Source organism: Artibeus jamaicensis, unplaced genomic scaffold, assembly GCF_021234435.1.
Source record: "Artibeus jamaicensis isolate MK-2021 breed Jamaican fruit bat unplaced genomic scaffold, CSHL_Jam_final contig_519, whole genome shotgun sequence".
Classification (NCBI taxonomy): Eukaryota; Metazoa; Chordata; class Mammalia; order Chiroptera; family Phyllostomidae; genus Artibeus; species Artibeus jamaicensis.
The window spans coordinates 21,290,001-21,516,656 of record NW_026521871.1 but is presented as its reverse complement, the minus strand read 5'-3'; the positions used below and the strand labels follow the sequence as shown (position 1 = coordinate 21,516,656).

The 226,656-nt window shown below is 53.6% G+C and overlaps 2 protein-coding genes across 4 annotated transcripts; one reads left to right on the top strand and one right to left on the bottom strand.

The window, feature by feature from the left end:
• Nucleotides 1-99,700: 99,700 nt before the first annotated feature.
• On the top strand, nt 99,701-177,759 carry SLC6A6 (solute carrier family 6 member 6). 3 transcript variants are annotated; one of them, XM_037139365.2, is made up of 15 exons: nt 99,701-99,983; nt 111,606-111,642; nt 138,406-138,648; nt 140,601-140,735; nt 141,838-142,072; nt 150,882-151,014; nt 157,175-157,309; nt 158,456-158,559; nt 158,693-158,817; nt 162,371-162,483; nt 167,623-167,760; nt 168,870-168,972; nt 169,517-169,617; nt 170,919-171,089; nt 173,428-177,759. In XM_037139365.2, exons 3-15 carry the CDS (start codon nt 138,420-138,422, stop codon nt 173,566-173,568), a joined length of 1,863 nt encoding a protein of 620 aa, XP_036995260.2. In that variant the 5' UTR covers nt 99,701-99,983; nt 111,606-111,642; nt 138,406-138,419; the 3' UTR covers nt 173,569-177,759. The 3 variants fall into 3 exon arrangements, with proteins under 3 accessions (XP_036995260.2, XP_036995261.2, XP_036995262.2); XM_037139366.2 differs by lacking the exon at nt 111,606-111,642; XM_037139367.2 differs by lacking the exons at nt 99,701-99,983; nt 111,606-111,642 and adding an exon at nt 129,256-129,709.
• A 2,213-nt stretch (nt 177,760-179,972) lies between these two features.
• On the bottom strand, nt 179,973-222,384 carry GRIP2 (glutamate receptor interacting protein 2). The gene is made up of 23 exons (XM_053669040.1): nt 222,321-222,384; nt 207,177-207,257; nt 206,775-206,910; nt 205,757-205,902; nt 205,654-205,700; nt 204,529-204,730; nt 203,502-203,649; nt 203,223-203,392; nt 202,057-202,182; nt 201,578-201,727; nt 198,660-198,846; nt 198,068-198,213; nt 197,363-197,443; nt 194,862-194,928; nt 194,615-194,760; nt 193,535-193,679; nt 191,451-191,590; nt 190,634-190,813; nt 189,446-189,617; nt 187,704-187,809; nt 184,765-184,908; nt 183,651-183,797; nt 179,973-182,472 (listed from the first exon to the last, which is right to left on the bottom strand). The coding sequence occupies exons 1-23, from the start codon at nt 222,358-222,360 to the stop codon at nt 182,314-182,316; spliced, it is 3,066 nt and encodes a 1,021-aa protein (XP_053525015.1). The 5' UTR covers nt 222,361-222,384; the 3' UTR covers nt 179,973-182,313.
• Nucleotides 222,385-226,656: the final 4,272 nt, after the last annotated feature.

Sequence of the window (226,656 nt, the reverse complement as noted above, 5' to 3'; positions counted from 1 at the left end):
TGGCTTCGCTTCCCCGAATCTCCCCTTCCCGTTGAGGCGTGTGAATGTGTCCTTCCTGGACAAGCCTGTGCTGGCTTGTTGAGCTTTTCCAGGGCTGAGATGACAACAACAGTGATAATAAAACAGTAAAAACAACCAAGACAAACATTTACTGAGTGCTCATCCTGTGCCAACTCTTACTCATATAATCCCCCAGCAACCTTATGATGTCAGCCCTTTTATGGTCCCCGTTTTACAAATGAGGGAATTAAAGCAGAGGGAGTTGCTCATAGGATGGTTGTAATTACCGCGAATCACCATAAAATAATGGCTACTATCAACCGTGGTGAGACTGATGGGGCTGTGGCTTAAGGAGGGCTTCCTGTGTGCAAGCAACTGGCACACAGGACCATTCTAAATCCTGCATCTCTCTGGGGAGAGGTTTTATATCGTCCCCATTTTACAAGTGAAGACTGAGTCTCGAAAATAAAGTCACTTGCACATAAAGACAAGTGGTCAAGGGGCAGAGTCAGGACTCAAATCTATGACTACCTGAACAAACTCTCAGCCATAACCGCGACCAGCCATTCCTGAGGGGGTCTTTTGCCCGTGATCCCCCATCTTCTCCCCTTGACCCTGTCCCTAAGTTGGGAAGGGCGGTAATGGTCTCTGCCCACAGGGTGCTCACTCCTGCTTCACTGATTTGTCGGGCAGTGACTGCTACACCCAAGGGCACTCAGCTGGGCCCTGTAGAAGCTTAATGGAAAGTGGGAGGGGGGCTTGTCACCCACTTTCCATGCACTTGCCTGAGCCTGCTTCCTGCCTCTGGGCTCAGGTGAAGGAGCCCAGAAAAGCCACTTCTTGTACATTTTCTCCTCCTGTGGATTTTAGGCTGGCCAGCTTTCCAGAAGACACCTGTCTTTCTTACCTGCCGGGTACCTGGTGATCTTGCCATCTCCCCTGGTGAACTCTGGAGGCCTGGACTAAAAGGCTCCTGGGGAGGCCTGGTGCAGTTCTGAGGGGTGGTTGCCTTGCACACTGGTCCAGAGGTCTCCCAGTCTTGGCCTCGGTGCATCCCCCAAACCCCTGCTTCGCTCCCCTGCTCTGCAGAGCCTGACCCAGAGAGCCTCTGGGGCTCGTCAGGAACCTGGATCGTCAGAATCTGATGGGGCAGATAGGGTGAGGGCCAGGAAAGGTCACACTCAACCAAGAGGCTGAGGCGGCGGTGTGCCACCGGGGAGGAGGTGGGTATGGGCCTCCTGGCTTCCCCACCCTTGAAGAGGGCTGCGAGGCCCTGAAGTGTGGCCCAGCCTCGTGGGCCTGGTGTCAGCTATGTAGCTTTCTCTGACCCACGGAGCTGGGCTGCCGGGACGTGAATTGAAGATCACCTTTGGCTGAGGCCCTCAGCAACTGCTGGCCTGGGGACTTGCTGGCCAGAGTCCTCTGCATGTGGTTGTCTTCCTCCCACCACACTGCCTCCCTCAAATACCCATGGCCTCGACCTTAGAGACCTTTTTCCTTGTTGAGGGTATAAGGTGGCGGTGCCTTCTTTACATGTGAGGGGTTGTGCCATGAATCCCTGAATGTGGAGGAGGCTGTGTGGGTGATGAGAGAGCCTGGGCCAGGCAAGAAAGGGGCCTGAATGTTTACCTGCACCAGCCCTGTCCTGGGCACGCAGCTGGCCGGGGGCAGAAACACCTGGAACTCAAACTCAGGCCTCTGCCTGCCGCCGCAGCGTTCTGCCTGCGCTGTCTGTCCCACACTAGGAAAACATTTCCCAGGCCTCGGAGGCCCCCTCCTGTATACTGTGCATATGAGCCCTCTGTGGGTTTCACTTGTTCTTTGTTTCTTTCTTTTTTATAGCAGTATTAGGTTCATAGCAAAATTGAGAGGAAGGGTCGGAAATCTCACACGCATGCCCTGCCCCCCCACACGCATGCCCCGCCCACACACACGTGTTGCCTCTCCCACCAGAGCTGTGCACCTGCAACTTTACAGTCTCATACGAAGTAGTTTTACTGCCCTAAAATTCCCTCTGCTCCACCTATTTCTTTTAAACTCTACTTCTACATTTTGAGAATAGAGATGTTTTTTTTTACTGGGGTTTTTGCTAATTTAAAAATCATGCATAAAAGTCCCTTGTTAATGGCCCCTCCCATTCCTAGGATAACCACAGCTAGGAGTGCCCCTGTGTGTTTCCTTTTCTTCGTTTTATGTCTTGGTAAACACACACCACACACGCCATTGTGGGGGTCAATCACACGAGAAGTCACGAGAGGCAGTACCAGGCGCTCCCACTGACTGAGTGCCTCCTGTGTGCCTGGCCTTTCATTCCCACAGTGCCTCTGTGAGGCAGTTGTGATTTGTCCCTCTGCCTCACAGCTGGGAAGACCGAGTCTCAGGGGTCCCAGGGATAGTGTCAGAGCTGGGATTTGAGCCCAAGTCTCTCTGACTTGGCTAAGAGCTCCGCACTTGGAAAAGCAGAAAGCATGTTGCTGTGTGAGGAATTCCGCCCTTGCATCACGGCCTTGGGGATGGAGACTGAGCCTGCATGGGAAGGGTCTGAGGACACAGCTTGTCTGGTGGCTGGGCCCCCAAAGGTGGAGAGAGAGGCCTTAGTAGCCTGCAGTGTCGCTCCTTCTCTTGTCAGGCATGGTTCCTAGAGGACCCAGGAACCTGGGCGAGGAAATGATTGTCCCACCTGCTAAGTCCATGTCCACAGGACGGGCCGGTAGAAAAAATACACCCACTCAGAGGAATGTGTCGTGCACACTCACACATGCACACCCTTGTCCTCACGACCTCCGAGGCTCCCTCTGGTCTGTTATCCCAGCTGAGCCTCACATCAGGGCCGCCTCCTCCCATTGCCTAAGCCGTGCACTGCACAACTGCAAAGGGCACCTGCCTGTGAATGGCACAGCCTGCAGTTGTCTAACACAGTGGCACTGGTCCCTGCTCATGGGGACCTGGGGGAGAGCCAGGGATACTTGGCCCATTTTAGAGCTGGTGGAAACTGATGCTCAGAGACAGCCAGGCACTGACTTCCCCACGGGTCACGGAGTGAGTCAGTTGTTGGAACAAAATCTGTGTCATCTTTTACCTCCCTTCCCCCAGCATTTCAAAAATAATTTTTTCTTCCTAAAACTTTGGTTTACCTTCAAGACAAATCATATTCAAACTTCTGTCTTTCTATTTATTTATGCATTCATTCGCTTGTTTATCTTTCAGAGTTTCAGATAATTTGCTTATGAGGCAAATTGTTTTACAGAATAGTCATGGGCATGAATCTGCTTGAGAACGGTACCTGGGCGTCTTGCTGGCTATGCATCCTACGCCTCCATCTTGGCCAGAAGTCTCTTTCTATTTATTTTTGAAAAGGAGCCATTTTCACATGAAACAAAATCTTAAGAGCACCAAAAAGCACAAGGAGAAAGTTGCTTCCCCTCCACCCCCACCGCCCTGCCAACCACTGCTGCTGTGTTGTGTACCCTTCCAGAGATGGTGGTGCCCTTTACACAAACATGGGCACATGTGAGGCTAATCACACCTCCCGGCTTTCACTTTACACGCCTTGCAATATGTCCAAACCCTTCAGGCTGTGTGGTGCTTTGCTTCGCTGTGAACAGGATTCTATTCTGTGGGGACCTTGGGAGTCACCGGGGTTCACTGTGGCTGCTTCTGCTCTCTTGCAAGAGCAAATGGTGATGCTGGATGGACTCCCTTGCACGCGTTTCATCTCGCGAGTCTGAAAGAAGCACCTGGAGGATAAATTCTTAATTTTAAAAAAATTGCAATATTTCATTTTTGAAACAAAACTAAAGTATCATAAAAGGACATACAGGGTGAAGCAAAAAGTGGATTTACAGTTCTGGGATAGGGAACAGTTTAATCTTGTATTATTATTTATTAATTATTGTATTATTTTCCATATGAACCTCTGTAAACCTACTTTTGCCCCACCCTGTATAATAAAGTAAAAGAGAAGGTCCAACCTGCCCATTCATATAGATTCCACTCTCCGGAAGTGATCACTGTTTCATACATTTTTTAAAATTTTTAAAAAGATTTTATTTATTTATTTTTAGAGAGAGGGAGGGAGAAAGAGAGAGTGACTCATCAATGTGTGGTTGCCTTTTACACGCCCCCTACTGGGGACCTGGCCTGCAACCCAGGCATGTGTCCTGACTGGGAATTGAACCAGTGAGTAACCCTTTGTTTCACAGGCCAGCACTCAACCTGCTGAGCCACACCAGCCAGGGCTACTGTTCCATTGCACAGCTTGCTTATGTGGCTCACTATATGTGGTTGATTGCAAAAATGGCTACAGCCCTCCATACCTCCCTGTTTCTGTGCCCTTCCTAATGTGATTGTAGAGTTTCTCCCATCAAGAGGAAGAGTCTACTTCCTGCCTTGAATCTGGACTTGGTCATATGCCTTGCTTTGTCAAGTAGGACATGGCAAAAATGATGCTATGCCAGTTCTGACCCTAGACCTTGAGAGACCTTGCATGCTCTGCTAGCTCTTTCGGAGCCTTGCTGCCCACTGCGAATAAGCTGAACTAGCCTGCTGGAGGATGAGAGGCAGGTAGAGCAGGGCGGAGTCAGCCCAGTTGTCCCAGCCAAGGCCCCAGACAGCAAAGAGCCCAGCCAGAACCAGCAAAGCTGTCTCCTGGGTCCTGAGTGGGTCATAGGTGCATGTAGGAGCTCAGCAGAGACCAGAGAGCTGCCCGGATGAACCCAGCCTAATTGCTGTCCCTCAGAATCTCAGGCTCACTAGCTAAATAAGAAATTTTTTCAAGCTACTGAGTATGAAAGGATCTTTTACGCAGCTTTATCAAGGTGATAGGTGACTGATTCAATGTATCCCTGAGATATTTCCCCAACAGACCTCTGGGCCAACTGCATCCTTTCTTGTAGCTACAAAATATCTCGTTTGTGTGGAGGTACCATGATTTATTTTTCCAGTGAGTTCTTGGTGGACTTTTGGGTTGTTTCTTTGCTTTTGTGCCTCTGTCTCCTCATCTGTAAAATAGGTCTGATAACCCTGCTTTGAAGTTAATTTGTAAAAATTAGCATAGGTGAGCCCTGGCCAGGTAGCTAAGTTGGTTAGAATGTTGTTCTAATACACCAAGGTTGTGGCTTCAATCTCTGGTCAGGGCACATATTAAGAGGCAACCAATGAATGTATAAATAAGTGGAACAACAAATCAATGTCTTTCTCTCTCACTCTCAAAAAAAATTAGCTTAGGTGACACTGAGCTACACAATAATGGCTGACAATAATTAGCTTAGGTGATAATGGCTTACACAATAATGGCTGACAATAATTAGCTTAGGTGACAATGGCTTACACAATAATGGCTGACACTTAGAAAGTGACTGGCATGTGTTTTTCACCTTCCTCTTTCCTGTGGCTCAGTTCCCACTCAGACAGGAGTGGCAAATATGTTCATCTCAGTGCCGATTTGTACGGTTAGCAGCTCCCCTGAGCTTGCACTGGGAGGGATCCTGAGGCCGTGTCTCAGAGCCATGATTGGTCAGTGAGCCTGCCGTGCGTGTGAGGTGGGAGTGATGAGAGAGGGACGTGTGTGTTCCGTCACACATGTCTTCATCTGAGCCGAAGTGGGTCTTGCTCATATCCATTCAGAGGACTCTGAGAGGCCAAACGGCCGTCAGGACCCAAGAGGAGGGCAGTGGGAGGATTTGGACCCAACTTGTTGTGTGACCCTGGACAGCTGCCTCTTTCTTTCTGTACTTCAGTTTCCCCGTTGGCACAATGCTCAAGTTGGTGGCAGAGGTGAGACTCAATCCCAGGTCACCCGACTCCCCTATTATCCCTCTGTGCCTGGAGGCTGGACCCTCACAGGGTGATCTGGTCTGGAAGCATGGCTTGCCTATGCTGTGGGCCCACAGGGCTCCTGAATGTTCCATCGATTCCCACCCAGGTGTCCCCAGGACGAGATAACCTGGGAAGCCACTTGCTGGGGATGTCTTTACTTGAAAGACAAACCAGGCTGAAACCCCTCAGCAGCACTGTGCCCTTCCCGTTTATGTGCACCCCGAGGATGCAGTCCTTTGTGTTGGGGGAGGTCTTAGTTCTTTGTGCTGAGGGGCTCCTCCTTTATTTTTATTTATCTTTCCTCAGGAAATGGTCCATGGGATAGGCTTTCTTTCCGCTTTATTAAATTTATTGGGGCTGACATTGATTAACAAAATTATGTAGGTTTCAGGTGTACAATTCTATAATACATCATCTGTTTATTGGGCTGTGTGTTCACGAGCCCAAGCTGAGTCTCCTTCCATCCTGAGGGTTTCCTACTTTACACTCTATCTTGAGCAGTCCTGAGCACACTTGTATTTATCTATTACTTTTCCCAGAAAATCTGCTGTAAGATTTAATTAAAATTTTAAAAAAGATTAAAAAAAGAATAGTAAAGTATATTCTGACCTAGAATATAACAGTATATTCAATTCTATGCAATAGAACACAGCAGAGCTGAAATAAATGACGTACTGCAAGACAAAAGGAGGTTGCGAAGAAAGGCCTTTCTTCTGCACTTGCTCACACTGACGTCCCTGCCCCATCGCAGGTGCCCTGATTCAGAGCCGGACGGACGGGCAGACCATCCTCCGTCCCTCGCCCTCAGCAGACATGGCTAATCGATTGCGGCAACTCTTCCTCACTGGGCCTAAATACAACCTCATTATCCTTCTAGGTAGCCACCCTCCATCCAGCAAAGTGAAAACCTCTTTTCCATCTGCAGCTCCATCTACAGACGATTAGGGGTGACATCGTCGGAGGGAGGAGGCTGCGGCTCGGGTGGTGGGATTTCCAGCATCATTAGCCTGCGGCTGGGTTGGGATCTCGGACTAGGAGAGAGGCGCTTAACTCCGAAAAGCCAGCGTTTCCGGAGGCGCACACACAACCGCCCTCGCGCACCCTCCCCTGCCACATCGTGCTCTTCTGCTTCGGAATCGCTTCTTAAAAACTATTTATTTATGTATGCTCCAGTGTTTCCAACAGCTTCCTGGTCCCTGTTCGGGGCCAGACCGGACCTGGCCGACGCCGAACCACTACTCCCGATGCGCAGGGAGAATCCCAGGGTCCGACTCCCCCACGCGCCTCCTCGCAGGGAAACGTCGCCGTCTAGAAATAGTATCCCCCCCCCCACACACACACACTGAGCCTCAGTTTTCCTCCTCTGAGGAGGGACGAAGAGAATAATCCCACCTCCTAAATGGCTGGGCACCTTAAATGAGGTAACGTACGACGGGCTCTGAGCACAGTGCCTGACTCTAGAAAGCATTCACTCAAAAAGGAGCTATCATCATCATCGTCATAATCATCGCGACTTCCTCCCAGGCTCCACCTTCCCTTCCTAGGGCCAGCTTCCCCGAGAAAGCAACCCCGGGAGGCGGCCGTGCGTAGCACGGGTGGTGGGAGCCGGGCCCAGCGGACAGCAGCTCCGCGGACTCTGACCCGGGCTTCGCGGCGCTGCCCTCCCCTCCCCTCCCCTCCCCCTCCCCCACCCCACGCCGGCATCTCCAGCAAATCCGCAGCCCCTCCCGGCCTCCCAGGCCTGACCGCTTCTGACCACAGTGGGGACTAAATACAAGGCCTAGGGGTCCTCGTTTGCGGAGCCGAGGGAAGCAGGGCTAGTGCCTGGGGGCTTAGGGGAAGCCATATACACCTGCTCAGTGTGTGTGCCGGAGAATAGCAGTGTTAATGCGTCTTTGGGGAAAATGCTGTAAGATGTCACCGGAGACTGCCCCTTATCCCCTCCCACCTGCGCCGCTCGGGCTTTCATCCCTCCCTGCCCCACTCAGCCTTCCGGGCTCAGAATCCCAGTCTGCACGTGAGCCACGAACGAAGGCTGGTAAGAATATCCGTGAGGCCGGAACGTTTGATGTCTCTGCAGACACAAACCACAAAGTACAGCCTCTCTATCCACTTCTGTGTATAATTGCTGAGAAGGATCCAGAGACAACTCCAGCCCCTCGGGGAGCCCACAGCCAAGGGACGGAGACAGCACAGGTGCTTCTGCTTCCCGCTCCTCCCCGAGCTCTGGGCACCCACGTGGCACAGGCTAGGGACCAGGAAGCTGAAGGCCAGACAGGTATCACGTGGTGCACACATCTACTTCAGCGATTTTCAACCGTTTTAAAAAAGACTTTAACTATTTATTTTTAGAGGGAGGGAGGGAAAAAGAGAAAATGAGAAACATCGATTTGAGAGAGAAACATTGATGGGTTGCTTCTGGTAGGCACCTGGACTGGGAACTGAACCCTCAACCCAGGCACACGCCCTGACCAGGAATCAAACCGGCCAACTTTTGTTTTGTAGGACGGAGACCCAACCAACTGAGCCACACTGGTCGGGGCAATTTTCCACTTTTCCATCTCATGGCACACATAAACTTATTACTAAAATTCTGTGGCACACCAAAAAAATATATATTTTGGCCAAGCTGACAAAAAGGTGTAATTTTGATTCATTTGTACCAGATGGCTATTGTTGTCTTGGCTGTCGTCATTTTTTAAATTTGACAATCTAAGGGAAAAGAGGTCAGTACCCCTGACTAAGTAGTCAGGCACTGCATGTTTTAAAAATTCTTGTGGTGCAACAATTAAAAATTGCTGGTCTAGCTGATTGTTGAGTCTGGTGTGCTTTCTGCTGCCCCAAGTGTAATAGGCTCCAGGTGGGTTTTGATGGAGCAGATTTAGGCCAAGAAGGTGGGAGTGGGGGTAGCATGGGGAGGGGGGAAGGAAGCAGGAGATCAACTTAGTGGGCAGTAAGTAGGTCTGGGTGGTTGGCACTAGATTGTCTCAGGTTCAGGGGACAAGAAAGGGAGACAAGGGCCTAAGTGAGTCTGGAGGAGCCAGGAGCCTCAGCCCCAAACCACAGGAGTGTCACTCGCACGCCCGGCCAAACCCTGAGCCCTTAGCTGGGATGTGCAGGAATCAGATGCTCTCCAGGCCCTGGAAGGTCATGAATGACCCTGTTGGTGAGTCAGACCCACAAGGGGGAGGAAGCACAGGCAACTGAGGAGGGCTGGGGAGCCCCGAGGCAGCACACAGGACCAGATGAGGCTTTGGGTGGATGCAGGGCCTGCGGGACGGGACCTTCCTGCACCCGAAAAGATGCACAGCCTGGTGAAAAGGGATGGAGAGGGCTCTGAGGCAGGGAGGCAACGTGTGCCAAGGCTCTGAGGCTGGAGCGAGGTGTCTGAAGAGGTGGTGGAGAGGGCGTAGAATGGAATCCAGAGCCCGGGGAAGGGACCCACCTCAGATGAGAGGAGGGGGGCAAAAGGATGCAGAGGCTGGTTTGTAGGTGATGGGGGTGGAGTGTGGAGGATGGAAGAAGGGAATGAATGGCAGGGGATACCTTTGTTCTCCCCACACCCCTCACTCGCTGCTTCAGCCACCCCTGCCTCCTGGCTGTTCCTCCAGTATCTCTGTGCACCCATTCCTGCCTTTGCACGTGCTCTACCCTCCGCCTAAACGCCGTCCACCCCTGTCTGCAGGGTTCATTTTTTGTTACCATGCCAGCATAGGGAAAGATCCCTACCAGGCATTTAGAGAAGTTGTGGGACGCACTTCAGGCCAGTCCTTGAACTTGGGTCTATAGATTCCAGGTCCTAAGCACAAAACCCTTGTGCATTTGTCAGTCTTCACCATGACACTTTGAGGTAGACAATATCATGCCTATTTTATAGGCAAGAAAATGGCACAGCCAGTGAGTGGCAGATGTAGGACCTGGCCCCAAGTCTGGGGACCATCTCTGGGTTCCTTGCATTTCTCCAGACACCTGCTGATTGATAATAAATAGAGAGGAGTCTTTTCTTTCTCCTTCTTTCTTTCGGCCTTTTCCGCATTTCTGGAAACTTGGAATGCAGCTTTTGGAGTGGCAGCCATGCTAGAGAGAAGAGGACATTCAGTGCCTGGCAGGAAATGCCTGGCGTCGAGCTGAAGGTGGGAGCTGAGAATTGGTGGACACCTCCATGCCTTCCTGCACGTCTGCAGTGCGTTGTTGCTTGGAGACCTGGGAAGGCAGGAGTGGCCTCACCTCCGTGGTAGCCTTGTGTTGACTGTGGAGCTGGCGCTGTTTACAAATGGAAAGTGGCCGGAGTCCCAGGAGGGAAAAATATCTCCTTGTTGGCATCTTGTTACCTGTCTTTGATGTCTCCGGGCTTTGGGACTGGGTTATGGCTGTGAGGGCAGGGACGCAGCCTTAGGAAGTGGCTGTTTCTTGGCACCAGGAGGGAGCATGTGGGGATCTTGCAGCATTTCACCAGCATTCACAACCAATGTCAAAATCACGGTCTTCTGCCTGGGAAGACTACCTGGACACACAGTTACCTCCCAGCAACACACACACAGGGGTTTTGGGAGCCCCAAAGCTGAGGAATCCTGCAGCTTCTGTAGCATTTACTCAGCACCTGTTCCAGATGGGACACACACTGGCCACAGCGTTGGCCAGGAATGCTGCATTTGACCTTGGCAAGCTTATTAACCTCTTGAGCCTCAGTTGCCACGGGTGGAAGATAGAAATAGGAGTACAGCCTCACAGTCTCGCAGGCAAGGATTAGGATGAAGGCCAAAGCCTTGAGTGGGGCTGTTCCAACCGCCAAACCCTGTTCAGGGACTGAAGCCTATATAGATTTGTGCAAATTAAATCATTTGAATTGTTTTTAATCTTAGGATATTTTTATTGATTTTCTGTGATAAACTGGATGGAATTGGAACTAAAGTCCACATGACTTCAGATTAAAATATGGGAGCTATTAATGAGTGTCACCCCAATAAATGTAATTTAGAAATATATGTGGAGAAGAAAAGAAGAAGAAGAACTCATGCCGATTACTCACAATAGCCAAGACGTGGACACAACCAAGCTGTCCATCGATAGGGGAATGAATAAAGACCCTGTGGTATGTAGCTACAACAAAATGTTGTTCAGCCATAAGACAGAAGGAGACCCTGACATTTGCAAGAATCTGAAAGGACCTCAAGAGCATTCTGCTAAGTGCACTAAGTCAGATGCAGGATGAAAAACCCCATGTGGTCTCACGTATAAGTGGAGTCTAAAAGGTCAAACCCAGAGAAACAAGAGTTAGTGCCTTGGTTACGAGGGGATGGGGGGCAGGGGAAATGGGGAGATACTGGTCAAAGGGCACAGACTTCCAGCTATAAGATTAATAAGTTCTGGGATCTAATGTATAGCCACATGTCTCTATGGATATAAATCTAGATATAGGTAAGAATTAGTTAATACTGTGCCACATACCTGAATGCTGCTAAGAGAGTAGATCTTGAATGTTCTCACCACAAGAAAGGGACGGTGCCTACATGGCAGGTTAGCGGTGGTACCTGAAGCCACAGCAAGAGTCGCTTTGCAATAGGCAAGCGTATCTAATCAACACGTTGTACATCTTACAGTTACACGATGTTTTGTGTCAGTCACATATGTTAATAAAGCTGGGGGGAGATTTTCAATTAATTAATTAATTGATTGATTAATTATATTTAGAGAAAGAAACATTGATTTGTTTTTCTACTTATGTATGAGTTCTTTGGTCGATTGTTGTGTGTGCCCTAACTGGGCAGGGTGAGGGGTGACGCAGAGGGGGCGCATTGAATCTGCAACCTTGGCAACCGGGACAGTGCTCTAACCAACTGAGCTACCCAGTCAGGGCCAGAAACATTTTTTTAAAGAATACATGTTGAACTATGTAGGAAACCATCAAGGCAATGATGAGCCTGCACTGGAGCCTGGGACAAATGTTTCCCCCTCAGCCTGGAGCTTCCCCTTTTACTTCCTTTTTCCCTTTGACTTTCTTCAGGGTGTCTTTTGATGGAGAAAAGTTGTTAATGTTAGTCAATTACAATGGATCTATTTCTTCTTTTCTACCTTGTCTTCTGCTTAAGAAATCCTGGTCTGGCACTCTTCTGATGGGCCACACTCAAGTCCATCATCCACCCCAAATCAGTTTTGTGTGCGGAGCTGGGTAGATAGTCAAGGTCTGTGGCTTTCCGTGTGACATCTGGGCCTGCCAGCACAGGGCACTGAAGGTCGCTCCTGCCCCCGGTGAACTGCGATGCGGCTTTTTCGTGTGGAATGCTACGTGCAATGAGCACAAGAAGTGGCTGCCTCATGCAGCGGCATGGGTGAAGTCTACAGGCTTCGTGGTAAACAAGGGAAGCCTGACATACAAGAACACGTTCCAGAGAGGCCCTTGCGGTGAAATAGGGTGACTGAGAACACTGCCAGGCAGGGTTTTGGCAGGGACAAGGCACAGGAGGGCCTGCTGGGGTGTGGAAATGTTCTGTATGTTGACCTGGGTGCGGCAGCTCCACAGGTACGTACAAATGAAAAACATCCGTGCGCTGTGCCTTAAGATGAGCTCACCAAACTGCTTGCATCCCATATGCTAACGAGAAAGAGCGCCCTTGGGCCTGAGGGGGAGCAGATGCAGTGTGTGCTGAGGAAGCTGTGAAGAGGCTTTGCAGAGATGGAGAGACTTAGACAGGAAAAAGGGGCAGCGCTTGCCATCCGGAGGCTCGTCTGGCTTCCAACAGGGCCTCGCTGTTCTCCTGTGGGACACAGACACGCTCAGAGGACACCAACCTCAGGCAAGGCCCCTTTGGGACCACATGCCGGTAAGACAGAGCAAGGCCACTTCACAGTAATGTTTCCACCCAGACTAAACGAGACCCCCGTGCCACCTGCAAAATGCCTGCACACCTCTTCTCTCAGGCCCCTCCTTTGGCTAAAATGAGTAATTACTACATCTTTACCAATGACAGCTTCCCCGCGTTTTTCAGTGTCCCCTTTCTGGGGGTGAGATTCACTGAGATCCCCCAATCATGGAACTGCCCCTCTCTCTGGCAGTATCCAATCTACCTCAGGCCCTGCCGCCTTGGGCGCTGCTCCCAGTCACCCAAGGAAGCCTGAATCCTCTGTGACGGCTCTATGCTTGTGCCCTCTGCCGATTCCCCACCACTCCCTGGGGGTGTGACCTCCCCGTCGCAGTGAGTAGCAAACCCATCCGTATAACTACAGGGGGCTCCAGGTGGTCTCTGGCTGGAGGTCATCTACAAGACATTTTATCGAAGCCTCAAAGAATGATCACATGTTTGGCAAGCACAAAAGGAAGAAAGGGTGCTCCGGGCCAAAGGCATGAAATGAGCAAACACTTTCACAGAAGCCGAAGGGATGAGTATGTTGAGTACATTTGTGTGTGGGGCTGGGGAAGGGGGTAAGTGGAGGTGGGTTGGGCGGGAGTGGGACCCATGTCAAGTGACAGGCTATGGGACCAGGATGAGGCAGACCCGCCTTCAATTGTAGGTCCAAGGCGCCTCACTCTCCTTACCCTAGTCCGGCCCCGGCAGCGTTTCTGTAACTATCTGTAACTCAGGGCCTAGCCCAGCCCTGGGCTGGCTGTCGGCGTTGCTGGATTCTGGCCAGGATGCAGTCCATGGTGAAATTAGTGGATGAGGCTGTCACTGGTGGCATCTCCGAGGTCAGCCCTGTATCCTGCTGCCTGCAGCGACCATTTCCAGCCTTCACCTCTCACCACACAGCTCCCGTCCTCCGCCTTCCCGGTCCCTGGTTGTGGAGCGTGGGCAGGGGCCCACCAGCTGCCCACTCTAATCGCCATACCCGCCCAGGTCCCTCCCACTGAGGCTTCATTTCTCGTTCCTGGCCTGTTGCCACAGAAGGAATGCGGCAGCAGCGTCTGCACCCCGAGGCCAGGGCTCCACAGCCTCTGCCCCCTGAAACTGTGCCCTCTTCCCCAGTGCCCTCTGCCCCTGCCCTGCCCCCCACCCCAGCACCGGCTGTGCTTGCCCTTTGCCCACCATCCTAAACTCTCACGACAAAAGCCTCCCTGGACTCCACTCCGCTCTTCCCCAGGCTGGCCCACTCTCCATCCCTCCTGTCAAAAGGCATGGCCCTCTCTGGTCAGTCCGGGAGCAACTTTGGATCCTGTCTGACTTCTGACCCCTGGAGGCTGCTTCTCCCTCTGCTCAGGCGGCACCTCCTGGCTCTTGACCCCTGGAACCTCCGCTAAACTGACTCCTCCTCCCCTGACTAGTGAGCTGTGGATGCTGGAGATCTGGGTGTCTCTGTTCTCACTTCTCCTTGGGTGACTTCACCTACTCTGGGGGTTTCTATGACCTCACCAGCACCCAGATCTCTTTGCCAGATGCTTATATAACAGGGTGCAGCCAAGAGGGGGGCCCCAAAAGGGATTTGGAATGGATTCCAGAACTCAAGGTGTCTAGGAAATATTGAAGAGATATATAAGATGTCCTCACCCCTTCCCCCCCCCCCCCTCAGGTGTGAGTTTGGGGAAGGAACACATGGAGCAGGAACATGCAGGGCTGTTCTGTACAGCCACCACTTTGCAGCTAACCTCTTGCATGGCCATTTAACATTATCTATAACCTTTAACTGGTTGCATAAATATGTTAAATAGCTGTGGCCATGCTCTGAGAAAGGGGAATGGGAGTGACTTCCACCAAGATGTAACTGGGAGGCAGGTTCCCGAGTTACAGCCCCTCCGTGAGAGCTTGGAGAAGATTGTCTCCATGACATGGGGCCACACCTGCCCAGACTCACGTTGGCAGTCCTGTAAACTTGGAATCATACAGGAATGTTGGCAGGTATAACTGATTATAGGAGGAGTCAGAAATGGGGGTACAGAGTAAGATTGGCATGGGGATTTAAACCCAGACATTGAGGATTTAAACACATGCTTTTTGGTCAGGGTGGGGACCCCCACAGCTGGGGTGGAGAGAATCAGCACGTAGCTTTAGCAGGGGACCACCACTCCACTTTGGCAGAGTGGCGACCCCCCTCTCCCCGCAGCTTTGGAGGAGAGGAGAGATCCACGTGGTTTGGCCAGAGTGCAGACCCCCACAGCTCTGGTGGAGAGAAGAACCATGTGGTTTTGGCCAGAGTGGGGACCCCTGCAGCTTTGGTAGAAGAGGACCACGCGGCTTTGGGATGCTCCCTTTGGCCACGTGGCCTGGGAAGCAGGAGAGACTCTGCCTGGAAGAAGGGTGAGAGAACTCCTGCCAGTGGACCACGAGAAGGTGCCACATGGCTTTGGATTAATTAGAGATCCTGCCTGGATGGTGACACAGCTGACGGTGCCAGGGGCCTGAAACATGGACATGTGCTTCTTTTCCAGAGTTACGGTACCCCGAATTAGGGCAGGGGGAGAAGGGCGCACTGTGGGCGTCTATGGGTATCCAAAAGGACTTTGATACTTTAATGAGGATGTTAGGTTACTACTTTAAGCCTATGTAGCATTAAATAAACATTTCCTTTGCTTTTCACAAATCTCTGGCATTGAGAGACCCCTTTCTTATCTGGCGGCGGGCATAACAAACCTGGTAGGAGGTTCTTTTGGTAATAGTATATCGTGACCCCCCCTTGGCCCTGTGTGTGTGCTGTGTTCTGTAACAGTTTTTGGCGTCCCTGGATGGGCCAATAATTAAGCCCCCCTGGTCTTTTCTGTAATACTTCCCTGTGAGCTCCCCAAATTCCAAACACCCATCTCAGGCTGGGCCCCCCGCATCAAAGATTAGTGAGCAAGGGATGTGATAGAAAGAGCTCTCAGTAGAAACCCGAAAGGCGGAGGGGAAGCAGGATCGGGAAGGGGAGGGAGTCCAGCAAGGACGGCAGAGGGTGGCTCTGGCCTGTCCCCTGGGAGCCCCAGCTGGAGGCAGGGTCTCTGGCCTGCACATTTCTGCACCCGCAGCCGCGGGCTGGGGCTGCCCAGTGAGATGTCCATTCCCAGGCGCAGCAGCGTGGGGAAGGCAGCCTGCCCAGCAGGAGATGCAGGAGCAGGCCCGCCCTACGGCACACATGTAAGGGGAGATGGGGAGGACAAAGATCCCAGAAGGCAGCATCCAAGACCACACCCACTATCGGCCCAGGCTGCTCCCCTCTGGGATTTGCCACCCCAGTGAGTGGTGCCTCCTGGACCCAGGCCCGAGGGCTGGAACCGCACCCTCTAGCCCAGGTCGGCTTAGTCCAAGCTTCTGGGCCAGCTCCCCCTCTAAGCCCTGCACTGGACACAGGCAAGGGGTGGGGGTAGGAGGTGGCACAGAGGAACCCAACCAGGCCTTGCTCCAAGGAATTCCTGGTCTAACAAGAAAGGCATGTTACTGAGCAGAGGTCCAAGGGGGAGCAATATTTGGCCCACCCAGGGATGCCAAAAAACCTGTTAAAGATCAGATACACCGGGGCCCGGACTTCAGAGGATGGTATACTAATACCGTCCAGACCCTCTACTGGGCCCGATCATCAGTCACCAACTGGAAAGACATCTCTCAATGCCAGAGATTTGTAAAAAGGAAATGAAATGTTTATTTAATGCTATTCAGACCTAATGCCTTCATTAAAATATCAAAGTCCTTTAGGGTATACGCCTACACACACACACACACACACACACACACACACACACAGAGCTCCCTTCTCCCCCTGTCCTAACTCTGGGTACCGTAAATCAGGAAAAGAGCACATGTCTGTTTTTCCAGGCCGCTGGTATCGTCAGCTGTGTTGACGTCTGGGCAGGATCTCCAATTAATCCAAAGTCATGCGGCACCTTCCACTGGCAAGAGTTCTTTGTACCAATTTTTCCAGTCAAAGTCTCTCCTGCTTTCCAGGCCGCTCGGCCAAAGGGAGCACCCCAAAGCCGCGTGGGCCTCTTCTACCAAAGCTGCAGGGGTCTGCACTCCACCAAAAGCGCATGTCTTTCTTCTTCACCTGGCTGCAGGGATCTCCATTCTGGCAAAGCTGTTTGGTTTTCCGTTTCACCTGGGAAAGAGGGGGTCCTCACTCTGCCCAAAACCGTGTGGCTCTCTCCCCAATCGCTGCCATGTTCGGGTTTAAATCCTCCCGCCAATCTTCCTCTGTACCCCTATTTCCAACTCCTCCCACGATCAGTTATACCTGCCAGTATTTCTGTATTATTACAAGTTTACTGGGCTGCCATTGTTAGTCTGGGCAGGTATGGCCCCATGTCCTAGAGCCAATCTTCTCCAAGTTCCCACGCAGGTGCTGTAACTCGGGGGACCTGCCCCCCAGTTATATCTTGGGGGGAGTGACTTTATCCCCCTGGCTCCAAGCCTGGCCACAGCCATTTAACATATCCAAGTGACCCACCAAAGGCTATAGATATGTTAAATGACCAGGCCATGGATTAGTTGCAAGGCTGTGTCTGTACAAAACAGCCCTGCATGTTCCTGCTCCATGTGTCCCTTCCCCAAACTCACACCTGTGGGGGGAAAGGGATGAGGATGTCTTGTATATCTCCCCAGTATTCCTATACACTTTGAGTTCTGGACACCATTCCAAATCTTTTTTTCCCCCGCCCCCCACCCCAGCCCTGGCTGCACCCTGTATAAGGCACACTTCTAAAAGGACCATTAGGAGCTCCTGAGAGCAATGAATGACAAAAGGAAGGGCTGCTGCCACCCCTCCCCGCAACTATGCCTCAAGGAGAAGGGGCCTCTGGGACTCAGAGACATGAGCAAAGCCAGTCAGCTTGGAATCGGGGCAGGAAGATTGGGTCAAGGAAGGCTTCACAGAACGCGGAGTTGTTAACCAGGGGAGGAGGTGGAAAGGGTGACTGAGGCAGGAGGCCCGGCAAGAGCAGAGGTAGGAGGCGGGACGCAGCCTGTTTTGTACAGAGCACTGGTTTCGCTGAGAATTCCGACTATCTGCAAGGCAGCTGAATGGTCTTCTCTGGAGTCCACGGAGCAGAATTGGGTCCCTCCCCTTCCTTCCTGGTGAATGTGGCCTGTGGACACTGGGACAAAGTCATGCCCTTAACCTGACTGACAACTGCCTAGGACCACAGCAGAGCTGAGGACTGGAGGTGGGGGTTCTTCAACAGCTCTTCGAGTTAGGACAAATACCGTCTCTACGTGCAAATTAGGAGGCAGTGCTGTACGCCGACATCGGAGATGGTGACAGAGATGCGGTGGATGTGGGGAATCTCTGGCTGGTGCTCCGACAACTGACCCTGGTTGAGCTTCAGCTCTGCACACCCGCCCTCCCCTTCTCCTCCCCTCCCGCCCTCCCTCCTGGCTACCTTTCTTTCTTCCCTCTCCCCTCTCTTTCTCTTATTTGAATACTGGCTGTATTTATACAATGTTTCATAATCTACAAGGTTTATGTGGGTAGAGGTTGTCCAGAATAGGTGTAGGAGACCATTCAGCGTGGCATGGGCCCAGCCCTTAGTGGCAAACATTTACCGCAAAGTTACTCCCTAAAATTCATGCTAAACCTTCCGAGGAGGAGTGTAACCTGTTCAACCACTTTTTCCTTTTTCATTTGCAAGTCTCCCTTTTCTGTGATGTGATTAGGCATTGGCTCCTTTGTTTTCTGTAAAAGGTAACCACCTAAAGCAATCTGTGCATAGTTAAAATGAGGACCATTATGTAACGTGCCGAGAAACCCAACAAAGGCCAGTCACAGCAAAGGCCTCGGCTTTTGCTCCCCTTGAGAGAGAAGCCCTGCTGTCCCTTTTCCTCCACCGGACTTGGTAGTCTGTGTGAATGTCTCATTTCCTCCGTAGTGACCCGGACACTGTGGGCCGGACACTGCAAGCCGGTGTCTGCTTCAAATAGGTGTCTTTCCCATCTTATTGATAAGGAAGTAGAGGCATAGTGAGATGTACACGGTTCCACAGACACTCAGGGGTAGAACTTGACCCCAGCTATTCTGAATCCCAGCCCCATACCAGTCAGGAGACTGTTAGAATAATCCAGGCCAGAGATGGCAGTGGTTCAGAGATGGTAGCCACCACGGAAGAGCTGGGAAGTAGTCACGTTCTGGATTTGAATTAGCTGTAGTCCAGGAAGGAAATAGAGGGGTCAAAGGAGATTCCAAAATTTTCACCTGAGAAACTCAGAGGTGAGTAGGTTCGAGGGCAGGGAATCCTTAGGGTAATCAGAGCCAAGTAACCTTTGAGGCGTCCATTAGACAAGGGGGGATGTCCAGGAGGCAGCTGGACACACGGGTCTGGAGTCTGGAGGTGGGTAGGGGACCTGGACAGGAGGTGCACATTCGGGGTGATTGGAATGTGACTGGCGAGGCCTCCAGGAGTGCACATGGGCAGAGAAGAGAGAAGGGCCAAGGACTGAGTCCCAGGCTGCGCCAAAAGTTGGGGAACAGAGAAGAAACCAGAGAAGGAGCTGAGAGGAGGGGTCACAGGGCCAGGTGGATTAGCAGGAGGAGATGAGCTGCTCTAAGAGGCGGGCAGAGGAGCGGGCTCAGGGCCCCGAGGGAGCGTGGCCCCCAGAGGACTGCAGAGGCTGACCAGCAGACTGCTCCTCCTGGTACAGCAACCTCAGCATTTTGCCTAAAAATCCTTCCTCCACCCCTCCCCCACAAGCATAAACTTTCCTTTAATTTTTTACAAGAAAAAACAAATGATGATTAATATCTTTCCAAGGGACTAAGTAACTAAAAACCAGCTTTTACATGATTGGAAAGTTGAGCTCTTCAACGCATCCCTTTCCAAATATAACAAAAGCAAAAAACCAACACCAGATATACAGAGTCCTATTAGCCACCAAAGTGGGAAGGTTTCCAGAAAAATAAAAAAATATTTGTGCAAGGTGTTAACAAACTGACACTTCCCCGCCCCGCCCTCGGCCCCTCCCCTTGGCTTCTGGGCTCCAATCCACTAGGCTCCAATCAGAGCTGAAGGGCAGAGCGAGGGCAGCCGTGTTTCCCTGGGGGAGCAGGCCCATGTCAGCACATTCTTCGGTGGTGGGCCTGGCCCCGTCCAGGTCTCCAGAGCTGGCTTCATGCTCCTGGGCTGACGGGCAAAGTGACTCCGCTTGGCGGTCTCCTGGTTTGAGTTTGTAGCACCTGCATTTCTCCCTACAGTGGGCATCCCCCTTCTCCAGGAGACCCCTGGTTTGACCACAAGGGGCCAGTCTTAGTAGACTGTGCTGAGGACTCCTCACTCCTTGGGCTGGCATTCGATGCCCTTCCTTCAGGTTCAGCCCTTCCCAGCATGCACCTGGAGGTTTTCCACCTCTGAGCGTTTGGAGCTGCTTTTCCCTCCGTCTGATATACTCTTACTGCCACTCCTCCCAATCTTACATATTCAAATTCTCACCATCTTTTAAGAGCAATATGACCACAGAATCTCACTGACCTTCCACAGTCCTGATTTATAACTGTTACCCTGGGGTGATGGTTAATAGTACCCCCTTTGCTCTCAAAAATACCCTGGTTCAGACGACAGGTTCTCCAGTCACCCGACAAGAGGTCCAGCTCAAACTCCTGCTTCGCAAAACCACCCCTGGTCCCCAGAGGGCAGGGCTCCGTTATCCTGACCGTGAACGGTCCTGAGTCCCTTTCCCGAGTGTTGCGCACTCTAGCCAACAAGCTCCTCTGTGCAGAGCCACTTTCCCCTGCCAGGCAGGTACAACCCCTTTACTAAAAGCATTGAGAAACAGTGTCATGGCTTAGACTGCGTACCCCAAAAAGATACATTAAAGTCCTAACCCTGGGTACCTGTAAATGTGACCTGTTTGGAAATAGGTTCTCTGCAGATTTCGCCCAGTCTTGAGTTATTGGGGAGGTTCCTAATCTGACACGACGGTGACCTTGTAAAAAAGGGACAGAGACAGACACGCACAGAGGGAAGACGACATGAAGACGCCCATGAGGACGGCCGTGTGACCAAACTGACGCAGCGATAGGACAAAGGATGCCTAGGGTGGCCGCAGAGCACTGGAGGCTGGGACGAGGCCACGGGGGTCTCCCCGTGGGCCCGCAGAGGCAGCGCCAGCACTGAGACGGTGAGTTGCTCTTGTTTTAAGCTGCCCTGTGTTCCATATTTTGTTACAGCAGACTTATGAAACTAATCAATATAAAAACTACTCTTTTGAGGTCGCAGGTTTGATTCCCAGTCAGGGCACGTGCCTGGGTTGCCAGCCAGGACCCCAGTGCAGTGTCTGCAAGAGGCAACCACACACTGATGCTTCTCTCCCTCTCTCCCTCCCTTCCCGTCTCTAAAAATAAACAAAAAAGTCTTTAAATAAAACTACCCTTTTGACTAACTGCTTCACTGGGATACAATTCATATACTGTAAAAGTCACCCTTTTAAGGTGTAAAATCCAGGGGACTTTTGGTATATTTGCAGAGCTGCGTAACCATCGGCACCATCTCACTTCAGGACGCCTCATCACCCCAAGAAGAAACTCAGTGTCCGTCGGCAGTCACTCCCCATTGTCCTGGCCCCTCAGGCAGCCGCTCGTTTGCTTTCTGTCTCTGTGGGTTTACCTATGCCACACATTCTGTATGACATGCAGCCTTTGTGTCTGGCTTCTGTCACTGGGTGTCCTGAGTTCCAGGTTCATCCACGTGGAGCATATACTGGTACATCACATGTTTCTACAGCCCGTTCTTCAGAGATGAGCACTTAGATTGTTTCCACTGTTCGTAAGTGATGCTTCTGAGAACACTTGCGTACACGTTTTTGCGTGGGCAGGTATTTTCGATTCTCCTGAATAAGTGACTCTTTTTAATGGCAAGATAACACCTGCACGCATAAGCGGAGTTGCCAGCAGCAGGAAGAGGCTACAACTGAAAGCCGGACTCTCTCCCTTCCCTGTCCAGAGGCCACCATTTGTTTTGGTCCTGGCCTTCCGGAAACGTCTTCTGCAGATACGCACTCAGGCAAGTGAAGATTTATTTTCTCCAGCACGACTGCCAGCAGGTGACTGTTCTGCCTCTTGTTCTTTTCACAGAGCAGTACCTCGGGGGCTTCAGCATCGCTGCACGGAGCTGCACTTCACTCCTTCAGCGTCTACCTCGGTGAATACCTTGACTGCACCTATTATTTGTTGAGCCATCTGAAGGACGTTCAGACCGCTCCCAAGCTTTTGTCACCACAAACATGCCACCCTGAACACGTGGGCGCACCCATGCAAAAATTCCTGGGGGGGGGCGTGGGGCGTAGACCAGAAGACCCAGAGGGGAACTTGCTGGGGCAGAGAGCTTTTCTGCAAGTGCAGCAGCCAGATGGCGACTTTCTGTGGATGTCACGACACACGTATAGAAACTAGATCCTCGGCCAATCTGTTTCCATCAATGTTAAGAAACAAGCCCATTTTTCTCTTAAAAAAGAGTGACTTTCAAGAAGTTGGAAGTCTGCAACTTTAAAAATAAGCCAGATTAATCCAAGTAATCATTCTGAAGTATCAACTTGGTATCATGGTATAGAAAGTCTTTTTTCCCTTTTTGTCTTGCTAGCCCAAAAACAAGCTGTAAAAACAAATCTTGGTAACTCTGCGCCTGTTGTATTCTAACTGGACAAAGTTTTCTTGACAAATCAATTTTATTGTGTGACCTGCCTTAAAAGTTGAGAATCATTAGGTGAATCATCTCCCAACCCTGACACTATGTTAACTCGGTGACCTTGAGAACATGCCTTGTCTTCACCAGGTGAGGGTATGCCTCACGGGGGAGGATTAGATAAGACCAAGACTCTACGATATTAAGCTCCTAGGTCTCGCTGGTCTCCGTACTGTGACAGCTCCTGTGTGCCCGTGGTGCACCGTGGTGGCTGGGGGACCCTCTGCTTTGATATAAAGCCTTAACTTCAGACAAGGGTGTAATGTCAGATTTAAACGTCTAAACCTCATTTGAACTTGAAGTGCGAACCAAGGGTTAATGTCACATTTCATCATTTAAAGGAGACCTTCAGGGACCTTGTTTGCCTGGATAAACTCAAGGCCAATCTTATTAACCTGTGCAGGTACCTTTGGCAAGGGTTTTGGGGAGGTTGTGGGGCTTGGGACTGTCCCCGGGATTGCGGATGAATTAGCATTTCTTGCTCTGGCTCATTACCGGTGGATGGAGGCGCCTCCTGCAGCTCCCAGCAGGTTGGGAGCAGGAAGTCGGGTGGCTTGGACAGCAGGAATCTGGCTTCACAAAGGCTGCTGAAAAGCCATTGTTCCAGGGTTTAATGGGCCCTTTTGTTGGCAGCTTTCTCCTGTCTCAGCTGGAGCCAAAGTCTTCACCCAGACACTGATAAACAACACATTCGGTGCCAGAATAAGCCTACTGACACTCCCCTGCCAACCAGCCCTTCCCCCTGCTCAAGAACCTTCACTGACTCCCCATTGCCAACTCGCTCTCTGCTTGCTGCCCCAAGATGACCACGGTCTGGCCTAATTTTACTGCCCACTATTTCTTAATGTTTATTTTTTTAAACATTTTTAGAATTTACTTATTTATTTATATATTTATTTTTAGAGATGGGAAGGGAGGGAGAGAAACATCAATATGTGAGTGCCTCTCTTATGCCCCCCACTGAGGACCTGGCATGTGCCCTGCCTCACTGGGAATCAAACCGGTAGCCCTTTGGTTCACAGGCCAGCACTCAATCCACTAAGCCACACCAGCCAAGGCTTTTAGTGTTTTATTTATTTTTATTTTTTTAAAAGATTTTATTTATTTTTAGGCAGAGAGGGAGAGAAACATCAATGTGGGGTTGCCTCTCATGGGCCCTGCACTGGGGACCTGGCTGGCAACCCAGGCATGTGCCCTGACTAGGAATTGAACCTGTGACCCTTTAGTTCACAGGCTGGTGCTCAATCCACTGAGCTACACCAGCCAGGGCACTCTTAGTGTTTTATTTTAACCAGCATGGTTCCAGCATATAGTCTGGGCCAAGCACTGTATTAAATGCAATTCAAGCATCATCTTGATGAGCGTTCTTTTCTTTTTAATTATATTTGGTTGATTATGCTGTTACAGTTGTCCAGACCTTCCCTCCTTTGCCTCCTCCACCCCCTACTCCTTCAGACAATCCCCCCACCAATGTTTGTGTCCCTGCTTCACGTGTATATGATTCTCTAACTACTCCATTTCCTTTACTGTGCTTCATATCCCCATGGCTTTTCTGTAACTATCTATTTGTACTTCTTAACTTAATCCCTTTGCCTCCTCACCCATTCCCCCACACCCCCTCCCATCTGGCCACCATCTTTGATGAGTGTCCTGCAAGAGGTCTTATCCCTGTTGCGTAGATAAGGAGACTAAGGTCCAGAGCAGCGAAAGCGGCCTGCCTGATGCCGCACATCCAGGCAGCAAAGGGCCTGTCTCTCGCCCTGATCTCTCCCTCCCTCCCTCCCTGCCTGAGGTTGGGGCTGTGTGCTGAGCACCCATGTGAGCAGGGCAGCAATGGAGGGCTTCTGAGGGGGTGACACTGAGAAATGTGAGGAAGCGAGCCAGGCAGTGGGGGGAAGAACATTCGTGACAGAGGGAAGAGCAAAGCCAGGGCCTCAGTTTCCTCCTTATCTGTCAGATGTGTATTTGTGTGTACGAGTTTGTGTAAATGAGAGGTGTTGCCTCCTGGTTCTCTGATTCTACTTGCACCCTAAAGCACCCTGCGTTTCTCTCAATTTCCCCCCAGAAACAGAGAAAGAATAGTGAACACCTCTAAATTCTGTGCCCTAGTTGCCTTGGGGCCTCACCCCTAGCCCATCAGGCTGCTGGCTGCAATCACCCTGCAACCTGACACAGGAAATAAGCAAACAGACAGCTGAGATGAGTGTGCCATGGGGGGGGGACTGGAATGGGCGAGGGCTTTCCCCTTTAGAACAGGGCGCCGTCTCCACTACACCATCCTGTCTTATACATCTGGTCTGTCCACTCACTTTTATCTTTTGCAAGGCCCTTGTAGTAGTTTGAGTTTGTGACTCCGGGGTGGTACGGTATGTTTGTTTCACAAGGATGGTGAGGACCCATTACTCAGTTCCTGTTCCTCTAATACACCTTCGACAGCCATGTTACATCTTATTTGCTGCTTTTTTCCCCTCACTTTCCTCTTCCCTGGTTTCTCGTTCTATTATCTTCTGTCCTTTTCCTCTACCCTCTCCTCAGTCCTCAACAAATCCCCTCCTACCCCTACTTATTTCTTATGTCTAAATGTACTTTGATAGAAGAAGTCTTTCAGGGGGTCAGGGAGGGCCTTGGAAAGGTGGTAACACTTTGAAACCAGAAGAGTCAATATTCATGCTGCCTGTCACTTACCAGACCCAATAAGCAGGGACAGGGATTGAATCGTTACGGGTGCTTTTTTCAGATGGTCGGTGGTCTGAGAAGGTGGTGGATTTGTACCCTAACAGATCATCTTAAATTCTATTTTAAACTGACCCTTTTTAAACAGAGAAGAAAAGTGTAGGTAAGGGGATTGGAATTCAGGGGGAAAAGTTAATCAGATAAAAAGCTGCTGCATTCTTGCATCTGTGTCCTGGGCGGTGGTCTTTATCTCTGCACTGGGCAGTGGGCGTCTCTCCCTGGAGCACAATGGCTCAGGTACCTTCTTGGTGGCTGGCAGTCGTCGGGAGGCACTAAGGTGGAAACACTTACGGTCTCCTGGAGTCAGGGTGAGTCATATCTTCAGTTCCTGGAGCAATTGCTTTTTACATACATTGATTGCTAAGCTTATTAGCTATTACCTGAATCTAAGATTTTTCCAGCATTTGAGTCCCCTATCAACTTGAGCAGGCCTTTGTGGAGGTGAACAGGAGTTTGTCCCGTAGAGAAGGGAAGAAGTAGCAGGAGACCAGCAAGCTCAAGTGTAAAGACTGGATTCATACAAGCAAAGCTGGAATTCTAGCTTCTCCACTTGTCAGCTCTGTGACCCAGGACACATTATACCACATCAGCAAGCCTCTGTCCATTACTGCATCACCATAAAGGGCCTCAGTTACTGCAACAGTATAAAGGGAATTTCTCTAGCACCTACTGAAGGGCTGAGCTCAGCCTCCAGTGAGAACATTACTGGTGCTCGATTTACAGAAGGCACGCTATAGATATTTGTTGAGTGAATGAATAGATATTCCGGGCAGAGGGATGGCATAAAGAAAAGCCTGGCAATGAGACCCAGCACGGCATGTCTGGGGAATTGTCTTCATGCCAGAGCTCGCGATAGAGCCTGATCTTACTGGCTCCTGAGAACGAACAGCTCACATCTTTCCGACTCTGCATTCAGGGATGTTACCTCAGTGGCTTGGAATCCACCACCATCGATGTCTCTGCACCATGGAAATTGGCAAACACTACAGGTCAGAAGGTCATTTTCCCTCCAGTGAGTCGGTTGACCAGCACACTGTCCCCTGTAGCTGGGGAGATGGGTAGGGTTAGGTTTCAAGGGGCCTTGACGGCAGGGCCTGGAGATGTTCTGCTCACTCTGTTTACTGTAGGACTTTAGAAAGACGATTGGAACCCACCTGACCTGAATAAGATATGTTTTTTTAGAACTAAAAAGAAGCCCATAGTTTTGAGTTCCTAAAAAATCCCAAACATGTCACCATATTACATTTACATCATTCTAAAAATAATCAGCTCAATTTTTTAAAGACCGTTTTATTGCATTAGCAAAACTTGAATTAGAAAATCGCTTAATTTCTCAAGCTGAAGAATCAGAAGATTTTTTAATCGGGGAAAAATGGGGTTCAAGGGGCCCTGCGTGAGAGGGGGGCAGCAGCCCCTTCACACGTGATCTTGTAGGAAAGAATGTCTGTTGGCCTTTATCTTGACGGCAGTGGAAAGTCATTGGAGGGTTTGAAGCAAACAAACAATGTGATCGGATTGTGGTCTTGGAAAAAATGCCTTCCACTGCTTTGTGAAGAGCCCAGGGCTGTGGGCAGTGGGTGGTGGGCAATATAGATGCAAGTAGACCAGGTAAGAGATAACAGGGTATGGAAAAGAATGTTCCTAGAGAGACAAGACCACGTGTTCTCTTTCCTCCTGGGCACTCCACTGAACTACATTTCCCAGGCTCCTCTACAGTTAGGAGGGAAGTGATGTAAGCCACTTTTAGGCCTAGGTGTAAAAACCTTCCATATGATGCTCAGGTTATTTCCCTAACACACCTCACCCCAAGGATCCAGTGTAGGTCTCCAAGGCCTAAGGGATGGCAGAGTGACTAGCTGGAAGGATCGTAAATGGATGAATGGCTGTATGGAGCATCCTCACTATCTATTTCCCTGCATTGGACTCCTGAGAGGAACAAAGCTCCATAGTGTTGAACCATGTGATCTGGGGGCTGCTTGTTATAGCAGCCAACCTGACCGGGGTTGGGAGGCTGGTGGAAGCAGAGACCAGTGTGCAGATCTGAGAACACTTCATGGCTAAAATCATGGGACTTGTGGTAGACTAGACATGGAGTGAGGGACGAGGAGGCATTGTGGGCCATGCCCAAGTTTCTTACTGAATGCCTTTCACTGTGCCTTTTACTGTGGGGGGACCCTCAGGGGTTTGATCTTGAGCTTTAGTGTTTTTGAGACGTGAGTGGGGATATTGAGAGGCTCTTCTCTTGGTCTGCGCAACCCAAGGCAGCCTGACAGCTCATCTTGGGAGCACATCTTGGTGGTGAAGGCCACCTGCTATCCATAGGGGAGAGAATACAAGGAGCTTCTGTCTGTGGAGCCATCACCTTGCCCTTGGCCAGAGAATACTCATGCGGTCAGGGGAAATACTGATGGCTTCCGTCCCTGGCAGCACACATGCCACCATGTCCAGACTATGGACCCCAAGCTGTAGCAACGCTGATGTTAAAATTACTACTTATTGAGTACTTACCATGTCCCAGACCCCATGCCAAGCACCAGACTACATGACTTTATTTAATCCTTAGTCAACAGAGTTGAGAACCACTAGTGAGTGGCCCCATTTGGTAGGTGGTAAAGCTGAGACTCACAGAGGTTACGCAAGCCAAGCCTTTAACCCAGGTCAGAATTCTGGAGTCCATCATCTCAGACACGGAGACAACCCTGCCCTGAGTGCTAAGACTGACAATCCTCAGAGCCGAATGTGGCCCAGTCTCCTGGGGTCTCCTGGGTTCTCCTAGTGAAGGCCCCTTCAGTCCCTCATAGTTCTTGCTCCTCTTAGCTGGGTGGTGGCTGTTTCTGGCATGTCCCGGAGCCCTTTTCTTTTGTCTTCAGGAGGCCTAAAGCTAGGACACCATATCTTATTTCCCTCTCCCCAAAAGGGGCTGTCACTCTGCCAGGTCTTGGGGCCTAGATTACTGGTCCAACCACTTTTGGCATAGTAAAGAGATCGCATGACCCTAAGTTCCTAGGCTAGTTTAGTCCACAAGGAGGGTTTAAGGCATCACAGAATCCAAGGGACAGTTGAACCAAAACCTAAAATAAGGTACCTGGATGCCACTACGACCTCTGCATCTCTCATCTCTGCTTCTTGAGGACTGTTGCAAGGCAGACCCAGCCTCTCTTCTCATTTAAAATAGCCCTGCCTTTGTTCAGCAACATGCTCAACTAAATACTCTTCCTCAGCTTCCTTTGCTGAAGCCATGAAACATAGTTTTGGTCGGTGAGATGTAAGCAGGTATCTGCCATGAGTTCTGGAAAGGTTTTCATTCTTTTTGATAAAAGGCATCCAACACAGCTGGCCTAACCCTTCTCCCCTTCATCCTTCCTTGAATGCAGATTTGATGGCTGGAGCAGGGGCAGCTATCTTATAGCCATGAGAAAAAGGAAAGACAATGACAGAATTCTAGCCGACCCTACTGGGGGGCTAAACCAATGCCTATGGTAACTTCCCTCTAGACTTTTTATCATATGAGAAAAATATAACTTTATTTATTAAGCCATTGATGCCCAGATTGGTTTTGATTTGCAGCTATTCTAATGGAGAGAATTGCTGTCACTTTCACTGTGGCTGCATAAATGGAAACATAATTACCCCTGGCCCCTGAGTTTCACATTTTACAGCATCTGAACTCAACCTTCTGAATCCCAGGTTCAAAATAACACTCCTGGATTGGGACCCATTGGCTTCATTTAGATTGTTTCTGCCTGGCCCAGTCACCACTGGCAGGAGGGCAGGCTATGATTGGTCCATTTGGTGCCAACCCCTAGACCAATGAGCATCAGCCAGCACATGAGTAGAAGTGCCGTTAGAACATGACAGTAAGAAGGCCTCTGAGTAGCCTGATCTATCAGTGTCTGTTCCAGTCACCCAGCCAAGGGCACTGATCGGCTTATCTCCAGTCACCCTCTCCAGCTTTTGTTTATTCCACCATGTTTGTCATTCATTCATTGTGTGCGTGCTACTCAGTATTGCGGTAGGGCAGGATTTGAACTGGGTCTGTGATTGGGCCCATTTCCACTGCTCATCCCCAAGGGCAGCCTATCTCCATATAACCACTGGACTCAGTTTACAGACTTGAGGTCAGACCTGGACTCTGCCACGTACTGGCTGGTGACCGACCACGGCTCAGGTTCATCTGCAGCAGATCTGGGCTTCCACTGCTCTGTGTCCTCTCTTGGCTTCCAAGTCAGCAGACTGGATTCTACTCCCTCCCCCTAACCCGCCCCATCCCTGACTGTGTGACCTCAGGGCAGCTGTCTCACTTCTCTATGCCCAATTCCTTGTCTGTAAACCAAGGGGATAATTCTGACCTTCTTGGTTGTTGGGGGTAAGAAGATTCATGAGATAACTCTGGGCCACACAGGAGGTGCTCAATAAATACTAAAAATAAAAATTTAATGGCCCTGAGGGAATGTATGACAAGTCATAGGCAGAGTTTCCTGAGGCCAGCCACCTAGGAGGAGCCTGGGCAGTGGGTGGGATCCAGCCCAGAGAGTCTACTGGAGCATGACAAGCAAAGGATCTCCAAGACCCCTGCGTTAGGCCTGCGTATAAGCTCGTGAGACTGGTTGGTAAATGTGGGTCAGTGGTACATGCCAGTACCTAGGGGAAGGGCAGAAGAAAGCTGTCCCTGTCCATCTGAGGGCTGGCAGCCACTAGGGCCACATCTACGTAGGAGAGAGAAACCAAGGACAACACATGGGACCTGTCAATGACAGCTGCTGGCCATGGAAGAGAGGCTGACCTTCTCTTAGTCTCTCCCTGCCTTTCCCTGGCGCTGGGCAAGGCTGGTGGGTAGACAGCAGCGCTAGTTCAGGTGTTTCGGTGCTTCCTGCACAATTCTAAAGTGCTTGCCCAGAGGCAGGCTCTCTGCACATGGCAGGCATGCACCACCACCTTCCAGGGCCAGGCCTGGGCCAGGGCTTCAGAGAAGGGCTCGCCCTGCCTTCGGCACCCTCACTGACTCATGGGGGATAGAGAGTCCAGGCCAGATCAGAACAGCTCCTTCATCTGTACCTGCTGAGCATCAGGCAGTGTGACATGTACATTCATTCACACATCATTATTACTCACCAAGAATCTAGGAAAGAGAGGGCCTGTTATTATCCCCATTTTACAGAAAAGGAAACTAAGGCTCAGAGGGATGAGCTAGCTTGCCCGGGGTCACGTAGTAAGGAAGTGGAAGCCGGGATTCCAGACCAAGTCTGTCCAACCCCAAGGGGTGGTCACTTTCTCCTGCCTGACAGTCTCCAGGGCAGCAAGACAAAGCTAAAAGTCAAAATAGCTTCCCGGTGTCATCGGAGGCAGCGAGCTGGGCACCAGAGAACTGTTCCTAGTTCCCCAAAGTCCTCGCAGCCAGGCCTAGCTGTCTGCTTGAACCACCCTTCCTTCCTCTCCCCAGCCAAGCTCTCCCTCTAGCTCCAGGTCTCCGTTTAGATGCTGCCTCCTCTGGGAAGCCCTCCCTTATTTCCCCAAGTTGGAACTCCTCCTTTCAGCTTCCCCAGCCCTCTTTGCTTGAACCTATTGTCTGCCTTAGGAGACTCCAGCTCCAGAGGACAAGACTATTTTTGTCACATCCCCCACAACATCTTCAGGTGTAGGTAGCAAGGTGCCTGGTGCATAGTAGGTCTTCAATAAACATGTGGAATATATGGAATAAATGGGTTTTATTAGGTCCCTTCCCCAAAGAGTACGGACTCTTTCCTCCGTTTAGGTACTATGTTGCTGGACCAAGAGGAACAGGAGTCCCAAGGACTGCTTCTCAGGAGCCTGTCCCCACCCCCCAGGGTGAGATGTGTCCCCAGAGCCCAGCCCATTGAATTTTTTCCTGCAGACTCACCCTGTGATTCATTCTTAGCTCCTGGAATGCCTGTGTCTACCCAGAGGCCACAAGCCCCGGTGCTAAGTTTAGTGACTGCAGAATGTCCCCGTGAAATTCCAGGCAGAGCCAGGGGGCTGGTGGCACATTCCACAGAGCTTCCTCGGGCCCTCCCACTCAGTGCCAGGGCCTGAAGGGGAACCAGCGTCCTTTCAGTAAATAGCCTGGGAGGGCTAGGTTCCCATCTCAGGGCCTTGTCCTGCAGCCACAAAACTCAAGGACAAAGGTTTTCTTTAATGTCAGAGGAGCTTGGCATGGAGGAGGAGGAGCCTGGAGGAGCCTTTGAATGATATACCACAGTGGAGAGCAGACTTGTTTAGGTTCCAGGCAAACTCCTCTCCCTGGGAACCCTACTGACCTGTTGGATGGTCCGTGCCCAGAGTAAAACTCTCCTGCTGAGGGGTGGGGCCTGCTTCCATGCACCTCCCCAGGAGATGGAAGGGTCTCAGCTCTACCCTTTGGGCTTCAGACCCTCTGTCTCCTGCCCTTCACAAGGCAGCACCCCCAGCCTCCCCCTGCTCTGTAGGCCCCTTCACATTTTCCCTGTCTGTTCTGCCCTGCTCCCAAAGATAAGCCAAAGACCCCCCAAGACAGGACTGAGCAGAGGAGACGTTGTGAGACATACTGGGGAAGACCCCTTTGTCTCTCTGAACAGGGTGTAGCTGTGTATGCACCCTGAAGACGGTGACAAGGATCTCAAGTTGTCTCAGATTGTTGGTTTGCATCAAGCCTGTGGCCCATGAGGACCGTTAGATCTCGTTCAGACAGACATACTCCTCAGGAAGGCCTCCTCCAGCCTGCACTGGGGCTGCTGGTTTCAGCCAGCTCCTCCCCCATCTGCGTCTTTCTAAACAGGAGAAATCCCAACCCCTCCTCACACCCCCAGCCTCCTGCTGCTGAATCTCCGTGGTCACCCCAGCACTGAGCAAAATGCCTCCACAGAGGAGGCACTGAGCTGGAGGCTCTTTATAAAATGGGAACTAAATATATATGGATTGTAACAGTTTAGAGTATAATTTAAAAGGATAAGGTATTCAATGAAATCACTGGGGAAATGAAAACGCTTTTAACAAATGGAAAAATGGATATCAGACAAAAAAGAGTCTTAACAGCGACTTCACCCCACCATCTACCCAAAATCAATTGGCGATGATAGTAACAATAGTAATAATGGCAGAAAGAAACTTGGAGAGGCGATGGACATTTCTATGGCCTTGATGGTGGTGATGGGTTCATGGGCATATACTCATCCTCAAACTCATCGAGTTCTGTACATTGAATATGTAGTGTTCCACATGCCAAAAAAAAAAACAAAAAACCCAAAAACATTTAAAATGGATCATAGGCATAAATGTCCAACTCAGAACCAAGAGGACACAGAGATGCCTGTGCTACATTAGGGAGGCAATGGTTTCTTGGTCAGGACACAAAAAGTACTAACTTTAAAAGAATATGAAAAATAGGACTTCCGCCAAGATGGAGGCGTAGGTGGAAGCACTGCGCCTTCTCACACAACCAAGTTTAAAATCAACAAAGTTTTAGCAACAAAAACGCAGCCAAACCACGGAAAACTGAACTACACGGAAGTCTGACAACAACAAACCCTTCAGCCAAACCAGTAAAAGGGGCAGAGCCAGCAGCAGAGCGGGGTCGGGCAGGAAAGATCTGCCGGACCGACCCGGGCGAGCAACCCAGGTGCGCCAGCAGCCGTGGGTGGATACCAGGTGTGGAGAAGCAGGTGGACTCACTGAGGGCTGATCACAGTCACACAGTCGAGCGCAGATAAACCGGTGAAGGAGCAAAGCGGTGAGACAGACTGTGCAGGCCCCAGTGGCGGAAAGAGGCAGAGGGGACTGCCATTGTCTCTCTCTGACCCCGCCCCACCTACAGTGGCACAAACCAGCGACCTGGGTGGCCCCGCCCTGGTGAACACCTCCTGGTGGGTAACAGGCACGAACAGATCAAAACATGGCTCAAGAACAACTCAGAGCCCCAGAGCCGATAAATCTAAGCGATGAAGAAATAGCCAAACTTTCAGATGCACAGTTCAAAACACTGGTGAGCAGGATGCTCACAGAACTGGTTGATTTTAGTCACAAATTAGAGGAACATATGAAGGCTAAACTAATTGAAATGAATGGAAATGAACAGGAAACCAATAGTAATGGAAAGGAAACTGGGACTCAAATCAAGGGAGCGGACCAGAAAGAGGAAAAAAATGACCAAACAGAAAAGGATGAAGAAACAAGAATTCAAAAAAAATGAGGAGAGGCTTAGGAACTTTCAGGACATCTTGAAACGTTCCAACATTCGAATTATAGAGGTACCAGAAGGGGGAAAGGAACAGCTACCAGTGGAAAACTTATTTGCACAAATAATAAAGGAGAACTTCCCCAATCTGGCAAAGGAAATAGACTTCCAGGAAATCCAGGAAGCTCAGAGAGTCCCAAAGAAGTTGGACCCAAGAAGGAACACACCAAGGCACATCATCATTATATTAGCCAAGATTCAAATGAAGAAGAGAATCCTAGAAGCAGCAAGAGATAAGGGGACTGTCACCTACAAAGGAGTGCCCATAAGACTGTCAGTGGATTTCTCAAAAGAGACATTACGGGCAAGAAGGGGCTGGAAAGAAGTATTCCAAGTCATAAAAACCAAAGATCTACAACCAAGATTGCTCTATCCAGCAAAGTTTTCACTTAGAATGGAAGGACAGATAAAGTGCTTCTCAGATAAGATCAAATTCAAGGAGTTCATCATCACCAAACCCTTATTACATGAAATGTTAAAGGGACTTATCTAAGAAAAAGAAGATAAAAAAGATGAACAGTGAAAGGACAGCAAACTCACAGTTACTAACAACCACACCTAAAACGAAAGCAAATTAAGAGGGCAGCTAGATCAGGAGTGAACCATAGAAATGAAGATCACGTGGAGGGTTAGCAACAGGGGAGTGGGAGAAGGAGAAGGGGAGAGAAGGTACAGAAAATAAGTAGCATAGATGGTAGGTAGAAAATAGATGGGGGGGAGGGCAAGAATAGTATGGGAAATATAGAATCTAAAGAACTTGAGACACGTGTTCATGAACTAAAGGGGGGAGAATGGTGGGGGAGGGGTGTGCAGGGTGGAGGGGAATGAAGGGGGGAAATAGAATTGTAATGGCATAATCAATAAAATATATTTAAAAAAGAAGAAGAATATGAAAAATAGGACTTCATCCAAATTCAAATTTTTTGCTCATTAAAAGACACCGTTAACAAAATTAGTAGGCAAGACAAAGACTGGGAGAAAATATTCACTGTGTGTGTGACAAAGGGTGTATTCCCAGAACATACGAAGAACTGCAAGTCCACAGTAAGAGGATGAACGGCCCAATTGTAAAAAAATGCCAGAAGACTTGAGCCGATAGTACAGAGCGGGTATGCTAACGGCTGCCTCTCACGTGAAATGGCGCTCAACACCAAGGAAATACAAAAATATTAGAATCCAAACTGCAACCAGATACTACTTTATACCTGCCAGAATGACGGAAAAATACAAGAACAGGCAACACCAAGTGCCATGAGGCTGTGGGACAAACTGGAATCTCACACTCTGCTGGAGGAAAATGAAAAATGAGCGGACACTTTGGAGAGCAGCTGGGACAGCTAAGGAAATTCCAGAGTCACCTTAAGTTAAGTACACACCTACAGCGTGTCTCAATCTTTCTGCTCCTAGCTATTTACCCAACAGCAATAAAAACATATAAACACGGTTTATTCCAAGACTTGTGTGAAAATGTTCACAACAGCTCTCTTCATGTTAGTCCAGGCTGGAAACCACCCAGATGTCTATCACCAGGGGAGTGGACATGCGAACTGTGGAACATCCTCACGATGGAATTCGACTTCGCAATCGAAACACGTCAGTGGTTGATAACGGTGTGGGTGACTCTCCAAAAGGACACGCTGAGGGGACGAAGCCAGACCCCAAAGAGTACATCCTGTACAGATCCGTCTGCGTGAAACTCTGGGACAGGCAGAGCTGGCCTGTGCTGAGAGAAGCCAGGGTAGCGGCCGTCTCTAGGGACGAGGAACGGCCGCGAAGGAGTTCCGGGCAAGTGTCTGGGTGTTGGAAACGGTCTGGGCTCGCCAAGTGACAATGACGAGGGTGAATACAAATGTAAAAATGCATCGATGTGACCACTTGAGATTTGTGTGAAGTTATTCTACACTAAGCATATTTGCCTTCAGCAAAGTGCATCTTTAAAAAATTCTAAAACAATTTGTGATATTCCTAACAACCTAAAATAATGATAACATAGCAAATCACAGATTTTTACTACCCGGCTTAAGAAACACAGCACAACCACTGTGTTAAGACCTTCCCATTTTCCTCCCTCCTTCAGAGATCTGTTTAGAGGTCCACACTAGCTGGAATTTTGTGTTGATTACTCCTTTGATTTTCCTCCTAGGTGTACCACCTCTGCCCATTTCCTTCAATAGTTTATTGTTTAGTGTGTCTGTTTGGCCACGATGTGTAAACGCAACTATTCTGCCTGTGCTCTTCTGAGACTTGCTTTTCCCTGCTCACATTGTGTCTCTGACATTCACTCACGTGTGTAGTCATAACTTGTTCATTGTCCTCCCTGCCTAGTATTCTGGTGCAGAGCTGAAGTGCAACTGATCGTTCTCCTGCTGATGGACATTGTGTTACTTGTACGTTAGGGCACATGGTGCTTGTGCATACCTTCGTGTGCAAATGGGTACAATTTCCTCCAGGGTGTAAACCCAGGATGGGAATTGCTGGATTACAACAACTTTGCTAGAAATTCCTGGAGTGTTTCCAAAGTGAACCTGGACAATTCGGCAATTTACCTTGCCACAGCAGAGGATGAAAATTCCACGTCCTCACCAAACCTTGGGGTTCCTGGGCTTTGAAATGCTTGAAAACAAAGATAGGAATCACAAACTCGGATGCCTTGGAGGCCGTTCAAGTAACCAGTGACTGGACTGGGGGAACTGTGGGGAGGGGTGGAGGCTGCGGCAAACTGGAACTGTCTGAATTAGGGGCCTCGGCTGTGCTCCCTGACCGCGGCTGCCAGAGTTCTGGAGTGTTCCAAAGAAGCCAGAAATCCAGATTTTTATTTGAGCCATAACATCTGACTTTGGAGTGTCAGTAACAATTTCAGATTTGTTTAAAACACTGTATTATACCAAGTACATTTGTGGGCCAAGCCCGAACTCTCCTAGTGGATTTATTTCATTAAAATTCAATGCAATTGCATTTATAGCTATTGGAACTTACTGGAACTTTGGCAGGTGACTGACTGAACTCTCCGTGGCTTACGCTAATGTGCTCTGCAGAGCGTCACGCCCCTCTGGTGGAGTCAGCATTCTTCCTCCTGCCTGATCACTCGGAAAGCTTAGCTTTCCCCTCAGAGGGATGAGGGTAATGAGGTGCTATTCCCATTGGCTGTGCCATTAAATCTTACTCATTTCAAGCTACTGGAGAAAATCACTCCCTCCTTCATCCCTGCAACCCTTCCTGTAACTTGTTCTCCATTCAGCAGTCGGATGCAATCTTTCAAAATAGAAATCAGATGATGTCACTTCCTTTAGCTGGCACCCTTCGCTTGACCCCCATCATGCCCAGAGACAGTCCGGACTCCTGACTGAGGGCCCTTCGTTGCAGCCTTGCCGTCCACTCTGCTTCCCTTCCAGCCCACCCGGCTCCCACTCAGTCCCCACTTGGGACGTTCGCACGTGCCGTTCTGTCTGCCTGGATCCCCCTCCCTCTGATCTTCCCATGACTGGTTTCTTCTTAGCCTTCAGGTCACCTTTCCAGAAAGGCCTCCTCGGACCACTTACCTAAACAGCAAGTCACTCTACCCGTGGCTCTCGCAGCCCTTGGGGAGGTCATTCTTTGCACACGCCGTCTGCAGCCAGCTCGCACATGTGTGTACATTTTGCCAACTACTTTCCTACCACAGGGTCAGATCCCTGAGGGAAAGACCTGTCACCACCATGTCCCCAGCCCCTGAGGTGGGACCTGGACCGAAAGTAGCTTTTGAAAGAATGGATGTGTGTGAAGCCCCTCCCATGCGCAGGACGCTGTTCTAGGGACCGTCATAGAGTGAGACAGTGACTCACCGCAGCCCAGGCTTCGGAGAGACAGGACCTTGGAGAAGAGGCCGGATCACGTGTGGCGCTCAGCAGGAAACGTCCCCGGGCAGGGCTGCAGTCGAGAGGTCCCGGCGTGGCTGGGTTGGCTGTTCCCAGCTGACATCTCTTTCTGCTGTGTGCCCTGACAGCTACTAAGTACAGTATTTGCATTTTCTTTCCTGGATAAAGCTAGAGGTGAGATCAATGGCTGGCAGGGCAGAAGAGACTTAGAGGCCATGAGCACTGGATGCTGGGTCAGAATCCAGCCGTGTGGCCTTGGGAAGTCTCAGTGTGGACGAGGGACGGATACCCCGAGCCTCAGAGCTCTATGTGAAAAGCTCTGAACACCAACCGGCAACTCTTGCCAGGTGATGCAAGGCCAGGAGGTTTGAATGGAGTCTGGGGTCATGGTGGGGTCAGGGGTAGGGGAGTGCCTTCCTGGCAGATGGAGGGGAGAGAGTTCAAGCCAGGTCAGCAGGTGGGGAGGAGGGCAAGGGGCTGAGACTCAGGAAAAAGCCAAGGCACCTGGGCTTCCCGCAGGCCTCGTGGCATCCCATCTGCCCTCTGGCCCTACAGGGGTTCAACTAAAATGTTCTCCTCTAGATACCAGAGGAGCTTCCACTCAGAACCTGAGCTGCTGTCACTCCTGTGGTCTTTCCTGGGGGAGACAAGGGGTGCCCATCCCCTGTGAAATCTCCAGTGGATCAGGTGACCTTTTCACAGACTGAGTGACCTCTGGGGACCACCTCTGGGGGCTGTGTGTGGGAACATGCCAGAGAAGGCTGTAAAGGGACAATATTTATCCCTAGGGACCAGCTATATCATAAGCCACAAGGAAACCAGATTCAGAGAGGTTAAGTGAGTTGTCCAGGATCATACAGCAATGACCACAGAAACTTAAACACAGCTCTTCTGACAGCAGGCCCCAGAATCATGATACGAAGGCACCGTGTGGCCCTTTACACACGCAGGCGTCAGCAGGTCTAACCCTTGTGACAGCCCTGTGAGGCAGCTCGAGTAGTTTTCCTGGTTGTTCAGAAGACAGGTCTGAGGGTCAGAGAGGCTCAGAGCAAGGCGGTGAGTGGTTGAAACAGAGCAATGACAACATGTGCAGTGAAAGTAGTGGTGGTAATACCGATAGCTAGCACTTAAATGGTGGCTACTCTGTGCCTGGCACCGCCGCCGTAAGTGCTTTGAATGCCTTAACCTATTTAATTCTCACAACTGCTCTTTGAGATACCTGCTAGTTTTCTCCCCGTTTTACAAATCTGGAATCTGAGGCAGAGGGAGGTTTGGGTCTGCCCGGCTCCTGAGCCTGCACTGCAGTGTGCCAGCTGCACAGCCCAGCTCCACGTGCTCAGAGGCAGCCAGCTCCTACTCGTCTGCTGCCCCAGAGGACGCTGCCGAGGCCCCCAGAGAGGTGGCAGGCCTCCCATCTGAGGGGGTGCTGTGGGACGGAGCCCAGGACGGCCTGGGCCCCTTGCTCTCCATGCTGTGCAAGGGAAAGCGTCCGTGTTACACAACCAGTCTGAGCCCCACTGGTGGCTTTTGCAGTCTAGGTGGGTACGTGGGTACCAGCCAGGGTGCAGAAGCGGAGTTTGGCCCAGGATGCATCAGGGTTCTGGCTTCTTCAGCAGGACTGAGCCCTGAATTCTGGGGGCCCCACAGGACCCGGTCCTGCCCTGCCCTTGCCTTTTGAAGGCAGTGACCTCTCCTGAGCCAGGGCGGGCACAGCAAGGAGCTGCCTGGCAGCCAACAAAGCGGAAAACATGGCTCTAATCAGTCTAATAGGTGCGCTCTGGGCAGTGTGCATCGGGCGCAGCTCCAAAACAGTGCAGGCTCCTGTCCCCCAGTGGGGCCCAGCTGGGTCCGGCTGCCTGGAAAGAAGACCGGTGCCTGCCAGGCTGGAGTCTGCTGTGGGCCCCTTTCTACCTTTTTTCCTCTCTTAGACATTTATGGAGCGCCTAGTGTTTGCCAAGCACAGTCTGCCTTGGGTCCTAAGTCATGGTGTTCATCTCTTAGTTCCACTCCTCAAAGCTCCTGGGGTGAGGGCGGCCTCCGCTTCTCCCACCCACTGTGTTGGAGAAATGGGCTCTGACGGCCCTGGGTTTGAATCCACGACTGCCACTGGCTCACTCTGTAACCTCAGGCCGCTGCTTCCCCGTGGAATGGGTTGACTGATCAGCCTGTTAAGGCTGTGGCTGTGAGGGCCCCTCCCTAGGTAACCTGAAGTCCCACCTCCTCCAGGAATCCCACCCGGGCTTCTGGAGCCCAAATCTCAGATGGCTTCTCCCTGCTGATCTCTGGCCTGACCCTGTCGTGTACTGGGAAGCATCAGGGTGAAAGGCGAGAAGTAATGATTGAGGTCAACCCTGCCCTTTACGCAGCGCCCAGGGGACCTGAGACCTCTCTGGGAAGCGGCCTGAGATACCTCAGTGAGCCAATGGCAGAGTCTCGCTAGAACTAGGGCCTCAGGCTCCCTCTCCAGTGCTCTTCTCCAGATAGAGCTTTCTTGAGGCAGCTGAGTGAGTGATGAAGAACACACTCTGCAAGTGAGCTTGAATCCTAACTGTACCACTTACCAGTGTGGGGGGTGGGGGGCGGGGGGCTTGGGGCAGGTCCCTTCTTCTTGCTGAACCTCAGTCTCTACATCTGTAAAAGGGATGATAATTATATTGTTAGAGTATTTCCTGCGGCAGGCCCTGGGTAAAAGCCGGGGGTTTGAGATTCACTTGCTCCCTCTGGGCCTTGTCTGGGTTAGTGTGGGAGAGGGCGTGGGAGACCGGGTGGGGAAGAGCGCGGGCCCTGGAGCCAGGCTGTCCTGGTCCAAAGCTGGGCTTTGTTCCTTCCCAACCGTGTGACTTTGGGCAAGTTGCTTAACCCCCTGCGCCTCAGTGCTCCATCTGCTAAAACAAAGTTACTATAGAAACTTTCCTTGTTGAGGATGAAATGAGTTAATATTTGTGAAGTGCTTGCAACAAGATCTGGTAAAATAAAACACAGATGCCTGTCTTGATGTCTTCCTTCCTATGAAGCCCATGGGGCAGTTGCAGAACCCACAGGACAGAGCGTCCAAAGCATCAATGCCCAGGCCGGCCCCTCAGCCCTCTGTCTGGGGGGAAGGTGACCTCCGGGCAGGACAGTGGGCGTCCTGAGCAGCGGTCACTGGGCGAACAGAGAAAAGATTGGAGTGCTTGTGCACACTCATGACGCTTTTAGAAATTTCATTTTGAGTACAATCTATGTAACATGCTAGTTCGGAAGCATGTCTGTACTTTATAAATAAATATCCATCTTTGGGGGCTGTGTCCTCATTCAAGCTTGGTGACCATTTGACCTAAAAATAATACCAATCCTACAGGAACATTTCGGTGGGGGGCGGGCGGAGGGCAGGTCAGTGCTGAGCATTGCATGAATACTCCCACCCCCGCCCTGACTCCCAGCCGTCGCTGGCCTGTGCAAGCTGCACCCCCCGCGCTGTTTCATACCTTCTCCTCTCAGGTCCCTTCCCCCCACATGGACAGCCCTTCTACTACTTTGTATGCAACTTGCAAGACAAGGATGCTTCTATTCTTCAGGAAGATCATTCCAGGTAAGACTTTCATGCAGAAAAGGTCAAAACCAACACATGGAGGACTTGATGCATTTTCACAACCTGAACATGCTGTGTCCCACCAGGTTGGGACAAAGAACATAGTGGGTGTTCCATAAGCCCCCATGTGTCCTTCCTAGTGGGCCACCCTCCGGCCTCCTGACACCATGGAGTTGATTCAGCTGGCCCCGGACTTTATGCAGATGGGGACGTGCACTGTGTGCCTCTCCGTGTCTGGCTCCTTTTGCTTGGTAGCACATCTGGGAGGTTCATCCATGCTGGTGTAGATCACGTCGGTTGTCTTTGTTGTCTGGAACGCCCTCGTGTGTAACAACCGCAGTTGTTCTGTGCCCATTCTCACTGGACGTGTGGGTGTCTCCAGCTGGGAGCTGTCGCAAACAGTGCTGTGCGTTCCTGAACAAATTTTTGATGACCATAGTACATGTCTCTGTTGAGTAAATAGCTGCGGGCAGGATTATCGGTTCCGGTGCGAATGCTCACTCGGCCTCTGGAGATGCTGCTGGGGCTTTCCGAAATGCCTGCCCCTGCGCCGTTTGGCACTCCCGCTGGCCGTGTAGGAGTGTCCAGGCTGCTCCACATCCTCGCCAGCTCCGAGTCTGTCTTTCTCGTCACAGCCATGATAACGGATATACCTGGATTTGTGTTGTAAGTGATGCTGCCTCACAGTTTTCTTTTTATTTCTTACTTCCCCCTCCCACAAGCTTCCCCACATCCCTCTGAATATCTGGAAGCAACAGCTCCAGTTTGCTAAACGCTTGGTTTATGCCAGACCCAAGAGCTTCATTCTATATCTATCTCATTTAATGTTTTCTACTACCCGATGAGGGAAGTACCATTTCACAGGTGAGGAAACTGAGGCGCAGAGATGGAAATATCCCTGTCCAGGCCCAGCTGACCATTTCGGTTGGCAGAAAGGGGGTCAAACTGAAAAACTCTGGTGTGCCTTAGGGGTGTTCCGACCCTATTTCTCCTTCACCTGAAGTAACCAGGATTGGACTGAGAGAATGGTGTCTGAGGGACCACAGAAGTGTGTGTTCTCACGACAGGAGGCAGGGCTGGACCTGCAATCAGTGTCCTGATTCTGGGAAAATTCTGGTTCTTCCCAGGCCTTGGTCTTCCCAGCTGCAACATGACAGTGTCCAGCACAGGGCACGGACAAATGTGTCTGCGGCATTAAATGACACTCACAACTTTGCATCGAGTCCCTACCGCGTGCCCGATGGTCTTCAACTGTCACCTCACTTATTTCTCACAAAATTCCTTCAAGCTGTGTATGGACATCTCTCCGTCATAGCCAAGGACACTGAGACCCAGAGAGGGAGACAGACCTGAGCACCCTCACACTGCGGATAGCAGAGCAGGGGTTGGAATGCTCCTGGCTCACCACGGTGCCCAGTCTCCTCAAGGACCCTGTTCGGGGGGCTGAGCTTTACAGAAGCTATAGAATTGCTTAGGTGTTGGAATGTATTTTTAAATTGTTCAAGAAAGAGGTTGCTCTTCCCCCCACTCCAAAGCAAGTGGGAGCAAAATGTTAACGGCAGAGTTACGACGTGACCGGGAATTCTACTCCTAGACACACACACAGAAGAAATGAAAATGTGTGCACAGCGAACTTGTACCTGAGTGTTCACAGCAGTGTCGTCAGAACAGCTGAAAAGTGGTTAAAGACCAATGTAAAGACCAATGTACACTGATGACTGTACACACAGAATGCAGACCATCTATACCAGGGAACGTTAGTCAGCAATGAAAAGGAGTGTGGTGTGGTACTGACCCTTCCCAGCACGGATCAACCTTGAACACGTTATGCTAAGTGAAAGAAGCCAGTCACAAACAGCCGCAGATTGTGTGATTCCATGTATGCAAAATATGCGGAACTGGTAAATTCCCAGAGACAAAACACAGATCTGGCTGTCTAGGGCCGGGGTCAGAGAGGGAGCGACGGGGTGCAGGGTTTCTTTTTAGAGTGATGAAAATGCTCTAAAATTAGATTGTGGTGAGGCTGCAGAACTCTATGCTAAAAATGCTGAATAGCACATTTTAGAGGGATGAATTCTGTGGCATGTGATTATGTTTCAATAAATTGTTTTTAAAAAACAGAGTGTAAGTGGCTGAACACGAAGTTGGGTGGACAGGACTCTCTCTGAGGGCTTTCTGCAAGCGCGGCGCCGCCTCACCCCACAGCCGCCCTCTTCCCTTGGTCAGCCTTGCCGCCCTACACTGCCAACGGTGTTTTGTTTTGAGCGCAGAACAAAAGGTCATCAGAATGCACTTGGCATTCAGGCCTCACTTGCTGTGCTCTTGTTTGCAGGGAAAATTCTTGGCTGTCTTCCCTGTTGTTTTTTTTAGGTTCCAAATCATCTCTCTCTAGTTCATTCATTCTTTTGTTTATTCATCAAGCATTTATTGAGCAACTACAGTATACCAGTCTGTGTTGGTCATGAGACAAGTACAATCCAATTCCTGCCTTCGAAGAGGGAACATTTTGTTGGGAAAACAGACCTAGGAAGAGCAAAGCCTGATGGGACGTGATACATCTGGTCGTGCACTTGACGTCTATTCACTGAATAATTAGGGCACAGCAGACCTGTGTCCGGGGCCGGGGGAGTCATGGTGCAAGAGAGGCAGCACGGCCTGACGTGTGTGCGCAGACCACAGCTGCGCCGTGTGGTCCAGGTCCCGGCTGTGCCGCTGACCCGCTGTGAGAGTGCACCTCTCTGTGAAATGAGGGTGAAGTGGTGTCCACATCATAGAGCTACTGTGAACGTTCAATGATCCAATATATGGGATTTAATAAATGAATTTTAGTTTTAATTTAACTGGCCGCCCTGTGCTTGGAGCAGTGCCTGGTCCAGTGCCTGGACCTGGGAAGTGTCAGCTGTGCCACAGTCATTATAGTGGCATTTAGATGTGATCGGTCCGGGGAAGCGACGAGGCTGTGGCTTCCAGCCTAAGGGAGACTCCGAGCTGGTCAGGTGATGAACGGGCAAATGGCATGACACGCAGAGGGGGCAGCTTGGGCCAAAGCCTGGGGCAGAGTGACCAAGGGGCTGAATGCATAGAAGAGGCCGTGGCAAGGGTGAGGGACGGGGTGGGTTCTGTGGACTGTTGGAGCACCTGGTTCTCTCTGCACTGGCCCTGTGTCTGCGTCGGGCCAGGTAGGGGGACCAGGGGAGGTGACCTCTCCTTTCGGGTCCCAGGCACGCTCACGGTGTTGAACTTGGGGGAGGCCTCTTGAGCCAGCCCAGGGAGAAAGGGACAGTGTCCATGGGGACAGAGGGTCTAGGGACAGAGCGGACACCAGCTGCTAAGACCCCAGGTGGGTGGGAGGCAGAGCATTCACGTGTTTTCCCCACTGTCATCACTGCCTTCTGAAACGGGCATGTCATTGTCCCCATTTTACAGATGACCAGGGAAGAGGGCAGTGGTGGTTCTGGAGGCTGAAGCTTGAGTTAGGGTTGGGGTTAACCAAGCCTGTGTTCGACTGAGGCGAGGCTTCCTGTGAGCCCGACGGCCCCTCTGCCTCCTCGGACCGCAGTTTCCTTCTCTGCAACGTGGAAGCTGCAACGCTGAACTCACCTCCCTGGTGGCCCGGGATGCGTTTGAAAGTGCCAAGCGCCATCCAAGTGTCCAGGACAGACACGCTCTGCCTGTATGACCTCAGGCGAAGCCTCCTGCTTTCTGGGCTTCACGTCATGGGTGGTGAGATGTGATTTCTAAGTCACTCTCACCTTGAGCTTCCTGAAAGTGCTCACCTGGGCTGGAGCCGTGGGAGTTCTTAGAGTTGCCGGGTTGCTACCTGGAGGTGGAGGGTGCAGGGTGTGCCCTGGCCGGGCGGCTGGGCTGGTTGGAGTGTTGTCCCGGCACCAAAGGGTTGTGGGTTCGGTTCCTGATTGGAAAGCTACCTAGGTTTTGGGTTTGATCTCAGGTTGGTGGGCATGTGGGGGGCAACCGATCAATGTTTCTCTCTTACACTAATGTTTTTCTCTCTTCCTTCCTCTCCCTCTAAAATTAATAAAAACATATCCTTGGATGAGATAAAAATAAAAAAAATTAGGGTTATCCACTTAAATTTTAATTTCAAACAAGTAACAAATATGTTTGTGATATAACTGTGTCCCATACAATATTTGCAACCCATTTATACTTTAGAAATGTACTTGTTTATCTGAAATTTTAGTGTAACTGGACGTCCTGTGTTTGATCCAGCAGCCTGAGCCAGGGGAGGTTGAATGCCGGCCTGTACGACACTGGCCTGGGCCTCTTTCCCTGAAAAACATGGGCCCAGGAAGCCCAGGCCCGGTCGGAAAGTCAGAGGGGAAAACGTACCTCCCACTCCAGCCTCCTCGTTGCTTCTGTCCTTGCTTGGAAACGCCCATGCCCGTGGCCGCACACCGGCTCCACTGGCGCTGAGGCTGAGAGCGGTGTGATGTGAGACCAGCCTTTATCTGATAGGCAACCTCAGAGAGGCCGTTTGGGTGTTCGAGGCCAGGGTGCTGGTGGGTGGGACGGAAAGCCCCTGGCCTTGGCAGGCTCTGGACCCCAAATTATCTGGACCAGCCCCCTCCTACCTGCCAGTTCCCCACTATGACTGGACCCCAGCGAGCACCCTGGGTTTGAGGACTGCCCACGTCCCAGGAAACGTTATGCCCTGGACCCAGTCCACCACTTGACTGGGGCCTCTGAGCGTTTGTTCCATAGGAAAGAGGCCCTTCTCCCTTGGCCCTGCTTCCCCTCTACCTTAAACCAGGATTAATTCCTCTGACCGCTCTCACTGGGGAGAGCATCTGCGAAGCCCTCCTGCACTGGCCTGGAGTGCAGTGGTCTCTCTCCTACATGCACTTCCCCCTGTCCAGCCACACTGCCCGGGGCCCCTTTCAACAGGCAGGAGTGAATTATTGCTAAAGGGACTAAGACGTAAGCCTTTTCCACTCTTCTGCTGATCGCTCTCTCTCTCTGCCTTCCCTCCCCCTCTGTCTCTCCCTCTCAACCTGTCATGTTGTTTTGTATTTGCTACTTAATGTCATATTTCTTTGAGTGTGGGGACACTCATGGGAGACCCACATCAGCAGCAAGGACTCACCCCACAACTCGGCGCTCACGCACCCACTCAGTTCCGGGTTCCCCCTCCTGTGGGCTGCCCGGCCAGTGCGGTGCTCCAGATGGAGGCGGTGGACTGAGCCAGGCTTCTCCCCTTCCCTGGCCAGCCACCCCCACCCACAGTGACAGGCAGCCCCAGTACCTTTGGTGCTGAGGTGGTGTTCCTCTGGACTAGGTACCTTGATCCCTCTGCCGGATTAGCCCGCCAAATGCCATCTGGTGCTGCCAGTTGGGAGTGAGGAAACCTACTGCCTTGTCCTTCTCTGAGACGCTGCAGGCTTCAGCTCTGGCCCTGTCTGTGCCCGGACCCCTGGTAGTCAGGGCCAGGGGTGCCAGGGGGAAGGGTCACAGGTGGGACCTTTAATATCACAGAGAACTGGCAGGAGGCAGGACCACACGGCAGCCTTGGTCCAAGTCCCCAGCGCATACTCCATTGTCCCATCAGACTTCAGTAACATACGTTCAAAGATAAAATTAGGAATTTCCAGGCAGCAACCAGGAGCTTTAAAGCCCAAGTGCAGGGTTGGCTGTTCTGAGTGACTGCTCTGGTCTCACTGTTGAAGGCAGCTGTCCTGCTCCCTCTGGCTGCATGGCCTTTGCACAGGCTACTCTCTGCTTGGAATGCTGCCCCCGCCCCTTTCCCCATTCCCACACGTGCCCCAGTGTGGCTCAGGCTTCGCTTCCCTGGGAAGCCTGCATTATTCACTCCCCCACACTGGAGGCCTGTGAAAGCAGGAGCCAGGATTTTGCTAGTCAGCCTCTGAGCTCCCAGAGCCTGCCACACAGTAGGGCTCAGTCGGTGTGGAATGAGTCATTAGCTAAGTGAATGGCTGGAAGGAGGGAAGGGAAGGGGAGGATGTGTATCCCAGGCGGTGGGGACAGCAGGCGAAGGCCTGGAAGTGACAGGCCTGGTGCGTTTGGCATCATGGCGCCCTAAACCACAGGGCTGCTGCAGTGGAGACCTCAGGGTCAACTTGGGGTCAGACTGTCAAGGGCCTCAAATGCCAGGCTCAGGATTCAGACTGTGTCCTGGACAGGGCAGGGTTCTCTGACAGGAGGGGAGCAGGGGAGTGCCATGGCCACAGCGGTGCCACAGGCAGACTGGAGACGGTGGTACAACTGGAGGCAGGAAACCCGGGGGAGGCTGGTACAGTTGTCCAGACCGGGAGCTGTGAGGGCGGAAGGAAAGTGGAGCGGTTTAGCCTTTGCCCGCTGTGCTGGTCCCTCACAGCCTAATCCTTTCCCTGGACCAGTTCCAATGAGGTGCTTAAATATCACGTGGCAGCCGATCCCCTTGTGATGGGATTATTGCACTCTCCTGCACTTCCTGGGCCCCGAGAAGGGCAATGACACATGCCAAACTGCAACCACCTCTGAATCCTATCGCCGCCATGGGGTTTTTCTCACCTGACTGAGGGTCCAGATTTAGCTCTGAGTCCGAAACCCCACTCCGAAAACAAGAACACTGGAGATCCTGCTGGCCACTGGAAAAGGGGGATGGAGAGAGACAAACAGGTGTCACCCAGGAGAGTAGGTGACTGCTCCAGGAGCATGTGAGGGGCAGAGTCCTGTCTGAAGGATTGTTTGAAGGGTCGCTCTTAGAACAGAGAGACATCCAGACCCCGGAGATGCTGGGAGAGGGGAGGAGCCAACTGAAGGGCCGTGGGCACCAGGGGAGCGCAGCGGGTGATGGGTAGGCGATCGCGGAGTGTACCCGAGCGGCTTGCTGGGGTGGGGAGGGACCCTGGCCAAGGCAGAAACACTGGGTGGTACTGGAGTCCATGGGCCAGACCGCCCTGGGGCCAACCAAGGGCCACAGCTAACGACACTGTCCCCCCCGAGCCGTGGGCACCCAAGAGGAAAGGGGGGGTAACCTGCCAGATTCTGGAGGAAGAGTGAGGTGGCCAGCACATCGAGGCTATAAAAGAAAGCTCGTTAAACTCATTAGGCAGTTGACACGCACATGCTTCATAACCGCCAGGCAGCTCCAGAAGAGAGAGCCAAGCAGATGTCCTTTCTGCCCTCAAGGAGCTTCCAGTCTGGGGGAGGAGAGAGGCCTCAGGGAAATAATTTTGAGACAAAGGAAGTCATTCTCTTCAGAGAGAAGCACGTGTTGCTGGGGGCCCAGAGCTGGGGGGGACTGGAGCTGGGAGACGCCCGCCCGGGTGGGTTCGGGCCTCTGCCCTGAGCAAGGCGAGGCCTCCTGGGCCTCCTTTCCTCGCTCAGGTTCAACTAAAGCAGGGGTTCTCAGCCTTGATGGACCACAAAATCCCCCTGGGGGTTTATTAGCACAGAATTACTGGCCCCGCCCCCAGAGTGTCTGATTCCGTAGGTCTGAGGAGGGGCCAGGAAGGCGCATTTCTCACAAGTTTCAGGTGCTGCCAATGGTGGTCTGGGAACCCCACTTTGAGGACCAGTAGACTCACATAAGGGTTTCCAAACCTCATTTCAACCACTAACCTGTCTTCAAGAAACCCCACAAGGAGCTCTAAAAGAGAAGCGGGGGTACAGTGGGGAGCGCTGAGTTCAAGTGCTATCTACCTCTGCCTCCTTCATTCCACCAGCGAGGAAGGAAGCAGCCCTGAGTTAGCACTGGGTCCCTCAGTGGGGTCAGACGTGGTTCGCCACTGACAAGGTAGCCCCGGGTGGGCCGGCTGTGTGCGGTCTCTGGACCTCTGTCTCCTCCTCTGTGAAATGGGCTGTGGGGAATACGCAGGCGTGAAGCCGCTACCATGGGGAGAGCAGTCAGCATTTCTGTTCTTGGGACTTCTCCCTGCATCCTCTGGGCAGCCGCACTGGCCTGCGGTGCTCACAGCCAAGATTCCAGCTGGATTCGGCCCCCAACGCCCTAAACCACAGGCATGCGGCCACCCCCACTGGGGAGGTGCAGACCAGGGTTAACCCGGCCCCCAGCACCCCCTGGCCTCTGGCTTTGAGGGAGGCTGGAGAATATTTCCAATTACAAAATCTCCCAGAGCAGAGACTGTTTGGGGTTTGCTTATCTCTCTGCCCACCCCTTAGAAAGCCCCTTAGGCAGGGGCTGAATCACTGGGTGTTGTTCTGTGTTTTGTTCCCGAATTTTTCTCCAAGAAAGAACCCACTGTGTTGGCAATGCCTGGGGGCTGGCAGGGATGGAGGGTCAGCGCCATCTCCCTCCTGCCTGGGCGGGTTGCTGGGAGTAGAGAGAGTTCCAGGGCTTAGTTTTCTTCTCCCAGTATCTCCTCCCTCCAGGGAGCAGCTACCAAGATGTCATAGAGGTTCCTGATGTCAGAGTCCTGGGTTTGTCCTTCATGGCCCCTGGGATGCCTCTCTCTCTCCTCTCCTGGTGAGGAAACCAAGGTGATTAGTTCCCCAAGCCCAGCAGGGCCGCTGCAGCCATGTCTGCCACTCGCACTCTTTCGTTCCCACCTTTGTTGGGAACCCGGCCCCACCGGGGGGACCCGGCCTTTGTTGGGCTGGGTCCCCATCTGCCTTGCCCTCCTTCCTCTCCAGGGTGGCCAACAGTCCCTGTTCTCCCAGGACTGAGGTTCCTGGGACACAGGACCTTCGGTGCTCAGGCTGAGAATGTCTTGGACAAATAGGGTGAGTTGGGTGGGGCACAGACAGAGAACGGAGTAGAAATTCGGTGTCCAGCCAGTCTCCACCCCTCAGTGCTGTGTGGTCTGGGACAAGCCACTCTGTTCTCTGAGCCCAGTTTCCCAATCGTAAAACTTGGCCTTATGAACTGTCCTTTGAGGGCCATCAATAATGGCAGGTGGGATCATTACTGGGTTTAACCAGCAACTCACAGCACATGGAAGGGCCCAGAATCCTGTAGCCCAGTGCCCTGCACTCCCTCACGTGTGTGGGTGTGAAATTCTGAGCCCAGCAGAGAGATGTCCTTCATCGAGGGAGTGGAGGTACAGCAGGGCGGGGCCGAGCAGCAAAGGCCTCTTTGAGGAGGTGACTTCGGGCTGAGACACAAAGAAGGGGAGAGACCAAAATCCGGGGGAAGAGCATTCCAGGCAGAAGGAACAGCCGGTGCAAAGGCCTTGGAGTGAGAGCTAGTGGATGTGTCCCAGGCCTGCGGGGCCATCGTGGGAGATAAAGTCAGCAAGCCCCGCGTGAGCCAGGCCATGCAGATAGTGAGTGGAGCAGAGGTGGGTCCACGGAGGTCATGTGAGCCACGTGAGGCTGGAAGTGGGCCCTCGGAGCCTGGGCCCAGCAGAGGATGCTGTTGTTTGGTGCCCATGAACCAGGGGATGGCAGGGTCTGAGGTGTGATTCCCCCAATGCCCACTGAGCTAGAGCAGGGCACCCAGATGTGACCCAATGCAGCCGAAATGGGGACCAGATTCCAGACCCCTGAAACAGCAGGACCGAAGTCGTCAGAAAAGCCAGCTGCACTTTGTGTCCAGGGGACTGGGTTCCAGGAGTTTCTGGGTAACACTTGGTGTGTCAGCAAGATAATGAGAGCAAAGGTCACTGCCTCTGGAGACTCTGGTGTCCCTGGAAAAGACACGTGGCCCTAAACTCACCACCCGCCACTCACTGGACTCATTCATTCACTGAAAAAACTTTAACGGGGCCCAGGTCTGAGTCAGATCCTACCTACAGCCACAGAGCCTCATCAAAATCTGTATCAAAATACATACATAATGTGGCATTTTTTTGAAAGAGGGACTTGGCCCCAGGAAAACCTCCGCAGAGGTGGGGACATTTGAGCCCAGTCTGTTGGAGAAGAAGAAACGACATTCTGGGCTTTGAGTGTGACTATTACCAAGGCACAGAGCAGTGAACTTGCATAGCTTTTAGTGGCAGGGGACAGGGCCACTTGTCCAGGGTGATTGCATCACAGGGCTCAGGGAGCTGTGGAGGAATCGGAGGAGACGGGGAGATGAACGGGGCTGGGGGGCCTGATGCCCTGGGCCCTGGGGTTTGTCCCACGGGCTCCGGACTCCAGCCAGCGCTGAGCTGGCTTCCGGACCCGAGACCCTCACTCCTGTCAGCAGCTTTGCCGCTTCTGCCGCCTGCTCTGGCCCTCCCGGGAGCTCCATAAATCAACTCTGCTCATCTCTGAGTTATTTTTTCACCGTGGGGATGTAACCTCGCACATGCTTGGCCTGGAGCGACCCTTCTGCTGGAAGGAGACATTGAGGCCTGTACTGACCCGGGAAGGGCAGCTGGGGCTGGGAGCCTTCAGCCCTACTCGTGGGTCATCAAACATGGCTGGGCCAGTGGAGGGGCTCAGTGCCCATGGACAGCATCCAGAGAACAATGTGGGGCTCATCCTCCTCCCCAGTGGATGGTTCAAATGCGGAAAAATACCCTGAGGACCCCCTCATTGACACAGGTTTTGCTTCTAATGTCTTCACATTTTCTTATTAAGCCACTCGCTTTCCTTTCCTAGTTCAGTCAACTCTCATCCTGGCTGAAATCACCAGGATATTAATACCCCTGATGTGTGGGCTGAAAAGGAAGATGGTAGCTGATAGCCAAAGTGTCAACTGAAAACTAAGGTGTTTAGCTGAAAACAAAGATGTTAGTTGCCAGAAAAAATCCACGATCACCAAGGTATAAGCTTATCTTTCAGATCCTGGCTAAAAGTTAGGCTTGGCTAATAACTATAGGAATAGGCGATAACTAAGATGTTGGCTGAAATAGTCAGCAGTTAACAGATAGCTAAGGTTGATGACTATGATGCTAATTTGAAAGTAGGATTTCTATATCTCAGTAATTAAATGGCTATCCAACTACTGAAGCAGAAACTCAAAGAGGTGCTTATGTGCACACATTCATCTCAGGATTACTCACAATAGCTGGAATGTGTCCATTGACAAAAAAAAGGATAAACAAAATGTAGTATATTCATACAATGGAATATTATTCAGCCTTAAAAAGGAAGGGAATTCTGAAACATGCTAGGACACAGGCAAACCCTGAGACTTTATGCCAAGTGAAGCTATGTCCACCTGAGAGCAAGGTACCTAGGGCCTGGCACATAGTAAGTGCTCAATAAACATGACTTCTCCTGACTTACAGATCCCTCCATCTAGTGTCCCTTCCTCCTCATTCATGCCTGCTAACCCCATCTTTCTGGGTCAAACACCAGCCACAAATTTTCCCCTTTTGGCTTAATGAAGGCAAGTTAGAGTTGACCACAAAACAGAACAAAATACCTGAAGGAAAAAGAAAAAACTGGAAACAAACAAGCCCCGGCCCATCCCATATGCCTCTGAGCAACACATGAGGCTGTAGGGGGCCTACAGAAAGTCTCACTCTGACCAGCAGGCATTGAGAGGGCTGGGGGCCAGCCCACGGCTTTGAAGCTGCCAGACCTACCTGTGAAGCCAGGCTCCACCTTTCAGTGGCTTTAGAAAGTCACTTTGCTGTTCTGTGCCTCAGTCTCCCCATCTGTGAAATGGCAGAGAAGTAGTAGCAGTGCCCGTCTGTTTGATGACCCTCTTGTTTGCTTGTCAAACATTCTGCTGAAGATGGAGCATCCATTTAATTAATTAATTTATTTTTAGAGAAAGGGCAAGGGAAGGAGGAAGAGAGGGTGAGAATTGTCAATGTGAGAGAGAAACATGGATCAGCTGCCTCTCATATGCACCCTGACTGGGAACCAAACTTGAAACCCAGGCATGTGCCCTGACTGGGAATCAAACCAGTGACCTTTTGCTTCGTGGGATGGTGCCCAACCTACCAAGCCACACTGGCGAGGGCTGAAGGTAGAGCATCTAACGCAGTGTGAGGCAGAGTGAAGCTTTTCAAGAGGCAGCTGCCCATGTTCTCCCCTTGTAGGAGGAAACGTGGGGGAATGAACGCGGCCGTGGACCACCAGCGCCCCAGTGTGCGCCGCTTCTTCACACAAGGGCTGCGAACACAGTCGGAAGAGCAGGGCGCACTGACTTCGCCCCCTGGAAAGCCCGTCCAGAGTCCCGCATGTAGTACGTCCTCTGTTAATCACACATTTAAGCCCTAACCTGGGGTCTTAACTTTTTCGTGTAATTGTCTTTTCGTTTTAGTCTTCTTTCTTCAACAGATTCCTACAAAGCAGCTCAAGGTCCCAAGTCCAGCTGGCCGGGTCCTCCTTCCCCTGCCTCCAGCCACCGGTGGACATCCCCATGAACCACAGTGTGTAAAATCCCCGCTCAAGCCCAGGGATGGTGACACCCATCTGCATTTACAGTGCACCTGCTGTGTACTCCGCACTGCCTGAACCCGCTGTCTCTACCCCTGTACTTCTCAATCACAGCCCTAAATCAACATTTCCTCACCCCATGTTCCACGGGAGAAGACGAAGCCCGAGAAATACTCTAGTTTGTAAGGTCCCCCAGCTTGTACCAGGAGGACAGTGATTCACGGTGAAGCCGGCCTCTCAGTCTGTGCTCCCTCCGCTGACACACGTGAGACATAGAGAGACTGAGGCCTGGAGCTGGGGGGTAGTGACTCCCTGAGGCCGTGCTGCTGAGTCCGGGTCAAGGCGAGTGTGACCGTAGTGACTTCCAGGCTGAGGAGCTGTGCTGGGAGGGACGATGCTTATGGGTCCCCAGGGTGGGGACAGTTTGCTGCACCAGGTTTTATAACTGCTCCAGACTCTGCTGTGCAACAGATGAACATCCAGGGCAGCTGAAACCACATCCAAGTTTAGGATGCTGCCATTGCCTCACGCAAGCCCCCAGCAGGGGACTTGGCCTACAACCCAGGCAAATGCCCTGACTGGGAATCGAACTGGTGACTTTTCAGTTGGTGGGACGACACCCAACTCATTAAGCTGCACCAATCAGGGCATTAGGTATGTTCTTAACTGTCACCTTCTTCACCCTGTACAAATGCCCCATTAGTAGAAGGGGAAACTGAGGATCCAAGAGGAGAGGTAACTTGCCACTTCTCCCTGACACTGAGACTCACTTCCCAATGCCCTTGGAACCTAAAGCAGGAGTAGTAGTGTAAGGGAGGGGAGACGCATGATTTATAACCTTGGGGATATCTATTGAGAATCCTCTCCCCTCCCCCCGCAAACAGAATGTGTCCTGTACCGTACATAACATACGTTTATTGAATGCATGTGGGATGGAGGCAGGTCGGACTCAGGGGTGGTGCTTCGCAGTGTTTACTGGACGAATGAATCAGTGCATGAACGGAGGACTCTCAGTAGGCATATTAAAAGGCTCCTAGCCGCTGTGCCTTAGAGAGGACGCTGGGAGCCGTCTGCCCCCTGCCCTCACGTATTTTCTCTTTCTATCTTCCTATCCCTCCGGGGGAACCACCTGCCCAGCTCAGTTTCTTATTTGGGAGTAATCACCTCTGCTTCCCTCGGTCTCCTGCCTCCCAAAGCTAGTTCCAGGATTCATTCCTTCGAAGAGACCTCTTTCTCACCTGGCTGGTGTGGCTCAGTGGGTTGAGCACCACCTGCAAACCAACAGGTCACCAGTCAGGCCACATGCCTGGTTGCAGACCAGGTCCTAGCTGGGGCGTGGGGGGCGTGCAAGGGGCAACTAATCAATGTTTCTCTCCCTCTTTTTCTCCCTCCCTTCCCCTCTTAAAAAAAAAAGCATTAATGGGCTGCCTTGGTTCCTTTCTAGGGGACAAGTTTGTACTTTGAAAGGGGTAGTCCTGAGAAAATGGAATCTGAGAACTTGTGTGGTCTGGCAGTGCCCAGGATTGGGGCACAGCCTGGGGTTGGAGTTAGGGCTCAGGGTCAGGGGACCATGGGTCATCCAGGAATCAAGTGAGTGCTCAATCTATGACCAGAACCAGAGCTTCCTTAGCCAGAGTCAGGGCTGAGATCTCAGTGTATGACTTGGGCTGGGATTCAGCTGGGTTTGGGTTTGGGCTCAGACAAGTACAGAGAACAAACGAAGAATACAGTCACGATCCGCGCTTAGTTCATTTCAGGAATTGTCCTTGTGGATTAGTCCATGGTTAAGGTCAGGGCTGTTCCTAAGACCAGAATCAGACCTGTGCCTATGGCCTGAACTGGGACTCAGTCTGTGACCGGAGTCAAGACACAGGTTATGACCAGGATCAGGGCTCAGGCTGGAAGTAAGATCAGGGCTCAGCCTGTTTGGGGGTAAAAAGCTGGCCTATGAATAGAGTCAGGACTTAGTCTGTGACTGAGATCAGAGGTGAGTCTGTGGATAGAACTAGGGCTGAGTTTGGGAACAAGTCCTGGCCTTGGGATTAGGGCCTCAGCCTGGAACCAGAGCCAGAGCCCAGCCTGTGACCAGGGTTTGGGCCTGGGTTACGATCGGGATCAGGGCTCAGCTTATATTTGAGGCTGTTAACAGCCAGGCTACGACTGGGATGAGGAGTCCATCTGAGACCATGGTTAGGGCTTAGCTGGCATCTGTGTGCAGAAGCTCCTGGGTGGATTCCTGATGAAGAGTGAACACAGCTTCCAGAACCACTTAGTTCCCTCCAAAATCTTGGACCCCCCTGGATTCAGTGGAATTTTCCTTCTGTTGCTTAAAAACCTAGCCTTTTCCGTGTGGGCACTATCCTGATACTCCCACGCCACCAGGGGAGCTGCCTCGGTGCCTCCACCCAGACCCCTGTCTCCCACCTTCTTGCCAGGGAGCGTCCTGGCTCCAGGGTCATTAAGGAGGAATCTGTGGGAAGGAGCGTGTAAACAGAATCCGTCACACGGGGCTGGGGCAGGCGCCGGTCCCTCCTGTGGCTTCTCTGGCAACAGCACTGAGTGGGTGATGTTGACAGGAGACTTCATGAGACCCAGAGGGAGGTGCCCTGGCAGGGCCCACCTGGACGGCAGCCCAAGACGGTAATTAATTTAATTCCGGTGTGTGTCCCAACAAGTGCAGAAGCAAGACCGGGGCCAGGGCCCATTCATGCAGGGCTCCATGAGTCTGTCATAATGACAGGGAAAAATAAGTTTTGGAACTTACGTAACCCCACTGCTGGGGCCCCAAGGGTTAGGCCCAAATTGCTTTTCTTTCCCAGGAAGTGCACATACTGCAAAGCAGTACCTGCGTATCAGAGTCACCTCTGTGGGCCATAGGACGTGAAAGAGCTCAGACCAAGAACTTGGTTCTTGTCCCCATTTCTCAGAGGAGGCCAAATGAGGCTCAGGGAGCAAAAGCATCTTGTTCAGAGTCATGTCCTCTGGACACAGGACTACCATCAAGCACCAGATCCCAGTTTTTCTGCCTCAAACCTCTCCAGTATGGAGACTTCGAGCGACCAGGGGACAGAGAGATTCGTTCTGCCTGAGAGAGAGGAAAGGAAGACTCTCCAGTGGGGCCCTGTAGGGCTGGAAAGGCTGAGAAGGGGAAGAGCATACCAGGCGGAGGGAACAGCACACACAAAGGCACTGTGGCTGGAAAGAGCACGGAATGACTGGAGGAAGCAGCCATCCCAGGGGGCTGAGTGCAAGTGCAAAGGTGGGGGGTGGGGAGGAGATTGAGGTGGGGTGGCGAAGAGCCCCATACGCCAGGGGAGCCATAGATAAGTCTCCCACCGCTCATCTCATTTCACCCTCACAGTGGACCTGTGAGTTAAATGCTTTCATGGTTCCCATCTGATAGATGAGTAAACTGAAGCTCAGGAAATGTGAGACGTCTGCCCAAAGCAACACAGTCAGAAAGTGGCCCAGCTGGGATTGGGAACCCGCAACTGCGGGGCTCAAAGCTACTCCCTTAAACATGCTTATATGCTGCTGTAGCCTTTCCCCACCACTTTCCGGGCCAGAGTGGGGTACCACCAGGACCCCCAGAAAGAGGGGAGGAGAGGGGGACCACTTGCCCAGGAACAGGGCAGCAGCAGAGAGCCCATTTCCAACCCCAGGCTTCTGCAGGGCTGTCTCCAAAGCTGAGGAAGCAGAGGGGCTTGGTGGGGGGGGCGGGGTAAGACCCGTGGGAGCAGAGGAGGAAGAATTACAGGGAAGCCAGTTCAGCTGAACTCGGGCTTCTTGCACAGGAAAGGAGTGTTCCATCCTGGGAGGTATGTAGGCAGGGGAGAGATGGGAGAAGGCGTTCCTGGACTGGGTCTCTCCTGAGACAAAAACTGCACATCTTTGTTCTTAGCAGCTCCCACTTCTGCAAAAAGCCATTTTTGGCCTTTGGCAATTGAGAGGTGTCTTTGAATAAAGTTTCTAGAAGAGGCAAAGCTTGCCTCAGGGGTGCTTTTAGCACCTTGAAAACAGCCTCCAGACAGAACCTGAAGTAAAAGTCCCTGGTGTGCAGAGATCTCTCCGTGGAGTCTTGTCTCCTGCCTGAGTAGGAGGCAACAGATGCAGGAGCACAGAGAGGGGGAGCAACCGACCAGGCCTCACACAGCATGGTTCCAGAGGGCCTCCTGAAAAAGGGATGCAGCCAGGCTCCGCCCTCAGGGCGAGGCCCTCCCACGTGGGTCAGAGAGTCCTTGACCTCACCCTCAACCAGGAATGAGAGTTTGTTTTTGGCTGAATATTTCCCCAACCGCAGATGAGATGGGACAGGACTGCACATTCCAGATTTTTGGCAGCTTGGGAAACTGTTCTGTGGGTTCTGCCTGGTCACTTTGCCTCCTCCTGGTGGCCTGCTGCCCGCCCCTAAGGCCCTGGGGTCTGGCTGCCAGCTTGGATGAGAACCTGCTTGTGGCCAAGGGTGCTGGCAACGGTCTGCCACCGCCCTCCCCTTGCCCCATGCTCCAGACTCCCCTGTGCCCTCCCTTGGATCTCACCTCCACAGATGTCAACCTGGGTCGTGGAAATTCCACCAACACAGTGAGGACAGGCATCTCAGCGGAGGGACAGCTTGTGCTGCAACCCAGAGGCACAACAGTGTGGGCTCCTTGGAAAAGGGCCTGTGTGCTCTGTGACAAGCACAAAGCTCCTGCCCCACCAGGGGTGGGCGATGAGAAAGCAGGGTGGATGCGCGCTGGCCTACCAAGGGCCTGGAGCACTGAGGACTTGTGTTTTATGTTGGGGCAGAAGGAGCCATGGAAGTTGGGCAGGGCAATGCCAGGGTCAGAAATGTATCCCAGAAAGGGTGGGTGGGGTGGGCAACACACTCTGGATTGGACAGGTTAGAGTATGAGGACCAGGAGATGAGGGAGGGAGCTGGAGTGAGGACCCAGCACAAGCGAGGTGCCGAGGAAGGGACCAGCCGAGCATCTCCAAAAGACAAAAAGACAGGCCAGGTAATTGACTGGCAATTGTGGAGCTGACAGATACTGATATCAGGGCCCCCATTTTACAGAAGAGAAAACTGAGACTTAGAGATAACTTGTTCAAGATCACTTGTCTAGGTACCGCTGCAGCTGGCACCACGGACTCCAAGTCCAAGGCCTTTTCTCTCTACTGCAGCCCCTTGTCAGAGTTCAATGCCTTTGACACCTGAGGCTAGGATTTCTGAGGTGGTTCAGCCTCCCAGTGCGGCTCTGGTCAGAGGCCCATGTCTCCGCCCACAGCCACCCCAAGCCCCGCCCCCCACCCCGCAGTAAGTCCCATTCCTCCACACAGTCTCCATCTCCCTTTCCACTCCTGGGTGGAGCCCATTTTGGGAAGTTCAGGGGTCAACCTCCCTTCTTGCTTTCACCCAGCCCAAGTCCCTCCTCCCTCTGCAGCCTGGCCACTGTCCTAGTCTGGGCCCTGTCATGGCTCACATGCACAGTGAAGCAGCTTTCTCCCCGTCACACTGGCTCCCATGCAGTCTGCCATGTTTGTGACGCCAAACTGTTTGATGTCCCCAAACAGAGCAAATGCTTTCACATGGCCATGACTTTGTATTTGCCAATCTCTCTGCCTCGTTCCCTCTTCCTGGTAAACTGCTATTCACCCCTTGACACCCAACTGAAAACCGCTTCCTCACGGCTGCCCTCCACACACTGGGAGGTTGCTTGCTTGTCTGCCCCACCACCTGGGAGGGCCTTGGGGGCAGAGGACCTGTCTCGTCTCTGCATCCCCAGCAGTCAGAACGAGGCCAGGCACACAGCGGATACTCAATAACTGCTGAGAAGAGAGATGAATGAACAGACAAGCAAGTGAGTTACAGAACACCTACGCTCACACCTTAGAAGCACAGGTGGTCAAAGACAGGTTTTGAAGCCAGACAGATCAAGATTAAATTCCAACTCTGCCAAGTGCCGGCTGGGTGGCCATGGGGCTTCAGCCCCCAGAACCTCCATTTCTGCCTCTGTAGAGCATTGCTAGTCATTCTTAGTGCCGGGCCTGAAGGGCGAGTTTGGTAACGCACTGATAATGGATGCAGCACAGTGAAGTAATTGAGCATGGGCTCTCTGAAGCCAGCTGGCCTGGGTTCAAATCTTGCCTCTGCCACTTTCCAGCTGTGAGTTTGGCCAAGTTACTTGACTGCTCTGTGCCTCAGTTCCCCCACCTGTAAAATGGAGAAAAATAGTGCTGACCTCATAGGGTGCTTTTAAGCATCAAATGAGGAAATGCATGTGACATGCTTACAACAGAATGTGGCAAGTGGGAAGCACCAGATATACTTGTATTTCACAAAGTGTGCAGAAAATGCCTCACGCCATGGGTGCTGCTTGCACAGGGCGAGCATCCTGCTTTCCCGCCTCCTCCCCCTCCGTCCTGCGGCCCAGGGAGGATGCGCAGCGACGTGTCAGGGTCAGGGAGGGTTGCCATCACCTCTCACAGGCATGGCCCCCTTGGCGGACACAGCAGGGGCCACTGTGCTCCCACACAGATGCTGAATTATCAGCCCACTTCAACGATAATGGCGTTCGTTTCAGAACCTTCCGTGAAGGAGGACAATCTAAAGCAGGACGCACCGCGAGGGGAACTCAGCTGAGTGGGTTTCAACCTGAGCTCCGCTCAGAAGCGCCTTTCCACGTGTTCCTTCAGAGCCCGAGTCAGAGGGCTCCCTTTCCTTCGGTAACATCGGTGATATTGCTGTGATTGTGATTATTTTACTTGCTATTCTTTTTTGAGTGCTAAGTAGAAAGTGATTCAGCCAAACTGTATAATTTAATTCCTTTAGCCTGGTGACAGGAATGTCATTCCCAGAGGGAGGAGGAGGAACCGGCTCAGAGAGGCTGTCAAATAAGCCTCCGTCACCCAGCATAGAAGCGGTTACACACAGAGCCCCATGTTGGGCCTCAAAGCAGCGCTCTTAACACTGCTTCTCAGCGCTGGCCACGGGTCGGGGTCAGCCGAGAAGTTTGGACAATGTTGATTCTGGGCCGGGCCTGGGTCCTGCGCTTCATAAAGCCCAGGAGATCTACCAGGCGGCCAGGTCAGCAGGACAAGTCTGGGTGACAGAGGAGCACACCTAGGGAAGAGATGTCCTGCGGGAGAGATGTAATCCACGCAGCTCTAACCCTTGTCCCCCACCCCAAACACACACACACACACACACACACACACACACACACAAGGATGGAGTGAGCATCGGTGCCTTGCTGAGCCAGCTCCTCCCCAGGGACCAGATTTAATTTAATAACTAAAGACCAGACCCGCCCCCCCCCAAATGCAGGCTCGGAGGGTCCAGAAAGCTGCAGGTCCCCAAGGAGTCAGCAAGGAGGCAGCAAGTCTTAAGGCGGCATTTCTTCCAGGAGCCCTTCCTGACTGTGGACCATCCTCTGCCTGAAAGCTCCCATCTGGCCTGGCTCATTTCTTCACACAAAATCTTGGGAGTCTGGTTCACCTGGACTTTGACTCAGGCCTATTCATTTGGATATTCCAATGAAGCATCTTTGAGCCTGCATCTCCCTTCAAAAGCTCCTCTCAGGTTTACAGACACCAGCTCTGTTTGCTCATCCGCCCTCCCAGAGCCAGGAAGATTCCACAGCCTAAAAGATTTGGGGCTTTGATCCCAGTTCCTCTGCTTCCAAACAAACTCAGGGGCGTTGGGCTAGCCATCTAATTTCTCTGAGCCTCAGTTTCCCCATCTTACCTCAGGTGCCCAGTAAAATGGGCACCTCGTCATACTCACACAAAGGCCACCAAAATTCAGTGGGAGACGGTCCACAGGAGGCACTGAGTGGTGACTGTGAGCTTTACCTTGACTGTAATAAGAGAGGGATAGCGAGCAGCCCAGCATCTCACAGCCTACACTGCAGGCCCACAGCTCTGACCCCAAGTTGTCGTCCTACTGTGAGAGATGGACTGCAAGTGGCCACCCCATGGGTCGGAGGCTGGCACAGCTACTGCTGTGCTCCCCAGCTCCCCTCCCCCCAGATCAGCTTTGATCCCGTGCACATTGGCTTTAACTACACGATGAGCCTGAGCCCTGGCTAGGGAGCCCACTGGGTGCTGCCACCCCTCCCGCCCTCCTCTAAAGCTCTCTCGCTCCAGCCCCACAGCCCCCACTCTTATCTGGGCCCCCAGAGGTGCACACTTCCTCACTCTCACCCTGCTGCCAGGCTCCGCCCCTCAGGCGTATCCCAGCAGAATCCATGCAGACCATTTTAAAACACTGGGATCACCTGGTGATAAGCCTCGTGGCTCCCTGACCCCTCCATCTCAGCCAGCCTCCAGAGGCCTTTCGTAACCTGACCGCAGCCAGGTTCTCCACCACTCCCTGCCTCCACTACGCGTTCCACCTGCCCTGCACCTCTGGAGCTGCCTGAATGTGCCAAGTTCTCTCTTGCCTCTGAGCCTTTGCACATGCTGTTCCTCCTGAAATGCCATTTCCCTATCTCCTCTGCCAAGCAGCTCCCATTCAGCCTTCAGCTCAAGTGCCTGGGGCCATGGATCTTTCCAGTGGGGGACTCTGCAGATCCCATGGACTTCCTCACAGCGTGGGTTGGATCTCAAGAGTGAGGATCTCAAAAGAACCAGATGGAAGATGCATTGCCTTTGCAACCTAGCGCTGGAAGTCACACTGCATCCTTCTGTCATTGTCCAGGCCCACCCAGACTCAAAGGGAGAGAACATATGGACCTCACCTCTCAAAGAGAGGAGTGTCCAAGTCATATCATAAGATGAGCCTGTGCAATGGGAGATGTGGCCACTCTTGGAAAACAAAATGCCACCAACGGGAAGATCAGTGTAAGTAAGAACGGCACAAGCGCAGTGCCTGGGGACACTCAGTACAGGGGCCGAGGTCTGGGGCCTCGCTGTCCCTCAGCTGCTGCCTTGGTGGACAGTGTGGCCTGACTCAGTAGGAAAGCTCGGCGATGTTAGTCCCCTCTGCAAAGGGCGTGAAGCCTCAGGGGAAGATTTCTGTCTGTACTTGGAAATTTCACAACTGAACAGGTTTTGAATTTTAAAGCTTGAACTGTTAGCAATCTTAAAAATTCCCCACTGAAAAAGTAAGATGGGCCACAAGTTATTTCAAAGAGATTTGGGGCAGGAAAAGTGGGGATATTTTCCAAGTACGCCTGGCCTGCTAAGGATCACGTCTCCCAGAGTTTATTTGGAGAAAAGGATCTGTCTGGCATCCATCCTTCTGACCACAGCAAAGGCCTGGAATGTTCTGGGGAGACATTCTGATGGGGTCCATCAGAGGCCACTGGACAGAACTGCAGGCTGGGGCTGGGGGTGAGGGTGCTGGTGTGGGGAGAACCACCTCAGATTTTCTCTCTTCCTTTTTTAAGGTCCTGGGCCCTGCTACCTCTGCCCTCTTACTGGTTGTCCCCGAACAACTGAGATTTCCAGGTCGTGAGGAATACTGCAGAGCCCATGGGTTAGCCGCCAACACCCTATTTTGGCCGTTGCATCTGAGGGGACCCCCACGTACCCTCAGGCCTTTGATCATACCACGTGGATCTCCTAGGCCTCCAGCGTAGACCCCTGCCCTTTCTCCTTGGCCAGAAAAGGCAAAGCTGTGCGACCTCAGCACATGCCCTCTCTGCCGTGAGCTGCTAGTCTCAGGGACACCGTGGAGTGCTTGGTGACCCCGGTGATGGGCTGCGCCGGACACCCTCATTCTTAAACGCAATGGCACTGCCTTCCGAGTTAGAGCAGGGCACGGAAAGAGAAAGGGGCTCAGGACCGGAAGACATGAGCTCTTTCGCTTCCAAGTGTGAATGAACCTTTCACTGAGCATTTATTGAGCACTTACTGTATGCCGGACCTCAGACAACACTGGACACAGCTCACAGGGGGAATGTGGCCCCTGCCCTTGAAGGTGCACTATCTGGACTGTTCCAGAAATGGGGGATGTTTAACCAGAGACTGAAGGCCAAAGAATTATCCAGGGGCGTGGGGAAGGGCCGCTTCCCTGACAGAGGAGAGTGTGCTGGAGGGTAGGGGTGGGTCGGCCATTTTAAATAGGGGAAGACTGCCCCAAGGGGGGACCTTTACCTGGAGGCCGAAGGAGGGAGAGCTGTGTGACTGTCAGAGGGAAGGACATTCCAGGTGGGGGCCGGGGGGAGCAAGTGCAAAGGACCTGAGGCAGAGACCTGAGATTGGCTCCAGGAGGCCGGTGAGGTCTCAGTGGTGACGAGGGTCAGACTGTACAGGTTTTGTGGGCCCCTGTGAGGGCTTTGGCTTTTCCCCAGTTGGGGTGGGAGCCATGCCGGGGAGGGAGGGTGCTGCGGAACAAAGGCATGAGGGATGACTTAGGGTTTAACAAGATCCTCTGGCTTCATGAGAAGCAGAGGAAAGGGCGAGGGAGAAAGCAAGAGAGATGATGGTGGCTGCACTGGGGGTGGCAGTGCTGTGGCGAGAAGTGAGTGGTGTGTGCTTTGAAAGTGGAGCCAATAGAAACTGGAGGGGGGGGGGAGAAAAGAGAATGGCAAATTCATGGCACGCACCTCCCTCTGTTCTCTCCTGGACCCAGGACACACCACTGACTGAGGCCCTGGCCCTCTGCTCCCAGACTGTTGCTCAGCGTCCTCCTCGGTCCGAGCCTGTAAGCCATCACTCCCATTCATCAAGATCAAATACTGAATGAAGTTAGATAAGCTCATACAGCGGTGGGAACCGTTATTCATGGGCACTACCCTGTGCCTTGCACTAGTTGCTTTTGTTTTTATTGATTTATTACAATTTTCACTTACTTAATTTCCAGCTTTATTGCTAGTTGTTTTTCAAATTCTCTCATATCAGTACTCACAACACAAACGATGGGGTTGGTATCAGCATCCCCACTTCACAGACGAGGAAACTGAGGCGTGAGAGGTCTAGAAACTTGCCCAGAATTTTCCAGTTGGGAATTTCAGCCCCAGGATTCAAATGCAGCGCTCACTTATCCATACTCTCCACGGGAGTCCCTGCTCTCCCCTGAAGACTCCACTCCCACCCAGCTCAGGTCTCACCCATCCCACCTGCACCCCTGGCCCTACCAACGCTCACGTTTCAGCAGGCCGGTAGAGGCAGGTGTGAGCAGAGCACACCTGGAGGCTGAGAACCCTGCTTACCGACCCCTCAGCTATCACCAAGCAAGGTGACGTGAAGGGGGTACGTGCTCCAATTTTGGGAGCCGGACCCAGGCTGGGGGATGGCCCCGCCCGACTGGGGGCCGCCAGCCGAGCCGGCCAAGGGCATCAGTCTTTTCATTCTGACGACGCACCTGACATTGAGAGCCAAGAGTTACTAAGGAAAAGGTACAACTGAGGCCACGGTGCCATCAGTGCCTGCAGAGGACACCAAGGTGGGAGGGCTGGCCATTGTCCTCTGGACCACACTTCCCTCCACTGGGGCGTCTTTTCTGTAATTAGAGTGGACGTCTGTCTGTCCCGATGTACAGTGGGCGTCTCCAAGAGCCTGTTGTGACCTAGGAGGACTAAGGGGCTCATGATTCCTCAGGGGGCTCCAAAGCGAGACCATCTGAGCTCGGACCCCAGCTCTACCTGTCGTGGGCTTTGGGTCGGTTACTTTACCTGTCTGGGCCTCTCTCCAGGAATAAAGGGAATAGTAATAGCATCCACCTCATAGAGTTTTGTGAGTACTGTGAGTGGTCATACGTGTGAAATATTTAGCACAGCAGGTGCTCAGGAAGGTTAACTGTCATCATCGTCATCATTATTCTTCCCTGTCTTCAAGGTCCACAGGTACCTGAGCGGGTGCCCCGTGCAGCTGTGGGAAAATGTAGTGGCAGCCAGCCTCCTGGAGGTGGCACCGGGGGCGGGGCATGAGGGAGCCGGGTATGAGCCCATGTGAGCTAACACCTTGCTGTGTGACCCTGGGCAATTCCAGTGCCCTCTCTGGACCCCACCTGCCCCTTGTTCATGTGCAGACATGACCAAAGGCCCTCCCAGCTCTGCAGCTCTTCCCTTTTGGGGGGAAGGAGTGCCTGCCATGTGCCTAGCCCAGGGCCAGGTGCTTGGTGATGCCTTGATATTGGATTTGTAGGGGGCTTGGGACCCCTGGGCCTCCCGGTCTCTTAGAGGAGTAACTGGGTCTTCCTGGTTATTTGGTTTGCCCCGTGCATTCCTACCCACTCCCTGCCGCCCCCGCCCTGCCCCCCTGCAGGCTGTCGATGTCAGAGATGAGCTGTGCTCTGTCCTGGTGCTCTACAGGGCTCAGCCTCTGTACCACACACGCTCTCCCTCCTCCTTCCACACTCGGTCGGCTCCCCCTCTTCCAGGAAGCCTCCTTTGACCCAGGCTGGATCAGCTGCCTTTGCAGGCCTCCTCAGGGCCCCTCTCATGAGACGGCCGGCTCTGGGGTGTGCTCCCTACCACTTAAGTGCTCTTGCAGATGAGAGGTGGCTGTGTCCCTGGCGCCGCAGAGTGCCGGCCGCGGCAGGCATAGGAAGTCCTTAATGAATGACGAATGGAGGAGCGAAGGAAGGGCCGCATGGCGGCCACCTGCGACTCTAGCGATCCTCGACGCATGCTGCCTGAAGGGACAGGACGTGCTGAGAAAAGCACAGAGCGCGAGGAGCCGCGCAGATTAGGATCCAGTTCTGGCTCTGCTCTGCTGAGGCGAGAGGGCTCAGCGCAGGGCTGGGTGTCCCGTGACCCCCTCTGCCGTGTGCTCCTCGGTCCCGTCAGCAAACTGAGGCAGGTCTCTGGCTCGGAACTCTCCCAGGTAACAACAGCATCTAAAGGAAATCGTAAAACTGTTCTTTGTTTTTCTGGTGCCATCTGTTTATAGCAGCCAATTCTCAGACATGATATGGATTTTCCTTTTTTTACCTGTGCTGACCTAAGCAATAGTGTCAGCAGAGGGGTTAAGCCCCTGGACTCTGGGGTCAAGTGGTCCAGGTTCGAATCCCAGCTCCGCCTCTTCATAGGCACGTGCCCTTGGGCAGTTCTCTGTGCTTCAGTTTCTCTACCGGAACAAGGCAAGGGTAGCACCAGGACCCCTGTCTGGCCTGGGGACTGTTACGGGGGTTGGCTTAGACCTGAATGGTGGCATAGTCAAGGTTACCTTCTGCTATGAAGATGTTTTAGAAAGTGCGTTGGCACAGAGCAAGCGTGTTAAATAAGCGGGGTGACTGGCAGACATCATGGCTTGGGGAACGCTGGCCCGGGCCGCCGCTCCGCCCGCTCCCCAGCCTGCTGCTACCTGCCTACCTCCTGGGAAGCCCCGCGAGCACAGCCTTAATCTCTGAGCTGGTAAACATGTGCTCAGGTTTCTCTGCTTTTTCCTGTTACTAGAGCGCTTCTCAGGCCCTGTCCCTCCTCCCACCAGCCCCACCCACCACCCTGATCCCGAAAGCCCTGGGTTCCAGGTTCAAGTTTATCTCCGATCTGGGCCTTAGTTTCCTCATCTACCAAATGGGCAGGGGTATCTGCCTCTTACCCGAGAACTGGGCATAATGCTGTTCTCACCTCGTAAGCTGTGGCGGGAAACGGAGCCGCAGTTAGCACGGGCATCGTCGTTACTGTTGCTCACTGGCTGGCGCAAACCCTTGGCCGCAGGGCCCCAGGAGATTCTACTGTGCCCTGCACCGCCCCCGCTCACGCCCACCTCTCCCCTCTTCCCTCGCTGGGACCCTCACCCAGGATGCCCCGCCCATTCTTAACTGGCCACCCCACTTCCCCACCACTCTGGACATCCCACAGGACAGGAAACCAAGGGCTTTACCTGCCACCTGTAGGTTAGCTGGGGAAAGAAAGAATAGCAAAGGTCACTCAGACCTTGGTTACTAACTTGGTGGCCTCAGGAAACTCACTGGACTCTCCGTGCCTCAGTTTCTTCATCTACAAAATGGACAGTAGCTTCCTCATAAGGTGATCCTGGTGATTTCATAAGCTGTGTGCCTGGCACGCGGTCAGCCTCCCATGGCTATGCCCACTGGGATTGCCATCCTTTTGAAGCTCAGACAGGGAGGAAATCCTGCCTTCCGTAGCATGGTTTCTGGCACTGTGCTTGGTCTTAGCATGTAAGGAGAAATTCGCCTCATCCTGCCCTTTCTGCACACAGCCACCCGGGCCGCGTGGCCGGCACCTCTTACCTGCCCCACCCCATGGCCGGTTCATTCTGCCTCCACAACAGCCAGCCCTTGGCTTCCAGACCCCATATCCAACCAGCCCCGCCGCTGCTCCAAGCCTTCGATGGTGCCTTGCTGCCCTCACCCCCTCCCGGCACTCTCCTGCTGCCCCTGCTGGTGCCCCTGACCTGTGCCCGGGTCAGGGTCCTGAGGCCCCTTGGGCCAGCCCTGCTCTGTCACCTGCTGAAATCTTACTCACACTTCAAGGCCGGCAGCTTGCCACCTTCCGGCATGGAGCTGGGGCCTAGGGTCAGCCAGGCCTGCATTTAAATCCCAGCTTCCACCACTTCATCTGCTGCTTGATCTGGGCCAGGTCATCTTTTACCTCACAGCCTCAGTTTTCCTATCTGGGAAACAGGACCATGTTGGAGATTAAAGATAACATAACTCCTCGGAGGTTCCGAGGCTCTTGGCGCCCAGCCAAGCATTTATCGGCATGATTTTGTTTTCTCTTCCCAGCTGCGCTGTGACGTGGGGAACAGCAAACGTTTATGAGCAGTGACCCCGTGCCAAGCACTTACGTGTATTCACTCATTTAACCCTCACAACAATGCCCTAGGAGACGGACCGGTGTCACCCCGTAGCAAATGACAGAGCCGGGCAGTCTGGCTCTGGAATATGGGTACGTAGCCACATGGTGATGGGATCTCTAAATACACCCTTTTCGATGAGAACACTGAGTGGGACCCAGGGAGGAAAAGTGGCTTGTCCCAGTCCCCATAGCGAGGACACTGCGGAACAGAGTCCAAGTCCAGACCATGCCACGCTCCACACTCACTGCCCTCTCCTGTGCCGGGGATGAGGCCAGGCACACGGCACGGCCTCTGCAGAGGACACGAGTGGGGCTCCTACTGCCTTTGGCGATCACTGCCCCTGGGAATCTACGGGCTCCCCTCAGGGCCCCTGAGCATCTTCGCCTGGGGCAGAAATGAGTTGTGAAAAAGCATAACTCTCCCACCCACCTGGGGGGTTTTGATATTGGGAACTTTGCTTCATTTATCCATCTACCTACCCACCCACTCATCCTTCCATCCATCCATCCATCCATCCATCCATTCATCTACCCAACCTTCCTTCCATTTTTCTGTCTATTCACCCATCACTCCACCTTCCATTTATCTACCCAACCCTTTATTCTTCCTGCCTTCCTTTCACCAATCTATCTCTCCGTCCACCCATCAATCCATCCATCCAGCCAGCCAGCCAACACCTCTTCTCTGCTAGGCCCTATGCTGTGTTGTGCTGTGGGCTTGAGTGGATTGTCCCAAGTCCCCAATATCCAGGACTCACTCCCCAGTAAAGAAGACCAACTTATAAGTCAGTGGGATATGAAGTGACAACTGCTACGTAACCGAGGCGGTGTGAAGGATTATGGTAAACCAGAGGAAGTAGAGGACTCTGCTTAGGTATTGAGGAGGACTTCCTGGAGGAGGTGCCCCTTGAAGGGCATCTGTATTAATAAGCACTTTCCAGAGAAATAGAAACACTAGAAAGTATATGTAGAGAGAAAGAAATTTATTTTAAGGCATTGGCTCATGCAATTACGGAAGCTCCCAAGTCTGAAAATCAGAGCTGGCCGGCAGGCTAGAGACGCAGGAAGTGCTGATGCTGCAGTTCAAGTCTGAAAACCGTCTGCTGCAGAATTTCCTCTTGCTCAGGAGAGGCTGGTCCTTTTGTTCTAGCCAGGCCTTCAACTGATTAGATGAGGCCCAGCGACGTTAAAGAGGACCATCTGTGTTACCCAAAGTTCACCAAATTAAATGTTCATTTCGTCCCAAAACACTCTTACAGAAACATTAGGATAATGTTTGACCACATCTTTGGGCACCGTGGTCCAGCCAAGTGGACACATAAACTCAAACATCACAGGAGCTTCTATGAGAAGGAGCTGCAGGGGTTCGGAGCATTGTAGGCAGCAGAAACAATCCTTGCATCGATCCAGAGGTGGGGTGTGGCTTTGGGACAGCGGACAGTCCAGGATACAGAATGTGGGCAGGAAGGTCAGGGCTGGGGGCGGGCAGCAGGAGCAGTGAGTAGGTGGACCAGTCCAGACATGCACCAGGCAACATCTGATGAACTCTGACCTCTCAGGTAGGTTAAAGGGAAACGGAGTGGTTTGCAGCTGGCATTGCCCTTCCTTGCCCCTTCCCCAACCCCGGGGACCTGCCAGGCCCAAGTCAGATGTGGGGGACAGAGAAGAAAGCCTGGTGGGCTGGGGCTGCTTTGGCTGCTGCCTCCAGCTGCACCCGAGTCCGTGAGAGGCCCTGTGTCTTTGTCGGGGAGAGACCGGCCTGGCCAGGCTTCCTTGGGCTTCCCACCTGCACACCCCGACTCACTTCACCCTCTGGCCCCCCACTCGCCACGCCATTTCCCGATTGCCTTCTCTGCTGGGTCCATTTTGTCCTTGGCTGTACGCCTTTCTTTCTTTGTCCCTCTCCTGCTTTGGCTGTCTCCCTCCCCTCTCCCTCGCTCTTTCTTTTTCTCTGAGATAAATGAGGCACAGGTAAATGGCTCTTTGCCACCCGGACACTGGAGCATCCCTGATACAGACTCCCCCACTGGACATGTCTCAGAGACCACCTTGTCCAACAGCCAGGACGACTGCTTTGCCTGGACCACTCGGCAGGTGGGGGCGGGGCCGGTAAGAAATGCCTCCTGCCCCTGACTCAGGAGTGTACCGCTGTAGCTCTGGGTCTGGGGCCCTTCTCCCAGGCTCCCACAGTGACTAAACCCTTGGCTTGCTGCAGGGGTCGGCTGCCAAGGGCCGAGGACTCAGCTTAGTGAAGAATAAGCAAGCTCAAGGGAGAACCCAGGGGACATCCAGGAAGAGGTGGTCATGGAGGCGGACGGCCCATGTGCGCCTCAGTTTCTCCTCTCGTCCCTGTCTGCCTCTGTGATCCCGCCAGTCCTTGCAGAGCTACGGCTGAGGCCCCGTTGGCGGTTTGCACGGGCCCAGGCCCCTCCCTGGCGCCCCCACGGAGGCCGCTTCCGCGTTCCTCCCCAAGCCTCTCCGTGTACGGCCTGGCCCACAGGTGTCCGTCTTCCTTGCTGTGTGGCCTCAGGCCAGTAAAGCCCCCTCGGTGGACGTGGGGCTCATCGCCCTCCTGGGCGGGCCTCTGGTGTTGGGTTCCTGGCATTAACCTCTCTTGCTTCACTCTTCTCATCTGTAAAATGAGGATGACAGCACCTGCAGTAGAGCTGCCGTAAACTATGAACGAGTCCGTATCTGGAAGGGTCCAGAATGGAGCCTGGCACCCGGCAGGTGCCACAGTCCTTTCCCTCTCGCTTGTTAGTGTTGTTGTCATTACAGTCGCAGCAAGTGGCAGCGCAAAGCGGCTTCAGCCTCTCATTTCCCTGACAGAGAAGATGCCAACTCCGCGGGCGTCTCGCTCTGGAGAAAGAGCTTAAGAAATTCCCCGCAGCTGATGCTGTGATCCGCGAACAGTGCCTCCCAGAGGTCAGAAGGCCTGGACACTCACTCTCCTCTGCCAGGGGACCACGGGCAAGTCTGTGACTCACTCCGTGCCTCAGTTTCCCTATATGGAAAATGGTTTCACCCCAAAGCTCCTTCCAGCTCTGACATGATTCAAATCTGGGAAATCTGGGCACAAAGCCTAACTATTTAAGTGCGAAACCCTGGGTGAGCCGCCTCGTAGTGGGAACAAGGAGGAGGGGAGAAGCCCGAGCTCCCTGTGGTGGTGGGACAGCGGCTCGGATGCCGGAACCCTCCAAGGTGGCCCTCCTGCTGCTGCTGAAGGACGCGGACTGGCGGGCTTCGTCATCCCCGTCTGGGGCCAGCTCGGCCCCTCATTTCGCCCTCTCCCAGCTCCCAGCTCTCAGTCTTCCACAGGCACCCTCTACCCTCAGCTCAAAACCCCTTTACCGAGGAAGTGCTCTGGGCTCCCCACCGCCACCCGCTGTCATCCTCTTTCCCTGTCCTTCCCTCTACCCCCTCTCTGGTTCTCCTGCTGGTTGCTTTTTGTCTCGGTTCCCCTCTCTCCCTTTGTTCCTGCCCCTCTTTGGCTAATTCCTTTTTGTCACTCCCCCACCCGTGCATTTAGCAGCCACACCCAGCTCAGCCCCAGCTCAGCCCCAGCTCAGCACACACCCCCACCCCCACCCCCGCCCTAGCCTACCTTCTCCAGCTGTCAGTGTGTGCCCTGGAGTGCTGGGTGCGAGCCCTTCCAGCAGAGAGCTGGAGCACACTCGCCCCCTGTCCTGGACCTCTGTGGGGCCCGCCTCCCCCCGGACCCCGACTAATCCACACCAGGGCTTGGACAGGACGCGCAGGGAGCCAGGGTCACACAGGCCGGCAGTGGCAGTGCCGAGATCAGCCCAGGCCGTCTGACCCAGTTTCCAAGCTCTTTGATCGACCTGCCACATCTGCATCAAGAATGGGGTCCTTGAATCACCTCGTGATGGGTTTTTCTGAAGACAGTGGGGGACAGGGGAGGCAGGAAAAGACAGAGGTGGACACAGATAAGCCAGCGGGGGCAGGAGTGGAAGGGACCCTTGGTATCTGGTGACACCCAGACAAGATTGTCCAGCAGGGCCCGCGTGGTCTGAGCCTGAGCAGTCCCTGAGGGTGACCTGAATTGGCTCTTCCTGCCAGGTTTGAGTGTGCGTCAAGCCAGCGCCTCATGCCTGAGCGGCGACGTGAGGGTGGGCAGGCTCCCTGGCAGAGGCCACCCTGGCAGGGTGGGCAGGGGCCTGTGCCAGGCGCCAAGGGTTGATGTTCTTCGGCGGTGGGCAGGCAGGGGTGGCTGTGGAAACTCTGAGAGAAGCAGCTGCCTCTCCCCTGGGAGTGGGAGGGAGGAGACGAGAGGAGGGGGGTTTCCTTGGGCCCCAGTCGTTGGGGTGACGTGCCTGCGTGTCTGGGGCATGGACTGACAGCCTGACTGCGTCCGCGGAGGCCGCATCCCAGGGCCCGCCCAGTGTGGGGTGGCGCCAGCAGCCCGTGCCCTGGCCCTTGTAGACTTGCCTCTGCCCAGGGGGCTCAGGCTGTGCTCCACCCAGGTCAAAGAGGGATGACAGCCCATCCCCTAGGGGAGGAAAGAGTGGTCGCAGAGAATGGGAGTGGCCCAGGGTCGCACAGACAGTCTCTGACCTGAGGTTAGAGACTCATACGCCACGGCTCATGGCTGTGTGGCAGTGTCCTCTGCCCCATCCTGACTCCCAATTCTCAGTCACTGTTGGACCCCCACTGTCCCGTTTAACACTTGGCCTATAGTAGATGTTCGGCACATGTTCGTTGAGGAAACGAGTGAATGAAGGAACTTGGGAAAATCTGGAAAAAAGTACCTCAGGATCATTGATTGAATCTCAGATGCTCTAATCAGGGGCGGCCAACATTCTGGTGTCTCTGGGCCACACTGGAAGAAGAAGAGCTGCCTTGGACCACGCATTAAATCCACAAACACTAACAAAAACTGATGAGAAAAAAAATGGTTTTAAGTAAATTTATTATTTTGTGTTGGGCTGCATTCATAGCCATCCTGGGCTGTATGTGGCCCGTGGGCTGAGGGCTGGACACCCCTGAAACAGTGTTTGAGTCTTCCTCTGAGTGAGCACTGTGATTATCCCTGTATTACAGATGAGGAAACTGAGACCTAGCGGATTTTCTCATCCAGTGCCCCAGGCAGGACTTGTCTTATGGATCCACTGTCTTACCCTGTGTCTTGTGTGTTATGTCCCCACACTACCTCTGGGGCGGCCTAAAGCCCACAGTGGATTTGGGGCTGGGGTGGTTTCTGACCCCCGGAAAACCTTCCCAATGGACACCAGGCCAAGTCTCCTCTCCTGGCTGCCCCTCGGCTGAGGTGGCCCCAGGACCAGCCTACCTTCAGGGTTTCTTTGCCTGTTTAGTCAGAATTGCATTTCATTTCATTTGTTTTTAATTATATTTTATCGATATACTATTACAGTTGTCTTTATTTTTTCCCTTTGCTCCCCTCTATCCAGAACCCACACTCCCTCAGGCAATCCCCCCACCCTGTTTATGTCCACAGATTATGTGTGTGAATTCTCTGGCTGCCCCATTCCCTATACTGCACGTTACATCCCCAGGGCTGTTCTGTGACTACCTATTTCTACTTCTAACCCCTCACCTCTCACCCATCCTCCCACAGCCCTCCTCCCATCTCTTTATCTTTAACCTTTGGCATTTTAATGATGATGTGCCTTGGAGTGGGCCTCTTTGCATCCATCTTGTTTGGGACTCTCTGTGCTTCATAGACTCCCGTGTCTATTTCCTTCACCAAATTAGGGAAGTTTTCTTCCATTATTTTTTCAAATACGTTCCCAATATATTGCTCTTGTTCTTCTCCTTCTGGCACCCCTATGATGTGAATGTTACATCGTTTAAAGTTGTCCCACAGGCTGCTTACAGCATCCTCATTTTTTTGGATTCTCTTTTCTTCTTGTTATTCCAATTGGTTGTTTTTTGCTTTCTTATGTTCCCAATTATTTATTTGATTCTCGGCTTCATCCACTCTACTCTTGTTTCCCTAAATTGCTCTTTATTTCAATTAGTGAATCCTTCTTTTCTAACTAGATCTTTTTCATGCTGCTGAGGTCCTCATTGAGTACCTTGAGCATCCTTATAACAAGTGTTTTGAACTCAGCATCTGATAGATTGGTTATCTCCATTTCATTTAGCTCCTTTTCTGGAGTTTTAATCTGTCCTTTCATTTGGGCCATGTTTCTTTGTCTCTTCGCTTTGGCAGCCTCCCTGTATTTGCCCTGTCTTGTTAGTGTGGCCTAACATAGTAGGTGTCCTGTACGGTCCAGTGGCACAGCCTCCCCTATCGCCCAAGCTGGGTACTTGAGGTGCACCCTTTGTGTGGGCTGAGTATACCCTCCTCTTATAGTTGAGCCTTGGTTGTGTTGGCAGATCAATGGGAGGGATTTACCCAGGCCAGTCAGCTGCAAGGATAGGCTGTGACCACTTATACTAACCTCCACCCTCCACTGAGGATCGGCTGTGCAGGGGAAGGATATTGGTGCTCTGACGTGGTTTGTAGCTTCCACTGGGTGTGCTGGCCCTGGGGTTTTCCAGGTGGTGCAGGCCAAGATCAGTTCCCACCTGTTTTGCCCATAGCCACCCTGCCTGAGTTATAAAGGAATCTGAGATGGCCACTACTTGTGCTGGGCTTGGAGATCTCTAGGCTTAGCCAAACTGTGAATCTAGGCTGCTAGTTCCAGGCCTGGGGCTCTCTAAAGCCAGCTGCTGCTTGTTTAGGAAGCTGTGAAACATAGACCAAGATCAGCCATTCATATGGAAGAGCAGCTTGGGTAGGCCCATAAGTTGAGTGGGGTGGAGTCTCTGGGGGTCTCCAAGGCAGGCCAGTGTTAGCCAGATTGATGGAATGTTAGGTAAAGCACCAATCTACTGGCTCTGTTGGGGGGAAGGCCTAGAAAAGGGACAATGGCCTCTGCTTGCCTCGATGCCAGATACCTCAGACTCCCCCTGCATGCCATTGGTGCCCCTTGAGCTGCCTCCCTGGCACCTCAGCCCAGAGGAAGTGAATCTAAGTAGGTGAGTCCATGTGCGGCTTCTTTAAGAGGAACTGCTTGGGGCTCCAGAAGTTTCTTCCACTGACTCAATCCCCAGTGGTTTTTGCAGCCAGAAGTTGTGGGGACTTATCTTCCTGGCACTGGAGCCCTGGGCTGTGGGGCCTGGTGTGGGGCTGGAACTCCTCACTTTCAAGATATCCCTCCTAAATTTTTACCCATCACACATGAATGTGGGAACAGCCTGTTCCATGTCTACGCCCCTGCTACCAATCTGGATGGATGTGGTTTCTTTAATGCTGTAGTTCTCAGACTTTCATTCAGCTTGATTTTTGTCAGTTCTGAGTGATGGTTGTTCTATATTTCAGTTGTAATTTTGTTGTAGTTGTCCCAAGAGGTGAGCCATGTCTTCCTATGCTGCCATTTTGACCAGAAGTCTTTAATTTGTTCATTAAAAGAGCAAGGGAACATCATTTGAGGCTCAATGGAGGTTTTTCTGCCACTTAGAAGCTGGTTGATCTCAGATAAGCCTTTAAGATCTCTTAGCCCACTTTCCCATCTGTTATATCAGAACCAAAATCATACCCACCTTGACCAGTAGGAGTTAAACACAGGAACAAAAGATTGAATTAGAGCCCTTCTATGGAGTATTATACAGCAGTGAAAAATGAATGACCTTGTGCTACAGGTACCAACTTGATGAAGAAGGACAAAAGGCAAGTTCCAGAAGAAAGTATTCAGTGTGGTCCTCTTTATCTAAAGGTTAAGGACACAGAATATTTGGCATATATTATTTGTAGATAGTGAGGGAACAAAACTACACTTTAGATAAGACTTGGTTACCTTTGTAAAGACTGAGAGGCATCTGGAGGTGTTTAGCTTATCCAAGGTACAAGTTTGCTAAAATTCGACCTTTCTCAGCATCACTTTCTATCTGTGCATCGCCCAGGTAAGTGGTAAACATGGATGGGACCTGCATATTGGCAAAGGACAGGGAAAGCAGGGGCAAGTCCAAGTGATGTTTTGAAGGTATGTTTTTTAAATATTAAAAAAATGTTTTATTTACTTATTTTTTCTTTTTTTTATTGATTATGCCATTACATTTGTTCTATTTCCCCTCCTCCGTTCCCCTCCACCCTGCACACGCCTCCCCCACCATTCTCCCCCCTTTAGTTCATGAACACGTGTCTCAAGTTCTTTAGATTCTATATTTCCCATACTATTCTTACCCTCCCCCTATCTATTTTCTATCTACTGTCTATGCTACTTATTTTCTGTACCTTCTCCCCCCTTCTCCTTCTCCCACTCCCCTGTTACTAACCCTCCACGTGATCTTCATTTCTATGGTTCACTCCTGATCTAGCTGTCCTCTTAATTTGCTTTTGTTTTAGGCATGGTTGTTAATAACTGTGAGTTTGCTGTCCTTTCACTGTTCATATTTTTTATCTTCTTTTTCTTAGGTGAGTCTCTTTAACATTTCATATAGTAAGGGCTTGGTGATGATGAACTCCTTGAATTTGATCTTATCTGAGAAGCACCTTATCTGTCCTTCCATTCTAAATGAAACTTTGCTGGATAGAGCAATCTTGGTTGTAGGTCTTTGGTTTTCATGACTTGGAATACTTCTTTCTAGCCCCTTCTTGCCTGTAAGGTCTCTTTTGAGAAATCCACTGACAGTCTGATGGGAACTCCTTTGTAGGTGACTGTCCTCTTATCTCTTGCTGCTTCTAGGATTCTCTCCTTCATTTTAATCTTGGCTAATGTAATTATGGTGTGCCTTGGTATGTTCCTTCTTGGGTCCAACTTCTTTGGGACTCTCTGAGCTTCCTGGATTTCCTGGAAGTCTATTTCCTTTGCCAGATTGGGGAAGTTCTCCTTTATTATTTGTTCAAATAAATGTTCCGCTCGTGACTGTTCCTCTTCCCCTTCTGGTACCCCTATAATTCGGATGTTGGAACGTTTAAAGATGTCCTGGAAGTTCCATTTTTTTCCTCTTTCTGGTCCACTCCCTTGATTTGAGTCCCAGTTTCCTTTCCATTACTATTGCTTTCCTGTGCATTTCCCTTCATTTCAATTAGTTTATCCTTCATATGTTCCTCTAATTTGTGACTATAATCAACCAGTTCTGTGAGGATCCTGATCACTAGTGTTTTGAACTGTGCATCTGAAAGGTTGGCTATTTCTTCATTGCTTAGATTTATCGGCTCTGGGGCTGTGAGTTGTTCTTGAGGCATGTTTTGATCTGTTTGTGCCAGTTACGTTTGAGGAGAGGCGCCTTGGTGTTTACTGGGGCGGGGCCACCCAGGTCGCAGGTTTGTGATGCTGTATGTGGGGGCGGGGTCAGAGAGGGAGCAATGGTGGTCCTCTCAGCTTGCCCAGTCCACCTCACCACTCGCCCCCGCCTGCTTATCCGAGCTTATCCGAGAGCAAATATGTGAATCTGCCGCCCTGCGCCAGTCACTGAGGCCTGCGAGATCTGTCTCAATGCTCGCCTCTTCACTGGTTTATCTGCGTGCAAATGCGCGACTGACTGCAGACAGCCAGCAGCGCCTCTTCCCTGGGTTCTGCCCCTCGCTACCCCACACCTGGGATCCGTGCCCCCGGCTGCCTGTGCACCACCCGGATCTTTTTTGCCCTACTGGCTCCACTGCTGGTTTCGCCCCTCTCACCGGTTTAGCTGAGTGGTCCGTTGTTTCCGGACTCCGTATTTGATTTTCTGTGTGGTTGGTTATGTTTATTGTTGTTAAAACTTTATTGTTTTTAGATTTGGTTGTGCAAGGACAAAAAGTGTTCCCACCTATGCCTCCATCTTGGCGGAAGTCCCTATTTACTTATTTTTAAAAAGAAGGAAGGGGGAGAGAAACATCAATCAGTTGCCTCTCGAACACATTCTGACTGGGGACTGAACCTATAACCCAGGCATGTGCCTTGACCAGAAATCAAACCAGCAACCTTTTGCTTCATGAGTCAATGCCCAAACAACTGAGCCATGCTGGTCAGGACGAAGGTATATTTTGACAGGACTTGTTTTGGGGTTGCATGTGCCTTTGGGCAACTGACCTGACCTCACTGAGCTCAGTTTCCTCATCTGTGAGATGGGGACAGCCCTGTGTGGAGTGCAGGGAGACAGTGCATGGAGCCCATAAAATGCTCAGCACAATGCCTGGCTCACTGAGGCTCTCGTCCAGAAGTAGAGGGCCTTAACCACTGTGGTCTTTATGAAGTAGGGGGTGAGTGAGGGGTGGGGCCACATGGGTACCCCCATTAGCCTAGTTGGCCAGAGCTTCCACAGTTTCTCCCCACTCCCATCTCTGTGGTGGGAGATCAGTCCTGGAGATATTTTGCTCCAAGCAATCTCTAAAAATCCCTTTTCATGTGACTCCCACAGGCCCTGCTAATCAGTCATATGGCTGACCTTGAGCTCAGCCGCACAAGTCCACATCACCCCCCTCCCATGGTTGTGAAGTCCTGGGCCTGCAGGGTCTCCTGCTGGTGGAGAGGAGAGGCCCAGCCAGCACCTGCAGCCCAGAGTGTGCCAGAGAGCCGGGCTGAGGCCTGCTGTGCTCACTTAAAAACCCTGGGTATAATAGACCTGGCTCTGTGACCTTGGCCTATCTTTACAGCTCTGAGCCTCGGTTTCCTCATCTGTCAAATAGGAATATGATGGCACCCACTGCAATAAAATCATGATTTTCTATTGCCTGACTAGAATAGAGCCACTTTTACTGTTAGTATAGATCTGAAACTTGTCTCCAGGCCCTGCCCCTGCCCCACCACTACAGTTTCAAGCACCACGAGCTTTGTTCACTGCTAGCTAAAACAGTGGCCAGAGCAGGCCATGACACGTGGTATAGTATGTGACCAATTGCTTGAGTCAAGTAGGAGTTGGGGTGGGGGCGGGCAATGTCTCAGGAAGTCTCCAACCTGAGCTTGAGTTTGAGTCCCATATGGGCTCTGACCCCTGTGTGACACTGTCTCCCACCTGCCTAGTTCTGGACATGAAAATGCCACCTCCTCCCTGAATGGTTCCAGGCCAGGGTGCTTTCTCTCTCCTCCTTGGTCCTGTTGCTGTTCATCTCAGAGCTCCTGGCAACTCTGGCTGTGTATTTAAAGGCTCTGAGTGGTGTGTGATGTCCTCGCCAATGAGTCTGTGTCAGGGTTTGTTGGCTTTGCTCATCCCTGCGTGGCCCATAGGGTTTTCCCCGCTAATGAATCCTCTGAATGGATGGAGTCTTTCTCTGGAGGCCTGACTGAGGCTAAGCCTTCTTACATGACCCCACACTCCCAAGACCAGACACAGAGACTGGAACCCGGGACGACTGGAGCACAGATGAGTGTGGAGCAGAGGGCTGGCACGGTTCTTCCCTGTTCGTTGGGATCGGCCTGCCCACGTGCCCACATCTGGGTCCCTGTGATTTTCTCCTCCTGTTCTCCACACCCTTACACAGCCCTCACCCACACTGAATGGGGCCGACCTGTGCAACCAATAAGGTATTGCAGAAATCACCTTGTGTGAGTTTTGAGGTTTTGTCATATGGCAGAGCAGCTTCCTCCTGAGGCTGGGCCTGCTGCTTCTGGAGGAAGCCAGTCGCCATGGGGGCAGCAGCCTGTACAGAGTAGCCAGGACTGTCTTCCAGCCCCGCACGTGAGCCATGTTGAGTGCAGAGCCTCCAGCCCCAGTCAAGCCCTCTGATGACAGTGGTCCCAGCTGATAAGTTGACGGTGACCTCAGAAGAGACCACACTACCCCCTCCTAAGCCAGAAACACCCTGCAGAGCAGCTCCAGGATTCCTGGGCCACAGAGAACCTGAGATACAGTCAATGCTTTTGTTTGGGGTAACGTGTTACACAGTGATGGGTAGCTGATACAGACCACCGGGCTCCCACCACATCCCTCAGGACCAACGGGATTTCAGACAAGAGATGCCCCCGAGTTTCTGGAGGAATATTTGTCACTCTGGTCAGGCAGCAGGTGCCACACAGGACCCTGACCCTAAGCCTGGACCAATGTGGGGACGTATGAGCCTGAGCATTGGGGAGAGGGAGCAAGCTGTCTACCCCAGGCCCCCAGCTGGGAACTTCCTGTCCCCAGGAAGCAGACCTGACTATTCTCAACATTGTCACCCTGTGGCAATGAGAACAATGCTCCCCCAGGGCAGAGCAGGCTCCCTGGGGATTTGTGGAGTCCAGGGAGGGGGCCTGAGAGTTTGATTAATCAGAAATTGCTTCAAGGCCTGCTGGGTACCCAGGTCAGACTCTAGTTCTCTTTTTGTTTGTTGTTGTTGTTTTTCAAATTTATTGCAGCATCAAACCACAAAAGTCGCAGTTTCCCTGAATTCAGGCACACCCAGGTATGACCGAGACATTTTCTGCCAGTCACCAGATGCCCCGCTCAAGCAAAATAACAGTGACTGGGCACCTACCACATGTAGGAGTGAGGCCGCCCCTCACCTCCCCCACGGCGGCCCACGTCAGCACTTGCCTGGACCGGTGCCACAGCCTCCTCTCTGGCCTCCCTGCCTTTCCCTTCACTTCCCTACAGTCCAGTCTCTAAATGGAGCTAAAGGGTCTTTACAAATGGTAAATCAGGTCATGTCATTTCCTGCTCAAAACCCTCTACTGACTTGGATGTAAAACTGAAAACTTGCCCTGGCTGGTGTGGCTCAGTGGATTGAGTGCAGGCCTGCGAACCAAAGGGTAGCTGGTTCAATTCCCAGTCAGGGCACATGCCTGGGTTGTGGGCCAGGTCCCCAGTGGGGGACACGTGAGAGGCAACCCCACATTGATGTTTCTCTCCCTCTCTTTTTTCTTCTCTTCCCCCTCTCTAAAAATAAATTAAAAAAATATTTTTTAAAATTTTTAAAAAAAGCCCTGGCTGTTGTAGCTCAGTGGATTGAGCGCGGGCCTGCGAGCCAGACAATCGCGGTTCGATTCCCAGTCAGGGCACATACCTGGGTTGCAGGCTGGTTCCCTGCAGGCCAGTTCCCAGCAGGGGAGGCACAAAAGGCAACCATACATTGATGTTTCTCTCCCTCTCTCTCCTTCCCTTCCCCTCTAAATATAAATAAATAAAATCTTTTAAAAAAAATTAAAAAAAAAAAGAAAAGTTACTCTAACAGTGGAAGGATCCGGAGTCACTACCTGCCCAGTCCGAGATCCCTCACACTGGGAACACTGACGTTTTGAGCCTCCGGGTGGGATGGGACATGAGGGCCACAGCCCTCATGTGAAGTCTGGACTTGGCATATTTAAGGGTTTCAATTCATGTGAAATCGGGGAGAGAACAGCCAAGTGACACCACAGGGAAACCAGCAGCCACCACAGCTGTCCTGGGCTTTTCATGAGATTCAACGACTTATTCTCTGTCACCAGACAAACTGTCCCTTCACAGGACAACAGGAGAGTGTTTCGTCCAGAGCTGATAGACACAGTGAGTTTCTCAGACACCATCCTGAGTAAAGGAAGCTGAGCAGGTGAGAAAATGCTGTCTGGCTCCATCTGTGTGAAGTTCTAGGGCAGCCCGAACCAACCTCCCGTGATAGAAAGTAGAACCGTGGGTGCCTCGGGTGTGGGTAGGGATTGCCTGAAAGGAACTCACAGGAAACTTTTGGAAGGATGGAAACATTCTGTACCTTAATCTGGGTGGTAATTATATGTGAACAAATTCACCAAGCTGCATACTTAACATTTGTTCACTGAATGGGTGACATATTTAATTTAATAAAGTAATTAAAGCAATAGACTTTCTAAAAAGTCAATGTCAGGGGAAATAGGTGGGAGACTATTCTAATTTAAAAGCATTTGACATAGCAACCAAATGCAACATGTAAACCTTCATTAGATCCTGGTTCTAGGGAAGGGGAGTGGAGGGGAGGCCCAGCCATATAAAACATTGGGGGGCAATTTGAACATGGATTGAGTCTTATGGAATTATTTTCATTTTCTCTGCTAATTATGGTAACATGCTTATGTAGAGAAACATCCTTGCTCTTAGGAGACACATGATCAAGTGTTTAGGAATTAATTTGGGGTCATACAGTCTTTCAAGTTACCTGCAAATGCTTAAGCAAAAAAAAAAAAAATACATATATATGAAGATTAGACAGTGAGTGCCAAAATACTAACAGAGGCTGAACCTAGGTAAAAAAAAATATGCATGTATGTGCATGTGTGTGTTCTAAACTCTTTTAACTTTTCTATATATCAGCACATTTCTATAATACAATGTTGGGAGTACAATGCATAAAATCTAAAGGTCTGGCTGCAGCTTATGAGGTTCTATGTCACCCAGCCCCTGCCATCACTGATCCCATTCCCTGTCATTACCCCCATCACTCCCCCTACTCTACACACACACACACACACACACACACACACACACACACACACATGGCTGCCTCTCTGGTCCCAGAATACTTCACACTCCTTCCTGCCTGGGGCCTTTGCCCTGGCTGTTCCCACTCCCGTACCGCCATGCCCTAGATTGCCACATGGCCGGCTCTTGTGACTCAGGTCTCAGCGCTGATCCCAGAGGGACTCGGTAGCTCAGTGCTGTCCCAGCGGACCCCAGCACTTTCTGACTTTTTGCAGTGGTACCCCCAGTGTGTTGGCGACACCTTTCCCTGGAGGACCCTGGTGGTGGTCACAGCTCCACATGTTGACGCCCTGAGCTGGGAGCCCCGAGCTGAGAGCTATGAGGTGTCCCGTGTCTTTTCCCCAGGAAGAAAATCTTTCCCATGAGCCTCCACTGCAACAGACTTTCTCTTATGTTCCATTGACTGGAACCTACCTACTCACATGCCCACCCCTGACTCACTGAACTTGTGGGATGGGATGGTTGGAACTCTCTGGACCAATCAACATTATTCTCTAGAGTAGGGCATGTTGCTCCATCTCCTAAATCAGACTTCTCATAGCCAAGAGGAAGGAAGATGGCTACCGAGGAGATAATGCTAGGGGTGGTCCTCATAGGTTTTTGGAATGTGGAGATGATAAAGCTCACTTGGCATCTGTGCCTTTTTTAATCCTTTCAGCAGGCCTAGGTCTCCAATCCCATTTTGCAGATGGGCAAATGGAGGATCAGAGTGGCAGAATGCCCTGGTGCTGTCTGGTCTAACTCCAAATTCTCCATGAGTGCAGAGGCTGCAATGGTGGGATGAGCAAAATGTCATGGAGATCCAGGTGGGAAGAGATTTCATCAGATTGGATAATGCAGCCAGGCTTTAGGAGGGGCAGCACTCAGTGGTGCCGGAAGAGTGGAGGAGATTTAAACAGAGGCCAGGCAGAGTGGCAGGAGGAGAGGACAGAGCGGGCAAGGCCAAGGATGGCAGAGCACACCATACACTGGAGAGTGGAAGGATGAGAACCTAGATTTCAAGGCCACCCACAAAACCAAAGGAGGGCCTGTTCTTTGTTTTGCAGGCAATGGGGAGCCACCGAAAGTTCTGGGAGAAGGGGCAGGGACATTGCAGAGCAAGCTGAGAGAAAACTGCAGGTGTGGAACAGAGGCCGGGAGACCACGTGAGAAGCCGGTGCTGAGCTGTGGACACGGAGAGGAGACCCGGAGGTGGCGCAGAAGGTCGGGAGCTTGTGGAGCACTTCTCTAGGGGGAAAGTTTCTCCTTCCTGGGCGACTGGGCCTCATCTGTGACATGGCATCATGGCAATGCCGCTGCCTGGCAGGGGTCTTGTGAAGACTGAAGTTCACAGCCCACCCATTTGTAAGGGGCCTCCCCCTCCTATGCCTGCTCAGCACCACCGCTCGCTGCTGGGTCTGGTCACTTCCTCTGTAGTGGCCTTGTGCCGAGAGCTGCACTTGCTTCACGTTCCCCGGACTTCCAGAGTGGCCTGTGAGGGCCATGTTATTCGAAGGGTCTTGTCCAAGGCACACAGCTGGGGAAGGCTCCAGCCACGGTGTCCTGGAAATCAGGGCATTTGTACCGGTTGCATGTGACTCTCTGGCTCACGGCCCCACTGAGTTAGGCTGACCCTGCTCAAGGACTCCCAGGACCTGCAGTGGCCCACCTCAGGTGAGCCCATCTCACCTCCAGCCCACTCCTGGACCACCTCTCCAGTCCCCTCTCCCTGCTTCTGCCCCAGCACTGCCTCATCTCCCAGGCCTGCACCTTTTCTCCAACAGTGCCACCCCTAAGGACCCTGTAGAGGGATCTGAGCCTCCCGGCCAAGGCCAGGAAAATAGGCAGAACAGCTGGCTCCTGCCAACACCCCGGGGCGCAGCCAAGATGCAATTTTAGTCTCCAGAAAACCTCACGCTTAGAAGAAGCACTTAGAATCCTCCCGAAGGGAACCGGGGAGGTCCATGGTGAGCTGAGGCTTTTCTTTTAACTGCTGACTGACGCAATTCTATGAATCACTAAAATGGGCACAGGGGGCAGCTCTTTATAGCAGAATGAACAGTTGGCAACAACAACTTCAGGTATACCAATTTTGGAAATCCTCCTGGCTGCTGTCTTCTGGGATGCTCCGGGTATGGGAGAGGGAGGAGTCAGGTTCATGGCTTCTCAAGTTCACGCAGATTTGGAGGTCCCTTAGGCCTGGGTACTAAATCCCCAGCTGCCTGACATTCCCCCATTAGGACAGGAACCTCTACCCATCTTTATTTCCTGTTCCTCATTAAGGCTGAAAGCTCCCACTACCATGTGACTCTCCCCCTGAGGCTGGAGAGGCAGTTCGGTTGCAAGGGGTGTGGGCCCGGGAGGTGGTGCTAATACAGGGAGTTTAGAGAGGGTTAGACTCTGGCTCCAGCCTCAAGGAGCTCAAGAGTAATTGCATAAAATGCACTGTGGCAAGACGCGTTACCTCTGTTACTTAATTCAAGAGGAGCCGTTAGCTTGGCCTGGGGAATAGGAGGGCAGTCTTTCTTCATGCAAAGACTCCCAATGGGAAAATCCAAAGGGAGCAGAAGAGAATCCTCTTGTGCGGCTGGTGGGAGAGTTTAGGGGTGAGGGCTGGCAGTCCAGCTGGAGAGATAGGATTGGGAGACCTGGAGGGCTGGCCGAGGTCTCCCTTTGGCAGATAATCAGGAGCCACCGAGATTCTTTAGCAAGAGAGTGACATGTGAGTTGGTTTTTCTCCAGGGGCTCAAGTGGAGCAAAGCCAGTGAGGAGTGTACTGGCAGGGGCTGGGTGGAGGGCAGAGCCTAAGTCAGGGACAGCGTCTTGAGCTCCCCCTATTTGGAAGAGTCTCCTAGGATGACATGGACCTGGGGGCTGAGAGTGAGTTAGGGCCGTCCAGGTGGGGCATCTAAGCCCTGGTGAGGAGCAGGAAGAGGCCAGGAGAGACGAGCCCCTGGGCAACAAGACGGTAAGGCTCAGCCTTTTATTGCACAGATGGGGTAACTGAGGTCCAAAGAGGGCCGGGGTCGCACACGCGTCAGTGGCAGTTCCAGGCCTCAACCCGAGCTGCAAGCTCTGTCTGCTCGGGCAGGCACCCCCTTCCCTGCTCTGGGGTCAGTCCCCCAGTCCCGCCTCTGCTCCCCAGGTTCTGTCACATGGGGGTAGATGTCTTCATGTCCCTCTTGGCAATGATAGCACCTTCCTCGCTGGGCTACTGCAGGCATTACATGAATTGGCAGGTACAAGAGCTAAAAGTAGGGGCTGGAGGCAGCGAGTGCCCAAGAGCGTTCCCGCCAGTCCCCTCCCCACCTCCACCCCTTCTCCTTCCTCTTATCTTCCTCCCTGCCTCCACTCCCGCACACAACCCTTGCCCCATTTTCTTTTTCCCTTCTAAAGCAAACAGGCACCTACCTGGTCAGGTGTGTTTTATGAAAACAAAAAAGAGCGACCTCACAGCTCCCTGGGGGATTGGCCAGCCAAGGGGAGACTCTCGCACCCACACTGCTGCCCACTGACCTCTCCCACCTTTGGGGGTCTCACCGCTCCTTCTCGCCATGGAGCCTGAGGGTTGGCAGCTATCACAGCTCCATGGTACAGGTGAATACGGCGAAGCGCAGAGAGGTGGAGTTACTGCCCAAGGTCACACAGCTTGGAACCACGAGAGTTAGCACGGTCTCACTCCAGAGCCTCTGTGCTGGGCCCCGGCGCTGTGCTGGGGAAGGGCTCGGCCTTGGGGATATTCTCCCCAAGGATATGTCACTCATTCATTTTTTCACTTATTCATTCATCATCATCTGTGTTTCCTCATGGATCTCACGTTTCTTTAAAAAAATTTTTTTTTTGTCCTGGCTGGTGTGGCTCAGTGATTAAGCACTGGCCTCCAGACCGAAGAGTCGCTGGTTCAATTTCCAGTCAGGGCACATGCCTGGGTTTCAGGACAGGTTCCCAGTGGGGGACGTGCGGGAAGCAACTGATCGATGCGTCTCTCACACACTGGTGTTTCTCTCCCTTTCTCTGTCCCTCCCTTCCTCTCACTGTAACAGTAAAAAAGAAAATTTTTTTGCAGTTGCCGTTGACATTCAATGTTGTATTAGTTCTGGATGTTCAGCACAGTGCTTACACATTTATATAACAGGAAGTGATCCCCCCTGACACCACGCAGTTACTATATCATTACTGACTACGCTCCCCGTGCTGTACCTCCCATCCCGCGGCTGTTTCCTAACTGCCAATGTGCACTTCTCAGTCTCTCACCTTTCCCACCCAGCCCCCAGCCTCCCTCCCATCTGGCAACCATCAGTTTTTCTGTATCTAGATCTCATAGCTCTCTCTCTTTAAAAAAAATATTTTATTTATTCATTTCCAGAGAGATGGGGAGGGAGAGAGGAACAGAGGAAGAGAAACATCGCTGTGTGGTTGCCTCTCATGCGCCTCACACTAGGGACCTGGCCTGCAACCCAGGCATGTGCCCTGACTGGGAATCGAACCAGCGACCCTTTGGTTCTCAGGCTGGCACTCAATCCACTGAGCCACACCAGCCAGGGTTAGATCTCACATTTCTTAAAGATGCAAACTGTCCTTTTTATTTCTGTGTTCCCCAGTCCTTAGGAGCATGTGAGGTGCTCCCAGATGGAAGTTAAAGAAATACACGCAGAAGAGGATGCTTGTGAACACAACGTGCCTCCGCTCCACGGCTTCGCTTGCCCATCCAGCTTACTCCTGGGGCCACGGCATTCGGTCGCCCATCCCCGGCACCCCCGGGATCACAGCTTGCCAGGGGCACTGGCGGTCCACCTCCAGGTGGACACATCCAGTTGTCATTGGTCAGTCCTCTCTCATCAAGCCTCCTTCGACTCCATGAACCCCTCCTCCTTCTGATAGGCACGATTTCCTCTTGGCTCCCACGGTACGCCGTCTTCTGATCTCCTCCAGCCTCCTGCCGTTATTCTTCAGGACCCTTTACGGGCTCCTCTTCTGAGACCCGGGTCCCCCTCTCACTCAGTGTACTTTCTCTAAGTGTGCTCATAAATTCCCTGGGATCTAAAATGCTAGTCAAGGAAGGCTTTTGTGCCCTGACCGGTGTGGCTGAGTGGGTCTACACCGTCCTGCAGACCAAAGGGTTGCCGGTTCGATTCCCAGTCAGGGCATATGCCTGGGTTGCGGGCCAGGTCCCCATTTGGAGAATGCAGGAGGCAACTGATTGATGTTTCCCTTATATATTGTTGTTTCTTACCCTCTCTTTCTCCCTCCCTTCCCCCTCTCTATAAATAAATAAATAAATAAATAAATGAATGAATAAATAAATAAATAAAATAACTTTCAAAAGAGGGGAGTTTTCATGAAGAACACCTAAACCCAAACTACCACCAAGAGCCTTTCTCTAACTAAGACATAGACAAGAGACAATATTGGGTGAAATGAAATTAGTGGCACAATCACCAGACCCATAAGTGCCCTCACCTTTTTTCTTTCACCTTTGATCACTGAAAAGCGTTTTGACACAGGAGCAGGAGAGCACCAGCGTTTCATGACCATCTTCTCTGTGCCAGGCACTGTCTACTGTATAACTTCACTTACTCCTCACCAGCCCACAGAGGATTAGAGTGGGAGGTATTAGTTAGTTTCAGCTGTGTAACAAACATCCCAAAACGAAGTGGCTTAAAACAATAACAACTTATTTGGTGATTTGGTCTGGGCTCAGCTGGATGGTTTTTCTACTGGCCTGGCTGGGCTTCCTGGAAAGTCTGTGGTCAGCTGCTGGGCCTCCCTCCACACGGTCTCTCATCCACCAGAGGGCTGCCCTGGTCTTTTTCACATGGCAGGGAAAAGGTTCCAAGATGGCATAAGCAGAAGCTGCAAAGCCTCTTGAGGCCCAGGCTTGAAACTGGCACAGTGTCACTCCCACTACATTCAATTAAGCCAAGCAAGTCACGAGCCAGCCCTGACATGAGAGCAGCAGGGACAGATCCTACCTCTTGATGGGGAGGATCAGGACCAGGTCCTGATCTGCCACTGGGACAATCTTGCAGAGGAGCCTGGGAGGGAGAAAGCAGCTGGAGAGACTCCAGGTCCGGGGCCCCTCCCACAGCCCCAGACCCCTATGCCTTTGAGCTTGGAAAGGCAGACCTCACTGGAGATGCTGCTCCGAAGGGTCCGGGCCAGTTTGAAAACCCCAAGAGCCAAAGCCCAGAGAGAAATGATGGCCCAAGGTGCCCCGGTCATGAGGGCGGGGCTGGGACTTCCTTTCCCATTTCTTTATCCTGGGCAGTGTGCCCCAAACCTTTGTCAGGTCTTCCTGGACAAGTTTTTCTTTTGCCACAACTCACCTGTTATGGGTTGAAAATGTCCCCCCAAAAAGATATGTTGAAATCTTAACCCTTGGCATCTATGAATGTGCCCTTATTTGGAAATAAGGTCTGTGAAGATGCAATCGAGTTAAGATGAAGTCACCAGGGTGGCCCTAGTCCAACATGACTGGTATCCTTATAAGAAGAGGGAAACCTGGACACAGGGGCGGCAGCCGTGTGAAGTCAGAGCCACGCGGGGAGAGGATACCATGGGAGGAAGGAAGCAGAGAATGGAGCGACAGCCCTGCAAACTGAGGAACGCCAGGGATGAATGGCAACCACCCGAACTGAGGAAGGGGCAAGGAATGATTTCTGGCAGAGTCCCTGGGGGTGCGTGGTCCTGCGACACACGGGCCTTGGACTTCCGGCCTCTAGAACTGTGAGAGGACACCTTTCTGTTGTTTCAGCGACCCCCATCCCCACCCCCCACCGTCAGCGGTGCTCTGCTCTGGTCTCCCAGGGAAACGCACACGCCTTCTGTGTCCCTACTCATTTCATTTGTTTTCCTTCAGACGGACTCATTTTCAAACAGCTTGCACACATTTTGCTGCAGAGTGAATCTCTCGTCACTGCTGTAACTGGAAGACCACAATGCTTTCTGTAAATAGAAGGTTCCTTAAAACCAAAGACAATGAAAACCAGACAATCTAGTCGGAAGCTCCTGCCCAACAGCTTTGATCTGGGGCCGCCTTTGCTGAAAAACGAGATAAGTGACAAAGGGTGTCGAAGACACACAAGCACCTGGCTGAGGCTTCTTGATCTGGCAGAGGGATAAGAAAAGAATTGACAAGAGAAAACTCCCTGATTCCCCGAAAATGTCTCATTCTGAGATACCTCCAGTGATTTGGGCGTCAGAGTAACCACTCCTCCCTCCCACCACACCCATCATTGTGTTTGAAGAAATCTAGGACCAGAAAGGTTTGACGATTCGCCCAAGGTCACACAGCATTGGTGGCCAAGTCTGGATTTGAGCCAGAGGGCTATGTGCTTCCCAGGAAATCACGCGTTGGGGACCTGGTCTGTCCAGTGGACTTGGGTTGTGGCCAGGTGGCCAAGGGTTGAGCATGTGGACACAGAGCCGGGGCAGTAAACTCTGAAAACTGTGCAAACAGACAGGCTGCATGTCCTAATCGTCCAATTACAGCCAAGTGAGAGTGTGGCAGTTATTACTACACTTCAAGGCAACTGGACCTGGGCAGAATTGGACTCACATTGAGGGTATAATTTAAGTGATGATCAAAAGGTTTTTTTCTTCTTGCTTCATTGGACCATGTAGACTGAAAACCAGGGTCCATGCCAGCAGCTGTTCCACATCCTGTCACATGTGGTCACGTGCTAAACCACAGAGGTCATGGAGCGCATCTCCAAACAGGCATCTCCTTCGACCCTTGTTCTGACCCCACAGCCATCCGCTTCCTTCTCCCTCTGCCTCTCTCTTTTCTCTTTGCTTCCATTGCCTGCTCTGGCTCGTGGAAAGGAGCGAGGTCATAACTGAGTCAGATCTGCTTGGATTCAAATCCCAGCTCCACTGCGTGGCCTTGGGTAGGCAGCGCATCATCTCTGAGCCTCAGTTTCCTCATCTGTGAAATGGGTCCCCTCCTCCCAGGGTACTGGGAGGATCAATGTGGTCATATCTATGGGCATTTGACTCAGTACCTGGCACATAGTAGTTCAGCAAATACCACTTCCCTCTTCCTACCAGAGTGCAAGCCTCTGTCTCCTCTGCCGCACAGCCTGCCACAGGGCTTCTCAGCAACCCCATCAATAACGAGAACTGTGCTGAGCCCTGGGCTAAGCCCTTTCCTGCATTAACTCACTTAATCTTTCCCTCAACCTTGTGCAAGAGATGCTGTCACTACCCCAGACGGAGAGGCCTGTGCCTGAGAGGGCCCCATGGGACCACTTTTCAACAGGATGAGAATTCTTCAGGGCCAAAGAGAAGTGCCTACTCAGGGCCCAGAGTGCCGACTGTCAGCCTCTTCCCCCATCCACCCGTCTGGCGGTGGAGAGATCCACTGGTGCGCCCCGCAGGCCCCGGGAGGGACTAGCAGGCCGGCTACTTCAGGGGCTGCAGGGTGTGGCTGAGCTGGAATGGGCTGTCTTGTCGTACCCACATGTGTGCAAAGTTGCTCAAGGCTGAGGGCAGAGCCAGGGGTGGCAGGAGAGGAGCGAGGGGCGGGCCAGGGCCACAGAGGGAGGGCTGGCTCTCCCTGCACAACCACTTGAAGTATCCAACTCCAAAGAGACAGAAAACTTGTCATTCAAAAAAGTTGATCAAGCCCTGGCTGGTGTGGCTCAGTGGATTGAGCGCGGGCTTGTGAACCAGGGGATTGTGGTTCAATTCCCGGTCAGGGCACGTGCCTGGGTTGCAGGCCAGTTCCCGGCAGGGGACCCATGAGAGGCAACCATACATTGATATTTCTCTCCTTCCCTTCCCCTGTAAAGATAAATAAAATTTTAAAAACACGAAAAATTTTTAAAAAGTTGATCAAGAGATAAAGGGTGTTGAAGACACACAAGCACCTGCCTGATACTTCTTGACTTATCAAAGGAATAAAAAAAAGAATTGCAAAGAGAAAACTCTGATTACCTTCCAGCTCACCGTGAAAGTATACCTGCCTAGGAGGAGGGGCAGCCTAGGTTTTATTTAGCAGCGTAGCAGCTTGACGTGTAACTTTCCCGTATCAAGACAGATGCGTGCGGGCCTCCCACTGCCTGCCTTGCGACAGGCCCTGCCAGTGCGAGGAGCGGCCCGGTGTCGTCCCTGTTCTGCCAGACACTGACCCACAGAGGACAATGCGCTCATCGAGTGAAGGAATGTGCTGGCCCCGACCGGCGTGGCTCAGTTGCTTGGGCGCCGTTTTGTGAAACGAAAGGTCACGGGCTCAGTTCCCAGTCGGGGCATGTGCCTGGGTTGTGGGTTTAGTCCCCCATCAGAGCGGGTACAAGAGGCAACCAATCGATGTTTCCTTCCCTCTCTTTCACTCTCCCTTAACTTCTCTCTAAAAATAAATACATAAAATCTTAGGGGGGAAAAAGAAGGTGCTGGGAACGAGCCTTTTAATACACAGGTAGAGAAGACCAGGCTTAAGACCTGTAAATGGCGTCCAGGCACGAGGGCAGACAGTCCCCTGGAGACCCAGGTCGGGTCTGTGTGGCAGGCCGCCTCCTTCCTCCCTTGGTGCCCGGTCCCCCGACTCGCACAGAGAGCGCATTGGCTCCGCCTCTCCCCCAGCGCCTGTCTGGAACCGCCCTGAGAGGCGTGCACCTGTCTCTTCCCTTCCCATCCTCCAAATCCAGCCCCTTGTTTCCGGTCAGGCATCCGAGACCCGGATGGGCCTCCCACATCCCTCCTTCCCACTGTCTCCCACACATGCTTCTCCCTTGCTCATTCCATTTCTCCGAGACGGCAACAATGACCTTAGAACGGGCTCTAGTGTCATCCTCATTTCAGAGCTACAGTGAGGCTCAGTTTGGGACTGGTCTCTACCTCACTTCCACCCGGTGAGGGTCAGAGCCTGGAACCGAACGCACGTCTCTCTGACCCCCAGAGCCCCCCCATCTGCCCTACAGCTGGAAACCTAGAAGATGAGAAGCATCTTCTAGGCACTGCTGTGTGTCCTGGGCCGAATCACTTGCCCTTTCTGAGCCTCCATTTCCCTGGGAAAGTGGCCTGGGGTCACTGAGAGCTGAGGGATTCTGGGATTCCAGGAGAGGAGCTGGGGTGCCCTGTGTGTGAGCCAGGTCCCACCCTGCCTGGCTCAGATGACCAGTCTCGAGGGCCCAATCAGGGCAGCCTTGGATCAGGCCATAAGTGGGAACAAAACAGACTGGGAGCTTGCCTCCCTGGCTTTGTTTATTGTCTGGGAGCTGGGAATATTTTGAATTGTTGTGTTTGCGGAGGGAGGGAAAAATAACCAAGTATAAGAAGGCAGCCAGTGAGAGGCCCGGGCAGGAATGCAGAGGCCTCGGGCCTGCCTGGGTATGTCTGGGAGCTGGTGATGCTCCCAGAGGCCCAGCACCCTCCAGGTCGAGGATGCTCGGCTCAAATTGCCCAGAGAATTTCCTTTTTTAAAAAGCTTCATGCCCGACTAAATTAGGATTTCTGAGGGTGGTGCCTAGACAGAAAGGTTTTTTAATCTTCCTGGGCCGTGGCAATGGGCAAGCCAGGCTGAAAACCTGTGTGGCCTAACAGCAGCCCACCAGAAGCCCCATCAGAGGGCTTGGAAAACGGGTCCCTGGGTCCCAGCCCAGAATTCCCAATTCAGGAGGTCTGGGTCGGGCCTGGGACTGAGAATTTCTCACCAGTTCTAAGCACTGCTGCTGCTGGCCTGGGGGCCAAGCTTTGAAAGCCACTCACTCAGGATGACAGAGCCTTTAAGGATCCCCCAGGGCTTTGATCCGGGTCTCTCTAGGGGAGAGGGGGAGGGGAGGCAGCTCCCATGGTTGAATGCACAGTCTCCAAGACTGGCCCCTTTCCCCAAAGCTACACGGACAGAGTTTTGCTGTGCAGTTGTGTATGTGTGCATATGTGTAAGGGTGCTCCCATGTGCGGGCGTGTGTGGCAGGAGGCTCCAGAGCCATTCATTCACTCCAAAGACATCTGTTGGGCACCTCCCAGGGCCTGGCACTTCTCTAGGCCTGGGGATATGGCGCTGGACGCTGCCAACTCGTCCCTGCCCGCGTGAAGCAGGAAGCCTAGCTGCAAAGACAGGTACATAAAAAGTGATCAGTGTACATTCACAAGGTCACCTAAGTTAGGAGGAAAATAAAATGAAGCCAAGGCACAGTACTGCGGGAGGGGCAGGTGGCTGTCCGAGACACGGTGGTCAGGGAAGTTCTTTGGGAAGGAGCCAGTCCTAGGGAGGGCTGAGGAGAAAGTGTTCTTTCTGGGTAGGGGAATAGTCAGAGCAAAGGCCCTGTGGCAGAAGGAGTTAGGGGCTGAGAGAAAGCCAGGAGAGCAAGGTGGCTGGAGGGGGTGAGGGTGAGTGACAGAGATGTGGCAGGTGGGGGTGGGGAGGGGCGGAAGGAGGGGGGTTGTCTAAGAGGCTGTGAGGAGTGTGTGCCTAGTACCAGCGTGGTGGGGGGCTACCCTTGGGGTTCAAAGCAGAAAGGAAAACTGAGTGGGTCTGAAGCTCTTTATTTTGCTTTTTACTGGGGTATCCATGGCATCAACTGATACGCAACACATCTGAAGTACACAGCTCCTTAAGAGTTTGTATGTGTATATACCTGTGCAGCCTTCGCCTAAATCAGGTTATAGCACCTTTCCAACCCTCAGAAGCGTCTCTCAGAGTCCTTCCCGCCAACTCCCCCCCCCCCCCCCCCCCCGCCCGCACGCAATCTGGGCTCAGATATCCAGGCCCATAGACGCACATCTCGGGACTGGAAAGTCCCCATCCCTGGAAGCAGCGGCGCAGCGTGTGGTCTGTGGCGTTCTTCTCTCCCCGGCAGGTGCTTTGGAGATTCCCCCGGGGCGCTGCGCATCTCAGGAGTCCTTCATCTGTTTGTTTTTCTCCTACGGATGTACACAACCAGGGCTGTTCCCTTTTTTTTTTTTTTTTGGCTATTATGAATAGTGCTGCTATTTACATTCTTGTGCAAAAACAAAATTCAACTGAGTAAATTTGAAGTTCTAATTTGCTTTGTTAAGCAACTCATTAATTGGGTAGATTCCAGTTTAGTAAATAGAAGGGCCTCTGAAGGGTTGTACCGAATAGAAGGTTTTTCTAGAAAAGAAGAGTGCAGCCAAGAAGCTATTAGCAAGAGAAAAGAAAGGATTATTTGGGGGCCGGGACATCTTCCTTTTGGGGGAAGAGAACAAGAAGAGTTTTATCATGGATATTTCCTCTTTTGGGAGGAAATGTAGGAGGGCCCTGGACAGATTACCTCATTAGTGTTGACCAGAAAATTCCAGACTGGTGGATTGTGCGTCTGGAGGTCAAAAGTCAAAACTACAATAGGGTTAGGTATTAAATCTAGGTTTGGTATCATGGGCTTTTAGCACAAGTGACGCCACTTTGGGCCTGTGGCTTTTCTTTTTAACACTAGCCGTAAAATTAGGGATAAAAAAGGAGTCCCACAAAGAGCAATCTCTGAGGTTGATCTGATCATAAATTCCTAACTGGGCAGGTCATGGTGGGCAGTCACGCGCTAGGCATAGAACTTCCTTGTAAAAGGCTTATCTTTGCCCTAAGCAAGCCCTGCGCATTGTTTCTGTGCGTCTAGGTTAACACACTTTTGTTAACCTCTTTTTAGACGGCTTCTTCTAAACCTGAGTGCCCTTTCAAATCCCTCTTTCTAAAGTGTATCCACACTCAAGATAACAACCCTGTCATCTGTTCCGCCTTGCTTTAGATGACCCAAAACCCAAATGCATTCAAGAAGCTGCAAACTGTCCTTGCTTGGGGGCTTGTTCTCAGTCTGTTGAGATCTTGCTTCCAGGTGTAACCTCTGTTTGGCTCAAATGAATTATGAAGTCTCTACAGGTTTGGACATTCTGCCAGCTGATAGGTTAAGTGGATGTTTAAACCTTAAAGGAAATTGCTAAACTGGTTCCGCAGTGGACGTGCCATCCCCTGCCGCCCCACCAGCCATGGAGCAGAGTTCCCGGGTCCCTCTGGCTGCCCACAGAGATGGGCTGAGAAGTGGCAGAGAAGGCGAGGGACGACCCCCACTGCACGTGTCACGGGAAGGGAGATGGTGGCCTGCAGGGATCTGGAGAGTGGCGGCAGCCTCGGTGAATGAATCATTATGCACGTGTCCCCGCCCTCCCCCCCACCCAGCTCTGCAGGTTTGCCTCCAGCACTGTTACCTTCCCCTGCCCTGGGGCAGATTTGCTGTACCCACCAAGGGAGAGGAGAAAGCGAGCTCTGAAGCCTTGCCACCCACAGACCACATCCATTAAGGGTCTCCCAGGGTCCTCTGCGCTCCAGGCCCTGTGCTAGGCACTGCTAAGATCCCTCCCTACCTTCCAAGTGCTCCCACTCAGGCTCTAAGTGTGCCTGCCGGAGATCTAGGCTGCGGGAAGGCAAAGGGTTAAGGGATTTGGGGGAGGGAACAGCATGGATTAAGTCCCAGAGGAGGGGAAGCCGGGGGCACACCTGTGGGAGGGTCATCCAGTGTCCTGCCAGGCGCCAGACTTGATGGTTTTTGTGAGTCAACTGTGCTTAATCCCCACAACAATCTGGGGCATAGGGGTTACAATGAGTCTGGCTTTACAAATTGGGAAACTGAGGCACATGACTCCCTCTAGTTTACATAGGTCCAGAGAGATGAAGCTGGTTTGCAAGCAGGCAAGAGGAGGGCGAGTAACGAGAAGCAGCTTCCCGAAGGCTCAGCTGCTCTGGCCAAGCCTCCGTGGTGCAGCCCTCTGCGCGCCTCCGGAGGAGTGGACACATGGGGTGTGCCCAAGAGAGAGTGACCAGGACAGGGACCCCTCGGCAGCTTCGTCACCTTGTCTCCTTAGGGAATGACTTTCTCGGAGGTATAAGAGTCTGGCCAGGGGGACCTCCAGCCAGCATTTCACCAACTCTCGTTGGTCGCCTGAAAGATGATGAGACGACCTACTCTGTGGCAAGGCACAAAGGGCGAGTTCAAAGTTTTGGGTCAGTTTTATCTTATTCTTTTCAACTGCTTAAAAAAAGAACACTTCATCTGGTCGCCCTTTCCCAGTCCCATTCACTGCCTCTAAGTTCAGGGCTGCAGGCACTTGGCCATTTCTCCTCGTGCGCCTGTGGGGAGCTCTCCCAGCTATTGATTTTCAGTTGTGGGATGGGAAGAGGTAGTCCCAGGGGAATTGCAGGCTGGCTTGTGGCTTCGGAAGGAAACCGCCGCTTGGGTTTCCTTGAAGTTCCCTCCTCATTGCTAACAGTTTCTGCTCCCCGGTGCTCACGGTCTCTTCCAGCTGCCACCCCTGGTGAGGGACGAGGGTGGTGTGCTAAGGACCTCATGGGTCTCAAACTCAGCCCCTTGCAGGGGACGAGGAGGAGGCATAAATGCAGGGACTAGCCAGGTGGTGACTGTGGCAACCTGTGAAGCCCATGCCCACCCCCCCAGTGAGGGTGTGGCTGACGCCACTCAAAGTGATGGCAGACAAGCAGATAATGGGCCTGAGGTGCCATTCTTTAAAAAAAGATTTTATTTATTTATTTTTAGAGAGAGGGGAGGGAGAGAGAGAGAGAGAAACATCAGTGTACCAGAGAAATAGTTGCCTCTCTCAAGCCCCCAACCAGGGACCTGGCCCCCAACCCAGGTTGTGCCCTGACTGGGAATTGAACCTCTTGGTTTGCAGGACGATGCTCAACCCATTGAGCCACACTTAAGGCTATCTTGCCGCGTTTTTTTCCAGAGAAAGCAGACATTCAGTTTTCTAAAATGTGAACTCTTGCAAGTTTTCTGTTTGTTTGTTTTGTTTTTTTAGATTTTATTTATTTATTTTTAGAGAGGGGAAGGGGAGAGGGAGAGAAATATCATGTAGTCATCTCTCTCACGCCCCCTACTGGGGACCTGGCCTGCAACCTAGACGACCCTTTGGTTCACAGTCTGGCATTCAATCCACTGAGCCACACCAGCCAGGGGGCAAGTTTTTATTTGTGGTAATTAACACAAGTATTTTAAAGCCCAGTGGAGGCCAGAGAAGCACATCTGAGCACTGGCTTCAGTGCAGGCACTCCTCCCCGCCCCCACCCCCAGTTTGAGACCTCTGGTCATGATGGTTCAGTGAGGCAGGATTTATTGTCCCATATTATGGATGAGGAAACCAAGGCACAGGGGACAGGCGTGCAGGTCCGAGTCATACAACTGGGAAGCAACAGGAAGGGAAATGGACACTGGGGGTCGCTGGCTCCATGCCAAACTTTCCCCACCCACCAGGGGTTTGCCCATGGATGCTCCCCCACCCTTGCCCTCTCTGCTTCTTATCTACCCACCGGAGACCTCCCTGGCTTCTCTCCTCCTCTTTCTTCTCTCTCTCCTGTCCTCTGAGGCTGATTTTTTGTCTGACAACCACTAAGAACCCAGAAACGTTTTCATTTAAAAGTGTGGCCTCTAGACCTACATGGCCTAGGTGTGAATTCTAACTCTACCATGTGACACAGAGTGACCGTGGGCAAGTTACTGAATGTCTCTGGGGCTCAGTTTTCCTTACGGAGAAATGGGAAGGTTAATAGTACCCACCCTGCAAGGTTATTGTGAGGACTGAACAAGTTAACATATTTAAGTGCATCACACTGTCCCCAAAATGCAGCTAAGTGTTATCTATATAAGGGTTTGTTAGACAAAATAAATGCAACAAACGTGTTCAATACCCAGTGTGTGCCAGGCCTAGGACTCAACAGGGGCACAAAGGACCAGGTCCCACCCCTCATGGAGTTAATGACCTAGAGAAGGAAGATGGGGGTTGGCTGAGACCTGTCCTGGACTCCTTGCGGACACCATCTGCACTACACTGGCCTGCCTGAAGTTCAGCCCACCCGACGGACCTTTCAAACCGCAGCCCTGGACATGTCACTCCCCTCATCCCTCCCATGGCCTCGCTGCCCTCACTCCCTCCCTCCCAGCCGCGCTGGGACCACATCACCTTTGCTTAGAGCCACCACCGCTCTTGCCAGTGAGTCTTTTGCATAGTGGCTCCCTCTGCCTGGATCACGCTTCCCTCTCTCTTCTCCTCAACCCTGTGGCTCAGTCAAAGCTTCCGGGTTCCATCTTCATCTCCAGAGTCAGCTCCACACTATGACCTGCCTCTTTGCACAAAGAGTCTGGGGAGTTTCTGTTTGCTGTCTGCTCCTTCAACTCACAGAGGAACCTCATTCTATCAGAAGGGGAGAAATGTGGGGACTCAGTTGCTTTCCTCTCTAGCTCTGGTTTCCTTACAGACAAAAGGGGTACAGGTACCCTGAACTCAAAGGGGAGAGCTGAGGTGGCTGGAAGTGGATGCCACCTGGGGCTGCTGGGATGTTGGAGACACTGCTGGTCCCTGGATACTTCCTGGAGACAGGGACACCTGGGGCCTGTGGAGAAGGGCAGGGAAGAAACAAGAAGCCAAGCCTGAGTATGTGCCAGGAGTGGCCCATGTCTGGATTGGCTGGAGTTGGGTGGGTGAAGCCTGCCAGAAAGCCAGGAGCCCAAGCAGCAGGGGGCCCCAATAAGAAAGCCAGGGGGAGGCCGTGTCATTTCCAGAGTCCTGTTGTTCAGCATCCTGGGTCTATCCCAGGTCTGATGTGGGGGGTGTCTGTCTGCAAGTACCTGTTTGGTACTCCTTTCTTTACTCTTAGTCCAAAAGGTAGAAAGATCCATGAGCTCTCCACACAGTCTCCCAGGTTCAGAGAGGGAATGAAAGAGAGGATAAAAGCGGGGTTTGGAGAAGGAAAAACCTTGCTGGAAGTCACACCGCACTTCCCCCTCATGCTCAGCCAGGGCCTGGTTATGGAAAATGGTCTCTGAGGACTTGCTCATGCAAATAAGGACAAGAATAATGGCACATTCCCCATTTTCATTTAAAAATAGTCTCAGTAGCTGACACTTGCTTGGCACTTAAGTGCCTGGTGCTGTTCTGATTGCTTTACACTGTTAACCTTGTATCTTCACAGCAGCCAGAGGAGATAAGTTCTCCTATTTTTATTTCCATTTTACAGATCAGGAAGCCAAGGCACAGAAAGCCCCAGTATCACTACCCCAAGGTCACCCAGCTGGGGCAAAGCCAAAAATACAGGAGCTCTTTAGTGGCTTCACATCACAATGTCAGGTCGCCCTCACGCCTGGGGGAGGCAGCAAGGGAGGGCTGTTGTGCCCATTTCTTGAAGGAGCATATCAAGGCTGAGAACCTGGATGATCGCCCAGGAGGACACAGCAGAGTGGTTTGGACTTCGAAACGCAAGGAACCACAGGTCCCTCCCATGAACCAGGTGGATAGGCGAGTGGTGGGGCCTGGAGGCTGGTGTTAGAAGCCGGAGCGAGGCGGGGTTGGGGCCTCTTTTAGCAGGAAAGGGCTGAGGACTGGCTGTACCACTTGGTACCAGGAGCTGTAGAGTAAGGGTTTCCGGGAAAATGCGCTGTAATGGGGAAAGCATCGGGCAGAGCGTTCGCCCACCACCTGAGGTGTGCACGCGCGCGCTCGGCGAGCCCGGGCTCTTTGTGTGTCCGAGCTCGTGCGCGCGCGCGCGCGCGTGTGGAGTGTGCGCGCGCATGTGTGTGTGTGTGTGTGTGTGTGTGTGTGTATGTGTGTCCGCGTGTGGGGAGGGGCAGGGTGCCCCGGGCCCGCCCTGGCCCCGCCCCGGCCCCGCCCCCGGCCCGGCCAAGCTGGTATTTTTCCACCCAGCAGGATGGGTGATGCTGAGAGCTGCCGGCTCAGACAACAGACACGCGAGGTCAGGAAGAAGCCGCTTATAAATTACTGCTTCCTTCGCGCCGCTGCCAGCGTCGAGCTCCGGGCCCTAGTTGCAACCCTGCTCGCTGGAGGTCGCCGAGCCCAGAGGACAGCGAGCTCGGAGACCCAGCCACGCCGCGGAGCGCGGAGCACGGAGCGCGGACCCTGCGGGCCAGAGATCCAGCGTGTGGGCAGAACCCGGCAAGTGGAAGGGAGCGCAGCGCCGCGGACGCCCCAGGTACCCGAGGGAGAGGAGCCGGGCTTGCGGAGCCCCCTCCCCGTCCCCGTGCTCCAGCTGGCCCCGACCTCCTCCCTACCCATTGCCCCTCGTTCTGGCTCCCCTTCCACCACCGAGGGAGGGACAGAGGGTCGCCTGCCCAGACCTGCTGGCGCGGCTGTTATTGTTTCCCGGGCGAAAGGACTCGGGCTTCTCATGCAGGCGGCAGGTGTGTGTGTGTGTGTGTCGGTGTCTCAGTCTCACTGAGGTCTATTCTTCGCGTCCGTGTGTGTGCGTGTGTGCGTGTGTGTGTGTGTGGCCGTTTCTTCATATCCCCAGTAGCATGCACTATGTGACCCAATGTATCCCTGCCATTCTCTGTCCAGGGCTCTGTGTGTGTACATTCTGGTGTGTCTGTGATACCTGAGTGTGGTTGTGTCTTCAGACGTGTACGCTGTGTGTCCCAGTGTGTGTCTGTGTGAACTTGTGTTTGTGTGTGACTGTGGCTTCAAGTACTAGCTGTGCACGTGTGTCCACCCGAGTGAGGCTGTGTCTTCAGGTCCCTGGTTGTGGGCACTTGTGTGTCTTTGGCTGTACCTAAAGGAGCGTTTCTGGTGTCCAGAGGGCCGAACAGCAGTGCTGTTCTTCAGGTCGGACACTGACTGGGGAGGCGATAGGGCGGCATGGCTCCAAGGGTGCTGCCCGGGTGCCGCGTGCAGGTGGCAGTGCCAACGTCCAGCCGTCTTGAGGGACAGCTGGAGGCCAAGTGGGCCGTGGGCAGGGACAGCTAGACACTCCTCCTGACATTTCCCCTTCCTTCTGGGGGTTCCTCTTTGGGGCAGGAGGTTCTGTTGCTCCTACCGGGGAAGCCATAGAGAGAAGGTCAGAATTCTCAGCCCTGAAGCTTCAACCTGGACTGGAGGGAGGACCCATGGGCTGCCTTCCTGGGCACTCAGAGGGAGGTGTGTGTTCGGCAGGGCCACTAGCCTGGCTATTTTGGTCATTACCAGGCTTCTGCCAGATCCCAGCCTTCCCCAGGACCAGCCCGAAAGGCTTGGGAGGCAGCCCAGGCCCCCTGTTTCATGGCTGGAGAAATAAATTAGCTCAGTAACTGCCCAGGTGTTTGAACGGAGGGTCCTCAGGCTGAGGTTTGAGGTTTAGTGGCGCGTGGCTCCATTTGGACTTCGGTAAATTGGCCCACACTTTGGCACTGCTGACGTTCAGATGAATGTCATAGAGATCTTTTAAAATTTCTTTTAAATTTTTTCTTGGCTGGAAGGGAGGGGAATCTCATCCAGAGTCTCCTAGCCAGAAGGAGTTTATTTTTATGAGAGATTGAGAGAGAGAGAGCGTGGGTGAGCACTTAGCAACCGTCTGCCTCCCTCTCAACCAGGGAGTCATCCAGGGAGTGTGGGGTGGGCATGAGGAGGTGTGGGGGTGGAATGGGGAAGGAAATTCGGCAGGATGGTGTTGGGAGGGGGCATTGGAAGGGGCCTGAGGGCACTGGCTGATGAGTGCCCACCACAGGGTGGGATGGCAAAATGGCTAGAGGTCCTAGGCCTGGCTCGGCCCCCAGTTGACCTTGGACAGCCTTTTTTGGGGCCTCAGTTAACTCATCCGTGAAATGGGTGGAGTAGACTTGTTTATGTGATAACTAGAATCTGTCCCCAGGGAGCTGAATTCAAGCACCGCGCCTCTGTCTTAGTAGGCCTGCAACCTTGGGTGATTCCCTGGGCTTCAGGCAGCAAGGACGCCAGTGCCAGCCTCGCTGTGTCCTTGAGGGGATTGAGAGAGATGAGACTGAATAAGCCTGTGGTAAGCTGTAAAGCTGGGCTAGGCTTCAGAGCTGCTGATTAGAGAATATCACGAGGCCCCAGGTCACGGTGGTGTGTGGTAAGAGCTAAGGCGCACCCTCCAGCTTTTGTCCTTCAGGGATACCTTGACCCTTCTCTTTTAGCTCATCTGCTGTGATTGGCTCTGCTTTGTGGAGTTGGGAGGCCCTAGTGGTCAGTGCCCATTTTACAGATGGGCAAACTAAGAGCCGCTCAGAAGACAGCAGCTTGGCTGTCCCAAATCTGGACAGATTGGGCTCAAAGGCCTTCCCTTGTCCAGCTGAGGGTTTTGTCTTTGGAGTTTTAGTAACTAATGTCTCAGGGAGCTGACATTGAACCAGGACTGGGGAAAATGAGGGACAAACGTGCCCTGGTCCTCAGGGTTGGAAGGTGAAGGTGTAGGACTCATTGGCACCTCAATTCTGCCCCCACTTATCCATCCTCCCTTCTCTGTACCTTCTCTGGGAACCCTGTCACTTTTCCTGAGCAAGTGCCTGCCCTCCAGGAGGTAATTTGGTCTCTGTGGTGGCATTGCTCACTCCTGTTTGTCCACCTGTCAACCTGTCAACAGACGTGGGAGCTGTCCCTACCTGAAAGCCTTCCCAATGTTCCCCAAATAAGACACTTGAGTCATTGAACATATTCCTGTAAATAGGAAAGCCCTGAAAAATAAATGGAAAGGAGCACTGGAATGCAGCCTGTTGCAGCTGGAGGGGGGCCGGGTGAGAATTAGGGCTGGCTCTGAAGCCCCAGAGTCATCCTGGTTGGTGTGGACTGATCCCTGATTTCCACATAAGGTCAGAAGCAAGAGTCCGATTCTTCTGGAGCTGCGTCTCACGTCCTCTGCACTGGCCAGCTTATCTTGACCAAAGCATTGGTGTGAACTAACGGGGTCTGGGGAGGGACTGTGGGGGTGGACATCTCAGTGGCCTTCCAGTGTGAACGAGAGCTCTTCTGATGTGCCTCATTTAGTTGGTTAATAAGCCCTGCTCAGGTCAGGTCTGGTCAGACACTGGATTCAGGGTAGAATATTGGCTTTCAGAGAGCTCATGGCCCAGAGGAGAAAGGACAGGGTGGCAGCCGCTATGTCCGTGCCATCCACGGGGTGCTGCGAAGGCTCCATGTGCGTTGAAGGCAAGGTCCTGGGCAGGAGGAACACCAGCTTCTTAGAGGGGGCAATTTTGGAGTTGGCATCTGAATGGGCTGGTGTTGTGGGGAGTGGGCACAGCAGGTACAAAGGCACAGACACGCCTTCCAGGGCCCCAGCTGGAGAGAGGAGCTGGTGGAGGCCCTGAGTGCTAGGCAGATGGGCTTAGCCTTTATTCTGAGGGCAGCTGGGGTAGAAATAGCATCAGACTAGGTTTAGGGACAGCGGCGAAAAAGCCAGTTAACCCCCCCGAGCCTGGGAGACCCCTATGGTGACTGAGGAACTAGGCTGGGGTGCAGAAAACCGAGGGTGGCCCAGCCCCTGTTGGTCAAGGCACAAAGCATTTTCTGTGCCAATGAAGCTTGCCTTGAGCTCTTTTTGATAACATAGGGTGAAGGCCTGGACATGCTGTTTAACAGGTCCACAGGCCATTAACTTACTGGCTTTGACCTCCCCGGGAACACGAGGCCCCTGCCTCTTTAGTGTGCCGTATGTCTGCCTCACAGGCCTAGACAGGGCTCCGGGGCTTCCCTTCTCACCTCCTCTGGTCAGGGGCTGGGCGCAGGGGTGAGGGGGCTGGGAGAGGGCAGACAGAATGAAAACTGTTGTGTTTCTAAAGCTGGGCAATCCACCAGCCTTCTCTTGTAAAACCCAACGTGCAAATCACTCAAACGATTAGGGGAGGGAGGTCTGTAGGGGGCAGGGGGCAGCAGCAGTTAATTCTAGTCCAGTATCAGAATTGCTTGAACTACTTTTTACAAATCCAGATTTCCAGGCCTGGTCTGGATACTGGATCAGAATCCCTAGGAGTGGAGCCGGCGAGTCTGTGTTTTAAAATATTTTCTCATGATTTAAAAAAAGAAATTAAATTGAAATATCATTTACATGCAGTGAGATGTGAAGAGTCTGCTGCAGTTCGATGAGTTTTGGTGAATCACACAGGTGGCGATACCTGTGTAGCCACAGCCCAGATCAACCCTTGAACTGCTTTTTTTTTTTTTTTAGTTTTATTTATTTATCTTTAGAGAGGAAGGGAAGGAGAAAGGGAGAGAAATATCAGTGTATGGTTGGTTGCCTCTCGTGCATCCCCTGCTGGGAACTGGCCTGCAACCCAGGAATGTGACCTGACTGGGAATCGAACCTTGATCCTTTGGTTCTCAGGCCCGTGCGCAATCCACTGAGCTACACCAGCCAGGACCTTGAACTGCTTTCTTGCAGAGCATTTCTAGTTCCCCCGGAAAGTTGTCTGCCCTTCCCCTCCTAAGGGGAACCTGTTTCTGGTTTCTGTCTTGGTAAACGAGTTGGGCCAAGCCCAGAACACACTCGAATGGCATACATTCTTGTGTGTCTGGCTTCTTTCTGCCTGATGTTCTCGAGATCCATCCATACTGTTCAACGTGTATCATTGGTTTGCTCCTTTTATTTCTGAGTAGTGTGCTGTTGTGCGGATGAACCAGTTTGTTTATCTGTTCTCCTGTGTATGGACATTTGGGTTGTTTTCAGTTTGGGATAATTTGGGATAAAGCTTTGATGAGTGTTGGTATACAGGGGTTTTTTTTGTGGGTATATATTCATTTTTGTAGGAGTGGGAAACTGTCAAAGAGATCTTTTTTAATTACAAAAAAACAATACCCCTCAAGCAATACAAAACTATATAAGCTGAAACCGATTCTTTCATATGTGTATATGTATTCATTGGTTTTAGAGGGAGAGCAGCCGGGGGTGGTGCAGACATCAACCGTTTGCCTTCTGTACGTGCCTTGCCCGGGGATTGAACCAAAAACCTTTTGGTGTACAGAATGATACTCCAACCAGCTGAGCACCCGGCCAGGGCCAAAAGTGATTTTTAAAGATCATTTTTTTTAAAAAGTGCAATTTAATCTTTAGTCTGTCTATCTGACTGTCAACCTATCATCTATCTCTTGTTAAAAAATATATTTCATTTATTTTTAGGGGGAGGGGAAGGGAGGGAGAAGGAGAGGGAGAGAAACATCAGTGTGTGGTTGCCTATCGCACACTCCCCACCCAGCCAGCAATCCAGGCACGTGCCCTGACCGGGAATCAAACCAGCAACCCTTTGATTGGCAGGCCAGTGCTCAATCCACTGAGCCACACCAGCCAGGGCTCTCATCTATCTCTTTATAACAATTAAGGCCTTTAAGATGATACATTTTTCCTCTGCCCACAGCTTTAAGTGTATCTCTCAGACGTTTTTGTGGACATATGCTCTTTTTTTATTACTTTCTAGATCAGTTTTCATTTCCTCTCCCATCTAAGGGTCATTTAGGATCTCTAGATGTGGTTTTGTTTTGTTGTTAACAGAAATGGCATTGTATTGTTCTTGGTTCTGCCACTCACTGTATTCAAACCACAGAGCATTGTAGAAATGCTGCTTTTCAGAACAGGCAGTTCTGCCCGGCCATTCTGAGCCGCCGGTGTGCATTCGGGAGGCCCCACCTAGGCTGGCCGGTCTCCGTCGCCCTGCTCCGTGAATGAAATGTTCCCGCCCCATGACTTGAACTTCCCTGACAGTGAGCAGGGAAACAACCTGATGTCACCCAGCCTTCTGAGATGGGAAGGAGCCAATGCTTCCTGAGCGCCCACTCTGCTTTATTTCCCAGAGTGTGTTTTAAGACTTGGGGTCCCCGCTGCCACCTGATAGACAAGTTCTTCCCGTCTCAGAAGGACGACTTGCCCCCCCCATCCCCCAGCTGGGAAATGCGGAGGAGCCTTGGAACCAGAGCCCATCTTGTTCTAATGTTTATTGAGCACCTGCTGGGTGCCAAGCATCGTGCTGTGGGCAGGGGTACAGGGTTAACTAAATTGAACAGCCCCTGTGCTCAAGTAGCCCCGTGGGAGCAGAGGAGGTATCTCTCGGGAGGAGTTAATAAACAACCAGGAAGTTTCTGGCGAGACACACCTGGGGAGGTCTGAGGGAGAGTGGGTCCTTGGCTGGGAATTTGGGGACGTTGGGGTGATTGAGGTAGCCCTCCCTGCCCACCCACCCACCGAATGGATGAGGAGACTGAGGTCTGAGGCATAGATCAGCTCTTGAAGATAGGCCATCAAAAAGGGCCATTGTCCACAAATCTGCTCTTCCCCAGCCCCACCTGCCTTTCAGTGGTTATGCAAAACAAGTGAATTGAAGGACTGATTTCTACCTCGGTCTCAAACTTTCTGTCTCAGACTTTCGGTGGCCGTTGTCAAGACTCCCGGATCCTGATATTATCACAAAGAAATGGGAAAAGGTGTGAAAGGGCAAAGCTGTACGGAACTGAAAATTTCCTAAGGGTTTCACTGCTCAGGAGACACCTGCAGAATCTGGAATTGGGGGAAGCAAGACCACGCGCGTGGGGTGGAGCCCGCAGCCTGGCTCCTGCTGGGCAGCCCTGGCCGCCGTGGAGTAGAACTGAGGCAGCTGTGAGGGTGCTAGGCGGTGTCCAAGCAGGTCTGGGCTGAAGGGCGGGAGAGCCGAGTTCCGGTCTGCTCACCCTGGGTCCTCTTTGGCCCCTCTGAACTTCAGCCTCCTCGGGTTGCTTCGACAAAGTTCTGAGCGTCCCGTCTGTCCCAGGGCTTTTCCTAGCACAGAATAAAAGTGATAAGTGAATTACTGCCATGTTTCCAGCAGACAGGCCTTAGTCCCGGAGCCCAGCTTGCCCGCTGCCTGGTTGGGCATGGGGGGTTGAAGTGGGCTGGTGGGTTTCAGCAGAGCCCTGCTTAGTGGGTGGTTCAGAAGGCTCTGCCGTCTTGCTGCACAGCCGGTCAGCACCTGGGGGTGATGGTGGCTTAGCCCTCATGGAGGACTCAGGCCAGGATTCCAAGGACTTTCATTCTGTTACCAGATGGCACTGGTATCTCCTCTCTGGGTGGGGGTAACCACAGCCCAAGAAAATAGCTTCCTCACCAGTCTCCATGCCTCCCGGGCATCTCTGTGTTCTGCCACCTACTTCAGGGACCACTTAACAATGCCTGGCACATAGTGAGCACTCAGGTTACAAAAATCAAAGTAGAATCGATATAATAAGCTCACCCTTCCCTGAGCCCCTGCAGGGCAGAGCTCTGTCGTCTGCCTTTAATCTATCCACCTGACTGGGTGGACTCGGTAGTGGGTGGGGGGGATGCTTCAACATAGGGCCTGGTGTGCAGTAGGTGCTCAGTGCGCGTGCACACACACACACATCCCTCTGCTTCCCTCGACCCTGAACGAGAGCCTGTATTTTAAACATCTGAATGAGCACAGGCTTGGAAATTAAATTCACTCACCACCATTCACCCATCCAACAAATATTTATTTGTTCTAGGCCCTGACAATGTGGCAGGTGACCAAGACAGACCAAATTGTGCCCTCATGATGCTGAGCACAAAGTGACGAATTGTCGCTGGGCACAGGGACACCAGGGTTTGGGCCCCTGTGGTTGCCGGCTTGCTGCACCAGGCTTGCTGCGCCACCGAGGCGAATGCTTTCCCTTCTCTGGTCCTCGGTTCTAACTTGTAAGGAAGCTTGCGTTGGGGGGAGATGCCTGCTGAGTGGCGGGGGAAACATCTTGTGTTGTCTCTATTGGGGGGGAGTGCATGCCATCACCAGGAGGGGTGCTGCTCTGGCTAGTCCCCTTTAAGGGTGCCCATGTCACCCCGTTGACTTGCGAGATGTCTTATTCCTTCCCCTGGAAGGAGCCTGCTGGTTGGGGGCCACCGGGCTTTTAGTAAAAAACGTTCCCGGGGGAACAAAGCAGGTTTTTCTTCAACCATCAGTACAAGAATAGAGGTTAGAACACCCCTTCAAAAGAGAAACGGAGAGAAGCCACTGTCGCCCCACCAAACCTGCCAGCCTCTCTCCACTTTCCTGGGAGAGGTCATCTCTGTCTTCCATTGCTCACCAGTGGGAAGTGTGGGTTGTTTGAAAGGATTCACCTCCCAGGCCTGAAAAAACAGTGCCGGTCGCCTCAAAACACTCTCCCGGGGCAGTTCTGGGCCACAGGTGTGTTTTCTGTGTCCACATAGTTTTACACATTTGAGCCAGTATTTTTCAACATAGGATTTTTTTCTTTTGCACCTGGATCTGGTCATCTGGTTTCTCCGACCGCCTGCAGTGCTGTCCCACCCAGCAGCGCCCCTCCCCCCGCCCCCCAGCGTGCGGGTTTCCATGGCAGCGTGGTGCAGGTGGGTCCCCAGTGGAAGTGTAGGGGAGGTGACTCAGGAACTTCAGCTCCGTAGCCTTCATTCTGTTACCTTGACTGAGACTCGTGATCTGTCCCTGCCTACTTGCTCGCTAAGTCTCACTGTCGGACATACCCCACCTGTGCCCCTTCTCCTCTCTTGAGCCATCAAGGGGCCCAGAGGAGGCCAGGAGATATTGGAGAATTTCTCTTCCCTCTCAACATTTCATTACCTCTGACCCCTGCCGGCCATTCCCTACCCCACCCCAACCTTGGCTCTCTGCCATGGGGTGCTGTACCCACAACAATAATGTACCTGGGCCCCTCGGACTAGGAAGCTGTAGGCCTCCCCTGGGTTCTTGTTCAAATGCCCCTTTCCGTGCCGGAGGACTGGGGTGGGGCCCGAGGTTCCACAGGTCTAACCAGCCCCCAGGCAGTGCAAGTGCTGCTGGTCTGGGGCCCGCTTCCAGTAAAGGAGGGGTCACAGCCGTTGCCCCCTTCACTCCCAGCCCCCAGCCCCAGGCTGCCTGTGGAAACCAAGCCCTGGGCCTTGTAAGTAAGCATCGCTTTCCTAACCATCACAAAAGAGACCATTGTTCCCATTTCTCACGAGAAAAGCTGAGGCCCCTGAGTGAGCAGGTAATTAGTCCAGGGTCACACACCTGGGAGGCAGCTGAGCCAGGCCAGACCCTCTGGGCCGGTGCCACCTTGGAAAGGATGCTGGTGGGGAAGCCCTTTTCTGCTGAACAGTGTCCCTGGTCCAGAAGCCACAGGAGGCCTTTAAAGGCAGCCAAGTCGGATGTAAATCAGGGAGAGTCCAGGGCCCGCCAGGCCCTGCTGACAGCAGGGCAGCCGAGGCAGTGTGTCAGGCCCCGGCCCGCAGCGGGATTTGGTGCTGGCCTGCTGCCTGGGGCCGAGAGCCGAGGGGGGATGCTTACAGCTCCTGGAAGAGCGGGCTGGAGCCCAAGGAGGCTCGGTGTCTCTTACAGCCTCCCTGATACTTCCATGAACCTCAGGGTGGAGGGCTGGCTGGAAGGGTGGGCAATGGAATGGGCGTGAGCTGGGACCTGGTGCTTCGATTGTTTAAAGACTGCTCATCCTTAAACCACACAGGCCCTTTCCTTAATTGGGGGTCTGCTTTGAAGACAGGGGGTGTTGGTCTCCTGCTTGGCTGGGGCTGGGGCTTTATTTTGTACTGGCACCTGCTCTGAGAAACTAGGAAGAGTAGAACAGACTTAGAATCTAGCTCATGGAAATGTAGTCACTGGAGCAGCAGCTGGAGCCACCCGGGAGGGAGCTGGTCAGAGTGCTGACTCAGGCATGGGGTGGGCCAGCTCCTGGCAGGCCCTCTGGGCAGGCCCTCCAGGCTTAACCGGGAGGAGGGTGGATTCCTCCCAGCAAGGGGAAGGCACAGAGGTCCTGACCTTTCCAGTCTGCTGTTATGGTAGCTAGAGTGCCACCACTGCAGGGGGAACCTCTGATGTCACTCATCTGTGCCCCACTTGACTGATGGCCTAAGTGTTAGAGAAGGGGCATGCATTAAATCACACAGCACATACAAAGCAGGGCATAGGTTCAGATTCCTAGGGTTGCAAGCAGCAGAAAATCAGTTTAAACTATCTCAAAAACAGCCCCCCAAACACTCAAAAAAACCATTTACTGACTCCTTTGACTGACAAGCCCCAGGGTCGTATGTCAGGTATGGCTGCATCCAGGTGCTGAGAGCCATCACTGGGACTCCTTTCTCTGCATTTCTGGATTCCATGTCCTTCCTCTTTGTGCTCCTTTCTCCTTGGGGCGCCCCCAGTTGCACAGGGTATTCTTTCTCCCAGCGTAGCCATCTCAGCTTAGAAAGAGCCCTGTTTTTTCCCAATATGTCTTTGCATCGCTCCCGTCATCACTCTCATCGCCCAGGCTTGGTCATGTGCTGCTTTTGAGCCAATCGTGACAGCCCCTCTGACTGACCAGGCCTGGCTCACATGCCCACTCCCGGAAGTAGGAGGGGCCAGCCCACCCAGAGCCACAGAGACCGAGAGTGGGCGTGCGTGGGTCTCCTGGGGGAGATCCATGCAGGCTGTCCCAACAAGAAGGGGCCTAGGTGCCAGCCTCTGGACCGAGGGCCCGAGTGTCATTCTGACCTTGTGCAGTTGCACCACGTTGCACCAAACAGAATTGTGCTCTCCTTCCTCTGTTGCCCTCAGTGTCTCTCATGACCATGCATTAAACTCGCTACCCCCGTCTTCCCCGTTGTCCCTCTCCTCCTGATACTGCCCAGGACAGCAGGGCACACGTCGCCACTCCCGCTGCCCACACAGCTGGGGACGTTACTCCTCTACCGAGCCTTCACAGAGCCTGTGTCCACCCAGAAAATGAAGGCTCCGTGACATCTCTGTCACAATTGGGCCTTTACCAGGGGGTTCTGTGAGCGTGGGGACCTCGGCTGTCCATTGCTGTGTCTCAGTGCCTTGAACAATATCTGACACAGAGTAGGTGCCCAATAAATTGCCGACCGAATGTTGGCTCGGACACAGTGAACGCCACCGGGAGCCTGTGGACCGTGGGGCCCTAGCGTAGCAGCGAGGTCGTCTCGTACGGGGGTCGGGAGCTCTGAGGTGCTGGGGCGGTTTCTGAGTCTGAGGAGGAGGCTGCAAGGGCAGGTTGCAGACACAGGGAGGAATGGGGAGTGCTCAGCCCGGAGGACCCTGTCTGCCCTTCCACACCTCTGCTAATCCATTTAAATGTGAGGTCTCGGGTGTTAAGGAACCATTTCCTGATTTCTGTGTTTTTGTATTCCATTACAGCTCTGCTGGTGGAATGAGGGGCAGAAGTGATCTGTCCCCACTTGCATTATTTTCCAAATTGAGTTCCAATGAGCAGGAGGTGTTCTATTTTAAAAAAAGGGGGGTTCTGGAGTCAACCACATTTGGGGACTGCTTGGCTCAGCAAAGTTCAACTTCGGCATGTGAATTTCCTTGGCACATGAATCTCAGAGCCTCTAAATAGTCTTCTGTTTACAAACATAAGTATTCTCCAAGTCCCTGGGGTCCCCAGGGCCTCCCCCAGCCTACCTATCTAGCCTTGGCATGTCCCCTTGCTCACCAGATCTGGGTGCGTGACTGGGCTGGTGGGGTGCTCACAGGGGTGCAGACCCTATTGGGGCAGGGGGGCCGGCTTAGCCAGCAGGGTGAGCCGTCTCTTCCCAACCTTGGACTTGGGCATCTGCTCTTCCCAGCACAGGCTGCCTGTGGACAGTTTTGGGGAAACTGCACCTCGGAGAAGGGTGTGTGAGCAAGTGTGTCCACATGCATGCGTGTCTGTGTGTGAGCATGCGAGTGTGTGCATGAGCACCTCAGCACCTCACTTTCCTGTCTCCGTTGGACATGGACGGGGGCGCTTCCTAGCGTGTGTGTGTGTGTGTCAGGCGGTCTCATCTGGAAGAAGACTGAGTCCTGTTCACAGTCATGACCTGACCAGATGTTTCCATCTTTGCTTCTTCTCGTTGTGATAGGTCCAGAACGACAGCCCTTTCTGAGGAGCCTCCAAACGTAAGTGGCACTGAGCTCTCCCTACGACCATAGGTTGCACCAATGTGACGGTGACCTGCGGTGGGGGATGCAGGAGCCTGGTGTTTCCTCCGGGTTCACAGAGGAGGAAGTAGACCCAGGCCCCAGGCTCTCATCCACAGATTGTCACCTCTGGGCGGCAGGTCCGTAGCCCAGGCTGGCCACCTGTGCCTGCCTGTGCCAGGGTGGCAGCCCTGCAGACGGGCCAAGCCCTGGTTTCAGAGCCCTGGCCTTGCTCCCATTCCGGCTTTGCCGCTAGTAGTGATGGGGGCCTCGCTGAGCTGACCCTGAGGACTGGGGCCAGACTTCTGTGAAAGGGTGAGCGTCTTGGCTCCGGGTACAGACGGGACGCGCCAGGAATCAAGGCCGCCGTCCCAAGTTTCTCTTCATTAAACTCTGCATTTTTAAAAAATTGAAAACCTTCAGAAAAGTTGCAAGATTATTACAGGGAACTCTTATGTACTCTTCACTCACATTTTCCCTTGGTCAACGTGTGCCACTTTTGTTGTATCTCTTTCTGTCTAGAATATAAAAATAGTAACTTTAATACTCTCTTTTTTTTTTGCTGAATCACTGGGGGTTTTGCAGTCAAGATGCCCCTTTACCCTGAACCCTTCAGCATTTGCAAGAGCGAGGCCATTCATTCTTTTATGTAAGCACTCATAGTGATCAACCCCAGGACTTTTGACACTGACACAGTTCTGTTATCCAACCTACAGACCAAATGACGTTTCGCTTTTGCTGATTGTGTGCTGATACTTAGAGAGGCTTCTTTCCCCTCCTTAGTTCGGGACCGTGACTGTGGTTTTCAAAGGGGTTTCGCGGGGCAGAAACCTGACGCAGTCGCTCTTCTGCAGATGTCTCCTTTATTGCGATTTAAAACGTTCTCGCTCTCGGGCTTTCAGAGTCTTGTACTTGTGACCTTCAGTACGAAATACATTTTGTGACAGCACGCTGCATGTGCTCACACACGCACACACTCGTGAAAATGAAACCACAGTTTCAGAATAATAACTCACGTCCTCACTGTCGGTGGGTTCGGTTCTCTTCTGGGTTCTTGTGTAAAAATGACAGCCCTGACCCTCTCCAGTTGATTTCATTACTCACTACTAAGTAGATTCTGCTCTGGAATTGGAAAATCCCGCTTCCTGGGCAGTGATTTCTCCTGGGGAGTGGGGGGAGGAGGAGGTAATGCCCTGACCAAGCTCCCACTGCTGCAGGGTTGGGTTCTGGTTGTTTGGGGTCACCTGGAAGTCAGAACTAGGAGAAAAGGCCCGAAGACCCTTGGCCTGCTGCTGCGGGTGGTGGACCCTGATTCTATCCTGATTCGGGGATAGAATCCCGCCCCCCCACCCCGGGTGCTCTGTCCAGTTCTTCATCACACGTGGACAGGCAGGTCCCTGTTGGCTCAGGACACCGCCCGGACCAGCTGCCAGTAGGCACGGAGGTGTGTGTCCCACAGCATGTCACCTCCAGAGTCATCACCACAAACATCATAAATGTCAGTAAGAATGCTTGCTAGCATTTAAGTCTTGAACATCACGTGGAATGTGGTGCTGAGGGGTTTGATGTACACTGGTGCATTGTACTCTCCAACACTCCTATGACTTGGGTGTTGTTTCTCGTTTTGTAAAAATGACGTAACATTTACTGAGTGTTTACTCTGGGTCAGGTACCACTAGGCTCTCCCAGACTCTGCACCCCTCACAGCGGCCCTGTGAGGGGGGCACAGGTAGCTCCCCACACAGAGAGGGGAACTGAGGCTCAGAGAGGTGAGTTGACTCCCCTGAGGGGCCCACAGCTGGGAAGGATTCGAACCCTGGGTGATCTGACCCCAGTGGCAGCGTCATCCAGCAGTGCCTCCCCCTGTCCCTCCCTGCTGGGGGCAGACTCCCACTTCAGCCGCTTCCTGAGGCCCCATCTGGGTTAATGAGTAGCCCAGGCAGCTGGAATCCAGGTGCCTGCTGTTGAGAAGCTGGAATGTGAGATAAAGAGAATATTGTGCTAGGGGCTTGGCCCCCACCAGGGCTGGGGACTTTACCGGAAACAAATAAACAGAAACCAGCCATCGTCCCCCTCTTCCGAGGCCTGCCGACCCCTCCACGTGGGGTGGGAGCTCATTTTACAGGAGAGGCAGTTGAGGCTGAGAGGTGGGTTTGCTCTCAGGCCTTTCGGATGCCCCCTTCAAGCAGCCCTCCTGGGTTTACTTTTGACATGGTAGGCAGCGAGAGCAGAAGCCGTTATTCCTGAAGTCTGAGCACGGCTGGGTTGCAGCCCTCCTCTCCGCGCTCGCCAGGTTCCCGTCTGAGAAAAGGGCTGACGGTCACTTACGATCTCCTCACTGGGTCGTGCACAGGCGGGAGGAGATGGTGGGTGATGTTTGTTCAGCAGACTCTGAGTTACCAATGAACCAGCCAAAATACTTAGTATTCCTGATGGAGCTAGAGTCAGGCAGTTCTGGGTTCAAACCCTGGCTCCACCCTGTGCCAACTGAGTGACCTTGAGGGGAGAGTCACACTGAATCTCCGAGCCTCAGATTCCCCACCTGGACCCTGGAACGTGGAACAGTAGTAGCACCCAGAAGTGTCAGAAAGACAGTGAGTGCCAGGTCAGGGGTAATTGGTCACTTTGTCATCACAGTGGAGTTTTGAAGCACTCAAGAAGCCCAACAAGATTACCGTATTTTCCCATGTATAATGCGCACTCACTATTTTGGCCCAAACTTTCAGGAAAAAATATCTTTCCTTTAAATTTTTTCTTTCAATTAATAATTTATTTATATTTAGAAACAAAACCAATTATCGTATTCCAGGGTATTATTTTGCATACGGATATCATTATTGCTTTCTAGAGTTACACTTCTGATGCATAAACATAAATAAAACAAAAACATTTATATAGATACAGATGAGTGCTACTCATGTATAACGCACATCCTTATTTTTCCCTCAAAAATTTGGGCAAAAAAGTGCACGTTATACATGGCAAAATGTGGCAGTTCCAAGAATCCCAGTGCATTTTCTCATCTCGTGTCCCTGGCAGGATTCCGCGGTGTGCCCCGCCCGCTCCCAGCTGAAAATCGGATCCACCCTCCTACGTGTCTGGGATAAATTTAGCGAGACGGGAACCTGTCTGGACTTGTGAGAATTCCCACGGGGCGTTCCCCTGCCCCTGCAGGTTGTCAGCTGGCAGGGAAAGGCCGTTAGTACCACGACCTGGGACACGTTCAAAGTCAGCAGAGCTCCCTCTAAGGGCCGAGGCAATGAGAGTGGTAGTCATGGTTTGCTACCTGATTTAAAAATTGACAGAGATTTGACATAGGAAAACATTGTGCAAGTTTAAGGTGTACAACATATTTGATACATTTGTGTTGCGGTACTGACTGCCATTGTACTGTTAGCTAGTACATCACATCACATAATTATTGTTTTTTCAAGTGTTGGGAAGTAGTCTTTAATACAGAAAAGTAAAAAAAAAAAAAAAAGAAAGTAAAATTTTTCCCAGTTTCCATCATCCCGAAATACTCTGTTGACAGCGAGACCGGCCCCAGGTGTCAGACGGGTGGAGTCAGGCCAGACCTCGGTTCGGCAACCTCGGCACCTGAGTCTGGCTAAGGAAGAATTCAGAGCCCAGACTCAAACTATAAGCAAAAGTTTATTGAGAAAGTCACAGAGGCAGAAGTGAGCTGTAGAAGAAACAGGCTCAGGAAACAGGTTGCAGAGGCCAAAGAAAATAAAGGGCCCTTGGAGCTTAGGAAGGAGATAAGGAGGGGGTGCCCGGGGAAGTGGTTGGGGTGGGGTAGGTGTTGGGGCAGAGCCTGAGCTTCGTGGGGTCCTTCATCTAGGGCAGGGGGGTGTCCAGCCTGTGGCCTTCGGGCCACATGTGGCCCAGGATGGCAATGAATGTGGCCCAACGCAAAATCGTAAATTTATCAAAAGGGCCACTGCATAATTAGAGTTATTGTGTGAGGACTTTTTGGCTTATCTGTGGCGGTGGGTATCATGAATACTGTGCACGGAACTTTTTTTGCTCGTCAGTTTTCATTAGAGTTTGTGTATTTAGTGCATGGCCCAAGACAACTCTTCTTCCATTGTGGCCCAGAGTCACCAAAAGGTTGGACACCCCCGATCTAGGGTATTTATGTGGAGGTCTTGGGAGGGTCCCAATAGAATATTCATCAGCCGGCAGGAGTCTGCCGCTGGTGCTGACGTCAGCCGTTCCATTGCTTGTCTGGTTCTGCTGTTTTTCTGGGCCTGGAGCTGAAACACAACTGACCCCCTAGATGTCATCCCCTAGGGGTTAATGCTGAAGGGAGTGTCAGCAAGGGCCCACCTAGGAGTTGCCTGAGGCCACTCTTAGGGCCCTTGTTCCTCCTCCTGGGGGGTGTCTACTGCAGGAGCAGCTGCATGGCAGGGGAGGGGAGGTCCGGACTGCACGACCAGTGTTCGGAAGGTCAGAGGGTCTGATGCACATGCTGGGGAGGCAAGGTCACCCTGGGGGCGAAGCTCCAGTGTTTCCCATTGCTGGGCTCCCCGGGCCCTCCCCACCCCGCCGTGACTTTCTGTGCCCGGCTGTGGTCCTTGCCCTGCTCATGTCTGTTTGATGGCCCACCCTATAGCCATATGTTATTTGAAATTTTAAAATTTTCTGTGAAAATTGAACTCTCAGCTTGGCTATGTTTGGGAGTCGACTCCCTTCCCCCCACCCCAACACCCCTCCTCCCATGTTTCTGAGCATCTTTCTGGGTCTTGGGTCTTCTCAGTCAGGGGTCCGAACTCCTTTGAGGGTTGCGTGGTGCATGTTCTGTGCGTGGGCCATGTGGCCTCACCACTGCTGTTGTAGCTAGACTGCGAAGCCAGTATGCAAATGACGGGTGTAGCTTTGTGTCAGTAAAACTTTATTCACAAAAACAAAAGTCTTGGATCTGGCCCAGGGACCCCCAGTTCAAACTGGTTTCCATTTGTTGGGTAAATCATCATTTACTTAATTAATTCCCCAGTGATGAGGAACGGGACTTTTGCAGTTTCTCTTTCTTGTAAACCACTCTGCTGCGAACATCTCTTCTTCCTTTCCATTTTTAACTGTGGTAAAATACACGTAACGTGAAGTTTGCCGTCCCGGCCATTTCGAAGTTTGCACTTCAGCTGTGGTACACGTATTCACAGCCTTGTGCAACCAACCTCCGGAACTTTTTCTTCTTGCAAAACCGGAGGCAGTGACCATGATACACACTGTCCGGTCAGCAAGCTGGAGTTGCCAGCCTGAAGGGCCTGTGCATTTTTAAAATGCTGAACACAATGTTGCCAAATTTTTGACTCTCCAGAAACTGCCCTAAATGACAGCCCTGAGGCATGGAGAGTGGTGGCCCTTCCCTGGGGAGTCCCTGCCTTCGGGGCTTTAGGGAGCAGAGGATTTAAACAACCCACCCCAGAGACCTGGCTCCCAATCTGCTAGCCTTCCTCATTTGGGGAAGAAAGTAAAAAGTAAACAAGAAATGCTATAAATAGTGGGCCAGACTCCGAGGATAAATACATCCTTTAGAGAGAGGAGAGGAGTGGTTAGGATCTTAGCTCAGATGTCCTGTGAGTCTGGGTGTAGAGGTTGCTTGACCTCGACCTTACCGTGTGACTCAGGTCACATCAGTCAACCCCTCTGGGCCCGAGTCCCGGGACGGAGTAGACTCGATTCAGAATGATGTGGGATCTCCCTTCTCTGGTTGCCGTGAGGATCAGGGAGGGAAAACTATGCAAGTTCTCAGTACACGGAGGGACACGTAGCGATTAACAAATGGTAGTTATTGTAATTGCCGTGCCGTCTGCTGCCATTGTTGTAACTATTTCTGACACCTCTATCTCAGGATGGTCTGAATACACAGACAAGAATAGAGTGAGCCGCCTTTTGCAGTTCTCAAAAAACTTTTCCGTCTTTCATACTTATGTTATCTTACAGCATAGTTATTACTCTCTCCATGTAACCGGTGAGAAATTTGAGGCTCCTGAGGGCAGTGGCCAGCTCGAGGTCAGCCACATGTCAGGACCGGGAGCCTGGGATTTAGCCCATGTCTTTGGCGCGTAGTCGCTCTTCACAGCTGCTGGGGGGTGCGGCCTCCGGATGAGCAGGGTGATCGGGGACCTCCCTCTCTGGTCGCACTGGTGTCAGGAAGCTCTGGTTCCAGGTGGAGAGATTCCCTGGGTGTATCTTCCTGTCTTGGCTTGTTAGTCAGGGATTTCAGGGAGAGGGGTTACAATTCTAATGTGTGGGGGCTTCCCCCCGTCACCAAGCAATTCCCCCACACCAGCTGGGTGTCCTAACATTCCACTCAATTCTGACACCATCTACCTGGGGTGATGCCAGCTTCTACTTAATTAAGGGCTCAGTCCACACGTTTGCCCCGCCCCTCTTCACGCACCCAATTGCAAGTCCAGGTTGTCCCCTGGGCTTCTGACCAACTGGTGTGAGATTGGAGGCTCCCCAGACAGCCTCCTTGGGTTCTATTACTTTGTTAGGGTGGCTCACAGAACTCAGAGAAACATCTTTCTTACTAGATGACCAGTTATTACAAAAGATGTAGCTCAGGAAGAGCAGGATGGAAGAGGTGGCCAGGGCTTGCTTAAAAACCTTTCGCTAAAGAAGTTACAGGCCTGGGGTATGCTGATCAGATCACCCTGTGGGGTTACTTTCCGTAGAATCCTTTTTTTCCCCACAGTCTGTATTCAGACCCAGCCAGGGAAGGGCCCTGCAGAACCTCCTGTGGTACTGGGTGTCATCACCTCAAATATGGGACTGAGGTCATTTCCCAGGACGGCTGCTGGGGTGGGGGTGGCCGTGCTGAACTTTGAATGTGACTCTTGCTTCGCCATTTAAGAGCTGGGCGCCCCCGGGTGAGGGTTGTCCCTCCCTGAGCTGGGGGCTTACTGTAAAACAGACAACAGTGCACGTGCCCCTCTTCCTGTCTGTTCGTGCTCAGGAGAAGGGTTGGCCCCCACCCCGGCCTCGCAGCTCAGCGGCGCACCTCTGGGGGGCGGTCTGTGTGGACACCTCAGTGTCCAAAAATCACTTCCACCTTCCTTCCTTTGTTGCTAGGAACAGCTCCAGGTAGTTTGGGGTCATCCGCTCCCCTGCCCCTTTGCCCCTCGTTTCCAGCCCCGACTCGGCTCCCACCTCACCTCGCACATCTCCCACCTTCACTCCCAAATCCTCCCATCTCCTTCTCCCCTGCTCTCTGAGCTCTTGGTCCGTGGGGCCCTGCTGGGGCTCTCACGATGCCACAGTGAGGGATGCTGTCATCTTGGTCATGTTGTCAGGGTCACGTGGTGCTGTGAGCCTCTGCTTGTCTTGCTGTCCCCCCGGTCTTTTCTGGGTGTCCTGCCCACCTGACCGTCTCTCACGCATGAGATCTTTCTCTTGCCCATAAAGTTACTGGGGCCCAGAGAGGGACTGGGCCCTGACCAGTGGGAAGGATGCTGTCTCCCATTAGCTGTGCCCGTCCAGGGGGCAGGCTGGGGGGGTGTGGAGTGTGATGGTCCACGTGACATGACCTCCTTGGCGGTGGACACCTGCTTTGGAAAAAATGTGGACACGGAGGAGCCAAAGGTGATGAAATGTCTGTGCAGCAAAAGGCTTCATCTGAGGGGCAAGGAGAAAAGGAGTGTGGCTGTGTGTGTGTGTGTGTGTGTGTGTTTTAATCCCTGGACACGCTCATTGATTTTAGAAAGGGGGAAGGGAGGGAGAGAGAGAGGAACATTGACATCCATGTCAGAGAGAAACATTGATCAGTTGCCTCTCGTGTGAACCTTGGCCAGGACCAAACCCAGAACCTGGGCACATGCCCTGACCAGGAGTCGAACCCGAGACCTTTGGGTCTGTGGGATGACGCCCCACCCCCTGAGCCACGCGGGTCGGGGCGGAGTGTGTGGTCTTCAGTCCTGACTCACTTCGTTTGTACCCCGGTGGAGGTTTTCAGACCAGGCAGCTGGAGGATTTGATTCCGCTTGTTTCCTGGTCTCAGATGTTGTGCGGGTTTAGCGGTGGATAACACGTCCAGACACTGTGGATTAGGTTGCCGAATAAAATGCAGGGCGCCCAGTTAAATTCAAATTTCAGATAAACAATGAGTCATGTTTTTAGGCTAAGTATGTCCCGTGCAGCATTTGCTAAATCTGACAAGTTTACCTTTGCAGCCTTTATTTATCCTACAGCCCAGGGAGGTCATTCCCATGGAAACTGTGACGAACTGCTTCTTGAAGTTTCAGATTGTCCCCATGAATCTAGTCACAGTGGCTGTCGCCCCAGCCCTGACCCTCTTTGCCGTGAGACTCGAAGACGCGGCTGCCTGGGGCCTCTGTCTCCTCATCCAGGCACCGGAGGGGTCAGCCGAGTTGATTTACGAAGTCCCGTTGTGACGCAGAGAAGCTTACTGGGCACCCGCCCTGCCCCAAACGCGTCTGAGCTGACAGCCCTGGGGAAGGTCACAGCGTTCTCTGCTTTGTGGGCAAAGAAGCTGGGCCCACAGAGGTGCCTGGTGCTGCCACTGTGGCCACACCGGGTCAGAGACAGGGCGGGTGGGCTTTTGGACTCCCCACCTGCCCTCCCCTTCCCTGGGGTGCCACCCAGGAGGCCCCCGTTGTCCTTGCTGGTTTGTTCCTCCTAGACTCTCTCCTGTCCTGTGATGATCTCTCAAACCCGAATGAAGTCACTTATTCAACATCATTTATTCACTTACTCAGTTTTTGTGGAGCTCCCACAGTGTGCTGGGCACAGTGCTGGGTGATGGGGATAGAATGGGGACAGGGCAGGCGGGGAGAGACGTAAATGACTACGCAGACCATTACTCAGTTGCACAGTGAGACAGGGCCCCCCAGACTCAGTCACTGTGCATAACCAGGAGACTGGGTCTTGTCTCAGGGTGAAGGAAGGGTGTGGCTTGGGAATGGGAGCCAGCCCTCCTTCTCGTGACCCTGTCTGCCTCCACCTTCCACCAGGGGCTCAGAGAGGTACAGCGAACTGCCCAAGGTCACACAGCACCTTGAGGTGTCAGGCCTCTGCTCCCCTCAGAACCACCCTTCCTGTCCTGGTGCTGTCTAGAGAAGAGTCCCGGCTCTGCTGCGTCCTGGCTGTGTGACGTCCCTCCGGTCCCATGTCCTGCTGGGCCTCAGTTGCCCCATCTGTAAAACGGGGGCCGTGATGTCCACTGAGTTAACCGGCACATGTAGGGGAAACATTTTGGTATACTGAAAAGCTTGATGCAGATACTTCTCATTAATGTGTCTTATTTACAATGGCCATAAGAAAGTGCTTTCAGGGACAATTTAGTCACCATAAAGGCCCAAACTCTTACCCAGAAGACAAAACTGGAAAAGGCGAACCCTGTGTTCCTGGTGGGGCTGCTTGCAGGCACCAATTCCCACACCTTGGACCTTCCTGGGCCCTGCCTGAGAGTCCTGGCTGAGGGCAGGCCTGCCGAGTGCGTCTGGGGAGACAGGGTGCCCCTCACTTTTTTTAAGTTAAATTAATTTTATTTCATATTCATGAACAGTATGACAGATGATGGTGACATAGTGTCCGTTTTTTAGACTAACATGTGGACATAAATGAGTTTTTATTCCCAGTTGTACTGAGATGCATCACTGTGGAAGCTGGGGGCGCACAGCGTGGTTTGATTGACACGTGTCGTGAGGCGACTCCTGTGCAGGTTTGGTCAGCGTCCCTCCTCTCCGAGCAGTTGCCCCTGCTCTTCTAAGATCACAGGTTGCAGACCTTTTGTTTTCTCCGCGGCCATTTGAGAAACTCCCGTGCTTCCGAGCCTCATTCCAGCCCCGCTGAGTGAGGGGAAGGCCCAGGTGAGAATTACTAAAGCCAGGGAAGTTTGGGGAAACCTCTGCACATCTGAAAGCTGAGAACTGGAAGCCTGTTCGTTCTGTCGTCAGAGCGTGATGGACTTTTCCTGGGCCTCAGGTCCTGGCAGGGTCCCGGGAACCCAGAGGTGGGTGACATCACCCTGCCCGGGCCGGGCACTCCCAGGCCAGTGGGGAGACAGATTGGGTGTCCATTGGCGGGGTCCCTTAAAGATGCTTTGGGCACACACAGTTTGAAAATCTTTCCCAGAGGCCTTAAATAAGCTCTTGCCAGGTGGGCACAAGACCAGAAGGGCATCGCTGGCAGAGAAACCGCCCATGAAAAGGCAGGACGGAGTGAAGGCGTGGTGTGGACACTGCCCGTGTCCTAAGTGGGGGGCATGTCTGGGTGTCCTCTTCAGGGGGAGGGGAGGGGTGGCGTGCTCTCGCTGGCTGACCCCAAATACCCTGCTGAATGGTAGGTCTCGATTCACTTTGGGGGACCAGCCCGGAACCAGACGTCCTTATGGGATGCTTCCAGGTGCCCCTGAAAGGTGCAGTTGTTTTGACAACAGGCTCCTGCTCAGGAAGGAAAACAGAGCTCAGCTCTCACTCAGACATGCTTGAGGGAGAGTCGCAGGCGCGGCTGGAGGTCCCGGGAGAAAACCCGTTCTGATGAGGCGTCTAACCCAGTTTCTCCTCTCACGTGGTTTTGAAAGCATATGACGTGCCTTGGGAGGGGGTGGCAGTGCCAGTGAACTGGCTGCTGCGTGACACAGAACACCGATGGAGAAGCTGTTGATGTGGTATTTTCCCTGCAGGACAGATCAGCGCCGGGTGTTTATGTCTTCCTTTCTCAGCTGCGGAGGACGCTGGGAAGCGCAGTGGTGGCGTTCGTTAACTGCGTGAAGTGAAAGGTGGCTGCAGATCATTCAGGGCCACACTGAGAGCAAAGCTGATCCCATACGGAGGCACTTCCTGGGACCTTCCCTTGTGTAATGTGAGGTGCCCCATTCTACAGATGATGCAACTGAGGCCCCAGAGGGAAGTGACGTTCCTGAGGTTAATGCTTCTTACAGCTGGCAGATGGCAGAGTTAGGTCCCAACGAAAATCTTTTATGGTGACCCAGGGTAGGTGAAAGTGGAACTAAGCAAGCGTATTTGGGGAACAGTCTCGAGGGCCGTGGGGGTGCCTGTCCGGGAAGTCAGAGGACAGAGCCGGAGAGGCCCCTTCTCTCCAATGGCAGCACTGGGTAGGGGTTATTTAGAACTGGGCCATCTGGGGGTCAGCAGGAGCTGATTGACCAAGTAAATAGATGAGTCAATTAAAAAGGACGGATTTCTCAACTATTTATAGTTGTGGCCTAAATCTCAGGTATCCTTGCCCTCAAGCAGTAAAAGGAGACTTTTTCAGATCTCCATCCACAGGATGAATAAGCTGATTAAGTCCTAGATGGGATACTTTGTTGGAGGGTCAGTGTGGCGGTGGGGGATGCTGTCCGGGCTGGGAGGGAGGAGGTGGAAGGGGGCAGTTACATCCCCAAAAATGATGGGGGCTTGGAGACAGAACCCCTGGACTCTACCCCCTCCTCCTTCATTTGAGATTAGCCACACCCCTGGATATAGCTACTTAGTTGCTCTATACTGGCTGAATTTAATAAAAGCTCTTCCTGGGCTGAGGGGCCGGTATTTAGCTATCCCAGCAGGCATGCACAATTAAGTGGGAAGATCTCTGCGAAGCACTTAGTACAAAGCCTCGGCTAAGTGGGTATTTTGGTGGCTGCTGTTCTGCAGTGGAGACTGGCTACAGCCTCCTCCTAGGAGACTCGAAAATACCTGTGACTGGGCCCATCCAGAAACCTGGATCCTAATCCAGCTGGCTAATTTGCAAAATGACACCTCTGCCTCCTGCTGGCCTCAGTTTCCTTCTGTATCCTTCTGTATCGGGTGAATAGGGGAACTTTGTGGTGTAAAAGCCAGGAGATGACCCAGACCCAGCGGCCAAGAACCCAGGACTCTGGAGCTGGGCCTCTTCCTGGCTGTGCAGCCTTGATCAAGTCACTCAACCTCTCTGAACCTCATAGGGTAAGATCCCTCATCTCGTAGAGTGGTTGGTGAGGACTGGGTAAACTCCTGCACCCAAATATCAAGACGTTGAGCCTGGCTCAACACATGGGTGCCCAGCCCAGGGAGCTGGTATTCCTCTCTGGAATGGGCCATGCAGTTGGAGGATTCTCCATGCGTCAAAGGCACTGTGCACAGGGAGTCTGCCTGAGTGGAAGAGGGAGCAGGGGACAAGTGTGGGAGCCCTTAGGTGCGTCTGAGTTCTGAACTGAGTGTCCTGCTGGGGGTCTGGTGGGAACAGGGGCTTCCACAGAGGCATCCAGCTTAGACCGATTGTGGCCCCCCTGCTGGGAACTGCTTGCCCTGATGGTCCACCCCTGACCACCAGTGGGACCCTCCGACTATGCCCCGCCCCCTGCCAGTCCAAAAGAAAGAAGGCTGCAGTGTTAGCAGGTAGGGCTGAGAGGGTTTAAGAAAGGTGCCCACTGAACCCCCCACCCCAGGCCTGGGCCCCCGCCCTTGGCTTTCTCGTTGCACTTGGGGCTGGTGAGGGCTCACCCAGGCTGGCAGAGGCCTGGCACTGGACAGCCATGGACAGTGTAGAAGCTCCGAGAGCAGCTGCAATGACCGCTGCTGTCTTGCCTTCCTAACAGTGGACAGATCTCTGGGATCTGCCCAGTGGGAGTCTGTGTTCATCCTTATGCGTAACATCTTAATATGTACCCGACAGCATGCCTGGCTCTACGTTGATCAGTTTACCTGCGTCAGTTTATGTGATCACCCCTCTGTCCTGGGAGGCTGGTGTAGCCCTGGGATCAGCTACATTTTTAGCTGAGGAAACTGAGGCATAGTAGGTCGCTCAGGGCCACACGGCAGAGTCAGGATTTGATCCTTAGCAGCCTGAGCTTCCTAGCAAGTCCCCTTCCCCTTTCTGACCTCAGTCTCCTTATATGTGAACTTGGGCCTGGGGGCCTGGGCTGGTGTGTCATTCAGTGATAGACTGGTGAAAGGCCTCAGGTATCCAGTGACCACTAGGGTTTTGAGGCTGCCAGGTGTAGGTGAGGGGTCATGTATCTGATTTCTGCAGCTGCAGCTATCCTGGGGACACTGGGAAGGCCAACTTTCTCTCCTGAAGGAATTTTTTCACAGCTGCCCAGAGTCTCCAGCTGTGAATAGTGGGAAGGAAGCAGGAAGGGAGGCCCCTTGGCCACTCTGCTCGGAGTAGCTGGGCTGCAGTTGCCCCCTGAGTTGCCAAGGTCACTGTGCTGTCCCCTTTCCCAGCAGCTTTCACAGCAAAGCCTTTGTCAGCTCTCAAGCCCAGGCCCCAGTCCCTGAAACGTCCACCTCCCTGGCTTGGCAGGCACCGCAGTCCCGAGGGCCAGAACATCACCGACACCTTGTATCCTCCATCCTTCCACTGGCAGCTACCTGAAATATTCTCCCAATTGCACCCCGAGGCCAGCTAGGGGAGGTGACAGGAGGTTCCCATGTTCATGCTCAAAACCCAGGAGGCCACAGCCCATGGCACCCACGTTGTCTGTCAGTCACCAAATTCCGGAGGGGGGGTACCCAGGATCCCCCATCTACCCCACTGAGGAAGAGGAGAGGAAGTTGAAATAGAAGGGAAGGGGCAGCTGGGAGGAGGCCCTCATCTCAGAGATGGCTAGCCTGCGTTTGATCCCTGGGCCTAGCATTTCCCCGCAGACCCTTGGCTGTGAGTTCAGGCTGTCGCCGGTCTCAGGGAGAATGCATGAATCTGGCTCTCATTTCTGCGTCTGACATTCTGTCTGGGTGATAGTCTGGTTGGTCCACACAGACTAGCTCATTGAACCCCGTAACCCTCAGAGGTAAGCACTGTTACTATCCCCATTCTGCGTGTGAGAGACTGAGGCACAGGTTTATTTACAGAGTGCAGAGAGAGGGTTGTGTGTGTGTGTCTGTGCACACCTCCAGGTCGTTGCGGCCTGCGGGTCGCCTGGTCCGCAGCCTAGCCCAGAGAGGGCTGGGTCTTGCCCTGGTCAGCCAGTGGTCAGTTACTGGCAGAGCCGAGGCCTCACCAGGGCCTCCTGGGGCCTTTCAGGCTGTTCCCCGAGTTTGGGGAGCTGGCATTTTAGGTGTTTCTCTTTGTGGGAAAGCCCTACCTGCTGTGTCTACTTTAGGGGAAAAGTGACTCCCCCCCTCTGTGCGGGTGACAGCAGGGGAGGTCCCCAAGTCCTAGGCAATGTTCCCTGCTCCTCATTCCTGTCTTTGGAGACTCTGCCGGAGACCTGAGCAGCTGGGCGCCAGGCCCAGGCTCCCTTCATGCTCTCTGCAGGGTGGGGGAGGGGGTCCGATGCGTGGCGAGGGCCCAGGCAGTCCTCCTGCCAGCCCTCACCTACCTTTCTCAAGCCCCCTTTTACTTGATCAAGCAGAACAAAGGTGTTGGAGTATTGGCCTTGTCCTGGGTTCAGATTCTGCCTCTGCTAGTTCCTGGGTAACCTTGGGCTAGGTCCTATTGCCTCTCTGAGCCTCAGTTTCCTTATCTGTAAACTGGGGGCAGAAGCATCCACCCCCAGGGGACTATAAGGAGCAGTGTCCATAGGGCGCAGGAGAACCAGCGGCAGACTCTTGGGTCTGCCAAGTGGTTATCGGGGCAGGACCCGGACCTGCTGGGGCTGGTGGGGGGGAAGCCGAGCCAGGCCCAGGCCCCTGCTGCTCAAAGCCTGGCAGGAGAGACCATCCACATGTACGCATGTGTGCACACACGCATGCTCTCGTGCACTCTCAGCCACTCAGTCTTTTTTATTGGTTGATTTTTGTTACACATTTTATCGAGTGTTTCCAGTTCATTAGTACCACTGTTCCCAACGTCACCTGATTCTAAGATTCATTCCAGATCTGGGGCCAGTTTAACAGCCTTGAAGATTCAGATTTCATAGGTCTGGGGGCGGGGACAGGTGCCGGCCATTGCAGCCACAGTCCCAGGAGAACTTTGGATTTGTCCAGAGTCGTACAGTTCTGAGAAAGAGCCCAGCGCCTGGACGACAGTGCGGTGATGCAGGGCAGAGGAGGAAAGCAGAGAAAGGGGGTGGGAAGGCTTCCTGAAGGAGGTAAAACTTGGGTCAGATCTTCAGGGTGGGTGGGACCCACTGAACCAAGAACCCACAAAGCACAGGCATGAATGGGGTAGTGCTGGGGGGAACTGGAGGAGAAACAAAGTGGCAGAGGCTGTGGACAGGGGCAAACAAGTGTAATGAACCTTGGATAGCAGCTGGGACTCACCGCTGGTTCTGGAGCCGAGGGTGACACAGCCAGGGGTGGGGGTGGCTAGACACAAGCTTGGCAGAGTTCGGGGCACCCCTCTGGAGTTTTCAGTGGCTGGGGTGGCCTTGCTCCCTGAGGCTGCATGTGTGACGACAGAGCCTTGAGGCAGTGCTGTATCCTCAACTCCGTGCAGATGCTGTCGATGTGCAATGGAACTGCAGTGAGAATCTGAAGGAGATGGAGGTTGTCGGGGCTGCCCTCGGGGGTGGTCTGCACCTGTAGGGAGACCGCATTTGAGAGATCTCTGCCTTCCCTTGAGCTCAGCCAGACCCTGGTGTGGACTTGGATGCTGAGTTTTTCTTCTTGCTGAGCAGTAGCTGCTGTTAGGCACCGTCTTGTAGCTCTGGAAGTCGCTGCTGCTGCTGCTGCTGCACCAACATCTGCAAGCCTGGTGGAATTAGGTGTGAATCCAGTCCACCAGGCCTGAAATGAGAGCTTTCCTTTCAGCCTCTGGCACCCGCTGTGTTCCCCAGGTTGGGGATGTCAGGAGCGTGTCTGCCCTCGATGACCTCCTCCCAGTTTCGGTTTCCCGGTCCTTGCGTCTCTGATGGTCCATCTGTGACAGAGGCTGGCATCTCTCATCATTGCTCTGTGCTGGGTCCCGGGTCTCTGTTTCCTCATCTAGAGAGTGAGCTTGCATTTGCACGCTAGGACCTCTGAGGACCCGTTTGGAGCTTTTGGGTTTTGTGCGGGATCCAGCAGCCCCTCACAGCACTTGGCAAACCTTTAGGGGACTAGGGAGAATTCACCTCAAAATCACTTTGGAAGATGCTCAGGGAACAGGTTGTGTAATGAAAATGGATTTTCTAAAGCTTGGGGGCTCACCACTCAAAAAATGGCAAAGGCTCGTAGACTTTCATACCCCTCGGGGCGAGGGGAATGTGTGCTCAGGTGCCGGGAACACACCTGTTTCCAGCAGGGTCGGTGGGGCCCACCCTTCCTCTCTCAACGTCCCTGCCTGTGTCTTAAACGTCGACCATTGCTCCGTCGCCCTGACTGAGGAGCGCTCACAGCTGTGAGGTAGACACTGACTCCTGCGTTGAGTGTCTCCAGACTCCTGAGCCCTAAATCTGCCTGACAGGTGTCCACAGTGCCAGGCGCTGTTGGGAAGCAGGCCCTAGGCCACAGAGGGGCAGACACATAATTATTTATGGACCCGAGACTGTGGCATGGCCTGTGAAGCCCGGGCATGGCACTGGGAGTCCTTCATCCTGGGACATTTGTTGCCTGTGAGTTAGCTGGGGACAGCCTGAGCCAAGCTGCACTTTAGGAGTCCCTGGGGGTCTTGGTTGGGCTGCATCGGGTGGAAGACATCTGAAGCTTGACTTTCAGATAAGCGAGGTCAGGCAACGGGTCCTTCACGCTGAAGCAGGGGCAAGGACGGCAGACATCGCTAGTTGATCACCCCCCCACACACACACACTGTCTTGTGAAATCCCAGGCTGTTTCATTTTGCAGGCACCCAGCTGTCCTTGCACTAAATTTCTAAGTTAGGGTGAGGTAAGGGTAGAGCTGGGAAGGAAGACGAAGTCTTTCTTCATTGAGTAGAAATATGTGTAAAAGAGGAACGATGAAAACAGGGAGCTTTTTGACAAACATTTACTGAGCTGGGAGTTTTCACGCACTAGACAAGATATTGCGCCTGCCTTACGGAGGGCAACGCTTAGATGAGAGGGGCGGCGAGCCCCAGCCCTGCAGCAGGGTGCCCTGGCCGGTTCCCTGGAGCTGTACTGGCAGGGTCGGTCGGGAGTGGCTGAGCTCTGCGTGGCATTGCGCATGGGCGTGCCATTCGCTGGCCTTGTCACCCAGGGCTTGTCTCCACTTTCTATACAGTGAGAGAGGGGCTGTTCTTTGTTCGGTTTTTTAAAAAATCTTCACTTGAGGATATGTTTTTATTGATTTGAGAGAGAGAGAGAAATGAAGATGTGAGTGACAGCCATTCAATGCGTGTCCCCCCCCCCCCCCGTACCCCAACGAGGCACAAACCTGCATCCCAGCATGTGCTCTGACCAGGAATTGAACTCTCAACTTTTTGGTGCATGGGATAACGTTCCAACCCACTTGAGCCGCCCGGTCAGGACTCTTTGTTTGCTTTTCACAGCCACTGAGAGGAGGGTGGCTTAAAAGGGGAAGTTTGAGGAAATAAAAACTAAGTGTTTTTCTCATGTCTCTTTTTGTGGCCTCCAGAAATAATTCTGGGTGCCACAGAGTATGCTTCAGGATCACGACTGACTTCGCCCCACCCCCACTTCCGGCAAAACCAGGCTGAGGCCTGGGGTGTTGGGGAAGCTGGCAGGGAGCAGAGTGGAAGGCTTGTGGTTGGTGAGTCAGTGCCTGCAGGCTGTGGCCTGCTGACTCACCGCCCTGTGCCTGAAAACAGCCCCCTGAGCACCCAGTAGACAGCATGGCCGCCCTCCTCCATGTCCCTAATTCTGTCCTTTAGCGTAGCTTCAGTTATGGTGGCAAGTGGCGTGTGCTGGAAGTCTGCAAGTGGCATTTGGGGTTTGAGCCCCTTCAGAAGGGATCGGAGAGGCTTGAGGGTGCCCGCACCCCCTCCTTCCTGCGGAGTGCAGGGCCAAGCCCGGCTGGCAGGCTCAGCCAGCAGGTATCATGAGACTTCCTCCTTGAAGCCTCCTTCATTTCCCCCTTCACTCAGTCGTGGGCTCCCGTCCTCCTCATGAACTTGTAGAAAACTTTGTTACTTTGACAAATGGGCCCCTCCCCCTGTCTCTGGGCGTTAGCACCGTGAGGGCATGAAGGTGACCTGTGTCCCCCTCAGTGGGCCTGGGCCAGCCGAGCAGTTGGCGCGCAGTCAGCACGGGACGGCCTGTTCTCCTGACCAGCTCCTGGTGAGTAAGGGCCCGCCCAGGGCAGGGGATGGACTTGGCTGTGATCGAATAGCATCAAAGGCTGACCCTGTTCTTTCCAAACCCCGGGCCTCACCCGTGGAGGGATGAGGGGTTGGGATTTGGTGCACGAGAACGTTTTCTTCTCTGCGTCACTGGCCCAGGGGAAGGACTTCCGCCACCCATCTGTGGTGGGTTCCTCTTTCCAGCGCCACCTTCAGCCCATCCCAAGGGACTTGGCTCATGAGGAAGGGGCCGGGTGGCTTCAGAGTGTTTGGGCTAAGGACTTGGCTGTGTACAGGTCACCACTAGAAAGTCCCCACTGACAACTGCTTACAGGGAAAAGCCCGCTCTGGGCCCTCAAATGTCCCAGAGTGGGAGGGCTGGGTTGGCTAGGTGGTCAGGGGCAAGCGTGGGGCTTTCAGCTGAGTGTGCTGAGCCTTCAGTGGGGTGGCAGGAAGCTCTCAGGCACTCCCACTACCTTCTGCGTAAATCTAGGTTCTAACCCTGGCCTGCAGGCCTTGTCTTCTCCCAGGTCGCCCCGTACTCGTCCCCTCTTTCCTCAGTTCCTACACCGGCCTTCTCTGTTACCTCGCCTTGCCCAGTGCGGCCCTCTGTGCACGTGCCGCTCCCTGCTCTGGGAACACCATTCCCCCAGATATTTGCAGAGCAGAGCTCCCAGTGGTGTGAGTTTGGACAAGCAGCCTCACCTCCCGGGGCCTCATTCTTTCATCCAGGCTTCTAAAAGGAATAAATGAGTTGGTGCTTGAAAGGACTTAGCGTGGGGCCTGCCTACGGCCAGTTCCCAGAGGGGCTTCTCTGACTCCCCGCGCCCCTCACCTCATCCTGCTTGGTTGTCTGCTATGTGCTGGGCCCGGGCGTAACTAGGAACTTGTGTGTGTTTGGTGTCTGTCTCCCTTCTGGAATGTCAGCTCCTCAGGGCCCACGCCCATGCCCCCAGTTCCTGGAGCCGTGCCTGGGCATCTAGGGTAGGTCGTCAGTGAATGTTTACCCAGATTTCACTGCTTGCTAAAGCCGCCTTTGCTCTGCTTTCTCCCTGGACATCTGAGATGCAAAGGGGAAGTAGCTGCCTTGCGTGACCCACCAGAACCAAACTAGACCCGGCTCTCTAACTCCTAACCCACTGTCCTTTCCTGAGTCCACCGCCTGCTGGGCTGGTGCCTGGGGCAGCTCTGTTTGGGGCATGATGTGTGCCCAGCTCACCCTCACCCGGTGCCCAGTCATCCTCCCCTGGCCCCTCTACCCCTCCCCAGGCCCGGCCCTGCCACAGGAGAGCCTTCTGCAACCAACCCTCTGCCTCCTCCCTGCAACCCTCCTCTTTGTTTGATCTTTGCTGCCCACCTGTGGTCTCTGGGCCTTGGGACAAGGCCTGACATCTCTAGGGAGATAAGAAATTGGGGCCCAGACCTTCGCCCTGCAAATGCTCTTCGGAGGGGAACAGGACAGGCAGCTGTGCATCAGGCCCGCATCCTGCCCTGCTCCCCACCAGGGTTGTTGCAGAGGCCGGTGCTTTCAGAATGTGCCTACCTTCCCCCATTTACCCTTTGCAAACTACGGACGAGAAGCACGGCCTGCTCTGCTGGGTCCCTGTGTGGAGATCACTTGGCCCAGGGTTTGGGTGCAGCTCCTGGTCTCCTGCCTTGTGGCCGTGGGGCCTGGGCCAGATCCTCCCTGGGAGGCTTCGGGAGAATGAAATGCTTCTGGGGTTGAAGGCTGAGCCGAGCCGGGTGGGTGCGCTCAGTGGGGGTGGGGGAGTCTGAGGGTGGACCTGAACTTTTGGGGGCGGGAAGTTTGCAGTGAGATTGGGGAGGGGAGAACCTTGCCCACAGCCACTGAGCGCAGGTGGGTAACAAGCCCCATCCCTAGAGATGGCGTGCTGAAAACAGTTCCCCAAACAATTCACTTTCACTAGGACCAGAATGTTGCCGCTCATTGTTCAGGCTTCGTTCCGGGCAAAACAATGCCAGGCTTCCTGGATGACCTCACTGGGGTGGGCCATCAGCCCTGTGAGGCTGGGCTGGTCAGGCTGTCCTTTGCTGTGGCCACCTCGAGTGACCTGGGGCAATGGTGTGACCAAAGAGGGCAAACTGTTTGTGTTTGGCCCACACAGGGTTTTAGGAATTGGACAATGCATATGCCCACACAGCTCGGATTTCATCCTGTCTTGAGAAATTGGAGGAGCTGGCCCCAGTGGGCCCAGTCCCTGCTCCTCCCTGTGGCCTTCCCACTGTTCTCCTGTCCCCGCCAGGCAGGCCCCCAGAGGCCTTTGAGATTTGAGGCCTTTGAGCTGGTCACACCTGAGTTAGCCTGAGTTAAGAATAGATAACAGCATTACCTTTGAAATGTTGTTAGCAAATCTGTGTAATATTTTGAAAATGTGTTTTGGTTTGCTGAGAGCAGAGCTACTTGCTTTTATTGTCAAACAACAACAACAATAATAAAAAGCAAACTTAAAAAAAGCATAAACAAGATAGAAGGATACAGTCCACATGACTCAATCAAATGATTAAATTTTCATACGTGTACCTTTATAAGAGAAAACGAACTTCCTTTGGTTAATTTCTACTTTTCAAAATTAGGTGCCCCAGGTGGAGGGCGAAACTGTGCTGTTAACACAGCACACTTTTGAGGGGGGAGGGCGCTCGGTTGGCACATGTTCCCAGGCCAGGATGGCGTGTGGCAGAAGCTACTGCTTGACCGCAGGCGTCTCCCTCACCAGGCCTTCCCCGAGCCTGCAGTCTGTGGAGACGGCGCTCGCACGAGCCCCTTCAGACCCAGCAGAGAACTCTGGGAGGCTCTGTGTGCCAGAGGAAGCCCCCAGTCCATCCCCGTCCGCCCTGGTCCCAGAGGTGTCATTGGTCCACCCAGCTCATTCCTGGGGCCCTGGCACGGACTGCTCTGCAGCTCCCCAGGCCCTGCCCCATCTCTGTCACATGGTCCCTCACTTCCCTCTTTGTCCTTGCCTACTTCCCTAATTTGCCAGCCCAGTCCAGTGGCTTGAAGTTGGCTTAAAGGCGCCAGACCCAGTCTGACTTTGTGACTTTCTGAAGTAAGTGATCCCAAATAGCCAAGTGGTTGAACACATGGAATTTAGGGGCCGAAACGGACCTGGGAGCCATTTGAAGCTCTGGTGGTCTTTTACTTGCTATGTGACCCTGGACAAGTGACTTCACCTTTCTGTACCTCATCATCAAAACAGATGGCAACGACACCGTGGAGGGGCTGAGAAAATCCATGCATCGCCCTAGCCTAGTACAGAAGAAGTGTGTATGCTGTCAGCGCCCAATAAATGCAGCCTGCTTGCTTTCCTTCTTTTTTTTAAACACTCAGGATAAAATGTCTGCCACATAGTATGGTAAAATAAAATATCCAGTATTTATTAATCAGTTAGTTATGTACCAGGCTCTATGCTGAAAATTTTATTGGCATCAGCCTACTTAATCCCTGGGAGGTGAGTTTTATTTTCACCCCCGTTTTTTTAACCAAGGAGGAAACTGAGGTGCAGAGAAGGTTGTCACTGGCCCCGGGTCACAAAGCACAGTCATGACCTCAGTGAGCCCGGAACACTGGCTCTGGGGTGGATGGGGGACTGGGAAGGAGGGCGGACAAGGGGACCAGCAGTGTGCTGCACTCTACAGCCAGCCCAGCAGGCAGGGGCCATTCCGGCCTCGGGTTTCCCTACTTGTAAAATGGGTCTATCCTCCAGGTCTCCTCCTCCCCCAGTTCTGGGACACTGGGAGTCGCTTCCCCGCTTCCCGAGGTTTGCGGAGACACGGCAGCTGTCCAACCAATCGTAGAGTCTGTGCATGTGGTTGGCCCTTTTGGAGTGGGGGGAGTACTCCAAAGAGGAAACAGAACAAGTCCCTGTCCTCTTATTTAAAAGCATGGCAGAAGCTCCTGAGAGATTAAGTCAGTCACAATGAGAGATTTAGGTCATTGTTTGATGCAGTATAGCCTCGTGGGAAGTTGTTTACTGGGAAAGGGTCAGGTCCTGTCGGGGGGGCTGAGGCAGGGAACCCCTAGCAGCTGGGCAGCTTCTCCTAGAAAAAGGGGGAAGGGCTTGGTTTCCCCACGTCCCCGGCCTGAGGCGGCAGATGCTGGGGGAGCCGGCCACAGCAGCACCTGCCACTCAACCTAAGGCCCAGCTGGCTGGCCTGCAGGCACCTGGGGCCAGAGTGGGTGGGAGGGAGGCAGACAGGACAAGCGGGCCCCACTTTGCACTGCTGCACCCTCTGTACCTCTGTAGTCCTTTTCCCCTCTCTGGCCTCAGTGTCCCCATCTGCAAATAGTGCTGAGGCCTCCCCCTCTCTCAGCTGTGCTCCAATGCCTTGGGCCTTGAGCAGACCAAGGTGGGAATTCTGGCTCCAGCCCCCTTTCCTGCTTGAACCTCAACTCCTTTTATCTGTACAACTAAAAGCCCCTCCACAATAAGGGTCTTTGAAGAGTGAATAGAAAACTGTTTTCAGACAGCTCAGCATAGAGTAAGTACTGGTAGTTTTCAATCGGGGGGAGCAAAGGAACCTCTTCTAAATCCACGGCGTTGCTGCCACCAGGCCGAATCTGTCTGAGTGGTGCCCGAGCTGACCAGGTCATCTTCATGTCGTCCCAAGGGCATGGCCAGCTCTGGCCTCAGCCTGGAGCAGAGACCAGGAGAGCTGCAGCTGGGCCGGGAGGGAGCGTTCATCTTGGAGCCTCTGTATCAGGGCCGGTCTAATCGCCTGTTGCTGTAATAATCAAAGAGGAAGCTCTTAAAATGGGGAATTATGTATCACCTTCGCTAGAAAATAGTCCTGGGCCTGGTGCCAATGAAAACAGCTCTCGGGGCAGGCGGCGAGGCAGCGCCTGCTGGGACGCCTGTGGAGGGAGCTAGTCCCCAAGCTCTGGATCGTGGGGTGGGCTGTTGGGTGTGAGGGAGAATCAGTGGGCCTCCTCCAGCGTCGCCTGAGATCAGGCTGGGCTGGCAGAGGGACAGCAGAAGCAGAGCCAAGAATTCGGGCACATCACAGGCACTGTCACAACCAGTTTCACGACCTTGGGAGTGTCACTTGGCTCTCTGGGCCTTACTGATTTCACCCTGAGTAGGACTGACCCCAAGGTCAGGCTGGACCCGATAATAATTATAGCAGTAATAACAACAGTAACACTAGCAGCTACTATTTAGGGAGTACACGCCACATGCCAACTAGTGTTCTAAGCACTTTCTACACACCTCTCTCATCAGTCCCCACCACATCCCTGTGAGGTGGGTACGATTATCCCCCCTTTACAGATGAGGACACTGGAGACCAGAGAGGCTGAATAATTTGCCTGAGGTCACCCAGCCAAGAAGTGGCTGTCAGCACCGAAGCCAGGGTTTGAGCTTTGATGCCTGCAGGGGCCAGGCTATCGCTCGAGGGCCCGGAGCGGCGTGCAGGGCGTCTGAGCCTGAGGAGGTGATGGACTGCAAAAGTTCGGTGGGGCTAGGATCCCGAGGAGAAGGGGCCCTGGTGGCAGGCTGTGGGGAGTGGCTGGGTTTTCTTCTAGGAGAGGTTGGAGGGTCGCCTGGGAGGGCCTGACGGTCTGAATCCGTGAGTTGCCTTTAGTTACCATGTTGAGAAGAGATGGAAGGGGGTGGGCAGAGTGTCAGCAGGCAGGCCTGTGAGGAGCTACCTCCCATACTCTTCCAGGACTATTGGAGCCTGCAGTGAGGTGGTTGCCATGGCAATGGAGAGAAGTGGGAGGATGCCAAGAATATATGAGAGGCTGAGTCCACCGACTTGCTGCTGTGGGCTCCTGTAGGCACAGGGCTGGTCAGACACCATGAAGGGGCTTGGAGTGAGACCCTGGAGAGGGAGTCGCGGTGTCTGCACCTGGGCGTGGCCTCATCCTGTGTGAGAGAGCATTGGGGGAGACCATGGAGGATGGTTTGGCCTGAGGGAGCCAGAGGCAGGGCCTGGGAGTGCAGCAACCCCAAGGGGGGGACAGGTGCCAGTGAAGGAGGAACACATCTCTGGGTGCTCCCTGGGAATGGGGATAAAGGAAGCCCCCCCATACCAGGCACTGATGGGCCCCAGCTCTGCCCTTTTCAGGCCCTACCTCCACCCAGGCTTGGCTGCAGGGGTGGGAAGGATGGGGCTCTGAGTGCGGTGAGGGGGCCGGAGACATCACTTTGTAGGAAATCAGCCTGGAACAGAGGAGGTCTCAGAGAACCTGTTACTCCCCTACTTCCCCCACATTTCTAGAGGGTTCTCTGAGTGCCAGTGTGGCAAGTGGGTGTGGGGGACCAGAGGACAGACCCAGGACTCTCAGGGCAGCCAGGGGGAAGCAGACCCCAGGCCCTAGTGGGGACGAATTTTGCCAGTCTCGGCTGCCTATGTGAGCAGAAGCTGGCCACCTCCCTCTCATCTGGCTGACCTTGTGAAGAGCCTTCCAGCTCTGAGATCCAAGGAGAGCCCAGGAGGGCGGAACCAACCTTCCTCAGAGGCTCAGGGGTCATTCCCTGAAAAACATCTTCACTAGGAGGGAGTTGAGTCCCACATCCTCCAATTATGCTGCCGTCCAGCCAGCCCACAATGGATCACTCAGATAACCATCGGGGGCTGCACACATTAACACTGGAACAATGCTGGCCGCTCGGGCTATTTTTACAGTAGCCATACGCCCGGCCGGACCCCCACATCACCCCAAGGGAGCAGGGCAAAGAAAGGCCATGCGGATGCCGCCACCAGTCTGCGCTCTGGGAGACAGAGGAAGGGCTCTGTGAGCCGCCCGGTGGCTCCAGGAAGCCTTTTCTTGGTCTGCTCTCCACCAGATAGCAAAACAATTGGGGTCCCCCACCCTGAGCCAGGGAGAGGAAGGAGGCGTGGGGGGAAACAGGGGTTCTGTTGTGCTTTTGTGCCTCTGCTCCTCCGGGCACGGCCCCTGTGGGCCTGGCTGCTGGGGCCGGGCCAACACGTCCCCTCTCCAGGCCCTAGGCCCTCGGGCAGCCCCCGCCTGGCTCTGCCTGGGACTGCCTTCCAGGCCAGGCCTCGAGGAAAGCAAGGCTGAGGCCCAGTGACTCGCCGAGTCCTGTGGCTGGGATGGGGCCGAGCTGGGGTTCACACTTAGCACCAGCTGCTCACAGACCCCACTCTGGGAACTGTCTACCCAACTATTCTCGCTTGATGACCTGCTGTGCACCAGGCTCTGGGCACATAGCAGTGGATGAGAGAGGTCCTTGTCCCCATGGGGGCACTACTGTGATTGAGGAGGAGGTAGTTAGCAAGGAGGCAAGGACGTGAATCAACAGCTTTTCAGGGAGTGCCCAGCAGTGTGGCAGGACAGACTCAGACGCCTGCGGACGGTGTCCTGAGAGCTGGGTGCTGAGCTGGCCCGGGCCTGCCCATGTGACGGGACCACGTTGTGTCCAGCTGATGGTTGCCAAAGGGAGTGTGAGCTACACACCGTCCGACCTTCCAGTTTTTCAAGAGAACCTAGAAATCTTCACTTTGCTCTGAAATCTGGTATTTTCAGTGGTGGCCACCAATTTGGATTGTGGGGACCAGTTGTGTCCAAGGCTGCTTGGCTGTAAGTTGGTTGCCTTTGCCATCACCCTTTCCATTGTGCAGGTGGAGAAACGAGGGTGGGCAGGCCCTCGAGCTCTGGCCCCTCTGCCTGGTAGGGGCCCACCCTTGGAGACGCCCAGTCCCTCTGGGTTGGGACCTCCCGATGCTCTTGCGCTCAAGACCAGGCTCCCAGGGAGAGCGAGCAGTAGGGACCTGAGGAGATATGGAAAGAAGGGGCTCTGTCCTGGCCTGGTGGCAGATGTCCTCTCGAAAGGGGTCCAAGCAGAGTGGGCTGAGAATGACCACAAACAGCTCCTGGAGGCTTAGGGATTTGACCTTCTCTGGGGGTCTTCCATTGCCAAACCGGACAGGGAATCAGGCAGGGAGCAGGGAGCCAGGAGGATACAAGGGTCAGAGCAGGCCAGAGAATCCATGGGGAGGGGTGGGCAAAGGGAGACTGACTGGCTTTCTTATGTGATCCTCACCAGTGCAAATTCCTTATTTTTTATGCTGCAGACATGAGACTGGTTAGCGAATTGCGAATATATTTCATAAACATGCATTTTCCGCACTTTGACGGAAACCCCACTTTCCAGGTGGTTCCCGGTCCAGCCCGCAGCCCCATCCTCATGGACTTCGCGTTTGTCTCTTCTCCAGAGAGTTGGGGTCAGGTGCCGCACTGCGTCCTGGGGGCCACAGGGGCTGTCGTTTTCTGTGCAGATCGAAATCTGGAAATAGTATCCATTCATTTCCAGAAAATTCAGGCAGGTGTTATTTGGAGGGTGCCTTAGAACTGTTTTGGATGTGTCGTATTTTGTAGCGATGGTGCCAGGGCAGGGGTGGCTTTGTGTCATGTGCTGCCATCAGGTGCAGGATGTGGTGGGACATTTGAGGACGACAAACTTGGGTTCGAGCTGCTTCTCTTCAGCAGTTGCCCAAGGAATGGAATCTGTGGATTTCTGAGCTGTCAGGTGTCCGATTGCCTGCAGGGGTCTGAGTCACTCAGGATGTTGTCAGATCAGTGGACGGACAAGGGGATGGTCAGCTCCCTGCCACAGGCCCGGGGAGGTCAGAGGCGAAAAGGGAGAAGTTGTATTGAAGACACACAGGCTGTTCCTTACCAACGACATCTTGGGTTCTGTTTTGTCCCCACAGAAAGCAAGGAGGAGATGGCCACCAAGGAGAAGCTGCAGTGTCTGAAAGACTTTCACAAGGACATCCTGAAGCCATCCCCAGGGAAGAGCCCTGGCACACGGCCCGAGGACGAGGCTGAGGGGAAGCCCCCACAGAGGGAGAAGTGGTCCAGCAAGATCGACTTCTTGCTGTCTGTGGCTGGCGGCTTCGTGGGCTTGGGCAACGTCTGGCGTTTCCCATACCTCTGCTACAAGAACGGTGGAGGTGAGTCTAGGCTGGGCAGAGAGGAGGGCAGGGACAGAGAGGGGGTGGCATCTTGTGCCCTGCTTGCCCTGGTCCCCACCTTGACCTCCCTCAGTCAGCCTTGCACCCTTGCCCCGCCCCGCTTGAGCAACAGGAGAGGAGCCTGCCTGCCTGGGAATCGGGGACCAGGGGCGCCCTGTCAGGGTCTTCCCGTGTTACCTCGAGCAGATCCCTCATACTCTGGACCGTTCAGTTTGCCATCTCTGAAGAGGGGTGATGGGACCCATGGCCCCCAAACCTCCAACACCCACACTCCCTGTGTGCCTCCTGACTCCTTACTTTATATCTTCCCTAACACTTGCTTTGGCTTCTCTAATTGAAACCAGATGTGGTTCAAAAGCAAGCCTCGCTTCCCCTCCTAAAGGGAAAACCAGTACTGTTGGCCATAATGGAAAGGTGTCCAGGAAAAAAGATACAGTAAAGAGATTTTTTTATTTTCCTGTTTTAATTAAAATTTCTTTTCCAGTTTTGCTGAGATATAATGAACGTATAACCTTGGATTAGTTCCAGGGGAACAAGGTCACGATTTGTAAGGTATACATGTTGTGAAACAATCGCTCCAAGTTTGGTTAGCGTGACTCACCTCAGAGTCACACAGTTTTTTTTTTTCTTGTCTTGAGAACTTTTAAAATCTCTCCCTTAGCAGGTTTAAGTGTTACAGAGTATTATTAACTATAGTCACGGGCTGTATATTCTGTCCCCAGAACTTACGTGTAACTGGAAGTTTGTAGCTTTCACCATTTTCACTCATTGAAGATATATTTTTTAAGGATTTTATTTCTTTTTAGAGATAGGGGAAGGGAGGGAGAAAGAGAAGAAGAGAAACATCAATGTGTGGTTGCCTTTCACAGGGCCTCCACTGGGGACCTGGCCTGCAACCCAGGCATGTGCCCTGACTGGGAATTGAACTAGCGACTCTTTGGTTCACAGCCCATGCTCAATCCACTGAGCCACATCAGCCAGGGCCATTGAAGATATTTTGAAATATCAAGGTCTTGGTTGGTTGGTCGGTTTGGGTTTTGGGTTTTTTTTTTAACCCGAAGGCTGAGAGCTAGAGCCTCTCTTGCGGTGGTGCTGCAGTCGGGAGGCCCGTGCTGGGACGGCCACTGTGCGGCAGTGGGGCCCGAGGAGACCCGGGCAGGGAGAGCTGCCCGTGACTGAGGGCTTGCCGGTCAGCAGAGGTGGGCGTGCTGCATACAGCCCACGTTAGGAGAACTGCCTTTCAGGAAATTCTGCCTTAGAGTCTGGTTTCTTAACCTTTTATAGGTCTCAGGTGCCTTTGGGACTCTGATGAGTGTTCTAGACGCTCCCCAGAGCAAAGCGCATACACATACACCCAAGTTGCCCACAGTTTCAAAGGGTTTATGGACCCGCTGAAGCCATTAGTGGACACCAGGTAGGAACCCTCGCCCCGGCTCTTTGCCCCTCACTCCTCCCCTGGCTCCCATCCCCAGCTGGAGGTGCCCACCTCTTGCTTCCCCATCGCCGCGCCCTTCCTAGCTAGTTTGCCTCAGCTTCCTGCTCTGGGCAGGCCTGAGGACAGGTAGGTGAAGGCTTCCATGAGGTGGTCCTGTTTGAGATGGGCCCTACGGGCCGAACAGCTCTAACTCAGATGGACAATGTGGGCAAGACAAGCAGGCAGTCGGCGCAGCTTCACCAGAGGCTCCGAGGCCTAAAGCACCTGGTAGACCTAGAGAAATTGAAAGGGCGCGCTGGCAAGGTGATGCCCGCTGGACAGGTGGGCAGGGCCTGGAGAATTCTCAACCGTGTCCAGGAATTTGGCCTTCACCCCTCACATCCCGCACACGTTCTCTCTGGTTCGTTGTCTGGGAGGGCTTGGGAGCGAGCACCTGCAGCTTCGGCTCTTGCGACAGACCCAGCCTGACCCCCATCCCGCTCTGCTCTCTCCACAGGTGCATTCCTCATACCATATTTTATTTTCCTGTTTGGGGGCGGCCTGCCTGTGTTTTTCCTGGAGGTAATCATAGGCCAGTACACCTCTGAAGGGGGCATCACCTGCTGGGAAAAGATCTGCCCCTTGTTCTCTGGTGAGTATGGGACAAAGGTCCGGGGCCCTGGTGTTCACTGGTTCTGCCAATTTTTATTGAGCACCTGCTTTTTGCCAGGTGCCTCATAGCCTCGTGCAGGTCACTTGGCACTGTGCCCATGAGAAGGTAGCAGCCCATACCTGATACACATGGTGCTGCTCACAGTGACTGCTCAACACATATCAGCTGGTCCCAGCTCCCTGGGCTGTCGAAGGGCAGGGAGCTAGCAGCTGCTTGGCGCTGTAGTGCAGAAGACAAGCACTTAGACTCAGGGGTCTTGCGGTCTGGGTTCCAGTCCCTCTTCCTTCTCTTGCTAACTCTTGTGACTTTGGGAAAGTCACTTAATCTCTTTGTGCCTCGATTTCTTCCTCTATAAAATGGAAACAGTATGCTTACTTCAGTGTGCAGACAAAATGACACAGTCATGTAAAAGCGCTTTGTCTTCATTGTAAGCCCCACATTAATGGTACCTTTACTATTATAACATTCAGTCCTATGCCTAGTACCTAGCATGCATTCATAATACTGTTATGATTATAATTGGCAAGAATGGGAGGATATGTATCTATTTAGTCACCCATATAAACCTGTCCATCTATTATTGTCCATCAAATCTTTCTTCTTTAAACTAGTCAATTTAATTAGATTATCCATCCATTTGTCTGTTCATGTATCCATCATCCGTCTACCCATCTACTCATTCCTCCATCTATTCATCTCCCTAACCTTCCAGCCAGTCACCAGCCATACATCCGTCCGACAAATCGCATGCCCACCCATCAGTCCAACACAAACCCATTCAGCTCTTTATCTGTCTCTCTAACCAGTTCTCCTACCATTCATCCATCTAACCACTCATTCATTGACCTATCCCACTTCCTTGCAGGATCTTCTATTCATCCAAGTATCCCATAAATCTAACCATCTGTTTTTTCACCCACCCATCCATCCATCCATCCATCTAGTCACCCATTCTCCTTACTGATATTTGCTGGTCACTGTTGAAGGTCCCCTCGGGGAGCCACAGCCTTCCATTAGAGCATGTGGACGTAGTGGGCCTGGCCTTCCTCCTGATGCGTGTCCTGCTTGTCCCCACCCACAGGCATCGGCTATGCCTCCATTGTGATCGTGTCCCTCCTGAATGTGTACTACATCATCATCCTGGCCTGGGCCACGTACTACCTGTTCCAGTCCTTCCAGTCGGAGCTGCCCTGGGCGCACTGCAACCACACCTGGAACACGCCCCACTGCATGGAGGACACTTTGCGCAAGAACAAGACCCTGTGGAGCACTCTCAACACCAGCAACTTCACCTCCCCTGTCACTGAGTTCTGGGAGTAAGGCTGGGCTCCCTGAGGAGGGAGGGAGGGCCGGGGTGGGGGCCGGGAAGGCAGCCCACTCCTTCCTCTCTCCCCAGCAGTGTGGGGCCGGGGAGAAGGTGGGTACAGATTTGGAGGTAAACCCGTGCCTTTGGTCCCAGGCCTGGAGTCCAGTCCCAGTTCTGCCATTTTATTGGCCATTTGATGTTCAGCAAGTATCTGCCCCTTTCTGAGCCTCAGTGTCTTTAACTGTGAAATGAGGGGAATGAATCGTTCTAACACCCATGGGATCTTTATGAGATTTTCTCCTGAATGCAGGTATATGTACTGATATTGTCTGAAAATGGTATAGTTTTCTTAATGTATTTTAGAAGAAATATAGTTAGCACATTGAACCTGTATGACACAGAGAAAAATGCATATGTGAAGCTAAAGTAGTTATTCAAGTGAAAAGGTAAACAGATACAGTGAAAATTATGTGTCAGTTAGCTTTTGCTGGTAACAACCACCCCACAACTCTTGTGGCTTTAAACAACAACCACTTATTTGGCTCAAGGTTTTGCTGATTGGCAGTTTGGGCTGACCTTGCCTGGGTGGTTGTTCTGGTCTATGCTGGGTTCCCTCATGGGAAGGTCAGCTATAGGGCATGAGGGTAGCTGTTCTGGGGCTTGGGGGGTTATTGGCTAGGGTGCCAGGGTCCATATGCATATGGTCTCATCACCCAGCAGCAATCTAAGCTTATTCAGAGGCAGCTTGACATTCCGAAGCAACAAATAAGAAAGTCCCAATCAAGAGCAGTTTTTAAGCCTCTGCTTATATCATTTTTTTTAAATGTCCTATTAGCCAAAGTAAGCCATAAGACTAACCCAGATTCAAGTGGTGGAGAAATAGGTTCTGTCTCTTTATGAGAGGAGTGGAGAATTGTGGGCACTTTTACATTTTACCACACTATTGTCAATAGGAGCACACACACAGGACAAACATCAGAAAGGCAGTGTGTGCGGGGCTTCAAGTCCGGTTACCTCTTAGCTGATACATGGGAAAGTTCTTCTAACGCAGCCCTTGGAGGCCAGTTAAAGGTATATTTAGTGCAGTACTTTCTTGCTCTTCATGGGCGCAGCCCCTCCAACTGGAAATAACTGCGACGAGGCCTTGCATAAAGCTTGAGAGCCTGGCGGCGGGGATGCTAAGGTGGACCCCACTCATCACGCCATGATTCTCCCTCTCTTGTGTGTGGCTTTGCTGTTTCCAAGGTGTCTCCTCCCCTCTTAGAACCCGGCCTAGGAGCAGGCCCACAGCAGAGGAGGCGGCTGCCTGCTGCTCGGCCCCAGGCATGCTTTGAGGCCGGAGCTGGGAAATAGTAGGCAAGTCAGTCAGTCCTCACTCAGATGGTGAATGTCGCTGTGTCCCTGTCATGACATGTGGGCCTTTCAGTGTATGCCCCCAGGTCCCCGGGGTTCTTTACATGCACACATTTCCCCCTGCAGACAGAGGGGGCATTGCAAGCACATTCGTCACCCCCTCAGCTGCCTACCCTTTGAAGAGCTGAGTTTATAGACAGAGAGATGCGGCACTTCATTCTTCTCACTTCAGCGGGCCTGAAACCACAGGCCTGTCCATTCTTTGCTGTGCGTGGCACAGCCTGATCACCGGGGCCTGTCCGCCCAGGACACTGGCACTTAACCCGCCACTTGGGCGCCTGCCAGGGCCTCGTGGCCTCGGGTTAGCTGCCTGGGCTCAAACCCTAGCTGTGCCACTTCCAGCCTAGCCAGGTGCCTCGCCTCCCTGGACCTTGGTGTCCTCACCTGTACCTGGAGAGGTCACAGCACTGCCCTCCCAGGGATGGCCAGCCCGAGAACCTGTGTGATAAATAGCGGCCATTGTTACTTATTTAGTGTCCTCAAAGTGGAGAAAACTCCAATTCACAGGTCCTCTTGGCTCTCCCTTTAAAGTATAGTCAGAGTCTGACCACCGCCCCCACCTACACTGCAGCCCTCCACCTTCCACCTTGGGACCCTCATCCTCTCTCTCCAGACCCAGCACTGGCCCTCCCTCTGCCTGCCTTGCCCTTGCATGTCTGTAGTTGATTGTGAGTCCAAACATGTTGTTTCTCAGCTCAGAATCCTCTCGTGACTTTTCCCATACTCTGATCTCACCCAGCCCGAGAGGATTTTAAGTGTTTCTGCTCAGTAAGTGCTCACTGACTGCTGAATCTTCTTTAAAATTTTATTTATTTATGTATATTTGGAGAGAGAGGAGAGGAGGGAGAGAGGCAGAGAAATATCAATGTGTGGTTGCCTCTTGCGTGCCCCCTACTGGGGACCTGGTCTACAACCCAGGCCTGTGCCCTGACTGGGAATCAAACTGGCGACCCTTTGGTTCACAAGCCATCACTCAGTCCACTAAGCCACACCAGCCAGGGCTAATTCTTCTTATTAATAGATATCTGCATCCACTTGGTGGTGTAGCCTGGGACAGCAAGTCACTACCCCAGTTCTGGCCTCATTTTCCCTTCTGCAAATGGCCATCCATATAAGCTGGGCTTTGAGGGGTAAGTAGAAGCTCACCAGGCTGAAAAGGCGAGAGAAAGGGCATTCTGGGGCAGAAGGGACATCCCGTGCATCCTGAAAGCACACGATTGTTTTGGGAGCAGCAAGTCATTGATTTAGTCAGAGCGTAGAACACCTGGGGCCAGGGAGAAGGCCTGAGGCCTTGAATGTTAGGCTGAGTTTGAGCTTTACTCTTTGTTTTTAGCAGGGGGACCCACGAAAGGCATACAAGAAGGGGAGTGACATGAGTGAATCTGTGTTTACTGGACATTGCTTAAGGAGCACTGGTGGGAGAAGAACTGGGGCATGTATTACGCACTGACTCTGTACTGGGCCTCAGGGGGCTTAGCCATCAGTGGGTCTGGGATCCCTTCGGGGTGAGATTCAGCTTAGAGGACTTCCCCTGAAAATAGCCACCAGCTCCCCAGTTAGCGGCTCTGGGGTTTCCATGGAGAAGGGCTTGCTGGGCTGATACTGAAGTGTGCCTGGCCGGTTCCCGTGTTGGGCTGCACAGCAGGGTGGGTCTGCCAAAGGCCGGCGCCCCTGCCCCTCGAGGTGAAGCCCCATCGCGGCTGTTGTTTCCCTTCTCTTACCTGCACCAGACGCGTGGGCCCCTGAGCTGTCTTTTCCGCGGGCAGATGGTTGCCAGCTGGGTGCTCACGAGCTCCCTGGGAATCAAAGCAGCGAGGCACCGTGGGACCCGATACTTCCTCCTGTCCCTGGACGGAGGAGCACCTCCCTGATCATCCCTGCTCCCCTCCAGTTGGACAAGAGGAGACGAGAGAGAGCGGGGGTGGTGCTCCACCCCTTAGCGTGGGAGGCTGCCCCGGCTCCCCCCGTCCCCGCTGCACACCCTCGGGGCAGCCACCTCACCTGTCCAGACCTCACAATAGCGTGGTGCCGGCACCCACAGCCTGCCAGAGTGTTAAAGCAGTTAAGACAGGGCCTCCAGGTGGGGCTTAGTAGATAGGACACGGAGGACCAGAGAGGTGAGGGGACTTGTCAGAGGGTGCTCTCTAGCCGAGTTCCCAGCTCTGTCCTCAGCCACCAGATGCTGCTTTCAGTGTCTGTTTCCATGAGCTTCGAGTCCAGGCCAAGTCCAGGGCCGCCGGCGACATGCCATGTGTGTGTGTGTGTGTGTGTGTGTGTAACCCCACTCCGAGGTTATGGGCGGGGTCTTCTCTTGGCCTGGACCCCCTGTGCCCACCCCCTCTGCAACGCTAAAGTGCCACACTCAGCGGGGGCCAGTGAGGGGCCCTCTGCCAGATCCCTGGGAAAGCCATCTAGCCATCTGTCCTCCGAAGGTAGTCGTTACACACTGGTTTTATCATTTAACTCCGAGTCGGTGCATAAGGTGGAAGCAGAGCTTCCTCCCCCAGTCATCTTGGTCCTGTTCATCCCTACTCTGGGGTCCCATCTGTCCTGAGGGTCCTGCCTTACCCCTAGCCCTGGAGGGAGACAGGCGGGGCCGAGGCTGGCCAGTGCCCTCTTTCCTCCCCAGTTCCTCCAGAGCCCTCTGGGAGCTCAGCACGTATCATTAGACTGTATTAGAATCAAAGAAATGAGTCATATTTGCAAACAAGCCCTGCTCAGCCAACCTTCCCCTGCAGCTGTGGGAAGGGGGAGGCGGGGGAGAAGCCTTGTGTGGCCCCATGCTCAGGGCGGACGGGCTCTTTTATAATTGTTGCCTCCATCAGTCTCCAGGGAAGAGCCATCGCCAATAAATGGCTGGCCCGCAGTCAAAAGGAAACGATTTGGCCCACTTGGAGGACGTATTTACATCTCTGAGTGCCGGCTGGACGGCAGCAGGCTGGCCGACTCAAAACAGACGTCCAGGCAATTCTTTTTTGGATCCCACCCTGGAATGAATCATTACTATTCTTGGACAAGAATGCAGCTCACCTCTGTCTCTCCTCCCTCTGTTCGAAAGCTGCAGGGGAGTTTGGGAGGCTGGGGCCCTCGTGAAGGGTGGCGTAGGACTCCGCACCCTGGTGGCAGGTCCCCAGGGTGGCATCAAAAAAAGAGACCAGGCCCAGGGTTGATTTTTAGCTGGATAATTTCAGGTGAATTCGTGAACCGATCAGAGCCTCAGTTTCTGCATCAACCAAATGGGTGTAATTGGTTTACTCAGCTGATGTCTGTTGAGCCTTTCCTGTCTGCCAGGCATGTTTCTGAATCCAGCAGGGATGAAGACGGACACAGGTCCTGTCTCCATGGAGATGTCGTTGTGGTAGAACAGACATGAAACAGACACCACAAACCAAATTTTAACAGAAAAGTGATAGGTGATGGAAACTAGAGCCAGGGCAGGGGAAGGAGAGTGGCCAGGGATGCTTTTCACACAGGGTGGTCGGGAGAGGCCGGCGACCCTGGTGAAGTGGTGTTTGAACAGAGACCTGAAGTGGGCGGGGGGTTCAGAGATCCTGAGGCAAGAGCATGCTCCACCTATTCTGGGAATATTCCAGAAGGCAGTGTGGCTGAAGAAGGAAGGGAAGGGGGCCGTATGGGAATGAGGCCCCCATAGGGACTACCCACTGTACGTGCAGCTTGTCCTGGACACGTCCTATTTATACCGGGGGTCCTGGGGTCATTACTAGGCACCATCATCCTAGCAGGTGTCAGGGTCTAAATGATAAGAGTGTTTGGACATGTTCAGGGAAACAAGAAGGAATGGGGCAAGTGGGGGGAGGGGGTGGCGGGCCTGTCGGCCAGGTAGTTTGGAGCCACAGGAGGGTGAAGAGAGGAGGGCATGGCCGGTGCGGGTGTTGACAGCTTGCCAAGAGCCAGCTAGAGGCTTGGAGCAGAGGCAGGAAAAATGAGCTGCTGCCACAGCCCTGGGGAGCAGCGAGGTGGTGGTGGTGGTGGGGGATGTGACCAGGTTCAGGGCAGGCTGGCATGGCCAGGAGCCACCTGCGAGGGGTGGTGCACACAGCAGTCCCTTCAGGGCATGGCGCTGCAGTTTTCTGAGCACCAGAGAGGTCCAGCAGATCCGGATCTGCTCTGTGGCTGAGGCTGGTGGTGGTTGGGCGGTGGGGCAGGGTCTGACAGGGAAGGGACCTGTGGAGGGTTCTTTGAACTGGGCCCCCTCAGAAATGGATTCAGATAGACCCACACACTTTCCGGCCTTTGTGGCTACACTTGAGATAACCTTGGAAAGGATGGGTGTCTGTCGCTTTGGCCCCAAGCCCATGTCGGGCTGAGTTAGGACAAACTATGATTGATGAGACATGTCCCATTCTTAGAACATCTGCATGGCCCATTACAAACATGTTCTAGAGTTTAAAATAATTTGTATAAAGGCGATAGGTGCACATTGAAAACATTCGAATAATGAAAAAGTATATTTAATGCCAAGCGAGCCCCGCCTCCCCCCACCCTCCCCAGTGGGTCCTCCCCAGTGGCAGTGACACAGCCATTGTGTTGCACGTCCTGCCAAAAACCTTCCTGCGTGTTTGAGCGCAGTGTGCACCCACCCCTTTCACACAATAGGGGGCACGCCTGGGTGCTGTTCCTCACCTGGCTTTGTTCACCTGTGTGTCTCCAGGACGGAGTTCCTTATCGGCACCCAGGGAGCTGTCCCGAGTGGGCGGGCTGCAGAGCATCCCACTGTGTGTCTGTGCCTGCTGCGCCCTGTCGACGGCCATTTGGGCAGCTGCCAGGGTTTGCTCTTACAGACGGCTCTGCGGGTGGGCCCTGACTTTGGCTGCACATGCCAGTGTGACTGGAGAGGAAGAGTCTCAGGACCGGCATTGCTGGGTCGAAGGAACCAGGCCCTACCCTGTCACCGGAGGCACCGTGAGATGGTACAAGGAGATTGCCACCAGTAGGAGGAAAAGCAAGCCATGCTCAGGTTCCTGTCCGTGGCCGGCCTGGCCCGTCAGTTGTCTACAGCAACCAGCGTGGCAGCTTCCCGTTTGCAGTGGGCACCGCTGGTTTCCCCAGAAAGGTGTTGGTGAACTGGCTGCTGGCTTAATGCCGGCAGAATCCCAGCTCTGAGGTTTCTGGCTTCTTGGCCAAATTGCTGTTAAGGAGAAGGCCGTCTTATGACTGGGTGCCTCCTCAGCATTAGCTGAGCACCTACTGTGTGCCTGCCTGAGGGATTCTTGTCTTTGGGTTGTCTAGATCCTGGTAGGCAAGCCAGACTTGTCAGCAAGGGTGACACCCAGTGTGAGGACAGGCAGGGGCTCTGGTCGGTGGTCTGCAGAACAACGGGAGGGCTTCCCCGGAAGCACAAGGACGGCGTGCGTGGCCTCGGAGAGGGAGCAGCGCTGCAGAGGTGGGAAGGACTCTCTCCCTGCCACTGCCATTCACGGGAATGCCGTGGGCCTCTGGCCGGCATGCCCTGGGCCTTCAGTGAAGGCACTGAGCTCTGGAGGCTGCGCAGGGAAGGCTTCTTGTTTCAAAGCTGCGGCAGCCGCCAGACCAACGAGCTTGGCAGGGCCCCAGGCGGGATGCAGTTGGCGGCCAGCCCTGCCTTATGGGGATGTCCGTGTTCTCCTGCTGCAAGGTTCCAGGTGATTCCGGCCCGGAGCGGGGCCTGGAGAGATTCTTTTTAAAGTTTGGGCTCTATTTTCTCTGTGAATCAGAGGGGCAGTTAGGTCCAGAGGCCCTGCTGGGCTTTGGAGGCAGGCGGGCCTGGGCACAGGGGCGCCAGCCCTTCCCTTGCTGTTGTGGGGGGCAGTGGGCCCCCAGCCTTGTTTCCGCATCTGTGAAAGGGGGCAAATGACCTCCAGTCCTCAGATCAGATGATGTAAATTGAAAAGAACTTTTCGGTGTCGCCACAAGCATCCACCGTCCTGCGTGACAGTGGGAAGCCCACTGATGTTGGGATGACCAGCTAAAAAAAAGACAAAGGAAAGCCACCCCTTCTTAAGGACAGCGGAACTATCTCATGGCTTGGTTCAGAGTGACCTGCAAACTTTCCATTCACCTAGTGAAGTCCTTTCATTCCCTCAACATATATTTATTGAGGCCCTACTAAGTGCCGTGTGCTGTGGTAGGTGCAGAGCACAGCAAAGAAAGGCCTGGCTCGAATGCTAGTTGAGTGGGAATTTCAAACCTGTCCAGGGTTCTCGAGTTGAAGCTTCTCTGGGGGGAAAAAAGAAGTAATGAAAACACGTCCCAGAGTCCTGACCGTGGGAGCACCCCACTGCTGGCTGAGAGCTGGGCGTGGCCTGCAAGGCTTTCCCAGCGGCATCCTGGGCGGGAGCCAGTCATGTTTTGCAGATGAGGAAACTGAGAGAGAAAGTCACACAACTCTTTCCACCCCTCCTGCTTCAAACAGGGAGCTGACTTTCGTGAGAGGGAACCCAGCATCTGCCAGGGGGGCATGCGCGCTCTGCCTCCCATGGTGTGTGGACTGGTGACCTCAGGGGTCAATGTCCCTTTGCTCAGCATGGCTGCCCTTGGTCAGTGCTGCAGCAGTCAGAGCTCTGGGACAGGGGGGGACGTTTCTGGGCATCAGGTTGCCTGGTCTGCTCAGCTGTCGGCGCCTTGTGCTGCCCTGGCCTGGTCTGGCCTCAGACGGCATCTGCCCCGTGGGCTGTGTCCGAGCAGGGCTTGTGGCTGCCCTGGGCTGATTGTCCTTCAGATGGCTACCTGTCTCCTGTCTTCCTGACTCTGCAAGGGGCAGGTTCGGCAGCACTGCGCAGGTGCCAGCAGCTGCTCTGGGCCTCTCAGCATCATGACAGTTAGAGCCACTGGGTTTCTCCGTGGCTGGCTGCAGCCCCTGGCCCTGTGGTTTGCGCTTTGTGTGGCTTTTCACGGAATCCCTGTGAGGAGGTGGGGGGTGTTCTAGGGCCACAGGTACAGTACTCTGTCCCCCTTGAGGCTTTCATTTTAGTGAGAGATCCAGAGAAGAAACATGAATAAAATAAAAGGGGCATGGGGCAGCATGGGAGGGGACGGTGGCCGTTCCCGTGTTAGGGGTGAGAGTGGCGTCTGGGAGGCTGGGTAAGTGGCACAAAGCCCAAGACTCCACGGCGGAGCCGGGTCTGCTGAGCATCGGTGACACGGTTCTCGTTTCACAGCCGAGGAGACTGAGGCTTGGGGGTTCACGTAACTTGCCCAAGGCCAGGCCGGGTTGGACCCAGGCTCACTGCCGCAGGAGTCGGGACTCATCCCCTGGGTGACTCCTCGGCAGCTCTGTGAGGAAGGTGGGAGCCGTTTCCCGAGACCAGTGGGGACTTCCAGGGCCTGGAGAGGCCGGCCGATCTGGGATTTGAACCCAGCTTGCCCTGAACTCGGCCCGACTGACTCGAGGCTCCGTTTGCTTCCAGGCGCAACGTGCTGAGCTTGTCTTCTGGGATCAACAGCCCCGGCTCCCTGAAGTGGGACCTCGCTCTCTGCCTCCTTTTCGTCTGGTTGGTCTGTTTCTTCTGCATCTGGAAGGGCGTCAAGTCCACGGGGAAAGTGAGTTGTGCTTCTGTCCCTCCCCTGCCTCACGGAGACGGGCCTTGGCCGGAGAGCGCCTCCCGCCCCGCAGGCCGCCTGCCCAACCCCCGCGCTCCCCTAGGTCGGGGGGTGGGCTGATAAACCAGTCCTGGAAAAGCATGTGAAGCCCTGGTGTGGCGAGTTGCCTCCTGTCAGGATAGAAAGACTCCCACCACGTCTGATTTCAGGTTATCGCTGGGTCGATAACAACCAACCCGCAAAATTCCTGGAAGTGCAGCAGCCGGCTCTCTGCAGCCTGCACGGGCTCCCACACGCCTCTGGTTCCCCATCAGGGTGTGGGCCGAGAGCAGCTGTTAGCAGATACCTAATGTTGCGGTGGTAACGGATAAGTTAGCTGGAAACGAGGTTTTCTGCAATTCTGTTCGTCAGCAGCTCTTCACGGAAGAGCATGGGCCCTCGCTTCTTCCCTTGGGTCCCCGACTGGCTCCCTGACCCCTGGGGGCTGATTAGACGTGCAGAGCCCGAGGGCCTGCCTTGGACTCCCAGTCAGAATCTGCCTTTGAATAGGAGCCCAAGAGAATCCAGATTTATACTGAGGTTAGAGAAGCGCTGACTTGGATTTTTGCTGTGAGGTCAAATTAACTAAATCATCGTACCCCTAACATTTTAGCTGCTAACTAAGATGTTCTTTATTAAAGAAAACTGTCCCTGATGATTAAGTCCCTCACTCACAACCAGGATGTTAGTTGTTAACCAAAATGTTGGCCGTGACTGACACACGTGCTGCTGATTAATGTGTCACCAGATAACTACGAGGATGTAAGCTATTAACAAAGGCGGTGGTGGGTCATTAGAATGCCAGCCTTTAATTCAGATTTCAGGTATCCACTGTTACATCTATATTGGCAATAATGGAAATGTTAGCCTGTAACTAAAACGGTCTGTGTTGACAGAGCCGAACACTTACCTGCTAACCAAGCCAGGGACCGGCGTCACGGCCACTGTCATGACAGAGTCAGAGCACAGGGTCTGTGGTTGGAGGTGTGAGCCTGCACCCACGGCGTGAAGCCAGTAGCTAGGGGGTCGGTTTGATCTGTTTTTACATGTCCCCCCACCCCCCGTTAGTTGCTTCTTGATAGGGAGGAACAATCTCTAAGATCAAAGAGCCCCCAAAGGTCAAAAGAGCATCTTAAAGTCATAGTTGAGGTGCAGTGGTGGGCAGTAGAGACGCCCACTGTCCCTTGAAGAAGGGGCCGTGGCCACACCAGAATTTACAGTTGAGGACCATGTGCCCTATGGCTGAAGAGCCTGTAGGCAAAGGTGCAGCCGGATCTGAACGGATTTCAGCTGCGCGAGACCTGGGCCCCGGCGGTGGCGGGGGCAGGGTGGGGTTGGTTCTGGAGTGGGGGCCTGCCCCTCCCACGCTCTCTGCCTGTTCCTCGGGGCAGAACTTCCCTGCCTGGGACCCTAAAACCCAGTGTGGAAAGGAAGCAGGCCAGGCTTCAGAAGTCCCCACCTGCCCGGCCCTAGCCAACAGTGTCCCCGAGGACGGGCGGCAAGGGGGCAGCTCCCTGGTGGCCACCCACCCGTGTCATCCCATTGTGTCACTGCCTCTCTTTAAACAATGAGGAAACTGAGCAGAGAGTCAAAGCTGCTTGTCCAAGGCAGCTCCCTTGCCTTGAGCCTCAGTTTCGTCACCTAGAAAGTGGGTGGTAAAGAGGGTTAGAACACCAGTGCCGTCCTCACCCCGCCTCCATTTCCCCACGTGGAGGTGAGTCTGTCAGGAAGTCCCCGGAGCACTGGTCCCGAGCAATGCTGGGCTGGACCACTCCTTAGCTCTCACCGGCCGTGAGCCTCTGCGCCCACCAGATGCTGCTGTCCGAAGGGGGCCAGGCGTGTACAGGACTCAACAAATAGACAGAAGCCCTGTGGTCCAGTGCTGACAGAGTCTTTGGCTGTAACAAGGGAAATGTGTAAAACACTGGCTGGGCCAAAGTAGGTTTACAGTTGAGAGTACTTGAAATACAGCGTTTACTCTGATACTGGTATCCATGAACAATTGTATTTTCTGTATGGTAATACAATTTAAAATACTGTAAACCTGCTTCTGCGTGACCCTCCAGTGAAGTGAGACAGTGACAAGACGGAGGAGGAAGACTGATGTGCAAAAGAGAACAGGCAGTGTCAGGCGCCACGTCAAACAGGGTGGCCAGGCCAGGCTCACTGAGAAGGGGACGCTGGCGAGGGTCTGAAGAAGTGAGGGGGGAGGCTGTGGATCCCTGGGGGAGAGGGGACAAACAGCTGGTGCAAAGGCCCTGAGGTGTGCCTGACCAGACCCTTCGGGAGCCCCCAGTCTGATGGAGGAGGCCAGTGTCCACTGGGAGCAGCGGGCAGCAGTTGGGCCACAATGGAGGAGGCAGGAGAATGGAGTCAAGGCACAAAGTAGTTCCAGGCTGCGAGTGTGGCCAGTTGAAGATGTGACCTGTTAAAGATCTCCTTGCCTGCCCCTCGAGACAGCCTCCTCCGGCAGCTCCAGGCCCCTGAGGGGCGGGCGTGGTTCCCAGGACAATAGTAGGGTCTGGGCCAGCCCACAAAGGCCAAGACAAAGGCACAGTTAGACCCAATGGCCGCAGCCTGCCAGCCACTCAGCCACTGACCAGCCACCAGCCCTGGCTTCCAGCCCTAGCTGCAGGCCAAGTTCACAGCCATCACGGTCCAGGGAGGTGATGAAGTCCAGACCCTCACACAGGAAGTACAGTCCCGGGGACCCAGTGGAGGGCCCTAGCATGCACGTGTTCTGAGGCTGTGCCTCCAGGGTAGTGTCGGCAGTCAGAGCCGGAGCCGGTTTGGGGTCTCAGCGCTGTCCCCACAAGCTACATAACTGTGGGCAAACCTCTTTCCCTCTCTGAGCCTCACTACCCCCTTGGGAGAAATGACTTAGCAATGCCATCCCCTCTCTACTCACAGGGGTGCTGTGAGGACCCTCAGGGCCCGCTGAGGCACTGGCTCCGACCACGGCCCCACCTCCCTAGACCTCCTTGCCGCAGAGGAAGCTCAGGGCAGCAGCAGACCAGCCCATCTCTCTCCTGCCTCAGAGGCTGCCCTTTCCCCTCTGTCACTAGAAAATGAGGAAGAGTCCTCCTCGAAAGTTTCCAGGGCAATTGGGCCATAGGGCATTTGGGTCAAGGGCTCGGAGGAGCCACAGAGGTTTGCCAGCAAGAATGGAAAACTACCATGTCCCGTGGCAAGGCCTGCTGGGCCACCGCCGGGGGCCCACTGGCGGCGGCTGGCACCAGCCTCTCCCACAAGGATCCCGGAGGAGTCACGGAAAAGTTGAGAGAAAGGCTCTCAGGGGCTTGTCCTCAGAGCGGTAAATTTTGCAAAACAAGGATGGCTTTGCAAGGAGGCAGCCGAGGCTCTGTCCATTCTGGGTTTGGGGAAGAACACAGTGACAAACAGGAGACACAGGACCCTGAGCCTAGCTGGCCCAGAGCCGATTCCAGCTCTGCCACCTGGGAGCTCTGTAACACCAGCACCCGTTCGCAGGGTGAGCAGTACCTGCGTTAGCATGCATCAGCTCTTAGCGTGGTGCCTGGCACTCAGTAAGCGCTCCATAAGTGCTTGTTAAACAGATTAAATACAGAAAAACAAGGGAAGCCACCCCCTTCCCCTGGTGGTGTCCTGTGTCCCTGACACAAAGCCCTCTGGCCACTGCTCGGCTGTCCAGCCCAGCGGAGCCCAGCTGGCTTTGAAGTAACCGCCCTCTGGGGACAGCCTGCTGTCAGCAGCTATTGTCCGCCAGCCCGGGTGTGGCCCCCATAGGCCCAGGGTGGGGACTGGCCGGGGGCCTGTCCGCAGGAAGGGAGGAGCGGCCTGCTGGTTTTCTTCTTGCACCCCTTCAGGGGCTCCCTGCCCCAGGGGAGGGAAATCAGGTGGCTGGGGAAACTGAGGCCCCGAGGAGCGAGGGCATCCGGGGAGAGTGCAGCAGAGGCAGGAGCAGGGCCCCCCTGTCTTATGGGGCCATCGGGAGAACTTCCTCCCTGCTGAGGTTTCTTGAGGGTGCACCGCAAGCCAGGCGGGAGCGAGGTAAGCACGCAGGTTTCCCTCTGCCCAGCTGGGAAGTGGCAGAAGCCAGTACAAACCCCAGTCTGTGCCCCAAGCTGACACTCTTGGCCACTTCCCCCGCCCCACCCCGAGGGAGCCTCAGAGCTCATCTGGTCTGAGCACGCCCTGCTTCACAGCTGGGGAAATGGAGCCCAGAGAGGGGCAGTAACTTGCTCAAGGTCTCCCACTAAGCCAGTCCCAACCCCTGGAGGACCCCAGCCTCCCTCCTTTTGGGGGGGATTGACTGACCTGCCAGGCACGGAAGGGCTTCTTACTGCTTGAGTTGTGGTCTGGAGGCGGGCCCCGGGGAGCGTCCCGCTCTGCCACTCCAGCTTGCGGGACCCACGGAGGCAAGGAACGACTCTGGGCCTGTTTCCTGGCCTCCGACATGCGGGTAGCGATAAAACCTCCCTCACAGAGGGAGGACAGGTCTGACTGTGTGTAGCACTTACTGCACTTGGGATAGCGTTGGGCACACGGTAAGTGCTCAATACATGCTGGTCGGCGGTATTGACAGTGGGCAGCTGAGTCAGCCAGGCCCTGAAAGCGTCCTGGTTGTCCTTAACTGAAGCCCTTTCCTGCCTGTTTCCACACAAAGAGGTGGTGGCTGCCCAAGAATTATGCCTCACCAAGGGTTCCTGTGCCATCCGGGCGAGCTCTGTCACCCTCTGTCAGTGTCTGTCACCCTGCTGGCCCCCAACAGTGCTCCGTGGCACCCTGGCACTGCCTCCTGTCCCCTAACACGCCAGCATGTCTATGCTGTTTGCAGCCTTAGTTTCCCCACCTATAAGGTGGGTATATTGGCTGCGTGGTGGTTCCTCCCTAGTTTCTTGACCCGCAAGGCCCTCAGAGGAAGCTGGGGGTCTGGGAGCAGTTCCTGAGCCCTGCCGAGCCTCAGTTCCCCCCATCAGCAGGCGGCCAGTGTATCAGTTTGAGGAGGGCGCGGTGACATGACGTGGCCTTGTGCCTGAAGAGTTGCAGCTCAGCTGGGGCCCTGCTGGACGTCTCAGGGTTTCACATCCATTGAGCCACACGCCTTCGAGCTCCTTGCAGGCGTAAACCTTGCCCGGAATCTTCTCCTTGTGAAGAAAATGGTGGGGAAGTCCATCTCCAAGAACTGAGGCCACAGGACGTTTGGAGACCAGTGCTTTAGGGTCAGGAGGAGGAGAGAAAGCAGGGCAGGCCCTTGGGGACCAACGGGCCCAGGCTGGGTTATCTCTCGTCCACACCTTGCACTGACCTTGGCCTGTCTGGGTGTGCTCTGTGACCCAGGGGAGGCTAAGGGCCTGCCATAGCTCCAAGGGAGTGGAGGGCCTTCCCCGTCCTGGCCGAGGGGCTTGAGAGGCCTCATTGCCTCCCCAGAGCTTCCCGCAAACTCGGTGTCGTCAGTGGGCCCCGTGCCTTGAGCACCTCAGGGTCAGGCCTTTCTCAGTCACGTTAGAAATGCCATCCCATTGAGTCTTGGTCTCACCGCTTGACGACGACTTTCTCTGTCTGTCTTCGTTTGACACATGAAACAACAGGCCCGAGAGGTTAAACTTGCTGCTGGAGGTCACCCTGCAAGTGTGGGGGTGGGGGGAGCTGGGGTTTGAAGCCGCTCTTACTGGTTCCTAACCATGAGCCCTACTAGTAGTTGCGATGTGAGCTCAGGTGAACTGCGTGCCATGTGCCAGCTCCCAGGCTGAGCCTCGTTCATACGCACTTGATAGTTTACTTCCTTTTTTTGATATTTTACTTTCTTATTTTGCATTTTCCACCTCTACCCTCTAGAATGGTAGTTCTGTGGGAGCAGGGATTTGTTTTCTGTTTTGTCCATCACTGTATTTCTAAATATAAATATTTATAGGATTTTTTCATTGAATCTTAGTGAATCTATGAGGTAGGTACTTATAACCCACCTCATACTTACATAGGTGAGACAACTGTGGCCCAGAGAGGTTAAGCAACGTGCCCAAGGTCACACAGCAAGTGAAACGGCAAACAGCCACAGAACCCCCGCCTCAGGAAAGATTCTCTAATTTAACAGCAGCAGGTGGTGCCACAGGCCTCCCTGAATCTCTGTCGTCCCTCGCAGGTTGTCTACTTCACGGCCACTTTCCCGTTCGCCATGCTCCTGGTGCTGCTGGTTCGGGGACTGACGCTTCCTGGTGCGGGCGCAGGCATCAAATTCTATCTGTACCCTGACATCAGTCGCCTTGAGGACCCACAGGTACTGTGGGGCGGCCTGTCCTCCCTCCCACCCAGGGCTGTGGTTCTCTCGTGCCATCTCCCCCTAGTAGTTTTCCACTGGGCAGCGGTGGATCGTTCACAGCGCTGTGGGCTTGTCCGACTAGCTGTGTGTGTATCTTTTCATGCTGAGGACTCCAGAGGCAGGCCAATTATAGAGTCTTCTTCAGGCGCCGCGCCAGGGAAGAGAGAGAAGTCTTTCTGAGCGAGTTTCTCCTTGGACCTGGCCTCTGTCTGCGCCAGCTGAGAGAGCTGCTAGCTTCCTTGGCCAAGGGTGGAATTCAGAGTTGGTGACCTTGGAAAGTGGAGGCATCAGTACTGAACATCCGCCTCTTGGCGCTTGGCCATGTGACCACAGGGGATTGGAGAAAAGCCTGGGAGATTTTATGGGCCTGTTTAGGGATCTTTTTGTCTCCAGGACCCTCAACGTTCAGGTTGCTACTTTGGGTCTCTTCCCCTTTCTCTTCTCGCTCTGGGCAGGCGGGGCGGCGGGGGGGGGGAGTGGGACAGGGCTTGGCTGATGGCGTCAGAGGACGGCATGGAAGGCAGCTTCGTGGCCCTGAGGAGGCCTGCCTAGTGAAGGTTCTGGAGAGCAGCTTTGCCTGCATCAACCATTAGGGGATTCTTCCCCTTTCCAACTTAGGGTCCCCAGACAAGAGCAGTTACAGCAGAGACAGCAGCCTTGACTTCTCACTGGCTGCCACTGGTGCTGGGCTGGGTCCTTATTCTCTGAACCAGCCAAATAGCCCTGCGGGGCGGGGCTGTGGAACCCACTTCACAGAGGCTTCGGGAGTCATACTGACTTGCCCACGTTGACTCTACGGTTGGAATCCAGATCCATCCACCTTAAAAGCCCATCCAGATCCATCCACCTTAAAAGCCCAGCCTCTTAACTCAGATTCTGAGCGATGGGGTTTCTTCCACTTTGGGGGTTCCTTGCAGCTCGGTGTTGTCTTCAGAGGCACCTGCATTCCAGCACGGATGCTCCAGTTGCGATTGCGAATCTGTACATTTTGAGGGGCAGTCCTCAATGGTCAGGTGGCCAGGGACCCACGCTGCCCCCCCCAGGAGGCCAGCTCTAACAGCCCCTTCTCTCTCTCCCTGCCACCCGCCCCCCACCTCCCCACAGGTATGGATCGATGCTGGGACCCAGATATTCTTCTCCTATGCCATCTGCCTGGGGGCCATGACCTCACTGGGGAGCTACAACAAGTACAAGTACAACTCGTACAGGCAAGTGATGTGCCGGCGGGCCTGGTGAACCTTAGAAATGATGATGATGTTTAAAGAAAAAAAGAGAAGAAATAGGGAGCGTGGCTTCCTTGTGTTGTGAATTAACTTGCTCCCTGACATATGTGTAACTTAGGGACTGTATGCTGCTGGGATGCCTGAACAGTGGTACCAGTTTTGTGTCTGGCTTCGCAATTTTTTCCATCCTGGGCTTCATGGCACAAGAGCAAGGGGTGGACATTGCTGATGTGGCTGAGTCAGGTATGGTGGTATTGGTGGCAGTGGTGGTGGGCACTGCCACCTAGTGTGTAAGATGAGTACTGCAGGCATGAAGCCAGACCCCAGGGGCTTTGGAGGGGGGGGGACGAGCCTGGTTTCCACAATGGACCCCCCCCACCAAGATGTCCCATAAGTACCAAAGAGTGCAGAAGCTAAATTTTAAACACTTTCATTGCAATTTGGCCAAGGGGCGGCAGAAACATGGGTTTGGTTAAGTTGGGGGATATTTAGCTACTTTTGTGTGGTCTTGCCCTCTCCCCCTGCTCCCCCAGCAAACTCCTGGTTTCTACAACAGAAACCACTGTCCTAACTCAGGCCCAAGCCAGCCACCCGTCGGCGTTCCATCACCATCTTCTCAGCTTTGGTTTCTGTATTTTGCACTTTGCTCCCAGCGCGCTCCCTCTAAACAAACCCATTCATTCATTCCACTGATGTTTAATGATTTATCGAGTCTCTACTCTGTGTCAGGCACCACCGTAGGCTTGGGGTGGGGAAGACACTGGGCACAGCAGGCCGCCCTCTGGGACAGGGACAGATCTGATTTCGGGGGGTGGGTTGAGGGGACACTGTCACCCTCATGGGGTGTGGGCCCAATTGGCAGTGTGCTCCTCCCCTGGACACTTGGAAATGAAGGAAATATTCCTAGAATCACAGACTCTCCAGAGCCTGGGATCTTAGGCTGGATCCTGGAGTTCCAGCAGGATCTGTTCCAGTATCTGGGAACCATGAGGCCTTCAGCTGCTAGAAATCTAGAGCCTCAGAACCACAGTTTCTCAGGTGCCTGAATTCTAGTGCTTGCCATGATATGCTGAGTCCTGGACTTGTAGCTTTAAGACGGCAGTGGCTTAGGCGTGGGAATGAGAACCTTAGGCTCCCAGGATCCTCTTAGTCCACCTTTCTGGCTTCTCCGCCCTTTCCCAGGCCTGCCCAATTCACCTGCAAGGTGGCCTTCAGTTGCCTGGAAGTTTTGTTATTTTACACACTTCCATCTGCTCTGCCCTTACATTAGTGTGATGTAAGGTCCTTACTCCAGGGACCACCACAGACCAGGGACAGGTTCAGCTGGGGTCCTGCCCAGGTGTCACCCTTGCCCATGGGACCCTGGAGTTGGGGGTCGGGGAGCCTCAGCATTGTGCATTCAGATGTCTGCTCCACGGATGAGACCACTGGCCTGAGAGTCTTGGGTGGTCAGGGTCAGAGCTGGGATCTCCAGGGTAGGGCCCCTCTGACGTGAGGGTGTCCTCACACCTGCCTCCCCCCTCAACCCTGGATACATGTGAGAATGGGTTGGGACTCCCCTGACTTCTCGGAGCCCCTGGGCTCTGTTTTTGTCCTCACTGGCGGTGACGCTGCCAAGCCCCACCCTTATGCGCAGAACAACGTGGCACGTCCACCCTCGGCCCCATGCATTTCTGCCCTGACCCCGCTTCCAAATCAGACCTTTGGACCTAGCTTTCCTGCCTCGAGAAGCCCCCAAAGGCAGGCCTGAGACTGAGGACACAGAAAGTAATTCCAGAAATACCCCTGGCCACCTGTGCTTTGGCAGAGTGGTGAAGGGAGACAGGAATACGCCTCCTTTGCAGATGGCTTTTTCTAGTTGAGGGCTTGCAAACTGATTCTGATAGACTGGGAATCACCAGGAGCTCAGAGTGAACTTGGTGGTGGGAGATATGTATCCAAATGCAAGACAGCTCTCTGTGGACAGCAAGGCATTTTTCTGTGTACGTGCACATCGTCAACCTAAGTTGTTTTCTTGCTCCCGCCCACTTCAAAGACCTTGGCATGTATTCCCCACGGTGATGTCTGAACAGCCGACACATCAAGGGTGATTATTTCTCTAATAAGCTTTTAACAAGCACCATATTGAGTCAAGTACGTTTGAACAAGATCATTACTTAGCTGAATGGAGTGCAAATGAGCCGCAGAGAGGCGCGGTCTCCGCCGACAGGCATGCAGAGTGCTTGGAGCGGCCACATTGTTTCACAGGGATTCTCTCTCGAGTTCACCACGCACTTTTAGACGGAGGTGCTCAGACCCTCTCCCGGAAGCTCGCTTGCGAAAGGCAAAACTGAAATACAGAAACGAGTGCATTGAGCATCTTCACAGGCCCTGGAGGGGTGGGGGCCCCATTTTACATCTGTCTCGAAGTCGGCTGGACTTGACTCCTCACTCAGAGCTGACATGTTGGGGGACAGGGGAGCCCAGCCTAGGTGGCAGCGTGGTTTCCTGGTCCAACTTTTGCCTTGGGGTTAGTGTGGGCACCCCTTCCACTGCTCTTAGGTGCCAGTTTTCTAGCCACTCGAGGATGCCCGGTCATGGTCAGGTCTCCTCAGGTCGAGTGGACTCTGGATCATTAAAGGACTCGCCCTTGACCGCCACATTTCTGTTTAAAGCCATGTGGTGTGATTTCTGGCTCCAATTTGTGTCAATGTTTTTTTCCCCCATTCTTAAACCATTCATTTGCTTCTGATATCTGCTTTAAGTATCCTGCCTCTAGTCCTTTTTTTGTTTCACATTTCTTGACCTTTTTGTTTGTTTGTTTTCAGTTTTGGATTTTATTTTTTCACCTTGGGCCTTTTGGGCCTCCTGTCTCTTGGACCCACAGGTCTCAGTCACAGCCCAGCTCCTCCCCGGCACTTTCTCCCAGGCTGGTTGGAGACAGGGCAAGAAATTTCTCCATGTCCTTAGAATGTTTCTAGTCAGAAATGCGCCCCCTGAGCTGACGGGGCTCCTGTCTCCCAAGTCCTGCCGACAGACTCTGCCAGAGTCCCCTCCTTAGAGACCAGAAGCCCATTTCTACGGACATGGTGTTGGCAGCTGAGAATCTGAACACGAGAGGGTTTTTTGAGAGTTGTATATGGTGACCTGCCCCCCCCCCCACTTCTCAGGTGGGGAAACTGAGGCCCTGAGGGGCACATGGTGATGTGAAGAGTGGGGCGGGAACAGAGGGAGGAGCACTCACATGCAGGCCACGGGTCCCCCAGCCCTGGCAGCTCGCCCCGTGCACTCCTCCCTCAGCTTTGGGCCCCGGCTGTGACGGTGCCCAGCGGGTGCACAGAGGCACCGGGGAGAGACATCGGCTGTGTGGGGCATGGTGCTGTTTTTTTCCTGCTTAGGCAGCATTTTAGTAGAAGTGGGAATTTGGTAGTCAGCTAACCAGGATGTTCCCCCAGCTTCCTTCCAGCAAATGTCGGCGTGGTTGCTCCGGTTTGAGGTGGGGGCGCTCCTTTCCGAGCCAGCGGACCGAGTCCAGGCCCAGAAGGCCACGCCCACCCCAGATACCCCGGGGCTGTCCGGACTCCGGGATGTGAGGAGGCCGCTTGTGCTGCTGCTTAGGAGACAGATGCTAAAACGGGGCCCCGCCTGAGCCCCCGCACGTCCCACCCGAGAGCGATTCCGGCCTGGCTCCTCCCTGCACTTTGGGTTTGGGAGACCCGCCCTCGGCCCGGGCGTCGCTGTGTGAGCCCCGTGCTCCCGGTGCTCCGCCTCTGACGCTCTCCCCACTCTGTCCCTCCCCGTCTTCTCTTCCCGTTAGGGCCCGGCCTGGCCTTCATTGCCTACCCCAAAGCTGTGATGATGATGCCGCTGCCCACATTTTGGTCCATTCTGTTTTTTATTATGCTTCTCTTGCTTGGACTGGATAGCCAGGTATGTACAGATGGAGGGGCTGGCCCCAGGGTGGGACTGGCCACGGGGGACCTGGTTCTGGAAAAGCCTCCTTGTTTGTGCCGTGTGCGAGGTGGCTACTCCCTCCCCATCCTCATATCAGACTTGCAACAGCTGCAGCTTACAGCAGACGAGGGCCCCTCTGGGACGCCAGGAGTGGGAAAGGCCCGGGGCAGCAGGAGCATGACATGGCCCCACAGTGCAAGTCTTTGACCTCAGCAAGGGGAAGGACAGCAGCCGAGCGTTGGTTAAAACAAAGCCACGGGTGGGAAGTAGAAGGGCAAGGCCGAAACAGGAACGCCACGCTCCCGTGGAGCGGCTGGGCAGGAGCCAGGAGTGACGCCGGCACGTGGGCTGTGAGGGGAAGGGACCAACATTTCTGCTTATGGCACAAAGTGGTCCCTACCCTGGCCCTCATCAAGAGTCCTAGATGGGGCCACAGAAACCTGAACCACTCTTCTGTGCTAACTAGAGCACAGGGGTCAGAGGGCTTGTCCCCAAATGGAACCCTCCTCCTCTAGTGCTTCCTGAACAGCCCAGCTTTGGGCAGCCTCCCTCAAACCCACCCGGCCTCGGGCCACCCTGGCTCTGCCCTCCTGGGGCAGGACTCTACCTCTTAGTCCCCACGTCCCATCCCCTCCAGGGCTCAGGCCTCCACCTGATGCTCAGTGAGAGCCAACCAGGGCTGCACCTGCCTTTGAGTAACACGGTTCTAAACCTCTGGGTGCCATTGGGCGTGTTTCCTCCCCCTCTGAGCCTCGGTTTCCTCATCTGGTAAATGGGTAAGATTGTATCTCCATTGCCTTGTGTGAAGCACCAAGTGCAGTGCCTGCTATAGAGCAGTCGTGACCTCTGGTCACCTGACCCTGGAGAGAGGTGTATTTTCACTGGGGTCTTCTCAAGACGACAGTTTTGAGCACAGGCGTGACCCCGGAAGTGGGGAGTTGTGGTGTGCAGGGCAGGTGGTCCTGTTTCCCGGGCTCGTGACAGCCATGCCTATGGTGTCTGTCACCGGAGCCAGCGTCCGAGGTCGGTCACTGAAAGCAGGCATCTTGCAGCCTCATGTGTGGGCTGGGGGTCTGGCTGACTCACGGAAACCCAGTTAAAGGAGGTGCCTGTGGCCATTTAAAGGAGGGCTTTGCCGTGAGGGCCACAGCTGCAAAGCCAGTGCCCAGGGCAGGTCACAGGAATTCAGAGCCAAAGTCTTAGACAAGCAGGCAGAGCAGAGGAGGTGGTCCAAGAGCAAAGTCAAGAACAGAGCAAAGGATTTATCCAAAAGGGGAGCAGGATTAGCAGAGAAGACGATGAAAATATTTGGGGGATTGAAAACAAAATACTTCCACAGCTGTTGACGGGCTGGAGCTGTGTAAACAGCAGGAGGACTCCATTAATCATTCCTACTTAATGAGTTTGGCCTTCGGAGGCCCTGAGCAAATGGCTTTTATAACTTCTTCCAGACCTCTAAGTGAAAGCGAAAAACAAAAACAGAGAGGTTAATAAATGATGAAATCTGATGTCTTCATGGGCCCACAACAGATCCCTTAGTCTGTGGAATTCTGCTTCCTGAGTGAGCGTTCGTTGGTGGTTTTATTCATTAGATTTTCTCCCTGGGAGGCAGGTGGGGCCGGCCAGGCCGTGCACCTCTGAGCTCAGCCCCGAGGTGGCCAAGGCCCTGGTGAGCTCCCTCTGTGAGCTCACAGCCAGCCTCAGAGGGAAGGTTCTCTCTCTTCACTAGAGCGTGGCCTGTTTTACCAACAGGGACATGGCGGGCTGGCTCCTGGTGAGCTGGGCGGGGCCTGGTGTCTCGGGTTCAGTGGCATGGGCTGTGATCCCTCCTTTGTGCCATGTGCTCTGTGAGCCTGGGGACACAGGAAGGTTTTATCAGTGCTGATGACGGTTGCACACACCACCAGCAGCGGGACAGGGTCAGGGCACTGCCGTTCACAGTGTGCACCTGGGCCAGACTTCATGCCCGGCTTTTTATGTGTGTGTGTGAACGGTGAAGTACTCAGAACACAAGATGGCCATCTTCCCCATTTCTCGGGGTGCGGTTCAGTGGGGTTCGGTACGTTTGCCTGGCTGTGTGGCCATCACCACCATCCGTGTCCCAGAACCTTTTATCTCCCCACCCCGAAACTCTGTGCCCATTAAACACTGACTCCCTCCCCTCCCCCAGGCTGGCTTTTTTCTGCATTAGCTCCTTAATCTGCATAGTGTCCCAATGCCTGAAAACCTGAGGTTTGGAGAGATGAGGACTCCCCTGGCTGAGGCCCACACACACAGCTGGCCAAGGAGTGGGGCTCCTGAGGCTGCCTGTTCCCAGACCTGCTAGTTTGTCTCTCTTGTCCCCCCTCTGAGTTACCCCAAAATAGCTTCCCCCTGTGGAGGTGCAGAGACCAACAGTCGACCTTAGGCACGGTCTCTCACTTATGCAGGAGCTTGACCCTTGCTCGTTATAGAAAATATTCTCCCCAAATTTCTAGCATTGAAATATGCTAGAAATGGGGGGGGGTCACTCTCTCAGGAGCCGTCACGCTGCTGGGTGTGTCTTGGTGAGACAGAGGAGGGATGTCCCTCACCTGCAGGCAGGTTGTCCGGCCTGCCCGAGGGGACACAGTTTGTGAACGAACGTGACAAGAAGAGAGCTGAGCTGGAGCCCATCCCTCAGGAGCTCACCCATCCCAGACCCCTGGTGTGGGTTAAGTTTAATCACCCAGTTGCCAATTCACTCTAATTATTACTGGAAAGGGAATCAGGCCCAGAGTGGGTCTGCCTCGGGCCAGCCTTGACTTTACGCAGGAAAGATTTCACAACACGAGCCCGGGTGATAGCGAGAGGATGTTTATGGAAGCTGGGGACGGTGGAACAAGGAAGGGCTTAGGGCCAGAGAAGCAACAGGAGAGGGACGAGGTGGGACTGCTTTGGTTCAGAGAAGTCAGGAAAAGGGGGCCCTGGGGACAGGCCCTGGGGTGAGCCTGCGAGGAGAGGCTGGTGCCCATTGCTCCCCTGCCTGCAAGTCTGGTGGGGACCCCTCAGCGTTCAGGGGATGCACGAATGTGGGGAAGGAGAGGAGGAAGGGAAAGGCATGGGCGGGAGTACTCTCCAGAAGGCGCACACCCTGGGTCCTTGTCTCTGGAGGGGTGTAAAGGCTGGGAGTGTAGGGAAGGATCTCAACAGAATATTCACCAGCTTTCCCAGGGGTGCCCTTTTAGGACTGTGGGCTCCACTGCTTGGTCAGCACCAGGGCAGGGGGTCTAAGTCTCATGACCATCAATATGCCAGGGGAGAAAAGTCCATCGTGAGGGTGAGGTCTGGCACCAGTTTCCCCCAGGGCTAGGCACCTGGGACTTTCTGCCCTGGTGACCTTCCGCACCTGGCTGTATATTGCTCAGCCGGTCTGCTCAGCTGTCTGTCTCAGTTTCCCCATTCTACTTGTCAAAGGATTTTCCTAGCTTCCTACTAACCTGCTTCGTATGATTTCATATCTGCCTCAACATGCCTGCTGAGTCAGCAAAGCCCACCCATTTTACAGGGGGAGAAACTGAGGCTTGGGAGGTCAGGGCCCCATCACTGTTCAGTGGGGCAGGTCGAAGGGGCTGGTGGCATGGGGGTGAGAGGGTGGTGTTCTCTGGGGATGCAGGCAACTTGGCAGCCAGGGGCTTGGGCAGGCCTTGGCCCCGACCCACAGTGATGCTGGGTCTTCCTGTCTGATTTCCCCATCTCCGAACAAGAACGAACCTTTGTTTTTTAAGTCCTTTTGAAGCTCGACACTGGAGCTGCAGGTTAACTATAATTCAGTGGCAATTTAGGTTGAGACCCGTTTCACCGACACTTCAGTTAGAGGTCAATACATCAGTTCCTTGTATTGGGTGCTTTTCAAGAGCCTCTTGGTCACCTTTACCCTGAGTCCCTGGCAACAAAGAGTCACTTATCCTGCCACTTTGAGCGCATGAAAGGGTCCGCTGCTGTCTGTGTCCTTGATCCTCCGGGATGCGTCCCAGAGGAGTGAGGGGTTGGACTTGCCCTTTTGGTAGGAATGCTGTGGAGAGATTCCCTTCCAAAAGCTGCTCCCAGATGAAAGAACAGAGCATAAGGGTGGGGGGTTTAGCTTTTCAACTTTTAAAGGAGTGTGATGGGCCTCAGAGGGTGCGTTGGTCGGCAGGGCAATGTGTCTGCAGCCATCCAAGTGGGAAATGAGTCCGCGAGCCCCGGAAGCCTGCGGTCCCACGTCCCCACGTTGTGCGCACCGGCCTGGAGACAGCGGCGGGGCAGAGTCCTCGCCCAGGTCCCCTGCAGAGGCTGGAAGCCGGCTGCGGGGCACTGGTCAGGTCCGAGACACGTGTCCACAGGATGGGGGTCGATGCTGCCCTTTGAGGAAGGAGGCAGTGCTCCGGGTCATGATAGGCAAGTCTCTAAGCTCAATTACTAGGTGCACTGATGGGAAGATTTAGAAAGACTGGGAGTCATGCTACAATGCCGCCTCATGTTTGGGGGCCCAGGGGTGGCTTCCCGGAGTCCGTGAGCCTTGGAGGCCTGGCTTCACCGAGCTTACACACATACATGTGTAAGTGTGCACGTGTGCACTCCTGCAACATTCTCTTGTGGGCCTGCGAGCCCCAGAGAGTTTGAGCCGCCACTCAAACTGAGGGGGAATCTGAGGGGGAGACCGAGGCCCAGACTTGCGTTGGGTTCCCCCCATTCATTATGTGTCTGTGGAGCAGCCACATGTGCCCGGCCCAGCTGGACACTTGTAACCTTGCAATGAGGGGACATTGCTCTTGGGTTCAAAGAGGACCAAGGCCAAAGTGGGAGGAGTTTGTTCTGCAAATGCACATGCCAGGGCGGAGGTCAGCATTGGCCTCAGAGAGGTGGTCACTGGAGCTGAGTCTTGAATGATGGGGGAAAGGCATTCTGGTGGCAGGATGAGGCTCAGCAGAGGCGCAAGCTGCGGGATGAGGGAGGAGCTGTGCGTGGGCCACTGGCCTTGACCAGCAGGCTGAGCCTGCAAGGCTGGGTTCATGCGTTTGGACTTGACCCCGCAAGCTGACTGCCAGGCTCCTCTCTCTAAGCAGAGGGGAGGTGCTTGGCACCTGCCACTCACCACTCTCTTTTCCCCCCTAGTTTGTTGAAGTCGAAGGACAGATCACGTCCTTGGTTGACCTCTACCCGTCCTTCCTAAGGAAGGGTTTCCGTCGGGAAATCTTCATCGCCCTGATATGTAGCATTAGCTACCTGCTGGGGCTGACGATGGTGACGGAGGTAGGTGGCTCTCTTACCAGGCATCAGGGGCCTCCCCTTCTCAGGGCTCTTGGTGCCCCTAATATGTGTCTCAGAGCAGTTCAAGGTCACAGTGCCTTCTTGTTCCCCTCAACAGCTGGGCGAGAGGACCTGGGTGGGTAATCTCCTAGACCCACCCAATGCAGGGGTCCTGCCCAGCCCAGGGGACTCAGCCTACACTGGAAAGGAACTCAGTAGATAACCCTTGCTTCCCCTGCCTTTTTCTGTTACCATGGCAACACTGCTGCTCTCTCCTTCCCTCACCCTGGGAGGCCTGGGGGAGGGGTGCTTCAGCTAAAATCCATTTTAGCGACAGCTCTGTTCCTCTGTGACAGTGTAGCTGCCTTTTGCGGGCCTGGAGGGAGGTGGTTCTCAAGGGTAAATTCTGCAGGGAGTGCAGAGGCCAGGGTGTGCTCTGGTCAGAGAGTGGGCGGGGCCAGAGGAGGGTCCGTTTGAAGTGGGACAAAGAAGCACAAGAGGAAAGGAGCAAGAATGAGGCAGCATTGGATCAGCAAGTCTGGCAAGAGGTGGGCCAGAGGAGAACAGAGCCTTGTGCCAACCAGCACGGGCCTGACGAGGGCCTGTGGGCCCAGGGCAGGCTGTCCCCGCCTGTCCCCACCGGCCTCCTACGCTCTCCAGCAAAGGTTGCATCAGTTCCCAGACTCAGTCCAGGGTTTTCCACCACCACTTTCCTTACTGCAAGTAAAAAATTAATGTTTTTTTCTGGATGTGTCTGTAAGAAACCTCGCTCCGCGACAGGTGGATCACAGGCCCACACACTGACCTGCTGGCTGTTGCCGAAGTCTTCTGTTTAGGCCACAGCTGGCGTTAGGTACCTGCTTCGGGAGCAGGCCTGAGTGGGCGCGTCACTTTGTGCTGAGGATGACACCCTGCTCAGCTTTCCTTTTCCCTGTGGCTGTGACGAGTCAAACACGAAGCGGGGCGTCTTGTGCAGAGGTGTCGGGTTGTTGTAGCCTTTGCCATTCTGCTTTTGGGTTTTATATTTTTTACTAATGTGCCAGAGCTCTGTATATATTAAGGGCATTAGATACCACATCACACGTCAAACATCTTTGTGTTTTTCTCCACAGGGTGGCATGTATGTGTTTCAACTCTTTGACTACTATGCAGCTAGCGGTGTATGCCTTTTGTGGGTTGCATTCTTTGAATGTTTTGTTGTTGCCTGGATATATGGTGAGTACCACGTTTTGCATACCCTGTCTCAGGTCTCTCCTTCCGGCCTATTCAGAAGTTTCAAAAAACAGAATCCTAAGAGGAATTTATTGAGTTGGACACAAAGGCCTTTCCTACCTGGACTTTCCAGCAGATGGCCGCCCCTTCCCTGCACAGATCACATCACTGTAGCCACACTAGGTCCTCCCTGTGCTGAAGGTGCAAGTGTGACTGTGTGTTTTGACAAACACACCACTTGGCTGTGCAGGGTCTCTCTGCGATAAACTCTGGGGCCCAGGGACGGTGTGTTCGGACCTCCCTGAGACCTTGGGCTGCTCACACCAGGTTCTGGGCATGCCTAAGGCGGCCAAGAAAGTGCAGGATGTCCCGTTACTTTTATTTTAGATAAACATCTGCCACATCTGGGTCTGAGTGTTGTCAGATGCAAGGATGCGGGTCAGGCCCCAGAGCTCCCTCGTGGCCCTGAGCCCTCGGCCCGCCGTTCCTGGGGCGGATGCTGGCATCGGACACCGTGTCACCATCTGCCTACCGTTGTCTCTTGCAGGCAGTGATAACTTGTATGATGGTATTGAGGACATGATCGGCTATCGGCCCGGGCCGTGGATGAAGTACAGCTGGGCCGTGGTCACTCCGGTTCTCTGTGTTGTGAGTTTTCTCTCGCCTGGCTGTGGGTAGCAGCGCAAAGAGGAAAGCGGGTCAGGGCCTGTTGAGAAGTGTAGGGGATCCACGACGCAGCACGTAACTTCTCCCCAAACTCTCCCAGAGCCCAGGAGCCCACTTTCAGTCCCTGACTAAGTGAAGGAGCCATTGGGACGTCCAAAGGAGAGGTCAGAGATGTTGGAAATGTGGCATTTCCGTGGCAGGGTGGGGGTCCTAACTAGAGAGGGCACTTCCCAGCAGAGAGGTACTCTGGGCTCTCCCAAGAACAAGGAAGCTGTGCACCAGCCCCGGACCCAAGGCAGTGAGGTGCCACACTCCTCTTCCTACCAGGGATGCCGGCCACCTTGGAAAGTGGCCTTGGAGTATGCCCGGGCACCCTGCCTGCTTCCAGCCCCCGCTCGGAGGCCGCAGCCAAAGGGAAGTCCTCTGTAGTAAAAGCTGCTTTCCCCTCAGTGTCTGAAACCTGTCGTGAGCTTCGGAGCTAATGGCAGGGGGGGACATCTGCTCCGCCATCTCAGCTCACGCCGTGGGAGGCGCAGATGGCAGACATGCTCCTTGTATTCAGGGACCAGGAGCTGAGGAGTAAATGGGCCTTCCCCTGAGTGACCTCTGCTCCTAAGCAGAATAAGTTGGCATTGCCATTAACTCACTGAGTAACTTTAAGGGGCCCCATCTCCCCGGTGGTAAAGCGAGGAGACTGATGTGGGGTGTGAGTGGCAGCCGACAAACTTAGGTTGTCACTGTTGTTATTTAATATGGTTGTGGCCTTTCCAACTGAGGTGCTTATTTTCCCCATAAAAATAGGTTAACTGTAGCAGCCAGGAACCACAGCAACTGGCAAGGTTTTTCTAGAGAGACTGTACTGGGTTCGGAGCCCGTGCTCATGTTCTCACCAGTGTGTGTTTGTGGGCGGCTCCTCGCCACTCTGACCGTCAGTCTCTCCCTCCCGTTCCCTGAGACGCTGCGCTGATCGGAGACAGGTTGCACCTCAGGGTGGCAGGATGAAGTCACCCTAGTGGAAAGAGGAATGTGACAGGCGGGTATAAAGCTTCCTGTGTTTGGAGAGCACAGAGCAGCCACTACCCGGTGCTCTCCTGTCTAGGCAGCAGCCCCCACACAAGGACAGCAATGACAGCAATGACAGCAGGGCTGGGCACACAGCAGGCGCCACCACGAGGATGGCGTTTGCACGTTGTGGGTTATCCATGAGGCCCGGGTTGTGCTCTGAGATCTCCCCCTGGCCGCCCCCCTGAAACGCCCCCCTGACTGCCCCCATCTCTCCGCAGGGATGTTTCATCTTTTCTCTCGTCAAGTATGTGCCCCTGACCTACAACAAAGTGTATGTGTACCCGACCTGGGCCATCGGGCTGGGCTGGAGCCTGGCTCTGTCCTCCATGGTGTGCGTCCCCTTGGTTGTGGTCATCCGCCTCTGCCAGACAGAAGGGCCGTTCCTCGTGGTGAGCACTTGGGGCTCAGGCTGGGTTCGGGGGTCGGCGGGAGGCCGAAGGCCAGCCAGCTGTCAGTCTACTGAGTGATCTGAGTCCTACACCCCTCCCAGCCCCAGGAGTGGTGGAGCCTGTGGGCGGGAGAGTGAATCCTGGGAAAATGGGAGCGAGTTCAGGTTCACGGGGCCGACGAAGGGCTGTAGCAGAAGGAGTCTGCCAGGCAGAGAACTGGAGATGGACAGGTGTAGGACGTGCTGCATGGGGGTGTGACAGCACCCGGGCAGCAGTGACACGTTCTGGGGGGCAGGTGAGGGAGCCGTGACAGCAGCATTGGAGGCCCAGCTAGGAGCTAGGGCTCTGCCTCGGGAACAGAGGGGCTGCTGTTTCTGAGACAGGAGCCAGGGAGGAAGCCTGAGCCCCACCCAAGGCCTTCCCTTATCCTGGAGCCAAACTGCAGATGAGCCCCACCCGCTGGTGCCCCCTCCCCAGTCTGCGGTCCTGTCTGCTGCCCACCCGCAGAAGCCACCTCTGGGCTAGACAGAGCCTCCAGCCTGCAGGCCTCCGTGCCTGCACATCTCCTCTCCTGAGGCCTCCTCCCACCGCCACCTCCTCTCACAAATTCCTCAGACAATGCTGTAGATTCCAGGCCGGCCAAACAAGGGCTCTTTCCAAGAAATCCTTTTCTTAGAATCTCGCTTAACCTTTGGGCTTGGGCAGGCTCCAAGATTGCACTGTTTTGTTCTAGGCTGTTTTTTATTGTTATTCTCTTAAAAATCTGGAGCCAGGATGTGCTGGGGCCCCGGCTCTCCCTTGGGCTGGGTGGGTTTCCTTGTGGGCAAGGGAATGTCCCGGGGGTGGTGTGGGTGGGGGAGAGGGGAGGGCAGGCAGAAAGGCACCCGCCTTCCCTGGACAGAGGAAGCAGGCAGGGCTGTGCGGGGGGCAGGCCCGGAGCTCCGGCTGAGCCAGCGGCCCCGCAGTGCTGCCGCTGGACCGGGCTCATGGTGTTTCCCTGGAGGACGCAGGGGAGGACCCCAATATTCGGCCAGAATGCTGCCTGGTCCTATCGTTTGTTAAAATATTTAAATACTGAGCCCGGGGACGTACAGGAGATAACTACTGCCCTGGGCCCCTCGGGGCACCCCCTGCATATACCCTGTAACAACCCAGTCCCTCCCCAGGAATTTCCAGAATGTTCCTACCATCCAGAAACCAAAGGGTTAATTCCATACATAGCCAAGCCATTCGATGTCTGTTCTGATTGGCCAGTGCCCACAGCAATTACCTAGTTCAACCCTGGGGCTGGACATCAGAACATCCCACAGGTCACTCACTTGTGTTCCTTCAAAGCTTAATTTAAAAACGTTGCTCCCGCTCCAGTTCAGAGGTTTGGTCCAAGTGCGCTTGGTGTAGGAGAAGGGGAGGGGCCGGTGAGGAGTCACTCTACCCCAAAGCTGCACCCCTTCCTTAACCCTAGGCCCCCACCCCGGGAAAACAGCCACCTGTCTCCGTTCTGCGGCCCCTGGAGCTCCCCCTGCACAGTTGCCCAGGTGGCCTCCCAGCCAGGAACATCTCTTGGAGCAGGTTCTACAGACCCGGTCTCTGTCCTGGAGGAGTTCAGTGGCATCTTACCTGGCATTTAAACGGTGCCCAGGTGGCTGTTCGGGGGCGTGCGCCTCCGGTCCGCCTGCTGTGTGCACACCCCATTGTACAGATGTGCAGCAATGAGGGGGTGCAGGATGCCCTTACTGCTGGCACCCCGCCCCTCACCCTCTACCTGGGGTCTCCAGCCGGCCCTCCAAGGACCAGGCAGGCAACCCGGATGGGGAAGCTCCGGTGGCAGGCCCGGGGGTGATGCGCTCAGCTCTGGCCCGTAGTTACCAAGGGGACGTGGGGCCTGCCGTGGCCAGATCCTGCAATTTTAAAAGAGAAGATGGAAATCTGGATTTTTAAGTGAAATATTATAGCTTTTAATAAGCAGCTCTGAAAATTTCTAATAAACTGAAACTGAATGCCTAGATAGAGAACTTCACAAGTTCTTTCTAATTAAATTCCTGAGTGGACACGGGACAGAGGTGGGTGGGGAGGTGGGAGCCCTGAGTTCGTGTCCCAGCTCTGCCATTGGCTCAGCCTCACTGATTCCACAAGTGGGCCACCAGCTGCAAGGACAAAGGGGCCCTGGGGCACCTTAGTTCAACTTCTTTGTTTGCCAGTGGATGAAGTGGGAGGTCCCAAGAGGGCAGTGGTTTGTGAAAGGCCAGACAGCACACTGGCCCAGACGGGTAGATGGCCGTGGTGAACAGGAACCAGACTGCCTGACTTGCCGCCTGCTCCTGTCCCCTTCCTTCTCCAGAGACTCAAGTACCTGCTGACGCCGCGGGAACCCAATCACTGGGCCGTGGAGCGAGAGGGGGCCACGCCCTTCAGCTCCCGCTCTACCATGAACGGAGCTCTCATGAAGCCGACGCACATTGTGGTGGAGACCATGATGTGAGCGCCCTCGGGGCGGCGGGCCGCTTTCCTGCTGTTTACTAACATTAGATTCTCATAGGACCAGGTTTACAGAGCTTTATATTTGCACTAGGATTTTTTTTAATGTCACAGAAAATATTACTGTGTGTGTGTGCACACGCGTGTGTGGTGTCGTGTGTATGTGTATTTTGTTTTGATTTGGGGCTATTTTGTACAAAAAAAAAAGCCCCATGGGCAGAGGTCCGGGGCAAGGCAGAGCTTTCATACTGAATTAGATGTATTTTATGGGAACTGGTAAATTTTTCTTTGTATTTTTTTTTACATATATATATACACTTAGAGATTGTCATATACTTTTACCACTTGAATCGATCTTCTTGCCAGCAATAGATCTCATTTTCAAAAGCAATTCTTCGGTGCTCATGCGGCTGGCAGAAAGTTCTGCCCCCAAAAACGCAGGGTGGGATTTTCCTGGGACAGCAGACCCATTTTAAAGGTGTAGTACCTCCCCAACCTGGTTCAAGTAGAAGCAGCCAGCAGGGAGCAGGCCCCACCCGTCCGGGCAGGAGAAAGTGGGGGGCTGCGAGGAGGCGCCTGGTTACACCTGCCGTAACCCCGTAGCCAGGAAGGCAGACACCTAACTAATGGGCCCACCCCTCAGACAAAGGCACTGACTTCACCCTGACAGGGGAGGCCCTGCATCAAAGATCTGCTTAGTCTAAGTGGTAGAAACCGTGGCACCAGGAACAAAACCCCAGCTTTTATTGAGAGGTCAGTGGTGGATAGTCAGAGGGGCCGTCAGAACCAGCCATCAGTGCTGGGTGGTGAGGCTGGGGCTTGGCGTTCAGAACACTCGGCCGCATCCTTCCCACGGAAGCCCCAGTGGAGACTGAGGCTGGCCCAGCTGGAGCCCTCAGGGTCTGTCACATCTCAGTGGGGTGCCGTCAGGTTCTGGTCATTTCCCTTCTCCTGAAGCTGCCTGTAGGAGGGAAGCGGCATGTATTTAGTGAGGGATGAGGGGTGAGCGAGTGGACCAAAGGATGTGGGCCCTGGGGCTTGGGGCCCGGTGTTGGGGAGGGGTGCTTTTTCCCCTCATCTCTCCACCCTCATCTCCCAGAGGCTGGGAAACTCCAACAAGCTCTTGTTGAAGATCCCAGCCCTGGGCCATGAGGGCTCCACGCAGGGAGCACCAGGAGTGTCTGTGGAGGTTCACTAGATACTTGAGCCCAGCGAAGCGCTCCCCAAACCTCCTCCCAGCTCAGTCAGAAGTGCAACGCCCCTGTAGACCCTGGGAGACAGTAGAAGTCTGCATTTCACAGCCCCTGTGATAGCTGGTGTCAGACATGCACCATGTGGGGACCGAGGGGAGGCAGTGAGGGAGTGCGTTTTTAGGAAGCTGGGGTTCATGGGGCTGGCACCCCAGAACTGGCTCAACCAAGTGCAGTGTCCTTTCTGAACCAGAAGCGAAGGTACTCTACCTTTAACATCCCGAGTGTGGACACACCTTCACCCTGGCCCCTATTTGGACCTAAACTGTGCCATTTAAAGTCACTTCCAAGTTCAGACTCTAAACTGAAACGTCACAAAGGGCAATGACTGCCTGTGGGGCAGGTGGGTGGAGAGTGAAGTCCACCTCAGGCTTTCAGAGCAGGGGCTCTGAAACCTGGAACCCCCTCCCCAAATCCGGGAGAGGGAGGGGCCTTTGGGGTCCCCCTCCCGAGGGGCAGAGGCAACTCTGAACCTTTGGAACGTCTTGTCTTTGGTAAACTTTCACATTTCTCTCTTTCCAAAGCGTACACTCTGCCAAACAATGCCTATTCCAAACCATTCACAGTTCCAGTGTGTTCCTGTGTTTCTGTGTATTTATGGTTGTCGCTGTGTCTGATTTGATTTCACTGTTTGTCCCCCCCCCCACTTTTACCGAGTAGCAATGTGACCCTTTCCCTCCATCTTACGGAATTGTACGTAGTTCACTAACCACTGTCAGTGACTGGGGACAGGCAACGTGCAGGAGCGAGGGGGGCTCGGCAAGCTGTGGCTGCCTGGGCATCTGGAGTCATTTCAGGCTACGTACATCTCCCCTCTGGGGCTCAGCCCCCCAGGGAAAGGTCACCGGGCGGCAGGCAAATCGCAACATTCTGGAAGTGGCCCGAGGAAGGCCTCTTGTAAGATTCCCAGACCAAATTCTAGACCAAAGACATGTGCAGACCAAGTCCCCAGGTCCCGCCTGGTTGGAAGGTCAGCCACTGTCCCCAAGCCCATTCCTCACAGCCTGCCGGGTCCCTGTCTCCAACTGTAACCCTCGTGTCTGCTCCCCTGGCTCTGGTTACTTGCAGAACTTGGCTCTATGAGTACAATGTGTAATGATGCGCGACTTCTGTATGTCTCCACATAAAGAAAACTGTCACTGGCGCTTGTGACTCTGGTCCACCTGTCTCAGAGGAGGGGCAGTCCTCTGCCCACTCTCTGCCTGGATAGGTCACAAATTCTGATGCCCACACATAGTCCAGCCAGCCAGACCTGGAAGGAATGTGAGGGAGGTGTTTAGAGAATGTGTTTCGGATGCAGAAATGGGCAGGGCCCCAGGACAAATCTCACCAGGCAGGTGCTGCATGAGGGCCCTGCGGTGGAGCTGCACTGTCAGTGATGGAGAGGCTGCCAGCTCCGCCCCACAACTGAACACCCTCATAAAATGGGGAAACTGAGGCCTGGAGCAGGGGAGGGTCTTTGGCAAGGCAAGTGGGAGTGGAACCGGCCCATCTGCTGTCAGTTCCAGCTGTGTGTCCTCTGACGTGTGTGGCAAGTGGTGAATGCAGCTCCCCAGTGTTCTCCCCAAAGACCAAGGAGGAGCCTTTAGGAAAAAAGAAACACTCCGTCCCCAGTGTCGGGGGACGAGGTGAGCAGCACCTGCCACCCCCTGACCATTCGTGGGCCAACTGGTCCCTGAGCTGTGACTCAGGCCTCCGAAAGGAAAGGCAGCCCCTGTTCACCTCCACCTTGGCCCTGCACCCAGACGTCCTTCGTGAGCTGGGCATTGAGGTTCCCATTGCACACGAGGCAACTGAGGCCCAAAAAAGGCAGTTGGTGTCCAAAAGGCAGGATTCAGTCTGAGGCCACACAGGACAGTGGGGAGTGGCCTTCCATTCCGATTTCCGGGTGGTACCAGCTCCCTATCTGCACCCCTGACCCCTTGCTTTCACCCCAGGTCCCCAGCACACCCCCAGAGACACTGGTGAAGCACAAGGGAAAGCCAGCCCCGCCCCCCGGCCCCCCCCCCCCAGCCCAGTGCAGGGCATTCTTGTATCACCAGGTCCCACCGCACAACGGCCAGTGGCCCAGCCTACATCTCAACACTGCTGCCCCTCTGGGTGGGGAAATGCTCTGGGCGGCCAGTCCTGAAGGCAGGTGCCTCCCTTCCCTCCCACACCCTCAGACACAGGCCAGGAAAGGACTCAGAAAGCCCTTCTAGGCGAGTGGAGGGCCCACCCAGCCCTCAGACCCAAGGTCAGGCAACTCCAAGCTGGGCCATCCACAGGGTTGCTGCAATCACCACTGTGCAAAAATGCTACAAGCACAAAGCCACAAAACAAACCCAGGCATCGAAACTGGAGAGGAGTGTGGGGTCCTCCCTCTACGAAGGCAGCTGGTTTGACCAGAGGAGGCTGTTGTATTGTTCCCCGGTGGGCGTCACTAGAGACCCCTTCTGACAAGGTCCCCAGGGGTGGAGCATCTTGTGACACATTCAGCTTCAAACTGAGATGTGAGCGCCATGGGGTTTTTTAATCTAATTTTCAAGTCCTTATCAACTGTGACTCTGAATTTAGCACAAGAGAAAGCCTAGAACGTGAGTCTTGCCTCCTTCCAGAAATATGTCTGGCTCATCAGGACATTTTTTTAAACTTCAAAATATTTTTAAGATATTTTGAACTTTTGTAAAAAAACAATAATCAACTAACGGGAGACTCATCTGAGGAGGAACATTTGTATTTGAATAAGATCTCCTTGGTGTGTGATTCAGTCTTGCAATATACAAGGTTTTGTGTTAAATGTTTTGGATATGAATCCCTGTATTTTGCAGGGTTTTTCCTTTCCTTTTTTTTTTGCTTTGTAGATAAATATGTATATCAATATTTTAAATTCATCTTTGCTTTTTTTTAGAGGAGTTTGTAATCACCTTATAACATGAAAATAAACATTTCCTTTTTAAATCCAACACGTGTGGGTTCTATTTTGATGAGGCTGTTTTTCCTTACATTTGACAAGTGCTTTCCAGTTCATAAGAGGCGTTCTGTCCCGCCCAGGGTGCTCCTCAAAGGAATCGTCCGAGGCTGGAGACACCGAGGTGGAAGCTTCCAGGTGGGATGAGGTTTGCACAAGGGCACATGGCAAGTCGGTGAAAGTCGATTTGCACCCAGGTCCACTGACTCCTGGGTCTGCACTGGCTGCTTCTACTGGTCCTACGAACGAAGCTCACCTGCGACACCCATAGCCCCATGCAGCTGGGAGATCTCACAGTCTCCTGAGCCTCAGTTTCCCCATCTGGAATAAACCACCGCCCCCTTTAAGTGTTCAGGGATGATCAGAGGGGATGCTTGTGCATCGCGCCCTCACCTGCACTGGCTTCCTCCTCCCCTAGCACAGGATGACCCTGCTGTAAGCCTATGAAAGGTGTAGGGAGGGGGGCACCACCCTGAGGTCAGTGCCTTTCTCCCTGCCCCCCCCCCCGCCAGCCTCCCACCAGGTGCAGTCACTGAAGCCTGATCCCATGCCATCCTATTGGGGCTCCGATTGCCAAGTCCAAGAGTGGGGCAGGGGCAGGGGAGGGCGCTGCTGCTGGAGGATAGGTAAGTGGCAAGTCCTGGAGATATGCTCAAGGGCCCTCAGAGGGGAGGACACCCTCAAGGTCAGTGGTTGGCATAGATGTCCTCAGCCTTGGGGATCATAAGCCCAACACACTGTTCTAGATGGGGAAGCAGACCAGGAGAGGGTCGGCGTTCGGGCAGCCTCCCTGCCCACTGGCCCCATCACCCTTCAGGAGTGGGCCAGGTCAGGGGAGCCTGCTGGGTCCCTTCCCCAACTTCCCAAAGTCTCAGTATTTCATTTTTTATGGACAATGTTAGAATAAAACCTCCCTCCCTCTTTTTCTGGTTGTCTTCCTCTCTGTTGGTCTCCATCCACCTTCCTCCCTTTCTGAATGTTTTGGCCATACGTCTTGTGTTCAAATCCTGGGCTCCTCCCTATTACCTGTGTGACCTTGGACAAGTTACTTTTCCTCTCTGTGCCTCATTTCCTCATCTGTAATGTTGAAATGGTTGCAGAGCCACCTGGGAGAGCTGTTGGGGGAGTCCAGGATATTCTCACAAAGCTCTTGAAACTGCCTTGGTCGCAGGCAGGCGGAAGGACCAGTGCTGCCTCTCAGAGGACCAGCAGTACCCTGTGCAATACGACAGCCCCCAGTTTCCCCCAGTTTTCTTAGCCTGCCCGCAGAAACCTAATCAGCGTGGTACAGCTCCTGCTTACATCCCTCCTGAGATGGGGAGCTTACTCCCCCTGGCATAGCTGATTGGAAGCTCTTCCTCTGTCCACACAGAGGTGTGGCCCCCAAGTGGGACCCAGTCCTGCCCCCTGGACTCATCGTACCCAGGCCACCACCCCCAGGCTGCCCTCTTGGCCCCTTCCCTACCCAGGCTGCTGGCTGCCACTCACACGCCTCAGCAGCTTCCCACTGCTCAGAGAATAAAATCCGTAGTTCCTACCGAGGCCTTCGACTCCACCGACTCCGGACTTGCCTCTAACCCCACCCTCGTGCGTGCCTCCTTTCTCTTCCTTGAGCTCACCGGGTTCATTCCCAGCTCAGGGCGTTTGCACTCGCTGTTCTCTCTGCCCAGGACATGCTTCCTCCATGTGTCCCCAGGGCTGACTCTTGTCCTTCAGGTCTTGGCATAAAAGCAAAGCCCTCCCTGACCCAGTCACTAACCCCATTACTGTCTTGGGTTTTTCATTGCTCTCTATTCCTCCTGAAAGAATTCTTTATGATTTTTTTTTTTTACTTGTCAATGGTCTGTCTTCCCCTAGACTATAATTCCATGCAGACAGGACCTCATCTGTCTTCCGCCTAATGATTTCCCAAGGGCTAGAATGATGCATAGTACTAAGCAAACTTTTTGAATAAATGAATTAATGGATTAATCGGTGAGATTAATCCTGCAAAAGCAGCTGAGATGTTACAAGATCAAAACAGAAGCTGACTCATGCCAGCCTTTGATTAAAAAAAGTTAACACCCAACTCTAGGTGCATTTAAATAATTTTATTTAAAAAATCCAAATCAACCCAACAGCACCCCACCCCCCAACTTCCAAGTCACTTCGGCCCCCGAGGGACAGACAGGTTTGCACGAGGCCCCGGCAGGCCCCCAGCGGCCTCTGCAGGCCGCCCCTTGGCTTGCGGTGCTTCCCGAGAGCCCTAAGAAACCCCATGTAGAAAAATACAAGGAATATGCTCTCATCTCAGCCAGAGAAAAATACAGCTTTTCAAGGTGGAAGGGCAGGTTGCAAGGGCTGTACCAAAATGCATAGGCAGGAGGGACGCTCGCCAGGGACAGGTGTCGGGAATCGTCGGGTCTGGGCCTAACGATCCCGTGAGAAGCCAGAAGAAATATTGCATATGAGAAGGCCGGCCACAGTGAGGAGGTCCGCCTGCCAGGCCTCCAGGCCTCTTTGCATCCGTGGGTGGGGGCGGGGGGGCGGCAGAGGCCTCAGCCCGGGGAGGGAAGGGAGTGTTGGTCAGGGTTCAGTTGCATCTTCCCTCGCCTGCAGTCAGCACGGCCTTCCCGACCCAAGAGGCCCTGGGAGCATGCTCTGTCCAGCTCTGTCAAATGACAGAGGCCCAGAGAGGCTGGGCCACTTTCCTAAGGTCACACCATTGAGGCTGCGAGTGGCCATGTCTCCACTGTACCCCACGCCCACCCCAATCTGAGGGTTCTTGGCATTTGCTTGGTGCCCCTGTAATGGACAGGCAGGGCCCTGTCACTGGGGCATGGATGCGAGCACACAGGATCCAGGTAGCAGAGGCACTAGGCAGTCCATTCAGGGCACGAAGGGCTCTTCAGGGAGGGTGCACAGGGCAGGGGACAGGGAAGGGGAGGGGTGAGAAGATGGGACCCAGGTCCTTAGGGAGAGTGTGGGCAGAGTGGCAAGGGGGCCACGGCTGACAGGGAGACTCCTACCTGCTCAGACACTGTCTACCCCTTGATTGTTCAGAGGGTGCACCAGACTAAGAGGGGGTCACCCAGCACCCAAGCAGAGGCTCAGGGGGCAAGTAACAGGCCTCTTGATTCCCCATACGGACCCTTAGAGTGGAAGAAAATTTTCAGGGGACAGAGGTGGAGAGGGGTGCAGGTGGGTGCCTTGTTTTCCTGAGACCCCCATTAAGAGCTGGGTGGGGCAAAGCCAAGCCGCAGGCCCAGCTGCATCCTGCCTGCCCACTCCCATCCCAGGGGCCACACTCTGGGCCACCAGGGGGCAGCCCGTGCCCGTCTTAAAATCAAAAGTGTTTCTGGTCTGTGAAAAATGAGGAAAGGATTTTAAGAGATGCTGGTGCTTCCAGATTGCAAGTGGGAAGAAACTTCCTCGAATGACCACCTTGGACACTGTCGCCACTGGGTGGGAGAGAAATCGGCCCATCACTCAGCCGGTCTCTCTCCTGTCTATCTCTCTCTCCATCTCTGTGCTTCTCCCTCATTCTCCTGCTCCACCAAGCAGGACCTCTTATTTCCATGGCTTCCCATCTTCACTGAATGGCAGGTGAACGGAGCCCCAATTTTGTCCCCAGATGACTCCCTCCTCCTGGAGGGGCCTGGGCTCAGAGGGGTGTGAGCAGATGGGTCAGCAGCCACACAGCCTTCGAAAGAAGCAGGAGGGGCTAAGAGCCCAAAGCCTGACACTGCTGCCTGGTGGGTCCAGGACAGCAGCCTCACATTGCAGAAGCTACAGACCAGAGATGCCATGGATGAAACAATCAGTGACTTTCTTATTAAAGGGCTAGCACTTCCCCAATTCCAGAGGCTGCGGCTCAGAACCTTCTAAGTGGGGACATCAGGACCAGAGAATCTCAGAACCAGCAAGCCCCAAACGCCAGAATTCTGGAGGAGGTGGGCTCCTACCCCAAGCGGTATCCTTCCTGGTGATCAGCTCCCCAGCTGAGGTGACCCCCCCAGCCTCTCCCTGAATGCCCCTTATCAGGAAACTAACCTTCCGAGCACCTGTGGATGCATCATCTGGATGCCTCGCACCTCAGTCTACTACCTCACTGGGGTATCCAGCTCCTGCTTGCTCACCTCCCATGACAGGGAGCTCACTCCTATGTCGCAGTTCATTCTAGTTCCACAGCTTTGCTGCAAGCAAGTAAGCGCATTTTACACTGAGCTGGGCTTTCCCCACCCCAGGTATTCCTCTGAGGAAGCCCTGTAGAAACCTGGAGCCACCTCCAGACCTCTCTTCTTCAAGCTGATCAGCTTGTCCCTGTTGGGCTGAGCACCTTCCGCCATCGTGGAGACCCACAGTTGAAAAAGACCTCGATGCCTCTCCAACTGGGGCAGGGGCCTCACTGCCTGGCACCCCAGTTCACAGAACCAGAGAACAGAGACAAGGTCCCATCCATGACTCGGAACCGGCCAGATGGACAGATGGACGATGGGTGGCCATGTCTACAGGTCTGGGGGCCAGGATCCTCCAGAGTGGCCCTCTGGGTGTCTGGACCAGGCTGACCTCAGAGCATCCGAGGGCTGCTGGGGCCTGGCGCCCGTGGGGTCCGGCTGCTCTGTGCCAGTGGGTTGCGGCTGACGACCAGCTCCAGCACGTCACCCGACTCAGCCAGGAGCGGCACCGCCAGGCAGCAGTCGAAGTCCCGCGTGCGCACGTGGTTGACCTGCAGGGCACACAGCCTGGTGTCAGCGTGTACAATGGGGCTGGGGGGCGGGAGTCATGGCATTTCCTAAATGTGGGCCCCACCCCCAACCAGACACAGGGCGAATCTGGAACATGCACACAGAGGAAGTCATTCTGCATTTAACTCTTTCAGTTCTAGGGGTTTAATAGAACAGCAAGTACTGGGAGGTGCCCCCACATCCTTCACACTCCGAAGCCTGCTTTTCTCCCTTTCTAACATTAGAGGGCGCACACGCGCTCAGGCCCCTGCCTAGGATTGTGTGACCGGGACCTTTTTCTATTTTATTTGTATTTTATGTTGGCCTTCTATTTCAAGCAAACAGTGTTGGGTTTTCATTCCTAATTGAGTAGAAAAAAATCCTTTTAAAATAAATTTAAGTTGAAAAAACATCATCAATTTAGAGAAAACATATATTCAGTAAATTTAGCACAGATATGGCAGAAATCACCCCAAGGGAACAAAAGTAGCCAGGCAGGTGTCTGGGCCAGGACACCCATAACTTTTCATCTGCTCACCTACATTTCCCAGCCTCCCTTGCAGTTGGTGAGGTCACATGACTAATCTGGCCAATAGTCCATGCAGGGGAGTGATAGGTAAGGGCAGAAGAAAACCATATGCAATTTTACAGTCTGGTTTCTTCTGCTGTAGAGTCTGAGGCAATGGCAGAGGGTGGAGCCTCCATCAGCCCAAGTGGACACATGCAAGGCAATAAATAACATATTTTTCAGACTATAAGAAGCACTCCCCTCCCCCCCCCCAATTTGGGAGGAATAATGGTTGTTAATGCTGATGTTGAGTTCTGTTTCCATTTACATTGGTGAAATATTATGTTATTTATGCTATTAAATATTTTACCACATTTTTTGCTTCAAATTTTTTTCCTATTTTCCTTCTTTAAAACCGAGTGCGTCTTATGGTCTGGAAAACACAGTAACTTTTCATGTGTGTTAAGCTGCTGAGACTTGGGGGTTGTTACTGCAACACCGGGCCTGACCTAATACAGATGTTGCCGTTCCCTCCTCACAGACGGAGCAGCCGGGCTCAGGGAAGGGAGGTGCGCCGCCCAAGGCCACTCAGCCAGGGTGGAAGTGGGGGTCTCTTCCACCCTGGGGCTTGAAGGGAGCACCCCGCCCGAGGTGCCCCTGCTGCAGCATTACCTGGAGGACCCTGTCGAAGGGCTGGAGGCCCCCACGCTGCGCAGGCCCGTCAGGACGCACAGTGTGGACATAAACACCCTTCTCCAGGAGGCCATCCGAGACGCTGAAACCAAAGTCGTTCCTCACAGGGTCCTTGTGCAGGGTCACCTGGGAGCAGAGGCGGAGGAGGTCCCTGGAGTGCTGAGCATTGTCGCCAGCTTCCCACAGGGGCACAATCCCTTGGTCTGGCATTCAGTGCCGCTGGGACCCAGCCCAGCCCCTTGCCCAGCTGCACCCCACGCTTTATTGCCTGCGCAGCCCCGGCCGCTCGCTCCCTCCGCTTCCGCACCGCAGCAGACCCCTCCCCCAGCTCACAGCGCTCAGTCACAGCAGGGCCTCCGAGGAAGGGTGAGCCTTTTCGGTCCTCTCAGAGGAAGGCCTCAGCAGGGCGCCTGTGTGTTTTCACCCCCCACCCCAACACTTGTTCATCTCCCACTTTATCACATAGTCGGCTTCAGGCTCAGAGTTTCTGAGGGCTTTGGGGTGAAAGGTTTTTTTCTCCTATGTGTTTTTTATCTGTGTGATAACCTACAGGTGGCAAAAAAAAAAAAAAATGCTGGCTTTGAGCCCTGGCTGGTATCACTCAGTGGATTGAGTGCCAGCCTGCGAACAAGGGGTTTGATTCCCAGCCAGGGCACACTCCTGGCTTGCAGGCCAGGTCCCCAGTAGGGGGCATTGGAGAGGCAACCACACATTGATGTTTTTCTTCCTCTCTTCTCCTCTCTAAAAATAAATATCTTTTTTTAAAAGGTTGACTTTTTAAGGTAGTAGTAAATATATACACATATCTACACACATAATCTATAGAAGCCTTTATATTTTATATGTATACACACACAATAACTTAAGTTGAGAAAAAGTGAGTCTACATAAAAAATATTAAGAGCTCAGTGTGTCACACAGGGGTTGTGTGCATGTGCCTGTGATGGAAGTTTGGTGAAACCAGCACAAAACCCCCCTTTCCTGGTGGACGGGAACAAGGGCCGGAGAGGGGCAGGCCCACCTGAAGCCCGGGGCGAGTCCCCATGGCACCAGGACACTTGCCCAGGCCTCCCGTGCCCACCCCAGCACCCACCTTGTGCATCTCCAAGGGTGTCGGTGGCAGCAGCTCCCGCATCTCCTCGGGGGAAGCCCGCCCCTCCCTGCCCCTCCTCCAGGGCCGGCGGCCAGGCCTGCCCTCGAGGGCCTCGCTCTGCACGGTGCCCGTCATGATGGATGCCTGCGAGGATACAACCTGTCACTCGGGTGCTCCCTCTGTTTCGGTTGGCCGCTTTGGACACCTACCATGTGCCAGCCTTCCAGGTCTGAGTGGGGGGAGCCCAGGTGCGGTGCTGGCCTCCTGGGGCTCGCAGGATCGATAGGTCACACTAGCAATCAGAAGAATCACCACTGGCCCTCAACTGGCACTAACTCTGGGTTGGGCTCAGTTCTAGGCGTTTTATGTATAGAACTCACTTTGTTCCGTGTGTTATTACAAGGCCAGCAAATACCGTTTTGTTTCTTCATTTTACAGAAGAGGAAACAGAGGCTCAGAGAGATTAAGATTTGAACTCAGAGTCTGGCTCCAAAGTCGAGGATCTTAACCACTTTGCTACTTTGTTAATTGCAAAAACACACAAGGCAGTAAAAGTCACAGAAGCAAGTACATAGGAGGTGAGGGCCCAGGACAGTGAGTCTGGTCCAGTGCGAGGGCGAGGGCTCAGGGAAGCTTCCTGAGCTGAGATCTACAAGACGAGGTAGAAGGGGGGTGGGGAGGAGGAGGGGACCCGGCAGGCAGAGGGAATAGCCTGTGCAAAGCCCCCGTGATGGGGGATCCGGAAGAAGGCTGGAGGGGGTGCATGGAGTGAGGCTGGGAGGCTGCCCGCCCTGTGGACCCGCCCAAATAAAAGACAGCCAGGGTCTAGACAGGGACTGCGGCAGTGGAGAAGGACAGAAGGAGTGGAGTTAGAACACGTGTCAGAGGTGAAGCGAAGGCTCAGGGAACATCCTGAGGAGTCTTCCATGCCGAGCTCCGAGCTGAGAGCAGGGCATCTGTGGCCCTGAGGGAAACTTAGTCACATTCAGACCAGGAAATCCATAAATGGGAGTAGGGGCGCATTCGGGGCTGGTGGGATGGGAGGATGTACTCCTTAGATGTGATATTACACAACTTCCTGGGCACAGAGGTATCTATCTCCCCAGCCAGGAAACTTCTGTCCTCTTGCCCATCACATTACCTGAGTTTCCACTATTAATGCAAGGCTCTGTCTCACACTGGGACTGGGGGTTTGGGCCATTCAGAGATCCCCTAAGGGAAAGACAAGGGGCTCAGAATCCTGGGGACATCGAATCATTAAAAAATGAAATCAGGTTATCATAGGCTCTTGGACCCCCAGCACTACAGAATTCTAGAACTTCCAATTAAGATGCAGACTGAGCTGAAACAGAAACTTACATCTCCCTCCAAATCTTGTGGCAATTTAAAAATTTAAAAATAGGCACTTTCAACCCTGACCGGGTAGTTCAGTTGCTTAGATCATCATCCTGATACACCAAGGTTGCAGGTTCGATCCCCAGTCAGGGAACATGTAAGAATCAACAAATGAATACATAAATAAGTGGAACAACAACAAAAGTTGGTGTTTTTCTATTTCTAAAATCAATAATAAAAATAAACACTCTCAGAGCAAGAAAGAAAAATTTAGAGACAGGCATAAGCAGGAGTAGAACCACTTGGCCTGTGGAAGCAGACACGCATGTTAGGAGCCAAGGTACCGGCTCAGGGAAAAGCAGAGCTAGTGGGGGGACATCCATGTTGGATGGGGACCAGAGATGTCTGCCTGCCAGTGCAAGGGTTCAGGGAGGAACCTCCAGGACTGCTCCGGGCGGGCGAACCATTTGTGGGAAACCAGGAACTTTCATGCGACCACTGACTGAATCTGACTCCATCAATAGAAACCCTGAGCTGAGAAAGTAACGTGGAAAACTGGCTTGGAACTGAGGGAGATCAAAGCCCCAGCAAAGACCCGTGAGACTCTGCCTCAGAGATGCTTCAACAACATCCCACCTGCAGGAGAACTCGCTGCTGAAAGAAAGCACAACGATGAAATACAAAGTCCGCCTGCTCACAGATGCAACAGGTGAATAAGTTTGCACCCAAGAAACTAGGGAAAAAAGACATCTAAAGAAATAAGTCTGCTTAAAATGTTCAGAAAAATAAGAAAACGAGACATTAAGAAAAAAGACTGAAAAGTTGAAAAATAATGAGAAATTACAGAAATAAAAGATGTGGAAGTTAAAATACAATATTTAGGTAGTGGGTGCGACCCTGGACTAATACAGCCAAGGAGAGAATTAGTGAATTGGAAGACATTAGGGAAGCAACCAGGACACAGCGCAGACAGAATGTGAAAGCACAGCAGAAAGTTTAACGGTTGCTGTCAGAGCACGAAGGAAGCTCTGATGCGACCCAGTCCGATCCACCCTGGATCCTTCTGGGCGGCCTGGTCCATTGCGGGCACTGCTGACCGTGCACGAGGCTGCAGTCGCCTCTGAGCGTCTCTGGCTCCTCGTCTCCTCCTGTGGTTGACATCCACACGCTTCCCCAGGGCACGCCCACAACCATGCCCACATATGGCGTGTGCACACGCACACACCAAAACTGCCCCTATGCACCCAGATGTGCATACTTGACACACGTGATCTGAAGAGACACTCAGCATTTGTGCATGCAGGAGCGTGCTCACATGCACACATACATACCCAGTCCCGATGCACACGATGATGCCAGACATGCTCACATGTGCACACACCCGATGTGCTGACCACAGTGCTTTCAGTCACACTTGAGCACATGTTCATGCACAGTCCGCACATGTGTGAAGGCACTTTTACACAGAGGGTACCGGGGGAGTGCACGCCTACAGGTTACACGTACGCACAAACCCATTGACATGCTTGCTTCCCATGGGCACACACACCAGTGTGCCCGGATGCAGGTGGCCCTACATAGGCCTGCAGGGCAGGTGGCCCTACCTCCAGTTCCCTCAGCAGCTCTGACTGACCACACGACTCCAGGTCTTCAAGGGCTTCCCCAAACACACGCCAGAAGCCCTCCTTCTGGGCAGGGCCAGGGGCTGGGCTGTAACGTAGGAACCAGAGAGCGTCAACTCCTGGTGGGCGGGTGGGCAGGCAGGCAGGCCGGGACCTGAGGAGTCTTCTAAATGGCCATCAGCGTTGGGCTCCAGGGGCCAGAGGGTGGGCAGGCGGGCGGGCAGGCGGGCATCCTCGGTGGCCATGCTGGGGCCCCGGGGCAGTGGTGGGTGACGCGGAATGAGGGGAAGATGCAGTTAGGGGCAACTGAGACTGCCGGTGGTCAGTTAGAACAGGGGCAGATGAGGCGGGGTGGAGAGCAGTGACACGGGATGCCTGGGAAGAGAGACAGAGGGACGGACAGACAGACAAAGAGGAGATCCATGGTGTAGCCCCGAAGGACAGCTTCTGGACCCACCCAGACATGTGGCATCCTAGGACAGTGACAGGGACAGAGCTGGAGCCAGCAAGGACACAGACGTATGGAGAGGATGGAGCATTTGGGCTGGGGGAGGGGTGGAGACCGCCCTGTAACTCCCATCACAGGTGGTACGAGCCTATTAACTGCTCTGAAATTGAGTCTCATTAGAAAGGTAGCAAGTCATACTTCCAGGGGTCAGAGTTCACAAAGCCACCTGCCCTCTACAAAGTCCTGGCTGTTTATAAAATCGGCTGTGATTTGCAAAGCTCTTTCTCTTTTCCAAAGGCATGCAGGCTTCCCTCTAGTGAGCCTCGGAGACGATGATGAGACATAGTTGCCTCCTTCCCTTCCCATTTTAAGATGAGAGGACTGAGGCTGAAGGACGTTCTCTCCCTCAAATCAACCGTACACAATTGGGCTACGGAGGTGAACACAGGCTGGCTCTTGTTCTCAGGGAGCTGAGGAATCGATCACAAAGTGTGGACTGGGTGACAAGCACTGAGCTGGGGTGCCACACAGAAGAGACATAGAAGAGCCAGGCCATTAACCAGGGGGACACAGAGTGGCCAGTGCACTAGGAGGCTCACGCCAGCAGCTGTGAGGACAGCGGAGGCAGGAAGGAACGTCATCTGCCCGAGCAAGTCAGGAAAGCATTCCCGAGGCAGGGGGATTTGAGCTGGGTTTTGAGGGATGAGTGGGGGCGTTGGCCAGGATTGCAGAGGGAAAGGCGTTCTTGGCAGAAGGAACTGCCTGACCCCGAGCACGTGGCTAGGACGAGATGAGGAACAGCGTTCCTGCAGGGGGCCAGGAGCCTGCTCCTTTAGGGAGACAGTCTGAGTCCTTCGAAGCCAATGTTACAAAACCCACCATATCTATGGCCCAGGGCTGGTGCTCATGACCCAAAAGACCCTTGCAGGGGGCGGTCAAGCAATCTGGGCTAAGTCAGGAGGCTCAGGTTGGAGTTCCGAGCCTGCTGCTGCTCTGGAGAACAGGGGACTACCAGGCCCGGGACGGGCAAACCAGGCTGCTCCCCATCCCCGCACCGCTGTCCCTGCGAGCGCCACCAGTGTGCTTTCCCGCCTTCTCGGCCTGGCCGAGGTAGTCTGCTGGAGGTGGCTGTCCTCTCCCAGGAAGGGCTTCTCCTGGGGGTCCAGGCAATGCCCTTCCATCCACGCCGCTGCTTTGGCTCGGGGACCGGCTCCCCTCACCCAGCCTAACCCAGAGTCCACGACTGTCTCTCCCACATGGTGTTCCCACCACAGACCTAGACGGTGGCTCCCAATCCTCCTCCTCCTCGGGGAAGCTCTTGTCTGCAGGGGCTGGGGTATAGCTCGTTGTCCTCCGGGGCTCGGTGGGTGGGGGGCTGCTTCTCCGCCGGCTGGGCTGCCACTCCTGCGGGTTTACACTCCTGGCTGTTGTCTGTGGAGTGTAGGGACCTGGCAGGTGGAGACAGGGGATGTCTGCATCTTCCCTGTGCCCTTAGCTCACCCTCCTTCCAGATCCATTTCTAGCCATGCCGGCTGACCCTGAATAGGTCTGTGCCCCCTCTGAGCCAGCATGGCCACCCAGAGTGCCCTGAGGGCTCCTGCCACCCAGGTCCCTACCCCAGAACCCCTTGGAAATCCTGATCAGTGGCAGAAGAGTTAATGCCTGGGCTCCAGGTCCCTATCCCAGCTCCATTGGGCTTGGCTGGGCAGACCCCCTGCCTGAGAGGGAGGGTCAGCGTGTTGACCATTCTTCTCTGCCTGCCTTTCAGAGCTCTGGAGGCCCTGGGTGGGGCTGAGCTGGGACATGCTGACCAAGTGCAGCAGATGGGGGAGCTCTGACCCAGAGAATGGGGACCAGGGCTAGGAGCCACCCAGGTCACCTAGAGGCCTCACTCCCTAGTTCCCTGAGTGGGACCTCAGGGACTCCTTGTGGCTCTGGGTCACAGAGGCCAGAAGACCGGCCACTGGGCTCAAATGCCCCCTGCCCCTCCTGAGGCCACCCATGGGCCTCAACATGCATGGACAGGGGGATTTGTGTCCTAGGAGGGCAGCCTGGAGGTTTCCACCCCAAGCTGCATTTTTTAGGATGAGGTGGGAGGGGCCTTCTGCCTTCCTGTATTCAGTGGGATGCCCTGCACACTGACTGAACACCTGCGGGGTGCCGGGCATCAGGCTAGAGTGAGAGAGACAGCAGCAGGACGAGCATGGCCTCTAGCCTCATGGAGGGACACTGCGGATGCTGGGCAAAGGGTGTGTGAGTGCCCTGGTCTGTGCTCTGCAGAGCGGGGCTCCCTGAGAATGGCTAATGGGCCCACCAGGCCTGCCTTAGGGAAAGCGTCTCTAAAAGATGGAGCTGGGAGAGAAGGCATAAGGAGGGCCAGGTAGAGGAAACAGCCCTGCAAAGGCCAGGCAGTTGCAGAGACCCAGGGAGAGGGTGTTGTTTGTCCAAGGGCTCGAGCTGTTACCTGGGCCCCCAAAGCCGCTCTCCGTGGCCGAGCTGTCCCAGGACTCCACGGCGCTGTCCACACTGGGCACGGCGGGCGAGAACCGAGCTGCCAGCAGTCCTCCTTTGAGCGCCTCTGGCGGGTCCTCATCCACGTCGCTGGGCTCGCTGAAGCTGCCAGACTTGTGGGGCTGGAGGGGGCCTGGGGGGAAAAGGGGGGAGGTATCACTGCCACTGGCCTCTGACCTTAGAGGTACACAGATGCTTAGCAAGCCTATTTCCCCACTCGAGTCTGGTTTGGGAATTCACAGGTGCTGAGTGCCCCGAGACTCCTGCTGGGCAGTCTGACACGTGGGAGGTGCCAGGTGAATAGACAAACCCATTTCACAGATGGGAACTCTGGGGCGTGAGGAAGCTGAACAACATGCCCATGGCCGCATGGTGAGCAACAGTAGAGCCCAGATTAGAAGGAAGACCCCACAGCTCAGGTTCCTTCCTCTGCACATGGCAGCCTCCATACAAAGGCATGAGGGACAAATTCAGGGGAAGCTGAGGAATGCACAAGTTATGACCGCGAGGCGCAACAAGCAGTCTGAAGAGGCAGAAGGTGGTGAAAAAGAGGGTTCAGAACCAGCCTCTGCCCCATGCCGGCTGTGTGACCTTGGGCCCAGCAATACCCCCTCTGAGTCTTGACTGCTCAGCTGTCTCAGGCATCCTGCGACCTCCACGGCGGTCAGCCGGGGTTCTGGGGGGTGGGGCGTCACACCCGGCACAGAGGCACAGAGAGACCTCCCTTCCGAAATGGGCCGAACGGCCTGAGGGGGTAAGGTGAGGCTCACGGTCTAGTTGCTTCTTGATCTTCAGCGTGACGGTCTCGCCAGCCACCTGCAGGAGGTGGATGGCCTCACTCAGTGGCCGGCCTTTGAGGCTAACATTGTTGATGGCCAAGATACGGTCTCCAATGTGGATGGCACCAGTCCTGGGGAGGAGGCACAGGGTAGGGGATGGGTGTTAGACGCTCAGGCCTTCCCAGGGTGGGGGGTCTGCCCTTAGGAAACCAAGAACCCCAAGGCAGTAGTCTGGCTGACCTCAGTTAAACCCAGGTGCCAAAAGAAAAGCAAGTGTGATCCTCAGTGGCATCAATAGAGGTATAAAGTCTAGAATCTGGGAGGGGATTATCCTGTCTAACTCTAAAGTTAGGTTCAGGAACCAGTGTCAAGCATGAGTCAACCACAAACTAGCTGCCAAATTCTAACTACATGATTGTGGGCTAATTTCCTAACTTCCCTCAGTGGCTTCATCTGTACAATGGGGGTGATAATACTTATTTTATCGAATTATTATTGAAGGATGGATGAGTAGAATGGATTCACATTTCCATCCAGCAGAAATACATAGGCAGCTGTTCCTCTCCCTGGGCCTCAGGTCCCTACAGTGCCCCCCCACCCCTGCCGAGAATGAGCATAATCCTCAGGGCCCAGTGGTTTTCTAACTGGATACTATTAGATGACCTGAGGAACTCTTTAAAAATGCAGATGCCTGGGCCCACCCCTGAACCATTAAATCTATGGGGCTGGAGCTAGGGGAGGTGATTCGGAGGAGCAGCCAGGACTGAGGGTGGGGACAGAAGTTGCAGCATCTGCTGAGAATGCACTTGACCCAAGCAGAGGAGAGGCCGATGATTGGAGTGTGGAACCCACATGTGATGTTCACCCAGGTAGGAGCTCCCAGAGGGTCCGACTCCCTCATCTCCTTGTCTCCAGACGTGCCCAGCAAGCCCTCCTGGGAACTGGGGGAGTGAGTGAGTAAGGGAATGGCAGGTTTGGGGGGACGTCCGAGCTGGGCCTCCAGCCACCACGGGGCCCCTGAAATTGGCCTGCCTGAACTGAGATGTGCTGAAAGTGTGAAATACACACCAGGTTCTAAAGACATAGTATGAAGAAAAGAATGTAAAATACTTTGCTAATGTTTATGTTGATTATATGTTGGAATATTTAAGATTTACTGTGTTTCTTTTTACTGTTCTAATGTGGCTACTAGAAAGTTTATAAATAAATGGGTGGCTTTTATTATATTGCAGTGAGATGGCCAAGCTAGATCAGCCTGAAAAAAAGTGGGGGAAACTGTTTAGTCCCCAGTGCAGATTGCCTGGTAGGTACCCAGTAAATGTGGGAGTTGGAGGTCAGAACCATCCACACTGGCCTCTGCAGTCTGCCATATGTCCAGCAGGGGGCGTTCGAGGAGCAGGGACACCAACAGGGAGCTGTCCTACGAAGCCTCAGCCCCAGAGCTCCTCCCCATCCTCTGGCTGCAGCCCACCACCCTGTGGCCCCTCTTAGAGTTGAGGGGGGAATGCTCCCTCTCACCCGCACTGGGGTGGTCTCCCTGTGAATCCTGTAGGCCACTTCCACCTCTGGGGCCCAGATCCACCTGCTCCCCCCGAAACCAGAAAACCTGGAGTACCCCCTCTTCTCACAGCTTCCTCAGCTGCCACAGTTTTGGGGATATTTCCCAGGGGAGAGGAGGACAGCAGGGGGCAGGCCACCAGTGTGCCAGGAAAAGCCCTAGATGGTGCCGGGATCCAGGGGCTGGACACGGCCCCTGTACTATGAAGGTACAGCAGGTGCTCCAAAAAGGCCCACAGCACTATTTTTCAGAAAGGGTAGATTCCCCCACCCCCACCCCAGGCAAGGAGGGCACAGAGGGATCAGCACACCTTCATCCAGCACTGATCTGGAGCTGGGAGGTCCACAGGGCACTGGCCTGCCTCTGCAGAAATGAGGCTCGGAGAGGTAAGGGACAGGCCCGATGGCCCCCAGAGCACAGATGTTGGAACAAAGGTCCGAGTCCAGTTGGGTTAATCCCAAAGCCCAGCTTCTGCTCCAGGAGGGTCCCTGGCCCACCTTAAGGGGCTCTGGCTCACCTCTCAGCCAGACCGCGCTTGGTGAGGCCCGAGATGACAATGGGATCAAAGGGTTCCTCTGTGCCCGAGATGGTGATGCCCAGGGGGCCCCCGTAGCGTTTCAGCTCCACCGTGTAGCTGATGGCACCTGTGGCCTCCTGCTCATCTGCAAGGGTGGCAGCCATCAGGGTGGGGTCCAGTGGGGCAGGGCCCAGGAGCTGGGCACCCCTGGCCCCTCGAAACCGTGGCGCACTTACTCCCTCAGACTCACCCACTCACTCACCCACGAATTCACACAGTCACTGGCGCCGTGACTTCAGACGGTGCAACCTGGGGACTCTGAGGCCATCTTATACCTCCAGAATGTTTTGTTTTTTTTTTTGCACCCAACCCCATTTAGAAAAAGAAAAGAACCATGGAACAAATATTTAAAATATTTGTGTGGTGTGTAGATTTCACACACCACACAAATAAAACAACGATGATGGTGATAACACTACTCATGATAAGAAGAAACCAGATTCCAAGTTTATCTTTAAAAGAAAAAAAGAAAGAAAGAAAGAAATGGACCCACAGGTGACTGTCTTTTCCAGAGTAGGGGTTGGTGACTGCCCCTTTGACTAAGCCATCTGCCCTCCAATGGCCACAGTCCTCACTCCTCCCTTTTGCCTCCTGAGCTGTGTCACTTTTTTTACCTTCTGTCAGTTCACTCACTCATGTCACCTGTCTGGCCTCAGATGTGTCCCAGTTTGCAGCACTTACTCGATCACTCACACACCCACCCGCACATGGGTGCATCCCGTCTCCATTCACACCCCGCCTATGCATCCATTCACAGCTGCTCCCCGTGGGTCTCCTCTGTAGGCTGTGCGCAGGGCATGGGGATCCAGGCGGCGACTCAGGCCCCTCACAAGGGTCCTGGAGGGCTGCAGACTCCAGGTACAGGGAGAAGTCTGTGGTGCTGCCCCTCCCTGCATCTGTCCATTCAAGGACTCCCCACCACTGTCCCTCCTCGGCCAGAGGGAACCCTGAATCACAAGCAGGAAACCTGCTGGCCCAGAGGGTAGACCTCGAGAGGTGGCAGGGTGGGGTGGGCCATACCAGAGTTGTCTTCGTCCTTCCGGATCTTCAGCTTCACCAGGTCCTCACACTGCCGAAGGATCTGCACGGCGTCCTCCATGGCACAGTTGTCCAGGCGGATGTTGTCAATGGCCAGCAGCTTGTCGCCTGGCTCGAGGGTGCCAGTCCTGCATGACAGGGGTTGGGGGCATGATGGAGCCTGGCACCTGCCAGTGCCCTGCCCACCCCACTGCCTACTCACCCCTCCTGGGCTCAGGGGGGCCCCTACCTGTGTGCCACACTGCCTTTCTTGATGTCGGAGATGGTCAGGGGCTCTCCTCGCTTCCTGCTGGCCGCTGGAGGAAGAGAGGCCATGTCCCTGACCTTTGGCGGTTTCATCCTCAGGCGGGGTGACCCAGGATTGGGGCGTGGACCCGGAGCCTCAAGCCCTGCTCCCTCTGGCACCTGGTTGGGTGGCTGTGAGCAAACAGGCTCACCTCTCTGGGCATCAGTGCCCCCCTCTGCAAAATGGGGGTGCTGCCACAGACCTCATAGGGGTGTTGTGAGACTGAACTAGATGATGCAGGCTCCTGGCACACAGCAGGCGCTCAATCCACATCAGCCATTTTTCCCTCTTGCCCATCCCTCAGCAACTGGAAGCTCCTTGAGTGTCCATGTCTGGCTGGAGTCTGTGTCCCCACACCTGGCATGGGGCTGGGACCCAGACCTGGGTGATTCTGCCGCAGTGGCGTTCTTCCTTCCCTGGCTGCAGGGAGTGTTGGCTGCTGGCGGCACACAGCAGAATGCCATTCTGGGAACCCCCTTTGGCCGAGGGAGCAGCCTCACCCAAGGCTCAGCCTACGTGCGAGCCTGGTCCCTGAGCCAATGCAGAGGCCTGGCTCTGGCCTCAGCCAGGACAACTTTCGAAGCCTCCCAGCTGACGGGTCTCCAGTGGGGCGGGCCGGGCCTCTGTTGCTACCGCGTCGCAGCCCAACTTGTCCCTGTGCCGGGCCTGCATCCCTCATTGCTCGCAGGTGTTGATCTCTGGAGGTCTCCTCAGTAAACCCCTGCATGTAACTCCTTGTCTGGGAATCTGTTTCTCGGGGAGTATGCCCTAAGGGACTGGCTAAATTTTCTTGAAGAAAAGAATCCCTTGGGGCTAATGGGTTTTCCCATCAGTGACCAGGTGGTTGGATTCCCTTCAAGACATTTTGGTATCTTTGCGGGTGAGACACAGGTGCCCCTTCCAATCAGCCTACTGAGGAAACATATGGCAGCTGTGTGTTTACCCTGAGTGGGCAGTCTGTGTCACGGACAACCTGAGCGACTGCACCAGGCGGCCCTGCCCAGAGGCTCCCAGGCTACGAGCAGCTTCTCCCCTCCTAGACGGCTTAAACCCCCACTTCCATGGTCTGCAGGGCCTGCGGCCGGGAAGAGCTGCAGCAGCAGCAGCAGCCCTCTGGACAGCTGCCCCGCCCTCAAGCCCTGGTTGGGGCGGAGGAGCATCCACACAGGGAGGGCGGCACTGGTCGTCTGTTCTCAGAAACAGTCCTTGGGGCATGCTGTCCCCGCCTCCCTGGTCTGACCTGGGGTTGGCCCACCAATGTGTGTGCTGCCTCTAGCCAGGGGCACACCAGCCGGGAGGCCACCTCGGCAGGGCAGTGGGGGTAACGATGCTGTGGCCAGGTGGGTGGGGCCTCTGCTCCCCTCACCCCAACTTCTCTCCCCTGGGGCCCCCCAGGCTGAGCTGGGCTGAGCCGGGCTCTTGACTCCCAGGTTCTAATCAGCCTCATTCTCTGTTCTCATTCATTTATCCTATAATCGTTCATTCCTTCATTCATTCGGTAAAAATTTATTGAGTCCCTACTATGTGCCAGGAAGGAAAATAGCGGTGAACAAAACCGACAAAGATCCCTACCCTCCTGGCGTTACCAGTCCAGCAGGTGTCACAGGTAACGAAGAAAACTGAAAGTAGTTTGTCGGGTGGGAAGGCGTGTCATGGCGAAAATGGCAGAAGGACAGGGACCGTGTGGGGAGCAGTGCGGTTCTGACTCAGGTGGTGGAGAGGGCCTTGACCAGGTGATGTGAGCAGAAAGAACCTGGGGGGGGGGCGAGGGCGTGGGCAGAGCGGCAGCCAGTGCAAAGGCCCTAGGCCGAAGGAACACAGCCTGTTCAGGGAACAGCCAGGAGGCCAGCAGTGGCTGGAGGAGTGTGGCGGAGGGAGATGGCAGGAGGCAAGGTCAGGGGTCACGGAGACCAGATCTCGAAGGGCGCCCTGGGCCCTGAGGCCTTCGGCTGTCACTTGGAGTGAAATGGGAGCCCTGGGAGTGTTCTGAATGGCCTTACGCTAGTGTAGCCTGCTTTCCGGTTTTCATTCTGCAGTCTCCACTTTTGTTCCTTTGACAAATGTGACTTTAAGCACTTGCTGTGTCTCAGGCCTTTTCTGGGCACTGGGCACACAGAGGCAGATGGAAAACCAAACTCAGCCTACGAGTTTGGTGCCTTGCGGGCCACTTCCCGCCCTGGGGAGACCCCAAGGGCCTGGAGGCTCTCGTGCAGAACAGGAAGCCAAGGCTCTGAGGAGCTCCAGTCTCGCTGGAGGACAAAGCCGGGCAGTGCAGGACGCGGGGAACCCACGCCAGCCAGCCCTCCCACCCGGGCCTTTCCCCGGGGTCAGAGGATGTCTTCTTTCTCCCAGAAGCTGGGCTCACCCTGCTCCCGGGGGCAGGCGGGGACAGTTCAGCAGGGACGGCATGGAGGAGGGGACGGCACGGCTCGGAGGGGACTCACAGCTGATGGTGATGCCCAGCTCCACGCCGCGCCTCTTAGGCAGCTTCACGTGGAAGGTGCCGCTACTCGGGATGACGGATTCTGGGTATAAACAGACGTGGACCTGCGTGAGACCCAGCCCCACAATTCTGGGCCAGTTGGGAGGGAACCCAAAAGGTCCCTGTCCCAACCCCGTCCTGCTTCTTACACCTGACAGATGACAAAACAGAGCTGATGGACTGGCCCAAGACAATCGATCCACCCGTTGAGAGTGGCGTCCAGGACTGGAACCCAGACCTCAATGACTGCCAGCCAGGGGGTCCCCATAGCCAGACCCAGCCCAGTTTGGATCCAGTGACGACTTCCTGAGCACCTATTACGTGCCAGGCCTGGGGTGGAGGTTTTCACGGGATTCATCTCCTCTGACCTAAGCAACATCCCCTGCAGTGACAGGATTCTATTCACTGTGTTAGAGCTGGGGAAACTGTGCCTGGTCCCAGGTCCCAGGTTGCCCCACTCACAGGACCAGAACTCCAGCCCGAGTTCCGGTGCAGAACCCCTCATCGGCCCTGACGCCGGTGTGCGGAACTCCTTGCTCCCTGGCCAGTGCCTGCGCCCCACGGCCGGTGCTCAGGCATGCACCTCTGCACCAGGCAAGAGCAGGAGGAAGACAGCAGGGAGCGCAGGGTTCCGAAGCGAGAGGAGGGGTGAGGGGCACTCACGCACCTGCCACGTCGAACTCGATCTCCAGCACGACCTTGCGGGCCAGCGCAGCATCCCGCAGCAGCTGGTTGGCTTCCTCCAGGGTCCCATCCTCTGTGGCAATGCCGTTGATAGACAGGACACGGTCCCCCACCTGCAGCAGCCCACACCTGAACCCCAGGTATCCCAGCAGAGAAAAGAAGCTCCATCACCGTCGGGACTCCATTGGGAGACGAGAACGCGGAGCAGGGGTGTGACTCAGCCCTGCCTGTGTGAGCTAGAGAGCCTCAGGCAGTTCACCACGTGACTCTGGCTAAGGGCATAGGCCTTTGTTTCTCGTTCGTTCCACGGGAATGCTGCCGTGCCTTACAAAATGTTTACACGGAGGGCTCTGACCTCAGAGAGACAGGGCTTCAAGGCCTAGGTGTCTCGTGAGCTGTGTGACCCTGGGCAAGTGAATCAGTTTCTCTGCACCTCAGTTTCCTCATCTATAAATGGGGCTGGTGACGGTTAAGTGAGATAACTTGTAAAGCCAGGCTTGGTGTGAAACTCGATTTCCCAGGCTGCCCGGGGGTTTCCCCTGAAGAGCGGTCGGCCCGGTGGAGAGGGCACTCACCTCTCTGCAGGGCTGTCCGGCTCAATGAAGCGCACCAGGGGCGGGGAGGACAAGGTCTCCGTGGCGAAGATGCCGCCCTGGAGCTGGAGGCCGAAGCCGCTGAGGGGGTCACCGCAGAGCACAACCTCCGTGATCTCCGTGTGCACGATCTGCCCGCCTGGCCCCACCGTGCTGGAGGCCAGAGACACTGTGGGGCAGGTGGGCACGGCTCTCAGTGAGGCCGGCCCAGCCAGGCCTTCCTGTGGGAGCCAACCCGCCCCTGCGCCAAGGCCCTCGGGTCAGAGGGGTCGGGGGTGGGAGTTCTGAGCGCCCTGGTGCCAGCCAGGCCACAGCCCATGCTGAGCCTCGGTTTCCTCATCTGTACAATGAAGTTGTGATTCCCACTGGGCAGGGCTGTGGCAAGGGTCAAGGAAGACTACTCCTGGGATTGTCCTGTTGGACAACAGCAGTTCCGAGGGTCAGTGATATTACTACCTCATATGTTCAGTTAGGTTAGCCGTGTTATAATGCTGCTATATACTGCAGTATGCATTATATTATTTTTGTAACAGCTTTTTTTGTGATACAATTCACCTACTCTAGTTTTCACCGATTTAAAGTATACAATTTAATGTTTTTTGGTGTATTCACCAAGCTGTGCAACCGCCTCCTCAGAAAGAAACGCCGTTCCCTTTAGCCGCAGCCCCGCAGCCCCCTGCCTCTCCCGGCCTCAGCAACCCCGAACCTGTTTTTTTCTCTATAGATTTACCTACTCTGGACGTTTCGTATCAGTGGAACCTCATACGTGACCCTCGTGTCTGGCTCCTTCCGCCTAGCACAGTTTTCGGGCCCACCCATACTGTACAGTGGCCTATATCAAAATGCTACTCCTTTTTAAGGCTAAACATCCCACTGCATGACTGTACCGCACCTGCCCACCCATTCATCTGTCAATGGACATCTGGGCCGTTTCCACCTTGTGGCTGAATCAGTGAATAATGTGCTGTGAAGATTCATGTATAAGTGTCCGTGAGGACGTGGCAGAGGCCTCCCCTTCTCTGGGACAGATGCCCAGATGTGCAGCCGCTGGGTCACATGGGAACTGTATATGAACTGATCCTTGATATATTACTTACTATGTATTATTTTATGTTTCATATGTAAAATACAATTGCGTTATTAATGTGGATATTGGGAAGGGACCAGGAAGTACAGATTGGCAGTTACAAAATAGTCCCAGGGATGTAGATTACCGCATGGGGGATAATATCGCAGTAACCGTGCGGTGCAGAGGGGCGCTGGGCTCACCGCGGGACCACGCTGTGGGGTATCCGATGGTCTAACCACCATGCTGCACACCTGAAGCTGATGTCGAGTAGCACTGAATGTCAGCGGTACCTGAAAAATTCTTTTAATTTAAAATAGGGATACTAAATATAATTCATTAAGTGAAATTTATTGTTGTATATCATTATACTACTAACTACATTATACTATTATATCCTTATACACTTTTTGTTATATTTCATATTATACATGACAGTATGTATAATATATTATGTGGTTGGGTATATTGTGTTATTATATTTATCTTGATTATTTTTTTTTACTATTATATCCCTTATGATAATGAATGCCTGGTACCTAGACAGGCGCTCAAAAATGTCATTTAACTGATTAGTTAACTGTTATTATCAACCATGACAAGGATAACTTCATTCGCCACACATTCTAGGCAGTGGATAGGTGAGGAGTCCCAGAAGCCCTGGCTTCCACACGCTCCTCCCTATGACCAGTGTTCCTGAGTCCCTTCACCTGCACACCCCTGGCTTTGCTGGTTGACAAAGGAGGTTGGTAAAGGTGTTGCATTTCTCAGCTGACTTTGAAATCTCTTTCCCTTTCACCCTGGCTGCCGGGAAGCTCACAACCATATGTAGCCCTCTTCAGGTGCCGGGTGACTTGTACTCCCCTCCTCCCTCTCCTGGGCCCATTCCAAACGGCCCAGTTTGACCCCTGTCCTTCCCGGAGCCTCTGCAACTCACGCGGCAGGAGGCTGGAGATGCTTTCTACATCAGCAGAAGAGAGGCTCTCCTCAGGGAATGCTTTAAAATTCTGGGCGCTCTTGTGACTTTTGCTACTCCACATGGCCCCTGCATTTTCATTCACTACTATTTGCCTTTACATTTATTCACTCTTTATAATATTAAATACCTCCATAAATAAAAAGAAAAGTCTCTAATCAAAAGGTAAGTAGCCCTGGCTGGTGTGACTCAGTGGACTGAGTGCTGGCCTGTGACCCAAGGGGTCACCCGTTTGATTCCCAGTCAGGGCACATGCCTGGGTCGTGGGCCAGGGCCCCAGTGGGGGGCATGTGAGAGGCAACTAATGGGTGCATCGCTCACATATTGATGTTTCTCTCACTCCCTTTCTCCTCTCTCTAAAATAAAATAAAATTTAAAAAAGGTAAGTAGAAATGTATGTATATGGCAACCATAAAATGATTGCATTCTAGATGGCTAGCTAGTCTCAGGCCTGTGTGTGTTTGTCCTGGGGAATCTTTTTACATGTCAGAGAGCCGACAAAGACACGGTTACCCCACACGTGCGTGGATCAGACAGGACTGAGTGAGAGAAAAATGAAGTGGAGTTACTGGGAGACCTTCGTGCGAGTCTGAAAAGGCATCCTGTCCTCAAGGAGCTTCTCTGCCACCACCTGCTATGAGTTTTCCATGATCAAGACTAGAATGTGACATGTAACTCAGACGTGTCCTCGTGCAGCGCACAGCCTGCCCAGCCGTCGTGGTGCACCCCTCATGCTATTTAACGACTCTCCGCCCCCCACACACCCGAGGCCCTGCCCCAAATGCCCCCTCGGCCTTTGGCAACTCTCTCTGTCAGGCACACAGGCAGCCCTAGGCGGGGGAAGAGGGCGCGGCTTACATGAACTCTTGTGTTCCCTTCTGCGCTGCCTCCTCCGCCCCATGGTGGTCCGGGGGCTCATGGGCTGGGGCCCACGGGGAAGGGTGCTGGGGTTGGTGCAGGAAAACGTGTGGTTCGTGATCGGCGAGGAAAATGGAGTCGAGGAAAAGGCTGGGGAGATGACAGCACAGGCCCGTGACCCCCAGCAGGGCCCCCTGCCTGACTGCACAGTGCGTGCGGGAAGCCACCCAACCATGGGGAGACAGAGGGGTGCCTTCCCCCGTGCCCCTTAACCACCTGCTGCGTGATCTCAGGCAAGTCTCCCCCCTGTGGGTGTCAAGGACTGTGGGGATCTCACGGACCTGGTGAAACCCAGCTGCCGGGACAGGAGCCCCTCTCATCACTAATGAGCCCAGGGACCCTGGGCAGGCCCTAGCATCTCTGAGTCTAGGTTTCCTCCCCTGTGAAACATGGGCAGCCACAGTGGAGTGTCATGTTACATCGGCTCTGATCTTGGCCGGCAGTCGTGGCCCAGGTAGGTGTCCTGTAGTGACCGGGCCGGGGGCTATGGCAGGAGGGCACGCAGGGCTCCCAGCGATGCGGTTGCTCACTTCTCTGCACCTTCACTGCAGCCAGCGGAGAAGGAGAGAGGGGTGCAGGCATCAGGGGCCAAGCAAGTCCAAATGCAACACACACTTCCCCCACCCCAGGCTGCACGCCCATCTACAGGTGAAGTGAGGGAGGCAGGACCAGCAGGACCTGAGCTTGCCCTGAGCCGAGGGAGGCAGTCAGGATTCTGCTCACGTGTCCCAGATGCCTGTGATGTGCCTGTCAGGCACTGGGCTCAGGGCTCAGCTGTGTGGCGGCAGGGACAGGGGAGGGAAAGCAGGCCCAGCCAAGGCCCATATCGGGAGGTGGTGGAGGAGGATTTGAACCAGGCCGGCTGGCCCTGGAGCCTGAGAACCATCTGTCTGCTTTGAGGAGTGCAGCTGTAGAGGGCACCTGGTCACGGCACCTTGGGAACCTGCCCCAGGGGCATGGTCCTGGCAGCCTCTCCAGAGGCTGAGCCCTCGGGGTCCCTGGCCTGGCCATTTCTGCCCCTTGTTGGGCTGTCAGGGGCAACTTGTGTGCCAGGGCTCCTGTTGGGTTGGCTGATTCCTGCTCGGATCTGCATCCTCCCCCTTCAACATCTCACAGCCCTCCCCCCCCCCCCCCCAGGAATTCTCACTCATACTGCATCTGGGCATCGGCGGGCCAGGGGACACCGGAGACCCTGCCGCCCACCTGCCCCACCTGATCACCCACACTGGTGGCCACCGAACCCTACCTCCCAGACTACCCCAGGTCCTGTCCCGGCTCTTCCTTCCGCTGCGGGGTTCTGAAGGGTCCAGCCTGCTACAAAGTGTCCTCAGAAGGAGCGGTGAGGACCCAACTATCTCAACCCATTGGCTCTCCCTTCCTGCACAGCCCCTCCACACTCCCCCTGGGCTTGGCCAACTCTGCAGCCAGACGCCAGGTCCCTTGGACTAGTCACTTAGCCCCTCTGTGCCTCACTGTCATCATCTGTACAACTGGACTCAGAGAGTGGCCACCCGCTAGGATAATGGGGAGGATCCGAAGGAGTTAACACATTCGACGTGCCCTGAAATCCCCCAAGGGGACCCACCTGCCTCGGAAGGCTTCAGGGGCCGTCGACTGTGGGGCGCAGGCAGGATCTCCAGCTGCACTTTCTCTGACACACTGGCCAGGAGCTTGGTGGCCTCGAGCAGCGAGCAGTGCTCCGTGCTGGCGCCGTCGATGGACAGGATGTGGTCTCCAGCGTGCAGCGCTCCGCTCCTGGCCAGGAGGGTGGTTAAGGGGGAGGCTGGTCTGGCCAGACAGAGCTCTGGGAGGCCTCTCCCCCTCCACCCCCCTGTACTGTGGTAGCGCCTAGCATGTGCCTCACCTGTCCACCACACTGGCCGGCTTGATGCGGTCGATGGTGATGACTGGCTTGTTCCGGTAGGAGCCGGTGGTGAGTGAGATCCCCAGGGCGGACCCTGGCGTCTTGGTTATTTCCACTATCAAGGGCCCCGAAGCATTGGCCACGGTGTCTGGCACATGGAAGGAAAGGAGAGCTTAAAAGGCAAAAATGGAGCACTTTGGTCTCCAGCCTCACTCTGCTGTCTCGATGTAATTTTTATGGCCTTTCGTTACAGAGAGGGATCACTGCATCCACTTTACAGACTAGAAAACCAAGATGTGTGGAGGTAAAGGCTTTCGTTGTCCAAGTTTGCAGAGCCACTGTGCAGCAGGGGAGGGCAGGGCTTCAGGTCTGAGGGGCTGGACCACAGGGCTGTGCGGGGCGGCACCGCTTTGCTCATGTTTACGGAGAGCCTGCGGGATGTCGGCTGAATTTCAGGGTCCACTTCGACCCTTCCCCACCTTGGGAAATGGTGCCCCCATTGACTCTCACGCAGTGGCTCGAAAATAAGACCTGGCTCTTTCTGCTCTGGGTCGACCACCATGTCCAATTTCAGCAAATTGGGCCAGCCTGACCTCCATCACATCCCCTGCATCCAACCCCAACTGTGTTCCTCCCCAGGCACCTGGTCCAGCCCCCATGGCCATTCTCTCACTTGATGGCTGCATGTTAGAAGGCACCCTCAGCCTTTCCCACCTCCCTCCCTCATGTCTGATAGCGTCTGATGCCCTCCGTGTTTGATTTATCCTGTTTACTGTCCATCTCTCCCCATCGTAACGTCAGCTCCATGAGAACACAGACTCCGGTGTACTGCCCTCAGCAGACTCCTGCACACACATCCAATCATGGCTGGTGCATAGTGTTTATTGCCCAGAGAGGCTCAGAGAGGCTGAGTGGCTGGCCCACGACCATACAGCCTCTGCAGTGGTGAGAATGTGTATCTACTCTCTCTTCCCCTCACCCTTGGGTCTCTACCTGCCCAGCCCTAGCCCGCAGGACCCCAGCTTACCTGGAATGGCCACATCGTACTCCACCTGGAAGAGGGCCTCCTGGCCGCACTGCCGCAGAGTGGCCAGGGCCACAGCGTGGCTGGCCCCGTGCAGGGGGATCCCATCAACGCTGAGCAGCCTGTCACCCACCTTCAAAGAGCCCTCCCTGCAGGGAAGGGCCTGGTCAGCCAGCCTGGCCTGGCGCAAGCACTGGGCACAGCCCTGCCGAGAGGGCATTGGGAGAGGTGGGCACGGAGGACAGAGGAGGGGCAGGGAGTGGGTGAGGGAGAAAGGGGCGGAACAGATGGGTGAAGGAATGCATGAGTGAGTGAAAGAGTGACTGTGGATGCCCAACTGGACGTGTGGAGTGGGCAAGTAGAGGTGGGAGTGGGGTCGGCTCCGACATCTCCCGCCCCACTTGGTGCTTGAGAAACTCAGTCCTAGCTCACCCCTAGAGCGGCAGAGCTGGGGATGGCCCTCAAGGTCACCATCCCCCTCCCGGGGCATAGAAGAGGGCGCCAGGGTCCAGAGAGGGCGGTGGCCCTGCCAGGGCCACACTGCACCAGTGGCAGGGCGGTGTGGATGCTTCGCACTGCTCATCAAAGAGATTCCCTCCCACTGTCCCCACCCTGGTTTCTCAGCAGTGATTCTGTCCTGGTGACCAATGTGCCTGGGAACCAATTCATCAGGGGCCCCAGGGTGGGGCCCGAGATGGGTCCACTTTGGTTTGGGTCCAATCCCCACCCAGGGACGCCCGCCCCAGCAGGTGGCCAAGGTTATTCCGGGAGATTCTATGAATAGCATGTCACAGGGCCCTGTCCCAGGACCGATTTAGATCTCTGACAAGGCTGTTCCAGGCTTCTCTTAAAATGGCCAGGAATCTCCCACTGGGGACCTCAGGGGCTGGGAACTGCACACGTCTCTGCCCTGCGCCTTTTCCTCCCGGAGGCTCTGGGCAGGGCCGGGGTGGGCAATGCAGCCGGGACTTGGGGAGAGGGCACAGGATTGCACAGGGCCACAGTGACACCAATCACCATGACCCCAAATCCCGTATAGCAACTCTCAGGGGAGCCCAGCAACTCTCAGGGGCTAAAGTCCCTAGGTGAGGTATGGATGTTTGCAGCCAGTCCCCAGGTCCCACCTACTCCAGGTGGCATGATCCTCCCGCCCCCAGGTTCTGGCGGGGAGGCAGCTGTGTCCACCCACAACCAAGGCAGCGGAGAAAGTTCCCTGTCCAAGGGCACCCACCAGGCGGGGGCAGCTCATACTCCACCTCCAGCACCACGCGCTCGCCCACATTCTTGAGCAGGGTGATGATCTCATCGTGGCGGAGCCTGGTCAGGTGGATCCCGTTCACTGATCGAATGTAGTCTCCCACGTTCAGCAGGTCACTTCTGGGAGCAGTGAGTCCAGAGTGCATGCATGGTGACAGGTGCCAACATTTACACCCACCCTCCACCGAATCCTTGTGTCCCCTGGATCCTCATTTTACGCACGGGGAATTTAGGCTCAGAGAGGTCAGACAATGTCCAGGGTCACACGGGGTGAGTAGGAGAGCACGGATCCTAACCTGGACCTGTCTGACTCCCAGGCCTGACATTGCCCCTGAGGCTCGCCTGCCTTCTTCTCCTTCCACTCGGGGGTCACCCTCAGAGCCCTAACCGGCCCCAGCAGAGCCTGCAGAGTGGCCAGATCATCACGTCCTTTGCTAGTCCCTAACACTGTTCCAAGCTTTTCACCACCAGTCTGTTCTGTTCAAATGGACACTTCTCAGTTTCTGCCCCATGCAGGCCCAGAGACACAGCGATGGAGAAGCCAACTCCCAGGTTTCATGGAACTCATGGTCCAAGGGAGCCACAGAGGCAAAACAATGGGAAATCCAGGGCCGTGTGTGCAGAAGTGGCATGCAGTGCTGCATGAGCAGAGCGGCTGTCCCAGCCTGGAGCTGGGGGCTCCCCAGAGGCAGTGTGGGAGTCTGCCGGGAGCTTGTCATGGGGAAGGGGACTTCCAGGCAGAGGGAACTGCATAGGCAAAGGCCTGGAGGGCCAGGCAAGATGGGGCACTGTGGCCAAGTCAGCCTGAGGGGTGAAGGGAAAGCGAAGCTGGGGCCTAGAGTGACGGCCACCACTGAGGGTTTCCTGCTGCAGACACAAAGCTCTTGGGTCCTTCTGGAAACTGCTGCCTTGTTGCTTTACCCAAAGCCCCAGAACATTTTCCACTGGTCTCTAGCCCCCTCCTGCTGCCCCCACCAAGCCTCAATTCTCACCTGGCCGCAAGCCCCCCAGGTCTCAGGTTGGAGACCCTGGGCTTCCCATCCTTGTCGGTGCCACCTGAGATGGTCAGGCCCAGCGTGCTGCCTTCTTTCTTGATCAGCTCCACCACGGTTACCCCTCGGAACTCCTCTGCTGACATATGGGGGGGTGAGGGGGCAGCATGGGGCAATTTTGGGCCCACAGCTCCGAGACAAGTGAGGCAAATACTTGGTAAGGGCACTTGGCTGCATTACGCTGGGTGAAGTATCTCCTTTTTGCAGAGGAGGGTCAGAGAGGTTATATGGTTGGTCTAAGGTCACAGAGCAAGTTAGTAGCAGAGCCAATGCTGTCTGACCCCCACCCAGAGCCTCTGTGCCTCAAGGACAGAGAAAGAAGAAGGACGGGGCGTTCATTACCTGGAATGCTCTGTCTGCGGCAGGCCAGGGCCACATCGGCTCCTCCCGTGTCCTTGCCCCCTTTGGAGTAAGGCCCATCGTCTGCAAGCAAGGGGGACAGAAAAGGTTTTGAGTTCTGTTTCCATTCAGACAACCCTTCGAATATGGAAATCTTCCACTTCACGGACGTGGCCTGTCAGAAGGGTTCCCTCCTGCCACCAGTTGCACCTGTGTCACTGTGGGGGATCCTCGTGGTTTCTCCACCCAGGGGAGGCTCCACCTCTGCTCTTGGCTCAATGATACTCTTTGGAACACTTGCCACAAATGGAAACCTCATAGCTGCTCCGCGTTTCACCATCCGCTCAGCCTCTCAGACATTATTGTTATTACGGGTAATATTATTCCACTGTACACATAAGGAAGCTGAGGCCCAGAGAGGGACAACTCGTGTCCATGATCACACAGCTGGGGAGTAATGCAATGTGGGTTAGAACCCGGGTCTGCTGACTCTCCACCTGGGGCTGTACTTGCATACCTGCTGGGACAGGGGGCTCTCTCACATGCAGGTAGGTGTCACAGCACATGTAAGACAGTGCTGACCATGCGTGAACTCAATCTGGAGTGGACCAGATTAAAGTTTATTCATGAGGCTGCACCTCACAGTGTACAAGCCATATTCTCAGACATTCCAGGCAGTGCCAGGTAGGTCTGTCTCCTTCAGCTTTAGAAGGAGAGCATTTAGAAAATGCTCTCCCATGATTTCTTCGAGTATTCTTTTCTTCATCTACCTCTTTTGAAATGCTTAATAAATGTACTTTGCAATTTCCACCTTATCTCCCATGACCCTTCACCCACCTATCATATTCCCTGTCTTTTTTTCTAATCTTCAATGAAATCTAACATTTTGGGTTTTCTAACTTAGAAATTTTCACACATTTCAAACATAAGTAAATTACTAGAATTATATAAGGGAGAGGTTCTCAAAGTGTGGTCCCCAGACCAGCAGTACCTAGTGTTACCTGGGAAGTTGTTGGATATGTAAATTATTGGGCCCTACCCAGAACCTGGTAAATTGGAAACTTTGGGAGTGAAGTCCAGCAATGTCTATGTGTGTGTGTGTGTTTTAGTATGTTTACCTAACATTTTTCTCCACTATTAAAAATGTGTATGAGGGCTGTCCAGAAGGTATACAGTCGTGTAATATCAAAAATACAGACATTGAAGAAGATACAAGAAACATTGTTTTTTTCCTCCCCTTAATTCCCCTCCACCCTCCAGCTCCCCTCCTACCAGCATTCCCCACCTAGCTGATGTCAATAGGTCGCACATGTAAGTTCTTTGTCTTCTCCATTTCCCATACTATTCTTAACCTCCTCTTATTTTGTTCCTACCATTTGTGCTTCTTATTCCCTGTACCTTTTTCCCCATTCTCCCCCTCCCTCTCCCAGTTGATAACCCTCCATGTGATCTCCATTTCTGTGATTCTGTTCCTGTTCTAATTGGTTGCTGTTTGTCTTTTCTTTTTAGGTTCAGTTGTTGATAGCTGTCAGTTTATTGACATTTTACTATTCATAGTTTTTATCTTCTTCTATTTCTTAGATAAGTCCCTTTAACATTTCATATAATAAGGGCTGGGTGATGATGAACCCCTTGAACCTGACCTTATCTGGGAAGTACGTTGCCTACTCTTCTATTCTAAATGAAAGCTTTGCTGGATAGAGCAATCTTGGATGTAGGTCCTTGCCTTTCATGACTTGCAATACTTCTTTCCAGCCCCTTCTGGCCTGCAAGGTCTCTTTTGAGAAATCAGCTGAGAGTCCTATGGAAACTCCTTTGTAGATAACAATTTCCTTTTCTCTTGCTGCGTTTAAGATTCTCTCCTCTTTAATCTTGGGTAATGTAATCATGATGTGCCCTGGTGTGTGCTTCCTTGGGTCCAACTTCTCTGGGACTCTCTGAGCTTCCTGGACTTCCTGAAAGTCTATTTCCTTTGCCAAATTGGGGAAGTTTTCCTTCATTATTTTTTACAATAAGTTTTCAATTTCTTGCTCTTCCAATTTTCCTTCTGGCACCCCTACAATTTGGGTGTTGGAACATTTAAGATTGTCCTAGAGGTTCCTAAGCCTCTCCTCATTTTTTGAATTCTTGTTTCTTCATTCTGTTCTGGTTGTTTATTTCTTCCTTCCTCTCCAAATTGTTGATTTGAGTCCTGATTTCCTTCCCTTCACTGTTGGTTCCCTGTACGTTTTCCTTTATACCACTTTGCATAGCCTTTACTTCTTCTATTTTTGTGACCATGCTCAATCATTTCTGTGAGCATCCTGATTACCAATGTTTTGAACTCTGCATCTAATAGATTAGTTATCTCCTCATCACTTAATTGTTTTCCTGATGTTTCAATCTGTTCTTTAATTTGGGCCATATTTCTTTGCCTCAGTGCAGCTGTTATGTTAAAAGGGGTGAAGCCTCAGGTATTTGCCAGGTCAGGCAACCCATGTCTCTGTGTTGTGGCGCTATATGTGTGATCAGGGTCAGAGAGGGAACAATGCCACTTGCTTGGCTCTTGGACAGCTTTCAGTCACTTCTCCTGCTACCCACAAGCAAATTGGCTCCTTCTGGTGCTGATTCCCATGTGGGTGGTTTTATGTATGTTCTAGGACCCTGTGGGTCTCTCCAACAAACTCTCCTGTGAGGCTAGGAATTTCTCCTGTGGTGCGACCCCCACAGATTTTTACAGCCAGAGATCTTGAGGTTTTATTTTCACACTGGAACCCTGGGTTGTGTGGCCTGTCTCGCTCCCCAGTTGTTCCTCCCAGTTTATCCACACGCAAATGTGAGATCACCAGGTCTGCCAGCCACTGCCTTGCCATAGGTCCTCTCCACCCCAGCTGCCTGTCTCCACCCCTCCTACCAGTCTGAATGAATGTTTCTTCTTTAACTCCTTGGTTGTCAGACTTCCATACAGTTCAATGTTCTGGCAGTCCTGTTTTTTTTTAATTTGTTGTTCCAAATTTGTTGTTCCTACTTGCTCCTTCTTTTGGTTGTGCAGGGAAGCAAAGTGTATCTACCAATGCTTCCATCTTGGCTGGAAGTGCCAATACAAGAAATGTTGTACACAGGACAATGATGCCTTAGTCCCCTTCAAAGTAGGCACCTTGGGACCTCACATAGTTCTCCTAGTAACCATCAGCTGCCTCATCATATTTTCCTGGATGTCATCAAGAGTCTGAAATTTCTTCCCTTTCAAAGGTGATTTTAGTTGTGGGAAAAGGCAGAAGTCATAGGGTGCCAAATCTGGACTGCAGTAGTCTGAGTCACCTGGGTGATTTAATGTGTCACCAAAAAACTCTGCATGAGATGTGATGCATGAGTGGGCATATTGTCATGATGAAGCTTCCAATCACCAGGTGCCCATAGCTGCAGCCTTCTGAATCATCTGGATAGTTTCCACAGAGGAATGTTCAAGCTTAATCAAAATTTGATGCAGATTCATTGTTCATACTTGTTCAGTCATTTTGAATGCAATTGCCACAAAAGTATACATGCTCACTCAATGGCATCTACCTTCCCCACTAAGTAGTGCAGTGAAGTTATCATTGTTCACACATGTGCATTCCAGTCCACTCTCCTTGGCTGCCATTACTTCGATGTCCTGCAAACTGTTATTATATTAAACCACAGCTGGACTCTTTCTGGACAGACGTTGTATACAAAAGAAATTCTGGTGTGCATTTCTATGGGTTTTGGGAAATGTGTCCTAAAATCAAGTTTTAGAACATTTCTATTGCCCTCCCAAATTCTCCTTGCTCCTGCCTTGTAGCTAGTCCTGCCCCCAGCCTCAGCCCCACAAGCCCTGATCTATTTTCTCTGTATAAAATTTTGCCCTCCCTAGAATGTCATATAAAGGCAGTCATATGATATGTAGGTTTTTAAGTCTAGTTCTTTCATGTTGCAGTCTTTCGAGATCGATCCGTGACTCTAAGTGTATTGGTGGTTTGCTTCTTTTCACTGCTGAGTGGTGCCCAATTGTATGGAGTCATCAGCTCGTTCAGCCATCACCTTGTAAAGGACGTGTCTGTGGTTTCCAGTTTGGGGTGATTGTAAACAAAGCTGTAAGAAGTGTTTGCATACAGGTTTTGGTTCGAATAGAAGTTTCCATTCCACTTGGGGAAATACCCACAAATTCTGGGTCATATGGTAAGGATGAGGTTAATTTTGTAAGAAATCTCCAAACTGGTTTTCAAGGTCACTGCACTATTTCGCAGGCCCGGTAACAGTGGGGGGGAGGGCTCCCAGCACCTGGCAATGTCAGTTGGGATTTTATTTCCTGATTTTAGTCCTTCTAATAGATGTGTAGAGATATCTGAATAAGGTTTTAATCCACATTTGCCAGGACTAATGATGAACACTTTCCCTTATGTGCCATCCAGATATCTTCCTTGGTGAAGTGTCTGCACAAAGCTTTTGGACACGTTCAAACTGGATTGTTTATTTTCCTGTTGTTACTGAATTTTTATGTATTCTGGATACAGGTTTTTTGTCAGATGTAATAATTTATGTTTTGAAAAGCCAAGTGATTTGGCGCCACACTGAAGTTTGAGAACCACCAGTATAATGAATCGTATTTACCCAACATCTAGTTTTAATAATTAGTAACAATTAATCCTGTTTACTCCATTTATTTTTATCTATGCTGAAATATTTTAAAACAAACCCTGGACATATTGAAATTATACCTTTAAATATCCCAGTACGCATTAAAAAATAGGAGCATATTTCCTATATAGCAGAATACCATTATTACACCTTATCAAGTTAAAATAATTCCTTAATTATTAATTTAACACCCACTTCATATTCAAATTTTCCCAATTCCAGTGAATTGCGAGCCAGCAACCCAGGTACGTGCCCCGAGCAGAGTCCAACCAGCAACCTCTTGCTTTGCAGGATGACGCCCAACCAACTGACCCACGCAGGTCGGGGCCCAATTCCAGTGAATTTTTAAAAATTTATTTATTTAATTGCTCAAGTACAGTTTTCTGTTTTTTTACTCCCATCTCAGCCCACCCCCCAATTCCAGTGAATTTTTGATTTGAACAAGTACATGTTTGGTTTTTGAAAGCTCTGTTTGATTCTTTTGCTTATCTCCTTATTTTCCTCTTGTTTTCATGTGCTGTTTTTTCCTTGTCAATTAATGTTTCTTATGTACCCCCAATAATTAAAAAAATTTTCAACATTCATATATTATCCTATTTTTCTACTACTTCAGACTCTCGGGAGGTGTTTTTGCCGCCTGACGACACTCCTCACGGTGGACTGTTCCCTCCGCGTCCGGTAATTACTGGATGATGAGCTCATCATTAATGGAGCTTTATCTGTGGGAATTTTATTCAGCCCAGTTAAGGGCCGGTCCCTCCAGGGTGCAGAGAGAATTTATAATTCCTTCCCCTGGGTGCTTGTCAAAGCACCATTACTCTGACACCAATGTTCACATTAAGTTGTGGTTCCAAGACTCTAGAACCACGGAGGCAGTGTAAATTACAACCTCCAGCGGAAACAAGGGGCAAACCTCAGACCACAATTCTCAAAGGAGTCCACCTGGGGCTTAGCCAAGGCAGAGGAGCTTCTGCTGTATCTCCCTGGGAGATGAGCGGATGTTTTCCCAGTCGCTCCTTTCACTGTGGGCACATCTTTTTTATGGTCCTGGCTTTGGGCTGGGTTATCCGTTCCAATGAGGGCAGGCGCAGAGCATCCTTTCCTGTGCCCCTACACTGAGAAAACCCAGGCTCCTGGTTATCAGACCAGAAAACACCCCCATTCATGCAGCCGCCCCAACAGGGGAGCATCAGCATTGGCTTCCACTCATCCTGCCGGTTTACAGTTCTCACTTTTTGATTGGAAATGCATTGAATGTGTAGATGAATTTGCAGGAAATAAACACCTTTAAATATTGAATCTTCTCATTGATAAACATAGTATATTATATCCTCCATTTATTTCTGTTTTTACTTCTCCCAAGAATATTGCGTATTTTCTCAGGTAAAGGTCTTACATCTTTAAATTAAATATATTCCTAGATATCTGCATTGTTTTAATGCTATAATAAGTGGAATTGTTTTTCAAATTTCATTTTCTAATTACTTGTTGCTTGTATATAATAGTAGTTGATTTTATATTCTGACCTTTAAAATCCACGTATTAATTGAAATTGTTTATCTGTAGATTCTTTTGGATTTCCTGTCATCTGTGAATAATGACAGCTTTATTTGTTACTTTCTAAACTGTAGATTTTTTTATTTCTTTTACTCCCCTTATTGCACTGGCCACACCTCCAGCATCCAGGTGATAGAGGTGGTCACCCAGACCATCCTTATCTCCTTTCTAGCTCACCCTCTTCATTTGCTGTGAGTTCATCTGTGCATCTTACAGGAGTCAGTCGAAGCTAGTTTGCAGGCTGCCTGCTCTGTGACCGGCCAGCGCCCTGCCTCCCTGCAGCAGCCCCTTGTTTTATGCACCGTGTGCTGGATTCTCCTGTGTCCTGACAGGAGAGGGCCAGGAGACTCATGTTGTATACCAGCCATGCCCTGTGTACACCACCCACACTACTTCCTGTTTCTCCTTCACTTCTCACAGGGACCCTGGGAGGAGGCAGGTGCTCCCATCACACCCATTTGACAGATGGGGAAAACGAGACTCAGAGGAGCACAGTAAAGTCGCTGGCCAAGGCAGACTCTACACAGAGCCAGGGTCAAACCCAGGCTCTTTTGCCCACCCTACCCCGTGCTCTAGTCTTCCTTGACCAGCTTATTTTCTCATGTGCCTTCTCCAAGTCCTTTCTCAGCACTTGACTAGATGGGCAAGGACAACTAACAAACCATCAGACTGGTGGGCTTCCGTGCTGCCTCAGGGGCCCTCCCTCCTACGGACCAGATCCATACCACGGTCTCCTGTTCCTTCCTCAGGCCTCACCTGAGCCTGCACAACCCCCGCCCCCCCCCCCCCCGCCCCGGCCAACTCACTGGCCCTTGAAGAATAACCTACCTGCCACCACCTTCAGCTCCAGCTTGGCCTGGCGTTGTGAACATGAGCCCAGAACTCAGCCAGGCCCGAGTGCATGTCCTGGCTCAGCCACTCACCAGCCGTGGGAAGATCACTCTTCTCCCAGCCTCCTGGCCACTGCAAAACTAACCCACAGGACCCATCGCCCCTCCTTACTTCTCAGAGGAGGAATGAGAAAGAAGGGCTGGAGAGGAATCAGCCCTGGCAGGGGGCAGAAGCCACTTATCCCATCCCAGCTAGGTCTTTCCCTGAAGAGAAAGATCACATGAGAATTCAGCCAGCAGTGGAGTCAGTCTGCGTCAAGAACGGGACTCAGCCTGGGCCAGGGTCGGGGTTCCGTCAGAACCAGGATCAGGGTCTACAGCAGGCTTCTCAGCCTCCACACGATTGACAGTTTTTGCTGACATTCCCTGTGGTGGGGGCTCTCTTCTGCCTTGTAGGCTGTTTAGCAGAATCCCTGTCCTCTGACCACTAGATGCCAGTAGCACCCCGCCCCGGCAGTGACAACCCAAAATGGCTCCAAAGGTTGCCAGTGTCCACCAGGGGAGCAATATTGCGCAGCCCCCCATAATCACTGCTCTAGAGTCAGATCTGGGGCTCAGGCTAAGGTCAAAGTTGCAGCTTAACCCGGGTCTAACAGCCTAAGTACTTTCACCACCTGCAGCTCTATCTACTGAGCAACCATCCCTGCTGCCGCTCGCTGCACTCAGCCAGACCAGCGCCAGGCTCCCTTTGCTTGCCAGAAGGTGGTAAACAACAAATCAAACAGCAGTTAAACCCAGAATCCTTTGTAGGGCCCCCAGCAGCTCTGCTCTCTCCCTTTCCCCAGGTCCCCTGTTCACATCCACCGGCAACGATTTAGGCAACACTCCATTAAGTATAATGTCTCCCATTACGGTTCTCTAACTCGCACTTCATTTAGATTCAACAAGATGTTTCTGAGCTAATAAAATTAATAAGATTGGGTTATATCAACTGTGTGACGGCAAACTTCTCTGGTACTTCATGAGGGCAGTTCTGGAATTAAAATCTCTCTGGCCCTGAGCGGTGTGAATCAGTTAGTTGTGTGTCATCCAGCAAAGCAAAATGCCACAGGTTCGATTCCTGGTGAACACACATGCCTGGGATGTGGGCTCGGTCCGTGGTCACAGTGTATACAAGAGGCAACCAATCAATGTTTCTTTCCCTTTCTTTCTCCCTCTCTCTAAAAATAAATAAAATCGTTTTAAAAATAAATTAAAAAATAAAATCTGTCTTATCCTATGTAAATGAGATGCGGCCACTGGACAATCCCTCTTGTACCGGGCAGACAAATTTGCTGGCGGGCCTTTTGGGGTGGGGGGTGGGGGTGTGGGGGGGGGGGGGGGGGGTGGGTTTTTTTTTTTTTTTTTCCGGGGTTTATTTGGGGCACTGAGGCAGCAAGTAGACGGGGAATCAAAGCAGGGCCGGGATTACCCAGTGGCTGTGTGACTTAAGTCCCTGTTTCTCCACCTGGAAAAAGGGGGGTTATCCCCGCCTCCTCACCGCTGGCTCGAGCCAGCCCAAGCTTGAGAATTTGAAGAAATTAATTTATTTATAGAAATCCCCATGGGGGATCAGGCCCCAGTCCCCCTCCCTCAGAGAACATGCTCATTCTTTCCCACTCTCTCTCTTTTTTGTTCTGGGACCTGGTAATTACATGCTTAGAGATGAAGGCTTTTCAAAAACATCTTTCCCACCAATTTTCAGCTGGAAACATGCATAAAAAAACAGAGATATTTTTATCCGCGCGTGTTTCTTTTTTTCCTGTCTCCTCCTTCCAGCAATGGGCAATTATGAGCTTTTGCCTTCAGTCCATCCATCCAGTAAGAACTCCCTTCAGAGGAGACGCATTTCCGCAGTGATGCCAGCCAGCCGTCCCAGCTAACGCGGGCTGGGCGAGTGGGGGCGCAGGAGGGAGGGGTGCTGTGCCCAGCATGGCCCTGTACACCTGGTCCCCAGCCCCACGCAGTGCCCAGGGTGGGTGGGTGGGTTTCTTTTTCATTTCATTTCTCTTGAAATATTGCTAATTTGCCTTCATTATCTCCATTTCTCTGGAGCCCCAGGGAACTACTGAGCTTTGACAAAGGAACAAGGAAGTCAGCCCCCAGCCGGACTGCCAAGGCCCCGACCCGCCCAAGGAGGAGGCGGATGCTGGGAGGGGCTGTAGACTCAGCCTTGACGGAGGCCTCATCCTGTGGGCCTCCATGAAGGAACATTCTGGAGGGCCCCTGAGAAAATAAGTGCCCAGAAGCTTAACTTGGACGAACAGGAAATGACACTAAGCCACCTGTGGGGCCAGCCCGCCCCCATGTACTGCTGGGGAGCAGGCGGCTCCCCAGCCTCCCAGGGTCCGGTCGGTCGTCACAGTTGTACACGGCGGCCCCTTGCTGACTGCTCTCCCAGGGAGCCTGCCACGGCCCTGGGCCACTGCTGGGTCAGGGGAGGGTGGACTTTGGATGTGGGCCCACTTGGATTCTGAGTGGAAATCTGCTGCAGTCTGGGTAAGAGGTCTGGGTCAAGTCACTTGCTTCTGACCCTCGGGCTTCTCCTCTGCACAGTGCGGGTGCCAGGTGCCCGCCTCGGGGGTTGGTGAGAGGAATCAAGGAGATTGTGCGGTGCCTAGAAACCAGGAAACACGACAGCTCTCTCTTGCCCCCTTCCCCCCCTTGCCCCACCCCTTAGAAAGGTTTTCCTAAATTAATAATGGTAATGAAGCAGGACAGTAAGAAGCTAGGAAAATTCCTTGGCGAGTGGAATGGGGAAACTGAGACAGACAGCTGGGACAGACTGGCCGAGTGATGTACAGCCAGGGACAGAGGATGACATCTAGGTCTCCCCTGTGTTCCAGCTCCAGGCCCAGAAAAGCAGCAAAACCAGACAAGCAATGCCATGGCTGCCATTGGACCAGCTGCATTGACTAACGACCTCCAATCAGTGGAGATCAGGTCCCTGACGGGACACACCTGAAAAGCTGATGAATGTTCTCTTGAGATCCTCCCCTAAGACCTCCCCTAAACTACCAGCCTTTAAAACCCTCAAGCCAAAGGACCTAGCCTGTGCTCTCCCTCCCGGCAGCCTCTCTGCCCCCTTTCATTCCCCTTATTCTTCCCTCTCAGGGGTGCATCCCCTGAACGCTGAGGGGTCCCCACCAGACTTGCAGGCAGGGGAGCAATGGGCACCAGCCTCTCCTCGCAGGCTCACCCCAGGGCCTGTCCCCAGGGCCCCCTTTTCCTGACTTCTCTGAGCCGAAGCAGCCCCGCCTAGTCCCTCTCCTGTTGCTTCTCCCGCCCTAAGCCCTTCCTTGTTCCACTGTCCCCAGCTTCCATAAACATCCTCTCTCTATCATCCGTTCTCATGCTGTGAAATCTTCCCCGCTCAAAGTCAAGAACCCACACACTACAGGCCATCCTGCTCAGGGCTGGGACCCCCTTCTGGGAACAGTAATGACTGCAGATTAAATGCTGGGTATTGTGCTGTGCGCTTCATACACGTTATTCCGTTTAATCCTCACCGCTTTCTGAGGTGGCATGATTGTTATTCCCATTTGAAAGATGGGGCAATTGAGGTACAAGAAGTTAAATGACCTCCCACTGAGAGGAGCAGGGCCAAGATTTGAACCCAGGCCCTGTTCTAAGGACTTTAAAGTTATTATCACTTTATAGTCATGATAACCTCAGGTGGTAGGTACCATTACCACCCTGATGTTACAGTGAAGAAACCGAGGCACAGAGAGGTTCCCATGGCCAGGGCCATGCAGCTCCTAAATGGCAGAGCCAGAGGGCCCCCTCCTGCCTCCTCCTCCTGCCCCGTGACAGGCTTGGGTGGCCCCAGCTCCTGTGGGAACGCCTCACAAATAGTGTCCCTCTGGCCATCACAGCAGGACCAGAGCAGACAGCTGGACAGAGACATCTCTTATCTGGTTCTGCTCGAAATGATGGCTCCCCACCCCGCCCCAGCCTACTGGCCTCTGTAGAAGCCCGCCCCCCTCTGGGGAGGGGAGCGTGGAAAGACCGGCACTGCCGCAGGGTGACCCCACATTCTGTTCTGTGCACGCTTTTCAGGGCAACAAGAGGAAAAAACATCAATAGACTTAAAAAGTAGACTCCTGAGTCACTCGGTGCCGAGGAGCGCAAAGGAAAAAGAACAGGGAAAAGGAGACCCAGTGCCGGCCCTTCCCCGAGCCAGGCCTGCCCTGAGCGCACCGCAGGCCCTGAGCACGGTCAGCTCCACTGAGCAGTGTCTGGTGACCCCGTCTCACAGACGGGGGCCGCAAGGCTGGAGAGGTCACTCAGCTGGTGAGCTGTACAGGAAGGACTGGCACCGGGGCCTTTCGGGTCCCACAGCAGACCCCATCCCTAACCCTCAGCTTTGCTCTCTCTTTCACAGTGGGACAAGGGATCCCAAATGCGGGGCACCCTGGAAAACAGTGCTGGTCTCCAAGAGGCTCCCCACCTCGTCAGGGCTCAGACACCCACAGGCAGGGTGCAGCAAGGCTGTTGGGGGCCGTGGGCACGCGTGGGAGAGCTTGCCAGCCCTGCAGCCCCCCCTCCGCGAGGCGTGGGGAGCCCCGGGCACTGGGCCCAGAGCCACACTCAGGCTGACACCCCCTTCTGTGGGGTCACGGTGGCCCCAGCATCATACGAAATGAGATGCAGACTCGGGTCTGGCCGGGGCCTTCTGACTTCTGAGTCTGTGCTCTCTTGTACCACCCTGAGACTGGCAATGCCAAGGATCGTGACCTCAAAACTGAGTTGCCACAGAACCATTTTACTTCCCAACGGTGGCTGCCTGGAGCAGTACGAAGACTCAGTTCACCCTGCTGAGTGTGAAAATTCTCATCACAGTCCCTCCCCGGACCTCCCTCCTCGAAGTCTCCCCTTGGCCGGCCCCACCCCAGCACCCCGGTCTCCTTGCTGCTGCACTTTGTACACGTGTGCCCAGCCCAGGGCCTTTGCACTGGCTATTCCCTCTGCCCAGAATGTTCTTCCTCAGACATCCATGAAGCTGCCGCCCTCCCCTCCTGCCTGAGAAGGAGCCGTCACCTTCCCAGGGAGGTCTTCCCCCGCCGGCCTGTGTGGGCTTCCGCCCGCACCCCCACACCTCCAGCGCCTCCCATCACTTCCCTTCCCTGCTTCATTTTTCCTCACAGTATTCAACGCCATCTCACAGACCTCACTTTTTACTTTTTTACCTTAGTGATCTTATTAACTATCTGCCTCCACCCCACTAGGAAATCAGCTCCAGGGGCTGGGTTTTTATCCGCCTGTTCACTGCTCTGTCCAGCACAGAGAGAGCCTGGCACACAGTAAGTGCTCAGTGAATGATTCTGAACTGGATTTCACTTATGGATTAGGAAATGGGAATCGAAGAGGTGAAGTAAGTGGTTCAGGGTTGCAGAATCAGGAAGAGGCAGTGTCGGGATGGAAACCCAGGCCTCCCTGGCTCTGGGCCGTGGCCTCCATGGTCTCTGTGGTCTGGAGCCTGGGGCTTCCCCAGGGCCACAGCCCCCGCTGTGGAGGAGCAGCTGGGCCTGCCTGGGGATCCAGGTGGTTGTGGTGAGAGCTCCCCCAGACAAGTGGGAAGCCCAGGCCACAGCAGAGGGACCCCTACACACACACACAGCCCCAGCCTTCCCAGTCTTGGCTGGGCGGCATGTGCTCACTCAGGCCTGGCAGGCTCTGAGAACAAAAACCGCTTTGTGGCCTGGAGTCAGAAAAGAGTGGACACTGGAAGGAGGGGGGAAGTTCCTGCCAAAATCTGTGTTCATGCTTACTGTGTGCCCCAGCCCTGGTCACATCCCTTCCTGCAAGGGCTCAGGGTTAGATGGGGGGATAAACAAGACCCCCAGGAGCAAGAGTAGTCATGGTCGGGGCCTGGGAAAGGACTCGTGCAGGCACGAGTCCTGTGGGGCAGAGAAGGGACTGGTCAGTGAGTCCCACAGCCCCCAACCCCAAGCCTTGTGCTCACTGAGGAGTGGCCTGACTTCTCAGGGCCTCAGCCTTCTCAGCAAAATGTGGGGGTGGTGTACGGGGTGGCCACCTGTCGGCTGCCCTGTCCCCCTGCCCTGGGGGAAGGCCACGTGAGCAGTCTGGCCAATCAGAGATCCAGTGGTTTTTCAGGGGAGGATATGTGATTCAAACTGGGCCAGCAAAAGCGGCCCCTGGGGTGTTTGCTGAAACTATTGGAAACAGCCCTTTCTTAGGGAGCGCAGAGGTAGTTAACTTTAAGCTTGAAAGCACTGGGGCTTCTGGAGAAGAAACAGTCTTCCTGCAAATGAAACTCCCCTAAAGAGAAGCAGAAACCTAGAGTTCTAATCATGTTAACTGAGCACCTGGATCCTGCTATGCCTGAAGCTCCATCTTTGGGTTTTTCTTAAAAAGAGCCTTAGCACTGATACCAACTGTGGCAGGTGTGGCCATGAGGTCCTGTGACCTGGGGTGGCCACTAGGTGGGGGCTGCAGTAGTGAGGGTGGGGGATCAAGGAAGTCATCCGTGAGAGAAAAAGTCAGGAAGACCATGAAGGGCCTAGAATGCCAGGATAAGGAGCTGTAATCAGATGTGAGTTTCAGCAAGCTCTCTCCCATGGCAGCATGCAGGGAGAGGAGTAGGCCAGGAGGCCAGGGAGGAGACTGGGCAAAGGTCCAGGCAGGTGATGCTCATGCCTGAGCCTGGGTGGAGGCAGAGGCCCATGAGGAAGGAGGAAGGAGACAACTCCCCGCCAATGTCCCACTGCCTTTGCAGCCCTGTCCACAGCAGGACAAGGTGACCTCACTCACCTAGGCCTTAGGTCAAGAGAACAGAAGTGCGCAGGCCATGAAGGCAGTGTCTCCATTTACAGCGCAGTTAATGGGGGTGAATAGGTGGGGTGGCAGGAACAGATTGCATGGGGTCAAATCCCAGCTTTGCCACTTCCGACTGTGTAGCCTTGGACAAATCACCTAACACCTCTGTGCCTCAGTTTCCCCAACTGTAAAATGGGGAGAATAAATAGTCCCAAACTCATAGTGCTGTTGGTAGGATTAAATGAGCAAATGCACAGAGAGAGCTTAGAACAGAGTAAGACCTGGCCAGCACACAGAAAGATCTTGACAGCCGCCAGCTATTACGGCTTGCATTATTATTACGTGGGGTCAGGGGCAACCTCGCCTCTGCCCCTTGCCTTGGGTGGGAAGGTGGGAGCCTCTGTTCTCTGGGCCCTCAGAAGCAGGGCGGGGAGCTCTGCCATAGTCAGTAGTGTGCGTGCCAATCCCAAGTCCGTCTCTGTGTCGCAGCTGTGGAGCCTCGGGCAGAGCACCGGGTCTGTGCCCCCTCGGTTTCCTCACCTGTCCGCTGGGACCACAGTCCCTCCCTCTGGAGTTGTCGGGAGGCGGGAGAGTCAAGAGTTTGCAGAGTGTGAGAAGGGACTGACGAGGGCGGCCCCAGGGCCCCGAGTGAAGGATTACCTGGTCCTGGCTCCCGACGAGCTCCCTGTTGGGGGGTTTGGGGAAGAGAGGCCGACCCAACAGGCTGAGGCCAGAGAGACAGATGGACAGCTAGATGGATGGAGCAACTATGTCTGCACCAGAGCCCTTCCCTGAGCCCCAGTCCTGGCCCACCCAGGAATGTGCCGGCTGTGCGACACCCACCCTGCTGCATCCCCAGAGCCCCACCGACCAGCCCCCCGGCCAGGGCTCCTTCCTCCTGCTGCAAGGTCCAGGAGCTCCGTCTACACCGCCCTGACCTCAGCATTTGCTCTCACATCTCTGGACAGGATGCCCACTCCTACCAGCTCAAGCTGAGGTAGATGCCCACCCTGGGGCACCCCTGAGGGGTTGAGTACTGCCCTCTGGAACTCCAGATCTGCCTGCTGCCCTTACCGTGCTGGCTAGCCCAGGGGAGTCAGCCCCTGCTGTAGGACAGCAGCCAGGGTCAGGCAGACAGCCCTGTCACCTGCTCCCCCTGGCCAGGTGTCTACCCTCTGCACTCTCTTCAAGTCCTGGGTCTCTGGGGAGTGGCAATCTCAGTCTTAGCCGTCCCAGTTCCCTCTCGGGCAGTAGTTTGAGGAAACAGTCTCAGCACTCTGCCTACAGATCCCCCATTACTTACCTGCCTCTCCAGGGGTCTCCCGGTTGAGCCCACACAGCATGTCTGCTATTGTCCCTGCTGCCCACCGACTCTCTCAGGAGCCACACTGCTCAGCCCCTCCCACACCCTCCCCAGGGAGGGCCTGTGGGAGGGAGGCTCACAGCTCCCACTGGCTGGGCACTGAGTCCACCCACTGCAGCAGGCGGCTCTCTGCTTAAAGGGGACACGCTGCTATCAACTCTGGCTCCTGAATGGGGTTCAACACCCTCACCCCCATAGCCTGGGCAGGAGATCTTTGAAGACAGGAGGCCTTTGGGGTCTCCCCCAAGGCCCCAGTTCAGCTCTCAACTTTCCCTGGGACTTTGGCAAGTGATTGCTTTCCCCAGGCCTCAGTTTTTCCATCCAGAGAAGGGGAAGAGAGCCTTTCAAACTTTTTTCTTTAAAGAGCAGATTCCAACAGAATCTTACTCGGCATCCCAGACATAAACCAGTGCAATCAATGGATGACGCCAGGGTGTGTCTGTGGGTCTCAGGTTAGACACCCTTGTGCTGAAAGGTCCCTGGGGCCCTTCCACTGACATCCTAAGCAGATGTAACTACCTCCCCCAGGCCTCAGTTTCCTTTTCTGTAAGGTGGAGCTTAGGAAGGATAAGCCCAGCAGCCTGCCACGTGGAGCATCCCCCAGCTTTCTGGGAAGGCGGAGCAAGCTGGGCTGGGGATCTGCCTGCCTCTGGGTTTGACGGGCAGGAGCAGGTGGTCACGACTCCAGCCCCAGCTGGGCCTCAGCCCCGCACACTCCTGGGTTCCTCCATGCCAGCCCAGGACTGACCCTGACGACCCTGATGGACTCCCTCCTCCGCTCTGCAGCTGCTCCTGCTCTCTGTGCTGCCCGGGAAAAGGGCGGGTCATTGTGCCACGGGGCGTCAAAGCCTGAGACTGCCCGTTGCATCCAGTTGAATGTATGAGACAAAGAATGAGGCCGATGAGGTTCTGGCTCCCATGGACTTGGACTCATGGGAACACGCAGGTCTCACACTAATTCTGTGTCTCGCAGCAAGTGGGAGAGTACTTCCCAGTGCTTGGGGACTGGGGGTTTCTTCTGGGCTCCCTCCTGGGCACGGGTGCCCACCACAAAACCTAGGCCACCATGGCTGGGCCACCCGTGCTGGCTCCTACCAGCCCAACATCGATAGCACCCTCAGAACAATCCAGACTCTAAATCTGGGGCAGGGGGTGGCCACTTGCACCCTTGTATCCATAGGCTCATGCTTCTCTGTTATTGCTGACTTCCTAGGGACACTTTCCTCTTTGGGTGACTTCAGGCAGGTCCCAAGGGGCAGGGACGAGGTTCTAGGTCCCTTGGGCCAGCAGTGAGGCTGTAGGTCACAGAGAGATGCTAAGATCTCAGCCATGGGGGGCATGGTAAGGTGGGTCAGAGAGGGAGGACCCGTGATCGAGCCAGGCAGAGAAGGGGAGGCAGGCTCTGGATGTGGTTCACTGTGCCAGGCAGCCGTCAGGACTCGGCTCTCGATAAAGACCCTGCCCCTCCCCAGGGTACTGAGGGCTACTCGGGGGCATCCCCGGGTCCATGCCAGGCAGGGAGGACTGAAGCCTTCTAGGCATGTAAGTTGCTCTAACAGACCCTCTTCCCCCTGCCCCTCATTTACAGCCCCTTCCTGGCTCACAAGGCTTTAGAGTTACATCTGCTTCCTCTTATAAGAAAATATTTGCTTTCCAACCAGAGGCATTTAAATGAGCTATTAAGATGGGCTGTGAGAAACCTCGCCATGTTCGTCTCTCTCTCACTGCTCCTTTGGAATTTACTTTGGTGGATGAGAAGCTCCTAGAAAGGTCACACCGTGGATTATGAGACAGCTCCCACTTAGCATTGCTCTGAGTGCCTGCTGTGCCAGGCACTGGGGGCCGGAGCCCCAGGAGACAAGTAGGGAACAGTGACTTCCCTCCGTCCTCTGTTCCCATCGGCCCACCCAGCACGTTTGCATTTGGCTTTATCCAAGAGTATGTTTGGAAGTAATTGTTAGTCCATTTTGGAACATGGCAGGGTTTAAATAGCACAGAGAGGTTAAGTAACTTGCCCAAGTTCACCCAGCTGTAAAGGTGGATCCAGGTTCACATCTGAAAGGTTTACTCTTAAAGGTGCTGATCTGGGCCTCTCAGAATGTCAGGGGCTCCAGGGGAGCAGCTGAGGAACAGCTAGCTCTTGCTGGTGGTCCCCTGAGGAGGTGCTTTGGAGCCTGACCTTGAAGGATGGGAGAGAACATGTCAAAAAAGGAAAAAGCCATTGCAGATGTGTATCCACGCGTGAAATCCTGTAACGGTGATTAAAAAAAAGTGTAATATATGAATCAAGTAGTGATTATAGAATAGGTTGTACTAACGGACTTATACAAAAATCACGTATTACAAGTTTCCTACTATAATGTGTGGACATCGGCAGTTGCAGTCCCTCCTGACCAACGACCCTGACCACAGGAGTGGACGGGCTTGGCCATTCACATCGGAACCTGCGGGAAGGCCGCCCGTGCGGGCGGTTCCTGACACCAGCAGTCAAACCGGCGATGGAGCGACGGAACGACACGCGGACACACGCAGGAGACAAGATCGCCGAGAGCAGAGCTGGGAAACCGCACGTCCCCAGAAACTCCTCAGCTGCCCTTCCCGTGGCTCTGCCACTCGGCCGAGCCAGGACGCCTGAGGTGCCCAGACGGTCTTGGAGGCAAGAGCCTGCCGTCTTCTCAGGGGTCAAATCCCGAATAAACTCCTTTCCGTCTGCACCAGAACCTGCCTCACGAGTTCGGCTTTCACGGAGGCGGGCAGCCAGGCCTGTGGGTCATTTTCCGGGTTTCAATCCCCTGTGACCGGTGAGGGGACCCGTGAGGAGCCCAGACAGGGAGCGGAGGCCTCACTCCTGTGAGTGTGGCCGGCGGAGCGCAGCCCGGCCCTGGCCTGCCATATCCGAACCCGAATTTTAACGAGGTCCCAGAGGATGCAGATGAAGTTTCGGAGAACGGCATTAAGAGTTTGGCTTTCCTTCTGCAGGCAATGGGAGCCATGGATGGCTGTAAAGTACTGCATTTCACCGTGTATAATGCGCACCTACGTTTTCGTGTGCATTATATAAGGGATTATTATGCCCCAAGGTATGTAATCATTATGCCCATGTATAATGCACACTCTTATTTTTCCCACAAAAATTTGGTCAAAAAGGTGCACATTATACATGGCAAAATATGGTTAAGGGGGTAAGAAGGCTCTGCAAGGACCTCAGACGTGGAGCTCAGCCGAGGGAGAAGACAGAGGGTTTCCCCTGGGAGGTGGCCGAAGAGCAGGAGGAGCTGCTGCCTGGCTCCAAAGACAACGCCTCCCCTCCAAGGCTGCCACACCTCGAGGAAGAAGAGGGAGATCGGGGGTGGGGGGTAGAGAGTGGCAATGACCCGGCCTGTGCAGTAGCTGGAAGCCAGGCCTGCCAGGTGCCTCGGTGGCCAGCAGCTCCAGGTCACAGAATTTGCTCTATGTTTCCATAGAATTTGCAGTGGATGGTCTGCGAAGGGGGTTGGGGACTCCTAGGGGAGCAGACAGCTGCTCCAAGGTCAGGAAAGGCCCTGCCACCTTTGCATCCTCGGGCTTTGCGAGACGGTTGCAGGACAGGTGGCTGTGTGACCTAGGGCACAGATCTAAATGCTCTGGACCCCAGCCTCCTTGCCTGCAGAGGGGAAATAATACAAGCACCAGCCCCTGGGGTTGGGAAGACCACATATTAGTGAGTTGGAAAGCACTCATCCATCTTTCCTGCCACACGTGTCACACCAACACTGTGAAAGAGACCAGAGAGGAAGGACTTCAAGGTCGGACACACCCACGTTCAAATCCCAGCTCTGCCGCTACCTGATTCTGGGCAAGTCACTCTGCCTGGGCCTCTGCTCCTCCCTCCGCCCCACTGTGAGTAGTGAGGGGCGGAGAACTTGGGAGGGTTTTGCAGCCTGTGACTGCCCAGCACACACTCATGACCTCCACTCCACACGGGGCCAGGCCTGAGGGGCCCTTCTTAGTGTCTCTTAATGGGCACCATTGGCACCACTGTTGGGGACATTCTCTGGTGTGCTGGGCTGTCTTCCATATGGAAGGACCCCTGGCACCCCTGACCCTCGCCCACCCAGGGACAGTGACCACTGCAATTAGGAACCAACTGACCGCAGGCTGCACAGATGGGAAAACCGAGACCCAGGGAGGGCCCACCAGTGCAGAGCAGGGGCCTGGATCCCCGCCTGTTTCACTGCTCTCAGGCCCCAGGGCTGCATCCATCATAACTGCGGGCTGGCTGCGTCCTGAGCCCCCC

Excerpts from the sequence above, each read along its gene's own strand:
- SLC6A6 (XM_037139366.2), top strand. The coding sequence starts at position 138,420 with ATGGCCACCAAGGAGAAGCTGCAGTGTCTGAAAGACTTTCACAAGGAC. Across the intron at positions 138,649-140,600 it reads CTGCTACAAGAACGGTGGAG|GTGCATTCCTCATACCATAT; the intron begins GTGAGTCTAGGC and ends CTCTCTCCACAG. Across the intron at positions 169,618-170,918 it reads TCACTCCGGTTCTCTGTGTT|GGATGTTTCATCTTTTCTCT; the intron begins GTGAGTTTTCTC and ends ATCTCTCCGCAG.
- GRIP2 (XM_053669040.1), bottom strand. The coding sequence starts at position 222,360 with ATGCTGTGTGGGCTCAACCGGGAGACCCCTGGAGAGGCAG. Across the intron at positions 206,911-207,176 it reads CCGCAGACAGAGCATTCCAG|AGGAGTTCCGAGGGGTAACC; the intron begins GTAATGAACGCC and ends ATATGTCAGCAG. Across the intron at positions 182,473-183,650 it reads CCTTCGACAGGGTCCTCCAG|GTCAACCACGTGCGCACGCG; the intron begins GTAATGCTGCAG and ends TGTGCCCTGCAG.